General features: G+C 36.1%; 1 protein-coding gene across 6 annotated transcripts; it reads left to right on the top strand.

Moving 5' to 3' along the window:
* Positions 1-65989: 65989 nt before the first annotated feature.
* Positions 65990-227316, top strand: LOC145680351 (uncharacterized). 6 transcript variants are annotated; one of them, XM_081750751.1, is made up of 16 exons: positions 65990-66139; positions 173691-174481; positions 178529-179674; positions 189402-190084; positions 193230-193349; positions 195145-195228; positions 199188-199316; positions 204793-205015; positions 205678-205859; positions 208888-208986; positions 212037-212136; positions 214297-214364; positions 218534-218665; positions 220621-220726; positions 222876-223045; positions 226390-227316. In XM_081750751.1, the coding sequence occupies exons 2-16, from the start codon at positions 173752-173754 to the stop codon at positions 226495-226497; spliced, it is 4080 nt and encodes a 1359-aa protein (XP_081606877.1). In that variant the 5' UTR covers positions 65990-66139; positions 173691-173751; the 3' UTR covers positions 226498-227316. The 6 variants fall into 6 exon arrangements, with proteins under 6 accessions (XP_081606877.1, XP_081606876.1, XP_081606875.1 ...); XM_081750750.1 differs by lacking the exon at positions 65990-66139 and adding an exon at positions 97684-97834; XM_081750749.1 differs by lacking the exon at positions 65990-66139 and adding an exon at positions 157791-158094.
* Positions 227317-243055: the final 15739 nt, after the last annotated feature.

Genomic DNA, 243055 nt, shown 5'->3' with positions numbered 1-243055 from the left:
CAATCGCTTACGGTCTTCATACGAATTTCCTTGACTTCTTCGTCCTCTTCTACTGGGCTTTGTGCGATAGTTGCACGTCTATGTTTTCTTTTTCTGTCCACTAGAGAAAAATTCCATCAACAAAAATGTTTATTGTTATATATCTTCAACAGCTGGTCTAACACAAGCCTTGTTAACATGCACAAGCCTTGTAAGTCGTCCCTCAGGATACCTTCATGGCTTTTGGAGTCACCATTTTCAGAATCTGAATAAAAGTCTGTTAGAAATTGAAAGATTTTATACGGATGAAACTCTAATTTAAAAGTTCGACGAACTACCAAATTTTCACTGTCAAATTGCAGGAATAACTGTTTTGATTGGAGACATTCAATTGACAAGAGCATTTTCCCGTCTTTTATTCAAAACGTTTTTTTTTTTTTCAATTTCTGCTGATGATAGTAGTAAAACATATATTTTGAAACGAAAAGTTTAAAGCTGCTACGAAATTAGCAGCACATTCTACAATTACTTTGTTTTGTTTCACAAAGTTCCATACTAGCCGTTTTGTACGTACTTCAATCCCATCTACTGCTCCCTTGAAACGAACAGAAAGGTGACACTAATGATAATATTTATATGACATTTATTTTAAGTTAAAACATCATACTGACAGTAATACATAATCCTATATTTAAGTAAATAATGTTCATGCTTAGAAAACTTTATTTTAGTACACATGGAATAATTTTCTATCGTGAATAACCAATGTACACAAACTATCCCACGAGTGGCATGCCCACTGTCACGGGCAGGACAAGTTTTCAAATTGAAATAAATCGAAATATATTGTTAGCATTAGTCCAAAATTTGGTAAATGTGAAGTACACGTGAAAATTGTTACTTCTACTAAGTACGAACCACATTCACAAATTTAGTAATTCAGTACAATAACTTTTGGTAGTTTTCTGTCACGGGCAGGACACTCAAGTTGACGTTTATATCTTTAATGATATTATAACCAATTTTTATCCTGTAAACAGTATTTCAACTGCAGCTTGTAGCAAAAAGAAGCATCTTGAATAGCTCGAAGTTACTTCAGCCAAACATGCACAATATACCGTAAAATGTGGCCGATAACAAGAATAAAAATTTTCCTCCCAGCTGACATGTTACAAATTCACAACTCAGACTTAAAATTTTACGTGAATTCTAAGTATAAATAAGTTTTTCTTTGTGAAAAAGTAAATTTCGTTCTATTTACTTCATATATACGTAAAAATGCATTGATTTTAACAGTTTTCGAAAATTTGGGTTCAGGCTCACTTTCGCGTGGAATGGCCCAATACTGACAAGAAACCAAATAATATGGGACAAGTTAAAATTTGAAGTGTGAAAATAATACTAGAAATTAACCAGTTATAAGTGTAATAACACGCTTTAAAACAGGAGAGAAACCAAACAATATGAAACAGATTGAGATTTAAAGTGTAAAAATTATAGCAGAAGTGGAACCACTAACAAGAAAGCTTACATGCTACAGGGGTGCCCACAAGGGGGGGGCTATGACGCAAACTGCGTCATTGAAATAGTTGGGGGGGTAAAAATCTATATAAATGTGTTTGAGATGATGTAAAAATTAATCATAAAGATTTTCTTTTTCATGGAAGAACACCTACGGATAGGCAATTGAGGGGGGGTGCGTCATGGACATGAGGGGGGTGGGCACCACTGCATGCTATGATTTAAACCATTGATAAGATTTAAACCATAAAGAAAAATTTTTGATTATATTGTTTCTTAAAAAACAAAGTATTGTAGTAATATTTAGTATTGAATACATATATACACATAAAATGATTTCATTAAGGAAATGTTTACTCGAGTTCATGTATTGTTATTTCCTTGATGAGTAGTTTCTGTCTTGTATTGTGTGCTTTTTTATCCTCTCCATCTTTACCAGTCGCATTTTATGTCCTTCTTATGTCTATGTCCAACTTCAAATTATGGATATAAAAGTAAATAAACAAATGAAGGAAAATATCAAATTATGAGAGCACAATTCGGTTTTATCTTTAAGTACCGGCGTGAAGGTGGATTTTGCCAAAATATAAAACAAATAATGCCCGCTCCTGTATTGATGGCGAGTGTTGAATCTGAAATGAAACGGTTAGTAGAAGTCTGACATATACGTCATTTTGTATGTCATTATTTCAAAGGTGTACATTACACAAAAACGCACTTTACAAAGATCTCTGTGCGTTTGAATTTTGCTATGTGTGACAAGGGCCCTTTTGAGCCTGGATACCCAGTAGAGATTTCTTAAAAAAATGCACTGGTGAAGCTCTTTTCATATTTTGTGCAAAGTAACCCCTAATGTGCAAAGAACCCCATCTTACGGTATGTGTTATTTTCTTGGAAGGATTGAAGAAAATAGAAAATATAAAAACACCTAAGGCATACATTTCGGAAATATGTATTTTAGGATGTGAAATGTGCTTCGAACTTCCATCAAACTTTAAAAAAATACAGGGCCTTATGCAGAGCAGTTCTGAAGCGTAATTAGTGTCATACTACAGTGTTCGACTAACATATGTTTCCTGCACTAGTCAAGCCTTTAGTATGACCCTAATCATCCTTCAAAACGACCCTGCATAAGGCGGATTATCTCTAAGGAAGGAGATCTTTCTCTTTGACGTGAATTGCTTCATTTGTTTCGATTCTAAATTTTAGAAAAGAAACCAGTTAATTATGTTTTCTTTAAAAATAATATAGTACATTGGTACTCCCGATTTATTCCTATAATTTTTAGAGCAAGTGAAAATATATGAAAATGAATAGAAAAACATCAAATAATAAAGCTCAGAAGGTATTGAAGGAGCCTATTTTTATCCTAGTTCTGTATAATATATATATTTTTTAAAAAATCCGCTTTTCTAAGTCATCAATACTCAATTAATGTAAATAATCTACTCTCTGTCATTTACTTTTTTTTGTGAGTATTTATCTATCACGTAAGTGAGTCTTAAATCTGATTTCAACAAAATAACAAGTACATATCTTAATATATCATTTCATTTCATTTATTTACTCCGCATGACCAAGATATTCGCGGGGTTCAATTCAGTAATGCCAACCTATGGGGAAAATCCCATTTTGAGGAATTTTTAACATTAATTTCTCAAATAGGGATAAAGCGAATTTTCGAATAAATTGGTAGCATATATTCATACATTTACTTCAACGACGTCAACAAAATTCTCTATGTGCGGGAAGTAGACTAATAACTCTACAATAAACGTGAAAATAGTGCCAATTGTCAAATTTTGTTACTGTAAAATGCATGGTACTCTAGAAGTGATTTGTAAGGGACTTGAGAATTTCAAAAAATAAGCAGGATGAAACTTATCTAGAGCTCTGGTATTTTTTAAAAATACCAAACGAGAAACAACCATCTTGCAAAGCGTTACACACGAAATTATTAGAAAATGAAGCTTGTCTTATCTAGTTGCGTTACGTTCCATCGAAGATTATGATATAAATCGTGATATAAATACTAATTTCTAACAATAAAATATACTTACTTTCGTCAACATTTCCAATTCTCTCTCCTAATTACTTATTCATAAATTGTTTAATTTACATAGGTCTGAATTCACTCATATATTGAAGAAAGTGAGTGACACACAGTAGTTTCACTTTTCATATTTTATATAGTTTGTAGAGTGTGAGAAATTCGTTTTAGTACCGATATTAATTGATGGCCACTGGCCAACTGGTCATTGGCCAAACCAATGGCCAGCTGGACAGTGGCCATCGGTCACTATTTGGTATCAAAATATTTACCATCCTTTTAAATATTGACCAACACCAATATGATCTCTCTTTGACTTAAAGTTCCCGAGATATGGCTCCGTAAATCTCTGGAAATCGGTAATTTTTCGGCCACTAGCTCGGGAACGGTAAGAGTGACGCGAAAAATTTAATCACTTTCTCTGATAGTTTTTGATGCCTGTCGGACAGACAGGCACACAGACATAGAGAATTCAGTAACGAACTTTTTAAGTTCGTTGAAAATATACATAAATCATAGCCTCCTTCCCCTTTCTCCTTAGAACTAGTTTCTCGACGGGAATTCGAATACCACGTTAAGCTGTAGGTCCAGTTCTCATATATCCTTGCTGCTGAAAGAGGAGCTAAAATCAATTCAAATCTCCTATCCTTACAGTTGGAATTTTTGCTCCATAAAGAACGATTTTCAGTCAAATCAGGTTCAGTCAAAAGTTTATTGTTTCTTTGAAATGTGACGCTACTATTATGAGAATTGGTAATATTGTTGCTAATGGTGTTCTTTATCTTTAATAGGTGGAAGATTGTAACGGCAAAATTGCCGTCATACAATCAGTTTCAAGATAACCACCCACTATCAATATCCACCAAGGAGAAATAATTTTCTGTCGTAAGATTTCTTTTTCGAATGAAAGTGTAAAACCTACCGAAATTAATCGGAGAATAGGAGTTCAGTATGGCGATGCATGTCTGCCACATCAAGTTTGAGTGGAGCAAAAAATTCTTAAATAGTGTAACATCTGTTGAAGATTGTCATCCATCTCATTACATCCAAAGTCAAGCATCAAGTTATGATGTCAGAGAAGGTTGAAACTGTAATATAGGGGGCGCCATTTGGTGAGGTCAAGCGGTTAAATACTTTCCCCGGAGTTTGAAAAACACATGTTTTCTAATAGATTGTATAGTAATAAAAAAACGTGAAACTTCGGTCGGTAGACAATCTTGCCTCTGCCCACTAGCAAAACCTGAAGTACTGAACGCTACTGGTGTGGTAAGGGCAGGGGCGTAAATAAGGACCCCGCATTGCGGGGGGCCTCAAGCAATCAGGGGGTCACAAATCGTGAAGTGGGACGTAGAGGAGGGCCCCCAGGCATTTAATTACGCCACTGGGTAAGGGCAACCATTAAGTGACTGTGGATTAAGCAGCGACTGCTATGATAAAGGACAATCATCAAGTGACTATGGATTAAGTAGTGACAATCATCGGCATAAGTCATTATTTAGCTCACAAGATTATCTTCGATGTGCACCGGTTCCGGAAACTTCTTTCAGATGAATATCACGACAGTTGATTTATGAGCCCAAACAGCGACGTCTTGATGTGTCTCTTTTGCGGCACTTCAAACTATAAAGCAATGACTTACTGAAGAGACTCGTTATTGTTAATGACACATAGATGCACTATTACATTCCCGACACAAACAAAAATCAAGCATGAATGACTGCATTCATAAGCACCAAAAACCAAAAATTTTGAGCACAACCATTTGTAAAGAAGTTAATGCTTACTTTCTTCTGGAACCAACAGAGCGTCATTTTGGAGCACTACATGTCTTAAGAGAAGCATAGTTAGTAGTGTCTCGTATTCCGATTTCCTCCAAATTAACCTTAGACATGCTATACGAACCAAGCGACGCGGACTATTGAAAATAGATGTCCTTCGACAGCATGACAATTCTCGGCCTCATATACTGTCCGTACAACGGTTGTGTTCACTGAAGATCTTCATACTTACCTCCAGTGATTTATACATGTTTAGATTTCTTAAAGAGCTATAGGAGGAGAGTTCTAATCCGATTAAGAATTGCAACGAGTTGTGCAACGTGTTGTGCTGCCAACAACAACAAAAAAGGCATTTCTTTCACAGGCTTTGAGCATTTTGTAACCGATGGAAACTTGTGTTGAGCAGGGAATGGAGGGATATTATATATATATATATATATATATATATATATATATATATATATATATATATATATATATATATATATATATATATATATATATATATATATATATATATATATATAATATTCGTGTTTCTCATTTTCTCTCTCCATATATAGTGTATACTGGGTAACAAAAGTCCGGGGCCATAGAAGGGAAAGTTATCGGAAATAGGTAGTTTACAATCTAAAATTGTGGACTTTTTCCAACTGCACCAGCCGTTTGGGCTCCGCATTACTAATGCGGCCAATGTTAAATGAAAGTTTGATGTTGCCAGTTCAGTAGGTTGGTCGAACGGAACATAAAGCCACACAAAAATAGCATAGGAAACGTACAAATTGTGTAAGAGAACCTAATCTCCTCAAATTCATCCTCTAACAATTCTATAACATTCATGCTTGCCAATCATAGATAATTTATCGTGATATACGATAATTTAAACCTTAATGCTATATACGATAATACCTTTGGATAATTTTAGATTGCACGCTGTTTTAGTTTTTAAATGTAACTACAACTCCTTTCTTCCTGGCCTTCTGAAAATTTGTCTTTTCATGTCACACGTTTTCCCTCTATTACCCAGGCGCAACGCAGCACGTGGAGTTTTCCATTTGCTTCTCTTCAGTACTACTACATGTGTCTTATTGTACCGTGTTATGTTTCTGGAAATGACAAATTCCACTTTGCCCGCCTTTCCCCTATATATATACATAGATAGATAGATTGATTGATTGATTGAAACTTGTAAACTGTCCTGATCGGTAGAAAAAATACTGCTAGCACATTCATCGACATTTTTATAAAATGAATGCATGTAGGGTTATAAGTAATTTTTACCTTTGCTGTAATATACGACTGTATGTATACATTTAAAGAATACGCGCTTGTGGACTGCATTATTATATCAAATCAACTTTGTTCACCATCATGATTTTCTTTATAATGACTATTGCTCTATCGGCAGTTTATTATTATTATTATTATTATTATTATTATTATTATTATTATTATTATTATTATTATTATTATTATTATTATTATTATTATTATTATTATTGTCAAGATCATAATCTGGTCTTCAAAAAGGAGCAACTAGGGTTGGGACATTTCAGAGTGCCGCTCGGAGTGCCTAGGTTTGAAACATTTTTCAGACGAGCGAAATCTGTTGGAATAGATATAAAATTACCATGTACTTATTTATCTTGTAATTTATGCATTATACGTATTGAAACAAAAGGTTACGTTTAAATCCTTTTAACTATTCCTCTCGCATTATTACGCGGCATAACAATGTTTACAGATAATGATCTGGCACAGACAAGAATGAAATTTAAAATTATTAGGTGCATCAACTTGGAGTGCGGAATCGGCAAATCACATATTAAACATGTTCATAATTTTGTACACATTTTGTACAATTTTGTACACCATCCAAATAATTTTGTACACCCCTGTGTTTCCAGTAATTTTCGATCAAAATTCCGCACTCCAAGTTGACGCTTGAGTGCGGAATCACCAGATCTGAGATTTAAGTGGCTAAAATAATCTGCAAATTTTGTACAATTTTGTACACCTTTAAAATAATTTTGTACACCCCTGTGTTACGAGAAAAGTACCGTCAAAGTTTCGAACTCGACCATCAACTTGGAGTGCGGAATTCTCAAATCGAAAAATTAACTATCCAAAAAGTATCTACGAATTTTGTACATTTTTGTACACCTTTCAAAATATTTTGTACACCCCTGTATTTCGAAAAAACTGGCCTTCTACTTACGGATGCCACCATAAGCAAACCATTAAGTTGGAATGCCGATTGGCAATATATGACATATAATTACCGCATTTGATTCAATATATGCCGTAAAATTTTGTACACCTTCCGTAGAATTTTGTACACCATCCAAATAATTTTGTACACCCCTGTGTTTCCAGTAATTTTCGATCAAAATTCCGCACTCCAAGTTGACGTTTGAGTGCGGAATCACCAGATCCGAGATTTCAGTAGCTAAAAATAATCTGCAAATTTTGTACAATTTTGTACACCTTTAAAATAAATTTGTACACCCCTGTGTTACGAGAAAATTACCGTCAAAGTTTCGAACTCGACCATCAACTTGGAGTACGGAATTCTCAAATCGAAAAATTAACTATCCAAAAGGTATCTACGAATTTTGTACATTTTTGTACACCTTTTAAAATATTTTGTACACCCCTGTATTTCGAAAAAACTGGCCTTCTACTTACGGATGCCACCATAAGCAAACCATTAAGTTGGAATGCCGATTGGCAATATATGACATATAATTACCGCATTTGATTCAATATATGCCGTAAAATTTTGTACACCTTCCGTAGAATTTTGTACACCATTCAAATAATTTTGTACACCCCTGTGTTTCCAGTAATTTTCGATCAAAATTCCGCACTCCAAGTTGACGTTTGAGTGCGGAATCACCAGATCCGAGATTTAAGTAGCTAAAAATAATCTGCAAATATTGTACAATTTTGTACACCTTTAAAATAATTTTGTACACCCCTGTGTTACGAGAAAATTACCGTCAAAGTTTCGAACTCGACCATCAACTTGGAGTACGGAATTCTCAAATCGAAAAATTAAAGATCCAAAAAGTATCTACGAATTTTGTACATTTTTGTACACCTTTTAAAAAATTTTGTACTCCCCTGTATTTCGAAAAAAATGGCCTTCTACTTACGGATGCCACCATAAGCAAACCATTAAGTTGGAATGCCGATTGGCAATATATGATATATAATTACTGCATTTGATTCAATATATGCCGTAAAATTTTGTACACCTTCCGTAGAATTTTGTACACCATTCAAATACTTTTGTACACCCCTGTGTTTCCAGTAATTTTCGATCAAAATTCCGCACTCCAAGTTGACGTTCGAGTGCGGAATCACCAGATCCGAGATTTAAGTAGCTAAAAATAATCTGCAAATTTTGTACAATTTTGTACACCTTTAAAATAATTTTGTACACCCCTGTGTTACGAGAAAATTACCGTCAAAGTTTCGAACTCGACCATCAACTTGGAGTGCGGAATTCTCAAATCGAAAAATTAACTATTCAAAATGTATCTACGAATTTTGTACATTTTTGTACACTTTTTAAAAAAATTTGTACACCCCTGTATTTCGAAAAAAATGCCCTTCAAGTTTTGGATGCCACCATAAGCAAACCATTAAGTTGGAATGCCGATTGGCAATATATGACATATAATTACCGCATTTGATTCAATATATGCCGTAAAATTTTGTACACCTTCTGTAGAATTTTGTACACCATCCAAATAATTCTGTACACCCTGTGTTTCCAGTAATTTTCGATCAAAATTTCACACTCCAAGTTGACGTTAGAGTGCGGAATCACCAGATCCGAGATTTAAGTAGCTAAAAATAATCTGCAAATTTTGTACAATTTTGTACACCTTTAAAATAATTTTGTACACCCCTGTGTTACGAGAAATTTACCGTCAAAAATTCGAACTCGACCATCAACTTGGAGTGCGGAATTCTCAATTCGAAAAATTAACTATCCAAAAAGTATCTACGAATGTTGTACATTTTTGTACACCTTTTAAAAAATTTGTACACCCCTGTATTTCGAAAAAATGGCCTACTTACGGATGCCACAATAAGCAAACCATTAAGTTGGAATGCCGATTGGCAATATATGTCATATGATTACCGCATTGGATGCAACATATGCCGTGAAAGTTTGTACACCTTCCGTAGAATTTTGTACACCATCCAAATAATTTTGTACACCCCTCCGATTCCAGAAAATTAGCTCTAAAATTTCGAATTCAGCCATCAACTTGGAGTGCGGAATCTTTATATTGAAGAATTAACTAGCCAAAAATCTTATACAAATTATGTACACTTTTGTACACCTTTTTGAAAATTTTGGCCATCCCTGAATTTGGAAAAAATAGCCAATTTATGAATGCTACCATAAGTAAACCATTAAGTTGCAGTGGCGATTAGCAATATATAACATAAAATTAATGCATATAATTCAACATATGCGGAGAAATTTTATACACTTTCCGTAGAATTTTGTACAGCATTCAAATAATTTTGTGAGGCCGCGATGGCTCAGTAGTAGAGCGTTCACCTCTGGTGCTTGGGGTCCCGAGTTCGATCCCAGCTCCCGCCAAGTGAACTTTGTGGTGGACACACACCGTGTGCGTGGGTTTTCTCGGGGTTCTCTCGTTTCCTCCCACTTTCTTCATTCCACCATTTCATTCATTCCTCACCATCACCGTCTCCTTTAGCCTAACCGGCATAACCGGAACGTAAAACTCAAAGATTTAGTTTCATTTTCATTTTTCAAATAATTTTGTACACCACTGTGTTTCCAGAAAATTAACTATAAAATTTCGAACTCAACCATCAACTTGGAGTGCGGAATCTTCGTATCGAAGATTTAAGTAGACACAAATAATCTTCGAGTTTTGTACACGTTTCAAAAACTTTGTATATCCCTGTATTTTGAAACAGTTGGCATCAAATATGAATTCTACCAGAAGCAAATCCAATTTGGAGTGCCATTTAGTAATATCAGACATACAATTAGCAGATATAATTGTACATGTCAAGTAGAATTTTGTACACCTCCCGTAGAATTTTGTATACCACTCAAATATTTTTGTGAACCATTGGGTTTCGAGAAAATTAGCTCCAAACTTTCGAACTTAACCATCAACTTGCAGTGCGGAATCATCATATAGAATATTTAATTATGCAAAAATAATGTACGAATTTTTTACACTTTTGTACACTATTAAAAAATTTTGTATGCCCCTGTATTTCGAGAAAATGGGAGTTGAACTTACGGTTTCCGCTTTAAGCAAACCATCAACTTGGAGTATCGATAAGCAATATAAGACATGCAAGTAGCGGATGTGATAGTACATGTACCGTAGAATTTTTTACACCTCCCGTAGAATTTTGCACACCACTCTAATAATTTTGTACACTCCTTTGTTTGGAAAGAAAGAGCTCCAAAATTTCGAACTCAACCATCAGCTTGGTAAGCGGAATCATCATATCGAAGATTTAAGTAGACAAAAGTAATCTACGAATTTTGTACTTTGTACACCTTTCAAAAAATTTGGTTAACCCCTGTATTTGGAAAAAAAATTGGCTTTAAACTTACCGATTTTATCATAAGCAAACGATCATGTTGTAGTGACGATTCGCAATATCAGACATTTAATTAGCGGATATTATTGTAGATGTTCCGTGGAATTTTGTACACCTTTCGTAGAATTTTGTACACCTCTGTGTTTCGAGAAAATTAGCTCCAAAATGTCAAACTCAACGATCAGCTTGGGGTGTGGAATCTTCATACTGAATACTTAAGTAGAAAAAATATTCAATGAATTTTGTACAGTCATGTACATTTTTTAAACATTTTGTGCAACCTTATATTTCGAGACAATTGCTCTTAAACTTACGCTATCATGCATATCAAACCATCAACTTGGAATGCCTAATCGCTATATCGGACGTATAGGTATTAGATATTATTGCACATATTAAGTAGAATTTTTACGTCTTTAAAATAATTTTGAACACTCCTGGATTTTGAGAAGAATACCTTCAATATTACGCACTGGACTTGGACTTTGTACTCATCATTTCGAAGATTTAGGAAACTGTAATCGGAATCGAATTGGTCTTGAGTTCCTTGTTTTTAAATCAAATAATGGTAACAGAATTGTATTTTAACAATACTGTAAATTATTCTGAATGAACAAAATATAGAAACATTACATAAAAATTTGGAAACGTGTAGGGCAAATAAAGTAAGAATAGAAACAAAATTAAAGAAATGTAGAACCATATTATCATTAAATGTAAAATAAGAACACTTTAACGAGCATTTGTCTCATCTGCTTCAAGATTTTTTCTTCTAAACTAATACATACTTAGGTTTGTAGTATAAATATGAACAAAAACACCAGAGGTGCAAAAGTGCAGCCAAGTTCGTCAGCCTCAAAAAGTGTTGAGATGAGGATGGATGAGCCAAGTTCCTTGGCCACTGCATCTGAAAGGAACACTGGAACTTGGCGCGAGGTGTTTAACATATTCGAATATATTAAGATGTCTGTTCCTAGTTTCACGGCCGGGACATTTCAACCCTAAGGCTAGTGGTCATCCCCAAATCCAACACGCTCATAGGCACCATCCCTAAGGCTCGTTAACATCATTTACTTTGACACTTCCTGGAGGAATATAAGTTTTCCTTGTCTGGGTTTGGAACCACCAATCTTACTGCAGTATACTGTATATGTGCCTTAGCGCATTAGCAAAGTTGATATTCCTAAGGTTGATGGTGGTCCCAAACCCACCACGCCCACCACCACTATCCCTAAGGTTCCTTAACATCATTTTCCTTGACACCTCGCGCCAAGTTCCAGTGTTTCTTTCAGATGCAGTGGCGAAGGAACTTGGCTCATCCTTTGAACACTTTTTGAGGCTGACGAACTTGGCTGCATTTTTTGCACCTCTGGTGTTTTTGTTCATATTTCACTTCTTTTTGTAGTTCACCATGTCAATATCGTATATTGGAATTCTCAATTTTGGCATATTGTTGGATTTAAATTTAAAATTGTACAAGAAGTCATAATGTGTCACATACAACATTAGTTCCCAAGGGTTCTCCCACCGGGAATCGAACCCAAGACCTGTACAAGAAAGGCGCACATGCTAGCCACTAGAACAGCGGGGAGGATTTATTCTATCAAATATCTGTCAGAGCGTTATGTCCAAATGAGATTCCAATTCATTTACCCGAACTACAAAATCACGATCGCTAACATCTCATTTTTCATTACCTAAATACGAAGAGTATCAACAGGGCCCAAAACCCTTGATGCTCAATCCTCGCTGCTACATCACTAGACATAGCTGGTGTTTCAATATACTTAGTTGTTCTCTACCTTTTCACATTGCGAAATTACGGAGTTCATTACGGCGTACGACTCGGTTAGGAGAGAAACGTTATACAACGTTCTTACAGAACTTGGAATACCGAGAAAGCTAATTAGATTAATTAAGATATGTTTAAATTAATCCCAAAGTAAAGTCCGGGTAGGAAAATTTTTGTCCACGAGCTTTCACGTCGAAAATGGGCTGAAACAAGGAGATGCGTTGTCGCCATTATTATTTAAATTCGTTCTGGAATACGCTATAAGGAAAATCAAAGATAGCAACCAGGGCCTATAGTTGAACGGTATTCACCAGGTTATGGCATATGCTGTTGATGTAAATTTAATAGGGGATAGGAGAACAATAGAAAGAAATGCAGAGATCTTATTAAACGCTAGCAGGAACATGGGTTTAGAAGCAAATGCAGAGAAAACTAAATACATGGAAGTGTGTCGGGACCGTAATACGGCAAATTATGGATGCGTTAAAATATTAAATAATACTTTTGAAAAAGTGGATAGTTTTAAATATCTAGGATCAATATTAACAGAAAAAAAATCATATTCACGAAGAAATTAAATGTAGACTAAAAGCAGGGAATTCGTGTTATTATTCAGTTCAAAATCTCTTGTCGTCGCGAATTCTATCGAGGAATCTGAAGCTTAAAATATACAAAACGATAATCATGCCTGTTGTTCTGTATGGTTGCGAAACATGGTCGCTTACTCTGAGGGAAGAACATAGACTGAAAGTATTTGAGAACAAGATCCTGAGACGAATATTCGGACCCAAGAGGAACGGGAATGGGAATGGCGGAAACTTCATAACGAGGAACTACATAATTTATATGGTCTACCCAACATTGTTAGGGTCGTCAAGTCTAGGAGGCTTAGGTGGGCGGGTCATGTAGCTAGAATGGAAGAAAATAGAAACGCTTTCAAAGTCTTGACTGGAAGACCAATCGGAAAACGACCATTAGGAAGACCTAGGCGCAGATGGGAAGACAATGTTAAGATGGATCTCGCAGAGATTGGCATACAAAGTAGAAACTGGATGCAGTTAGCTAAGGATAGAAATCAGTGGATAGCTTTTGTGAACGCGGCATTGAACCTCCGGGTTCCATAGGCCATAGAGTTAGTTAGTTAATTACATGACGCGCATGTTGCGCAGTTTCATACTGCCTCGGATTTTCCTTCCAATGATATACACCTTTCAAATAGCTTGTAAACTTAATAATATTTGCCACCAACATATCCTAACTGTATATAAAGCTACATGAACTGGCATAAATTAAAGGGGTGCTTCCGGTTGACGTGAAAAGTTGAAATGATGAAGGGGGATGAAGAATTTTCCCATGTTATTTAAATGGGTCTTTTTTTTACATATAATCTCATGTTTTAGGAACTTGGAATTGGAATAAAAAATTGAAATTCGGTATGCTTGTACGTTTTTATTAGTATTACCTAAATAAATCAGTAAAAATAAACAATTCCAACTTTAGAATGGTTTTATGGGGAACTGAAAAATCTTTCCCATGGTATATATTTATATGGGACACCTTTTACATCCCAAAATTATACGGCACTTCCTGTAGGGCTACAAGGACTAAATTTGACGTGATTGTAGTTTTTCGGAACTAACCGACAGAAAAATTGCCAAAAGTGAATATTTTTAATTTTTAGGGAGTCTAAAGGGGAGATGAAGAAATTCCCCATGCTATTTAAATAGCCCTTTTTTTGGACTTATAATCTCATATTTTAGGTACTTGAAATTGGAATACAAACGTGAAATTCGGTATGCTTCAATGTTGTCGTTAGCATTACCTAAGTAAATCAGTAAAAATGAAAATATTCAAATTTAGAATGGTTTTATGGGGAACAGAAAAACCTTTTCCATGTTATTTATATTCGACGTCTTGTACACCCCCAAAATGTTTAGGCACTTCCGGCAGGGTTAGAATGATGAAATTTGGCACGATTGTAGCCTCTCGGGACTAATCAACAGCAAAATTGCTAAAATTGAATATTTTTAATTTTTAAGGAGTCTAAAGGGAAATGAAGAAATTCCCTATGTTATTTAAATAGGCGTTTTCCTGGAATACAAAATCTTATCTTTTAGATAGTTGAAATAGGAAAAGAAACTTGAAATTCGGGAATTGTAAGCTTAAGAGATGTGAGGAAGTAGGACGAGAAAAGGCGAGGGTTTGGGGGCGAACCTGCGAAAGGCAAATACAGGAAATATGAAGAGCAAAGGCACACGGAATTCACTGTTGATGAAAAGACTGATACGTAAGAGATTCTCACACTGTTCACAGATAGAGACACGAAGTATCAAGAACATTTTTACATAATGACTGTGGTAACTATAATATAACTCTGGTACCAATATATTTACGAAATCGGTTACATTTTGTTGCTAGTCTCACATAAATTCGAAAAATTGGATTTCTCATTTCTTCGAAAACTTCATTAACTTTAAACATTCTCACCTCTACATTATCTTACTTATAAAATTAATTTCAATATCTATTTAATACCAATGACTGCAATAAAGGAAAAATATTCACCGAAAAAAGACAAAATATTGGCTTTCCTTGTCTGGGTTTCCAACCACAAAATTTACAGCAGTATGTACGTGTCTTAGCCCCCGGTTTTAAAAGTTAACTGATTCACAGAACGTGCCTCATTATCTTGCTTAACTACTTATTACTAGCTTTCACTTATTTTACTCGCACACTGAGAAAAACTGTATGTGGCGTACGTAAAAACGTTTGTTACATGTGTAAATCCTGTAGTTGTTGGACTTAACGTACACTAAACGTATAACTGAAAAAGTATATTTGAACGTACTTTCCGTATAAGTGTTCCGAATAAACGTACTTTCCACACGAACGAAAAGACTGTATGTAGGCGGTCAGGATTTCACATACAGATGGCCGTATGTAACTTATAGCTGACGTACGTAATGTACGGAAGACTATTAGATGTCAGAATCCGGAAGACATTGTGTAACATCTAAGCGGGAAAGAGGGCAGTACGTATGTAGCATATGGATAACGTATGTTAAGTATTGATTTCTGTAGTAAACATAAGGATCCCGTATATTTGCACACTACACCGCTATCCGGAAAACGGATTTTTCTCAGTGACCTTAGCTCATTTTTCTATTAACCTAGAACGACAGGGACACGAACACAGAAACATCGAGGAGAGTTAAGATTCCAGTGGCTCTTGCACCGGGAATCGAACCCAGGACCCCATACACCAAAGGCGCACGTGGTAGCCAATACACCAGCGAGGAGGGCACCAACTCGACCACTCAGACGATTGACAACATTATCACTATGCACATGATGTATTCAATAACGGAATCGTTCCCGATTTGTGATTGTAAGGACAGTTTTTTTGCTAATGAAATAATTTCCGTAGAAAATTCCTCAAATTTCATTTTCAAACCGTTTTGTGCACCTTTATGGAGAGTTTCGCATCTTTATCTCATTAAGAAGTACCTAATGGCTATGGACAGTTTTTCGCCCATAAAACCTCCCATAGTACATTCCTTAAATGGAACCTTTACTTACACAGGTCATTACATAAGGTAGGTACCATTATGCAGAGTTTCAATTCTCTATCTAATTTGGAAGCACCTAATCAATGATGAGTGAATAAATGAACTGATCTCTGTTTGAGTAAGGACAATTTTTCGCCCATAGAAAATTCCATAGCAGATTCCTTAAATTTCGGATATTTTTCATTTTCAAGCCATTATAAGCTACCTTCGTGTAGACCAGCCTTTCCCAACCTTTTTCAACTTGCGGCACACTAGGGGTGTTACTTGGATTCTCGCGGCACACTTGCAGATATTATTATTGTTAAATATGAACACAGTGATATTTTTTCTGTGATTATTGATCTCCTTCTTACAGAGAAGACAGCTCTATCACTGTTTTTTTTCCCCGTGGTCAATCATTGTGCTTATTTTTCATTCTAATTTAAAAATAGAAAACACTTGCAATGAAATATTGGACTCTTTTTATAAACTGTATCCAATCTTTTAGTAAGAAAGAAGATCACTAAATAACGAACGAACAAACAAATATATTTTACTTTTAAAACACAAATGTAGGTAATTTGTCGAAAGGATTGAATGCTATTTTAAATTTTCAAGTTACGAAATAGTCAGCAACAATAAAGAAGCAATAATGGTCATAACAATGATACTTTTTTTGAACAAATACTTTTTCAACATTAGAAATGTACAAAACAGTAACCTGGTATGAAACTTAAAATTGTAGATTCATAGTAGAGGTTCATACTGTAGTAATATGTAATATAAATATACATTTTCCCCTACTTTTGCAATTTGATTGCTATAAAATTAATAATTTTGTTTCGATTCCTCGCGGCACACCAGCGGCCCTTTCACGGCACACCGGTTGAGAAACGCTGGTGTAGACATTCACATCTTCATCTCAGTAGGAAGTGCCTAATGGCTACGGACAATTTTTCGTTTATAAAAATTTCGCATAGCACATTCGTCACATTTCAGACTTTTTCCATACTCAGGTCATTATAAGATACCTTTATGCAGAGTTTCACGACTTATCTCATTGTAAATACAAAATCAAAGTGATGAAGGAGTGAGTGAACCGATTTCTGCTTGACTAAGGACAGTTTTCACCCATAAAATTTGTCCATAGCACTTCCTTAAATTTCGGACATTTTTCATACTCAAATGATTATAAGGTACCTTTATGCAGAGATTCATCCTTCTGTCTCATTGAGAAGTACCTAATTAATGCTATTAATGAGTCAATCAGTGAGTGAACCGATTTCTGCTTGGCTACGGACAGTTTTCACCCATAAAAAATTTCCCTGAGTACATTACTTACATTTCAAACCTTTTCAATACTCAAGTCATTATAAGGTACCAATATACAGACTTTTACGTCAATATTTCATAAGCAAGTACTTAATCAATGTGACGAGTGAATGAATGAACCGATATCTGCTTGGCTAAAAATAGTTTTGCACCCATAAAAAATTTCCCATTGCACATTCCTCACATTTAAGTCATTATAAGGTACCCTTATGCAAAGCTTCACGTCATTATCTCATTGGAAACTAACAAATCAATGTGATGAGTGACTGAATGAACCGTGCTTTGCTAAGGACAGTTTTTCGCCCACGAAAAATTTCCAATAGCACATTCCTCACATTTCGGAATTTTTTCACACTTAAGCCATTATAAGGTACCTTCATGAAGAATTTCACTTTTAGATCTCATTGGAAAGTACCGGTACCTAATCAGTTTGATGAGTGAGACGACGAACATATTTATGTTTGGCTAAGAACAGTTTCTCGCTCATAAAAATTTCCCATAGCACATTAATCACATTTCGGACTTTTTCTGTACTCTAGTCACTATCGGGTGCTTCTATGCAACGTTTCTCGTCTATACCTCATTGGGAAGTACCTAATCAATTTGATGATTGAGAGAATGAAACGATTTCTACTTGGCTAAGAACAGTTTTTCGCAAATAAAAAATGTCTTATAACACATGCCACACATTTCGGAATTTTTCTATGCTCAAGTCATTATAGGGTACCTTTATGCAGAGTTTCACGTCTCTATCCCATTGGGAAGTATCTAATTAACTTGATAAGTGAGTGAGTGAAACGATTTTTTTTCCTGGATAAGGACAGTTTTTTTTTTTTTTTTTTTTTTGCCTATAAGAACTTCCCCATTGTACATTCCTTAAATTTAGGACTTTTTCCATACTCAGGTTATTAGAATGTACCATTGTGCAGAGTTTCGCGTCTCTGTCTCATTAGGAAGTACCTAATCAATTTGATGAGTGAGTCAGTGAAACGATTTTTTTCCTGGCTAAGGACACTTTTTTGCCCATAAAAAATTTCCCATAGTTCATTCCTCAGATTTCGGACTTTTTCATACTCAAGTCGTTATGGGCTACCTTTATGCAAAGTTTCACGTCTCTATCCCATTGGGAAATACCTAATCATTTTGATGAGTGAGTGAGTGAATCGATTTCTTGCTTGGCTAAGGACAGTTTTTTGCCTATAAAAATATCCCATTGTACATACCTCAGATTTCAAACTTTTTCCATACTCAGATTGTTATAGGGTACCTTTATGCAAAGTTTCAGGTTTCTATCTCATTGGGAAGTATCTAATCAATTTGATGAGTGAGTGAGTGAAACGATTTTTTTCCTGGCTAAGGACAGTTTTTTGGCCTATTAAAAATTTCCCATAGCACATTCCTCACATTTCGGACTTTTTCCATACTCAAATTGTTATAGGGTACTTTTATGCAAAGTTTCACGTTTCTATCTTATTGGGAAGTACCTAAGCAATTTGATGAGTGAGTCAGTGAGTCAGTGAGCCTGAAAACTGCATATTTTGGGGGGCCAGTACTCGCATATGGTTGAAGGTAGGAATGTGAGATGTAGCATATGAGTACATCTGTGGGATATCTCCTTACATTCTAAATTTCATGTTTCTACCCGTAATAGAATCCTTTCTACAAAGCCTCGAAATCGGCGATTTTACCCAAAACTCTTGTTCGTGTATAATATGCTTACGGCAGTGCAGGCCAGTTTTCATTTTCTTCGCGGAACTTGGCTGCCATGCACTGCCGTGCATGTTGACTTGTAGGTTGCTAATAAATCTTCAAATTTATGGGAGGCAAACTATTGAGAAGATATATGTTACAATATAAGGAACAACACTAAAACAAGTATCAGTAATACTATACGCTGTTAGTTTTCCTATTGCTCATATTAATATTAATAGGAACTAGTAAATCTACACATAAGTTGCCTCACACAAAGTCGAACGTAGACACGCTCTCATTGTCTCTGGATGTAAAGTATTATCGTTCTCATTCTATGGCGAGCAACCGTTAAAAACAGAAGTGGCTGTTTTCTGCAATTTCCTGTTTAAATAGAGGATTACCAAAGGAGACGGAACTATTCTTGAGTCGTTTAAACGATTGGAGAAAAACAGCTTCTTTCTATCTATTACAGTTTTTGATTTTTGAAGATCAATATTGAAACCAGAAGTAGTAAATTTCTACTACTTCCTTTTAAAGTAGAGAGATATGGGAAACGATTATATGCCTCCTTAAGATGTCAAATCGATTCCAGGAAACAGCTTCTCGCTATTTTTTACCGTTTCTGTTCTATGAGGATAACATTGAAACCAGATTTTAATTTTTACCACTTCCGGTTTCAATAGAGGATTACCGAAGATGATGGGAGCTATCCCTGATACAATTAAGTGATTGCAAAAACCACTTGTTTTTTATGTTTTACCATTTTTGGTCAATGTAGATCAATACTGAAACTGGAAGTAATAAATTTTTACCACTTCCAGTTATAGCAGAGAGATACGGGAAAAAATTATACATTTTCTGAACACGTGTAATCATAGCGAGAACAAAAGAACAAAAGAAACCTCACTGACTTTCATTGTTTGTTCTATGAAGATCGAAGGAGAGGGAAGCTATTTCTTAGATACTTAATCGCTTCTTGCGAATCGTCACTACAACATGATCGTTTGCTTATGATAAAATCGGTAAGTTTAAAGTCAATTTTTTTCCAAATACAAGGGTTAACCAAATTTTTTGAAAGGTGTACAAAGTATACAAAATTCGTAGATTACTTTTGTCTACTTAAATCTTCGATACGAAGATTCCGCACTCCAAGTTGATGGTTGAGTTCGAACGCACACGGTGTTTGTCCACCACAAAGTTCACTTGGCGGGAGCTGGGATCGAACCCGAGACCCCAAGCACCAGAGGTGAATGCTCTACCACTGAGCCACCGCGGCTCTACAAAATTATTTGAATGCTGTACAAAATTCTACGGAAAGTGTATAAAATTTCTCCGCATATGTTGAATTATATGCATTAATTTTATGTTATATATTGCTAATCGCCACTGCAACTTAATGGTTTACTTATGGTAGCATTCATAAATTGGCCATTTTTTTTAAATTGAGGGGGTGTCCAAAATTTTCTAAAAGGTGTACAAAAGTGTACATAATTTGTATAAGATTTTTGGCTAGTTAATTCTTCGATATAAAGATTCCGCACTCCAAATTGATGGTTGAATTCGAAATTTTGGAGCAAATTTTCCGGAATCGGAGGGGTGTACAAAATTATTTGGATGGTGTACAAAATTCTACGGAAGGTGTACAAACTTTTACGGCATACGTTGCATCCAATGCGGTAATCATATGTCATATATTGCCAATCGGCATTCCAACTTAATGGTTTGCTTATTGTGGCATCCGTAAGTAAGCCATTTTTTTCGAAATACAGGGGTGTACAAAATTTTTTAAAAGGTGTACAAAAATGTACAAAATTCGTAGATACTTTTTGGATAGTTAATTTTTCGAATTGAGAATTCCGTACTTCAAGTTGATAGTCGAGTTCCAAACTTTGACGGTAATTTTCTCGTAACACAGGGGTGTACAAAATTATTTTAAAGGTGTACAAAATTGTACAAAATTTGCAGATTATTTTTAGCTACTTAAATCTCGGATCTGGTGATTCCGCACTCACACGTCAACTTGGAGTGCGGAATTTTGATCGAAAATTACTGGAAACACAGGGGTGTACAGAATTATTTGGATGGTGTACAAAATTCTACGGAAGGTGTACAAAATTTTACGGCATATATTGAATCAAATGCGGTAATTATATGTCATATATTGCCAATCGGCATTCCAACTTAATGGTTTGCTTATGGTGGCATTCGTAAGTAGAAGGCCAGTTTTTTTCGAAATACAGGGGTGTACAAAATTATTTTAAAGGTGTACAAAATTGTACAAAATTTGCAGATTATTTTTAGCTACTTAAATCTCGGATCTGGTGATTCCGCACTCACACGTCAACTTGGAGTGCGGAATTTTGATCGAAAATTACTGGAAACACAGGGGTGTACAAAATTATTTGGATGGTGTACAAAATTCTACGGAAGGTGTACAAAATTTTACGGCATATATTGAATCAAATGCGGTAATTATATGTCATATATTGCCAATCGGCATTCCAACTTAATGGTTTGCTTATGGTGGCATCCAAAACTTGAAGGGCATTTTTTTCGAAATACAGGGGTGTACAATTTTTTTAAAAAGTGTACAAAAATGTACAAAATTCGTAGATACATTTTGAATAGTTAATTTTTCGATTTGAGAATTCCGCACTCCAAGTTGATGGTCGAGTTCGAAATTTTGACGGTAATTTTCTCGGAACACAGGGGTGTACAAAATTATTTTAAAGGTGTACAAAATTGTACAAAATTTGCAAATTATTTTTAGCTACTTAAATCTCGGATCTGGTGATTCCGCACTCAAACGTCAACTTGGAGTGTGAAATTTTGATCGAAAATTACTGGAAACACAGGGGTGTACAAACTTATTTGGATGGTGTACAAAATTCTACTGAAGGTGTTCAAAATTTTACGGCATATATTGAATCAAACGCGGTAATTATATGTCATATATTGCCAATCGGCATTCCAACTCAATGGTTTGCTTATGGTAGCATCCAAAACTTGAAGGGCATTTTTTTCGAAATACAGGGGTGTACAAATTTTTTTTAAAGGTGTACAAGAATGTACAAAATTCGTAGATACCTTTTGGATAGTTAATTTTTCGATTTGAGAATTCCGCACTCCAAGTTGATGGTCGAGTTCGAAACTTTGATGGTAATTTTCACGGAACACAAGGGTGTACAAAATTATTTTAAAGGTGTACAAAATTGTACAAAATTTGCAGATTATTTTTAGCTACTTAAATCTCGGATCTGGTGATTCCGCACTCACACGTCAACTTGGAGTGCGGAATTTTGATCGAAAATTACTGGAAACACAGGGGTGTACAGAATTATTTGGATGGTGTACAAAATTCTACGGAAGGTGTACAAAATTTTACGGCATATATTGAATCAAATGCGGTAATTATATGTCATATATTGCCAATCGGCATTCCAACTTAATGGTTTGCTTATGGTGGCATCCGTAAGTAGAAGGCCAGTTTTTTCGAAATACAGGGGTGTACAAATTTTTTTAAAATGTTTACAAAAATGTACAAAATTCGTAGATACCTTTTGGATAGTTAATTATTCGATTTGAGAATTCCGCACTCCAAGCTGATGGTCGAATTCGAAATTTTGACAGTAATTTTCTCGGAACACAGGGGTGTACAAAATTATTTTAAAGGTGTACAAAATTGTACAAAATTTGCAGATTATTTTTAGCTACTTAAATCTCGGATCTGGTGATTCCGCACTCAAACGTCAACTTGGAGTGCGAAATTTTGATCGAAAATTACTGGAAACACAGGGTTGTACAAAATTATTTGGATGGTGTACAAAATTCTACGGAAGGTGTACAAAATTTTACGGCATATATTGAATCAAATGCGTTAATTATATGTCATATATTGCCAATCGGCATTCCAACTTAATGGTTTGCTTATGGTAGCATCCGTAAGTAGAAGGCCATTTTTTTTCGAAATACAGGGCTGTACAAAATTTTTTTAAAGGTGTACAAGAATGTACAAAATTCGTAGATACCTTTTGGATAGTTAATTTTTCGATTTGAGAATTCCGCACTCCAAGTTGATGGTCGAGTTCGAAACTTTGATGGTAATTTTCTCGGAACACAAGGGTGTACAAAATTATTTTAAAGGTGTACAAAATTGTACAAAATTCGTAGATACTTTTTGGATAGTTAATTATTCGATTTGAGAATTCCGCACTCCAAGTTGATGGTCGAGTTCGAAACTTTGATGGTAATTTTCTCGGAACACAGGGGTGTACAAAATTAATTTAAAGGTGTACAAAATTGTACAAAATTTGCAGATTATTTTTAGCTACTTAAATCTCGGATCTGGTGATTCCGCACTCAAACGTCAACTTCGAGTGCGGAATTTTGATCGAAAATTACTGGAAACACAGGGATGTACAGAATTATTTGGATGGTGTACAAAATTCTACGGAAGGTGTACAAAATTTTACGGCATATATTGAATCAAATGCGGTAATTATATGTCATATATTGCCAATCGGCATTCCAACTTAATGGTTTGCTTATGGTGGCATCTGTAAGTAGGCCATTTTTTTCGAAATACAGGGGTGTACAAAATTTTTTGAAAGGTGTACAAACATGTACAAAATTCGTAGATACCTTTTAGATAGTTAATTTTTCGATTTGAGAATTCCGCACTCCAAGTTGATGGTCGAGTTCCAAACTTTGACGGTAATTTTCTCGGAACACAGGGGTGTACAAAATTATTTTAAAGGTGTACAAAATTGTACAAAATTTGCAGATTATTTTTAGCTACTTAAATCTCGGATCTGGTGATTCCGCACTCGAACGTCAACTTGGAGTGCGGAATTTTGATCTAAAATTACTGGAAACACAGGGGTGTACAAAATTATTTGGATGGTGTACAAAATTGTACAAAATGTGTACAAAATTATGAACATGTTTAATATGTGATTTGCCGATTCCGCACTCCAAGTTGATGGACCTAAAATTATTTTCCATGGAAATGAATTGTACAATGGGTTTTCTGTTTCAAATTGTCAACATTTGATAGAAAGTATAATAGTAATTGTTCTAAATTATTGAGAAGGTTTCTCGAGAAAGCAGATGCACAAAATAAATAATGTATTATAAATAATGTGTTATATTTTCGCTATACTAGTCAGTAATATGGATGGCATAGAATTAACAATAAGTGTGTAAAGTAAAATTATTATATGATCAGATGATAGAAAAAGAATATCAACGGAACTTGTGAAATTTGTGTTCAGGTGAAAACGGCATGTGAAGATTTCTACGAAATGGCTCTGGAAAATAAGATACTCCTGACACAGTAGGATTTCTACAATTAATACAGGTGAGTTAGGGGTCAACTTAGATATATACATATATTAAAGATTAAAATAATATAACCCCATGGTGAAAAAGACTTTTTCTCCCATTTCTGACATATCTTAAAATGTAAAACATCTTCCAAAATACAATATTATTCTCATTCAATATTGACTTATCCTTGCATACTGTATGCGAAATCTATTTTCTGAAGTAATGGTGTGCAGGTCTACTTGAAAGTATGCAATTTTATTTACATAACCCTTAGTTGGCAATATCCGTCTCCCAGGCGGATACATATTTTTTTGTTCAGAGTTGGTACGAATATTCACGGTTTGATCTGATAGTTCACCTATGCTTTAGTTGTGGATTGACTATGATGTTTTGTGCAGGTGGTCGCGTGTCTAGCTCATCGTTGCAAACTTCGAAGTGTATAGTACGCCGTCTCGCAAGCGGATATTACTGTAAAGGTAATATATTTTATCCGCCTAAGTGACGGATATTACTTTATACTGACAACTATTAATATTTGTGTGTCTTCTTTCGTTTCGAAAATCAATATTTTAAGATGTCAATTAGAAAAGGCATACCACAAAGAAGTAGGGCTATACTACAAATGGCTAAAGAACAATTACAGATAGCTGTAATCAGGAACTGATTATGATTACAGATTCGATGATTCGTATGTTCCTGAACAAGATCATTTATCCCCAACAGGTCATGTCAGCAATCCAGAAATAGATTTTAATGATGTCACACTAAGATTTTTAAGTCAGTGCTTGAAAACTTGGTGTCACTTTTTTCAACTGACTGCACTGGACTTCATGCTTTTCGTGCAACCGTCTCTCTCAAAAGATGTAAAGTTTTGCTGGCGGCTATTAGGTTTGATGATACAGCTACTCGTGAACGAAGGAAAAAAAAAAGAATTCTCTAGCATCAGTGTGTTTGTTTTAATAAGATCATTTCTAATTGTCAGAAGGCATATTTTATTGAGATGCAAATATGTGTTGATAAAATTGTACAAGATATATGCTTAGAAATAGTTTCTCAGCGGTGACGCATGTTGTATTGAACTCATAGGTACATACACAAGTGAATTAAGACGTGCTTCACTATTCAGTTAATGAATTTTGTTACGTAAAATGAATTCTCTGGGTGTAACTAAACCTTATTGGAAACTGACTTACACCACTTTAGCTTCAAACGTCTCAATTGTGTGTGTCCGTCTCTGAGGCGGATGTTACTGTTATAGCTTATTTTTTTTGGATGTTACCAACTAAGGGATTAAAAATAAATCGTCTATTTGGTTAAGCTCTGTTAAAGCATACATGATGTACAATTTTTATTATAAACAAGGAGTCTTGAAATTAAATTTATTCTTGAAAATATTTTTAATTACATGTCAACAAGTCCAGGTAAAATTCCGTTCTGGTCGAAATTATCTGTAAATACATTCAGGCCTCTTTATCTTGTTGGTGGCTGCTTGTCAATAATAATACGGGTACAAACATTACTAATAAATGTAATAAAAACAATGATTACAATGTTTATTTTTAGTAGATAGCCTTGCACTACAGAATGCATATCCTGGCATACTAGCAGAATGAGGGCTGGAGAAAGTAGCAGCGAGCATAGGTAGACGAGTAACACTCATTGATATATGACCAAAGGCTCAGAAGTGACCGAATGAAAACATTATGCAAATACCTGGATAGAAACCCATACACTAGGCAAACCACTGCATAAATGAACTACCACGTGTTTGCTTGCACTTTTCTCCTTCTCTAGTTTACATTTCAAGAACCACAATTTTCTTCTTACTCTCACTTTATTTCTGCGTCTTTTCTCGTTCCATTTTCTGTTGTCCCTTTACCGCAATTCCAAACTCCTCCATCTCATCCATAGTACCACTTTTTGTTATTAATGTCATATGATCGTCGTATGTACAAGGTGCAAATAGTGATAATGACATACATTCGTTAATGTTCTTTCTACTTCAATACTTCCTTCACGTTTGGTGCCTACATAAGTTTCTTAAATATTTTTCATCGTTTGTGAATGAACCATTTATTTTACAAATATTAGCAGTCGGATTTTTAATCTATACCTAGACATTTGTTTGTATTATAGAAATAATACAATCTTCAGGATAATAATTATATTATTTTTTTTATCTACATCTAAGGTCATGTTCATGTTTGAATTAATGTTAAGGAACAATTTGTCTGATTATAATTTAAAATTTCGTACAAATTTACACTCACTAAATATGGTACACAGATGACTTCCCAGAATATGAAATTAAAATTAATACTGAAGCTAAGTATACACATAATTTGGTTACTACGTATATTCCTATGGCAACATCAAAACACAACTCTCTTTTCATTGGTTATTTGAACAATAATACATTTCAGTTGTGTTTAGGATTATAGTGTGGTAGTAGTGAATAATTTATTAACTTCAATAAACACAATAAAGGTAAGTGAAAATATTGTAATCACAATAGCTGTAGAATTATCTATAGAGAATAATAAATTATTACTTTGATCTGCTTTCTTGAAGCCCTCATATAACATTTCAACATATCTTTGACAAATTAATCATGTACATAAACCATAATTATCGTGCACAGTATATTAGAAAATTACATTTTATATTAATTTACTGTTAAGTTCAAACTCATTACTAGAATTTGCATTATTAATTACTTTCTTCCCGCCTACATTACAACGTCTTAAAATAGTTTGTTTTCAAACTTCTACCCCAATATATGCTCTCATTTTAAATATTTAGGTTCATAAATTATCTATATATACAGTGCATTATCAATGTATTTACATGTGGAATAATGTTTCAACATATTAATCTTACAATAATCTTTCCTAACACGTATACTCAATTTCTTAGTGTGAATATTTATAATGGCGTTCATAATTTCACGATTTCATCAATAGTCTTAAGAGATTCAATATCTTTGTTTCTACATTACTAAAATAAAACTCCAACTGACCAAAGCAGTATATATAATTTTAAAATATATATATACTGCTTTGGTCATTTGGAGTTTTATTAGTAATCCTGAATTTTCTAAAACTGCAACAAATTGTTTCTACAGTAGACCTACTTCTGTACACCTACTGTAGTCCTAGTCCTACAGAATAAGAAATCTTTATAAATATGATACAAACTGAAGTGTCGACTTCAAAATGATTTGTACGGCAATTACTATGTTCGTAAATCACCTTCATAATTTATAAATATGAATCATTCGAATGCGATATAATATACCGACCGACTGCCTTAATATAATGTAATTAAAACTGAACAAGTAAAGCCGAAAATTTAGAAACTAACTGAAATTTACCTTTCGAACATCCCCGATAAATAAAACAATGTCGCTTGATTAAAACAGTGTCTAACACTCGCTTAAATTTTAAGTCTGTACATTGATAAACTGGAGTTTTAGCATTGATATTTAGGGTATCAAATTAAATGCCTGTCTTAGTGTTTTACTGTTAATTATTTTGTTTGTTTCTAGGAAACATTTCCTATCGGAAACATAAAATAGTGAATTTACGAAGGAGTTATAGTACTTTTTTTCATCTATTTCTCTTCCTGGAAGCTGTATTCCGAAGAAATGTCAGATAGCAAATGTTCATAAGTTAAAATTCAAGTGTAATAACGCTTTTTAAACATTGCATCATAAATTATACTGTATCTGTATATATGATCGAATCAGCTGAAATTCCGTTCTTTGGATGAAAAAAATACGTTTATCGTTTGTGGAAAGTAGGCTACCTGAAAGATGCATATTTGAATCCTATAATATTTTCTCTCTTTCTTAATCTTCGTATCTTAGCAAGGGCGCCCATCAGGGGAGACAAGGTGGGGCGCTCGCCCCCTAGACAAAATTGTACTTCAAAATATCGAAAATCCAATAGAATTTTTACATTAGTTACAGCAAAATTTGAAACTATTTTTGAAACGTCGCTTATACTTGCCCCCCTTGGGTACAACATGGGTGCCCTTGTATCTTAGGATGCTTGTTTGATTGGTAATGAAATTATAAAATTTCAGCTCGACTCATGCATTATGCTCAAAAATTCCTCTCAAACAACGAAATCATTATTTTTCTCAAAAAATATATTCTTTACCTTGTTAGAAGTGGACTTTTAAAGAGCTGTAGTACAGTACAAGACCACTTATTATTAATAAGAAGTTTAAGTACCTAATTTCATTTCCTAACTTGAGGGGATGGTGAGATATTCAATTTTTGGTATTCATTTTAAACGCTTTTTTTCCATTAGGGTACGCAGTCTAATGAAAGTAACGATAAATTCCATGCTACAGGTAGTACTATGTTCGAAAAAACATTTCAAACTATTCAGTGATTTTCCTGTAATGTAATCACTGCCATTTTTTATTTATATAGGTATGGTAAATAGTTTAAATTCTTACTTTATCATTAGAGGTAAATTATTCTGAATGTACAATATATTATCATGATTTGCTGCTTTTATTCAGTTCCATAGTAGAAGTAGAAATACACAAAAAAATCAATATACTGTGCTGCCAATTTACCCATTTTATGATTAAATTTAGCCATTTTCATATGGTGTTTAGAAAGTAAAAAGGTACATTAGCTATTGGTTATAATTTTAGATAATACTGAGTTCGAAGTTGCTAATTTCTATGGTGGTAGTTGAATGCCTTTTCCAATCAAACTTCTCAAAGTTTTGAATAAAATCACTAAAATTTGTTACACATTTTTTTTTATAATTCTCTTCGGAGTACCAAGGGATATACAGGGTATAGTACCTCGTCAGTGATGCAAGTAAAGCGGCGTCTAAATATTTTAATTCTTGAGTATGAGTTAAGAATGAAAGTACTTGATTTGAGAATTCCAGTACAATATGTTCTAGCTGTAGAGAAGTAGCAGTGAGAAGTGTACACCACATGAAAAAGTTTGGTTTGTATGTATATTTTCAAATATTATATACAAAAACCGGAAATAGTAGTATTTACAACGCTTTCAATGGACAGGTTAGAGTGAATATAAAATATATTCTTCGGAAGCTCAATTGTGTACAGAAAATCACTTCTCTGTATCTTTTTTTCACCCTATAGCAGTGTTGGGCAAAATCAATTGAAATCAATTGCAATTGATCAATCAATTGAAAGTAATTGCTCTGAAAATCAATTGCAATTGATTTCAATTGCAATTGATTTCAATTTGTAATTGACAATTAATTTCAATTGCAATTGAATTCAATCATAAAATTTGCAATTAAATTTTCGTCAATTGTTAATTGTTAATTGGTCACCAGGCAATTGAAACTTTTAATTGTTAATTGTCAATTGCAAAGGGTGCAATTGAAACATTTAATTGTTAATTGCAATTGACAATTGAAACTTGTAATTGTTAATTGTAATTGTTAATTGTAATTGAAATCAGCAATTAAAACTGAAGATAAGAAGATGTGTGTGTATTGTGTTGTCCACTTGTTACTGTTTTATATATTTCAAATAAGGTACTTATAAGAAATGCTGGATACCTACCATCCCTTCCCCCCCCCCTGGGAAGAAAGCCAGGAAACTAAGTATTTTTTAAAATATATTATGTTTATGGTTCTATCCCCCTCGAAAGAATTCTATATGCCCGTCATGCATACAATAGGAATGGGCACCAGCGAGTTCGAGCGAGTTTTCTTTAAAACTCGACTCGACTCGAAGCAGACATCTTTGAGCTCGACTTGAGATCTCGGCTCGAAAAATTTCCCCCAACTCGACTCGAATTCGGATCGAGTTTCCAGTCGAGTCGAGCCAATTCGAGCTAAATCCTTTGTGTAGTTCCAAGTACTACTATCTTCAAGTATCCTACATAGACAATATAATAATCAATGATACTACTACTACTACTATAATTAATTATTATTATAACACCGTGTACCTGTATAAACATGGAATATAGGCGGTTTGTATCGGAATACTAAAAATTAGTTGACTGTCGATCTTGGTCGTCAAGAAATCTTCAGAAGGCAAGGACATCGGTCACGAGGTTCTTGGTTTGAGTTCAGGAGGAGCAAGTATTCGGGCTCGAGCCAAAAATTGTTAGAAGTTATGGGACTCCAGCCAAACATGTTCAAAACTGCTCGACCCGGGCTTAGGGTTGTCAACAGCTCAAGCGGCTCGCTCACAGCTTATTCACTTATCGAGCCGAACCGAGAAGTAAGCCGAGCCAACAGCTCATCCAACCGAGCCAGCTCCAGCCGATGGCTCACACGAGCCGAGCCGAATTGAGCTGATTGCTTACCCCAACCGAGCCCGTTCGAGCCATCGGCTCAGTTGAGCTGACTCGAACCCAGCCTATGGACTCGTTTCAACAGAGCTGGTTCGAGCCATTGGCTCCAATCGAGCCGAGCCGATAACTCGTCTTTACCGAGCCGGTTCAAGCCATTGGCTCAATTGAGCCCAGTCGATGGGTAATCCCAACCAAGCCAGCTCAAGCTGTACGCTCAGTTGAACCAAGCCGAGTCGGTTGACATCACTATTCCGGTTGGGCTTCTACTTTGGCTAAAAAATTGGACCGTGCAGTTCTCAGCCTTGATGGTAAGAACTACAAAAAATGATAAGAAATCTTTAGTTTTACGTCTCACGCTTATGCCGGATAGGCAAAAGGAGACGGTGATGATAGGAAATGAATGAAATGAAGAAAGTGGGAGGAAACGGGAGAACCCCGAGAAAATCCACGAGCACGGTGTTTGTCCACCACAAAGTACAAACTGCGCGAGCTGGGATCGAACCAGGGACCTCAAGCACCGGAGGTGAACGCTCTACCACTGACCCACCGCGCCAACTGGTAAGAACTACAGTATATACTTATATTGGTGCTCACGGCGTCATTAACTTGTTCCGCCACCAACGAATTTCAAGGTACTTTGTTCTGCATCTTTTGTGCGTGTTTTGTGTCGCTTTATGCGCCTATTCCCACATTTTGTGCATCACCGGAAGTGGGTCAAAATGGGCCTACAAATATGGCGGAACAAGTTATTGCTCTTCTGCCACCAATGAATTTCGAGATTGTTTCCTTCACATCGTTTTGTGCCGTTTTGTGCGTCTACTTCCGTTTTGTACGTCGTGGGAAGTGGGTTAAAATGAGTCCCCAAGGTGGGACGAAAACGATCAAGAGTTCCGCCACTATTAAATCTCGAGGTCGTTTATTTCACATCGCGTACCCTTTTGTACGTCTATTTCGACGTTTTGTGCGTCACTGGAAGACGGTCAAAATGGGCCTCGAAGGTGGGACGAAAATGACCCACTGCTCCGCCACTACCGAATTTCGATATCCTTCCTTTCGCATCGACTACTGAATTTTCGTGCTGTTTCGTGCCCCCATTTCCACGTTTCGTGCGTCACCAGAAATGGGTCAAAATGGGCTTCCAAGGTAGGACGAAAATGACACACTGTTCCGCCACTATCGAATTTCGAGGTTGTTAATTTTACATCGCGTACCCTTTTGTGCGCCTATTTCGACGTTTTGTACGTCACTGGAAGATGGTCAAAATGGGCTCGAAGGTGGGATGAAAATGACCAAGAGTTTCGCCACTACTGAATTTCGATATCCTTCCTTTTGCATCGACTAGTGGATTTTCGTGCCGTTTCGTGCCCTTATTTCCACGTTTAGTGCGTCACCGAAAGTGGGTCAAAATGGGCTTCCAAGATGGGACGAAAATGACCGAGAGTTCCGCCACTATTAAATCTCGAGGTTGTTAATTTCACATCGCGTACCCTTTTGTACGTCTATTTCGACGTTTTGTGCGTCACTGGAAGACGGTCAAAATGGGCCTCGAAGGTGGGACGAAAATGACCCACTGCTCCGCCACTACCGAATTTCGATATCCTTCCTTTCGCATCGACTACTGAATTTTCGTGCTGTTTCGTGCCCCCATTTCCACGTTTCGTGCGTCACCAGAAATGGGTCAAAATGGGCTTCCAAGGTAGGACGAAAATGACACACTGTACCGCCACTATCGAATTTCGAGGTCGTTAATTTTACATCGCGTACCCTTTTGTGCGCCTATTTCGACGTTTTGTACGTCACTGGAAGATGGTCAAAATGGGCCTCGAAGGTGGGATGAAAATGACCAAGAGTTTCACCACTATTGAATTTCGATATCCTTCCTTTTGCATCGACTAGTGGATTTTCGTGCCCTTATTTCCACGTTTTGTGCGTCACCGTAAGTGGGTCAAAATGGGCTTCCAAGATGGGACGAAAATGACCAAGAGTTCCGCTACTATGGAATTTCGAGGTCGTTAATTTCACATTGCATACCCTTTTGTGCGCGTATTTCGACGTTTTGTGCGTCACTGGAAGACGGTCAAAATGGGCCTCGAAGGTGGGACGAAAATGACCCACTGCTCCACCACTATACCTACCGAATTTCGTGGTCCTTCCTTTCGCGTCGAGTAGTGAATGTTTCGTGCCGTTTCGTGCCCTTATTTTCACGTTTTGCGCGTTACCAGAAGTGTGTGAAAATGGACCTCCAAAGTGTGACCAAAATGACCCATTGTTCCGACACTGTCGAATTTCTAGGTCGTTTCTTTCGCATCGTTTAGTGATTATTTTTTAAAAAGTTTTCTGTGCCTACTTCCTCGTCTTGTGCATCACCGGAAGTGAGTTAAACGGGCCTTTAAAGTGGGAGTTAAATGGCTCACTATTCCGCTACTATCGAATTTCGGGGTTGGTTCTTTCGCATCATTTATTGTGTATTTTGTTCCGTTCTGTTCGCCTACTCCCACGTTTTGAGCATCACCAGAAATGCGTCAAAATGGTCAATCAATGTGTGAGAAAATAGAGCCATTGTTCCGCCACTATCGAATTTGGGGGGTCGTTTCTTTCGCATCGTACAGTGCCTGCTTTGTACCGTTTTGTGCTCCTATTTCCACTTTAGTGCTTCTATTTCCACTTTAGTGCGACAACAAAAATGGGTCAAAATGGCCTACAAGTATAGCGGAATAACTTAATGCTGTTCCGTCACCATCAAATGAGGTCGTTTCCTTCACACTTTTTATACATGATTTGTGTCGCTTTGTGCATCAGTGGAAGAGGGTCAAAATGGACCTTGAAAGTGGAATGAATATGTCTTTCTCTGCCATATTTGTAGGTCACCTTTGACCCACTTTCGTTGGCCTACAAAACGTGAAAGTATGCGCAGAAACGGTATAAGTATGCACTAAACAATGCGAAAAAAGCGACCTTGAAATTCGATACTGGTGGGAGAGTGGATCAGTTTTCTTCCCACATTGAATGCCCATTTTGACCCACTACCATTGATTCACAAACCGTGGAAATAGGCTTACAAAACGGTAGAAAACACGCACAAGACGATGTGAAGGAAACGACCTCGAAATCGTTCCTGACGGAACAACATTAACTTGTTCCGCCATATTTGTAGGATAACGTTGACCCATTTCCGGTGACGCAGAAAACGAGGAAATAGGCGCACAAAACGACACAAAAATGGTAATTTAGCTTAATTACATGGAAATTTTAAGTTTGTAAGCTTAATTATATGGAAAATTTTATACATTTTTCCTTTAAGTTGGTCTACTTTATGTTGATTTGGGACTTTTAAATTGTATTCATTTTTCCACTGAAAAATATGTATAATTCAACAAGTTGATTTGATTTTGAGTTGCTTTTGGGGTTTAACGTCCCGGTCAGCAGCGAGGCTATATGAGACATGGACCTACTGATTAACGTGGAATCCGAACCACATGAGCTCCCGCAGGGAATCGAACCCGGGTTTCCCACGCCAAAGGCGCGTACGCTAACCGCTTAGCCACGGAGGAGCTCTATGATTCAACAAGGAAATATTTATTAGTTATAATTATAATAATTATCTATTTATATATAATTGAATTCATTGTAATTTGGTCCATAACAAACACTTTACCATTTCGTACTAGCTGTTATACCCGTTCTTCGCACGGATCAGATAAAATATCAATGTAAACAAATTGAACAACGGGAGAACAATTAAGAAACATTTCTAACATTGGATATATTTTGTGTGAATATATATCCAACAACGTACATGTGCTTTCATTGGGAAGGCCGATGGGGCTGAATTTGAACGTAAACACTATCGGGGGTGTCACTATAGGTCTGAGCAACCCCAATAAATATGGATTCGACACAAATTCTACTATTTTTACATGTCCCGGTGAACACCCCCTCAGACCCCCTTGGTTCGTATTGTGAAACAATCTCCTCTGGCCCCCACCAACCCCCAACTAATACCACGAAAACTATGAATGTGACACTAACATCTGCCCTTTTCTACTACTTTTTACATAGCCTGTAAAAATCCCTATAATCCTCTGGTTCCAATTTTGAAAAAAACAATGCCTCTGGTCTGCAGCCGATGGGGGCTGTATTTGGAAGTCAACGCCTGTGGAAGTATCACCATTCATCTCAGCGACAGCTAAAACTATGGATTTGACACTAATATCGGTCACTTTCCATTAGTTTTACATGTCTCGCAATTCCCCACCCCCGGTGACTCCCGGCCCGCATACAATGCTGGCTAAATTTGAAAATCATCGCTAATGAAAGTATCACCATTAATCTCAGCCACCGCGAAAACTACGGAATTGACATCGGTCATTGTGGATTATTTTTACATGTCTCGTGATCCCCTTCATAATGCCCCCGTTTCTTATCTGATGGGGGCTAAATGTGAAAGTAAACGCGGTCTTGAGTTTCACCAATGAGCTCAGCTACCCCGAAAATTATGAATTTGACATTAATATCGGTCATTTTCGATTATTTTTTTACATGTCTCGAAATTCCCCCCTCTGGTGACCCAAGGCCCGCATACAACGGTGGATGAATTTGAAAGTCATCGCTAATGGTAGTGTCACCATTGATATCAGCAACCGCGAAAACTATGGATTTGACACTAATATCGGTCATTTTGGATTACTTGTACGTTTCGGTATTTCCCCCCTCCCCCCCATTGACCCACGGCCCGTAGCAGAATACGGTGAATTTGGAAGTTAATGCGATCGGAGTTTCACCATTGATCTCAGCGACCGCGAAAACTATGAAATCGACACTGATATCGGTCATTTTCTACTACTTTTACATGTCCCGGTAAACGCCCCCCTGAGACCCCCTGGTTCGAATTTTTTCGAAAAAGCTTTGCCTTGGTGTGAAACCTGGACCAATGTATCTTTGACCAAAATTTGGTAACTCTCGGTCGACTTGTCTGGTCCCCAGGCCGGTCCCGGTAAACGTCTCCTGGAGACCCCATAGTAAGGAATTAAAAAAAAAAAAAAAAAAAAAAAAACCTCTTCGTCTTGGTCTGGGGCCTAGACCAAGCTACCCGTGACCAAATTTTGAAAACTTTCGGTCCACTCGTCCCGTCCACAGGCCGCACAAAGATAGACACACAGACACACGAACAAACTATTTTATTTATATTAGAAAGGTCAGATCCGCTGTTATTGTATTAGTGCGATGCTTGAGCGATTGATCGTAGAAATTCAAACTCCGATGAGTGATAATTTTATAGGCTTGTTTTATTACAAGTTTAAACTCTTTAGTCAGTAGAGAAGAGGGCGTGAATCATGGGTCAGAGTTGATGACAATGGGTTTTGGCGGGTCTGTGGGTCACAGTGGGTAAGAGTGATTTATGGTGGGTGGTGGGTCAGAGTGGGTCACGGTGGGTCGTGGGTCACGACGGGTGGTGAGTCAATTGGTCGTGGCTAAAGTTTTCATTGCCCCACGCCCTCTCTGAACTACAGTGTTGAAAATTAATCAGTGAAAATCAATTGCAATTGATCAATCAATTGAAAGTAATTGCTGTGGAAATCAATTGCAATTGAATCAATTGCCAATTAATTTCAATTGCAATTGAATTACAGAATTCAATTGCAATTACTTTCCACTGCAATTACTTTCAATCAATTGATCAATTGCAATTGATTCTCCTTTTTTAATGGCCAACTGCAATTAACAATTAACCATTACTTATTTCAATTGTTAATTGCAATTAACAATTAAATTTACAAATTAATTGTTAATTGTTAATTCAATTGAAATTTGCCCAACACTGCCCTATAGCAATCACGCTAAAACTTGAAGTGTTTTCCTGCCATTTCCAGTTTAAATAGAGAGATCAAATGTAGAGATAAAATATGTTCTTGGGACGCTTAATTCATTGCATAAAATCGTTTCTCGCTATCTGCTTCCGTTTTCACTCTGTAACGATGAACGTTAAAATCGGAAACAAGTAATTTCTACAACTTTCGGTTTGAATATTGGCTCCAAAAGCAAAGCTAACCTTTGACCCTCTGTTTTCTGATCAAATGTTGTTGAAATTGATCAAGTGGTTCTTAAGATCTTTTGTTTTCTGAACGGAGAGATGTAAAGTTACAAACGGATTTAGCAAAAACCAAACTCCTTAAAAACTATCACATATTCGGTGGCGGATCTTGAGTGAAGTCACATTAGAAAAAATGAAAATTTTATTGTTATAAACTAATGTCCTAACTTTTGCACACAGAATTAGGGCTTTAGGTACAGTACGCTTATTTTCCTTAATTTTAGCGGTAAAATTTTTAAATTTATACCGATATCCTTCCCTCGAGAACCACCGCTAGACATATTTTGTATGATTTATTGTTAAAGCATTAGCTATAAATTTAGCTACAATTTTAAAATGATCATTTTTAACTAGATTCTAGAACCCACCTGTTAGCAACATTGTAAATATAGCACAACAGCATGTATTTTTTCTACAGTCTTTGCAAACATTACGAAGCGTAACACAATGCAAAATTTCCCAAAATCATTACAACAGATATGCCTATTTTCGCAAACTAGAATTCAGATTTTGCGTTGCGTTGCCACAAACCGTTATGGAATGGGGCTCCGTTTTTTTACTTGATTGATTTCTAAAATCATTATCTGTGATGAAGATATTTATGTTCCATGGAAAAAAAAAATAAACTAAAAAAATTCTTCAAAATGACTTACGAAACTCTTATTAAGCGACCATGTTGACATGTTATTTAACAAATTCTGCGAACATGAGTATAGTGGGTAGGAATGCTAATTTTGATCTATGAGATATTCTGATAATTTTACGTCAGCAAGCAACCGTCTCTTTCTGGGGATAGAATATTGAATACAGATATGTATTCATGGTTAGACATCACACCAACGTAGAAGTTCTGCACTGAATTATTGCCAGAAAGAAATTTAAGATGATATCGATTTGTGCCACATTTGTTGGGTCCGAAATATTCCAAGTTGATTATATCTGCGTTTGTGGATATGAATAGTGTGTAGTAGATGGTAAGATCGAAAAGATTGTAAACCTGTAAAGGTATCCAAGTAACTTCATAGCCTTGAAATACAGGATTAGATGTGTTTACTACAAGTTAGTTCTTCATCATTTATTTTGTTTCTTGACTGTTTGGTGTTTACAATAACAGTACAATATAATCAGAATGGCAGGATGCATTCTTCTTGAACATAGAGTCATATTTGGTCGGGTTAAACACAAAATGTGTCAAATTTCTATTTACTTTGGAGCAAGCTAAGCTTTGCAATTGTGAAATAAATAAAAGTCGATCTTCAGCCTTAAAGCCCCAACCCCACAAATCTTCCACTAATTACGGCTGGGATGATATTCTTGGTCATAAAGAGCAACCAAAGCAAATCATTAACTGGGATTTTTTTCTGTTCCTGAGCTGGCATTTTTGTGGGACATACGAGGGCGAGGTGAAAAGTTCTCGGCCTGACCCGGAGATGGCACTCCAATCAGCAAAGTTTTTTTTTTTTTGCCTGGGGACGCTTTTCAGTTGTTCGAATAACAAGTGTCAACTTGTTCTCGCAAGTAGTTTGTGTGTTGCAGTTAGACGTCTTGCGTGTTAGTTGTGAAAATTGATAAACTTGAATATCATGCGGTAATCAAATTTTTCGTTTTGGATGGATTAACTCCTACGGAAATTCATCCGAAGTTGACAAAAGTTTACGGGGACTCTGCTCCTTCCATGTCAACCGTTAAAAAGTGGGTAGCTGAATTTAAACGTGGTCGCACATCCCTCGAAGATTACCCACGTGAAGAAAGGCCAAAAACCGCAACCACACCGGAAATAATCGAAAAAGTGCATGATATTGTGTTGGACGACAGGCGAGTGAAGGTGAGTGAGATAGCTGAGAGTGTGGGGATATCGGAGGAACGGGTGCGAAACACCTTACACAAAGAACTAGGGATGCGAAAGCTCTACGCAAGATGGGTACCGCATTTGCTGACTGCCGACCAAAAGCAAATGATAAAACGATTTTCGCAGCAATCCTTGGACCGATTCAAAAGGGATCCGACCGATTTTATGCGGCGATTTCTGACAATATATGAGACATGGGTTCACCACTACACGCCAGAGATGAAACAGCAGTCCAAGCAGTGGGTGGAAGCCGGTAGTGCAAGGCCAAAGGAAGCGAAGACAATAGTCATGGCCAGTGTGTTTTGGGATGCGAAAGGGACCCTGTTAATTGATTACCTTGTAAAAGGGAGAATAATTACAGGCGAATATTACTCCAACCTTCTTGACCAGCTGGATGCCAAAATTCGCGAGTAAAGTCTTGGCTTGAGGAAGAAGAACATCATATTTCACCAGGACAACGCACCTCTGCACAAAGGTGAATTGGCGATGGGGAAAACCGGGATTTGGGGTACGATTTAATCGGCCATCCCCCATATTCTCCTGATTTGGGACCATCGGACTTCTATCTCTTCCCAAACTTGAAGAAATTTCTTTCTGGGAAGCGCTTCACATCGAATGAAGAAGTTCATAGGGTCATGGATGACTATTTTCACAACCTTCCAGACTCTCACTTCCGGGAAGGAATACTGATGTTGGAGAAACGCTGGACCAAGTGTATTGAAGTTAAAGGAGATTATGTCGAAAAATAAAATAATTTTTGAACTGAAATTCGCAGTCTTTCATTGTCAGGCCGATAACTTTTCACTTCGCCCTCATATGCTAAACTGTGGTTCCTGTACCGGTACCAGAGAATACATAATTTTCTTTACAAATATCGATAATGCATACTAAGTACAGATACCGGTACCATCATTTTAATATCAACATTTGTAGACTGCATGCTGTTTTGTGTTGAAAGTGAAATGTATAAATACTGAAGGGAAAACATTGCACGGACACATTATGTTCGTATGTTGCACATATTTTTTATGTATGTGGTGCAAAGTACCCCAGCTATGGGATTACTTTGTACCGAAGTTTACTTCAGTAACTATGGTTATACTGAATGTTTACTAATGCACTTGCACGAATGATTTCCTTATATATCTAGCTATTATATATTTAAAACACAGTGCTCTAAATAATTAAATTTTTAAGTTGCATGAGATTTTCTTTAAAATTCCTTACCTGTGGAGCAAAAGAATCCCGTCTTTCGGTATGCAAAATTAGCGCACCCCCCAAAAAAAATCAAAATATGTGGTTATAATTATGTCGCGAGCCTGGAAGATCTGTAAAGGATTGATGTCCCCAAAACACTCAATTTGGGTCATGACGTCATATCAAAATCAGTAAGTGATATTCAGTGGCATATGCAGAACTTTATCAAGGAAGCGTTTCAAGCACTCAATCCCATATGCTTTATGCTTTAAGGACAAACGTACGATATATATATATAGGGTGGACAAGTTATCGTGATCATCCGCTATAAAGGACAAACTAAAAGAGAGAAAACCGAATTTTGCACGAAGAAACTATAAGAAGAGAGACATCCTTGTATGTATTAAACAGAAAGACCCCACAAACAATGTTGCCAACCCAATATAAAGTTAAATTTTAGAACCGCACTACTTCAGCTTATTACGTATTTCAAATCAACATGTCAAATGTAAACTTAAAATGCAACACATTTATTACTCAGTGTTCCAAAGTAAGGACGTTATAGTATCACAAACATCCACAGTTCGGAAGCCTCTAACGCACATACACAGAACTGAGATACACAGGATAATTCTAATCGAAATTACTTTAGTGTTGGATACCATGGTCATGGTATGACTTGTTTCGAATGAACAGGAACGAAGTTAGCAGGGCTTGAAAATTCTAATTTTTTGAAAGTCTTTATTTCGAAAAAATGCCGAGATAAGTATATATAGTTACTTGTCTGGTTTGTAATGGATGTGTAAATTATTTTGCCGTTTACAGCACTTCTATATCTCAAATTTCTTCCGGAGATATGATAAACATTGCTGAAGTTTGCAACACTGCTTAAATCATGTAATTGCGAGAACTTGTTGTAATTACAGCTACCAAAAGCTATTGTTGTAATGCTATAAAATAGAAGGGAAGCAACAATTATTTTCAATATTTTTCAACAAATACGCCATTTTCAGCAGTATTGCGAGCTTTATCAATGTTTATCATATCTCCGAAACAGTTCGAGATATCGAAGTGATGTAAACAGCAAAATAATTTACACGTTTATTACAAACCACACAAATAACTAGATGTGATACTTATCTCGGCATTTTTTCGAAATAAAGACTTTCAAAAAATAATAAAGTTTCAAGCCCTCGTCACTTCGTTCCTATTCATTCGAAACAAGTCATACCATAACCATGGTATCTAAAATATTTTCGATATACATTATCCTGTGCATCTCTGTTGTGCTATATGTGCGTTAGAGGCTTCCGACCTTTCGATATTTGTAATATTATAATACCCTTGTTTGCAACACTGAATAATATATGTGGTATTTTAAGTTTACGTTTGACATGTTGATATGAAATATGTAATAACCTGATGTCGTGCTATTTGAAAAAATATAACTTTATATTGTGTTGGCAGCACTGTTTGTTGGGACACACTGCTTAGTACATACAAAGATGTCCCCTCCTTATAGTTGCTTCGTGGAAGTTTCGCTTTTCTCTCTCTCTCTCTCTCTCTCTCTCTCTCTATATATATATATATATATATATATATATATATATATATATATATATATATATATATACGAGGGCCATGCCGAAAGTTTTTAGCAGCGCAATAATCTAATATCACAGCAACATTTTGTTTATTGCATTCGACACTCTGATATTTTGTGACTTTCAGCCATCAATGACAAGAATGAGTCTGTGATAGCATGGTCAGAGATAAGAGAGATAAGGAAGCGCGCGTGACCCATTGTCTGGTTAGCCATGGAGCTGTCAAGATGTGACTTTCCCGCTATGATTTTCTACAATTACAAGAAGGGCTTAACCGCGAGCAGTGCCTTGAAACTTTGGTGAATACTTTTGAGGAATCTGCTCCTTCACGAGCCAGTGTTGGAAATTGGTTTCGGGAATTTAAAAGGGGACGTACGTCATTTGAAGAAGAACCTCGTTCCGGACGGCCAAACACTGCAATGACTCCCGAAACCATCGAAGCTGTGAGGCAAATGATGAAAGATGATCCCCATGTATCTTTCCTAGAGATCGAAGCGACTCTCAACATTAGGTCAACAGCAGCACAGACAATTATGCATGAACACTTGGGTCTCAGGAAAAGGTGTTCTCGTTGGGTCCCCCATTTAGTCACAGAAAGGGAAAAAGAGGGTAGGGTGGAATGGTATGAATTTATGTTGAATAAATTCAAAAAAAGGACAAGTCGTGATGTTTTCTACATCGTCACGGGTGACGAAATGTGGATTTATCATTATGATCCGCTTACCAAGCAGCAGTCGCAAGTGTGGTGCTTGGAGAATGAAGATCCCCCAACCAAAGTGAAGAGACCTCGGAGTGTTGGAAAGAAAATGGTTGCGTCTTTTTTTCTCACGGAAGGGACATGTTGCAACTGTTGTACTTGACAATCGGCGTACGGTGAATGCTGAATGGTACTCAACAGTTTGTCTTCCCACTGTGTTCAAGAAATGGAAAGCCCAACATTCAAGATCAAAAATCGGCCATCTCCTGTTGCATCTGCCCACAGTGCTGCAAGGACTGTAGACTTTATGAACCAGAAAGGAGTCAGAGTGCTGCCACATCCACCCTATTTGCCGGACTTAACCTTGTGCGATTTTTTTGTTTCTCAAAGTGAAGGAACACTTGCGTGGACGTCGCTTTTCATTGGATGATGATGCGATTGGTGCTTATTTGAAGTCTGTGGACAATATAGACGAAAGTGTGTGGAATGAACAGTTTTCTAACTTGACTTGACTTGACTTGAGTTTAACGTCCCGTTCAGCAGCGAGGCTATATGAGACGTGGACCTACTGATTAACGTGGAATCCAAACCACATGAGCTCCCGCCAGGAATCGAGCCCGGGCCTCCCATGCCAAAGGCGCGTACGCTAACCGTTAGCCACGAAGGAGCTCAACAGTTTTCTAAGTGATTTGATAGGATGCAAAAGTGTATTCGTGTCCGTGGAGAGTACTTTGAAAAACTGTAAATGTTTTGTTCCAGTTCGATGCTTCTTGTGGTCAGAGCTAAAAACTTTCGGCAAGGCCCTCGTGTATATATATATATATATATATATATATATATATATATATATATATATATATATATATATATATATATATATATATATATATATATATATATATATATATATATATATATATATATGAGTCTAGATTTTCTAACTGAGGTCTGATTTTCATGCGGTTTGTGGCAAATGATCAAGTAAAGATGAGAGATTTATGGGACTATGGCGCCTCTCTAAAATCTATTTATTTAATAAAATTAATATATTTTCTAAAATATTATTTTTGTTGGATAATACAGAAAATATTTTGCGTATCTTATGAATCTGTGGATCAATAGCTAATAGTTGAAATATGATAAGACGTTCTCTTTTATTATACAGAACTGTATAATATTATTATACTCAAATAAAATTATTATACAAAGTGAAGTACTGCCATCTTTCATATTTGCCAAACTTGCCACCAAATAATTACTTTCTATTCCAATGCTTACTAGGAAAGAACTCAAGGAAAACAAGTTTGAATGTAAGGATGAGGTGTTACAAGCTTTGAGCGCAGTAATCGAGGGTGTCTCTCCAAAAGATTTCTTCAGAAGTTGATTTTTAAAGGATAGACAAATGCATTGTTTGAAACCCTATAAAGTGTGTGAGGATCTGATGGTTTTATCATCTTAAGAACTTTGGCTTGTTCTCGTGCTTCATCAAATTGGAATCAATTATTAGGCATAAGAATTTAATTTTATCAAATAAATCTTACCATACAATGAATGGATGATTATGAATATACAGGGGTTGGACAAAAAAATCTAAAATGTTTTGCAAAAGTGTGAAAATCATACCTAGTATGGTGTGGGCCTCCTTTTGCGTCCAAAACAGCTTGGATCCGACGTGGAATGGACGTATACAGCTCCTGAATCGCGGTGTGTGGAAGTTTGTATCATTGTTCCTCCAAAATATGCTCCAGTTCCTTAAGGAATGCTGGTGGAGGGTAATGAGATCGAACACGCCTTTGTAACTCAGGCCACAATGGCTCAATGATGTTCAGATCTGGTGATTGTGGGACCTAGGGGAGGTGTGATAGCTCCTGGTCATGCTCCTCAAACCATGATTTCAACGTTTTTGCAGCGTGACAGGGTGCCAAATCATCTTGGTAGATGCCATCACCATCAGGGAACAATATTTGGGCCATGGGTAGAACCTGGTTCACCAAAATGGCTTCATACGCCTAAGCATTCATCATTCCATGCAGGGCTATGATAGGACCTGCAGAAAACCACGATATCACTGCCCATACTATAACAGAACCACCCCCATGCTTTACAGTTGGGAGCAGACAGTCTGTATCATAGGCCAGCGACGGTGTTCTCCATACGTAAACACGACCGGTTGTTGGAAACAAGGTGACGCTCGATTCATCGGACCACATTACGTGTTTCCACTGCTCATGCGTCCATGCCTTGTGGTCCTTGCACCACTGGATACACCTCTTCGTATTTACTTCTGTGACCAGGGGTTTGGCGATAGCGACCCTGCCATGAATTTTCATTTTATGAAGTTCTCGTCCGATGTTTTCGATGAAACCGGGTTCTGTAGGCCGCAATTGACTTCAGACGTAATTTTCATTGCAGTGGTCTTCTTTTTAGCTGCTACAATCCGTTTTAATACAGTTCGGTCCCTATCTGTCAGGATTATCTTTAGACCACTGTTGTGCTTTGCAGACGTCGTTTGCCCATGAATTGTGTATGCCCTCGTGACATTGGACACAGTGCCTTTCGATACTCCCACAATGTTTGCCACTGTTGCCACTGAAACTCCAACCACACGGGCACCAACGATCATGCCTCTCTGGAAGTCTGTTAAGTTGCCCATTTTACCGCACCACTTTCACACCACGACCAGGGTTGGCAAGGTAATTTACTTGTTACGTATTTTACGTAAATTACGCGTAATTTACTAGTAATATACGTCATGTAGAAAACCAGTTTTTTACGCAGACGTAGAAAACTATATTTCTTTCATTAAAACTAAGATCATTTTGAATAGTCGGTTATATTGTAAGCTTAGTTTTCTTATTTAAGCATTAAAACATTATTATCGTCTAAACATTATATTTAAAAGTAATGATTTCATGCCAAATCATAGTAATAAAAGATAATTTTGGATAGTTCCTCGCCGGCTCACTACTGCTTTCCACCTATTAGCGCACACACAAGCACAACCACCAACATATTAGCACACACATTAAAAATATGTGTTAGTTCGGATATGTTTGAAAGTATCAAGTAATCTTTTGATTATAACAATTTATTGGTTTACCTTTGCAGCTTTTAATATAAAACTCGAAACATTTCAGTATACTCTGAAACTTCTATTAGAAAAGAAAAAGAGATTGACTGTTCGGCTCATTTCACCTTCGTATTACACACTAACACACAAACATAACTGATACGAAAAATACTGAACAGAATATTGAAATAATGAAATTTTAGAATAAACCGATTTGTTTTTCTTCCACGTCCCAACGATAATATATATACCGCTTCACTTAGCACTGAGACATATTGAATTTTCGATGTAAAAGTTATTAGATTCTCATTTTAAACACACACAACTGAAAAAATATAAAAGCACCGAACAGAACATTATACATCATTTTTCGGAATGAACTCATTTATTTTGCTCTTTTCTTCCAAGTCCAACAACAACACTAAATATATTACTTCCCTTAGCACTTGACTATCATTTGAACTTTTAATGTAGACATTTTCCATGCTCATAATAAATAGACAAAACTGAAGAAAATACTCAACAGAATATTGAACTACTTGTTTCTTCGTTGTTTTTGGAAAGAAACAATTTGTCTATCTTCCTAGTCCGAATACTGAATATATTTCACTTGGTTCCAATAATACTGAGTATATCATTTCATTTAAAACTTAGCTATTATTTTAATTCTAAAAAAATATTACATGCCATTTCCATTATAGTTTAGTACAATTCGAACACAATACTCTTAATCACACTAATATTCATCACTTGAGTGATCTTCTAATTTGAGTGTGTAGTATATTTAAAGTAGTTTCTTCGAACGTTCGAAGCTAAGCCGGTTCCTTGTGACGTTATGGACAAAGGACCAATTTGAGAAAAGTCTTTCAATTTGCCAATACAAAATTCCCAGTTTATGCTTACGGATTAAGTTTTGCAAAATCCAGCTAGATTCCATACAATTTCAGGAAGAATTTTTTTAAAGCTCAGCGCGTAGAACATTTTCTTTTAATTTGTAGACCTATTTCTAATTTTTACGTACTTTACGTATTTTACGTAAATTACGCGTTTTTTACGTGTATTTTACGCGTCACGTAGAAAACCTTTTTTTACGCGTAATTACCCAACCCTGACCACGACACTCACAGGTGAACTGGTTACTGCTGGCGGAAGACAAAGGTCCACATGACACATTGAAAAAAAAAAAACGATCGGCAACCGCAACACGTGTTGTACAGTGGAGGGCCAAACTTACGTGTTCTGTATGAAGTGTTTTTAAATTTTTTGTACCTCATCGTCTTGGCTCTTGGCTTTATCAGTCAACTGAAAGTATTACGGCAAGAAATATCAATAAGTTATTCTGTGAAATGATTCTCATTGCTATGTTCCTATAATATTAACTTACTTTAAGTAGGGTCTAATAGAAATAAACTAAAGATAGGATATATTGGACATATCACACACATAGGCTAAAAATAGCACCCCACGGACCACAGAGCATTATTCTACAAGTGAAAATAAAGCAAAAAATATACATTTTATATCTTTCGAGTCCTCGTCTGGAGACACAAATTGCACTACGTGGCAACGTCGTAAATAAAGAACTATAGATTAGATTTACCAATCTATCTAATAGTTATATCGATTTTTTTCAGATGGCAGCTAAAGTCGATATTGATTGACACAAGCATCACTTATTCGTGTAGCAATCGATTCAATGCTTGTTTTTATTCGTAATGTTAATGGCTCCAAGTTACTCTGTGACGTTGCCGCGTTGTGAAATTTTGATTCCTCATAATGGCTGAAGGAGGTCCCAGAGGGCATATCACAATATAACATTTTCGCTTTATTTTGGTCTGTAGAACAGTGCTCTGTAGTCCGTAGGCGCCATTTTCAGAACATTCCATATATACTTCTAAGTAAGTTTTAAAACACTGCTTTTATGCAACAAAATCCTTACATAAATATATAAATATCTTCACACTAGATAAAGGTCACTATACAGCAGTATAAAACACAAACAATATCTTAAAAAAAAAAAAAAAAAAACGGAAACTAAGCCTTGCTTAATCTAACCTTGTATTCATGAGTCGAAGAATATTACTTTCCATTGAGAAACACAAAAACTACATACTTTATCAAAAGACTTTTCGTTTTCGAATGTCCTTTTGAGAGGATATTTAACCTACCGTCATATGAATTATCGTCTTCGAAATTATGCCCTATATACTGTATAATAGACTAGCAGTACTTAAGTTTTACAATACTTAGTAAAAAAATTACCTTCTGAAGATCCCATTAATTATCAACATATATTATAATTAATAATAAAAAGATATATATATATATATACGTTAAATTTTAACCGCTTTACTTCAGTTTGTTCTTAGTTATATTCACTCGTGTATACTTCTTTTTGAATAACAAACTTGAAGCATTACGGTTAACATTCTAAATGTAGCAGTTAATTGTTATTGTTTTAAACAATAATAACAACTACTTAATTGCTAAGCATTTATGAACCAACATTCAAAAACTTACTTAATAACTAAGCATTTATGAATCAAGATTCAAAAATATCACCGTGGAAACGGTTACATTTGTTTCGCAACAATATATTTAACAATTACCATAATAATTTATCGTTATTCATTTCTTTAATCTAGATATAAAGCGTTTACTATAAAGTTCATTAGTTAAAAACTTTGTGTGTTGTTTGACTTGGTATTATATACTTCACGTGTGTGTATAAGGTTGTATTCTGGAAATACGTGCGATAACTACACTATCAGACATTTATTAAACTTTTATCAGGTATGTATACTTAAACAAGTAAGCTTATACTTCTTTATTTATTTATTATTTTTTTGTATTTTGCAACATATAACAACACCTAAAACTTTGATGTTAGAAATAATTCTATATTATTTTTACTGCAATTTTGCCCTTTTCTAACTCAAAATATAATTAACACATTTTAACACCGTTGCAATACGTTCTACAGAAAACGTTTTGAACAGGTTTCGATTAAAGGTTTACCTAAAAGGGCGTATCCAGTTGTGATCAATTCAGTTGGAGACGTTAAACTTTCGGCTCAGTCGACTAATCGAACATGGCGGATCGACTGTCAATTGAATTGAAAGATGCCCGTTCGATCTGATCTAAAAGCGCATTCGACCAGATCGCCTAGTGAGAAACCTGAATATTTCAATGGTAGACAGCTTGCAAGTGTCTTAGAAGTAACTATATTTCTAGGATTGTATGATAAAACTGAGTGTCTATGGAATACATACAACATTGTGGCTAGAGAAGCCTCACTAGGAGCAATCATAAAACAAATTAACTTAAAATGACAATTGCCGAACTATGGACTGAAACAAAACATGTAAGGACAACATATAATTGAAATCACAAATTCTGTTTTAACGCGACATGTTCCTGCTCTCTTTTTGAACATCTTCGAAATTATCAGTTGATTTCGAAGCGACTAGAGCAGAGTAAGTCGGCAAATACAGTAGTATTCAATTTTGGTTAAGGGGCTGCGGTGGTTCACCTCTGGTGCATGGAGTCCTTGGTTGGACCCAGCTCGCGCCAAGTGAGCTTTGTGGTGAACAGACACCATATGCGTGGGTTTTCTCGGGGTTCTCCCGTTTCCTCTCATTTTCTTCATTCCCCATTTCATTTATTTCTCATCATCACCGTCTCCTTTAGCCTAGTCGGCATAACCATGGGACGTAAATCTTAAAGATTTTCAATTTTCGTTAAAATAATTGAATAGAAATCAGTGATCCATTTAGTCTAGTGGATTCGATTTAGCAATAACTGGCGGGGTCGATTAGTCGTGCGACCAAGTTGTACGTACATATGTATATATCTAGTGTTAATGATCTATACCGACAGACAGCAAGAGATGATTCCTTACACCAAAATAAAAAAAAAAAAAAGTTCACATGAAGTTGTAGGGAAATGTGTATAGTTTCAGATCTAAGGCTTCCCAAAATCGTGGAAAAGCTAAATTTCAACACGCTTTATTTCGAATTCAAGAAATCGTGGAGTATCGGTTCATATCAGCGTAAAGGAAGTCATACATATGCAATCTAAAAATGCATATATCGTCAATGTGCAATGGATGTGCAAGGGATTCCCATCAGAGGATAATTCCCAGACATACTCTCAACAGAATTCCCAAAGATGCTCTGACTTCAAAATGAGTCCAAAGTAGGCAAAATGTGAGCTTTACAATAATGGGCACGGAATGCTTCTTTACAGTAAGTACGCCAGAAATTTTTACTTGGGGGGGGGTGTTCAATATAAAAGGGGGGGTGCTCTCAGAATAGTGATATACATTTTTAAACAAACTCAAAGAGAACAGTATATTTTGTTACGCAACTATTGCAATACTACTATTATTATTATTATTATTATTATTATTATTATTATTATTATTATTATTATTATTATTATTATTATTATTATTATTATTACTACTACTACTACTACTACTACTACTACTAATAATAATAATAATAATAATAATAATAATATCAGCTCTTCGCAGTGATAGGTGCAATAAAGTAAGTTCACACATTTGAGCAATTATTATTATTATTAAACTAAGTAATACAGTGAAACCTTTCACCCGGACATCGGTGGAACAGATTATTCGTCCGTAAATGAGAATGTTCCTAAAAGGAAGGGTTCTCTCATAACACCACATCACACATATTTATGGCATGGAAGTTTGTCCTATTATGAAGGTGTCCACTATTGAGAGATGCTCGTTAAGAGAGGTTTCACTGTATTAGGAATTAACCACCACTATTTTACCCAGTAGTTACATATGAATTGATTACATACGAATTATTGTAATCATTTTGCAAAATTCTGCCATTATTTCAATTTATTCACCCCCAGCAAGTTTTAGTGGGTGATTTTTTCCAAAATATTAATTGGGAAAAAATTATCTCGTCCCATGATGAAATCACATTCGTTTAGTAATTAGTACTGTACATAGTATGAATTTCATTATTTTAATATTCTAACCCTGTTGTTAACGTTAATTGTTGTAATATTTGATCTCAATCTCCGTTCCTGCCCCTTCTTGGCTACGTTATTGGCTCTGAATATCTCTCATAAGAAAATTATTCATTGATTTAGTTGTTTTCCAGAAATTCAGTTTTTCAATTTACAAATTTTTGTATCATCTGTTTTGTCTTTTTTAATGTACCCTAATTTTAATAATCCCAGGACTCATAGTGGTCTGGTCTCTTGTAAATACTTGAAAAGTGACCAAAAATGGCCAAAAGCACACGAAAAAGTGACCAAAATCTCATCATGCTCCTCTTTTCCTTTGTCAATTTCTCCATCGCATCTCTCTTTGTTTGTTGTTTTGTTTTATCTTTTTTCTTTACTTCTTCTTTTTGAGCTTCCTCTTTTCTTAGGTCTTCTAAGTAAGCTTTGTAGTTACGGTAAGCTGACTTAGCAGATGTAAAAAGCTTCTGAGTAAGTGGAACCAACTCTGGACTATTTCCGAATTTCTTCATCCCAAACATTATATTTAACTTAGCATTGAGAGTTCTCAAAGCCATGAAATATTCAAATTCATCACCTACTCTTAAGAAGAGCACACAAGAGGCATAATACAAGACGAACATGATGAACCTCACAAACACACACACACAACCTTAAACGGAGCGTTAACTATTACAAGAGAAAACTAAAAGATTATTATGATAGAAGAAAGAGTAGACACAGAAGGGTTCTCAACCCCACCTTGAGAAATTAAGCATCCACCAAACGCCCACTGCGCTTTAGAAAGAATAAAAGCTAAAGTGAGAATAAAGCTGACTGTTTCACATGTGACAGAAAGTACTGAAGCTTTCAGAAGAGTAATGAGTAACAAGTTTTTGCCTTTTTCCATTTGATTTTATACTTTTCTTAGAGAACTGCCAATGCAAAACATAAATCACACGAAAAAATCACTTTACCTCTCAAAAAAGTAACTTTTAGTGACAAATTTGAAAAAAAAAAAGTAACTTTTAGTGACCAACTTGAAAAAAAGTAAACTTTAGTTAAAGAAGTGACTCGATATGAGCCCTGTTCCGCTCAATGAATTTACATGAATAAAAATATACTTTACAAAAAATTAAGCTAGCCCCAAATGCGTTCCCGCATAACACTAGACTCAGTTTTAAAAATATATAATTCTTACTTCGATTAATCTCTTCATTTCTAGAAACGTTTTTACTACCCTTCTAACGTCCGCCCGTTGAAACACCACTTGCAGAGCAGGCTCGAAACCAGCCACAGAGCTTTGGGGGCCATGAATATGTTAGGAGGGGTCAAGACATTAAAATTCTCTTACACATATCTAAATTGCATTTTGTATTGAAGTCTGGAGAGGACATGAAAAATTTAGGGAGAGCTAGGCCCTCCCTAGCCCCCCCCCCTCTGATTGCGAGCCTGTTGCAAAGTAGCACTTACCAACTGAATCTGGTACTATATTGTCACATTTTTCTTTATTGAGGAGGAGGTAGGTGAATGAACGCTAAAGACGTTGCCAATTTCAGTCATCTGCATCTGTCCATCAATCTCTTTTGTCGGAAACAACCGCGGAGCCCAGGAGGGTAGGTATCAGGTCTGTTTCGTCAATGGTTTTGATGGAAATACCGCCCGAAACAATGAGGTCGTGTGGTTTTCGAAGCCGTACATGAGAACGAGGTCACTTCAAATTTTAGAGCGAAATAAATAAATAAATAAGAATATTGCCTTCTTTCCTAAAGGCTAAACCTTTTTAAACTTGATATAATGAATAACCTATATGATACTGATTGATACAATTGGATTTGGGGAAGTATTCCATTTCCATCCAGGGGTGTGTGTAAAGAAATTTGGAGGGGTGTTAGGGGGGTGTTGGGGGGGGTGTAGATTACTCCCTGACTTCTTTAGGAACTCGGAATTGTCAGGGACCGTTAATACCATGGTCCTTCGTGTTCAAATTCAAAGTAACGCGTGCTACGATGTTTCGTTTCATGCTTATACATGAAAAAGAAAGTGAAATATACCGTGACAAAATATTCTAATTTCCCCCTCCAACCGCTCCTTACGAACAACATTTTTTTGGAAGAAAGCCTGGAGAATGACGAAGAGGAGACCAAAAATTGAATGAGCTAGGAATCGGGCGTTGGTCTCCTACGATGGGTCTTTTTTTGTGCGTTCTTTTGGTCGAACTTCTTGATTTTGATACCACGCATGGAATTAACTCTTTTGTTGTTCAATATTGGAAGTGTCTTACATTTGCACCATATATATAAAACTTAAATGCTAGAAACCGCTGAGAAATGCTGAGAAATGTGTGGGAGATGCTTCGATTTTAGAATTCGAGTTCGATTAATATAAAAGAATAATCAGAAAGCGTTGGTAAAGGTTATTTCATGAAGCCAGCATAGTGAAAATACTCTTCTTGGCATGTCTTAATACTTAGAACTGCTGAAAATATATTCTAAAATATAGTTCGATTTTGAATATACAGGACGTCTGATAGCCCTAGATTATACGAAAGTGAGATCTGAGCTTTGATTATTGTTCAAAGAGTTTACGAGATAAACTGTATTGTTATCAGTGTCCTGTAAAGCGTCTATCTACCGTTCAAGATTATACAGAAAGTAGGACATTTTTAGTGCTGATAAGCTGATTGTGTGTTACCACTACGTACATATAATCTGTGATAAATGTATCATGAACATATCTTGAACCGTTATTGATTCTCTCGACTAATCACTTTTCTCGTTACATATTACAGAGTACTCGACAAATTTCTTAATGACATCAGGCGATGTCAATTGGTTGATGGAGTAAGCAGTGCCGTAACAAAACTCTTCGGGGCCTCGGTGCAAGAGGATGTTTAGGTGTTCTCCACAATCGAAAGAATTTTTCAATATAATAGTAAAAGCAGCAAACAATATTATACACACACACACACACACACACACACATATATATATATATATATATATATATATATATATATATATATATATATATATATATATATATATATATATATATATATATATATATATATAGGGTGTTTAATAAGTAATGGTCATAAATTAAACCGTAGATAGTACATGCCAAAACTAACAAAAAAGTCTTAGTAAACATGTGTCCGCAAACGCTTCGTAACGGAGATAGGGGCTGTTGAAAGTGTGGGAAAATGAAGTTTAGAGACGAATATCTCAAAAAGTATGAATCGGACAGAGGGCGGCCCAATGAATGACTATCGAAGTCAGACATGCGCTATGCAGAAATGCATGGTTGATAACTCTGCAATGCGCGCGCAAGGGATTCCCCAAAGAAACGGAGGGATTCCCGGAAAATTGTCTAAGGAAAGGGGGCTCGAGATGAACATCGAGGGCGAGTCTATCCACCAGTAATTCATACGTCGTGGTACCAGTTCGAAAGCTCGAAAAGATACAAAATGGCGGACAATGTTTACGTGCAGTGTGTGGTTGCATAACCAACAGGAAATGAGAGAGGCAATCGAAGAAAGGTGGTGGTGCATGTTCTAAACTACTTCAGAGCACATTCCTAAGACGAATGCACATGTACAGAGTAGTCCTTTACTGTACCAATACCAAGGTAAAACAAACGATGCGCGAAAATGAATGGAATGGCCGAAAGGAACACTGGTAGAACATGCAAGCCAGCTGGAAATACTGAATCGGGGTTGCAACAGACGTTGAGCTCACCTTGGGTGCATGATGTTACGGGTTCAAATCCGCTGAAGTGCCCACTGAATGCAGTGGTTCTGATCTCAGATTTTCGAGAAAGGGTGGAACAATGGTGCGGACATATTCAACAGGATGCCGACATGTTATCACGAGTGCGTGGATCTTTGCGAAAACGAGTACGAGCATGCATTCGCATGAATGGACGACACTTCCAACATTTACTTTAATGATAGAGGTACGTTAATTTCTCATGCATCTCTTCTGTGGTTACACATCTGGGTATTTACTGTTTACCTTATGATTAATGCTGTACACATTACCAACATGATTTCTGTTTGTTGATATGAAGAAACACTACATGTCCATCATCTTTTGCTTGTTGTAATACATTTACGCGTTCAAAATGCGGAATGTTTCAGATTCGCCTCCCACATACTCGAATGTTGTCATGCTTTTCCCATTGCAATCCAGTTTGCGGATATTCGTTACGTTAACTGCTTAGCACATAATGCTTCATCAGTGCCTTGCATACCGTTTGATTTACCTAAGTGCTGCCACACTTGTACGTATGCATTAGTTGTCGGAATTCTTCCTGGAGCAATTTTGAACGTACATCACCACACTTCGATTACCTCTGTCATTTCCTGCTGGTTATGCAACCACACACGGCACGTAAACATTGTCCGCCATTTTGTATCTTTTCGAGCTTTCGACCTGGTACCACGACGTACGAATTACTGGTGGATAGACTCGCCCTCGATGTTCATCTCGAGCCCCCTTTCCTTAGACAATTTTCCGGGATTCCTTCCGTTTCTTTAGCGAATCCCTTGCGCGCGCATTGCAGAGTTATCAACCATGCATTTCTGCATAGCGCATGTCTGACTTCGATAGTCATTCATTGGACCGCCCTCTGTCCGATTCATACTTTTTGAGATATTCGTCTCTAAACTTCATTTTCCCAAACTTTTGACAGCCCCTATCTCCGTTACGAAGCGTTTGCGGACACATGTTTACTAAGACTTTTTTGTTAGTTTTGGCATGTACTATCTACGGTTTAATTTATGACCATTACTTATTAAACACCCTGTATATGCACAGAAATATTTTTCTCCAAAGCAGTGTTCTCAACCTAATTCCTATTACGATCCCCATTTTATCACATCCTCTTGCCAGCGATCCCCTTTTTCTGGTTTGTAATAAGCTTGTGCGGGATTTTTAATATATCTATTGCGGAGATCTTAAGATATCCATCTATTTCTATTATAGTAGAAACTATTTCTTGTATATAGTGGATACAGTAATTTCTCTAAGAGCGTATGGATTAAAACCAAATTTGGTCAATTCACTCATATTACAAATATCGAATCCGATCCTCTTTCATTTATATTGATTTTTAAACAACTCTGCACCTCTTGAAGATGTTTAGTAGACCTATTTTTGTTGGTCTAAACAATATGTATAAAAATAAAAATATGCCTACCAGAACAAAATTCAAAAAAATAATTATTTTCCGGTATCAGATTCTAATTGCTTTTATCTCTTCCGCTTATCTTCGCGACTCCCATGAAACCCTCTCCAAAGTAATCTTAAATAATAGAATAACATAAGATAGAAAACTTATATCTACATACTACAGCATTTCACAATTTACGGTAATTTTACAGGGTTTTTAAAAAGCACAGTACCATATCAATCGTGCAATGTAAATAAAATGTCTTTTCAATATTAGTCAAAATGAAAAAGGTATTAATCACACACATTTTTAAAGAAAAAAAAAAACATAAGAAATGATATTTACACGTTATTTAAAGAGAAGAACATCATGATTAAGAAATAAAAAGGAATATCAGGGATGCTGCACAACTGCTGAAACAATTTCAAAATGAACTTATTGTAATGGATTCAAATATGGTACTTGTACCGATTATGGCCCGGGTCCCTAATATGGCCCACAGACAATATCTGCATATTTACGTTGATGCTACTAGATGACAATATAAACTATGTCCTCATGACAAACGTAAATATATTTGCGCGGCTCAGATGACATAGTTTATATTGTCATCTAGTAGCACTAACGTAAATCTGCAGAGATATGGTGGGTATGCCATATTAGGGACCCGGGCCATAATCGGTACAAGTACCATATTCAAACATGTAAGGTACCTTACAATACAACAAAAAAATTAAGTCGTTTCAGAAAGCTTTTTCTCCTAGCTTTAGCATCAGCAAAATTTGAAACAAGCTTGTCTATGTTTAGTCTTGAAGTTTGTTTTCGTTCTACTTTTAATATAGCAACATTTGTTGACCTTTTTTTGTAAGGTATTACTTCTCAAGTAGTTCTTTATGAACTTTAATTTCGAGATCGAGCATTCAGCAGAAGTCACACTTACTGGATTTGTTAGAAAAATTACACACAAGCCCTATTTAGGTAAGTGCTATTCTGTGCTCGAGCACAGGGCGGCAGAATTTAGGGGATGGCAAAATTTCGATTTTTTTTTACAATTCCATATTTTATTATTACTACAATGATAGGAGTAAATATTTAAGAAATTCAATCATAATGCAAGTGAAATTATAAAATATAAAAATGACTTAAGAATTAATTGAATGCATTTTCTTCGGATAGTAAATTAAAACCTACATGAATAAATTACATGCCAGTGTTGAGAGAATGTATCCCGAATGAATGAGTAGTTAAGTTCGTTGCCTTGTAATCAAGGGGTGCCGAGTTCTATTCCTGATAGGGACACAAGTGGTTCGGATCTCAGGTTAAGCTGTGTGTAGGTCCTGTCCTTAGTACATCATCATCCCATAGAAGGCAACGGTAAACTACCATGGATTCACCTTCCCCAGGGACATTTGGGTCAAACACCTACCTTCGGGCAGAACACGACATTATAATCATCATTGAGAGAATTAGGCCATTTAAAATTACGTTTTAACTTTTGTAAGTTGTAATACCTAAACTGCTACTCAACAAGAGCTGGTATGTTTGCAAAATCACGGCTTGTTTCCTTGTTTGAGACATAAGTTTGTGCGGGGAGGGGGAGGACAAGTTATTTAGAGCACAATATATAGATACGGGCTTGATTACACATGCGGTAAGCACAACAGGAAAAGGTGTAGAATACCCATTCTCCACTAAGAACAGAGCTATTTTCGAAGGTTACCTATTTTAGCCCTATTATAGTCTCTGAATACCAGTATTTCCGGTGGAAAATCTGAGCTTACATCACTACTGTACTTTGTAGCAAAGTCATATCCAGATTTCTGAAAGTCTTCCTCAGATGCAGACAACAATATTGTTGGGGTGAGAAAAGAAAAGATATTAGGTACTTCAGTCATTCCGTGGAAACGGGTGCTAAGTTGTGACACAATACATCCAGAATAGGCTAAAACACAGTGACACGAAATATATCTTCCGATACATCTAGTCTACTATCCGTAGTCAGTTCATCAAAATGTTTCTTTGCAAACCTTTTGTGTATCTCTTGAAATGTGTCTGAAATACTCAATTCCGAGCACAGGTCTTTTGTGGATTTTACAAGCACGTCATACTTTCCCCGCAGATCTTTCATTTGCTGAAGTAATTTCTTGAGATTTCTCTCCAGAGCAATGCCAGAAGACTGCAAACTTTTGGAAGTTACAAACATAAACACTAGAATATTTTCTTTAAATGTCTCATCTGCTCTCAACTAATCTGTTTTTTACTGTTTTTACTTGTCAGTTGTCAGACAAATTGCGGTAAGGGATTTTTGAACATCAGTAATTCTGTCAGGCCCGTAACCAACCCGGTAGAAGTTAGGGGGGCCCGACCCACCCATATTATATTTCATCACCATATTATAGTTTATTTGCAAGCCTACCGTGAAAATTTTAGGGGGGCAGTGAAGATTTAGGGCGGCCCGGCGCCCTAGCCCCCCGTGGATACGAGGCTCAATTCTGTCTTCAATGCAACTAACAGGTTGTTTGCCACCTAGTTATACATTGTTTATCAGTTTTCATCTTTAATTTTGAAGCCATTTCATCACCAAAGTGCTAAAAGTGGCCATTTAGGAGCACTAGAACTAAAAAAGGAAAATATATAAAAAAGGAAAGCATTAAAAAAAAAAAAAAAATGGAAACGTATGTGGAGACTTGCAGCATCGGTAATAACAAGATTCAGATTATGCGCACCGCAATGAACGGCAAAAATTACTAATTCTTGCTTGTAAGCCACCACAAACTCCGCTCATTATTGATGCTCCATCAAATCTCTGCCCTTTGCACCGTTGTATGTCGATTTGGTTGCTGATTGAAATTTCACGAACAAGATGTTCATAGTCCTCCACATAGGAAACAAATAACAGAATATAAGTATTCAGTAATAAACAGGTTAGCATCGGCTACTGAGCTTGCGGGCCCCAAAAAACAGAAAAGAATGTTACCAAAATTGCTAGTAATCTAGAATTTCACAATGATTACTTCTCACACATAAGAAACGAATAACAGAATATAAGTACTTATTCAATACTGAGTAATAAACGGTTTCAGTGGGTCCCTAAGTTTGGGGAACCAAAAACAGAAAACATGTTACGAAAATAGACCTACTCATAATCTAAAATTTCACAATTATTACTTCTTCCACATAAGAAATAAATAACAGAATATAAGTATTCAGTGCCGAGTAATAAACGAGTAATAAGCAAGGACCGCTGGGCTTAGGTACCCCAAAAACGAAAAAACAAAAGTTACGAAAGTTGTAAGTAATCTAGAATTTCACCACAATGATTATTTCTTACACATAAAAAATGGTTCTATAGGTTTCGGGGGCCCCAAAACAATAAATATGTTAATAAAATTGTTGACAATTTTAACACTGACAATGATTTTTTCCCGAAAAGATGAAGTAGAGTATATATATCTATATATCTATATCTATATCTATATCTATCTATCTATATCTATCTATCTATCTATATATATATATATATATATATATATATATATATATATATATATATAAAGGTGAATAATAAAAGGGTCCAGCGAGGACTCTAGGCTTGGGGGCCCCCAAAACAAAGGATAAAATATTACTAAAATTGCCGGCAATTTTAAAATTGACAATTATTTTTTCTCGCACATAAGAAAATGAGTAATAAAATATAAGTATTCAGTAGCATACTGAGTAAATTAACGGGCTCAACGGGGCCCCGGTGCGTTGCACCACTTGCACCGCCCATTGTTACGGCACTGGGAAGGAGGGAAACTGTACTTAGATCACCCCAGAAAACATCTGAAATTACGCTGCAGATGGTAATGGTATAGCGAGAAAATATAATTAATACAAATATAGCTACAACTGAACTTTTTCAATAGTACCGATTACGGAAATATTTTTCTCCTTTATACTTACAGCTGAATGACTTGTATTTCCCTCGAAATAAAATATTAAATTATACAATAATATTAACATAACAATTATTTACAAAGATATGTTTGTAAATAAATACGTATTTACTCATATTAAAGTTGAAACAGTTGAAAACCGAAAAAGAGATCATGTCCTGGAAAAAGAGGATGTCTGGCAGCCCTAATCGAGCAGTTACCGCATTAGTTTATAATTTTGACGCCAGATGGCAGGCTAAGTCAGCTTTTACAAAATCTTGCTACCGGCAAATTACAACAGTTAGAAGTTCACCACAGGAGTGGATCCAGGACGGACTTTTGGGGGGAGGCGGTGGGTTGTAATACTGATACTTCTCGCTACTCCTCCCCTGGAAGTTCAACGTAAGAATTTGGATTTTAAGATAGTTTTTTGTAGGCTGGCATACTTTGAAGTCATTCAGAATTTCAGGAAATATTTTGCACACACAAAAATAGGGAATTAAGACGTGAAATTTCGAACGTTTGTTTTGATGTCACCTTCGTTAGCACTTCTATTTTTACGTGGTTATTTTTTTCCTGTCCGCTCCGAGTAATGTGCAGTACATTTTATTTAAATCTACACACCTCTCTACCCGAGAATTGGTATCGGTATCTGGAATGTCACTATTCATCTCAGTAAACCCGAAAACTATGAATTCGACACTGACATTTTAGATTTACACACTATGAATTCGACATGACTATCAGTTGTTGTTGTTGTTGTTGATTTTAGTTTAGCGTCCCTTTCAGCAGCGAGGCTATATGAGACGTGGACCTACTGATTAACGTGGAATCCGAACCACATGAGCTCCCGCCGGGAATATGACTATCAGTCGTTTTAGATTAACTTTATACCGGGAGTCACAAAAATATTTCACAATGTTTTGGGATCAGATTCCTAACATCAAAATAAGAAAAAAGTTCATATGGACCTGTGCTCAAAAATGAATAGTTTCGGAGTTATAGAGTGCCGAAAACATAAAATAAGTTAACTCTAAAAGTTCATAGCTCCACTACTATGGGATCTCGTAGTCGGGTCAAGACACCACTGACAGGGGCGTCATTTAGGGAGGGCAGGAGGGGGCAATTGTCCCCCCCAAGAGTTTGAGGAATACATATACTTTAGCGATTGTCTACTAATATACTAGTACAAGACCTGAAAGTCTTACGTTGGTGGTGCCCTTGTTCCACCACCCCCCCAAGCAAAGTCTGAAATGACGCCGCTGACCACTGAGGAAGTTTAAAAATGCTCCAGTTACTTGCACAACAATTTTTAGAGAGGTAGATGGAGAGTGTTCAAGTAGCCTAAACAACCTCTCTAAAAATGATTGTGCAAGTACCGGAGGTTCTGAAAGATGGATATTTGGATAGGTCACATAGTAGTTTCTACAGTAGTTGAACTGTGGACCTTTCTAGTTCACTTTTTCACATTTTTGGCACGCTGTACTACGAAACCCCTATGCACTTCCGACCACAAGCTTACATGAACTTTTTGTTTTCGTATTTAGATGTGTGGAATCCATTTCCAAAATATTATGACAAACTTTTGTAACACCCTGTATGTCGTTCCTCTTTGCACACCACCCTGGAGTATCTTATCCATACAGGGGCTGGACTTGGATATAAACGGTATCGGAAGTGTCACAATTCATTTCAGCAAATTCGAAAACTATGCACTCAACAATAATAGACGTCATTTTCGATTACTTTCACCACCATCTTACTACCCCCTAGAAGTGATAATCAGGCCTGAACTTGGACTCTAATGGTATCGAGAGTGTGATTCTTCATTTCACTGACCCCGAAAACGATGGATTTAACACTAATAGCAGTTGTCTTCGATTATTTTTACATGTCTTCCCTTTCTTACAACCACCTGAGAGGGTGTTAGGGATCGGAAGTGTCATTATTAATCTCAGCGACTCCGAAAACTATGGGCTCGACAATAATATACGTTGTTTCCGATTATTTTCACGTGTCACCGTCTTACTACCCCCTAAGGGTGATAATCGGACCTGAACCTGGACTTTAATTGTAGCGAGAGTGTGACTACTCATCACAGTGAGCCGGATTGATTAAACATTAATATGTATTTTTTTTTTCATTTTTTTACAGCCATCCTTTTCCTACTACCACTTGTAGGAGTCTTAGGGATGTCTTATCCGCATGAGTGATGAATTTGGACTTAAACGGTATCGGAAGTGCCACTATTCATCTCACTAACCCCGAAAACTATTGATTAGACACTAACATTGGTTGTTTTCGATTACTTTTACATATTACCCCTTCCTCGTTCGCTGAGTTCTTATCTCATAGATTTTTTTTAAAGTAAGAAAATACTAATAAGTTGTAATAATAAAGAATCCATAAGATATCTACTTTTGGGGAATAAATTTTCAAACATTTATCCCCGTAGAATACGAAATTAATTGAAGTGACATAATAAAACCTACCTTGAGATTCATCCTAATTATGTTCCAAAAGGTATTTCAAACATATTAGTCCCGAAAACTATGGATTCGACACAATTCTCGGTCATTTTGGATATTCTATGTTTCACCCCTTCTCACCCACAATGACGATGTGGGCTGAACGTGTACTAAAATGATACCGAGAATACCAGTCATCTCAGCGATGCAGAAAACTATGTATTAGACACTAATATCGGTTATTTTCGATTGTTTTTACATGTCGTTCTTTCCCACTTTAAACTATAACATATGTCATCCTTATTGGAGGCTAAACTTAGATTTAAACAGTATTAGGAGTTTTGTTTTATTAAAGGCTCCATTCTTCCCGCCTTGACCAATTATTTTTTGACTTATTACAGGGCAGTATCTTTTACTTTTCTTTAATTTTATCTCTTCTTCTTTTCGGCTATACACTCCTCAGCAGTGTGAGGAGGAGCAACTTTATATATATATACAGTGGCGGATCCAGGATATGATCAAGGGAGGGGCTAAACCATAGTTTGCCGTTTTATCCAGTGTAAAGCTGGATTGAAGCCCATTTTATCCAGTGTAAACCTGAGCGTCAAGGAAGGGGGGCTATAGCCCCCCTTGGATCCGCCACTGTGTATATATATTATATATATATAATTTCATCTAATACTTTAAACCATGCCCTTTTAATATTTATTTTTTTAAAATTTTATTTTATACAAAAAAGAAAACCCTGTAAAAGGACACAAACAATTAATACATGAAATAAATTCTTCTTTATTATGTCATCCATTAAAATTGTTATTGGCTAAACTCTTGAGAACAGCTTCTCCCATCACCTGAAAGTAAACTAAAATAGAAAAGTTAATAATAAAACGCAAGATGAAAGACATAGTGCAGAGAAATGTTGATTCCATTTTCAGCTTTTCTTGATTCTTACTTCCTAGTATATTGGTTTATTTCTTCTAGCTTCTTCTAATCACACTGAACGAACACAGTTACGATACTAAACACCAAGGACTCTACGCAGAGTCGTTTTTCAGCGTTACATCAAGCATTTGACTAATGCATAATGCTAAATTTCGCATTTAGAAACAAGTTAGTAAAGTAAACAACGATTTATATACAGCGGAGTCTCTTTAATTCGAAGTCCAAGGGGACACCAAAATATTCGAATTATCCAAAATTCGAATGAACCAAAAACACTAATTTTCAAGTAAAATCAAGGGAACAAAATAACTGTACTGTACATGAAAACTAATTGACATGTAATGCACTTTAGCTTTAAAGCATCACATTTTCTGTGATCCAATATTGCCGCACACGAACTGTACTCTCATAAATTAAATCAAACGTATAATGGAAAACACATTTATATACTACATCAGTACCACATACACTCACAAAACCTTAATTATCTGTTATTCTTTCACTTGAAAAAAAAAAAAAGTCGTGATTTTCGTTTTTTTTTTTTTTTTTTTTGGTTTGTTTGTTTGTTTTCATGCATTCAACAAAATTTTCAATTTCATTAATTGCGTGAAACACGTTCTCAGTCACATTTGGTTGAAATTCAATAAATTGTCTTAATTTTTCAAGGTACACGTTCTTTCGTTGCTTCATCGCCGATCTCGTCTTCATCTTCTTTATCATTATCAGATGAATCCTACTTTTGTTCCACTTCTTTAAAGGGGAAGGAAGTCCAGTGGAGGTGGTATCTTTACTCTTACTCTTTCCCACGGTCGTCTCTGGATAAGATAACAGATAAACAAAAAAACAGTTGAAATTACATTGTTCTGTTTGCAATCTGTCGAACATTGCAAAATTTTCTACTGTAAATACTTCGAATTATTCAAACGGGAGGTTCAAAAGTTCAATTTATGCACGATTTTTTTTTTTTTTTTTTTTACCATTGTTTTACGTACAGTTTCCAAGGGGAATAAACTTTTGTTCGAATTGTTCAATAATTCGAATTATCCAAGTTCGAATTAAAAAGAGTCCGCTGCATTAAAAAGAAGAAGAAGAAGAAGAAGCCAGCCTTGACTTTTCCGCAGGGTTGTCCCAACACATTAGGATAAATCAATTTAAGAAGTAATAGGTATCATGTACATCGAATTTTGCTGCTGTATTTGGACTACCTTGCGAAAAATTTAAGGTTTGCCTTTTTCGATATAAATCATTGTTTACTTCACTAACGTTTTTCTAAATGCGGAAGTTTGCATCACGAGTTAATCAAACGTTTAATACAATGGTAAAAACGACTCTGCATAGAGCCTGAAATATTTAGATCACGTTAAGTTTCACTCCGTGCCTTCAAGGAAGTTTTCTTGGCATTGTGATTATCACTATTCACCTCAGCAAACCTGAAACTATAAATTCGAAATTAATATGGGATGTTTTCGATTATTTTTACATGTCATTCGTTTCCATCTCCCTAGGGGTAATAATGAGGGCTGAATTTGTCATCGGTAGTGTCACTATTCATATCGGGGAGCCCAAGCACTATGGATTCGACACTAATATAGATCATCCTCGATTATTTTTACGTCTCCCTTCCCCCCTAAGAGGGTGCTAGGGAGGTTTTACCCCCATTGAAGGCTGAACTTGGACTGAAACGGTATTGGGTGTGTCTCAGCGATCCCGAAAGCTATAAATTCGACATTGACATTAGTCGTTTTTTATTATTATTTTTACATTTCATCCTTGGGGAGTGCTAGGAGAATCTTACCACGAAAATATTTTTTCCAGACTGCAAGTCATGTGTGTACCAAGTTTGGTTGAAATTGCTCCAGACGATCGAGTTATACTGGTGTATATATATATATATATATATATATATATATATATATATATATATATATATATATATATATATATATATATATATATATATATATGTAGATATCTACTACCGTACCATTTCCGTTCCAAGATTGATTTCCATAGACAGAAATCAGTAATAGGAAGCAACAAACGGCATTTTGATACAGATTCAAGATCCCAATAGCAGATGTCATTTCAGCTCTCATTCTTGTATTGTAACCGGAAGTGGTACAATTTCCGGTCTTAGTGTGGGTTTCCGTTTAGTAATAATTGTAAGAAAAAGCGAGAAACCGATTTTGGTACGGATTAAACGTTCGAAGAAAAGGATTCTCTGCCTTCATCTTTTAATTGCATCTAAATGTTATAAATCTCTTGCTTGCTTCCTGTTTCACAAAACTTAATTTGTGTACTTTGGAAATTTACCATAGTTTTTTTTTTTTTCACAGTGGAACGAAACACTTGTTTTCTAGATGTAACTATAGTTTCAATAATGTTCTTTGCGTCATAACATATCTCCATTATCGGCACTCATGTTGAAATAATATCATAAAGATGCTAGCCACTTCTTTTCGTAGTAGTAATTTCTAATAACTGGACCTTCATGAAGACCACATTTTAATAGGCTATAATCATTTTATGTTTCCGCTATTTTGAAAACAGCGAAGAAAAGAAAGAAAAATAAAGACCCAGGCATTTGACTATATTTGGCAAATTCATCTTTTTATTTTGACTTTTTTAAAATGTGATTTTTAGATTATTGTTTTCCTCACCCTCACCTATTAAAAAGAATTCACACAACCCTTTTAAATATCTTAACTTTGGAACATGTCACTCTTCTTTTAAACATATTGGTCTCCAAAGCATATGATGTATACCTACGTGTTCCATGAGCTGCTGAAAAAATCCTCGCACTATTTGAAAAATCAAATGTGTATTATCTGTCCAGCCGGAACACACATGAACTGGGCACAAGGACACATACTGTTCGTACACGCCTGAATGATAATCGAGAAGTGTACATACCCGACAAAAATCGAGAATTTTGAACTGTAAAGCACCCGTTGCGATGTTGCCATGTTGTTGGATTGTGAAACTGCGCAGCTCACAACAGTGATAGCAGTAACCAAGTGACGAAACTCGTCCAAACACCGACGGAGTAACGAGTCCACGCGATGTTAAAGCTAGCCTCTCGCGTGGGCAGATTATTGACGAGATCGCAGAAGGATTTCGTGTAGCTTCGGTACTCCTTGTTACGAGGGGAATATCTCGTCGGTTACGCCCTGTGCCAACTCACGATCAGTAAGGTAAGTGAAACCAATTTGAACACAGGTTCCCTGAAGTTTTTCTCCTAGATTTTTTTTTTTTTCAAGCAGATAAGTAAGCTATCGCAATAACATTAGTCATAACACGACAATATCTTGCTAGACTAATATATCATATCAGGATCCTACACTACCTTGAGTAGGCCTACATCGGAAATATGTTCTACTTTTTGTTTGCTTTGAGTCGAACGTCGCTTTACAGTTGGTAACACTCGAAGTTGATTTCCTACTCAATCTCTACCTGTAATGCCATGCCCTGTTAAAAAGTTCATCCGATTGTGATTCCATAAACATACTAAAAACTATTGAATGGATCTAGATTATTTTTAGTATGATAACGGGTTATCGTTTGCGCCATAGTTGACGCACATTTTTTTTTTTAACAAGCCCATATGAGAAATGCCAGATTTTTCTGATTTTGCGTTCCTTTTGATTCGGTGATCATAAAGAGATAAAAATTTGATAGGCTTATGTGAAAGATTTTTAGTCTTCAAAATGAGAACAAATAGTTCACTTGCACAAATTCCAGCTGCTTTATTTCATAGAGCATTATCCTATTCTAGCTTTCGCAAAAATTGCAGTGTAAAGAACGCAAAACTTCCAGAAATCAATTATAACTGCTATGCATGGGCGAAGTTAGGAATTGACTGGTGGGGGACAGTCGGTTGCTCGGTCTCGATCTGTGGAATACTTCCTGGACTATTGCAGAGTTTTAATTTTTTGTCAAAAAGTTGGGTGCAATGCCCCCATAGCTCCGACCATGCTGCTATGGCTATTATCGTAACGTTTGGTTGACGTAAACCGTTATGGAATGGGTCCCGTAGACGAGGGTGATAGAAGTTGTTTTGGACTACTGGAGATGCAAGCACAAGGACCTTTCGACACCCGAAATATGAATCTCATTCACTCAGTGGCAAGGGGGTCAGGGTTTTAACTCTGCTGGAGCAAGATATGGAAAAATGAATATTTACTGTGTTAAGACATACAGAAATCACCGTGTCCTGAAACCATATGAGATTGAGTCCTTGAATCCCCTTTGATAACATTCTGTATACGCCACTGTATTTACTTGCACGAATTAGGGAACTTCCACTTCAAAGAGATGGAAGAGTGAAAGTTTAATATTATGCTTTTCGTTAATCTTGCAATCGTTAACATGCACCAATATTTCAGTACAAATAGAGGAAAATTAAATAAACTATACGGCACCGTCGCCATAAGAGAAAGATTTCTATTGCTTAGTAGGGAAGTACATGAAGTGGTACTCGCGGATCTGCATGTGTTATATATCGTTGGAAAGGTCACACCGAGTATACTTCACATGTGAAATATCTCGCTTGAATGGGGCCTGTAGGGAACGTGGCGGCCATTTAAAGATCAGAACAAGGCTCGCTCCGAAACACCAGAAAACGTGGTTAAAATAAGAAGCTATGACGTAATTGTTTTGAGACGTGGTGTATATATATAGGTTTGAAAGGTAGCTGAATACGAATCTGACATCAATGTTTACAAATCGAAATGACGGATCCACCTGGCGGACACAAATTACGAAGAAACATGCTATGAATCTGAAATCATGTATATAGAGATATTGGACTTCGCTGTGTATGAATCGGATGCTAAAAGTGTAGAATTCAATATAGCCTAGGCCTAGCGGACAAAACGTAAAACACTGCTGGAACTGATATAGTTTTGTATATTTTAAGCTTCAAATTCCTCGACAGAATTCGCGACGTCAAGAGATTTTGAACCGAATAGTAACACGAATTGCCTGCTTTTAGTCGACATTTAGTTTCTTCGTGAATATGATTTTCTTCTGTTAATATTGATCCTAGATATTTGAAACTATCTACTTTATCAAAAGTATTATTTAATATTTTAATGCATCCATAATTTGCTGCATTATGGTCCCGACGCACTTCCATGTATTTAGTTTTCTCTGCACTTACTTCTAAACCCATGTCCCTGTAAACGTTTAATAAAATCTCTGCATTTCTTCCTATTGTTCTCCTATCATCCCCTATTAAATTTACATCATCAGTATATGCCATAACCTGGTGAATACCGTTCAACTATAGACCCTGGTTACTATCTTTGATTTTCCTTATAGCGTATTCCAGAACAAAGTTAAATAATAATGGCGACAACGCATCTCCTTGTTTCAGGCCATTTTCGACGTGAAAGCTCGTGGACAAAAATTTTCCTACCCGGACTTTACTTTGGGAGTCATTTAAACATATCTTAATTAATCTAATTAGCTTTCTCGGTATTCAGGCCCGTAGCCAGCCTCGAAATTTAGGGGGGGCTAAATGTAAATTAGGGTGGGCACACACACAGATATATATATATATATATATATATATATATATATATATATATATATATATATATATATATATATATATATATATATATATATATAATATAATGTCTGTCTCTGTGTGTGATGATGAATAATTTCTTATGCTCTTAAAACTAAAACTACAGCGTGAAGGAATTATTGTTAAAAATTTCCCCTATAGCAGGGGTGCCCACAAGGGGGGCTATGACGCAAACTGCGTCATTGAAATATTTGAGGGGGTTAAAAATCTATATAAATATGTTTGAGAGGGTGTAAAAATTAATCGAAAATATTTTTTTTTCATGGAAGAACACCTACGGATAGGCAATTGAGGGGGGGTGCGTCATGGACATTAGGGGGGGTGGGCACCACTGCCTAAAGCGTTAGTACAATTGTACCTGAAAGCTAGAATACTATGCGTTTCCTTTTTATTTATTTGTTATGGCAACAAAATATTTCTTCCGTTTCTCATCTTCAAGGAAATAAAAAAAATATTTTAAAAAAATAGTTGGCCGAACGAACCAATCACTAAATTTCCAAAGAATTAGTACAGGAAATACGTTTTTAAATTTTTGATGGACTGAAAAAATATCTGTGAAACTCGAAAACATCTAGAGAGTAATGAGATTTAATACTATCTTCAAAGAGATTCTACAGAGAAGGGTCTCAAAATCTTAAATCAATATTTTGAAATACATGTGGCCTAAACAAATATATGCATATTGGAAAAATGAAATTAACATCTTACCTGTATTATTATTTACATGTCCTTAGATACGAAACTTTATATTTCTTCAAATATTACGCGCTTTGTTTTACACTTGTACTTCTAAACATTTTTTGATCAGTTTTTTATAGTGATGTTCGAAAGAAATAATGATATGTTCATGGGTTTTTGCTATCTACAAATTTATAAATTTTATAAGATTAAGAAACACAAACACAACACGCATATATACACTTTTCATGTTGGCACACTATAGTAGAAACAAGTTGAACATTTGAACAACCACTAACAACACAATCACAGTATAAGTCTCATTGTTTTGGATGCTGCCAATCTTAGAACAATTGTGTCCAAATCGAGATTTGTGGTGATGTCATTGTTGTAACTCAACAAAACAAGATCGGCACGGTGCAGTTAATGTACAATTCCTTTTGAAAAAATGCCCTAACAAAGAAGGAATTCCTCTCACCTGAAGTAGTCCTATATAACGGTTGACCGGCTTCAGGGCAGAAATTTAGTAAAGAAAATATTCAAATTTACAAACGTAGGTATAATTTCTAATTGCTTTCTTTTTAGTAACTGAAAAAATACATTTTGCATAACAGCTGTGAGTTCCATTTTATCACAACACATTTCAATTTTTAGACGTCGCGGACCCTAATTTAGGACGATTGCTACTAAAGTCATGTTTAAGTAATCCAAAAAAGTTCCCTGTTCTAGCGCAGTTACCTTCTTTCTCGAAACGAAATTGATAAAAGAAGTAACAGTTCATTAAATTTTCTTTGTATAGTACAATTCATATCAAAGTATACATGAAATTCTTCTTTACATTGTACAAATAAGAATTCGGGATCAGTTGCTCTCGTAGGTACTAAAAAAGTTTGTTAAGAACTAATGATTTAAACAGCTATTTACTTATTTCTATTGAAGATATCTCTTCTTCAAAATGAAACTACATTAACAAATTGTTACTTTTGTGAGCTACCCCGTAGCCTCATGGGTTCAGCGCTCGCCTTTGGCGCGTCTGGTTTCGGGTTCAAACCGTACTGGGAGTCCTCGGATTCAAACCGATAGTGATTCGGATGTTACTTTAAGCTATAGGTCCCGTGTCGATATAGCTTCCCTGCTGAAGAGGGACGCTAAACTCCCCAATGCACCCTGTTTTAAGTCAAAGGTCAAATTTCAAATTTGTAAAGCATTATACATATTATCATCCAATAAGGTTCAATTTTTAATTGAAAATTCTGTTTTTTCTATAAGTGCAACTACTACCTCCGTTTAGTCCGCTACATTTTTTGTTTACATACCAGAAGATTGCAAGGTATTCTTTTACAAAATAAGTAACTTTGGATAATTAGGCTTACGTCTGATGATCTGCATGAACATTTGATTCTGGCACCAAAGATTGGCAACAATTATTAAATTATTTTAATAAAAACGTATCTAATAATTCATCCCCGAGAAAGATTAAGTGAATCGAACTTATTTTTAGTTTAAAGATATATTAAAAGTATTACTTATCTATTCCAAGTTATTTAACAAATAGTCAAGTTGCTGATACACTACAATTCTCATTCTTCAAGTCAACTTCGGTGCATCTTCAGAAACCAGCATCGATCAACTTTCAATTACAACCATGTTCAACTCATAACACAACAAGAGTAAACACAATTCAGAAAAGGAAACTTTTCTTACTCCGTTATCACGTGACATAAAACGTAGTCAAAATTCCCCCCCCCCCTCTCCATGTCCAATATACACAAAACAAACCCATACACCTGTGTGATGATTAGAGCGAAGCAGTTGCGACCCGCTGTTGAGGGATGCTGTCTTTTCAATCTCTCGCATATTGACCGAAAGCCAATGACTCAGCAAAAGGATGTTTTCAGTTGCAAATTCCAAGGACAGGAAGAAGTAAACTCTTCGTCCGCAGATTAAGGTAAAACTATGTTGTTCCTGAACACAAATGCATGGTTGCCGATAGAATAACCATAAGTTATTTTTCTCCTGCAGCGAGGGTCGTTTGCACATGAAGCATTAAAAAACAAAAATAAAAAAAAAAGTATCACACGCAAGGAAATATTAGCAATTCAAAGAAGCGTAGCGCATAAATAGGCCAATACTTTAAATGAGGATAATAAAAGTAAATTTTAATTTAGCACTCTAAAGTACATTTGGAAATACAATTTCTTCCAACATTTCAGTCAGTGTTCGAATTAAACTTTCGAACGAGAGGGGGATGCTTATGTATTTTTGCTGTAAATGTAGAAGGCGAAAATTTATCCCAGAAATGGATGTTGTTACTTCTATGATACGAGCAGGACATACATTTTTACAGAAGGGGAATTTCCCCGGCATCCCCCGTTAATTCGAACTATAACTTTAGTAGGGGGCTGCAAAAAATTTAGGGGGGGGGGCTGAGCCCGCCCTAGCCCTCCCTTGACTACGGGCCTGTCGGTATTCCAAGTTCTGTAAGAACATTGTGTAATGTTTCTCTCCTAACCGAGTCGTACGCCTTTCTAAAATCAATAAATAGATGATGTACCGGGGTATTGTATTCACACTTTTTTTTTTTTCGAGTATTTGGCGAATGGTAAATATTTGGTCGATATTTGATCGATTTCGTCTAAATCCGCACTGATAATCTCCAATAATTTCATCTGCGTATGGGGTCAATCTTATTAATAGAATATTTTAAAGGATTTTATAGGATGTTGACAGAAGAGAAATGCCTCGATAATTATTACAGTCAGTTTTGTCGCCTTTCTTGTGAATTGGAACAGTGATTGATTCTTTCCACTCTTGTGGCAATTCTTCCTTGTTCCAGATAAGGAGAATGAGTTTGTGTATCTTGTTCCACAATTTTTCGCCTACAGCTAAAATTAACTCAGCCGGAATTTCATATACACCCAGAGATTTGTGTTTCTTTAATTTCTTTATAACGGTTTCTACTTCTATTCGATTGGGTTCTGAAATATACGGTTCTGCGGTGTGTATCTCTTATTCTCCACGCACACTAGTTTTAGGTTGCGTGTTAAGAAAATCGTCAAAGAAATCTTTCCATCTATTTAAGATGCTATCGGTATCAGTGAGAACTGTACCGTCAGATTTCTTTAATGTATAAGCACGAGGTTGGTAGCCTTTCTTAAATTCGCTGATCCCCTTATACATGTCCCAGATGTTTTTATTTTTACTATTATCTTCAAGTTCCTTAATTTTACGTTTCTTTGTTCTAAAAGTTTTGGAAGTTTCCCGCCTGATATCTACGAAATTTTGTGTAGTTATTTCATTCGGATTTTGTAGCCAGTAATTTTGCCTGTTTTCTCTTCTCTGCTAGTTTTATGCATTCCTGGTCGAACCATGGTTTGTTCCTACGTATTTCCGCGTGTCCCAATTTTTCTTTTGCTGAAATTTTAATGCTATCTCTAATTTAAATCCAGGTCTCCTCAACACTAGTGCACTCCGAATCTTCTAAAGCCGAGGATCTATTCGAAACTTCAATCTGGTATTCCTCTCTTATCTGGCTCTCTTCTAATTTCTTTAAATTGAATCTCTCCGTTTTCGGACAATGAATATTACCTTTATTCAACGATAATCTCTCTCGTATTATCGCTGCTACCAGATAGTGATCAATGTCACAATCAGCCCCTCTAAACGACCGGACATCAATTATGCTAGATTGCCTTCTTCTACCTACTAAAATGTGATCAGTTTTATTATGTGTTTTTCCATCTGGGATGTCCAAGTGTATTTATGAACGTCGCGATTTGGGAATTTTGTACTCTTCACGATTAGGTTTTTGGATGTTGCAAATTTCACGAGCCTAACACCGTTGTCATTACTTTCCTTATGCAGACATTCGTTCCTTATAATCGGTTTGAATATATCCTCTCGTCCTACCTTCGCATTGAAATCCCCTAATAGAATTTTCATATGGTATCGTGGGAGTTGGTCAAATATCCGTTCCACTTTGTGAATATTTCTAAAGTTTTTTTTTTAGGATGAGGTTGTTAGCCTTACCCAAACCCCCAAGCTGGAGGACCACTCCTAGTCGGCTGTCCGCGACTGCATATTCAGTATATTCGCACCTAACCTCTATATCTAGAGGCCTTCTCCTCGATCTGCAACCTCGTTTACTATTCTTGTTTAATACAGCAAATGAAGAATGCTTATTTCTTGTATACAAAAATGAATGGTTCGATTTCAGCTCCTTCCAAGTAGGATCATGGTGTACAAATATCGTGTGCGTGCTGCGTGGGCTTACTCGGTGTTATCCTGTTTCTTACCACTTTCATTATTCCACCATTATCACTCATCTAATCAACACCGCCTTCCTTAGCATCAGTGCATAATGGCGGGACGTAAACTAAATTAATAAAAAATGAATGATTTATATACTGTAGGCCTACATTTGTCCGGTATACAAATCCACACCATTGATTTAGCATACTTCTCAGCAAGATTACCCTACAAGAAGTTGGGGCAGCGTTGCCAGACTAACAAAACGCGAAAACAGTACGCACGATAAGAATGGACCGTTTTACCCTCCGGGGGACCGTACAATAACACGAAAACTCTTTCCATTTTTAAAGACACACAACTTCTTTTACTTATCCAGACATGTTTCCTGTTTGGCTTTGAAATTATGAACAAAAAATAAATAAATAAATAAATAAAAATAAAAATAATAGAGCAATATGATAATTATTTTAAAATATAATATTCATATTAGTTATGATCTTCATCTTCCGAAGAAACATCTTTTTGATTATATGCTGTTTTGTATTTGAACTGTTCAGAATAAGGATAGCCAATTCCGGAATCCGGAAAGTAACAGAGGCGGACTGGGCCGCCCGGATACCCGAAAATTTCCGGATGGGCCCTGCCCTCTGCAAAATCACTTAGGATATTGCTCGATTAGTTATAACATAACTAGTTCAAAACTCCGTTCTTGTTCATAGTAACCAGTGGCGTAAGTAACGGGCCCGCAGTGCTAGCGAAGGGCGGGTTGCACTAGGAAAAGGGAACCCCTGCCCAACCCGTAGCCTTGTTTGTTGAAAAATCAATAAGGCAATTAGTAAGTCTCAAAAATACATGTGTTATTAACTTGAAAATGTAATCTCATTCAAAATTTATGTATTCAATAATGTGCAATCGATAATGTATAAAGAGCATGGAGCTGATTCTCCTAATGTAAGGAAAGCATGTTAGACATGGAGTTGTTGGACGCGAGTGGTAGCAATAAAAATATACCCTGAGCATAGTGGTAATGTCAGTAAATGGGCCCGAAGCCCTACAAATCGGGCCCCAAAGCTTCGAGCTTAGGTCTCTTCTATTCACCAATGAAATATGTAGTTCTTGGACGTGGGAGGTGGCAACGGAAAAGTCGTAGTCCCCTTAGCATAGCGATGATGTTATAAATCGAGTCCAGACCTTGATGTCCCCAGATATATAGGGTCGGGTCCCTTCTATTCACCAATGAAGCATGGAATTTTTGGACGTGGGTTGTTGCATTGGAAAGGGTCGGTTTTCCCTGAACACACCGGTGATGTCGTAAATCTAGCCCGGGGCCCGAAGCCCAAGAAATCAGGCTCCAAAGGGTGTTCATACCATATTGTTCATGCTTTTTGCTCACAAAAGTAAGTTCCTTTATTATCCTGCCTGGATGTTATTTAACCGAACATTACAAAACAATACTGTGATGCTACATGTCAGAAGGGACAGCACAATGTATTTAATATTGAATAGCAGGGAACTGAGCCCAAACATGTGGGGCCCGAATTCTTTGGTTTCGGGTCACGGGAACGATTTATAACATCATCACTGTGCTCAGGGGATCCGGTTCTTTCCAACGCCACAATTCGCGTTTCCAACTCCTGCTGGAGGATTTTCATGGAATATCCTCCATGTTCTTATCCAAGAGTAACACAGACATTACAAGCTGTGGGAATTAACAGGGCATTAGATTGGGACAATTTCTTTTCATCGTATTTATAAAGTACATGGGAAATTGTGAATTTCAATGGAAATGCACCACTCCTTTCTTGCAAATTTTTGTTTTTTAACATTTTTATTTTATTTTTTTATTTTTGTTTTTATTTTTACTTATTTTCAAATTCCGGTAGGAGGAAACTCGCACGCTTTAGTCTTTGTCAAATCATATTCTGGAATCATTTATGCTTATGGCCATTGAAAGGAATGTTCTGAAAAAAAAAAATGAAAGTATCGATGAAATATGGAGAATCTTCTTCTATCTTTAGAAACATGCTGCTGTAAAAGTTGGTTTGACAAATCAACTTCATTATTCACGTATTTTATAAGAATTGCTAAACGCATCAAAAACGTTACCGACACATGCGTTATCACCTCTGTGTAGTCAACAAGTATGCGAATTTTTACATCAAAAGTTCTGCTCTTCGTTCCGTTTTTCTTTCTTGATTTTGAGAGGGTGATTCCTAACTGCCGTTAGTAGAAAACATATGTTAGTCTGTAACGCTAATATATTGTCGTAATGTTCCAATTTAATTAGTGTTTAAGATGTCAACAAGAAATTATTTCTGGTCAGACTGAGCGTGCTTTATCAGAAATGTTTTAAAACAGTTTCTCTAAACTTTCTGTTTTTTCAAAATGTTACTTTCATGTTTCTCACCTCCATTATTTGATGGTTACTCAGAGTTCTTCATTATATATCATGTAAACAAATCTCTAAAGATAGGCTATAATTTTACGCAAGTAAAAATTAAGTTTATTATAATTTATTCACTCATTTGCATGTACAATCGGCGGCAAAAAGACTGCAACATGAAGATGTAAGTTTATTGTGAAACTACGCCTAACAGCACAGGGAATGAACATAACGTCTATGTAGAACGAATCACGCCAGGATAAAATTCGGCCTCCTCCCGTGCACACTTATTTTGGAGCAAAAGACTTCCTCATTTCACAATAAACTTATATGCTCATGTTGCAGGTTTTTTGACGCGGATTGTACCATTCATGAAAATTAAATTCCTCATAATTTTAAAGATGGAATCTTATCATATTCAAATCTTTTTCAATATAAACAGTCGTTGCTTTGAAGGCAAATGTACGATTCATTGCAAAGATTTTTCAGACTAGAAAATAAAGAAAGCGAAATAATACTTGGCTATAGATATGCATACAGAAATTTACATTTCGTGGGATTAGCCATCCAAGTCTCCAGCTAAGGGTTAATTCCGGATAGGCCCTTGTACTTCCAGTCCGCCTCTGGAAAGTAAAATCGAAAAAATCAGAATTTCGGAAAGTGACATTTCAGATTCCGGAAAATTTTGGTCATCCCTAATTCAGAACAAATTTGTCATCCAATTTAACTTATTTTGTGAAATCGATAATGTGGAGTCAGGCCCGTATCCGTCCCCCCCCTTTCTAAATTTTGACTGCCCCTAAAATTTTCATGGTAGGCTTGCAAATGAACTAAAATATTGTGATGAACTATAATATGGTTGGATCGGCCCCCCTAAATTCTACCGGCCCCTCCCCCTACATTTTTGAGTTGGTTACCGGCCTGTGTGGAGTCATTGTATTTCACGTTGATTGACTAAAATATACCTATTCACTACCGATAATAAGTTGTTTTGGTTATATAAAGCTTACTGAACTGAAAGGGAAGGGGGAACACAGCTCCCAAAGCATCACTACAACTAGTTGCAGCGAGTTCTGAACCTGTGATCATTGGGAGATAGAAAACATGATAGAAGATAACTCTTTGCGTAAAAATAAAATATTGCAACGAAATTTGAGTAAAACCGTACATAAGGACGGTCAAGGGGTCCGGCCGTATTCCGTACAAGAAGGGTAAATTACCGTATATGTATGGTCAAAACCATACGTCTGGAAACACTGCATTGGGACCATCTCTGTCACGTGTCCTGCAACTTATTCGTGACGTTGAGCAGTAACAGAGGTCCGCGCCGCAGTCTGTTTGGCAAAGGTCTAATTAGGGTTGCCAATTTAGCCACTTTGTGGCTAGATCTGGCCATTTTAAAACCTGGCTAGACATAAATTTTCATTTTTGAACCATATGCTTTTTGCTTTTAGCCGTTTCCCGAATTTAGTCACTTTCTGATATATTTTTGCGTTATTTTGGTACTTTCTGAAGTTTGATGAGTTCTCTAAGTGATAGCACTCTAAACTCCATTGCTAGAATTGACTCCCTAAAGCAGGGCCTAAAATTCAACGAAATCACAGCTCCACACTGGTAAAAATTTTATATAGTATAGAAAAAACTAGTTTAGTCAGCATTTGTTTAGACATATAGTCAATGTTCTGTCCAGTACATGTTTACCTGCGACCAAAAAAAATATTATTATTATTATTATTATTATTATTATTATTATTATTATTATTATTATTATTATTATTATTATTATTATTATTATTATTATTATTTAGGAAAATGTTGGCATCCAGAGCAAACAAAATTAAAGGCACATTAGGATACATATTTAATTGTATTGTATTAAACCATAAAATACAGGAAACAAACCGGTAAGAAAAATAGTCACACTGGAAGAAAAAAGTCACTTTTTCTTACATAAGAATTTCACTGTCATTTTTCCGTGATCATCACGCTGTCTCAGTCTGTTTTCTGCCGAGGCAAAAACACCATTATACCAGGGCTGTTCCTTTGACTTCCTACCAACTTCAAAACGCGTTTCCTTTCTGGCCAGCCATTTCATAAGAGCAGTGGTTGGGCTAAAATCTTGCAACGGACCCATATTTATACTAACGTGAAGGTAATTTTTAGTAGTGGGAGCTAAAGACAATCTGTTATCTGTTTTCAATATGTTGTAGTCACTTATAAGTCTTTCAACATTGGAAGAAGATGGTTTCGAAGCAACAACTCGGGCTAGACTTGTTGACAAAGCATGAAATGACTGATTTCCACAGATTTTCATGAGAAGGCTTTTAGCGTCCAAACCTTTCAACATACTGCACGATGATGCCTCTCTATATTGCATTGCGAACTGCAAAAGATCTGTATCAAGACAAATAACTTTGTGGCATTCTCTTAGGACATCATCAGTTACATCCTCTTGCAAAACACGCAAAGGCTCCAAAGCAACAATACTGTCTTCATGCAGCAAACGCTGACTAACAAAGTTAATTATGGAATCCAGGACTTCGTAGCGTACTACAGTAAAATCTCTTTTCTCACTGACATATTTGTTATGGGATTTATTGCGACGTGTGTTGCGATGAAGTTGAATACCATGTAATAAGTACTATATTTCTCCGTTGACGTTCTCTTGCACACGTTCGTTGAAAAACGTTTTTTCCCACCCGCCTAACAGTGGTTTCTCTTTCATACTCTCCAATTGTGCTATAGTTCTATTTTTATTTGTTATTATGTCCAAAAGAAATATTTCATCACTCTCAAACTTCTGCTGTCAGTTCTTGAAAAAATATAGAGCGCCTGTCACAAGACACCTATCCATTTACGCAGATGACCATTGGCTTCATTACATACATGGCTTTTCGTTTACAAGCCATGTAATAAGTACTATATTTCTCCGTTGACGTTCTCTTGCACACGTTCGTTGAAAAACGTTTTTTCCCACCCGCCTAACAGTGGTTTCTCTTTCATACTCTCCAATTGTGCTATAGTTCTATTTTTATTTGTTATTATGTCCAAAAGAAACATTTCATCACTCTCAAACTTCTGCTGTCAGTTCTTGAAAACATATAGAGCGCCTGTCACAAGACACCTATCCATTTACGCAGATGACCATTGGCTTCATTACATACATGGCTTTTCGTTTACAAGTAAAGGCAGCTTGGATACCAATTTTTTAGGAGAGTAGTGAGCATACTGAATGAAAATTTTGTCCACCTGACGTCAAAATATTCTGAGTAGTGCAAAACTTCTAAGTTATTTTCTGGAGCTACCATCGTTAAACCTTTCGTTCGCTGCCCTGAAGAGTGATAGAAAGCACACAGTCCAGATGCTGCTTATATGAGAGATGAAACTTCTTGGACATTCTCGGTGACATCTTTCCATGCTAAATTAATGCGATAGGCAGCACACCAAATTTTCAACAGAGGCAACGTTTCATCTGAAGCAACTCTTTCATCAGTTAACAATTTCCACATTCCTTTGTGTTCTCCTGTATTCATGTTTTCATTATCAGCAACTATCGAAGTCACTCTGGGAAACATTACTCTTTCTACTGATTTTCGTAACGCTGTGCTTCGGCTAAATTTTTGGCGGGTGCAGTTAGTTGCATATTTTAAAACTATATGAATGCAACCGAAAACGTTTGAAAACTAAATATAGTAAAAAAGTTTCCTTCACCTCAAAATTGGCAATGACTTTCCCTACCATCTAGAAGACACCTATACGTATTAACTCTGACTTAAATGTCATATACTGGCAGTTATATGGAATTGAGTAACCCATTGCATGATGAATGTATTGAATCAGTAAGACTTAGTTTGACACACTAAACGCGTTTAAATGAATAATCCGAGAAAAGTAAGGTACTCATATTAATACCACTCCACACTTTAAGAATTTCCACACTCCTTTTCTACAGTTCCACAAAGTGTGGAGTACTCCACTCAATTTTAGGCCCTGCCCTAAAGATAGCATTGATGGTCATATTAATCCCTCCCCATATCTTGTTTATATAGTACAGAATGAGCTCAAAACCGGTAAGTTACCAGCAGATGTTGAGAAAAATCATTGGAGAAGACGTGTAAAACTTAGTAAAAAATTAAAGAAATTCAGAATAGACTTAATAGACTTCCTGATAATATAGACATTCTACATCAAATGTCGCTTTTCAGTGTCAGCGTGGATTTGAAGCCAGTTATTTTTTTTTTTTTTTCTGACAACTTTAGCTTTCACTTTAAGATTTGATGATAATATCGATAAAATTGAAAACCAGTGACGAATATAAATTCCATAAAATGGGTAAATACATCTCCAACTAAAGAATTTTTTGCAAGAAGTAAATCAATACACAGATATTGAACGAGAGTGCATTTTCAAAATTAGTTTCCTTGGCTTTATTTTTTTCGAAATCGGAAGTACATCGCATATTCAACAAGGTAAATATAAAAACAGATTTACGTAAGGTTTTAAATGCTTTCTTTACTTGTAAGAGTGAGATTAAGTTGCACCGTGTGCAAAAATGTTATTTTCTATACGAAATTTCAGCCATAGTTTTGGAATTGAAACAAAAGCAACCGAGACTTAAAGACCGTTTGGCCTCAATCTGAAGAGGAAGATAATGATGGCATTTTTCTGTTGGGAGAGTTTTGCTTTAATTTTATGTTATTATAGGAATCGAATTTATTTGGCTTTATTTCAGCGCAGAAGCTTTCTTTTTATCTAGCCACTTGTGGCCATTTTTAGCTATTGATTTTAGCCTTTTTTTCTCATTGAGTGTTGGCAACACTACCGTCTAATACAGAGAGTTTGCCAAAAACATTTCCCGCATCTACAGCAATGCATAGATTTTGTTCCCTATATTCTAAAATTTCTATGAAAATACTATAATAGCATAAAGATTCCGAATGAAAGAAGCGTATTTGGGGGAAAATATACAAATTATTTCATATTTTGATTTTCGTAACTAAAATATATGCACTTATTTCATCATACAGTTTCATTTTAACTAAATGCTTGGATTCGAAATGCTATTGGACAGAGATTGTTACCCACCATCAATTGTTCTCTCTAAAAATTGTCATATGAATAAATGAGAAATACGTAATTAACAAATCTCTAAGAAAGTAGTTCATGTAAGAAATTTGAATCACATTTCTATATTTAAAAAATACATAAGATTAAAGAAGTATTGCACGAAGATTAAAAAAGTTTCGTGCAAGATAGATAATGTACACTCATGTCCAAAAGTATTGTCGCATGTCTATAAATATGTTGTTGTAGGAATATAATTTGATAACGAATTCGCCCGGTATTTCTTATAATGTTAGTAAAGACATGTATGTAGCAAATTTCATGTCAAAAGAGCAGTAAATAAGAACAATAAAACGAAAATAGAACTTTCTTGTTCATTTATCAACATTTTGTTTTACTCATTTTAATTTTCGTATTTATAATTCTTTTCCTATGAAATTTACGACAAATATACATTCCCCGATTATACACATAGTGTCAGTATTAAAAGTTCCCTGCAAAATCATTATCAAATTATATTCTTACAAGAAGACAGTTATAAATATGAGACAATAATTTTGGACACGAGTATACAAAACTTAGGCTATCCTCTCCATTGATACGTAGACCTCACTGTATGATTGCTGAGTAACTTTGTAATTTTCTTTTGTTGAGCGTGGGCTGGTGAACCAAGCGCGTAGCGAGTCCCAAAACGTAGGGGGGCGGTAGAAGTTCTGGGGGATCAAACCAAACATATTATAGTTCATTTATAGAAATCTATAAAGAAACAAGTAACAGTGTCACGTGTACACCTAGTGAAGGAGTTTGGTGTGTGTGATGTGATATTTTCTCAATATTGAAACCGGAAATGGTATTAGATTTATATAACTTCTGATTTTAGTACAGAAATTAGACTTTAAATAGAATATATTGTTGAGGCACTTAACTGATTACAGAAAATTACTTCATGTTATCTATAACAATATTAGCTTTATAGAAATCAACGATGAAAAAGGTTTGAATAGTGTCAAGAGAGAAGATGGTACCTATTCTTAGCATGGTAAATCTTTTTTTTAAAAATGCTTCCCGCTATCGCTATGTAAATTAATATTCAAACCGGAAGTTGTAGTGTATTTCTGTCATTTCCGGTTTTACTAGAGTTAAGAATATAAATGAAATGTATTCTTGGGAGGCCCCATCACGGCGAAATTAAAATACTGCAAATTTTACAGTAATTATGTGATATCTTCAAATAAATAAAAAAGTGATCGAAACGTGGAAAAAGAGCTCGCTATACAGTATTATTTTACATGACACACTGTTATCATGACTCACTTATCTGCTTTCGATTTCCAGCCATTTACAAAATCGGCATTTACTTTCACGTTTATAAATGGCTGCAAACGGAAAACTACTAGGTGACTTGTGATAACGGTACCTCATGCAAAATAATATTGTCTAGCGCGCTCTTGTTCCACATTTCAATTATCTTTTATCTATTTGAAGATATCACATAATTACTGTAAAATTAGCGGTATTTTATTAATTAGGCTGTGATAGGCTTCTTAATATTGCGGAAACCACTTCTTGTTATCTATGACCGTTATTGCTCTACAGTGATCGACACTCATTGTTAAAAAACACTCATTGTTCTAGAGGCACCGGGACGACGTAAAGGCAGAACATAATCGAAAATGTTAATATGTCAAGAAATTTCTGCAGAAATAATATTTCCAATTGCATTAATAGATTCAAATCGTACGACTCTCATAGGCTTTTGTAAACTACACTGTTAACCTTATAATCTTTAAAATGCATAAATATTTCAGTACAAATACAGGAAAATAAATAAACCATACGACGCCGTCGCCATAAGAGAAATGTAGATTTCTTTTGCTTAGAATATAAAATGGATGCTAGTATTTTGGAAAAGAGGGCAATAAACAAGGATTTAGGGCTAGTATTCGATCATAAGTTAACTTGATGTTGATTTGATTTTAGTTTAGCGTACTTTCAGCAGCGAGGCTATATGAGACGTGGACCTACAGTTTAACGTGGAATCCGAACCACATGAGCTCCCACCGGGAATTCAACCCCAGTCTCCCACCTCAAAGGCACGTACGCTAACCACATAGTCACGAGGGAGCTTTCATAATTTAACTGTCGTCTTTCAGAACACGTATTAAAAAAAAAAAAAAGCATTGCATATGATAGCTGTTATATATCATGATTTGTTGTAACAAAAACAGGAGATATTAACAATATAGGGACATTAATAGCTTTGTTAGAAGGATAATTTTTATTAGAGCTGTACACACAAAGTACACTTCAAAAAAGTTCTTAGTTTCATTATACCGACTTATTAAAAAGAGAGTCGTCATGTAAGAATGCTGATATTACATACAAAATTGCTAGAAAAAAAGAATACATTATTTATTAAAAGAAAAATCCACGAACAAATGTTATTATCAGGGCCCGGATCTTGTTGACAAGTCAACTTTTTTCTATTACGCATAGGACAAGGCAACTTCAAATAAAAACGTTACCCGTCAACTCAAGGTTCTAAAAATATATTGTTTTAGGGTCAACTTTTGGTCACTTTTTGCCGTTTTGAAGTTTCAGGTCATTTTTTAATATTTTAAGATAACTTTCAGGTCACTTATGGTTTTTTAGTCTTTTTCTTCTACATAAGGAAATCTTAAAATTTGCACTGTTTACGGATTTGAAAAATAAGAAGTTATCTCTTTTCCTGGTTCCTGATTATTGGGGTGGAAAACTGCATTCCTAAGAAGCTAATGAACACTAAGTTGTAGCTGGTTGACTAGGGGTAGGGGTTGGTCGGTGACCAAACAGATGGTTTTAGACCATTGACCACAAAGCATGTGATCACGTGAATAACTAACAATGGATTAGAAGACGTACAAAGATTTTAAACGGTGTTTTTATCTATTATTCTCATGTATACAGTCTACACTTGCGAACTTCTATTATTTAAGTGTGTTTCCTAGTTTCAAATCGGGAGTGAATTGACGCTTTCAGTACGTATAATGCCGTACAATGGACTGATCAATAGACTGCAACTAACTGAAACAAAACTTTGTGAATATGAGTAAGAAACGTTAATTAAAATCTAATAGATATTCAAAAATGACAATCTTTAACGAAATAAACGTTTAAAAAACAAATTTTAGGGTCAACTTTTGTGAATTTTAGGGTCATTTTAGAAGAATTTTAGTGTAATTTTATAGGTCACTTTTTAGAAAATTTTAGGTCAACAAGATCCGGGCCCTGGTTATTATACAGACTACGAATGTACTAACGGAAAATCAGGATATTTTAAAATTATTTAAATTCAACGTGAACTAAAGTAGGTTTGCTTTTACACTTGCTTTGCTTTTGGAGTAAATTGTCTGTTAGTCATGTCGTTTAGCAAAGGTGTTGTGCTATAATACATATACAGGGCGTTTCAAAAAAAAACACCGACAACGTTTGGGAGGTGATTCCTGACACCAAGATAAGACAAAAAGTATAGACCAACTTGGGTATACAAATCCTTCCTTTTGGAGTTATAGTATGACAGTCGTCACCTCCCACAATTGTATCTATATTCTTAAATAAAAATTTGTATTTTTGTTTTCCTATTTTTGTTTCAATTTGGATGTTTTTTTTTTTTTTATTCTCTTTCACGAAACTGTGCAGTGGTCATCGCGTTCAGCATCCAACAGGACACCCTCGCTTGTCACTAGGGTAATTTATTGTTCTCGGGTGGCGAAGAAACCCCAGCCATCTTAACGAACTACACACGCACACACACACAAATTTTAAAATTAACAGAAGAGAGAGAAAGACAAAATTTTAAAAACTAAGCCAGTTGTACGGAAGCCTTGGAAAAGACACCACGGTAGACAGTGCCTTCTTTGTTCGTAGTGCATTTTTTTTTTTGTATATTCTCAACATCATAATCATGCATCGATAAAAAACCACCAGTGTCGTCTTCGTTAATGTGCCGAACGTCCTGCATTGTCTGGACTCACTCTCTCTTAATGTGTGTATTGGACAGTGTGTTGGTGTGTAGTAGCATATTTTCGCGAGTAAGCTTCAGCGAGATGTCAGTACCAGCAGTGGCGGCGTAAGGGCGGGGCGAGCGGTGCCCTCGCCCCGGGCCCCACTTGATGGGGGCCCCCGACGTAGGAAAAAAATATCACTAAGGAACCTTGTTAGCATGAGCCGTATAAGTGCTGTCAAGGTTTATAATCCACACCTTCCCTAAAAATAAACGCAATTAATTGTCTATCAATATTAAACCAAATAACGGATGAAACGACAGAAACAGAATATGTTGAATATAGCTAATCAGTACCGGACTTCAGTATAAGCTAAACAACCTATAGCTTTGGGCCTCACTCTCTTGAGGACCCACAAAGAAATTTAAAGAAAGAAGTGAATGTAGATTAAAAATAAATCAAATAAAAGTTTCATTGTCTTGGAGGCTCACAAAGAAACTTAAAGGAAAAAGCTTTGAATATAGGTGAAAAATAAAGTAAACTCTTTATACTCCTTGGGGTTTCCAAAGAAATTTAAAAGAAAAGGCTGAATGTAGGTGAAAAAATAAAACAAACGTTTAGCTTTCTTGGGGCCCACAAGAAAATTAAAGAAAAATGTTGGATGTAGGTGAAAAATACATAAGATAGAAGTTTTACTCTCTTGGGGCCCCAAAGAAATTTAAAGAAAAAATGTATGTGGGTTAAAATATGAACAAAATAAAAGTTTCACTCTGTTCAATAACCTCGGAGAAATTTACAGGAAAAAGCTGAATGTAGATTAAAATATAATAATAAAAGAAAGTCAAAGTATATTGCATTCTTTACATTCTAAGGTCTTATGATGCAAGTAATGGGGCCCTGTCTGCTAGCCTGCTTCCTAAAATATCACTGTTTATTTATTTATTCATATATCAGATCAAGAGAAGGGTAGAAAGAAGGGATCAACGTATATAATGCTTCATTAGGGTACTAGCATTATGTTGCTAACTAAAAGATCTTTGGTACAGACGCTATAGTAGCTGATTCACTTGTTTTCCTTCTGTTTGTTTTCTTTTTCCTTTACAAGTCGAATTTTCAGCGAGAGAAACCCTTTTGCTTAGCTGGTTTGCCCATTTCTGCTCTTGTTTTTTGGCGTGTATTTACATTTCAGTCCACAAATTTAGAGTGAAGAAAATGTTCAATAAGAAAACAGATGTTCAAATATTCAAAATACTTCAGCATTATATTTAATTCAACTCCTGATTGTTCTCATGTGGAACAGTTGTCACAAATCATTCGATTTGTTGACATACAACGTGATTCTGTTTAAGTTCAGGAAGCACTTATTGATTTCATCTCTGTCGAAGGAAAGACTGCTGGGAGTATTTCTGCTGAAATACTGAAGAAACTTTAACGTGATAGGCTTGATATTAAGATTGCAGAGACCAGTCTTATAATAATCAGACTACAATGGCCGGACAAGATTCTGGAGTTCAAACTTTGATACGGAATATAAGTCCTTTGGCCATTTTCGTTCCTTGTAACAATAATTCATTGAACCTTATGGCTTACATGCTGCGAACATTAACGTTTTGGCGGTCACTTTGTTTGGAGCAATGGAACGTTTGTTGGTATTCTTCTCTAGATCTATTCACCGATGGAATGTGCTGCAAAATCACGTAAAGATTGTTCTGAAACGGGAAAGTGAGACTAGATGGAGTTCAAAAGCAGAAGCAAGTAATTGATCTGTTGGAAGTTTTGCGTGACACTTCGACTGAAACGCTTGATACTAGAGAAGATGCTGGTCTTGTTCTTGCAAGCATCCAGTCATTTAACTTCATCGCTTTACTATATTTCTGGTCCGCAGATGTCTCATATATTGATCAGATTCTAAAATGCCTTCAATCTCAGTATATGAGTTTCAATCAAACTCTTATTCAGTTACAGAGCCTGGTTGATACCATTGATACCTGGAGACTTGAGCTGGGGAAGAAAATCATGTCCGCAACTGAAGGAAGTTGCAGGGCATGGAACATAACTGTGGGTACACACAGTAGAAGAAGGAGATGCATGCCTGGAGAAGCAAAGAATGAACCCCTGACTGCACAGGTTGAAGTGAAGCGCGCTATCTATGAAATTCTAGATGAGATGAGACAACAAATGTATGATCAGTTTACTCAGATGCATGACCTGAACGGCAGATTTGGATTCCTGTGTTCTATGGCCAACTTTGTGCAGCAGCTAGATGATGAGAGCGAGGAAAGGTTAAAAGCATGTTGCTCTGATCTGGCTTTGTTTTACGAAAATGACCTGGATGGCTTAGAATTATTTCAGGATTGTACGGATCCGTTCACTGTGTGCTCAGAAAGCTAAGGAACATCTTGACTTTTCCCCAGAAGGCATCCTGAAATATGTCTCTTCAATGGGGTTTGAATTTTACTAAAGTTTGGCAACCGCTCTTCAGATTTTGGTAGCACTGCCCGTATCTGTCGCATAATGTGAAAGGTCTTTCAGCAAAATGAAATCGGTAAAATCATACTTGAGCTCCATAATGAGTCAAGAAAGACTCACGAAACTGGCCATTCTTTCTACCGAAAATGAAATAGCATCCACTTTGGATTTTGATAATATAGTTGAGACTTTCGCTGCTACCAAAGCAAGGAAGATATTCTGAATGTTGGTGGAACACAAGCTAATATGGTAGTGGAACTACTGTCGAAAGTAGTTTCATGTTTGAAGTAAAGACAATAAAAATACAAAAATACTAAAAGAGTAATAAAAAGCCGTCAAGATTTGTCAGTTGACTGGTGATAGGTGGTAATGAAAAGTAGGACGCTATAGCCCGCAGTTGAATTCTGTGCTCACATATTTGATATCCCCAATTATTCAATATATTCAGGATTTTTTGTTATAATATATTCTAATACTAAGTATGTTAGTAACGAAATAGTCTTAAGTGACAGAATATAAACATGACTGAATTATTAAATACAAAATAATATAATCATAAAACAAGTGTGAAATTGGGAAACAATAGTAAAAAGACAAGCAGAAGAGAAATATTCTAGTGCTTAACTATTCATTGATACTTCGGCAAAAGCAGTGGGGCTAAATAGATCGTATATTATCACTGGAGAGAAACCTAGTAAAAGATAAATGAAGAAGACACGCAGGGGAGAAATCTATTCTAGCCATTATTTACTGATAGTTCGGTTTAAAAAAAATGTTTAAGTATTGTGTATAATCACTGGAGAGAAACCGAATATTTAAGTGAATGGGACTAATTGTAGAAGAAAAATCTAATCAAATAAAACCCATGTAGCGTAAATTCAGACAGGGAGAAACTACGAATAAACTTAACCATATGAGAAGTTCCACAGGAGAAACACCAAAGGGGAGAACCAAACAGGAAAATTCTAGAAAACATAGAGCTTACATTTAGAAATCACGTCCGTTATATTATTATTTGCATTTTATCAATATCAGCTCATTGTTAAGTTGTGTACGCAAATTTGTCTCTAAATGTATTATTAGAAGGATTACTTCCACTATTCCATCTAATTACAGTATCCGTTGGTATTAGGATAGTATAGGTATAGGATAAATTCTGGATTTTTTGTTGTTACGTTTTATTTGTTCTTCAGATTATGCTATTTCTGTCGTGGGATGTAGTTTTCGTTACACTTGTATCCCTAATCCTTTTTCTATTGTGTCCTTTGAAAATGAATAAAAAAGAAGACAAAATATGCAATGATAGTCCTGGTCAGTTTTATTTTTAGATAGCAGCCTGAAGGCGGTTCTAAGCATTAAAAAACAGACAGGGATGCTAAATGTCACCCCTATTTATTTAATATATCCCAGATTAACCCCTTAGCGCATGCCGTGCCATATATGGCACATACTCGTTTTTCACTTTAGCTTTTTTGTGATTTATTAAAGGCATCAAACGACTGTTTTGTCTGCTGTGTGAGATATTGACGTGTATGAATAAGAGATTTTGGTGTCATCTGGCATGTTCTTTGTGAGTTGTAAGTGTGTCACTTACTTATTTTTTGTCGGAATTAAGTGAAAAATCTAAAATTCAAGTTTTAATTCATTTTTCAGTTCCCATATGAGGATTTCCAATACTGATTATTTTTTCGCTAAAAGAAAAAATCATGCAGAAAGGGGTTAAAATGATCTAAACATACACACCAACGGGAAAGGGAGAGGAGGAAACAGAAAGAATGATTATATAAATGAATGTCAAAAATAGAAGTGTATAAATCACGATTGTTCGAAAAGGGGCCCCGATCTACTTCACTGGCCCCGGGCCCCAGTTTGCCTTACCCCGCCACTGAGTACAAGAAATTACTTCTTTCTTGTCGCAGAGGGAAGGAGAGGACTCAGCCCCCAGCCTCCAATCTCGAGTGTATACGAGTAACAATGAAGTAAGAGAACGAGAGTTTTCACACATTAAAACTGAGGTAGGCTGTTTAAATCTTTTCTTATTAGTCAGACTGTTGGATGTGCGATGGATCACGGTTTCATGGCCACTGTGGTTATCATCCATTACATTACCTTTTGCTGCACCGATCCATAGCTTCTGTGTTGGGGGAATCTCAACGAACTTTAAATTCAACGTTCGTTATTTTGGAGACTTATCAATAATGTATATTTAATTCCCGAAAGAAGTGACTCTTATTTTTTTATTGTGTGCGAAATTAAAACTCTATTTTCTCCTGCAATAAAAACTATCCTTATGATCAAATTGGAATAATAACGACCATAACTATTTTTTTTTTTTTTTTTGATTGAACTAAGCTGTTACTTACCTCGGTCTTTTAATGATTTAGGGTTGCTAGTGGTTATAATTTAATTACTGGATATGTATTCCGTAAATTGAGACCATTTATAAATTAATATTCACAAATATTATAAAATCGCTTTCTTATTTATTATCCATGTCATTGATTAATACTATGGTCAGTTCATAGTCAGATTGTTATAATCAAAGTAGCAATTAATATGGTATGATTTATATCATTATTAGACATCAAGTCAAATATATTCATAATTAAATTTTTACTGTTAGGACAATACAACGTTAAACCTATTGCCAAGTTCACGAAAGGTTGTGCACGAGTCAATTTTTATTAAATAAATGTCGATATTATAAATATGACCAATTAATAAGTAAACCTCAATATTTTTTTATGTACAAGTATGAATATTTCTGTGTGTATTATTAGACGTAGTTTTGTGTATCAAGTGCTTTATATACATATATTTATATGATTGTGAAGATAAAAATGATTTGGTATTAAGGTTATATATCTATATCTATCTATCTATCTATCTATCTATCTATCTATCTATCTATCTATCTATCTATCTATCTATCTATCTATCTATCTATGTATCTATCTATGTATCTATCTATCTATCTATCTATATCTATATCTATATCTATATCTATCTATCTATCTATCTATCTATCTATCTATCTATATATATATATATATATATATATATATATATATATATATATATATATATATAAGTATAATTAATGATTATTTCGTATGTTTAATTTGTGTAGATGTATTTCATACGCTCATATACGAACTTAACGTTATCTATTCTAAACTTCGTAAGTGCACTTTTACTCTATCTATCTCTCATATATTTTCGAGCTTTCACTCATCTAGCAAGTCATGACTGCACAGAAATTCAGAAGTATCCACAACCTCTAAATTACTCAAGTATTTTTCTCCTTTCATCATTTTTCTCTTTTTAATATATTTCTTCTTTTAAATAAATGGTATTCGTTTGTAATAAATCATTTTACGTGTAACTCGATACCTGTGTATCAATGTACTATCTTGTAAAAGGTAGATCAAAATCAATTCAATTCATTTAGGTGCCAAAAAGGATTTTAAGGCCTGATATTGTGAGTGTAGTTTAAATAATATTCTTGTACTCAAACAAGATAACAGATTCAATTCTCTTTGTAAAATTAAGAAGATTGCAAGAAGGTAATTGTTACTAACCATTTTCAAAGTCACGGTAATTATTTCTATTACAAAATTCCTGTTACGTAACCATTTTTTTTCTTTGTTTTATTGTTGTTTCAAGGAAAAGAAAATCAAAATTATTGTTGACATTTAATATTCACATTCGAATTTTTCTTTAGTCATTAAAAGTTTATTTCCGTTATCAAATTCCTAACTGTTTTCATTTATGTAAAACATCTTTAACTTATTTACTTTGGCTAACTCAGTAATCCTTTTATTATTATTATTATTATTTTTGAGTCTATACTATTAGTCTTTTTGGTGATAGTTGAGCTGACTATCACTAACGCCATTCACTCAAATCACTCAGTTAAATACTAGGTTTTATTTTCATTTTAAAAAATACTTTTAGTGAAGTCTAAAAATTGCATCAGGCAGCAACTAAATTCTTAAACATTTAAGAATTCACTTGCTTCTTGAGAGATGGTCAGCCAGGCTATCCCAATCGAATTGCATTAGCGTGATTGTATTTCAGCAATGCAGCATGTGAAAGAAGACTGGTCAAAACATTTTATTTAGCGTTTATGACATTTTCTTTAAATTCCACTTTTAAGACTTGCCTTTCTCCAAAGCCCTGGAATCCGTTCGGAGAGGGGTTGGTCTAGAAGTGAAGTAGGAGGGGAAGTCATAGTCAGACGGCACAGCGGACGAATCCCCGCATCTGTAGCGTTTTCAGCTGAACCGAGGTTCGACTCCAGTCGGACTCAAACTTCGGTAAAGCTAATCGTGAAAAATGGCCCCGCGAACAGGCACACGAACTATGTAGACCGTGAAAATAGGCTGCCGAAAACATGAAAAATGAACTATAAATGTCCATAGCTCCGAAACTATGAGACATGGCGTAGTCGGGTCAAGACTTCACTTAGGAACTAGTATGTGTCCTATCCAAATATCCACGTTTCAGAATATTGCGGTGCTTCCACAATTTTTATAGATGTATTTTTCAAGGACTTCAAAGTATATGCCCGTAGCCGAACTCCTCTATAAAAATTGTTGCGTAAGTACCTTAGAATTTTGAAATATATATTTTTCGATAGCGTACATATTACTTTCCAAGTGAAGTCTTGAACCAACTACGTTAGGCCCCATATTATTGGAGCTATGGACCTTTAAATCTCATTTTTTCATGTTTTCGGCAGTCTATAACTCCGAGAGGAAGCATTTGTGTACTCAGCTTGGTCTATACTTTTTGTCAGGAATCACCTCTCAAACGTTGTTGGTGTTGTTTTGAAACACCCTGTATAAAGGACGATGTGAATCTGTAATCGATTTTCATTATATATAAATATACGAAGCGCTGTTTTGCTTATAATTCCTCTTGTTCACGAATTCTAAAATCGCCGGTTCATTAAGATTAGATAACCATTATTTCCTTAGTTTCAATGATAAAACTAATTTTCACCGGTGTGACTTCCCTCACAACCCGCCTCTGGGTCAGATATGAAATTTGATATTAGATTTTTTTTTACACATTTTTTTTTTAAGCACTTGACCTAGAAGGGAATGAAAGAGGTGAGGGAAGTCCATATTTCGGAATCTGTTAAGGTCAGAGAAATGGAATTTGGTGTGTAAACTTTTCCTTTAAATTATTTAACCAGTTTTTGATATTTGACATATAATGTGAGAAAAGGATCTGTGGTGGTTCACTAAGATGTCCAATACGAGACATGCTAATTTCTACGAGATTTCGATTACGGTCGAATTCTATATCAAAGATGCAGAAAGGGGGGGGGGAAATAATAACATGCCTGCAGCAACATGTGGGACCATTTGCTAGTTTCCAACAATCAGTAAGGTAACTGGAGATAATGATAACAGGTATACGTGTATGTATGCTGAGTTAATGCATTAATGCTTCCATGCTGCGAAAGAATTATGAATTATATTTTCGAATTTTTGGCATCTATGACCATTTTAGTCCATCACGGATGACGTCCTTCGGTGATCACACTACCTGGAGAGTGGGGAAGGAAGGAAGCGCTCTGGAACGTGGAGTTTGCTTGGTGTGAATGAGGAAAACTCAGGAAAAACCTAACTCAGGATATGCTGGCCTGAAAAGGCTTTTATACCTTTTCGGTCGTGTGTCCCCACTGGTACTATTAAACAAGATGTTTAATACTTAAACGCCTGCCACCCTGAAAAGGTGATGTCTAGAGAAGCTTGCTTGTTACACTTCTGTCTTGTTCAACAAATACACACGAAATGAAACAGAGTGACAATATTAGAATAATCACAAAGTTCGGAGTAGAATGCGGCTTGGTTGTGTCCTAATGGAAATCCTTCAACTGCAATTATACTGCCTTCATTGGCCACTATAGATTGGAAACAACTGTAATTATACATTTCACTTCCTGCACAAAACTGCATGCAGTCTACAAATATTGATATTACAATGAGGGTACCGGTATCCAGACCCGTATTTATACATTGTACTCCCCTGTGCTCTAAATAATGTGCCGCCCTCATTCCAAACAAGGTGTCTAAAACAAGGAAGCAATCCGTGATTTTGCAAACATACCATCTCTTGTTGAGCAGCAGTTTAGGTATTACAAGTTACAAAAGTTACAATGTAATTTTAAATGGCCCAATTCTCTCAGTGACGATTATGATGTAGTGTTCCGCCCGAAGGTACATGGGCTGGGTGAACCCTTGGTAGTTTGCATTGCCTTCCATGGGATTATGATCACGTACCAAGGACGGGACCTACAGCTTAACTTGGAATCCGAACCACTTGTATTCTCACCGGGAATTGAACCCGGGACGCCTTGATTTGAAGACAACGAGCTTAACCACTCATCCATTCTTTCAATACTAGCATGTAATTTATTCGTGTAGGTTTTAATTTCCTGTCCGGAGAAAATCTATTCTAGTAATTCTGAATCAAACATTATGACATTTTTTATATTTCATAATTTCACTTGGATTATAATTGAATTTCTTAAATATTTACTCTTGTGATTGTAATAGTAAAATATAGAATTAAAAAAAAAAATAGGCAGTGTTTTTGGCATTGTTTATTTTGAACTTATCACATAATTAAAGATTATAGTAAGTTTAGTAAAAGCATTTTCTAAGACTTTATATATTATAATATATTAGTTTACATAGAGTGTGGATTCTTTCATATGTTTTAAGCTACTCGAACGAATAAGATAAACTCTTTCCAAAATATTTGCAAATAAACTTTTTTTTCCTGTATGTATTTTCTTTTCTCATGTTTTAGGTTACTTGAATAATTAAAAAAAACTTAATAAAAGTATTTGCAATTTTTTTCTCCTGTATGCGTTTTCTCATGTTAGATTACCCCCCCCCCAAAAAAAAAACTCTTTCCAAAGTATTTGAAAAGAAACTGTTTTCTCCTGTAAAGCTGAGATTGGCTGATATTCATTGGTGAACGTCACTGTGAGACACCAATAATTATTGGTGATAATTATTAAGAAAAAAATGTTTACATTATTCACCGTCAGTAATGGTTTAATAGCATCTATATTATTATATTATTAATAATAATCAATAAGCTGTCTGTCTGTAGCGCTTTTCAAATCGTGAACCATAATAGATAGAAACATAAAATTTTAATATATTTTAAAGATCTCAGAAAAATGACCCAAATGACCTGTTCCAGGTCCCTAAGTCCCACCTGAGCTGAGATATGGGAGTGCAAAGTCCCCAAAAGAATAAAATGGGACATTTTAAACATAATAGGAAACGACCAATAGTAGAGTTGAATTTATAGTTTTTGGGGTCGCTGAGATGAACAGTGACAGTTTCAATCCAATTCAACTTCGAGGTTATACTAAACCCTCAAGGAGGGGGCGAGATTTTAAAATTAATCGAAAACGACAGATATTAGTGGTGTTGAATTCATAGTTTTCGAGGTTGCCGAGTTTCACGGTATCAGTTTTCATGACATCATCCTCACCCCTTGGGGTGGGGATGGGAGATGATGATTTTAAAAAATAAACAGATAAGCTAGCTAATTAGTAACTACTGTAATTAGAACGAATTAAACACATTAAGATATTTTCTCGTGCTTGCGCGGGAGTCTGTTTGTTGCTAGCTTTAAATATTACTTTATTGTGAATCTTACAAAAAAAGAATTAAAAAATTTGCCGCCCCCTAAATTCTGTCGCCCTGTTCTCGAGCACAGAATAGTACTTACCTAAATACGGACCTGCCAGTATCGGAAAATTATCTATTTTCTTGTATCGGCACAGGAACCACATTCTAATAGTTTACCATATGCGCCACAAAAATGCCAACTCATGAACAGAAAAAAATATCCCCGTGAACTGATTTGCCTCGGTTATTCCGTATGTCCAAAAATATCACCCCAATCGTAAACAGTGGAAGATTTACGGGGTTTGTGACTTTCAGGCTGAAGCCCACGCAAATTGTATGATTTCTTCCTTTTAAAAAATCTAGTGTTAGTCATTCATATGCGTATAAGCTTCAAGCCCCCCACCCCAAAGTCTAGTAATTTCTAAAAAGACGAAGTCTTTGTGAGTAAAGCCCCCTCTCAAACTATTTTTCTGGATGCGCCACTGTTCATAATTTATTTTCCAACAAGAAATTCATTCCGACATCTACCTAAATAAGAAATTTACCTAAATTTAGAATGCAGTAGGTTCCAGTAGTAATAATTTCCTATCTAAGGGGTATTTTGGAACGGTGCAAAGTAACCCCCAGTAGAGGCTGAAACCATCCTCTCCAGTTTTACTTTTTTTTATGACTTTAAAACGTCACATTTCAACTATTGCATCAAAGTCGCATTATACACAGTAACATTCTACGAAACTGACTTAACTTTGACGGAAATTCTTGTACGTGATATCTTTCAAATTTTGGCGGCCTTTACAGTGACTGCTTTCTATGCCTCTACAAGAACAAACCCTCCGAGCAATTAGAACTGATGTTAACCGCCAACATTCTGGTTATAGCCAAAATACAGCTAGATGTTCTATTTTACGGTGGCAATTGAAATTTCCTCTTTACAGTTCATGGTTTTATCGACAGAGGACTGTGAAACTCTTTTCATATTTTGTACAAAGTATATTAAATATATTAATTGTAATTAATAGTTACGGAATGTGCGTCAATAATCGTGATTTTCTATGTATATTCGCCACTGTCCTGGTATGTCTCATTTTCCTCTCTCCCAAACTTGAAAAAAATCCTGCAGGCGTTTCTGTATATATTTTACACATACCCACAACATGCGTCCGAAGATCGATTCGACCGATAAAACCAAGAGTAGGGATAGAGTGGCTATTCTTGTGGTTATGACTAATAAGTTTCCCTTTAGCGAAAAAAAAAAAAAAAAACTGCCCTTCGTTGATATTTTAATAACTTTATTAGTAGTAGACCTATACACAATTTACAACATAGCAAATTAACGTTTCGTCATTTTAGTTTTCATGGCTCAAATTAACACTTAATATTAAGTTTGTTCCATGTATTTTTGTAAAGCAATTAAAGATTGTGTGTGTGTTTGTAAATTTGACAAAGTGCAAACTTTGTTGTTCCATAAGAGACATACACACCAAATTTCATATGCTTACTAAACTTGTCACGGTCTACCAGTTTGCAAAGTATGATCAAGATCAGATGTCTCTCTTCGATGGCATAAATTCTTTTATAAAAAATTACTAGGCCTTATTATTATTATTATTATTATTATTATTATTATTTATCATATTATTATTATTATTACGAAGTCCGAACCCCAAATTTTGTTGACCGTAACTCAAGAACCAAAAGGGCTCCACATCATAATAGTTGATCCTGATCGGGTGAATTGGGTTCAACTCGTACCGTACAATATATAGTTAGCTTGTATTTTTTTAAATGTAAAAATAAATAAATAAATAAATAAAATAAAATAAAATAAAAACAGAAAACTAGAAATTTAGGGCTTCGTTGAGGGTAGATCGGGAATGAAGACTTCTACGTGCACAAAACCTGGGTTTTCTAATCCATATAGGCCTACGTTATTAACCTGTATACCTCACAATTTAATACATATTCCTTCGATATAAGGCATTCTGACGCCTTACGTACAATTAAGAAGCTCGAAAGTGCAAATCTACATGATTTCACAAAATATGGCCAAGGAAAGGAAATTGCAAAATTTCATTATGAAAGAGATGTGCTGTTGTAGCGTAGCCGAGAAATCAGCGCCAGTTGAATAATCATTAGAGAGGTTTCGTCTGAAATCAGCTGCCACAGTATTATTATATAATGCTTTTAAATAAACCTTGTTTGATACTTTGTGTAATATTACAAAGTAATAGACTTCGTATAGTTATGTAAGTTTCTTGGTCGTCCAAACTGTAGTTCGGGATGTAGTATTATGAGCCAAAGAACGACTGTTCGCGAGTAGGCGTGTGGAACCGATTAACTGAGAAGCGAGCTGAGAGAGTGCCTTCCGTTGCAACTGGCGATCGGCTAGTCGCGCACGGTAAAATAAAGCGCTTGTCTTCTTCCGCGACCTACAGCGTTGGAAAAAGTAAAACAGTAAAATGGAAATGCGATTTCAAATACACAAAGCTGCTAAATTTGTAATACAGCGGCCCTGTATAAAGAATGTATAGGATGAAATAACTAATTAAATATATATAATATATGGTATGTAAGAATCTAAGTATTTTATTTTAAACAAAATTTTCAAATCTATCAAATTGTCAAAGATGGCAGCACTTGTTCCTCCCAGTTTTTTGTCGTGACGTGGTGACGGGAACGGTTAAATAAGTGCCAGAGATGTGCACTGCTGGAGGGAAGGCTGAGTGTCTTTGTTAGTACTAAGTTAGTGCAGTTGGGTGCGTGATATTAGTAGCAAGTCGAAGAAGTTGAGTCTAGTGAAGGTAAGATTTTACAATATATCAAATGTAGCCTACGACAAAATAGAAGTTGATAACAATAGATCAACGTGTTGATTTTTCTGCCGCAAAGAGGTACTACTGTCAGCCATTTTGGAATGTATTATCATTTGTTTTTCGGAACGTATTTTCTCGTATCGTCAACACTAAACTATACTTACAATTAGAATAATGCTATTTAACCCCATTTATCTACATACCATTATGTAATTTACCTTAAACTAATATAATTTGAGCCCATGGAATGTACGTGTACCTTCTGGGGGGCGCGTAACTCAGGTTGGACATCACTGCGCAATCTCGAAAACAAATTAATTGTATGTCGAATTCGAACTATTGTCATATTTGTTGCTAGCAGTTTATCTGCGGTGATGAACACAATATATAGTTTAACGTCCCACAATTATGCACCGAGACTTACGGAGACTGATACGATGATAATGGTGTAAGGAGAAAGTTTGAGGACCCAGAGAAAACTCTAGTTTGGAAAGTTTGATGACCCTGGAATCGAACTAGAGACCCTAAGTGCCAGAGGTGAGAACTCTACCTCTGAACCAACACAATCCCATTGTTATAAAATATAGTGCGCCTACATATAAAAACTGAAACCAAATTAGTATTGGAATTTGAGACATGTAAATATGATTTTTTTTTTTTTTTCAAAGATAGATAAGTGACCAATCTCATGGGAACCAAGAAATTCCCTCCGAGGCTCTATCATCGTTCTTGTTCAGTGTGAATTACCAGTATTTTTACACTATTGCCTTTCACCATGCGGGGGAAATATTCTGGAATCACCATTGGTGAAATACTTTTTGTTATTACTGTTATTTACTAGTTAAAAATGTCCCGTTATATTGATTGCAGTGATAAAGTTGCGAGCAACCATGGTCAATAGAAATACAGTAGCCTATAATATTTTTACCACTTTGAGAGGAATTGCTGGTATAAGCAACAATTCATTAATTGTGGCAGGTTAAATTTATGAAACTTCAACAAAAATAGAAGTTTGTGAAGTAAAAACTCCTTTAAGCTTGATGAAAGTTTTGTTATAACTGGAATTTGAGGAGTAAGTTTACGAAATCAAATAGATATTTGCGGCCACGACATTGAAAATAATTTTAAGCACGCCAGTTTTGTAGTACAGCACTAATAAAAATTAAAATCAAAGCCTTTACACACACTAAATACCGACGAAACGTATGTCAGGTGTTGTACTGTCGTCACTCGTCACCCAACGAACAGGATCACGCATTTCATAATGCTGTAGCCTCGCTAGCAGGTCTCCTTTACGCGCCAGTAGCTGCTGAATTCTAACCTCACGTACAGGGTAGCTGACGTAGCTAAACGCTATCAGATGATTTTAAGGTTACAATATAGCTCTAATTTTGACTCTGTATTACACCATTATACAACACCTCAATATTAAGGCCTTCTGAGGATTATGGTTGTAATTGGTTGCTATTTTGAATGCAACTTTTTGATGATTCTGCATAGACGCGGTGCTTCCCATCGTAATTTTATTAGTGCAATCGATTTGTGATAATTCGTCCTTGAAAAAGAACAGCATAGACGCCCGTATGTTGAATCGCATGTGAATATGTTCATCATTTTTCGGTCAACAGTTTGGGAACAATGTCTGTCTTCAATCCTGAAATATGTGGCATTAGTCAATTCCTGTGTTGCAAATACAAAGTACATAGGCTATTTAGAAGTTTTGTTTTGGAGTACATACTGTAACATTTAGAGCTATTAAAATTCGAATGTTGTTCAAATAATTCAGTCGAATAACACGTAATTGAAGGATTCTTTATTCGAGTATAATTTGTTCCTTGTTCGAATCACTATTCTGCAGAATGGTTATTGTAATAAACGAAGAATTTTAACGGAATTAACCATTTGAGCTGCACAACTAAATTTGATACTGTATAATGGAATTTTGAAATGCAAGAACGTATTCTCACTTTCGAATCCCAATGTAGTGCGTACTTCGTTTACAAAATAGAGAGGGATATTTTGTATTTTCATGCCAAACTAATGCAAATAGACTGTCACCACATGATAGACATGAATTAGAACGCAACCCCTCCCCTTTCACATCGAGAAAAAGTCGGATGACGAAATACTAGAGACATTTCGAATAAAGTTATTAAACAATAACTGATATTTATTAAGTTTGGTGAGTAGTTTCTGACGTCATAGTGTAATCCTCTTTTCATTACTGATTCAAGATTTAGCTCAGTATTGTTTTCAGAATTTGGCTTCCTTGAAAGCTAAATGCAAACCATATTGCGGCAGGCAAAGAAAAGAAAAATATAGAGGAAGCCAGTACAGTATTGATTTCTCGAATGGAAATTATGGGTGAATAATTTGACCATCCTTAACTTTTTGGCAGAACCTCGTAAAAAAAAAACTTCATTGCAACATTCTACAGCAAAGCGGCAGAACAGGGCAAAGCCCTCGTCAATATTCGAGGGGCGGGATGTGTCAGAGAGGGGCGGCAGTGGAAACGATGCACGCCTGCGTGGAACGCATTTCGCATTTATGGCACTACAGTGATACTTAAAAATCGAAAGATATAAAATATTACGGAGATAATACATAAATAACAATGTTCCTTGTGACAAAAGTACCGTGAGTTTGTGCTGAGCATAAAACTTAGCGAAAATCAAGATAGAAACTCGTACTCGTATGCCCTCGTGGCCCGATATTACCAGTTTTCGTTGATGAATTGCTGGTCACGTGATGCTCTGTTTACGGTCGAGGCCGAGTGGCGCCGATAAGTCCCGAGCTGTGTGTGTGGTTATATGGGGACAAAAGTATTTGGCATCCGCGCAGCTGGTTGAAGCATGCTCAGTTAATTTCGAAAATCGAAACTAACTCACTTGGAGCTGAACAAAAAGAAAAACATGTTTATACCCTTTTCTTTTCGAAATCTTGAGCCCCTTTCCTTTTTATTGTGGACCTACGAGACAAGTTAGGTTTCAGAATAAAACTAGAGGGACAATGAAGGTCAAATAGAAATACTGAGTTAACGAGCTACACGCGTAGACGATGAGCTTGAATTTTGTAGATGTGATTGAAGTTGTCGTATAGTGGAGAGCTTGACACTGCGGCCCTGCGATACTATTGATTAATTGTAGGTAGAATTTTAAGAGTAGATTACAGGAACTAGGAACTATAAAGGGAGCTGAACCGTAAAGTTGGAAAAATTATGTAATCTTCACGGATAGCACGTTTATTTTAAGGCCCTTTTATTGACTTTGGGCAAATAATACTTGCGCGATGTTGTGCTACTGTATATCAGTTTAAGGGCTTCGATGTTTGCAAAGAACGTTTCACGCTCGCTTCATGTTTTGTCAGCACAACTTTGGCAATGCACCCGACCTAATAATCCAATTAATGTGCCAATTCAATTACGTGTACGATTCAGTATTTTCACACAATAATAAGTCGAATTTGTGGACAAATTTGTTTGTTTTAAATTTGCTGAAAACAACGTAAAGTGTTCGAAGTAGTGCGCAAAGGCGTTCTATACGTGATGAGGAATGGGTTGTTCTGTTATATAGAGCAGTCTTAACGTAGGAAATATAAGTGGGTTTTGCCTTGGATTTCTCTCCGCCAGTTTCTTCAGCTTCACCGCCCATGGTGTTCTTTTAAGGCTCTCCTCAGCGCACCCAATTTTGAATAAATCATCATCATAATAAAATATTTAGAAAATGAGGTAGGTAACATCTATAAAATGCTATCAAATAAACTGTCTCCAGACATTTCGTATAAGCCAGAAATTTGTGGATGCAGTTTGACGTAATTGGTTGGCACTCAAATTTGTACGCTACACAAAAGGTCTTGAAATCAGTTAGTTTATGTAATAGTAGTTTTTATATACTACTGACTAACAAGGGGGCAAAGCTCACGTGGACCCCTATTGTATTTATGAATATACAATATTTGGCATAATTTGAATTCAATTTATCTTAAAATCCTTATATATCTGTAATATATATATATATATATACAGGGGCGGATCCAAGATATGATCAAGGGAGGTGCTAAACCATATTTTGCGGTTTTATCCAGTGTAAAACAGGATTGAAGCCCATTTTATTCAGTGTATACCTCAGCGTCAAGGGGGGGGGCTATAGCCCCTATATCTCCCCTTAGATCCGCCACTATATATATATATATATATATATATATATATATATACCTTCTGCATCTGAATGACCCCCCTAATTTAAGGAGAAAGCGACGCCCTTGCTGATCGATTATTTTAATTTTTTTATTTTCATTAGATTGTTTACTAGGGTAGCTAGGTTATGGCACCACCAATTTGTATCTAACCCGGTTAGCATTGTGATTGAAATTTTCCCAGGATTTTCATATGAATTTTCGAAACTCTACTGCGTTTTATTCCTTTCTTGAAATGTAAAATCTGATAGCTACTATTATTACCTTCATTTAAAACTTTAAACAGAGTAAAATTATTTTTCAGCAGAAAATAATAATAATAATAATAATAATAATAATAATAATAATAATAATAATAATAATAATAATAAAATCAACACAGCTTTATAACAAACATTACACTCCAGACTCATTAGAACAAATACTTCTTTTTATTCTAACTAGTGAACTCAAAGGTTGGTGCTTGAGATTCCATTGAAATATAGTTGTGAATGTTTGATATCACGAAGTATTTACAGTGACGTAACTAAGGGAAGGGGGGCAAACGGGGCTTGCGTCCCGGGCGCCGGATTGGGAGGCGGAAAAGTGTGCAAATATTTATTTTCACTATAAGGAAAAGAAAGGAGTTTTAGGAAACTAAAGATCATAAAAAAAATAACCTCAAAAGCTTAACAGCACAACAGTGACTCACAAACCTTAGGATCATATTCGTACAGCGTAAGTTAGCTTCAAAGCAATCTTTTGAGGACATTGCAAAAATCTTCGCAGCCACAACAGCCCGCAAAGTTAAATTTTAGTTCCAAATTTTTATTGTTTTCATTAACTTACATAGATTTAAGAGATTTGCAAAATGTCAGAGTATAACACTCGAGGCAACAGCTTGACTGTTCGGCATAATTATTATTTTCTTAAACAGCAGATTGTCGATTCATTCTTCACATCATTCACTCTACACATAGGCTATACATCCCGATGTAATTCCAAAAACATTGTGATTTACAGTTATTGTGACTATAAGAATATGCATGCTACTCTTGAGATTATTTGGCAGTGAAACTCTAATTAGTGTAATGTTTTCATCTTGTACTAAAAATTATGTATTGCAATTTTGAAATCAAGCTTTAATTACCACTTAAATCAATTGAACCAATATCAGGTTTAGTCAGAGAGCATTTTGGTTTGGTTGGTCACTGGAGGGGGAGCGCTAAGGCGAGGGAGTTCTTGCCCCGGGTAACAACTAGCCTAGTTGGGTCGCTGAGTATTTACCTTCTTTAATATTTCAGTTAGTAGCAACATGAACACCGCTGATAATGGGGGCAAGCATTCGGGTAAGAGATCTGGCTCCTAGCGCACATGAACGTTTTGGTTACAATTTGTGATTAACAAAACTCGATATGTTTGAAATTAAGAAAAAGAGATGACGGAACCAGTTGAGTTTACTAAACGATCACGGTGAGGTCATTAACAAGAAAGTGATAGGCAGCGGAGGCATTCTGTCATGAGCGTTGGCAGCGGAAATTGAATTAATTTGTCATTTTGTTCTTCTCTGAAATGTAGCTATTTGCAACGTTTTGAGGACCCCCAAACAAAAGAAGTTTTCACAGCGAGGAATTTAGTGTGCATAGTTCCAACTTCAATTAGTTAAAAAAAAAAAAAATCGGGGCTGGCAAGACCAGTTGTCTTTTCGTTGAAATAATTTCCTTTGTTTATTTACATTACATAAGAATAGAAATAACTTGAACTTTCAGCGCCCTTAAGCAACAGCGGGGTTATGAAGGAGAGGATCTACAGCTTACCCACTATTCGGTTTGCACCCGAGAAAAATCCTCCACCTACGGCGATGAGTCTACTTACTAATCCACGGGGAAAACCTGAGAGAAATAAGTTGTACTGATCCTGTGTATTTATGAATATTTTGAGTTACTTCAGAAAAAAAAAAAAAAAAAAAAAACAGCATAAGTGAGATTACTGTGGCCTACAGAATTATATACATTATTAAAATACAATAAATAGGCAATTGCAAAAGACTGTAGAATACAAAACATTTAATTTAGTCCAAGTTGGGCCTCTTGAGTCAGAAATACAGCAACTTAACTTGCAGATAAATAAAAGGTGTGTATAAAAGAAACGAATTATTTGAGCTCGCTCTGGGTTCAAACCATTCATTCATGTATGTATGAAGAAAATTGTTCAGATTTCGTAAAATCACTTAGATTCATGTTTCCTGGATTTGTAATGCATTAGAAAAGATCTAAATACTTTGAGATATGTGGAAATGTCAGCATGAAATACACGTGGTTCCTGGTATTTTTGCTTTTATTTGTTTATTCTGGTGTAAACAAATTTAAAAAGAACTGGTTTAAACAAAGATGCAAACCAGTCCTGAGAGAAATACTCTGAGTTAACAATAATCCAATGTTCTTTAATAGCGCCACGCTGAGACCAAGTCTTCACAGTAATGTTGACTTTTTTTTTTTCTATCGAACGAAAACTATTTTTCATGTGGTGTTCGTGTCATATGGAAGGTTGACCGTGTTCTTTTTTGTATCGTATTTTTATTATTTGTGCTTTCACTTTCTTTGTTTATTGAGTAATTCATTAGAATTGAATGGAGAAGTCAGCAGCAAGCGACCATCGATTCTGTATATACCCAAATATTTTACTTATCAATTTTAATGAAAACAAATATTTCCTTTACCAATTGTAATGGAAGCTATTGTAACAAAAGTTGAAATGTCCAATTGTAATTGAAATTACAGTATTTTGTCTTAATATGTATGGTGGGATAGGAAGATAGGTTCTTAATTAAAAAAAAAAAAAAAAAAAAATCTCTAATATTGGAGTGTAGAGACGGTATTCTTTATTTTCACAGTGGGAGTAGAGTAAAACAAAATTTCGAGGTAAAACGAAGCTCATAAAATTTAGGAATGGATTTCGCCTACTTATGGCTGAATTCCGGAATAGACTGGAACACAAGTTAAAATTTCCTAATAAGCTATTAACGTACTCAAATAGACAACATAGTAAATAAAAATTATTTTATTGTAGATCAACTAGCGTAGATAAATGCCAATATAATGGGGCGCTTATAATAATCGAAATCCCAGCGTCACTAATACAGTTATGCTGGCTAAGCTATATAAACAGTAAAATGAGATGGTATACCGTAGCATTAGGAGCTACACTGACTTGGAGGGAGAGGTTACAAAGGAAATAAACTTCAGCAGGATCTGTCGAGTGATGGTAAGCGGAATATGACGCCTTTTGTGTGTCGTTATATTGAATTGTATTTTTAATTCTTCCTATTTGTAGAACGTACCGCTTAGATGATCATAATATGCATGTGAGCAACACACTCAGCAGGTAAGTTAATCTCTGTTTCTTCAATGTACTGATTCCTAACAAACAAAGTTTCTGTAAGTATAGGAGCACTGTTCGATAATCTAGGAATAATTATAAATAAATACATTAAATCTACTGCATATCTATTGCAACGAACTGTTATATTGTGCAGGAAGCAAAAATATCAGCGGGAAAGAGAAACAAGAAGCGAAAACAATTTTGTTACATAAGATAACGTGAGGGTTATCAGTAAGATTTTAAGGTAGCATTGCATTGGTAGCAGAAAGGAAGACAATGCATAGGAGACACTTAAGTACTGTGAGTGAGAAGCTGAAGAAAAAGCTGATACGAAGGCAAACAAGGCCAAAATCCTAAGCACAACAAAACAAACAAACATCGACATAGCAGTAAAACTTAGTGGAGGTTTATTGAAAATATTCAGGTATATTGAAGAAAAATGCTGCTTACTATGGATCAATCAATTACAAAGCTGATGTATGGCGTACAAGCATTGTTTTACGTTTGGAGGAAGAATAAAGGCCAGGGGAGCTCAAGGACTTGGGCGCAAATCTCCAAATTTACCATTCTGCAGTTTGATTGCACCATTTTTAATGAAATTGTCCCTCCAAATATTCTCATAGGGGTAACTTGCGCTCTAAAGCCAACAGATGACAGAGCAAATGGGACGAGACAGGGCAAGTGTTGGTAGATGCAAATAATCATATGTATTAACGAGTAGTGTATCCGCAAAAAGCACCGATGCTCTTGTTTGCCGGACACCAGTTATTTTATCAACGCCAAGTTTCTGTTTGATTGTTCTATTTTGTTTGCTTAGAATCGGACCAGTATACTTAACGTCGCATAACATCCAGTTGGAAGTAATTTGTATAGACAATAAGAGGCAGATGTATTAAGTGAAAAGCCATGTATTATAGCCTCGATGGAAGAAGGAAGTAGCATTAATTTGCCGTCAGGAAAGACAAACATACTGCTGGAAAGAAGAATTCAGGGACCACCGGATGATAACTAGACAGGACGATCATATAAGCAGTGAAAACAGCTAGCCCAGAATAAGCAGAAAATTTAAATCCTTTTTATGGTATCCACCAATGTTTGGTCGAACGAAGTGATAGAACAGTACATCAATTGATACATTAATACCAAGTTAGGCGGAGGAAACCTTGAATACTTGTGATCACATGCATTAGCATTACAAATTATCTATGTATTATTTTTTCCTAAAATATTTGAAAGATATTGGAAATTAAAATATTTCTATAATTTCTTGCTGGGTCAGCAATATTTAAAGAGTTTTCAAGCAAATCAATAAAATAACAGAATTGGTCTTTTTGCTAGTGAAGTGAGACCAAAGTCAAGCTAAATAGCCTTCAGCTATAAAATACTACATAAAGATTACTGTAACTATTGTCAATGGTAAAAGGATTACCAAAAAACCTAAAAGAGATGTAAGAAGGAAGCAGAATAAAGAGAAGTAGATATCTGTGTATTAAATTAACATAGCATTAGTGCATCGCAATCGGCAGGTCCCGGAATCGAATTCCGAGGTCGACCATCCTACGAAGTGTGTTAGAATAAGTAGTCTTGGGGTCTGGCCAACTTTCTTTCCCCGTGTAAAATGACATTGACTGTAACTGAAACTCAATAAATAATGAAGCACTGGGTATTAAATGTGCCTCTTTTCGTTTTGTAGCATTTACCTATCCTTTTTCTTGCCTTCGCTAAACGCAAAGGAAATTTATTAAAAGTAAGAAGACCGTTAATAGTCTTTTAAGTTTTCAGGAGATCCAATGACAGAAAACCTCATGGAATTCTTTGATTGAACAAGAATTAAATGTATTCGTATTTACCATCATTTTGCCGGTCGTAACTGCCAATTTTAAAATGTAATCAGGAGGAATTTCTAACGAAGTGAAAGACCTTGTTTATCTGTCTGGATTAATTTCGAAAATTTTCTGAAAAGGTACGGGAACGCTTGGGACCTCAAAAAATGTGCGTTATGGAATGCGTGTAGTAGGATGCTTTATTTAAATATAAGTTGGAATTAGAGTGAATTTGTCTTATGGTTATAGTGCAATCGTACAAATTGATAAAGAACTGCAATGGGTTTTTCAAATATTCAATCAAAATTCATTATTCAAATAATTATTCAGATAACGAACAATTGTTCAAATAAAAGATAATTGCTCGAATATTCGAATAACAAAAGAAAAATTATTCGAACATTTATTCCGATAATTTTAACACCAGTGTAAGAACTTTTTTTAGGCCAGCTATCCTGAATGATTTTTTCCTTGTTCTCATTCACACCAAGCAAATGCCGGGAGGGTACCTAACATACATGTCCCAGAGTGTTTTCTTCTTTCATTCCTTCCTTCCCTCCTAGTCCTTTCTTTTCCCCCTAAGTCCTTTCTTTTCCCCCAAGTCCTTTCTTTTCCCCCAAGTCCTTTCTTTTCCCCCTAAGTCCTTTCTTTTCCCCCTAAGTCCTTTCTTTTCCCCCCTAAGTCCTTTCTTTTTCTTCCCTAAGTCCTTTCTTTTTCTTCCCTAAGTCCTTTCTTTTTCTTCCCTAAGTCCTTTCTTTTTCTTCCCTAAGTCCTTTCTTTTTCTTCCCTAGTCCTTTCTTTTTCTTCCCTAGTCCTTTCTTTTTCTTCCCTAGTCCTTTCTTTTTTTCCCTAGTCCTTTCTTTTTTTCCCTAGTCCTTTCTTTTTTTCCCTAAGTCCTTTCTTTTTTCCCCTGTCTCCTTTCTTTTTCTTCTCTAAATACGTATAAATAAATAAAAGTAAAAACTAGAGATCAAGGTCATTAATTAAAAGAAAACGTGGCAAACGATGGCAAGGGAACGACGTTAGTGATTGGCTTTAGTGTATACAAGAAACTCGAGAGGGGAGCCTTTTTGTTGAAATGCAATGCAATGTGAAATTCATTAGCTCAGTTACTATAGTCATCATTCTGAAACCTAGTCAAATAAAATACGAAACTCCCTTGTTCTTTAGCCAGAGTTCTTACGTCAGCTATTACGTCCACTCAAAGAACTTCAGCAAATCAGGTGGTGTTGTGACATGCAGCAAGATGGTGAAAACGTGGAACTATAGAAAAGAAAGAAAAAAAAAACGTAAAATTTCGTACATAAGATCCCGATTTTAAGAAAACAGAAAGAAAGGCCACCAGGTAGTTGGATGGGACTTTCTCTTCACTACAGACCTACTGGCAACTTACATCTCATTCTAGATAAAAGGCAACAGAGAAATTGCTATTTGTGCTAGTCCTACGTTGCCTGACTTTCTTCACGTTGGCAGGTCACTGAAGAGAAGAGCAATCCGCAAATTCCTATAGATATGACTGAATTCCATAAAAAAAAAAAAATAATAAAATAAAATAAAATAAATAAAATAAAAAAAAATAGGAAACCTATTTGAGGTCAAATTATTGAGACCTGTAGAATCAGTGCTATCATTAGAAATGAGGACCAAAGTACATTCTCAGTTTGAAAATTAGTGTTCACTAATTTACGCAGTTTCAAGATAAACAGATACTACAAACTGCGTAGTCTATTACACTGATATGCAAGGTTTTGTTGTTTTCAAGTGAAGAGGTGTATTTAAATCGATTTTTTTCTGCAGATTACGAAAATGAACTTTAAAATTGTGTATCACGTCAAGTTTTTGGGAAGAACTTCCAAGCAGCCAGAAGGAGTGGAAGTCTGAAGAGACAGTTAGTGTGTTGAAACTGTTACGTGATAGTGTTTTTTTACATATTATCACATGGCCTTGCTCAATGTGTTATTGTGCACTTGAAAAAACTTTTGATATACCAAACCAGAGGTGGTATTTCCCCGCGCTTTCTCGTGTATACGCTCCGTATTATACACAGAATTTTAGTAGTTTATGGGCTAAATAAGTCCAATTATGACTTTTTTTTTTATTGTCTTAGTATACTTGTCCTTGACATATATTAAGTGGTAGCCACGTTGGATGCTTATTTTGTTAACTATCAATAATGTGTGCACGTATTATGCACTCGGAGACTTTTTGACAGAAAATGTAACAAAGAATTTGCATTAAGTTTTGGTCTATAGTGAAATAAAGTGCAGCACCATATTGCACATATTGAATGTTGCTTTTGATGAATTTTCTGTGAATAAAACAAACATTAAAAGTGGTGCATACGTTTACAAGATGGCCGCTGAAGATGAGTGCCCTGGAGCCCCAACACATGAAGAACTGATGTAATGACAACGTCGAAAATGCAAAGAAAATGATCATGGACAACCGCCGAATTACTATCAGAGAAGTTGCTGATGATGATATCTATCGTTCACGCCAATCAATTTCTCAGATGTTTTGGATAGTCATGAGATGTATGACAGCAAAATTTGTTCTAAACTCCTTGGATATCGACCACACTTCACTGCTTGTTGGTGAATTTTTGGCGAAAAATATGACCATTATGATATGATGCTTCAGCCTCTATTCGTCGGAGTTCCCCCTGCAGCTGTAGCCTATTTCCGAAGATTAAGAAAATAATGAAGAACGACGTTTTGTGAACATTGAGGAGATAGACAAAATCGCTGAAGAAGCTAAGCGCTATCCGAAAATTTACGTTCCAGAAGTGCTTCGAAAATTGGTATAAACATTAGCGTAAGTGTATTGTTTGATGCGCACTTTCAAAGGGACAAAATTAATATTGATTAATAAATTAAGGGTTTTTGACAAAAAAATAATTCCGCGAATTTTTAAATCAAACCTCGTAACTTAACAACGCAACACATTTTAAGTAAAGGAATTTTTCATTATTGGAGTTTTGGGATTGGTCTTGTCTCAAATAAGTCTCGGTCTCCACTCGATTTGTAACAGTCTAAATTTCGAGACAAGGCAGAACGAGACGTGGTTGAGAGTAGTTTCGTAGCCTACTATCCCTTCTCTGCAGCCTACTCAACATGAAGTTTTAAATTCTCTCGTGGCTGTGTGATTAGCATACACGCCTTAGGGGCGGAAGACCTGGCGGTAGAAGCTCATGTGATTCCGGTCCCACGTTAAGCTGTAGGTCCGCTGAACGAAATGCTAAATTCCAAATCAACCAATCAACACGACGTTTTAACCTCGTGTGAAACAGTATTATTATTTAATTGGTTTCCTATGTTGTCGCTAATCTATTGACGTCAGAAGATGTAGTGTCTCGGTAATCGATAGTTTTACACAAAAATATAACATGGTTGAAAGTTCACTTAAGTTTTCGAAAACTATTTTAACATTTGTATTATTTGCCCTAGTTACACTTTCAGGCAGTAGTGAAAAATGAATTCTCACGCTAAGAACGTTATGTAACGGAAAATCACATTCTTGCACGATCTCAATGACGTAGCAATGATAGAACATTGCTGTGTACGAAACAGGGTAGGCTACCAACTCAAATGGCTCACTTGTCGGGTAATTAGCTACCATATTATCTATATAAACCGATAGCACCCACAAGCTGTATTTATAATTGAAGGTAGCTTGTGCGTATGAAATGTTTTAGTTGTGATGCATCGTTAACATTCGAAATGTCAAGAATTATTAATAATGAGTCTTCGCAATCGGTCAATAATTGGGTAACAAAAGGCCTGCGCGGGAAAATATTTTGTATGCGTACTAAGCAGTGATATCATACAGAACATTTAACAACCGGTTCTGCGTTTCAGTTAGTTCATTCACATAAGTTAGTTCATTATATTATGTATTTGCATATTATTTATCCTAATGATACGATTATGCAGCATGCTTACATTGGTACTTAGTTGGCAAAACTCACCAAGTGTTGAGATAGACCTAGAATTAGAGAAGATATCACAAAAGGCCGCGCGTTGGTGTTTAGAATACTCGGGATTTGATTTGTCAACTCGACAATCGCCAGTTGTATGATTATCTTGGCGTAACCACGACCTCACAAGTGGCGTAGTATATCATTCTTGTAAAGACTTTCCATAAGATTTACTGTCATGAGACATTTTTAACTAGGAGGAAATTCAGTTTTTGTGTATATTCAACATTGTTCATTAAATTGAATGCCTTCTTTGTCTCCGGACGGAACTCGTAGCAACAATTGTCATTATTTATTTATTTATTTTCCTCTGATTTGGAGAATATCTGCTTTAGGAAAATTGTGATTACGTACAAAAACCTCGAAAATCATTAATGGTAATTATTCTTTCTTTAAAAGCTGGAAACGCATACATATTAAGATTCTCAAAATGATACTACTATTGTAGTGTTATTTGAAGTACTGGATCTAGAGATGGAAAGGTAATTCGAAGAACCGGTTTCGGAAACCTTACAATTTTTAATAACCAGTCCTAGCGAACTGCCCGAATGTGATACCACTGGTACTAATAAAGTCAAAGTTTACTTCTATGCAGAGTTTGGTCAAGATCAGATAGGTCTGCATACACTGGAGTTGTTATTGACTAAAGGGAAAAGGAAAAAGAAAAATGAACGAAAAAAAAAATAAATAAAAACTTGAGCAACTGTATGAAGTAGGCCTATGGGTTTGTTCGATACTCTCACTCCACAGCATACGTGCACGTAGGAAGCTGCTTGAGTAACCACCCAACATGGAGTGAGTGCCCGATCAACAGCGAATAAGTTGCAAATTTTAGCGCTACGTGTAGCGATTAGTTATGCTGGAGGTCGCAGTTCGGTAATGTTATTGCTTTAATCAACACAGAACGTGTAACTTGGGTCTTATTTAAGATAAATGAAGCAATGGAATGAGTTTCAAGAGAATGGGAAGACTATTTGCAGACAGTGGCGGATCTTAGTTTTTAAACCCTTTCTAGCAAGAATGCGGATGATAAATAATAAAGTATAGGCGTAGACCTCGTAGGCACGTGGTGTGCCTGTGTACACCGTAATAAAATTCTTTTTTTCTTTCGTTGTAATAATTGAAAGAATTTTCTAATATTTTTTTAAAGAAATGTACTTAAAAAACAAAAAACTGAACACGTTAGAATGGTATAGTGAGAGTGTGGTAGACTTTACCTTTGTGAATACTTATACGAAAATTTCTGGCTACGCATGTGCAATAAAGTGAACAAAATTACTAATTTTTCACTCTGTATTAGTGAATATACTGTGTCCTGTCGTATAGGTTTATAAAGTTAATTATGAGAACTGTCTAGTACTCAGTAGTGGGAACTTAAATAAGTGTTCTCTTCTGATTTATTTTATTATTATTATTTTTTTTATGAGTTTAAAATTATCCTTACTAATGTTTAATTGGAAACCTCTACTAATGACAATCTGTTAAAATTACTAGTTGCTGCGCCCGGGCCTTCGGCCTGCTGTTCAATATGGGTTAAAATCGAGCTTAATTAATCTAACTAACTAACTAACTCTATGGCCTATGGAACCCGGAGGATCAGTGCCGCGTTCACAAAAGCTCTCCACTGACTTCTATCCTTAGCTAATTGCATCCAGTTTCTGCTTTGTATTCCTATCTCTGCGAGATCCATCTTAATATTGTCCTCCCATCTGCGCCTAGGTCTTCCTAATGGTCATTTTCCTATGGGTCTACCAGTCAAGACTTTGAAAGCGTTTCTACTTTTTTCCATTCTAGCTACATGACCTGCCCACCTAAGCCTCCTAGACTTGACGACCCTAACAATGTTGGGTAAACCGTATAAACTATGTAGTTCCTCGTTATGAAGCTTCCGCCATTCCCCATTCTCGTTCCTCGTGGGTCCGAATATTCTTCTCAGGATCCTGTTCTCAAATACTTTCAGTCTATGTTCTTCCCTCAAAGTAAGCGAGCATGTTTCACAACCATACAGAACAACAGGCATGATTATCGTTTTATATATTTTAAGCTTCAAATTCCTCGACAGAATTCGCGACAACAAGAGATTTTGAACCGATTAGTAACACGAATTCCCTGCTTTTAGTCGACATTTAATTTCTTCGTGAATATGATTTTCGTCTGTTAATATTGATCCTAAATATTTGAAAGTATCCACTTTATCAAAAGCATTATTTAATATTTTAACGCCTCCACAATTTGCCGTATTACGGTCCCGACGCACTTCCATGTATTTAGTTTTCTCTGCATTTACTTCTAAACCCATGTCCCTGCAAGCGTTTAATAAGATCTCTGCATTTATTTCTACTGTTCTCCTATCATCCCCTATTAAATTTACATCATAAGCATATGCCATAACCTGGTGAATGCCGTTCAACTCTAGGCCCTGATTGCTATCTTTGATTTTCCTTATGGCGTATTCCAGAACGAAGTTAAATAATAATGACAACGCATATCCTTGTTTCAGGCCATTTTCGACGTGGAAGCTCGTGGACAAAAATTTTCCTACCCGGACTTTACTTTGGGATTCACTTAAACATATCTTAATTAATCTAATTAGCTTTCCCGGTATTCCAAGTTCTGTAAGACCGTTGTATAATGTTTCTCTCCTAACCGAGTCGTAAGCCTTTCTAAAATCAATAAATAGTTGATGTACCGGGGTATTGTATTCCCACTTCTTTTCGAGTATTTGGCGAATGGTAAATATTTGGTCGATAGTTGATCGATTTCGTCTAAATCCGCACTGATAATCTCCAATAATTTCATCTGCTCGAGCTTAATTAAAAACGCTAATTGTTTAAAACAAACTTATTTACTAGCTGAACCTGCGCTATTTACACAACGCACGGTTCTAATAAGAGCTTGAATCTTCTTCCCACTTCTATCTGTGCAAGTCCCTTTACGGACACAAGTAAAGGACAGGGAGACGCTCAAAGGAAAAATGAAAATGAAATGAAGAAAGTTGGAGGAAACGGGAGAACCCCGAGGGAACCCACGCACATGATGTTTGTCCACCACAAAGTTCACTTGGTGGGAGCAGGGTTTGAACCCGGGATGGTTATAATATGGTTAAAAGTGGATCTGAAAAGGTGGGGGGACGATAGATAGCGGCATGATGTTATGCCGTTCCCCTTGCCTATCTTTGCCTATTGTAATTTTAGGAACTGGGAAGACGACGTAGATATTTTTTCGAGATGGGGGAACTGCGTCCCCCCGCACTTTTACCCCTGTATATATATATATATATATATATATATATATATATATATATATATATATATATATATATATATATCAGATTACGCCTCATTATTGTGGGTCCACAAGCCTTCGAAGTCGCCAGCTTGCAATAGGTATTGTCATTCAAATTAAAGCTAAGCGCCTGAAGTGTCCATCAACCCTCTGTACATAGCTCCTCTACTGGTTGGTTGCCTGTCACAAGGGTTAATAGGGCCAAAACAGAAAATGTGGAACGGGAAAATTAAAACAAGTTTCTTAAATTTGAATGACAACTGACAAATCTACACAAAATTTGGAATTGATCAGCGAAAACGGCACGTTTCTAGCACTCATGATTTTCGAGATCTCATTGTCGAAAGGATTAGCCACAGACAACTTTTCTTGACTACAAGCATATAAACCTAGCAGTTTTTTAAGTTTAGCGACCAACTAACATGCAACTATACAAATACTCAAATCTCAGTATGGTTACTGACCTAGTGCTGATGATAAAAAAATATTTATGTTACAATATTAAACAAAGTACGTCTATGTTCAGTATTATCACTACCTATTTTGAAACAATAGAGTATAATTGGAATTATAGTGTGACAATAGTTGAAAATCTGAAAATAGCCTGCATACACTGGCGTCAACTTTCTGCGTTATGCAGCGGAGGTAGCAACGTCCCTTAGCGTGACTCTCAGACTAAAATTTTTATTATTATAATTTAGTATAGTTTTATCTATTAGTTGTATGTTTCGCATAATATTGTATTTTCTTCCAGAAAAAAAGTTTCCGTATATTCACATCCTTTATAACTAGGCTAAGAAACTATTATTCCCCCTCCCACGAAACTAAAATTTTCGATAATTAATGTAATGTTCCGATAGTAAATAAATAAAATTCAACTTTTCACAAAACTGATCTTAGTTTTTCGTTATCTGTACAGTTCGGTCACTTTCGGAGGGCTATTTTATAAAGGTTTTGATAAGAATTTAAACGATGAGTTCATTAGAAGGCAATAGGGGATAAGCACTGACAAAAGAAACTCCTTTGCTGATCCTAAAGCTCCCTCGTGGCTAAGCGGTTAGCGTACGTGCCTTTGGCGTGGGAGACGCGGGTTCAGTTCTCGCTGGGAACTTATGTGGTTCGGATTCCACGTTAATCAGTAGGTCCACGCCTCATATAGCCTCGCCACGCGACGTTAAACTCAAAATCAACTCAACTCCTTTGCTGATCCCCAAACTAACTCTCGGGTTACAGTTCAAACAAACTTAGCGTCCCTTTGGAAACCGCATGCAAACGTTTCTGATAAAGTTTCAACAACCTGATTCTTATTGCCGAAATGAATAACGCGTGTGCTTTGTACACGTGATTCCGTGCTTGATTCTTAGTAAACAACTTGCCTTGGATATGAACCTCATAGTTTAGTTCCCACTTAAAACACTACGACCCGTTTCATAAAGCTTTGGTGGTTGAAAGGGACTTGAATAAACAACTTCAACCAATAAGAATAAGCAACTTCAACCAATAAGAATAAGCAACTTCAACCAATCAATAAAATCAAACCTAGTTATGGCTAGTGAGGAATTTCTTTTATGCTATTAAGAAGCTTTGCCATAGCACACCTTCCTTACGTTAACAGTATGCTTAGTTGAGGCCGTCTCGTTTCAGGAATGTTGTGAGTGTGATTTGCTGTTTTGGAAAGTGTAACTGTTTCTGTTGGAAGAGATCTCATCCAAAGATGGACATTTTTTCAGTCGAAGATCATTTCAGCTTAGGCTCATTACCCTCAAAGATGTAAGCACTTAGCAGTCTCAGTGAGGCCATCACTTAGCTCAGACTCGAATTCGCTTGGGCTCGCTATTCTCAGTGAGTCTCGTGTTAGCTCGAATTCACGCACATTTACTTCTTTGGGTTCACGCTCGGTAAGTACTCGGGCTCACTTATCCCCAATGGGGCTCGCACACTCTTGTGCTAATTCCAGCTCGCACTTATTTGGATATTCTGGTCTCGTCTCGTATGCCACGAAAATTCTGGCTGGTCATGTGTGAGTAAACCTATCTCTTTTTATGCAATTAACTGTGATATGCTGTCACAATTAGCTTTAGATAGAATGATCTGGTAGTTTACAAAAATGTGTGAATGGTATTTCTCAACTTGGGCTACATCTTTCATATTTATGACGTTCCGACAACTTAAGAAAATGTAAGAAAAAAGTTACGTGGAAGTGAAGACAGAAGTATGCATGTACAATGTTGCGTTGACCTTTTGCACACATCCTTTTATGATTAAGGAAAGTATTATATGTGAGAATTCGCGCATGTATTTTTATTCATCTTTGCTGTTCATAAAACTGGATTTCAAAGGTAATCTTTGTAAATAATATGTTGAATAATTATATGTTTGGCTGCTAGTTTCATTGAGTGCGACAGAAATTTAGATGTTTAGTTTTCAGTTGTTTTTAACTACTTAAGAATATTGATAAACTCTTTAGTTTAGCACCGATAGTTGTGTTTTGAACAGTGATGTAACTAACGGGCCCGCGGTGCGGGGGAGGCAGAGGATAAGTTTCGAAGATCAATTTCGTTAGCATGTTAAGAGCTGTGGTGCTTGCCTGTGACGATGGTAACATCTGAGCGGTTATTCAGTAAACTAAAAGCCAACAAAACATACACTGACCAGCCAAAACATTGTGACTACCCGCTACTTTTTGTACAAAATCGTTGGGATGAATTAAGAGCCATGGCACACAGCAGGACAGCTTGCCAGACGGTGTCAGGGATCTCACTTGGTTAGTCAGTGTAATGATTGTGCGTTGAATGGAGGACAGCGATATATCTGTTCGATAGGGTGGCAGACCGCTTGAAATGCCTTTTCGGAAATCACTCTACTTGTCAGGTGTTCGCGATCTGCCATGCTTTAGTGTTCCAGGGTTGGAAAAAGAACAGTGAAATCATCATCAAACCAAATCACAAGAAGCTGATTTGGTTAGAGCAGTTACTAGCTGGCCGATACATGATGTAGCAGCACACTTTTACAATCTGAAATAGGGAGAGCAAAGTAGGGGAGAGGATGAGGGAGAATGGAATAAACAAGGGTTAGTGTACGAGTAGTGAATCAGCTGAACCATCGACCAAGTCTTCAATATTTTTGTCGCTAATGGCTTTATAAAAGCTATATTTCCTTCCTATTCCTCTTTTATTTGGTTTACTGACCGGTGAGAGTAGCAGTAATATGTGACGTCACAGAACATCCGTTTAGAAGCAATTATGATAAAATGGTCGACGGTTCAGTGGATACAATACATGCAGTACGGAAGGTTGGTCGGTTTGTAAGTGACAGTCTTGCAGGTGCCGTACCTTCATTAGCTTCTGGAAAATGTGCAGAAAGGAATGGGATGGAATATGTATGCTTGTACTCGGAAGTAGTTTGCTTTAATTGCGATATCGAATGGTTGTCCGTAATGCTGAGGACGATAGAAACAATCGGTGGCTACGGCACGTCTTTTCATAGAGTAATTACACTTTGAAAAGGTGTCGGATCTATCGCAAACACCTCCAGTAATTTTACGATATTTTAATGTCACACAAAGTTTTCTGTAAATTCCGTTTTCTTATATTTTGTGAAAATTCCAGAATTATTTAACCATTAGATATAAATAAAGGAATTTAAACTATTAATATTGGAGTAATTTAAGAGAAATTGGTATTCTGATATCCATTCATCAGGTAGTAAGACTGCTATTTTCTGATAGATGGTCATTGTGAAGTCACTCGAGAAATACAATTAAGAATAGATACAATTAAGAATAAACATTTGGCAGAAGAACATATTTACTTAAGTTTTTATTCAGTGTATTTCAGCTAGAATTTAGATTTTGGGCTTTCGGCTTCTTGGCCATGTTAGCCCGTCACATTTTTGAGGGATGACGTCCCTCGGCGAGTACATTATCTGGGGAAGGGGAAGTTGCCTGGGACCTATATGTTAGGTACCACCCTGGCATTTGTCTGGTGTGAATTAGGAAAACCCAAGAAAACCTCATTCAGGATGGCTGGCCTGAAAAAGCTTTCTATACTTTTTCGACCGAGAGCCCCCACCGGGAAACGCACCTGGGACCGCTCGCACCAAAGGCGAGTGTATATTTCAGATAGTTGCTCTACAATTAGCGCATAGGTTCTGTCTTGATTGGCGTATCTTGAACCATTTCACATCATTGATATCATCACCAATTTCGTGACTACCAATCATGTACCACTGATTTTAATCTCGAACTCTCGTCCTTACTTCAGCAAAATGTAATACCTAAGTACGTAAGTATACATATAACTTTGTATTCAACACTATATTTGCGATATTCAATTAGATTTATAAGTACTCGCGTACGTAATGCACACGAAGCTCACATCAATGTAATCTTAGTATTTGTGGTCGACACTAGTTGCATTACGCAGCACGTCTACAGGGAATTCGATTGCTGTTTCACTTTCACATGCAAGCAGTGTGCAATATTTACGTGCATTTGCGGAACTACATCACAATTTGTAGTCGTGAGTGCGAGCGTTGAGTTTGGTGAAGCTCCGGTTCTGACAGTGAAGACAGAGTAGTCGAAATTTCCTCGTGGTATATTTGAGTTGTTTTACTTCTTTCTGATGGAAATGAAGCTCAAAATTCAACACTCTGCCCCATCTTGATTAATGCAAAATGGTTGGTGGCCTCTTCGGACTGGTATTGCCAGGTTGCATGTATTACCCTGTCATTTTGTGTATTGAATGTCTCCTTGAAACAGGGGCGGATCCATGACGGATTTCTGGAGGGGGAGGTGAGTTGTAATACTGCTACTTAGAGCTACTTTTACAGAAAGAGCTCCAAACTCTGGGATGGGCTTTATTTATATATAAAATAAGAAAGTTTCCTCTTCTGGGGTGGGGGGCAATGGCCCCATGGATCCGCCCCTGCCTCGAAACTGAAATTATTTTCATCAGTGAAGAGAATTCGTCCATGTCCATTTGCTATACGGTATAACGCATAAATAGACTCTTTTAGAAGTCTCTGGCGTTTTAATTCATTTGTGAGGTGGCGTTTTCGCTTTGTTTGTAAGCATGTAGTCCCAAAGGCACTACTTAATACGCGAGACATACACATTCAAGATATATTTAGGTGATGTGATGAGCCATCATTAAGTCTTTTTGCGCACACGAGCTGCCTCTGCTGAAACCAGTTCTAAGAGACATATGGTGCGTGGCTTTCCTCGCGTGAGGCGCTCTTCCACAGTTCCAGTCTAGATGAATTTCTGGGTAGTGCGATGTATAGAACTTTTCAAGACCTTAAGCTAGCGTTTTTGGAAGAGTTTGGAAATGTCTCCTGACTTGCTTGCCTTTTGTGAAGCGCTGTAACGTGGATGTTTCGTAGTCAACCCATTCCATCGTGGAAGCAGGGTTCTTATCAAATTGAAATGAATGCAACGCTGGAGACGAGCGGTTTATTGGAAATACAAATTTGAAACCACGTTTGGAGGGGCAAATTCCCTTCGGACAATGAATGTGGGCTCGAGGTAACGGAGTTTTACATCTAAACAACTAGTAATGATATAAAATATGGTGAGATTGGAAACTTGGCCCTTGAATGGAGTTATTCTACAACTACTTTGGACCAAAATATTCCCATGAACCAGGGCTCGCAAATCAAAGGTTTCGGTGTAATTTGCAGGTTTTGATTTTTTTTTTTTTTTTTTTTAATTTTCCGACAACTTAAAACCGCAGATTGCGAAAAACTACTCCAGTCTTGATCACTAATAGCTAACGAATGAAGTACTAGTCTAAACAAAAGAACATTTCCAAAATTACCATAAATTTACACATGAATGAGCCATACATCTCAAATCATGCTTTAAAAAAAAAAGAAAAGAAAAAATCCTTTATATTAATTCGAATAACTTAAAAAGGAAATTATAACAATTGGCCTACAAATTGTTCAATTGAAGTCTTCAGTTCCATAAAGGTACAAATATTGTCAACTGTCGAAAAAAATCAACAGCAGCAGCGCGCTGTAGCACTGATTTGTAATTTGATTCGTAATTTCATTTGATTGTAAGAAAGTTGTCTGTGTAGAGAAATAAATGGCGGGGGAAGGATGCATAGTAATCAACTTGAATGAAACAAATCGAAAATAAACTTACATAGGCTATCTTGTTCGAATTTCCTCCGTTCGTTGTGTATGCCTTGGATCCACAAGGGTTTGGAACTGAAGACTTTTTTTTTGATCTTATAACCAGTAATGTCATTTAGCTGGTTTGGCACAAACCGGTTGTTCCCAGAACCGGTTCTTAGCTATTTTACTACCTCTAGATCGAGTATTTGCTATTAAAAAAAAAAAAAAACTGTTTTTGACTATCAATATACAAAGTGTAAAGCATTCTGTTCTATATGATTTAGTCGCGGTTACTAGTATCATTGTAGACCCTAATAAATAATTATACAAATACATAATGAAAATATATAATAATAATAATAATAATAATAATAATAATAATAATAATAATAATAATAATAATAATAATAATAGTAAATTCTAATCATAGACCCAGTTGTTAAACACTAAATAGAACCAGTTACCAAGTATTACTAATTATTTGTAAGACTCTACTGGTTATTACTAGTTATAGTGCGTCCAGTAAGAGAACGTCTCTGACAGCTCGCAGTGACATTGTCACTACTCGCGTGTCAAGTTTTTTTTTCGGTGCAACTGTAGTGGCAATTTAATTAATGGTATAAGACAGAGCGATCGTGGTTGGTAACACTGGTATCAAAGTAGGGGCTGCAATGTCCCACCGCATGTGGTAAGGAACGTCAGAGACCATCTCTTGTTGGCCGTGCTATAGTTGTAACACAACCACAAATCACTAACCAAGTGTATACCTAGGTACTGCACCAAATAACACAAGGTAAGCTATTATAGGCGCGTACCTTATTATTAAAAAATTTCAAGCTACTTACTGCTGAATATGAATCTTTTTTTTTTTTTCCGGAACCACTTCATGAGAGAGTTGGTAATTTCTTCTGAACACACTTTTTTTTTTTTTATTCGAATTGTACTTACATTCTGTTTCCATAGTCTGATCATAAAGCTTTCATTACACATTACATTAAACACTCGTACGACATGTGCATTATATTCACTAGTGTAGCGAGAGTATGTACTGCATTTTCAATTAGTTTGGTGTAACTGCTTTCTCGATAAACGCACTCCATATCCTCCTTATTAAGCGTTGTTATTAGAGATTAAAAAAAAAAAAAAAAAAAAAAAAAAAAAAAAAAAAAAAGCTCACTATAAATTTCATTTCCATCGAAACTGATTTTAAGTTTCATCCCTATCTCTGTCCAATCATTTAATGAAAACAGTGTTGTTGACAACACTATAATAAAGGCGCAACAATGAAAATAATTTAAACCTAGCTATTCGTTACAAAAAAAAAAAAAAAAAAAAAAAAAAATCCTTATAAATAAAAATTAAGTACAACATGCGGATACTTATCGATTTAATGGGAACTTCTCGATTGAAAACAATTTAGATGCCTTGGCAGGCAATGTTCAGGCGGCGACCGCAGCGACGGATTTTGTTAGGGCAAACTCCGTGTTGCGTCAAAAGCAATAGAACGACTGTGTGTAGTGAACTGAGCAGACATTGATGGTGTAAAGTGGACAATTGCCATGTTTTCCAAAGAGTGTAAATTGTGATTGGTTATGTGGCATGAGTGTGACGAAAGTAGTAAGTCTGCTGGATGTGTCGGAGGGATAATGTCGAACATGATGATGGGATACAAAACTCATGGTGAAACCACATCGGCAGAAAGGAATGTTGGTTGGAAGAAAACTCGGTGCCAGGTCCTGCCGAGCGGATTTGTCAACCAAAACAGCCGTGCTACTGCGGTACATGTGACGGACGAACTCATGCAGCACCTCTGTCGATGATTACAGTCCACAGATTTACGACATGAACATAAAAGGTCGGGTTGCACGCAAGAAACTAAGGGTCCATAATGCTTTAGCACAATGGCAATGGTGCCGCGAACATGCAACATCGGTAACTCTGTGATGCTGTAGGCCATAATATCGTTTTTTCAGTTTGTCCTGTGCTGACTCTTATCAGTCCGTCACACCCTGTGATTGTCAATATTTTAGGGGACCATGTGCACCCAAAGGTTCAGGTGTTTCCAGACAATGACGCTATATTTTAAGATAACGCGCCCATTCACATAGCTTGAGCTGTTGTGGCATGGTTTAGCCTTTCAACGCCCGCCAGCGATTTGAACGAAATCTTAGACTCTCACGTTGGGAACCCCCCTAATTATCACATTGTCATGATTGATATATCATTAAAAAAAAAAAAAAAAAAAAAGCTTATGGAACACAGATTGCAACGAAGTAGCATTTGCATAATTCGCATCTTATTCATAGAAGACGAAAAGAAACAAGAAAATCATAAAAATGTGACAATAATATTTTTTTTAAAAAAAATGATAGCCATTGCTGTAATGCAAAGGGAGATAAAAATTCACAACAAATTCCTACAAAAACGCCGTGTACATAATTTTCGAAAGGCTGTTATAGAGGCAGAACTTCGTGTTGGCGGTCTTGGTGAACCCTCTATATCAGTCATGATTGATGCATCGTTGGAAAGGTTATGGAACACATATCTATTCAAGCGAGGTGACATTTGTGCAATGCCAGCCCTATTCGTAGAAGAAGAAGAAACAAAATGTAATACGTAAAAAAAAAAAAAAAAAAAACTGAGACTCAAAATATTGGCCAATTTTGTCCCCCTCCTCTCCCCATATAAGTAACAGTACACATAGGGTATTACCATGTAGTGGACTACTTTATTGCTTCACATGCCAATTTTTAAGTGTACCTCAAAGAGGGAATGGCTCTCCCAAAAATCTGATACAAAAAAAAAAAAAAACTTTACCCTCCCTCCCCTCCCCGTGGTACCCCCATATACATAAAATGCATATTGGTGGAAAGCTTCATCCTTTAGGAAGACATTGATACCAAAATTATCTTCTTAGCTTAATTAGAAATTGAGCTATTGAGGTTTAAATTTCGGCGCAGCAGTTGCGTCAATGGGCGTTTAAATGTTAAGGAACATCGGGAAAAAGTTGTGCATCTCCACTGACCCGAATAACACCCGAACCTGAAAATAAATTTAAAATTTGTGGACCGTTTTGGAGACACGAATCCGGCGCAATTTTCACCTTCATCCCCTCACGGAACCGACTGATGCACTGCATGAGAAATGGTGTAATTATTCCATTTGCCTACATTTACGACTTCCACGACTCCATTCCAAGTTGCATCACAGCTGTTCTGAGCTTGAAAGGTAGTTAAATGTCATATTTGGTACGTTAGGGCTTTTTTTTTTTTTTTTAATATTTTCGTTAAATTAAGTACCGATATAAGGTATAAATGACATAGATAATATGTAATTCATATTTAAGCCCGTACATTTACCTTACAATGTATTTCAAACCCGTGGTCATCGCCCAGAGATCTGGCAACCCTGACTACAATGTTTCTGCAACTCAACTATACTCAGGCCCCACATCATCCTTCAGGAATGTCCTGGTCTCTGAGCAGAGGTACAACTACCGACAAAACTTCACAGTATTAATGATTGATAAGTAGGTTTGGTCAGTTTACAATGCTACTTGCTACATTGAATATGCATGGAAGATGCACTGTATGTAATTGCAAAGAACATTCTATTTTATTCCACAAAAAAAGTATTGCTGCATTTTGTATTGAGCTAAATCACATGAGAATTAGATAATATCTCAATTATTTTATTAGTCATGTTTCCAAAAATCTAAGTTGTAAAAGGAATTATGCAGGTAGTTATCAAAATAATAGAAACGCCTATGCTGCAACACGTAATCTTCGTGAGTTAGTAACACTTAACATTCGTGGTGTAAAATGAAATACTTTTTCAGATTTTCGAGAGAGCTAATTGTAAATGCGCAGTTCAAACAAGCGTATTAACGTGGATTTGCAGCCTGTGTCTAAGCTGATATCAGCTTACTCATCTCTTACCAAAATCTCACAGCGGACGGAAAATGAGCCGGTAATAAGCATCAGACGAACATAGAAAACAAACAATCAGCAGACTGTTTCTGGAGTCACATTGCGACGTACGTAAGATTTGGGTCGCGATTTCGAAATCTCCAATCATCACTCCCCAGCGTGGTAGTGCGAAAAAGATGGTACCGAAAGCATAATACCTGTACATGGATTAACTATAATCGAAACAGAGTAATGTTCCAATAACTCATATTTCCAACTACAGTCGAATATATGTATGGCGGATATCCAAAGAGGCATGTGTTCCGCATCTCCCATCGTTAAACATAGCGGCGGCTTTGTGCTGCTATGGACTAGAGTACGTGGTATTTCGTTGTCCTATTATTAATCTGAAAGGACAAAATTTTGACATTAATTGTAGACATTTTATGATACAGATGTTTACTAACAATGAAGTACATTCCTCCAAAGTGGTCGTGCGAAGACACAGCTACAATACGTAGTTTGAGTAATATTAGTGTTGCCCACGTGGATCAAAACAAAACGGACTCAAGCAGAGCTGATGTAACCTTTCAATTTTCTCTATCCCTCCCTCCCATTCTTTGCCTTTTGTGATCAGCAGAAAATAATGATTTTTTCCGCGTAATTGATATGCCTGAATAGCAGCTAAAAGAAAGTGGTATAGTCAGGCCCGTATTTAGGTGAGTGCTATTCTGTGCTCGAGCACAGAGCGGCAGAATTTAGGGGGCGGCAAAATTTTGGAATTCTTTTTAAGATTGACAATAAAGTAATATTTAAAACTAGCAACCCACAGAGTCCCGCACAAGCGCGAGAAAATATAATGTGTTTAATTCGCTCTAATTACCGTAGTTACTAATAAGCTAGCTTATCTGATTATCTTTCCGATCCCCACCCCAAGAGGTGAGGATGATCTTCAATATCATGAAAAGTGATACCGTTAAACTCAGCGACGTCGAAATCTATGAATTCAACACTAATATACCAGGGGTATAGAAGGGTATAGAAGCAAAACCTGCTAAATCCTTTCTTCAGTTTTGTCAGAAGAAACAAAAGTGACTAACTTATATTTCAGAATTGTTGATCAATTATTTTGTTTAGTGGTAACACTAAAGAAAAAAAAATGTTCATCAATTCTGAAACATAAGAGAGTCATTTCTTTTTAGTTTCCTGACAGAATTAAAAAATGGATTTAGCAGGTTTTGCTTCTATACCCCTGATATGTCGTTTTCTATTACTTTTAAAATCTCGCCCCCTGTCTTGGGAGTGGAGTATAACCTTGAAGTTGAATTGGATTTAAACTATCACTATTCATCTCAGTGACCCCAAAAACTATGAATTCAACTCTAATATTGGTCGTTTTCCGGTGGACAGCAAATTTTGTGCGAGGTGCGGCAAATTATTTAGAGCACAGGGGCGCAAATATATAAATACGGTAGTCACTTGATCACTAAAATCATGACCTGATTAAATAATAAATACATATATACAAGGTGATTTTTATAGGGTTTACAACTTCAATCAGTTATAATTTATAGGATCCACATAAGACTTGGTTTATACTATGTCATTATATGACCACTAATGCGATCCAACATGGTAACACAGAATTCGTGTCGGGTATATTTATCCACTTCACTCAGTGCTTGAACCAATGGCTTCTGTACGGCTTCATCTACCCAATACACGCCAAATAGTGGTATGAAGGATACCAGATTTTTGTGATGCACGTCGTTAGACTTTCGAGGACTGCAGACAGAACTCTCCCTACCTGATTCACCACATCGTCAGTCACGAGTGAGCGCCCTGGAGCCTTTGTGTGTTGCACAGAACAACCTGTTTCAACAAATGTCTGGTGCCATTTGTACACTGTTGGTCTGCTGGGTGGTTCCTTGTCGTATTGTGTGCGAAACTTACGCTGTACACTCGTTGTTGACTTCGTTTCTTCAAACCAAAATACGCACTTAGCTCTTTTCGCACCAATGAAAGTCTATCTTCGACTGACCGGTGGCGCCGCGTGTGGTTAACTCCGCAGCTACTCACTACGTGAGTCAAACTTGAAATGATTTGCAGTATAATGACATAGTATAAACCAAGTCTTATGTGGATCCTATAAAATCTTGAACAATGTTGTATTCAGTGACGAATCAACTTTTCACCTTTCCGGCCGAGTCAACACACACAATTGTCGTATTTGGGGCACGGAAAAATCCACATACGCACGTGGAGCTGGTTCGTAACAACCCCAAAATGAACGTGTTTTGCGCTGTTTCCAGAGCAAAGATATATAGGCCATTCTTTGCGGAGACGACCATCACTAGCATCGCCTATCTTGATATGCTCCAGAACTTCCTTATTCCACAGTTAGATGAAGATGACCACGATGGCCGCGTATGGCAGCAACAAGATGACGCCCCGCCGCACTACCTGATAGTAGACGTAAGTGAATTTCTTGATCAGCGCTTCCCCGATAAATGATAGGTCGTGGTGGACCAATTGCCTGACCGCACTGTCTCCAGATTACATACCACTTGACTTTCTGAGGGGGGGGGTTGTGAAAGATGAGGTGTACACCCCTCCTCTACCTGATAATGAACTGAAACATCGCATCATAACAACCATCGCGGACAGCCCAGAAATGCTGGCTACTCTTTGGCAGGAAATAAACTTTCGTTGGGATGTGTCCAGGATGACCGCAGGTGCACACATTAAACCATAATGGATTTAGGCCTTAAAAGTGTGATTTCAGTGGTAGATCCTACGGGATGGCAATAAATGAGTAATTACAGATCTCCGGCCTATCATTCCGCCACACTGGACCGAATAGTCGGCAGTCTACTGTGTATATACATTTCTGGAACGAGACAAGACGAGAAATTTTCGAAACAAGAAGCTTGCCGAGAGCGAGAATCGAGACGAGACGAGACGAGAAAACTTTTATTTCCGAATACAAGAATGATTTAATGAAAGGTGAAATGAAAATTAACAAATTGCTGTTGTCTCGAAAACTACTACAACGAGTTTTTTCGTATTTACCTACCGTTTCCCTTGGGTGCTGGCTCCCGAAGAACTCCCTAAGAAAACAGCTGATAACAATTCTGGTCCAGGCTCATACTCTGTTTGGGCGCAGATTGATAATATGGAAATATGACGAGTGATTTGACATGAGCCACATTGGTGCTTTTGAGACTCAGGTTGTGTTATACTTACTTTTGCGTATGCACATACATACATATACGCAACTGGCAAGCAGTCTGCTCGCAGGAATTCACACACACATGAATGAAGACGATAATATTTACTTAGGTAAATTCATATTTATTGAATATGAATATATGTGTGTACGGAGCGGAATATATATATACTAGCAGCGTTCACCCCGCTTCGCTGCGGTCACCCCGGAACGCAATAAACTTTGTTACTTAGATAATTTTTACTTTTTCGCTTTCAAGTGATATGATAAAAACCATAGAAGATTGCAGTAAATCTTAACATTATATCGCCTGTCATTTATGTTAACCCGCCCCGCTTCGCTGCGGTCAAATTTTAAACAGAAGATTCAAGCTATTTTCCGCTGTATATCGCCTGTCATTTATGTTAACCCGCCGAGTGACACGGTCATGCGGGTTGCATATAAATACGTTTATTTTTACCTATGATGAACTAACAAAGGATTTGTGGACACCTGAATGGTCAATTATCTCAAGACACTGGTAATTAAAAATTAAAGTGATATGATAAAAACCATCTAGGGTCCAAATCCTAATAACCCCCCAAAAATGAAAGAAATTGGTTCAGCCGTATTAGCGTGATGAGCGGACAAAGAATTGTACGTTCTCTTTTATATATATAGATTAACAACACACAAAATTCTCACTTTACAGAGCTAAGTGCTCAAACAGAAGAAATTGCACTGAGGCACTCGAATAAACGAAATGAAGAATAAAACTCTTGAACACTGCATGGTAAATGTAGATATGCGCACACTATATACGAACATTAGAAACATAGCCCTTGTTTAAATATCAGTTGCACTATAAATTGACTATTCGCACTGAGTCGAGACTTTCACTATGTAATAATGACAAGAGGAAAGGGGAAATACTGATGAATGAAGTATCTTGACTCCTAAAGGACGCTACATATCCAGAAGGTATTTGTTTGGCCTTTTGCTTCACATCTTATATATTAATGTCGCAACACAACGTTCTTCATACTATGACTTCTTGCGATGTCTTGCACTGGCTCTCTCTACGACGAACTTTTGCTAACTCCTCTTTTACGAACTCTTTTTGCTAACTCTCCGCTTCTACTGACTCTTGGGAACAACCCGTTTTCGACACTTGTTCTCACGGCAGGAAGGATGACGTAATATGAGTGCGTGAGAACACGACAAACACAATATCATTCACACACAATATCAACTTTGTATCCAAAAATATTCCCAATCTTAATAAATGTTATTATAAAAAAGTATATGCGGAACAGTCATGGTGACGAAGACTAAGTTGGAAACTATTTTAGGGAAAGAAAAAATAAGTTTGCTGCGACGAAGCACTCTGGCCAGACGATAAGCGTTGCATTGAAAAACAAGTTCTTTGTTCCACCGTGAGAAATAAGAACGACTGAAGAACACCTGCATACACAGAAAGAATTGAAGTTCTCAGCAAAAGGGAAATAGCTTTTCTATGAGTAAAATAATAATTTCGTTGCATGAATAAAAGTTAAAAAGAAATCTGGTCGTCCAAAAACAGTTTTGTGGCCGGGCAGACGGTCACAATTTCATACATTAATATTTCATTAGCATCCCTATAGTATAAGTATAGAGATGCACAAGGGATAGTTTCCCCTTGGTGGATGAGTTTTTTCAGGATATTTTCACAATAACGAGTTAGGCGATTTTGTTTACATTTCATAAATTATTTCATTAATAACCTAACGTGGTATAACTCATCCCAAATAATAATAATAATAATAATAATAATAATAATATTAATAACGGGTAGTATATACTCTTGAGGTAAGTTTCTTTGCGGACTGTTTCTTCAAATACTCAGATGATTTTGTTCATATTGCATAAATTAAGGTAAATAATAACCTGGAAATATAGCACAACTCATTTGCCTGGAAAGTCCATACGGGATAGTTGACTGTTTAGGTGAGTTTCTTTTGGAACGATTTTCTCAAATGCGACTCAACGTTATTCTGTCCATATTTCGTAAATGTTTCATTAATAACCGTACAATACGGGAATAGATTTTTCTTATAAAAAAAAAAAAAAAAAAAAAAAAAAACTACGAAGTGTATTTTATTTTATTTACGTATTTTTACAATTTCTTCAAATACTTATTCTTACAGATTCTTATTTTCGTTGATGTTTCATTAATGGCATTAATATGACATAAGCCATTTCTAATGAAAAAATCCACAAAGGTAGTGTACATTTGAGCATGGGCGCCTCAAGAAAATATTCTAGGGGGCTGAAATTCCTGGTTGCTATATTACGGCTGGCATTTTTTATTTGTATTAAGAAAATATTAAGAAATTTAATAAATTTTCGTGAGCTAGGGGGAGATCGAGTCCCATTCTGCCCTCCCCTTTGGGCGCCCATGCATTTGAGGGTTAGGTTTCTTTGTACGGGTTCTCCGAAAATGTCTTATAATCTTGTCTTTAATGTTTCGGTTATTATACTATAACATGATTAAGTTGTAAGAAATTAGATCGAGAACAGTGCAATGGCCAGTACTTTTCTAACCAGGGGCGTCATTTAGGGAGGTCAGAAGAGGCCAATTTCCCCCCCCCCCTTCAAGAGTTTGCGGATTACATATACTTTAATAGATTGTCAACTAATATACTACAGTAGTACAAAACGTGAAAGTCTATGTCGGTGGTGCTCTTGCCCCCTCAAGCGAAGTCTGAAATGACGCCCCTGTTTCTAACTCGTGACGAAAAGCAATGTACCGAATAATATTGCATAACTGTGCCTGTAAGATGGTTAAGGTCTGCTACCTCTGACAGAATTCATACAATTCTTCTGTTGATCAGATTGAATCCAAAGATTTTAAACTAGTTCTCTTTAATTGTTTTTTCTGGTGTTATACGAATATCAGAAGTTCGATTTGAATATTAGAACAAGTTTTCAAATTTTAACAGCATTACTTCAAATTGTACTATACATAAATGTGGTAAATCTGATAGAATATGTCAGTCTAGATAGAATATAGAACCGTGCGATATATTGATCAATTGATCGATAATTTCAAATATCGAAATGCATATACTGTTGATACCTATCGATATATTTAGATAGTAGATCTAGATATTTTAGAAATTTTGAATTTTTTAAGTCAATATTTTTAATATTTCGATATATATAATTTTGATACTTTGTTTTTCGATGTTTCAGTATTCTATATATTTCACTATATCGATCAATTTCGATAGTTTATCAATATTGATTTCCGATAGTCAAACCCAAGTAACGCCCTAAGAATGCATACGCAAACGTAATTCCTGTAGAAATTACTAATTTCCAAGGTCGCAGTACTAACAAAATTTATTAGGAGTTTTATGGGGCGCTTACCTCTATATGATTATTTCCAACTGGTCGATGTATGACGTAAAAGTGGGGTTTTTACGATCAAATGTAGAAGAAAGCTGAGCCATTACTGGGAAGGAACAAGATATGTGGAATGAAGTAAAACCAGTGTTGGCAGTGTGCAATTAGTCATTGATCCACGAGAAACATCTACAAAACTATCTGCTATGCCTTGTTGGCCTACACCAGTCTATCAATGCTAGGTTTGTCTTCTTGCTTCCTGTGATTTACTGAGAATACGAACCCCAAACGGTGACGTCACAGAGCGTCTTTTTGCAAATTATTTTTCTATATGGACCAGAAACATGGCCACTTCGAAAAAAGAAAATGTCGAAGGCGTTTGAGGTCAGGTGTGCTGCTGAAGAAAGCGTGGGAAAGAAGGCGCGTTGAAGGCACACGAAATTCGCGCGTGATTGGCCATTTAATTTGCCACTCAGAGTAGATTCACCTAAAAAAAGAAGAAGAAGAAGAAGAAAAATAAATGAATCACCGAAGATGGGAAGTCCTATGACGGAGTGTGAAAACGGTATCTGGAAAAATAGATCATAATCATCATACAACTAGCGTTAAATAAACATAAAATATTATCATTCCATGTTTCCCTCCGACCTTTGGTTAATAATAATACATAATTAAAGTACTTCTAAAATTTCGACGGATCTGACTGAATCTTAGTTGAGGATATAGGCGATTCATATGGGTGTGCACAAAAGTAATTATAGCCTTACACATTTTATCACTATAATATTCTCACGTGATCATTTTATTGGAATTTAAATAATTAGAAACTAGCGTTTATTACCCGCTTCGCTGGGTTAAAATAAGGAAAATGAGTAATATGTTCCGTTAGTCAGTCACTTTTTACTATTATTGAAGCACTCTCTAATATCGGTCATTTTCATTCTCCCCCGCCTCGAAGTTGCGGGGTGTAATTTGGACTTGAACGACATCGGCACTGTTTATATCAGGAACCCCGAAAACTATGGATGCGATACTAATATCAATCATTTTCGATTATTTTTAAATATCTCTCCCTCCTCTGAGTTGCATTGTCAAATTGAAATGGTAAAAGCCACCCCAGGCCCGAAACTCATTTGTGTTGAAAAATTTGATCGAGATCGATCGAGTGGTTTAAGAGGTAATGAAGTCACAAACATTGTCGTTTTCATTTAGATAGATAAAATAATTTCAATGAATTGAATTACAGCTAAAAATTTTAGAATGCAGGACAGTTGAAGAAAAGAGGAATCAAACTATTTTAGGATATATTTGGCGTACTCTGTAGCTATGCCTATGGCTGAGGATAACAGAACAAAGCTCCATAAACACTAAAATGTCGAGTTTCATTGAAGTTTCTTGTTCATCCATGTTATTTTTCTGATACCAATATCTTATTGGGTTCATTGCAAATATAAGTTAAGCATTACTTTGGAGAAATGAATGTAGTAGTTTAGATTACATTACCATTCGCTTCGTTCAATCTGTATTGAAATATGAATTGAAAGTCGCTGAATTGAAGCTTTATCGACTATAGAATTGTGTTATTATGTGAAGTTTCCGAGTTTCATGTAGTCCATTTTGGTGAACTGAAATATTCCTTCTATTAAAATGAAATTAATGAAGCTAATGTACTCTCATGTCCAAAATGATTGTCGCATATCTGCCTATAACTGTCTTCTTGTAAGAATATAATTTGATACTTTTGCACGGTACTTTTAATACTGATACTATGCGTATAATCGGGAAATGTACAGTATATTTGTGGTAAAATTCATAGGAAAACAATTATAAGTACGAAAATTAGATTGAGTAAAACAAAATGTGGCCCAAATGGACAAGAAAGTTTTATTTTCGTTTCATTGTTCTTATTTACTTCTCTTTTGTCATGTAATTTTCCACATACATGTCTTTGCCGATTATACACATACTAACATTATAAGAAATACCGGACGAATTCGTTATCAAATTATATTTCTAGAGCAACATATTTATAGTGATGCGACAGTAATTTTGGACATGAGAGTACAAAAGCGAGAAGTCAGTTCACTATTAAAAATAATGTATTGATTCTAGAAATGTTCACATTACCATAGATACATTCGTTGCAATAGATATCAAAAGTTACCGTTAGTATTCCAACACTAAAGCAGATTTGTAGAAAATTCCTTTATGTAACATAGTAGAAGTTCAAGTAGTAATTTTTTTCTTTATATATTATTAGTGATTATTTTTAACTTTCCTTTGCCACCCTCTGAAATCACTGCATATTTATTATTATTATTATTATTATTATTATTATTATTATTATTATTATTATTATTATTATTATTGCAAGAGCGATAGACTCGTAATAAAGTCTCACTGCTAATTTTTAACAACAAATCTAATGTAAAGTATGACCTAATGATTTTGCATAGTAGCACAATTGAACAATAATATCATGATTTGAAATATGTTCAAATATACAAATATCAACACATATTGAAAAGGTAATAATGTGCTTCTTTTAATCCCTCCAGTGCATAGGCAATATTGAACAAAGTAAACACTATAAGTTTGTACCAATAGTGTGCACAAAGGGTATTCCAGGGTTTAATCCCCCCACATTGAACAAGATGTAAAAAGAAAGAAGAAAAAAACTTGACCATCTGACGATATGTTTACCAAAGCCCTGAAACTGTACAAAGTAAAGGTTTATCAACTCTCCCTTGATGAAATTCTGCTTACGCCTCTAGTTTGCAGACAAAGGAAACCAGTATTTTTCTTGAAGGCCAAGACCTACAGATGACAAAGGAAAGCCAAGTGTTACTTTTTGTGCTTGGTAGTGACAATCTCACTTGACTAACGCATTGTGACGCTGGTAAGATTTGGCACGTTGCACTCGATTCAACTTTGAGTGCCACAGAAGTAAAGAGAATCCATTATCTCTTGCTGTGCAGTTTAATCAGGATTAATATTCACCTCCCTAAGTTCGCTTCTTGGTCTATTTATCAAAGGCTTTCGAATTAGTGCAATTACTAATTACTCTTTTGTTATTAGTACTAAAACTGTCAAAAGAGCATCTAGCGACCACGGACAACGTCAATGAATCAACATTGTTACAGTTAATGGTTAGGCTCGTACTTTTGTTATTGTTAACTAGGAGACGCAATGGGAGACGTTCTGACGCAGAGACGTTCTGACGCGTGATTAGTGTAATACTAAAGAGTTCGACTAACATGTTTCCTGCAGTAGTCAGGCTTTTAGTATGACGCTAATCATACGTCAAAACGACTCTGCATAAGGCAGAAGAAGACTATTAAAATCCCAATTCTTTCCTTGATTTACAACACCACGTTCCGTCTTGACCTATGATGTTCGTTCTATTTATGCGCAAACCATTTATTTCGCTCGTATGAGTCACGTTCATAAATCCTAATTATATGAGCACAATTCCTAAATTTTAAGACTATTGCAATTTTCGATTTATGTACTTCAGGACTTGCGCAGTTTAGGATTTGTAGACGTAATGATTTTTAGGACTTACCTATTTTAGGTGTTCCATTGAAGTTTTTAACATCTCTACCACCGGACAAAGCTGCGATAATAGAGTTGTTGCCATGCCATGCGATTATGAATTCAGTTAGTTCCAACGGCAACCGTTCTAATAGAAAAATAATAAATTATTACTGTAATCTATTTTCCAGTTATATTATGAAGTAGCCTCAATTACCCGCTTCGCTAGGTTAAAATAAAGAAAAATTAGTAATATATTCCGTTAGTCAGTCACTTTTTACTAGTACTGAAGCACTCCCTGATAGTTTTTTTTTTCCGCATTCTTCACCCAGAACACAAACATTTTCGGAACTTTCAACTCGAGACATCGCCAGATAAAGTTGGCTGTGTAAGAAGCAAGGGGTTCTTTCCCTCCTCCTTCAATTGCGGGGCTGAATTCGGATTTAAACGACATCGGAAGTGTCACTGTTCATCTCAGCGTCCTCGAAAACTATAGATTCGACACTAATATCGGACTCCCCCTTCCCCTAAGTTGTATCGTGAAAGTGAAATGATGGAAACCATCCCAGACCTGAACCTCATCTATGTTGAAAATTTGATCGAGATCGGTCGGGTGGTTCAAGAGTTATTAAATCACAAACGTGGTCACTTTCATTTTTATACACGTAGATTAATGCAGAATAAGTTATTTCGTTATAAGGAGTAATTAAGACTTTTTCCTTTCATTTTGCTACGTCCGGTAGCCCCAGAGATTTTTTTTTTTTTAATTATTATTATTATTAAAGGATTTGTGAATCTTCATGTGCATCGAAACGATTTTCAGGTCTTGGGCATCTTAGGTTCAATACAGTTTGGGACTTTTAGGTACTTTACATGCAAGTAACATGTCTTCTCGGTCTTATCTATATGAATTTCAATGACAACTAGTTGTATAATGCTCAATTTCAGATTTACGTACTTGTAATTTTCTCCGCACACTTGTTTGTCCACTTCCTGTTAGCCTAAATAGGTTCCTCCAAATTAGTTTTTTTTTCTTCGAAAACCTTTAGTCTGTGAGTCCCTGCAAGTAAATAATACACACAGTCAGCTGTGTTGAGCATACGAAGCATTAATTGAATAATTGCAACAGAAAATGGAAAGGTCATCGTGTTGTCTTCACGCTTGAAATTACTTACGTAAGTAGAATTTTTGTTACTGTAGATGTTTCACTATGTTTGAATTAGGTAAACAGTATTAATTGTTAAAACATTAATAAAATTAGATATACAAATGTTTATCTACCGTAATTTCCAGTTTCATTATGTTTGATTCAATATTGGCGTAAATTCCTCGAGACGCCTGTTTCAAATTGTTTTTTCAAAGCTATTCCCTAGGCTTGTTCTACACACGGCTCGCACTGATGTGTATCGAACCTTGTTAAGATCGATAGTACACGCTGATTCGGGGATACAATTTTCGTGTTTCTTGCAGTAACATGTAAAGCAGTTTTACATGGTTCTGTGGTTCAAGTGTTGTTAATATATGCATCCATGTGTATTTCTTATATTTCTTGGCGTAGTTATAAATAAAGTAAAAGGGAGTAAATATTTTTAATGGTGAGAAATTGACTATTCGGAATAAATAAGATAGTTTCTTACAGTGTTCCTCAAAGTTCGAGACAACGGCATAATGATTTTTCAGTGGTTGACAATGCGAATGGGAAAAATTCAGTTTGTGCAAATATGTAATGTTTCTCATGGGGAAAAACATGACTGCGTGGATGAGGATGTAATACATCAAAAGGCTTGATTTCCAGTTCACATGAAACATGTTTTTCTTCTTGCTGAACAAAATTTTATCAGAAACAAATAGGTTGATCATTTGTTGATCTAGAAAATAAGACTACCATATTCGATTTTTTTTTTTTTAATTTATAATTTTAATTTGGTTATTGGTCGATTTTAGGGTTAATCAAATTCTGATTTTGACTATACATTAGAGAAAGGGCGTAGTTTTATTTCACTCGAGCCGCTTTATTGAAATAATAATAATAATAATAATAATAATAATAATAATAATAATAATAATAGGTTGACAAATGCTTTGTTTGTAGGCCTAATTATCCAAATTCTACGAAATAACAAATCCTGATAACGAATGAATTTATAGAGTTGTGTTTACGTATGGGTTTAAAGTACGTATGTTCCGCACCTACTTACTATTAATTTTAACGTTCCATGACTATACACCGAAACGTGTTCGACACGGGAGGCACCAAATTTACCTTGTTGGAGTCTGTGTCCCATAAGTTTTTCAACAAGGTATCATTCATTGTCTCTGTGACAGAGGCGTCGCTGGAGCTGCCAATGGCAGGGTCCATCGAAAAATAAATAAAACTATCATATCCAGGATGATTCTCGTAGGTACGATGAAAAATGAAATGAAATGAAAATGAAATATTTGAGTTTTACGTCCCACGGTTATGCCGGTTAGGCTAAAGGAGACGGTGATGAGTAATGGATGATGAAATGGTGGAATGAAGAGTGGGAGGAAACGGGAGAACCCCGAGAAAACCCACGCACACGGTGTTTGTCCACCACAAAGTTCACTTGGCGGGGGCTGGGATCGAACCCGGGACCCCAAGCACCAGAGGTGAACGCTTCGTAGGTACGATGTTCCGTATTTTGTCTCCCTTCCTATTTTATCTTCGCCGTTCATTTTTTATATGATTGTTCCGAATGTCTGGCATATATGTGACATCTTTTCGGCGTACGGCAAATAAGTGTTGCCAACGTTCCGCAATTTTCAAGTAATGTTTTTTATAAGAAAATATACACTGAAAAAAGGGTAAATTCAATACCCAGAGTGTCTATCGGTCACGAAAGACCTGAAAAAGTCACGAAATCAGAAAACTGTCATGGAAGTCAAGAAAAGTCACGAAATTTAGCTTGTGGGTCACATTTTTTTTTTATCTCTGTAAATATGTGTAGATAGGAAAATTTTGTTCTATAAAACGTCAAAATTCACCACCGAAAATGTCTCTGGTCGGCTTTAGATGCTACCAAATCGCAAACCAACCGTGCTTCTATCGCATGCATGAAAATTCGGCCCAATTCGCACCCAAATTCGCTCTTGAGAATGTTACTAAATTTTATGGTCTGGGAAGGAAAAGGTCACGAAAATGTTACGAAATTTAATGTGGAATTTTAGTAGACACCCTGATACCCCTTCCATTGACCCCTCGCAAGCTCAATGGCCATATACAGGGTATTACTAGTTAATATGTTCATTTATTTTTATTGACACTACTATGCTCGTTTGGGGCGAGAGTTTCCCCTCAATGCCGAGGGGGAGGGAGATCTACAAACATCCATATTTCCCCCCCTTCCCTTTCGCTGCAGAACTCCCGATAAGGATGAAATGCACTCTAGTGGAAAGTTTCATCCTTCCTGAAGAGATACGCCTAAATTATTATTATCTCTCTAGGTTAAGTAGGAGCCGAGCTGCGGAGGTTTGAACAGGCTTTCTCAGCCCCTGAGCCGTTGGTCCTGAAAAAGTAAAGAGATGGTAATGATTATAATAAATGGAATGGTAGAATGAAGAAGTGGAAGGAAACGGGATAACCTCTAGAAAACCCATGCACAAGCGAGTTTTCAGTGCAGAATGCGATGGAAATGTTGCCTACAGTAATACCCGGCTTAGGTAAATAATGCATTTTGTAAACCTTTATTAAATTCAATTTGTAAATTGTTTGTGTAACTGCAGTATTTATTATTATAGTATTTGCATACTGATACCTTGATTTTGATTTGATTTTTAGTGTAGCGTCCTTTACACAACGAGGCTATATGAGACGTGGTCTTAACGCTTTACGCGGGATCCGAACCACATGAGCTTCTTTCAGGCGTCGAGCCCGAGTCTCCATGCCAAAAGCACGTATTTCAACCGCTTAACGACGAGGAAGATCCACTAACATCTTAATATCATACAACAGCAGTTACTGTATATGGAAAATGTTATACATATAAAAGTTCTTATATACTGTGTGTCTATTTTTATACAGTACAGAAACAAATGTTACGTATGTCGTTGAATAATGCAGTGGATGTCAAAGGTGCAAACATGTTCATTTCATACCCGCTAGTAGTTACAATTTTGAGATTTATTACGTAACTGCGAAATGACGCTAATTTGCGCACAATTACGTAAGTAAAGCTTACTGTATCTAAGATGCCATACTCTTTTAATTAGTGCAGTCAGCAGTTACTTACAAAACTCGGTTTATTAAAGTTTTATTGTACTCTACCGAATTTAGCTATCTAATTTTGTACCTTCATTTTTGTTAACATTCACTGTGTTTTTTCATAAAGGTAATGATAAATATTTAAGGTAAGATAGAGCACAGTATGCTTGACAGCATATCTTTGCTTGAAGTTTTCTATCAAGAAACTAAGAAATACTCAGCTAACGAACTTCAGTTATTACTCACGCTGACTCAATGTTGACATTGCTAACCACTGAATAGTCTCTTACTCATGTGATGAGCCATTTGATGCAGAAATATGGGCTTAAGGATGAGTAAAGCGTGATGTAATTCCGCCAATATGATGGGTCAAGTATGACGTATTTTGGCCTACGCATCCGCCGTCATTTGTTTCCGGTGAATTCTCAAGAAATATGTGCAACTTACAGTGGTTATATTTGCGTTTACTTATAAGCATTATATTGAGAGAGATAATTGTAATTTTTGTCTAAATTTTCCAAACAAGTAATTCGGAAAATACTAGTTATTGCGGTGCTGAATATGACGCTTATTATCAATAATAGTTTTTTTTTTTTAATTTTGTTGGAAGATGATAATATACAGGGTGTTTCAAAACAAACACCGAAAACGTTTGGGAGGTGATTCCTGACACCAAGATAAGACAAAAAGTATAGACCAACCTGGGTATACAAATGTTTTTAGGCTTTCGAAGGGTACCACTTACATGCCCATACCATATACCAGGAGAGGGAAAAGTGAGGTGAAAGGGGAAATTTCGGGGAAAAATTTCACACTTTGGGCCTCTCTGGAATGACCCTTTGTGAACGTAGAGTTCTCAAAATAATCTGATAAATACTAATCGGTAGACTGAATGTGTGTGCCAGATTTCAAGTTTCTATCTTGAATAGTAAGGGCGGGAGAAATTTTATTAAGAATCCCCACAATGCCCCACATTACCGCAAAAGACCCTGATCTCAGGTAAAAAATTTCCTGAGACATCCCTATTTACCCTAGGATTATAATCCGCCAATCATTCTCTTCAGAATAGAACTGCCTTTCAGACGGTATCATTCACATGTCTCTATCATGTATCTAAGGCGGGAACATCCCGAAGAAAGGATTTTTTGGTTAAAATATCCCTTTTTTCAAATTTTTGCCCCTCTGGACCTCACCCTGTCTTAACGCAGAGATCTGAAAAAAAATCTGTTAAATACTACTCGGTGGACTGAATGTTTGTGCACAATTTCAATCTTCTAAGTGCAAAAGTAAGCCCGTCAATATATATACCGACAATACCCCATATTCCCTATACAGAAGGATATTTTGATAAAAATTCCCTGAGACATTCCTAATTACCCTAGGATCATAGTTCGCTCATCATTCCCTTCAGAATAGAACTGCCTTTCAGACGGTACCATTTACGTGTCTCCATCATGTATCTGAGGCGTAAAAATAGTGAAAAGGGGATTTTTCTTTTTTTTTTTCTTTCTTTCTTTCTTTCTTTCTTTCTTTTTTTTTTTTTTTTTTTACCTTTTTGCCCCTCTGGACCCCGCTTCTGCTAACCCAAAAATCTTTTTAAAAAATCTAAATACTACTCGGTGGACCGATTGTGCAAAATTTCAATCTTCTAGGTGCAAAAATAAGCCCGCCAAAAAATAATGAATATAGGCTTAATAAAAGAAAATATATTGTTTAAAGTTATGAAGTCATGACCTCCTATGTTTCGACGCAGGAAGGTGTGAAACCATACGCAACGTCTTCTACAATGCCTCTGGACTTGAAAAAAAAAAAAAAAAGGACGAAAAAGCTCAAATAGGAGAGTTATAACGTAATGTACCATGAAACACCCGTATGGTACAAATTGTACCATAAGATCCTAAAAAGGTTAAAGGTCCATAGCTCCAATACTATGCGATCTATCGTGGCCGGGTCAAGACTTTACTTGGAAACTAATATGTGCCCTATCCAAAAATACATGTTTCAAAATCCTAAGGTGCTCACGCAATAGTTTTTATAGAGGGAGTTTGACTACGGGCCTATAACTTGAAATACTCATCAACTACTTCTATAAAAAATGTTGCAGAAGTACCGCAATATTCTGAAACTTGGATATTTGGATAGGGCATACACTAGTTCCTAAGTAAAGGCTTGGCCCGACTACAGTAGGACTCAGTTTTGGAGCTATGAACCTTTAAAGTCCATTTTCTCATGTTTTCGGCAGCCTATAATTCCGAAAGGAAGCATTTGTGCATCCTGGTTGGTCTATACTTTTTGTCTTATCCTGGTGTCAGGAATCACCCCCGAAACGTTGTCGGTGTTGTTTTGAAATACCCTGTATATGTCACTTGAAATATGCGAACCAAATAATACAGGATATCGAGAAGGAAAAGTACATGGAAGTGAAAGCTGTGGTTCACGTTAGGGAGGAGTGGAAAGCTGCTTCAAACCATCGAAAAATTGCAGACCAGCCCACGGAATACTGATGTTAGCTCAACAATTTTCCAACGAATTCAGCGTTCCCATCGTTGGGCCAACAAAATGTTCTTCATTGCTGTAAATAAATAAATAAGTAAAATAATAAACATAACTTACAAAAAAGGCTTTGTCTGCGTGTTCCCTTTAAGATGTAGAATGTAACGGCAATTGGACGTTAAGAGTAGGGGGGGGGACATGCTCTGAATATTTGTATATCAATGTTTTGTTTCCTGGCTGTTCCAACACTGTTTGACTAAAGGTTGTATAACTAATATGATACTCTCTCAGTTAAAATTCCGTGTATCGTATTTCATATTTTATTAAATAAATTGACAAGAGCAACGCAAGTAGGTACTAGCCCTTTGTACTCGTAAACAACGAAGATGTGAGAAGAGATTTGATTCCTTGCTCATGAATATCTTAAAATGCTATCTGGAAAGTTATGTGATCAGATTATTTAATAACAAATTTGCAAAGCAAATAAATAGAAATGATAATATTAATCATAGTAATGAATAATTAGGCTTGTTTTGCAAAAGTTATATTGAAACTAGGAATTAATGAACCGCGTACATTTTAAATTCCACAAATGCCATTAAATGTATGTTATTACTCTTAGAAAATGAAAGACAGTAAGCACTACAAGCTACGGCATTTAAAGAAATATGCAATTGCAATATTAATTGCTTTGAATTGCAATTAAAACACACATTTTTGTAGCTTTCTTAACTGCACGGGAAGACAAATAACCAATATATACTCACACAACGGCAAATGTTATATGGCACATTTTTTTCTGTGAACCAGTAATATATACAAAACTTTACATTTCCAAGTGAAACTATATACATCAATAGGTCACTTCAAAAAAGTGGGAGGGCAACTGCCCCTCTTCCCCCTAATCGCAGCCCCTGGGTGTAGTTAGTTGCTTGTTAAAGGTGATAAAATAATTCCGCTGGCTTTTTTCTTAAAGCCCATTGACTTAGAGGAATTTTAGCCTATATTGTTTTCTTTAAAATGGACTGTAATTTTAATGCTGGATTTTACTGATATCTTCTTCAAATCTATTTAAATGTCCCTTATTTCGCGAAACTTAAATTTTGTTATATGCAATTTTACTATTCAATAATCAAATTTTAGGTAGGCCTAATACTAAATTTGTGTAATGCAAGCTCATTTTGAAAATGGAAGGGATAAGTCACTAGACTTTAAGAAATCGGTGAAATCACGTCATTAAAATTCCAGTTCATTCCAAAGAAAATATAAAAGTAGTATAGTTGGCTGAAAAAAAGATGGCGAGGTTACTCAGCACCGTTAAGGTTGTGTTCCACTTGTAAAGTTAGCGTCTGAATAATGATGGTGCTGTCGTAAACAGGGGTAAAAGTGAGGAGGTACGTGGAGACGTCGTTCCCCCACTTCCAGAATAGTATGTGGCCTCCCACTACTTCCTAAAAAGATTAGAATGGGTAAAGATAAAACACGGGAGACAGCGTGACGTCATGCGTCCCTTTACCTTTACAAATCCACTTTTTCCCTGCTCGTAAGTATTCGAATTATTCAACTATTGGAATAATCAAATAGGATTCAAATAGTTATTTACATAAACGGATAATCTTAACCTGCTTGGACACTAGCCAGCCTGCGAACCGTTGAGTGATGTGACATGTCATCCGTGTGAGTTGGTGGTATGTGTGGCTACTATGATAGTTTGGCTATATATATTTTTTGACGGATAGGGAGAGGGACAATCCAGTCCAAATACTTCTTAGTTTGTACGTCGGCATAATTGTCATTATTCTTTACAATAGATTTGCTAGAGTGAAGTTACTTCTCGAGCCATATGTATCGAATTTGTTCCTTACGCCGTCCTTGAATCACAAAACGACAGTATTTTATATTGATTTTCGGAAGGAACGTATTATGCGTAAAGTAGAACAGAGTACAAATTTCTTGCACCCCAGAATGTAATGCATTGGGCATGCTTTATTTGATGTAATACCGTAGTGCATTGACCTGACCCGTTCGTGATGTAGTATTAGTTGGAATTTATCGAGAACTCACACTCTGCCTTGTTATTGGCTACGGCTGCAGTGTCTGGCATTGTGTTGAGAGTTTTGAGATCAGGTTGCGCAGCTAGTGCAGGTTTTCTCCCAGTCACATGACAGGACGAAAGTTAAACTGCGATCGCTCGCGTTGGACGGCTTAAAATGGAAGATTCGAACGAAACGAATTGGATGTTTGCGGACTACTAAATGCTCAGAAGCGGTGGCGTCGCCAGGAATTTAGCTTTAGGAAGCAATGAGTAGAAAAATTCCTAGGTTTTTCTAATATTTATATATGTAATTGGTTCCTTTTCAAATGTATTATTATTGGAAATTTACAAAAAATACTAACCCCTCGAAGTATGATGAGGTGTTAGGACTAAAGGAGGAGATACTAAGAACGATAATAGGGATAAACAAAGATGGAAGGAAATAGTTCTCATTTTAGGATTTAATAATGACAATGACAGCGATTGGATTTGCATCTAGAAGGATCCAATTAAGATAATGTTTGTGAGGGAATGAACTTTTGATTATTCTCCAGCCATTTACCTGTAGTTAGTTAACTGTCGCAAAATTACTTTCGGAGTTGGTCTGGTATTGGGAATTGTAAACCAGAATACCGAAAAATTTTGATCAAACAAAAACTTTTGAGCACTCTAGTGATACACGCTATTCCTTGGTGCATTCGGTAAACATAATTTTCTGTGGATCAGTGTCAAATTGATATAATGTTCTAAATTTAATTTTAAATCCTAATTTTACCTTTTTAAAAAAAATCATTTTGCATATTGCAATGCTCCCAATAAGAAAAATAGATTCATGGGGGTCCATATGATTGATTCCTGAGTGTGTGTGTGGGGGGGGGGATTTTTGCTGATACCCTATTTTATAGAAATGAAATAGGGCACCAGAAAAATCCATCTCCTCTACCAGGCTACCCATAAGGGTATCGGGACCAGTCTTTTTTTTTTTTTTCTTTCTTCTTAATTACGGGCTGAGAAAATTGGAAACCCTCACATAAATTGTCTGGGAGCTCATGAAATCTATTGGTGGCTCTGTTCGTGTTGGTACACACCACCGATCAAATGCAGTACAATGTGTCCACAAAGTCCTGTTCCGTGAACTTTGAACTGTTATAACTCAGGAATGAAACTTTGTATGAATGTAAGACTCGCACAAAAAAGTGATTCTTTTTTAATATTTTACCGAAAAAGCGGAATGCACACTTAATAATGGCGTTACCTGGATAAATATAATGAAAACTTTTTTTTTTTTTTTTTGCCCGGAAACATTTCTGAAATTTTATGCCACGAGAACTTACTTCCAGATGTGCCATGTGTTAAATTATCGAAACAAGTTGATATATTGTATTTACAATGTATGGGTTCACAGTGTTCAAATTACGTTATTAATATGGAGATGGGTGGTGTATTGAAACCCAACAGGACACAGTCTGAAAGTGCAATAACTCAAAATAAGACAACGATCATGGATGCCCCATAAGAGCATATTAGTATCATTTGTTAGTGCTGGATAATGTATTATTATTATTATTATTATTATTATTATTATTATTATTATTATTATTATTGACTTGGGGATTCTGTGGTTCATGCCATTGATTACACTATTGACTTTGGACCATACTGGTACAACCAGAGAGATGCACCCATGTGGGTTCTCTTTTAGTCATGTCAATTGTCGGGAAACTCATTTGCTGCACACTTCTCTGCATCGTTTGTGAAATATGTCTCGTATTAAATACATGCCATAACGTACAAACTGTCACAACTTCGAACTCTGCCAGTAATTCGCCCGTACATAAGTCTTCAGTTCAGTGTTCTGCTGTGAGGACGCCAACTCATTTGTTCATTTAGCACATTCACGCGACCACGTCTAAATTCTCGGCATTTCGCACAATGCTGCGCTGTGCATTTTTGTCATTTGTTGCAATATAAATTTGAACTAATTTTTCTTTCCTTTTGACAAAACAAGAAAAGTAGATCGTACCTATTCTAGTGTCCATAGAAAACCCATTTTGTGCTAATTCAAGACGTGTGAGACACTGAAGTTAATTCTGCTTACTCAAATCAGACTGAATGAACTTCATCTTCGCCAAGTAGAACTTCCTACCTGCATTAGTACAGAAGATATACAGGGTGATTTTTTTAAAAAGACTTACGGATTTCATTTGGGTGTAGAATTTCTAACTGAAGTCCGATTTTCATGCGGTTTATGGCAAATGATCAAGAAAGGATGGGAATTTATGGGACTGTGTTTACTAGTTTAAATTCATCCGGGTAATATCGAGCACGCCTCAAAGAAAACAGCAAATATGGTTTTCTGCTTAGAATTGGAATGAAGTTTTGGATTTTTGAAGCTAAATTACAGAATGCAAATTAAGTGTTAGTGAGAATACAAGTTAAGTGTTAGTGGTAACACCGGTAAATCACATATTAAATAGCTATAGATGATTTCTTGCGACAAACGACGGAGAGATTTGTTGGTTGACCTAAGGAGTCGATAACTGACATCTACAACACCCGCCTGCGGGGTCCGATGTTTCCCCGTCTTACTCAGAAACTATTCTGTTTCTTCCAATTTATTCACTAGTAGAGATGCAAGGGCTCGGAAAAAAAACCGGCTTTTTTGAAAAAAAAAAACTCTGTTTTTTCTGCTTCGCTTTTTTGCTTGGGAAATTTTGGGCTTTTTTGAAAATTCTGCTTTAAATTGATAAACCAGATTTTGTTTCGCTTCTCTACAACACAGAAAGTTATTTAATTAGTGGTTGATGCCGATAATAATATAAAACCTCGAAAATAAACCATGAATTTCGAAAAGATATTTCAAACAGTTTTACTTCTCAACATATTTACATTATGAATTCCAAAGGATTAACCAATGTATATAATAAGATTTTTTTAACCTCCTACATACAAAAGTAAGCAGGGTTGGCAAGAGCCATGGTTGTTTTTGAAAATGCCAAAAACCCGTTTTTTGGGGGGAGTTTAAACTAGGCTTTTTTGGTTTAAACCAGGTTTTTTTGGGTTTAGATATTTTGCTTTATGTATTTACATTACATATTGACAGAAATAAGTTTGTTTCGCCTTGGTGTTACTATGCAACAACGGGGTTATGCTGGAAGAGGTCACATAAGCTTAAAGAAGTCCGGTCAGTAAATTTCTTAAATTGAGAAACTCCCGCCCTAGCCATCGGGAAAATCCCGTCATACTCTAAATGTAAAACAATAACGGAAAAAATCCTGTTATTGCTTTGCATGTAAAATTTAAAGGTCAACGTATCATAATCAGTACGCTAAAACTGAGGTATTAAATTACAAATTTAGTGCGTACATATCATTGAAAGTACAATCCAAGCTAATGTTGGGAGCTACGTAGGCAATCGATAAATTTTGTCAATTTATATCAGTATATTTAAGCAACCTTGGCTTCTTTATAAAACAACAGACATTGAGGCATGCAGAAATATACAATTTAGTTTCGTTTCGTATGTTCAGGCTTAACATCCTTACGTAATACCGAGGTTATCAAGGAGAAGACTTTCGCTTAAAGTGACATCCGAACCGCTACTTTGTTTACGCATGAAAGAAGGGTTGTGGTTCGACCGAGAATTAAACATGGGACACCTTGATTAAAAGGTGAAAAGGAATTAAAACTAATGCAGATGGTTTGATGTATGGAAACGTCACCATGAAGTTCACACGATTCGCATTTTTCGTACCTTTATTTTTTTTTCGGTTTAAACCAGTTGTTTATTTAAAAAAAAGAAGAAAAACAGCTGGTGTAAACCAGCCAACCCTAAAAGTAAATACTTCTTTTTAAAAAAATACTCAAATAAGTAGCAAAATTCTATGTAGTATTATTACTTCAAAATATTCCATACCCTCTTTTTGTAACAAAATAAAATTAAAATAAAACATAAGAAAAATACTTAGATTTATATGATACACTTAAAGGCTGCACACCTAGAGCTTTTGGTTTTGTATATTCTTGAAATTCTACAGTTTTATATAAGCACCATCACGGTTTATTCAGTCCTCAAGTTTTCTGTATTTTTAACAAAAGGGATTGAACATGAAGGGTGTGAGATAAGAACATGGTAACCTATAATTTTACTATTTTAAGAAATTTGAAATTTTCTGCTGCACAATCCATTTTGAAAGTCGGAAAGCTGATTTTTCACGTAAGTCTATACATGAGGGATTAAACGAAGCGGTATGCGTTGCTGCCTATCTGATGCTGCGTAACTCAGCAATTGAAAATTTGTTAGTTACCATGTTCTTGGCTCACACCCTTCATATCATTATGGAACTCTCCCCACCCCACCAACACAGACAAAAAAAAAAAAAAAAAAAAAAACTACGGAATATATTTAAGATAAATACAACTGCACAACAAACATGATTAACTGGAGCTTTTGCGCTTCTATCGAGAAGTCCGGAATTCAACTCAGCATTCGACCATTCTGACAAAACTTTTCTTCATTCCATCAAAGTAGAAATAGTGCGTGTACTGTGAGTTGGCTGACTTCATTTCTTATTGTTTTTAAATTGTTATTATTACTAATTACCAGCAGTGACGGTTTTGCGAGGGTTAGGGGGGGCGGTCTTTCGGACTGAAAATTACGGAATGTCTAAAACAAACGAAATATCTATTAGTTATGCCTTTACTCATAAACTTTAAGCTGCCGTCAAATAAAAATTACGAATGTTTAGAAAAACTAAACATTAGTAAGAAAAAAACCCTCCCAAAATACTTTGCTAAATCCGCCACTGATTCTCAGTATAAAATGATCTTCAAGGTTGTATCCGGAAGATTATCGCTAAATATATAAACGAAACGAAATACAGTATTAGTTATGCCTGTACTCATAAACTTCAAGCTCCTCCCAAATAAAATTAGGAGAATTTAGAAAATGAAACAATCAGAGAAACCCGTCCCAAAGTACGTTTCTAAATCCGCTAATGATTATTTGTATAAATTAGTATTCAAGGTTGTATCCGGAAAATTATTGCTAAATCGTTGCACAGCTACAGTATAACAGAAATGTGGAAGTACGGTTAGACGGATATATTGAAAAACGTACGCTTTGACGGATATATAGAAAAACTTAAGTTTAACTTCTGCGTTAGAAGCTAGAGTACTAAGCTCTTAGAAATGAAACAGACGACAAACTGAAATGATATCGAGAAGAAAAAATATCGATAACTCAAAAGTTAAAATAAAGTTAAATAGCCTCTAAAATTGCTCTCAAATACTACATTCTTCATGTTAGCTTTAATTCGTAAAACATGTGCTCCATCCATCTTGATGGTGAATTTTAGAGCGAAATATGTTATTTAGGTCATGGAATTCTTATCTAAGTATAGAATATACTATAAGAAAGCTATTTAGATAGAAAAATCATGATAATGAAAAAAGCCAAAATTTCCAAAATTCTCGTTTTTTCCCCAAAAAAGCCGGCTTTTTATGTGAAAAAAAAAAACATCGATTCAAAAAAGCCGGCTTTTTTGCATCTCTATTCACTAGTGACAATATTGTGTTCCTGTCTGGGGTAGAACACGAGGCAAATTTGTTTCTAAATGCCCTCTGCGTAGCAGCAACAAATTCCATTCTCCAAAAACTTCTAACGATAAACCCATGTTGCTCCAAAGAGTACACTATTCTCACTGTGTCCTGATCATACTCACACAATACCACAAAACTGTACAGCATAATTCACAATACAACGGTCCAGTTTCCTGTTTGTTATTGACCTTGGCAAGTTTGTCATCTAACGAAAAGAACTCAAATCTCCACACCACACCGCACCTCATTCCAATTGGAAGGTACACTGGCGAATATATGCTGTTTTTTTTTGAGGCGTGGTAGATATTACCCCGGATGAATTTAAACCTGTAATCATAATCCCATAAATCTCCCATCCTTCCTTGATCCTTTTGCACAAACCGCATGAAAATCTGGCTTCACTTAGAAATTCCAGACCCAAATTAAATCCGCAAGTTAAAAAAAAAAAAAAAAAAAAAAAATCATAGTACATTAGGAAACCTTTTTCTGACTTTTCCTCGTACATATCTTAATATAGAACATAAACCCCGTGGTTTTCAGGTCTTTTTCGTAATTTACAACATAGTATATGCAGCACGTAAACGATGGACTAAGAGTCAGGGGCGGATGTAGGGGGGAGATCGGGGCGATTGCCCCCCCCAAAAGAGGAAACATATATAAATTAAACCCATCTCAGGGTTTGGAGATCTTAAAAGTAGCTCTAAGTAGCAGTATTACAACCCCCCCCCTCCAGAAGTCCATCCTGGATTCGCCCCTACTACGAGTCTACCACCTGATGAAAAAGAAAATATAGACAGTGTTGCCAATTACGATCACGTACAAGATTTCACTGATTTTCTGAATAAAGTATATTCAGCGATTTTCATTTTCATTTTTTTTTTTTTTTTTTTTGTAATGTAAAACATGCGTCATGCATCAGCTGGTGCTGTTCGATACTCGTGTTGCTAGCGGGCAATAAATTTTCGGAAACTAGATTTGCATGGTAACACAGTATTATCTAGCCGTGAACCCATACATAGTAAACATATAAGCTTGTTTATTTAGGACATACCACTTCTATAATTACAAAGTTCTCGTAGCATAGGATTTTGGAAATGTTCCCGTGCTAAGAAAGTGTTTTCATTATTTCTCTTCTTACAGACGCCATCTCTTCCTCCTCATATGAGGTTTTACTTCAGTGACGTGTTCCACTTCCCCGGAAAAAATGTGCCAAAGAGACACTTTCTTCGTGCCTAACTCACTTTCACATTAAACGTTTCACTCTCGAGTTAAAACAATTCAAAGCTCACGGGACAAGACTTCGTGGAGTCTTGTCTACACTGCAGCTCAAAATTAGCTATTTCACAGACTTTAACTCAATGCATAAATAAATACTTGGATATAGACTATCACATACAAAAATTGCGAACTGTTATGGGAAAGTACAACTAGAATGCATTAATTGCAAATTTGGAGCGAAGGGATCATACTTGATTATTCATTGAATTTTGTTAGTGCTTAAATTGTTTTCGTGAACGAACACGACATGCCAATAGTTAAATTTGCATATCAACGAAAAACATAATGGATTTGAAAAAGCTTTGTGTTCGCAGAACAGAACTAAAAGGGCTTCGCTCTATTTCTAATGCTGAAAATTCTATGTTACATTGTTCACAATAAGAATCCGCGCTTCAAATGCTTTTTCAATGTTAAGTCTATGGGCATTCCGTTTTTCGGTGATTATTCCTCAATGGTTTGTCCCATCGGAACATTCTATCCCTTACGACACTCAGCGCACTTTTCCGAATCACTATGTCGAATTTGGTTAAAGGTGTCAGGCTTCTCGGAGGAGTATCCGGATAAAAGAACGCCTAAGTCGAGTAAATGAATGATGCCTTCGCTCCAATGAAACGTATTATAATACACAAATATCAATAATACATGAAGTACAAATAATTTTTAAAAATGTGGCGACATACAAATGTAATTGTATTTTCGAGATTTTTTCCATACCTTGGAATGACAGATCAAACTAACGCAGATTTGTACATAAATAGGAGGATTCTTACATATATACAGTATGGCGCTAAATTCGTTGTACAAAGGCAGCGGAGTGATTCCTGAGAGTAAAACAAACAAGAAAGTTCCTATAAACATAGAGCGAAAACCCTATCGCTTACGTGTTATAGGCTGCCGAAAACATGGAAAAATGAATTCTAAAGGTCCATAGCTCCAAAACTATGGGACCTACTGTAGTCGGGTCAAGACTTCACTTAGGAACTAGTATGTGCTCTGTCCAAAAATACATGTTTTAGAATCCTAAGGTACTCACGCAACAATTTTTATGGAGGTAGTTGGAGACTACTTTATATCATAGGCCCGTAGTCAAACTCCCAATTATAAAAATTGTTGTGGAAGTACCTCAGGATTCTGAAACACGCATTTTTGGATAGGGTACATACTAGTTCCCAAGTGAAGTCTTGACCCGACCAAGGTAGGTCCTATAGTTTTGGAGCTATGAATCCTTAAAATTCATTTTTTCATGATTTCGGCACACTATAACACGTAAACCATGGGGTTTTCGCCCTATGTTTATTGGAACTTTTTTTGTTTGTTTTACTCTCAGGAAACACTCCTCTGCTTTTGTGCAACGAATTTAGCGCCATACTGTATAATGTATATGTAAAGGTGGACCATTTATTTTGATACGCCCCTGTAACTTTTACACTAATGGACAAAAAGAAAAAAAAACTGAGATTTTGTATCATGCAAATATAAGCAGAGCGACTTGGTTCGGCATACTCGGTGATTTCAGGTTCAGGTTCAGGTTATACGACAAGGTTAACAGTGTTACCAACCATAGTTTTGTTTTCGAATGGCACTACGTAAGGTGCTACATATTTAAAATTTATATGCAAGTTGAGCACGAAGGCTCAGTTGTAGACCTCTTACCTCTGGTCCCTGGTTTGACTCCCGGCCAACTAAGTTTGAATGGACAACATCGTATCAGGGTACTTCCATTTCCTTCCATTTTCTTATTCTACCAATTCATCCATCCGTCGTCATTCACTTAATTGTCTCCCTGAATCTAAAGAGCATAATCGTGAGATGTTAAACTGAAATAATTCATTTTTGAAATTTAGATGTAAATTGAAAACATAGAATACCATACTTAACATGCAGTGTTCAGACTGAGGACACTACAGTCTCTCAAACATCCAAATTTTGATTACTTCTACAGCAATGATATCACAAATGAGAGACGGAGCAATGTATACACAAAGTTATATTCTTTTGTCCATTAAAACCATCTACATAATTCGATGCGATGCTTACCTAAGTATTTTTTTTTTTCGAAATAGTCTTTCGAAAAACGTCAAATTGTCGACTCCTTGTAACTTTATTTCTACGGTACTTGTCATTGTCGTTTGCGTTGTTACAGTTGTAAAATCCTCCAAAATTTCGTCGTTTTTCGATGTTTGTGGTACTATAGCTTCCTTAGCTTGCAACACTGCATAACAAATGTATTTTGTTTTCGGTTTATATGTAGATTTGAAATATATAATAACCTGAGGTAATGCTATTTTAAAATAATTTTAATTTTACAAAGTTTGTAACACTGTTAACGTTTTGGTATCGCAGACTTTGCCAGACAATCTCTCCATGTCGATAATTACATGATACAAAATGTCAGCGTTTTATTGCATAAACTGCCCACCTTGTATATAAAGTCTTGTCACTATTCTGCTTCCGATTTTATTTTGGGGAACTTACCGAAAATGCACATGGAAATCAATAATGGCCTAGGCCTATATGAGCTTTTAAAAGTTTGTAGTGTGTCAGAAAGTACAGTACAAAGATGACCCCTTAAATTACTCGTGCTTGAGATAGTTGTGAATAATATGATCGGTAAGAAAAAAACCAATCAATTGTGTGAGTTAAGAACTCCTTCCGATGATGTGTCGGGTTCGATTCCCAGTAGGGGCACTCAGCCGAAAAAGTGTAAAAGCTTTCTAATGGCGGCCATCTTGAATGTTTTCTTCATTCGCACTAGGCCAGTCCCAGGCCACTTCCTTCTGCATTCCTTTCTTCCTCTCTAGTTCCCCGGGTAGTGTGATCTCCGAGGCACGTCGTGCACTCATGCGTGGCAGGCTAACTTGGCAATAGCTGATTTTAAAGCCCAAGGGTAGAGTCGTTTTGACTTATGATTAGCGTCATATTAAAGGCCTGATTATTTCAGGAAACATTATGTTAGTCGAACTCTTTAGTATAACATTAATCACGCGTCAGAACGACTCTGCATAAGGCATCAGAAATCTAATTCCTAATCCTAATTAATCACCAGATAAATAATAATAATAATAATAATAATAATAATAATAATAATAATAATAATAATAATAATAATAATAATAAAGTTAAATAATCGAAGTGTTATATGCAGTGTTCTCCGATGTGGCATTTACTTACTCCTTAAGCCAATTGCCGATTACCGCAAACTAAAAGTCAGATTTTTCGTTGTGTTGACCTAAACAGTTACGGAATGGAGGGAGAGGGCTTCTCTGAAACTGAAGATGGCGAAGGCAAGTCCTTACCAGTAGTGATTATGATTCTGTACAAATATATAATTATTCAAATAAAGGGACAGTTTTAATTTATTCGAATGAATGAGCATTTTTTTTTTTTTTTTTAGCTGTTTAAAAGGATGAATTGTTTTGATAGGCCTATCCATTCAAACGAAAATTTTGACGAAACAACTTAATTACAAAAATTCAGAATTAACAATAGAGAGTATAATTAAGTCCCAATATCCCATTGTTCGTGTGATTCTCAAATCAACATCTATTACTATCTACAAGTACTTCTGCCAATTTACCACACACTATGCAATGACCTGTGAAAACCAACATTAGGCCTACCTAACGCGCAGCAAATATTAACTTTTTAAAGAAACTGGAAACTTCTTTTCATATCTCCCTAGGCAAATCTATTGAACATTATTTTCTTTCGTTATTTCCATCCTCACATTCGTGACCAGATTACCAACACGCGTGCTTTTGATCCACACTGTTTAGAATTCGATCCTGGCTGGGTTGCTTGCCTAAGATGAAAACCCGAGTAGGGGCTCGGATCCCACTTGAAGCTGTAGCTCGTTAGGAGTGTTGCCAATTTAGAGGAAAAGTCACTAAATCTGAGATCAAACTTCCAAAATAACGACAAAAAATCGCTTTTCAAATGTTATTTTTTGGTGATTTTTTTTTTTTAAATTACAATTTAGCGAGTTACAAATCTAGCGACTTTTGTGCTGGAAACGTGTTTTCTGTAAACATTTTTAATTTGTATTTTTGATATGTGCTTCTTCCTTTTACTTGTTTTATTCAGCGTAAGCAGAGCCGTGCGTGGGGGGGGGGGAGCGAGGCGATTGCCCGGGCGCCGAAGTAAGGGGGGCCTAAATTCAGGAGAAAAAAGGAAAAAAAGATAGGAAAAATTGCTTGGAATATATATATGGGGGCGCCCTCGTATATTCTCATCCCGGGCGCTGATTTTCCACGGCACGGCCCTGAGCGTAAGTGATGAAGAGTTGGGCAAATAGCCTATGTAACTTAGCCATCCCTCCAAAAATCTCGTTTTGGTTTCCGTTATCCTTGGCCTGCAATGGAGAACAATTGAAATTTTCAATATCAATATCCTTTAGCTTGCATAACTTCCGTTGTGAAGCATAAGTCTCTACAGCTTTAACTATAGTAAACCGATTAATTAGATATAGAAACAGAAGTTGAAAGTGAAGTGAGTGTTAATAATATAGGCCAATTAATGAAAACTGCGGAACTTATATCGGTGGAGTTTCCTCCCTGTCCAGAAGCAAAATGTGAAATGATACTAGGCCTAGTGCTTCAAAATACCGTAGCCGGTGATGAAAATACAAACAAAAGTATAGAAAACAATGGATAATGATCCCTGAATTCAAGGGTGGTTGCATCCTGTACACAAAGACATGACTACTAGAGCATATTGTTCGGGTGTAGCAGTAATAGTAGTTGTTGTAGACCTTGTTGAAAATGAAATCGTAACACACAAATTGTATCTGAAGACAGTGCTTGGAATTTCACGAATAATTTTTAGCTATTTTTAATCGAAAATTGCACTTATTTTACCTTTCATGTAGCGACTTTTTGGCAACACTGCTCGTTGGTGCTGAATATTGTTATAGTGCCTTGGTGCTGAAACGGGACGTTAAATTCCAATTAATCTCACATTGTATGGAATATGTAAACTACAGAATAAAGTGTAACATATTCGAAGATAACTTAGTGCTCTACGTCAGATGCTGTCAAATACGGTACTACTGTTTGTTGCCAAATCTTAAAAAAATAAAAGAAAAAATGCCAGCAATCGCTCATAATCAAAACAGATGATGATGAAAATTTTAAACCTTAAACATCGTTGGTGCTGACAAAAATACTGGCCAGTTGACAACTCTGATGTGATCGTCTTTACTAGCATTTAAAAGTAGGTTCTCCCAGGGGCGTCATTTAGGAGGCAGGGAGGGGCATTTGCCCCCCCCCCCCACCAAGCCAAATCTGAAATGATGTTACTGGGTTCTCCATATTTCTCCACTAAATACAGAACACGACCTGTTAAAGAATGAACTGAAAGCAGATTTTAAACATACATACCTGTACGTTATTTTTACGTTTAATAATATATCAGGTTAACTTGGACAGCACTCTTAGCATTGTTTAAAAATTTGAACTGGTTCTAGTAAGCAAATATATGAGAAGTATGTGTCGGGTACAACTACTTTCATACAGATAGGAAAATAAATTGTAAAATACAGGACAATTCTATATATACACACAGGCCTTTCAACTCAGTTGATATATGCGGCTATTTGTGGCTATAATAAAGTCTTTTTAATCCTACGTGCATATTTCAGCTTCCCTTAAGATCAGAGGGAACTGAAACATAAGAAACTTATACGAGGGTATGCATTGCGTAACAATTACATGCGAAACCATCTTTGATATGTTTCTTATACGTTAACACAATTCATAATGTAAGAAGAAAAAAAAAAGTATTCAAAAATCAAATTACTTGGTATATCTGAAAAGAAATAATATTTTAGGTTAAAATCAACGTCAATACCTATTTACAGACTGTTAACTGTACAGTGTTAAATTATTGGTGGTTTCTCTGAGCTTCACACGGTTTATGTGTGCGAAGAAATCTGCGATTAGCGATGGAGCGAATTTCCCATGAGTCACGCGCGGTGTGACGTGTGCAATTGCCAGACATACCTAAGCGATGATCATGTTCAAATTTGGGATAGGCTTCGCGTAACCATTGATCAGTTATCTAGGAATAATGCCATGTAGTAACTGAGTTAAACCAGATGCGGAAACATCGTGTGTGCATTAAAAACGAATAATTTTTAAAAAAGCTTCGAAGCCGGGTAGTTCGTAATTTTAAAAGAAAGCTGGCGAACAAAATGAGTTACAGATATCTTTATATAGATATTGTAAGACTCGTTGTCAGTTCAGATAACAATTACGTAAGGAATAGATAACTTTATATTTAGGAACATAGAGGTCGGTTACAATACTGATGGATTATACTCGTATGCGCAATAAGCCACTATATATCAAGGTAACACATGATGATGTTTCTTCTTAAGGTGTTGGCACTGTATATGCTTTGCATCATGCAGGTGTTGAGAACAGTGAAGAACTTTATATATATGTACAGGTATATATAAAATTCTAACAAGATTCCCATGTGATATTTCCAGTTACTGCACTGCGAAATGTCTAAATAAGCTGCTGTTACACGATAATTATTCAGGGTTTTCATTGCCACAATGAACATTTAGATCTTATGTTGATAACTTATGGGACAACTCCATTAATTTGGAAACATTCAACTAGTCTCCTAATAAGGATAATCAGTCTTCAGGCAAATATGCGTAACTACATGGACGTAAAACATAATTTGGTAAAATTTATAATGAGAATGGGTTTCGATAAATACCTGCAAACTAAAGCTCACGTAGGCCTATCAATTAATTTTGTGAACTTGAGATGCAAGTCAAAACAACTCCACTCGTTTTTAGTTTTCTTAAATAGCCTATAGATTGAAAGAATTTATAACTTTAAATGTGTTATTACTAAGAACATATCCGTCTAACCGTTAGAATATAGCGAAACAAAATCAGTGGCGTATAAGGTCATCTGAAGCTGGAGCATCTTTCCTAAGGAAAGCCGGAGCACACTTCAGGGAAAAAAGATCAATGCGCTTGCTACTTCGTAAAACTTCAAGCGCCGAATGTTTGCACTTATTTATTTTCCATCCTATCAGTCTCGTCTTTCAAAATACTATTTATATCAATGATGCGTCAGTTCACACTGATTCAGCGGTTTTTCGTCAGAAATTGGTAAGCATACATATATTCAATGAAGGTAAATTACATACGTTGTGGTTTAAGTAGGCTATTGTGTATTTTATATTGCACAGCTAGTTCCGCATCGTGCGCATACAACAATGTGTGTCATGAATTCGGTACTACGACCAAGATCTAATTTTGACTTTCATTTCGAGGCGCTGTTGCCAAAGTTAACAATCCGATTTTTATTTTAGAAATGTTAGAGAAGTGAACCAATGCCTCTGTGTCATTATACTTGCATATTAGTCTTACAGAAACAATTTGAAATTGGAAATACGTTACAATTACAAAAAAAAGTAGTTCGTCAGGGTACATTAAATTATCGTCGCCATATTGATTCGCAATAGAGACTGGGCACGGAAGAAAAGTAATGCAGGAGGGTAGGAAAATAGGTCACTCTTTGTGATTTGGTGTGATACAAATGGTCAATATGTAATTCATACTTTCGAAATCTCAAAGCCCCACAGTATGTGATTAGTTTTTCGATTTTTATTTTCGACGTCCGAAATAGTTCCGGAATACTTGAGCTACCCATTTCCACTGTAAGCCAATCAAGTTGTTGAATACTTGTCACGTGATACAAGGGAAGCCATATCAGCTATCGGTCGGCTGGCGAGTTGGAGCAGTGGTGCAAACAAAATTTGTGCAAATGTTGTGACTAAACAAAATTAAATTAGTACAGTGTAAGTGATTTAATGAATGAGTGTGGTTATTAAATGCATTAGAGATGAAGCGGGAGATTTTACAACAGTTTTTCAGGTAGTACAATCCTTATTTTTCTTGTCAGATCCGGAGGTGAAATAGGAAGCTCTGTGGGTTGACCAGGCGTGCGTAGTCGAGTAAGTGTGAGCGTGCTTATTAGTTGATAAATAAAAGACAGCTGTCCCCGTTATAAACGATATAACAATCGAACAAGATAAACAAAATACATATAGAGAGTAGTATTAAAAAGCTGTGTGCATAGTTACAAAACCTTTTAAATAATGTGGATATTAGCAATGAAAAGAACAGAATATTTTAATTTCGAATGAATTATAATTCGATTATAATGTGTATGCAGATATAATAGTAGCGACAAATTATAATAAAAGCGAATTGTATTCGTTATAAATTCAGGCATTTTAAATACAGAAATGCTATTTAGAAATAGTGAAACTCAAACATTTATTTGCATTATTGGGTGCTGCATTGTGAAGCGGTTCAAATAGGAAAATATAGTAAAAATGAAAAAAAAAAAAAGCATTTTATAAATTAAACGAAGAGAAGGCATAGTATCGTATATTTTGAAAGAGATATTACATATGGGCATCTTTATCGTGTGACAATACCCGGCTACGTGATCAATCTAGGATTGGCCTTGCACTAAGTAAGAGTTGAACAGTTTGTTAGGTAAGAACCGCGTAACAGCATTTACAAATATCATTGTATGAAGCAATATAGGCTTACTTGGCAAGGTTCTAGATTACTGGCCCCCCTTTCCATTGAGCAGTAATAAAGATAGAAAACAACGTGCCCTGCGGGGCTCTAACCCGCCTTCACTCACTGACGCTCGCTCGGCAATACTGTGTAAATTAAATGTATAAACTTCAGCACAGAAAGAAACCAACCCAGCTACTAACCTACATGGGGGACCAGTAATCTAGAACCTTCCCGGCTTACTTTTATGATACTGTTAAAAGCATATTAGCTACTAACGTAAAATCTTTGTAGAGGATTAGGATTTACCTGGCAAAGAAAGAATATGGGTAGGCCTAATTAGGCAAAATGTTCAACAAACATCCCTGGTCTTAATGTTTGTTTACATTTTATATATATATATATATATATATATATATATATATATATATAATATCTCAAAGGGTATAGCGTAGATCAAACTTCTAATTTCAGGGGTTGGCTCGAGAAAGAGAAATTAATCTCTGAGCATATCGCCGGTCGTGCTCAACATGAATTACCACTATTTTTGCAGCTCTTCTGTTATTCCCCGGGGAAAATTGAAATTGTCATTCGTTGTAATATAGCTTATATTCGTAACTATAGATGCATGAGTTCGTTTGAAATTGATCAGGAAGAATACGCCATCTATATTGACGCATGCGGAGCACGATTGCTCAGTGGTAGAGCGCTTATCTTTGGTGTATGGCAGGGCGCAAAATTTGTCAGACGTAGTCGCCAATCCAAAAATGTTAGTCGCCAGTACCTTTCACCTCACCAGTATCCTTAAATTATAAGATCACCCACAAAAACGGCCTTTGGTTTGACAAAGAGGTTGCATCAGAGCATAAAATTTGAAAACTAGACAATTAGATTCAGGATAATCAATTTTGAATTGGACAATTCATATACATGGTAAAAAATAACTTACCTTAAGACTTCACTTTTGTGTAACGCGCTCTCTTTGCACTGAAGTACTAGTTGTCGGTTGCAACTGGTATCAATTTTCGGATCAAAGTCCTAGGGCCTTTGATAGAAGTTGTCAGCAAATCATCCAGTAGTTGTCAGCAAATCATCCAGTGTGTCATTCAGTGAATTCCTGTAGGCAGTTTTAAATCTGTTGACTGTTGAAGCCTCTCTCACATGAACAGTGCTCACACGTAAAACTGCACAAAATGTGACAATTGGAAGCAAATTTGAGAATCTCGTAATAAAGTTTTCAATTTATGGTGGGAAAGGAGGGACGAATTGCGACGTTATTAAGACTTCACTTTCCATGTTCGTTGTTGAATACTTCACATGCCGTGTTTTCTCTCACTCAGTGACATTTTTGTGCGAAACAGAAAGTGGCGGCCCTGTGAATTTCGGCAGAGAGCATTCGTACTGAACACTGGTCGCAGCTCTAAATTTCTAGTCGCCAATGGCGACCTAGCGATCGGAAAGCTTTCGCCCTGGTGTATGGAGCCCCTGCTTCGATCTCCGGCCAAGTAAGTTTGTGGTTAACATCGTGGGGTTTCTCGGGATATTCCCGTTTCTTTCCCCTTTCTCATTCCACCAAATTCTTCCATCATTCTCTTGCGTTAAGCATAGTCTCCTTTAGCCTAACAGGCGTAATCGTTGGATGTTAAACTGAAAGATGTCATTTCATTTTTCGTTTCTACTTTGACACTATAGCATCAAGTGAAGTATATCTAAAATAAATGAAAAACACCACTTGAAAGTTATCCATTATCTTTAACACTGAAATGTCTGCGTCGTAATCACAGATTTATCAAAATTGTTAGAAGGAACATCTCTATTCAAAAATTCGTAAATCCTAGTACTGTTCTAGTGGCCGGTGCGCACGCCTTTGGTACACGGGAGGTTCTGGGTTCAATTCCCGAACGCGGTATAGTGGTTCATAGCCGATTTAAATTAGGTTTTTTTTTTTTTTTTTTTTTTTTTCTAGCCTCCCTCCTGGCAAAAGACTATATACAAATTTGTCAACCAGCCAAGTTCTAATGGAGATCATTTGAATATGACAACAGTTTACCTCTACCTAAGAGGTCAGTTCGTTACAGGTAGTTATTGAGCTGAACGAAATATGGATGAGTGAAAATTCACATGCGCAGTTTTCGAGAAAATGTAAAAAAAAATCATAATTTTTATAGCGTTGAAAGTCTTATCGTTCGTTGCCAATAATAATAAGTTCGTTCTGCTGGAACAAATTGCTTATTTATTCGGGTTAAGTTCCAAAGTTGGTCGTCCGTTTTTAGTAAAATTTTTAAAATTTACTGGAATGAAATTAATAATTTCATAATATATAAGGAGAGCGAAAGTTGTATTTATTTTATATATATATATATATATATATATATATATATATATATATATATATATATATATATATATATATATATATATATATAAGAGATTCTAAACATGGAAGTACTTGGCAAGCGGAGATAACTACTTGGCGCAAGGTTACCGCATGGTAGGATTGTGGGAAAGTAACAATTATTTGTATTGTAAACATGGCTGTAAGTATATACACGTTGCTCTGGATATGAGGTAACTGTAATACAGTTTGTGAAACAATGCAGTGATAATAAGAAAAATCTATTATTAACAGTATATGAGTCATCGCTTAATATACAGTGAAACCTATCTATATTGGCCACCACCGGTGCCATTGAAAAGTGGCCAATTTACAGAAAATGAGTGTCATTGGTGTATTTTTAAAATAAGATTTCTAGAATTACTCGATTGTAAAATTCTAATAAGCAGTGCCATAACTACTACTTATAAATAAGTATATAGAGTACGGTAATCATAACAACATACAGTACTAGAAAATTTACTACAGTATGGTTTTTCTTCCTGAAAACTAGTGTGATACACTGAATTATTCGGATTGAAAACACAATAAGACAAACAACTATAAAATAGAAACATGTGTTCGCAGTTTATTGAAATTGATAGGTAGCACACTGAGTTATTCAGATCGAAAACAAGGAAAGCAAAATTATAATTTTAACAATTTATGTGCAGTTTATACGACTTCTTTCAGTTGTTACTATTGTTTTTCTGTACAAATATTTTTTGCAGATTCGGAAAATAGCGAATCAGTTATTAATAAAAATTTATTCATGGTGGTTCATTCTAGACGTATTTCTTTTATTTTCGACACACGCACTTTCTAATTTTGTAGTTGACTATCTAAAAAGTTCCTCCTGTCAATCAGCTACAAGTGTTTCCCTGGGAGCAAAAGATGTTTTGAGGGAGTTTGTATCTCGAAGTCTCGGATGCCTTTCGACAAGCCGTCAGGTGCCAATAGTTGACAACTGAGATGGTTAGCTTGAACCTTAAGAATTTTCCGGAATTACTAAACCTCCTCACTAATGAAAGGAACCGGTTTTACCAAAACAAATACGGTAAAGAAATATTTACTCCACAACCATTTCCTGAATTCCTGTACGTGCTTTTACTTATTCATATCTTCCTTCTCCACTTTATCAGGGTAGTGTTCTGGCCCTTGACCTCCCAAGAACAAATCGTGGTATCCAGTATCGTACGCAGGAACTTATTTCGGGGGGGGGGGGTCCAAAATCAATATGAGGATATTTTATATTAAAATTCTTAAACTTGCCCCTAAAATTAGGCTAAATGTACACAAAAGTCGAAATTTCGGGGGGAGGAGTCCGGACCCCCTGCGTACATCCCTGGTGGTATCTATGCCTTTTTGTCTCCAATCACAAATACAGAACATCTGCCTCTTATATGGGAATACGAAAGAGAAGAAAAATAACAAAACAGCATTTTACGTGGCCAACATAACGCAGGTCAATTTATCATTATTTTCATGGGTAATCATTGCTTCAATGCGGCCAATTCCAAGATAGATAGGGCCCAACCTACAGAGTAATAACTAACGAATGTCTTGCGGGAAAATGAAGATTCAAGACGAACCAGGCCAAGATGAGCAGGTTGCCAACTCAGAGAGGTGGCCAAGTTGACAGGTTTTACTGTATCTAAGAATAAATTGCAGAACGTAAGACAAGCAAATAACTGCAAGGAAACTAGGAGAAAGTTGTACTTTTCAATGTAACGATAAGTAACATAACCAACCTAGCTACTAACCCGCCTTCACTTGCTATCGCTTGCTTAGCAAGTAAATTAAAGCAAAAAATAATGATTTTTAATTTCCGTAACTTTTATTACCCTTTTGGTCGAAAACTAGGCGGACGATCAACTTAGGAATAAATGCAATTTATTCGTGTACTCTTATACTACAGAAGCTGATTGTATCTATTTTCGTCTTTTAACGGTGTCGCTTGTACTACTGTTAAAAATTAACATAGTATTTTATGCAAATTTATTTTACAAATAACAATAACGAACACAGTACATTAAATAGAATGTATGAAACATAAAAAAATAAAATAAAATAAAATAAGTTGACTAGTTGATCTGAATTTTGGCCTTTTTAGAAATTTGATAAGCTACCTTCCAGCTATATACACTTTAACACATCTTAAGGGCAAAAGAGAGAGGAATGTTCCTCGTCTTCCGGAAAACAGTATGTATCCACGCTTTTTTTTTTTTAAATATATCCAACGTTAATTTGTCATTTTATTACGATCCGTTCACAAGTTAAGTACTTTCTATGAGTTTACTTCACTCATAACTTGCAATTACTCGCGAGGGGAGACACTTTCGAAGTTGAAGTACTGTTGTAGTACTTAAGTTTTTTAAAATAAGGAAAGAGTAATTATGGTAAAATCACAATTAGATTTTCTGAAGGGTGGTATAGTTAAATCACTAAAATTTCAACAGAAGTCTTTTTCAACGTACAGCACTTAATTATTGTTGCCATAGTGTTTATTTTTTCGTAAATGTTCGTTTCTAAGTTCCTTTTTTCAGTTTTTTGTATGGGGGAGGCGGGGAGGACTGTTAGATATGTAAAGATGTAATTTATGTAAAATTATTACGATAGAAGCGTATATTTTGGGTTTAGACATGAAAAAGTTATCAGCCATACATGATGACTACCATTGCATTCGGCTGAACTAATTCCATTGCAGCCACTTCCGCTCATGTCCGGATAACAATGTTCTGATCACGGATACATACGAGTACAAATTTAGGGTCTGCACTCCTACCAAATTGTGCTATAAATATAATTCATTTTATGTACCCGAATTCCCTTCAAGATGCATGTATAATATTATATAATATCATGTAGCTATATCGGATAAGTAGAGACCGGATGTTTAGACATTAAAAACCTGAAAAATAGGCAAGCAAATAGGCACTTAAAATTTAAAAAAATAGACAGTAAAACATGCACTAAAATGTAGCTTGAAATAATGAAGATAAAATACTCAAAAGAATATAAAAAGTAGATTCAAATCATAGATAATGTTCAAAGAATATAGAAATATATCTGCCTGTCTGTTAATATCTTCTTTACTGTATACATATATATACACGAAGCCTGATATGCATTATATACAGAGCAGGATTCAGGATTTTCTGACTGGGGTTGCACCAACTACTACCCCTATATATGAATTAAATTTGAAATCTTTAATACCTTTAGGCATCTGTAGTATGAATGAGGAATATTACCTTGCTTGGTGAATCCTTTTCCTTCAACCTTCTGAAAAATTAACGTAAATTATTGCTTTTGCAAAATTCTGCTTTCTTTGAAGCACCAAACGAAAACATGACGGCAGAAAGTCACGGAAAGTGTTGTTATTCACTGATAGCTTCTCATTTTAGATAGTGTATATTTACAACGAATGGGAGTGCATGTGCTCTAGCGCACCCCCTTAAATCCGGCCCTATAATGTACCACGTGGTTGTGTTTACAAACACTTAATGTATTTATATGTTCAGGGCCGGATTTAGGGGAGTGCACCGGAGCATGTGCACCCTCCCCTCCGTTGTGAATATACACTAAAGTGAAAAGCTGTCAGTGAAAATAGCAATACCTTCCGAAAATTTCATGTCATGTTTCCATTTCGGATTTTTGCAAAAGCAATAATTTGTCAATTCCTAATACACACCACAGATGCCTAAAGGCATTTAAAAAATTTTAATTTTATTCAAATGTACTGGTAGTTAATGGTGCACCCCCTGAGAAAATCCTTGATCCGGCCCTGTGTAAGTTTTGTAATTACTATTATTATTATTATTATTATTATTATTATTATTATTATTATTATTATTATTATTAATAATAATAATAATAATAATAATAATAATAATAATAATAATAAGTATTCTGCTTTGTGTCAGGTCCTGGGACTAATGAGGTTTATTTCATCTTTTTTCGTATTTCTTTTCTTCTTAATTTTCAGTTTGGTATGTTAGGCTATATTTATTATATAAATTATATATTTTCCCAATGAAGCCTTATTTTGAAGAAAATGCATGGAATAGGCAATATTAAGCACTAAAGCAATTATCTAGGCAGTAAGGGGCAAAATAAAATTGGCTTAAATCGAAATTATAACCCCCCATATAAACTTTAAAACGTTATTTTTGATCATATCTTTAATATTAAAGAATAGGTATTTTGCATAACATCCGGTCTCTACTGATAACGTTTCATACCCAAGTATGTCTGCAACACGGACATATCCGGATATGACCAATGAATTCAATTCCTCGAGGCAAATGCAACGGTATATATGAGGCGCTACTAACAAGTTCGTAGCCCAACCCAAAAAGAGTGCACGTAGAATGATGAAATTTGTTATTCTACATGTTCCCCCCGAAATTCAATACACTTTCTTGAAGGTGCTTCATTTTTTGGAGATAGTTATTTAAAAAAAAGTGAAGTCTTCCATAGCAGTAATCACCTCCTTATCAGATCCAAAATGAAATCCTTTGTAATGTTGAGTTTGGAGAATAAATAAGTCTGAAGGAGCTAAATCTGGGGAATAAGGGGGATGAGCTAAACAGTGAAACTCTAGATCATTCAGTTGTTTGCAGTGCTCGATAGGCAGGGGTATTGTCCTGAAGGAACATATTTCCTTGTTTCAACTTTCTGCGGCATTGCACTTTCAATTCGTCTTCCAGATTTGTGAGTAATGCAGAGTAATACTCGACATATACTTTCTGACCCTTGGACGATAGTCTTTATTTCAGAAGAATGCTGCAAACATTTTCCCAGCCTACTTCTGTCTCTTGAACTTCTTGGGGCAAGGAGAACCTGAATGCTGTCACTTCATTAACGTTGTTCCGTTTCGGGATCATAGTGGTACAACCATGTTTCGTCCATGGTTACTATTCGTGACAGAAATTGGTCAGCATTGTGATCAAAATGGGTGATACTTTCCTTTGATACCCATATTTCTTTACGCTTTTGATCTGCTGACAAATTTTTAGGAACCCGTTTTTACGATAGCTTGCGCATGTCCAAATGATTATAAATTATGCTACTGACGCGTTCCCGAGAAATGTCCATAATCTCTGTTACACGTTTTGTTGATATTCTACGATTTTTCAAGATGTCATAAATTTCATCCACGATTTCGGGGACAACCACTGCTTTTGGGTCTTCCTACATTTAAACATCATCTATTGAGAAATCGCCACGTTTAAACTGTGCCACCCACTTCATCACCACTGTATATGACAGAGAAGAGTCCCATCCTCATAAATTTGTTTCGGTGACTTCCCGTGGTGGAACAGATTTGAAGACAGCAGCTCTGATCACGAGGTTTGTGAAATTCGCTGGTTAGGCACCCATGATCACTTCAAGGGCCTAAAAGACACAATAATTTCCTTATTAATATGAACATTTGTATATAGAGAGATGTTCTTTAAAATGACCATTTTCTTCACTTTGCCTGCACTCCTGGGTTGGGCTACGATTTTTTTTTTTTTTTTTTTTTCAGTAGCCCCTCGTATATCTTGTATGTCTGATAACGTTTTTACAGCTAAACCCAAGTGAGTCTCTAATCTAGACATGTTCGGAAGTAAGTTTTCGTGCCTAAGAACAAAATCTGCACTCCTATCAAAATGAGTTAATGGAACCAGTTAGTGAAATAGTAGAGCTTCTTCGTGGCTAAGTGGTCAGCGTATGTGCCTTGGCGTGGAAAACCCGGGTTTGATTCCCGGCGGGCTCATGTGCTTCGAATTCCATGTTAAACTGTAGGTCCATATCTCACATAACATCGTTGCCGAAACGGACGTTAATTAAAAATCAAATTAATGGGATCGTACTTCCAAATCACTTCTTTTACAAAATCGGAGCATTTTTTTTTTCTTTCTTTTCTTATAGTTCTAATGCTTCTATTATCTCCAGTTCCCTTTCCGGTACTATTTTTCCTTCCTCAGAGTCATCCCGGAGGATTGTTAATACTAAGTCCTTTATTACCATTTCCTACTCTTCAACATCTAAACTGCGCGCTTTTCTTACTTTCTCGCAAGTTCTCAGTATGTTCTTCCAGCTTCTTAAATTTTCTTTCCACTCTTATCATTGTATACGTTGTGCTCCAGTTCCTATGGATTTCCATTGTTTTTGCTCCGTAATTTGCCCTGCAGTTCATCATCTTGTTTTATTTATTATTTTACTTACTTTTCATTTGTAGTAGACCTCTTTTATCGTTTGCTTGCTCTGTACGCTATTTAACCTCGTGTACATATTTTGCTGCTGTTGCTACTATAGTTTCCCAACCTTTCTTCCCATCAAATTCTTGAACATGTCTTGTCATATGATTTCTTAATCCATTTTCTCTTCGCAGAACCTTACTACTTCATCAGACGATCAAAATGTTGTTCGTTTATTTTATTGTATTATTTCAATAAGTAATCTGAATTATTATTCGAATCTTTTCTCACTTCGTTTTCAGCTGTCGTGTACTCACCTTCTTTCTGTTTATCCACCTCTGTAGGTCACTATAATCTGAAATGGAAGTCTGCTACTCCGAGAATTTTTGAGTAACTTGATCCATTCATCTTCGATGATCTGTTAAGAGATTTCCGTGCACACTTCTTCAGAGTATAATTGCGTGCGTGAATTTTTCTAAGTTCTTTAAAATTGTTAGTTTTGCAACAACGTATTCAAAGTATTAGGAGAGGAAATGGTAAGAAAAATAACGAAACTTTTGAACATAGTTCGCTGTTTGAAATACTCAGCTTTTCTTTTAACGAATTGATACTTTTAGAATACAATAGTACCTTTGCAAATGCAGAAAACTTGGTTGTAGGTAAAACACACGCATGTTGGCCACAAAAATCATTAGAAAAAGTTAAGATTGACCTAAACCCCCTTTAATAATAATAATAATAATAATAATAATAATAATAATAATAATAATAATAATAATAATAATAATAAAATCTTGTGTGGACGTCCGAAGGAAGCACTTCCAACCCGTTTTTCTTGCATTGTAGGCCAAAGATTAAAAAAAAAAAAAAAAAAAAAAAAAAGGTTTATTACCTTAGCTTAAAAATGTCAGAACACTGAATTTAATGTTTCTAAGGGATTCTGAGATAAATATTTTACTATAATTACAAACCTACCCTCTTCCTTCCCTTTTACAGGGTGTCTACTGATACTGGAAATACTTGAATTATACTGGAATTTAATTTTGATACTTGAAATATACTGGAATTTTAATCCACATACTGGAAAAATTATGAAATATACAAATATTTTCATTCTTTATATAAGCAAACCTGGATTTTTGAACTCCAAAATTCAAGGGTAATAACAATCTTGCATTATAACTAGAATAGAATAATAAACAATTATTTATCAAGTTATAATATAACTTAATAATACATTTAGATAATACAAATAACACTCTTGACTCACTGTATCAGGCCTCCGAGCAGAGTGTCTGATTGAACAATGAATTCAGATTAGAATTGGCTTCAGAGGTTAGAAATAGTAAGTATAAAGGGTATTGCTCTTTGTGTATGACCAGTTTTGATATTAGCAACCTGATAGCATCTTGAGTTCGATCTCAAACCAAAGGCAAAAAGCATATGGAAAGAGTAAACTCTTCAAGTTCTAGCAAAAAACTGTTTCACATGATACCTCTGCCAAGGAAGCAACTACAGACTCTGTTCCTCTGAATGCTGCTTCATCAAGTCTAAACTCTGTTCCAGTGAAAGCTGAACTTTGTGAAGTTATAACTTCAGTTGTTAATAACGAACATACTTGGGTTAATGATAACAGGGTCACAACATTCAATACTTATTATGCCTAGAAGAGCCCTTAACAATTTTATCATCAAGGATGAAGTTATTACTGCAGAAATATTGTGGGCTATCAATCTATTTATGACCCGATCTTCTGCTAGAAGTTTTGGCATTTGTGCATCTTTTTAAAATTGTTTCCCGGCAGCGAAACAGCGAAGAAGTTCAAGATGCACAAGGATAAACTTGGATGTTCAGGTTACATATGGACTGGTTCCACACTTCCAAAAAGAATTGACAAATGTGGTTAAAGAGTGTCCTTCCGTATTTCTTCTGATGAAAGTTACAGTTCTGTCGCTTAGAAGAGTCAAAGGGATATAGTTAGATTTTGGGACGGAAACTTAGTTCAAACCACATTTTTAGGTCATGCTACTGCTGAGGACCTAATGACATTTTTGTAAAACTTGATAGACACTGATTTGGGTGCGAAAAAGATGCTGCAAGTATCAATGGACGGGCCGAATGTAAACCTGAAATTTTACCTCGAACGACCTAAAGAAGTACTTAGATAATTCACCTTCAGATCCGAAGCTGTTATACGTGCTCCTTGCATACTATTCATGCTGCATATAATACTACACATAACTCCGAATGGAGCATTCACAGATTTTTGCGCACACTGTATTACTTCTTCAAGGACTACCCAAGTAGGTGTGCAGATTACAAACGCATAACAGGGTCACATCTCTTTCCTCTGCTAAGTTTTACTCTGTCAGGTGGATCGAAAACTCCAAAGTTATTGAAAGAGCTGCGGAAACGTTGCCACATACTAAGAATAATGTTTATGCTTTTGAGAAAAAAACCTCTGCATCAGAAAACTTCATAATTATAAAGTTTTGTAAGAAATGACCTGCTTCCAGCACAGTTGGCATTCATGCGTTCTCTTTCTCTTGAACTAGAACAGTATATCTCCAAATATCAGAGTAATGATCGTCTTTTGCCTTTTATGTTCACTGATCTGAGTACTGTGCTTCGATACCTGTTGGAAAGAATTGTCAAGAATCAGGTTTTGGAGTCGGCAAATACTAGTAAGAAACCTCTCTCAATTGATTTGAAGAAGACAGAAAACCTGAAGACTTTCCGTGATGTTGACATTGGATTTGCAGCCTCAACAGCTTTAAAAGGTAAGGCAATAAAAGTTGGGAAAGTTCTTCAGTTCTATGAAGACTGCAGAAAATTGCTTGTTGAATGCATGAAGATTTTTATCAAAACCCCTTTTGCTTTCAATTTGTTAGAGGTGCCAGCTGCTTCAATCCTGCAATTATGACCAATTCGTCTATTAAGACCTACAGAGTAACTGCTGCATTAAAAGTTCTTGTTGGGAGAAATCACTTAGCTAGTATATAAGCTGACATTGCAAAACAAGACTACTTAGATTTTGCATCAAAGGAAGAAATAGTGAAGTATCTCAACTTTAATCCCAAAACTGATCGATTGGACCATTTTCTAAGTATCGCCTATTTTCAACACAATGTTTCCAAATAACTGATCCCTTCACACAAAAAATAGTGGTTTTGTTTCACGGCAACGGTGCTATTGAAAGGGGTTTTTCCACAAACAAAGAATGCCTAGTAGAGAATCTTCATGAAAATAGCTTGATTGCACAGCATGTGGTGTATAATGCAGTATCTGCAGCTGGTGGGGTATTAGCTATTATTGTTTCGAAGATGACGATCCATGCGTCCAAAAATGCATCAACATTGAGAAATGAAGATTTAGAAAAGTATAAAACGAGAGTAGATAAGAACGCAAGCAAAAGAAAGTTAGCAGATAATGAAATTAAACAATTAGAATTGAAGAAACAATGTATTACGCAAAGTGCTAAGGAAAAAGCAGAAGAACTGAGAAGGAGGTAAAAAGACTGAAAAAGATACTGTCTTAAATGCTTGTACCTTTTGAGTGTAAGGTATATAGGCTAATGCATTAAAGTTTTTTCTGTGTTGCATATAAAAGTGGTTGATTCTATATTATTATGACTTATTATTTAGAACAAATTTTTACTTAAAATAAGCCTGGAACAGAACCTACTGAAGAACTGTTTACTTACACAATGTGTGTTATGTGATACTCTTTCTTTGGCTGCGTTTATTGGATGTAAGTGTTAACGGAGTGATTCACGTAGCCGGAAGTGCATTGTCACTTAGAAGCAGTGATATTAGATAACAAGGTTGGCAAAAACCATGGTTTTTATTGAAAAAACAAAACAAAACAAAACAAAAAAAAAAAAAAAAGATTTTTTTGGTTTAAACCAGGTTTTTGGTTTAAATAATTTGCTCTATGTATTTATATCACATATGGACAGAAATAAGCTTATTTCACCTTGGTGTTAGTATGCAACAACCGGGTTATGCTGGAAGGGGTCACATAAGCTTAAAACGGAATCCAAACCGCTTCTCGGCTTACATCCAAGAGAAATTGTCCTCCATTTGAACTCGAAACCGGGACTGATTGGCCACAAATGCGATACGTCTGCCGACTCACTCACGAAGGATTCCTAATAATACGTTAGACTAATCTTTACATATTTGTTAATATAATCGTCAACAGTCATTCCAGGACAAAAAAAGATAAACAATTGCACAAGCGGAACCATTACACAGAATTACATATGGACAATTTCAAAGTACTACAGAGTACAGAAGAACTAAGTTAGTCCAAGTCAGTTCACTACGACTTTTATTAGTCCAAGTTAAAGAAATATAACTACTTACTTTGCATATCAGTAAGAAAAATGAATCAAGATACGAATTATTTAAGTCCACTTTGGCTCTGACCCATTTATACATAAATAGTTACCAAAGAAAAATAAGAATACATCAAAATTTACATTTTGGAATAAATTCAAAAAGAAGCTTAGTCTAAAACTGTTTTCATTTAACCAGACTTCACAAATAATTAACAGCATTTTATAAGGAGTACATGGTTCTGTATAACAGCTTTTTCAAATAAATGATCTAACATGCCAATAGAAATGCAGAAGTTAAATTTTTTAACGGTACATGTTACTTTAATATGTTCATTCCTATTTTATTCGAATTATTTTCTAAACAATTCTTTACTAATTTATTAATCAGTTTAATATCCTTTGTTGTATTTGATATTAAGTATTTGATATTAAGTGTAAAAATTGTCAGATAAAAAAAAGTTACCAAAGATTCTTATGATTTCAATAATTGCCTCTCGTGGGGTTTGTATGACCCCCCTCCCAAAAAAGTACGGCATTTCGATGTATTTTATCAATAGTAAACATTATTAAAACGAAACAATGTTTAGAATTTTCCTTTGGGTGCATAACAATAATAACAAACTATAAAAAAATCACAAAAGAAACACCCATAAAGTTACATAAAAAAAAAGGTTGCTTTTGTAATATAATCTCTTTGAGTAATGAATGTGGAATTTAGGTCTGAATATAGTACGAGTAATACATGGGAGTGAAACGTGATAACCCACAAATGTGTGTTCATCAAGATTTTACGAACTTTTACGAACACTTTTCGTTTTTTGGTTTAAACCAGTTTTTTTTTTTTTTTTTTTTTTTTTTTTTTTTTTTAAACCAGCAGGTTTAAACCAAGGTTTAAATCACCTTGGTTTAAACCAGCCAACCCTGTTAGATAACTGTTCAAGTATATTTTGTGTGTATTATATCACTGTGAATTAACAATAAACAGTTACGGTTTTAATCATTTATGTGAAACTGATAATTTGTCAACAATAGTTTTTCGTAATTGTTTTAAGTCTTAAAAACAATTTTGTATTCATTGAGATTGTAAACTTTTCCGAAGCTAGGGTTGTATACATTTTGTAATTAGACATTTAAAGCAATGGGTGGAGTGGATGGCTGTGAGGGGAGACGGGAGGCCCTTTAAATAGCGTTAAAAAATCATTGTATTTCAAAAAAATCAAGGTTAACTAAATTTATTAAAAATAAAATATCCTTTTGATGGTAAAACAATTACAAACCTGAAATCAAGAGTGTGATTATTCCTAAAGAACTAAAAAAATTCATTGTATTAGGTATTGGAATTTTGCTGGTAGTTATACTGAATATACTGGAAATTACTGGAATCTTGAAAATGAAACTCAGTAGACACCCTGTTTTAGGACAAATATCAAAAAGCGCTGAAATATGTTTTATCATTGTAAATAATAAATACCCAAATGCCAAATTTCATGTCTCTGTCTCTAACCTTCAGAAGTTAGAAGATATGGATATTTTTAATAGGGCCTATGATAATTGCTACCCCGATTTCCTCCTTTCCCCGTTTAATTTCCAAAAATCCTTCCATAGTGGTATCTTACGTTATAAATCCTATATTCTGTCTTAAATTTCAAGTATCTAGCTTAAGCGGTTTGACCTGAATGTTGATCAATGACTTACTCACTTAGGACTTTTATGGCGTATAAAACTGAATACTTTAACCTTTTATAGTGTGTTGGTTTATTGCTACTTTGAACATACAATTTTTTTTTTTTTTTTTGCCCGTGGTGTCCTCTGGGTATTATTGAAGAACTTCGTAGAATTTATTTAACGTTTGATATTGTTCATTTTTATTTTTTAATTTTTATAAATATAGTATCATGTACCATATATTTAAAATTGACTAGGCACGAGAATTCATATATTTTTGGTTATTTTTTTTAGGTTACTTCATTTATCATCATTCCGAAGATCCACGCCATGAGGCCAGACTTCTTTACAAACCATGAAATTAGTTAACTTAGTTGATGGATTGGGACCGTGCAGAAGCTCATTGTTGAATAAAGGATCCTGTAAAAATAGTGTAGCGTTCCTGGACTCGAAACAGATAAGCGACGATGCAACAGATATCACCAGCGAAACAATTTCTTCTTGTCAGGGCGTAAAGGCAAATAGTGATAGTTGTTTCAACAGCGGAAACTCAATAAGCATAATGAAGGACATGTCGGAAGAGAATGGTGTATTGGTAGTTAAAATCAAAGTTAATGGTGAATCGAAAACCAATGATGTAAGCGAGATGCCTGTGAAAGAAGTAAGCAATTATAAACCACAAAATGGTGAAACAATTTCAAATGACTTGGAGAAAGTTTTAGAATGTGTTGAAAGTCAAGGTAGCAAAGAGATTTCAACGCTAAATTCAACAGTAACTAAAAATTCTCAACAGTTGGACGATTCAAAAAGTGATAATGCAAGTGGACAGAAAGTCAGTGAGAGTGCGAATTGCGCGTCGTCGGATGATGAAAGTATGAAGTTAACTTATTCCGATGATGATACTGACAAATCTCCCAACAATACTGAGGACGCCACCTACACTGACTTCACAGAAGAAAGTGATATTGGGTTAAGCCATGGTGAAGTAGACAACCTTCAAGCCATGTTGAAGGAGCTAGAGGAGAGGGAACTTAAGGGAGGCTCAGAGGCAGAGGCTGCGAATACTTCCAGCGAAAACAATAAAGGTACGGTAACTTTATAGGTTGTAGAAGTTAGAACATACACACTGTTCATTTCCATTAATATAACTCAGATATATTAATTCATTATTGATTAATGTAATGTGTGTGAATTCATTATTGATTTTTGATTTCTTTGATAAATGTAAAATTGTTTGACAGTTTACAAAAGTAAAAAAGTAATTTGCGCTGGATCGCAAGGAATTATCGAAACATGCCGAAACGGGTAACCAAGAAAAGCTTGAACCCAAATGCAAGTATTGTATTGTCTTAGTCAATTTCTTTTGTTTTTAGGAGGCGCGATGGCTCAGTGGTAGAGCGTTCACCTCTAATGCTTGGGGTCCCTGGTTCGATCCCAGCTCGCGCCGTGTGGACTTTGTGGTTGACAAACACCGTGCTCGTGGGTCCTCCCATTTTCTTCATTCCACCATTTCACTCTCATCATCACAGTCTCCTTTGGCCTAACCGGTGTAATCGTGGGACGTAAAACTTAGATTTCATTTCATTTTTATTTTGTTTTCGCTGAGCATTTTCCGAAGATTACCTACTATTCAGAAAAAAAGCTTTTTTTTTTTTTTTCAATTCGTAGGAGTTTATCTTGAAAGATCAGTTCCCGTATGCACGTAGATATAAATGCTTTTTATTTGAGAGAGAGAGAGGAAATTTATTTATTTATTTGATGTAAGGGAAGCCAAGTAGTCGTTCTCGATAATGAAGGCAACACTGAAGTACTTGTAAGAAAGTTATTTGAGATTTAGAGATCATGCTACCAGGTTCGATCCCCGGCCATGTGAATTTGATGGACAACGTGGTATCTGTGAGCATTCGGAGTTCTCCCACATTCTCTTTTCACCAATTCCTCCATTATTCTCTTACCTTAGTCATCCGTCTCCCTTAGCCTAACGGGCGTAATTGTGGGACATTAAACTGAAAGATTTCATTTTCATTGCTTTATTTTATTGCTATATACAGGAAGGAAGGAAGGTCAGTCTGAACACTTCGTAACCTTACGGTCTTCCTTGTTCTAAACATTCATGTGACATAGCTTTTTATCAAAGATCAACAGTAATTTTATGCCAGGATCACTATTTTGCCATAATGGGACATTTAAGGTGGGTACTTCGTGATTTACGTGAAATTATGTGCTGAGTGCATAATTTTAATTTCAAAGACTGGGGAAAAACTCCTAGGGGTGTCAAGAAAGTGGGAGAATAGTATAAAGGCTGGAGTTACTAAAGAGTATTGATTGTAGTACCACAGATATTAACCCTCTAGTGGCTAGCGCGCGCGCGCGCGTTTAGATACACTGGATCCTGGTGGAAGAGCTATGAAATTTGAATACCTTATGATGGTTTGGATTCTACCTGAAACTGTAAGTCCACGTCTCATAGCCTTGATCTTCAAAAGGGACGCGAAAACTTCAACACACACACAGGACATTATCTACTGGGATGCTATTGTTTCTTTAGCTATCAATTACTCTAACGGCCTTGTTATGAAGTACGATATAGAAATTCAATGTATTGTTACCATTCAGAATTTGAAGTGACTCTCGTGGGTTGAAGTGATATTTTTCAGCAATGCGAGGTACTCTGTTACATAATAGTTCGTAAATATTCTGTATTAGGATGCTCATAAACTAAAATTGTAGAATTGTTGGTTTTTATGTTATTGTAAAAAATTGGAAGTTATCTGCACTGGTGGGTTTGAGCTGTCCGTATAAATTGGAAGAAGGAAATTCAATTTGGAATGAGCAAGAGAATTTAACTTACAAAATCATCTGAGTTTGAATTCCATGCTTTACAATGCTCCTATATTTCCTACATTTTAACAAAACGTCCTATATTGTTGTGGCATTGCTACTTTCACTTGTGAAAATAACATAAGGAAATAAGGTGTGGATGGTTGGAGTTCCTTTTGTCTCCACAGAAGAGTGGTTGAATGGAGAGCACATGATAAATCATGTCATGACAATAATCGTTACTACAGAAGGATTAAACAATTTCTGAAAGACAAATTGTTTCAAGCCAAACAGCATTTCATCATTTGTACATAAGTTACTTTTGATAAATTTCTGTGTTTCTTTCAACGCAAAGACCCGCAAATTCATTTACTCTACTCAGAGTTATCAAGAGTTAGTCTGAATGCTGCCATTGAAGTTTGTGAAGCCAGATATGTTGGGGGATGGAGAAGGAGGGTACTGATTTATTTGCGATTGATTTCAAGAATTGCGAATACCATCTGCGGCAACCTGAAGTCGAAGTGAAAGGACAAACTGTAATAAATAACTGCTCAGAGCTACAAAAGAGGGAATTCAGGGAGGATGTGAAGCGATTCTACATTTGTTTGGTGTCAAAACTGATTAAAAAATTACTAATATCGAAACCAAGTATGGATTACCTGCAGTATCTACATTCACTATTCAGAAAGGAGATTACTTGTGTATCCCTTGCACGGAATTTGGCAAAAGAAATGGAACACACATTTGCAGATTGTAAGAACATCGATGTCTTCATGGACGAGTAGAAACTCTATTCTGTGGAGCCACTTATCGAAGCTTCTTGGTTCATGGAAAACACTGAATGTGGTGATGTCAGATAATTATCCGTGGGTAAATACTGGGTAAGAGTATGTGATATGAAATTCATGTGGAACAATAAAATATCCAATGATGTCTAAAGTGGTCAAAGCTTGCTTGTCAGTATTTTATGGTAGTGCTGATGTGGAACGTGGTTTCTCAGAGAACAAACACATTTTAGGAAGTGATCGATCTCATCTTGCACACGAGAGTATAAAGGCTCTGAGGACTGTAAAGAACACCATTAGAATGTATGGAGGAAAAAATGAAAAAAATTACCTGTTACAAAGCAACTAATAGATGCTATGCAGAACACCTGGAGAAAATATAAAGATTACGTAGAAGAGTGCAGATCCAAAGAGGCCGCAGTGGCAAAGATTGCCAGAGAAGAAATGTGAAGCAAGAAGCTATATCAAAGGAAGTGTCAGAGTGAATAGTCTCAGAATAAATTAAATGAAATGGACGAAACAGTACAGAAGGAAATGGAACTAGCTACTAGGGCTAGGCTGATGAAAGATGCTCACAGGATTTTTTTTTTTTTCAATTTCTACTTATTGGATAATTAAAATGTTCCTTAAATATGATGTAACCTGCTATATTTTTTCGTTGTGATTTCCTATATATATGAGCGGTCCCGGGTTCGATTCCCGGTGGGGTCACTCGGTCGAAAAAGTGTAAAACGCTTTTTCAGGCCAGCCACCCTGAATAAGGGTTTCCTGGGTTTTCCTCATTCACACCAGGCAAATGCCGGGGTGGTACCTAACTTATAGGTCCCAGGCCGCCTCCTTCCCTCCCCAATCCTTTCTTCCTTCCCTTTCCCCGGATTGTGTGCTCGCCGAGGGACGTCATCCCTCAAATCGTGACGGGCTAAATGGCCTTAGATGCCGAAAGCCCAGAAATCTAAATCCTAATTCCTATATATATATATATATATATATATATATATATATATATATATATATATATATATATATATATATATATATATATATATATTATTCATTAGCATTGGAAAGCCTGGAATTCTTCCCTGTCAGTATGAACTATTTTTATACGTTGGACTAGATGTTTTAGTCATAAATGTTGATTTCTGTACAGCTAGGCTTACTTCAATACTAATGGATTCCTCGTATTAAGCTATATGTGCAGAGAAAGATGCTCTGAATGTTATTACACTGTGAGTTGCCATCCTTACCTTCTAGCCTCCAAATTTACCATTCTTCCCCCAGATTGTCATTATCTTCCAGAACTTTACACCATTCTCTTCCCCCAAATTTACCATTTTGCCCCGTAAATATGCCTCTCTCCCCAAATTTACCATTCGAGTGTATCATTTGTAATGAAATTGTATCACATGGGGGCAACCTATGCCTTAAAATTCGCCTATGAACACCGCTGTATTATATACTTGTGAAATAATTATTGTGTTTCATACTGAAATGTTAAGAAATCCAAATTATTTACTGTACTTGCAGACTCAGAAGAAACGGGTGAGGAAGATAATGAAATGGTAGCCACAGAAACAACCAAAGAGTCTAGTAAAGATGAGTCTGAAGAAGACAACAATAAGGTGGATGCTGATGAGGCCGAACGCCCCTCTGATGCTTCTGTGAATAACCCATCTCTGTTGGAAACTGAAGAAATGGATACCAGTGACACAGCAATATCCCAAGAGACAGAAGGTAAGGTAACACTTGCGTTGACTTCCGATTCAAATAATGACAAAGATGTTAGTGACAATCAGATTACGGAAGAGAATTCTCGTAGTTCGTTACCCGGAGACAGTGTAGAAGATAAAGTAAGCAGCGGGAATGAGGGAGATAAATCTGTTCTAGAGGCTTGTAATAGTGATAGTGTAGATAAATTGGAAAGTGCAAATAATAGTGGTAAGGTCAACACAAATGTGACAGAAAGACTGGAAGATAATTCATCCGACATAATTGAAAAAGAAGTTAGTGATACTGGTGTTGAGCCAATGGAGCAGCAGCCTACAGCTGATCCTGAGCAAAATCGTGAAGATGAAAAACAGGATTCTTCAATAGAGGAACAAGAAATTGATTCAGGAACTTCCGATGCGAAACTTGAAGAATCAGTTAAAAATGTTGACAGTAAAAACGAGGAAGTGGGCAGTGATAGTGCGAGTGACAGTGAAAATAAAGAAGAAATTACTTCAGAAAAGAGATCAGTAGATGATGTTACTGATGCTGAGAAAAAGTCACAAGATTCTAGCACACCTAAAACCGAAACAAATAGTGTAGAACCAACAAAATTACAGGAGACACGATCAGATATGTCCGAGAAGGAAGAAAATGAAACTGAGAACGTTCAGGAAGAGACAGAAGACATGGATGATCGTGTAGATGACGATGCTGAGAAGAGCGCTGCAGAGCCTAAGTCAACTGAAATTGAGAACAGTGTAGCCGATGAAAGCGTTTCTAAAGACAAAGATAGTACAGATTCAGATGCGAAAGATGAAACAATGGACACAAGTTCACGTGACACGGGCAGTGAAGAAGACAAACAAGAAAATACGGAGGAAAATAGTGAACTTGGTTCTAAATCGAATGAGAAGCCGTCATCCCCTTTAGTAGATAACCAAGAAGAGGAAGAAAAAGAACAAGGTATTTTAATTAATGTATTTGCTTTTAATTTCCTTTTCGCTCTACATTGGGCGTCAGGCTTTGGTGACTTCTGCAATGAATGTGCAGGAACAGATGGACTTCTATATTAAAACTAGAAGCTGTTTTCTTTTCCTTCTTTTCTTTTTTTTTTTTTTCTTTGTTCTTCGATTTTTGTTTTATTTCCGCTCAGCAGTTTGTTTTGTGCTGCATGTGTGTGTATGCGACGTCAGTATGGGTGTGTGTGTATGTGAATATGTATTGTACATAAATACCTAAAGTTAACAAATCTCCCTCTTTTTTCAGTAATTTTTTTTTTCCTCATGCATGCTGTTTTTCTTATAACCCGCATGCTTGTCTTTTGAACATAGAGTAGTTGAGTACACTTTTTATTTGCTATGAAAAATGTCAATAAATCAATACGTACAAACTCATTTAAAACAATGGGTACCTCATGCGAGTGCAAAATGCGAATTACACGGGAGTTATCTCATGCGAGTGACTTTTTTCTGTGCACGAAGTCTGTTGATTCCTAGTGAGAGTTTCTTGGATCCCGTGTTCAAGACCAAACTTCGATAACCAAACCTAATTAAAGTTGTTGCAATTACTAGAGCTAGGAATTTTAGGTGGAAATTTCTGTTAAAAAATAAAAGTGAAAATTTCTGATGTAAGTATAATTACTAATACTAGCTATAGGATAGAATCTAATGTAAAAACTAAACGTAGCTTAGTAAAATAAGTTTAGTTTTCAAATGTAGTTTCATCTTGCAATTCCTGTTTATACTTGCTAGTATTTGGTACATTGCATCTCAAAGCAGACTCGTCACTCTGAGTAACATGTGCATTAAATGGGTTGAAAATTTTACGTATTTTGCCGTCGTTCACTTTGTTTTGGCTTACTGGATTCTGCCAACACAGGATAATGGCAGACACAGCACTAGTGAAAGCGTGTTTGAACTGAAAGATTAAAACAGTCTAAATTTTTCCAGCACTCAACAGTACTGATTGATGATTGGTCAGTTTGATTCTCCACCTCCCTTAATTTCCTATTCAATACCTTTCGCCGAACGGAGATGCACTGAAGCGAAAGTAGTGTGATGCCGCACACGTTCGACATTCAATTCATTGTTTAATTATTTTAGAAATAAAGTGCGGTAAAGGGTTAAAAAGAAAAGTTTAAAAATGCAAGAAAGGTGATCAGAATTGTAGACCTCAGGTTTATACATAGAATCATGAAGGGTATCTAAAACCCAGCAAACTTCTCCATTGTTCCAGAATAGAATTTCTCGAGTAAAACTCATCGTAATAACGCAATTCTTTACAGAAGGTAAATATAGTGAAACGATCATTCCCATATAGAATTACTGCATGTTACACCACCTTCGGATTTTTCCCTCTTCAGATCAAGATTTTCACAAATATTATGTTTTATAAATTGAGGAGATAAGTCTTTATATCCTCTATGGGTGCTAATTTAATGATAGCACCTGTAGAGAAATTTGTGTGTGTGATTTAAATAGAATAAAGTTTTCTCAATTTATCAATTATAAATTTAACTGTCCAAGATATTCTGTAATGTAGACAAGGCCAACAGGAGTTGTGGTACAGCGCATGTGATCTAAGTGACTGAGTACAGACACAAAGTATGGAAGAAAGTGTGGTTGTTTAGTGAGCTTCACTGAGCGGACTAGGTACTATAATGATGAGGCATCGGTACGTTAAGATGGAACTGGGTTCGTGTATCTGCCCAGTCGTTGTTTTTTTCACTCTGTGCGTATCAGTATATAACTAGGAATAGTGCTCTTTGCATTGCTTCTTTTTGCTAAGATTGTGTGAACGACTTATACTTTTCACTTTCATCTTGTTAAATAAATGAAGAAATTAAAATAGTTTCTTCAAATAGCGGCACCCACATTACATAACGTTAAAAAAAAAAAAAAAAAAAAAAAAAAAAATACATGTGCAGCAGTATTAGCAAGTGAATCATCAACACAACTCTGGCCTGGTTTTTTTGTTCACACGCACCAAATCTCTTTTGTGATTGAATGTACATTCTTTGTTTGTACCCTCGTCTACTACATTCTTAAATTAATTTATTTTTAAATCATGGGGTTGTGAGAGATGCTAGTTGTATCCACGTAAGCGTGTTTTGGTTTTGCGGCATCTATATCACTTTCCCACCTTACGGGCTTTCTAAACGTCTCACCATGCTTACATTGAGCAAGATGAAAGTAAGTCGCCCATCTGAACACTTCAGTTTTTTAAGACTTCCCATATCTAATATTAGAGCGAGCTTAACCTTTTTTAGTGTTTTCTGAATTTTTTGGTAAGTACACAACCTGGTCGAAACTTCTGTCTCAAGGTTAGCAGAGCATAAAAAATTAAATCAGGGTGTCTGTCGGTCACGAATGTCACGAAATCGGAAAATGGTCATGAAAGTCACGAAATTTAGCTTTTGGGTCACGTTTTTTTTTAATTGTTCAAATGTAAGTACGGATTGGAAAATTTTGTTCTATAAAACGTCAAAGTTCACCACCAAAAATGTCTGTGGTCGGCTTTAGAGGCTACCAAATCGCAAGCAAAGTATATTTCTATCGCATGGATGAAAATTCGGCCTAATTCGCACCCAAATTCGCTCTTGAAAATATTAGAAAATTTTATTATGTGGTAAAGAAAAGGTCACGAAAAAGTCACGAAATTTCATTTCGGAGTTTTAATATACACCCTGTAAATGAACTATGAAAAAAAAAAAAATGTTTAATGCAATATATACAAGGGTAAATGACAAATCAATGGGTACAGGAGTTATTCGAAATGTTGCCCCTGTGCCTGGACACAGGCTCTTAAATATGACTCAGCCAATTCTCACTGGCACCACGCACCACATTCATGTTTATCCTCCTCTGGTTTCACTATAACAGGCTTCCAAGCAGTCTACAATCATGTGAAGTTGAGCACACCTTCTTTTCCAAATAGGACCAGATATTGTAATCAAAAGGATTTAAATCTGGATTAGACGAGGGCCATTATTCGGTGGTGATTAACGCAATTTTGCTTCGACGAAACCACTCCTGCGTCATCTTCCCCTTGTAAGCTGGTGTTGAGGCCTATTGGAACTTCCAAGGCTTATTTTTCAATTCATTGGCTCCAAAAGCCACCACCGTGTCGAGAATGTCCTTCTGGTACACTTTGGCACCCCGTTTTCACCGCTTAAAAAAAAAAAAAAAGAAACGTCAGTGGGACCCAGGTGCGACACACCTAGCCCCGTGACTGATGCAGGTGATGGCCTCTCTGGACTCGGGGAACTTGTTCACATGATGCAGCTTTGGTTGTAGCATACACCATATCATTCTGTCTGTCTGAGGTGTTCAACTGTGAAAATTTTCTCATCCGTTAACACATGTTTCCTCCGTTGCGGTTCCATCCCTTATTATCGATGGTGTAATGGTCACTGATATTAGGTCGTCATTTTGCGGATGTATCCAGTTCTACACACTACTCAGCTGAATTCCTCACTTATAAACAACGCACCGAACGTACGCCACTTCAGTTCCGCTCTGCAATGGCTGAAGCTTATAATCTTCCTTTTACTACTGCTGAACTTGCTGCTGTTTTGGATTCTACGAAGGACACGGCACCTGGTCCTGATGGCTATGCTATGCTCAGGCACCTGCCTGACGATGGCAAGCAACATCTTCTTGACCTGTACAATCGCATCTGGCTTGAAGACTCCTTCCCCGATGCCTGGCGTGAAGCATACATTATTCCTATTTTGAAGCCTGCTAAACCTGCCACGTCCAGTGGAAGCTACCGCCCGATCGCCTTGACTAGCTGTCTGTGTAAACTTTTGGAGAAGATGATCAATACCCGCTTAGTCTGGTTTCTTGAACACTATGGCCTCATTTCCAATCTTCAGTGTGGCTTTCGGCGCTTCCGTTCCACTACGGATCATTTGGCGCATCTTGAGAGTGCTATTCAGGATGCATTTCGTCATCAAGAACATCTGATAGCCATCTTCTTTGACCTTAAAAAGGCCTTTGACACCGCTTGGCGATATGGCATTTTGCGGCAACTCCATCTCTGGGGCTTACGTGGCCACTTGGCTCTCTTCATCCAGAATTTTCTCCAACAACGTTCTTTTAGAGTCAAGCTTGGAGCTACTCTTTCTGCTCCGTTTCCACAAGAGAATGGTGCTCCACAGGGTAGTGTGTTGAGTGTCACATTGTTTGCTGTCGCAATGAACAGTGTGATGTCGCAGCTCTCCCCTTCTGTTCATGGGCTGCTTTATGTGGATGACTTTATTATCTACTGTCGCTCACGTGATCTACGTACAGTTACTCGCCAGTTGCAGTTAGCGCTCAACCGCCTTCACCGATGGTCTACCACTACTGGTTTCAGCTTTTCTCTCACCAAAACACACTGCGTACATTTTTGTCACCTTCGTCACTGTGCCTATGATCCTGAGCTGTTCCTTGGCTGTTCTCGATTGTCCTGTATGGATCATGTTCGTTTTCTGGGCTTGGAGTTTGACCGACGACTTACCTGGGCTGTTCACGTTCGAGACCTGAAGTACCGCTGTGTCCGCTCCTTGAACTTACTACGTTTGGTGTCCCATCTTTCGTGGGGTGCTGACCGTGTGGTGATGTTGCGTCTATATCGTAGCCTCATCCGCTCCCAATTGGATTATGGCTGTGTTGCATATGGTTCTGCTCGACCTTCCCTCCTACGTCATCTGGATTCTGTTCATCATCTTGGCCTTCGTTTGGCGCTTGGAGCTTTCCGAACTAGCCCTATTCCTAGTCTCTATGTCGAGGCTCATGAACCATCTCTTTCCCAACGTCGGGACTGCCTGCTCCTGCGCTATTACATTCATAGCCGTGCCGTACCTGACCATCCTTCGGCCTTTGCCCTTGAGGCTGGTGCTCGCTATGACAGATATCAAGCACGACCTACTGCTACCCGGCCTTTTGGCATTCGTGCTATAGACCTTGGGGCTTCTCTTGGACTCGATGTCCCTGCCATCTATCCATTGGGCCTTCTGCCCATTCCTCCATGGACAGTTCTTCCACCAGTTGTCAGCTTTCATCTAACGCAATTTAAGAAGTCTGTTACCAGCAATCAACAATTTTGTCAGGAGTTCTTCTCTTTTCTGGATGCGTACCGTACCTACGCTGTCTTCTACGCGGATGGTTCGAAGCATGAAGATTCTGTTGGCTGTGCCTTCGTCACGGATGATCATAGCGCTGGCTTGAAGCTCCATCCTACTTCCACTGTGTTCACTGCTGAATGGGTTGCTATTCTGGAGACTCTGCATTATATTCGTCGACGCCATCTCCGACATGTTCTCCTGTACTCTGACTCCAGCAGCGCTTTACATAGTCTCACGGATGTGTCAACTGTGCACCCTATAGTTCAGCAAATTCTACTCTCTTGCCATTCCTTACGACTTGCAGGTTGCGATGTCCAATTTTGTTGGGTGCCTGGCCATGCTGGTATTCCAGGGAACGAGCGTGCTGACCGTGTTGCCAAAGAAGCTGCCCTTACAGGACCTGAGTATCCGTCACCGCTCCCCAGCTCTGATATTCGCCCTGTAATCAACAGTCTTCTCCTTCAGCGCTGGCAGACAAACTGGGATGAGCACCTTCAGAATAAATTGCATGCTGTCAAGCCGCGACTTGGTGTTTGGGCCTCGAGTTCTCGTCCTTCAAGACTGGAAGAACGACGATTGGCACGATTACGTATCGGGCACAGCCATCTGACCCATGGCTACCTGTTACGTCGTCAGAACCCGCCTTCCTGCACCCAGTGTGGTGCATTCCTGACCATCCGCCACCTTCTTGTGGAATGTGTTCCTCTTGCTCCTGAGCGAGCCCGCCTCGGCTTACCAGCTGATCTGTCTACCTTGCTTGGAGACGATGTCCAGATGATCCAGCAAGTTTTCACCTACTTGCAGCTTTTGCACGTCTTGCGTGATTTGTGAATTCATTTTTCACATTTCTTTTAATTAATTTATTTCTGCTTTTATCTACCGTTTGTGTTTTTTCATGGTGGTTTTATGCTTGTCATAGCATTTCCTTGCTTTTATCTTCTTTACTGCACTGTCACATTCATTACTAATTATGGGCTGCCCCACGTGTGTGCACCTATTGCCGAGCTGCCCCGGCAGAGAAGATTAACATGCTGTTGTGTACTAACCCGTCCTTGTGTTTGTGTATCGAGTTTGCACATTTCTTGAATGCTATGACATTTTATTCATAAATGACCGAACACCTTTTATGTACTCCAGACTTTGCTTTTACTTTATTATATCTGTGATACTATGCTTTTTTGTTCTTGGGTACTTCATTTTTCCTGTCAGAGAAGGATGCAAAAGACCTCGATGTCGACGCGCCCATATAAACCCTTTCAATCAATCAATAATCCGTTAACAAAATTTGTTGATAGTTGTTATCCACGCACTGCTGCAGAGGCAGCTTTGATCTGTCGCGTCGTATTCTCAAGCGCTGATTTAATCACCGTGCTGTCTTTCTGCGATAGGCATGCAGTTCTAGGTTTTCATTGATGAGCGCGACATGTTCATTTGCAGGGCCATGACTTTCTGCTTGAGGACCAGATTTCTAGGAATTTTTGCCTTCTTTGCCTTAATGACACCGGTGTCGTAACGGAGCGAGGTCTACCAGTGCGAGCTTATCCTCGACAGACGATGTTTCATTATATCGCTGTATTGTGCGATAAACGAATTCTTTATAATGCTCAGTTTCTACAGTAATTTAAGGATCGTTGTTGGAGGGTCGGCACTTTGTAGGGTCAAAACTGCAACAAAATCAATCTTTCCGCATTCCATCTTCACTCTTATCTTCTCTGCAAGAAACCAGGGACAAGAATTACGTTGTAAATTCAACAACATTAGGGTTTCGCAACAATGTTAGATTATTTTCATCAATTCTAACTACTGATTTATTTATTTATTTATTTATTACATATGTTTGGGAGAACTCTTGAACAGGTTGTGTAATTAATTTAGCATTCCTGCTTTGGAATTTTATTTCAACCATTGAAAATAGTAGTAAGACTAAATAGTCAATAAAAAAGTGTGCCTTTTGTGTGCTCGTGTTGCTTTATATTTTCTTAGGTTCGTGTTGTGATCTAAAATAGTACAGGGTGTCCGAGAAGTCCTTCCCTGATTACAGAAAATGATAACTCAGGCTAGAAATAAGATAGAAATATGAAACTGGTGTTGAATTGTTTACAAACTATAAAAGTTTTGGTCACATCAGTACACTTCCACATGAGCACCCTTGGTAGCACATCTAGGCGATATTCAATTTCCATCCTCACATTAGCCAACATCACTGGAGGGATCGATGCAACGACTGTGGTTATTCGTTGCTGCAGGGTTTCAAGATCTGGTACACGTGTTCGGTAGACTTGGTAAAACAGAACAAACCTAACACAGACAAAAACTTTTATAGTTTGTAAACAATTCAACACCAGTTTCATATTTCTATCTTATTTCTAGCCTGAGTTATCAATTTCTGTAATCAGGGAAGGACTTCTCGGACACCCTGTAAGTTCGCAGTTTCAGGCTTTCAGATAATGTTAGTTAATACTCTTCAATTTGCAACTCAAATGGGCAGTTTCCTTAGTGCTTAAAATCTTGATTGGCGTGCGTGCAACGACAGCACGTGCTTAAACTCAAATGACAGTATGTCGAAATGGACACAAAGCGCCATAGAGGTAACACAAACTTTTTCTATTGGAACCAAAAATACTATGTCTGTTATCATACCTTGCACGTTAAAGGGTTATTGTAAACAAATCACAAAAACCAAAACTTAATAATGCTAGAACAGAAATTATATGAAAACTTCAGTGCTGATAGGTGCTGTAACATTTTTCATGGGTTATATGGAACTAGTGCAGTGAAAGTTTCACGTTTCAGGGGAATATGGCTGTTTAAAGGGACAAAGAGTATGCTAAACGTTTCAAAAAAATACACACAAACCTCTGAGATTGAGAGAAATAAAGTTCAAATCAGAACGTGGCCGTAAAAGGTTAATTTTTGGATTACGACAAGTCGTTCACAAGGACTTGTAGACACCTATACGTGGCTGGATGATTTAATTGCGAATTTATAACTATCAACCTTAAAAGGTCTGATAATAGATTATCTGTTTTATGCTACTATGGTGTTAGAGGCTAATATTTGTAAGCTTGATTTATTTAGTACCAACTGAAGTGCCCGTTCTTCACACAGGTAAAATGCGAAGGGTGCCAAGAATAAAAATACGGATTCGTTTTGCTATTGGCGAACAGCGAGCGCGTGAAGATCAATCGATGCATGAGTGTATACGAGAATATCCTGCCTATCGAATGAGTGATTACTCAAAGTGCAAACCGCTCAGTTACGTGTGGCCTTTGGACAAAGCATACCATACGTCTGTGCTCCGTCAGAAAAATGCTTAGCGTGAAAATAGAACAACGTATCAATGTGAAGTTTCCTTTCAAATAGGCAAATACGTGACAGAAACTTAAAGTTTGCTAAAAGTAGTGTACGTAGATTACTGTTTATCACGCACACAAGTTATTGAGTGGTTCAGACCGTTTATAGAGGGACTAGAAATGATCACAAAAAATCAGTCCTGGATGACCTTGCACATCGGAAACGGATTTGCATTTAGAAAAGGTCGGTGATGTGATTCAAAAAAAATATTGTCGGTTGAGTATTGGAGCTGTTGCTGAAATCGCAGGAATAGGCAAAGAAAGTGTTCATAAAATTTTACATGAAAGTTTTAACATCAGACAAAAGCAAAATTGAAGAAACCAGATTTGAGACCGTAAAAACTGAAAGAAGAAAAACGATTGATGTCACGAACATGAGTTCTGATTGGCAACAATGCTTACCAGCAATGGAAAATTGGTTCGGAATGGTGTAGGGGTCCTGCAGGGAGTAATTTGAAGTGGATAATGCTTCTACTGCAGAAAATGGCCAATAACATTTTTTGTAGCGTCAGTCCAGTTCTTTCTAACCATACCTCGTAGGTATATGGAAATAGTTGAATCTCTTCCTTGCCTCAAGATACGCATTTTAATGAAGATAATATTATAAAATAGAATCCTTGCCCAAGACTATGATCCGAAATCCATTTCAAACGTTTCACCCATTTTCCCGTGATTAAATCAACATCGAAAATATAGAAGTTGCACCCCTCCCCCTGAAGCGAAATTTTCAGAAAAGATAGAGCACATGGCCACTTGTTTTTAATGAATCTATGTATCAAGTTTCATCTATAACATAAAGGGTCCATGAGATTCTTTATTTTTAGCATACATTTAAACTTCTCCTCACGATACAAATTTTAATGCAAGTGATAATAATAATAATAAACAATGCGAGAACAGTGTTGTGTTCAAAAATTGAATTCAAACGGTTGAGCATTTTCCTTATGATGCGGTCCCAATCAACATCGCTTCATTTTCATCTAGAGAGATTTCAGTTCTATATAAGCGTCTGAGATAACATATTATATCGGTAAAGTTTTGAAAAACTGCTTAACATTTAAGTAAGTAATCATTTCGGAACTCGATGTTCTCATCTACATGTTATTTTCGTGAAAAACTTTTCCGATCTGTACTTTTAGATGCCCCTGTAGTTGTATTTTGATCGACAATGTACGTGCTGATAGTGTTCTAGTGAATGATGTATAATCAAATCATTATCATTTTTCAGCTTCTCAGAATGATACTGGTGCTGGAAGCCAGAAACGCCCTCTATCAAGCAGTGAAGAAAGTCTTCGAGATTTGAAGAAGGCACGAATTGTTCGAGAGAGGAAAGATGATCAAATTTCTTCAGTCTCGAAATCAAAGGATGTGGAATCGAAAGCACAAGCAAATAGTGGTAGTGAATCGAAAAATGAAAAACTGAATAATGTTGATTCAGTGAACGCGACATCTGGGAACAGTGCTTCTGTTCCCAGTGTGGACAATGGTTTGAAACGGCCAATGGAAGGAGACAAAAATTTTATTGAGGTAAAAAAGGTAAAAATTTCCCCCGAGTTGTTGGATCGAGTTTCAGACCGGACAAAGAATTTATCAAACAGTTTATCAAGTAATAAGATTTTACATATAGAGAAAAAGCCTGAAGTGGTTGAACTTGGCAGTGATGAAGCAAAAGAACCGGAATCATCTAAGGCACCGGAAGAACCGTTACCGAAACAACCATTACCAGTGTTGAAAGATCTTCAGAAAACTGTGAAAATGTTAAGTAGAAATGACCTGGAGGAGTTATTGGTGCAAAAATTGTGTGAGGTGATAACTAACAGGAGTGAAGTTGGGGAAATGAGGCAGCGTTGCGATTCGTTAGAACAGTTGCTTGAACAATGGAGGAAAAAGGCTCATCAACTTCAAAAGCAGGTAATTTCCTATGCCTTATTATTCTTCTGAGATATTAATTTGTAGTAATCCAATGGATTAGTGAAACCTATTTCCATCTTTGCATCAGGTCCAACCAGATGCACTTTTTTTTTTTTTTTTTTTTTTTTTTCTCCTCTGGCAAAGGATTAACGTGGTATAAATCGTAAGATGAATGCGCTCAGTTTTCCGAAAGAGAATCATCAAAGAAATCAGTGATTAAAAGTGTATATGATCAGTAGTCCACAAGCTTGAATACTTACCAACAAAAGAAAATAGTTTATTTTACGAAAACTCTTCATATAATGTTCGTGTTTTTTTTTGTTTGTTTGTTTGTTTGTTTGTTTGTTTGTTTGTTTGTTTGTTTGTTTGTTTTTGTGTCAGACTGTTCAGAAAATCTTTTTCAGTTATTTTCTTCTGTGGGCTTGTATGAAAAGCAAATAGAGATCCAGTGCGCTCTGTGACAAAAATTATTATACTTCATATACGGTCTGTACATAGACAGTAGTAGCTATTTTCTGTCTAGGACTGTACAGTTCTACGGAGGTTTTTTTTTTTAGTGACCTGCTTCAGGTTTCAGCGCAGTTTTGTAATAATAATCGAATCATCTTAATGAGACAGTATTTTTTTCTGCATAAAAATGATAGGAACATTTTGCACCCTTATGATTCCCTTATTTATCGACAATTATGCCTGTTGTGCTATATGGTTGCAAAACATGGTCCCTTGCTCTGACGAAGGAACGCAGACTGAAAGATTCGAATTGATGGGAATGGCGAAAATTTCAGAACGAGGAAATGCGTAATTGTCAGTTCATCTAACATCTTTAAGGCCATTAAATCTAGGAGGCTCAAGTGGGCAGCTCATGTAACCAGAATGTAAGGAAGTAGGAACCCTTAAAATTTTAACTTGGAATCCAATCTGAAAAAAGATCATTAGAAGATCTGGGAAGATCTAGCCCAGATGGGAGGACAATATTAACAAGCTGCCTATCGGTCACGAAATCGAAAAAGGTCATAAAAGTCAAGCAGAAGTCATGAAATTTAGCTTTTGGATCAGGATTTTTTTTTTTTTTTTTTTATTTGTACAAACATAAGTACAGATTGGAAAATTTTGTTCTATAAAGCGTCAAAATTCACCACCAAACTTGTTTATGGTCGGCTTTAGACGCTACCAAATCTCAAAGAAAGCACGCTTGTCACATACATAAAAATTCGGGCTAATTCACACCCAAATTTGCTCTTGAGAATGTTACGAAATTTTATGGTTTGGTAAAGAAAAGGTCACGAAATTTCATTTTGGAATTTTAGTAGACACCGTGATTAACATGGGTCTTGTAGAAATAATGCAAAGTAGAAATTTATTAGCTGGCTAAGGACAGGACTCAGTACAGATTTGCATTGAACCTCCGGGTTCTATGGGCCATAGAGCTAGATTTCCTTGTTTAGCACCAAAACTTAAAATTGAATTTCCCTTGTTCACGGGTTTCCTACATTTTAATAAAGAATGAAAGTAAGTAAAAAATGGACACTTTCCACAAAAAAGGAGTCTTTTCAGTAGCTGTAATCTTCGAAACGATATAACTGTTAGCGTTTATATAGAATAAACTTCTTAGCCGTAATTGCTTATATGTAGCATGTTTCAAAATGTTTTGAACGGTAAGAAATCGTGCCATCTGCGTTAAAACTCCATCCACGATCTAAATATATTAAAATACTTTGGATTAAATCGTCGAGTCTTGTTTGGGGGCTATCGTCATAATTCGAAATTTTTCCATCAGGTGGCAGTGGCATGTAAGATAGTTGCCTGTGGTACAGATAAAGCATTTTGAATCTTATATCTTGCAATTTTGTGTTAGTCGAACTCATTCGCAAGCGTTATCAACAGTTTAAGACCTCGGGATACATTTGATGAGAAAGTCATTTAGTAAGGCTTACACGCCTGAGGCAGAAGGCAGTAGATTTCGCACTTGTTTTCAACGGAGTCTTCAAAAATCTACAGCAACAAATGTCTGAAACATCTGTGTGGCGTTACGGCATTCAAGATTAATGATCACTCGTCCCACAAAGAATTTTGAGTCATTCCGAGAGTTGTGCGGTGGTAATTTGTTGAACAAACTTTTTCAGTGAAGTTATATATCATGTAATGGGAAGTATGAATGAACAAAATGTATCTGGGGAGCTAAAAAGAAATGTGTTACGTCATTTTGTCTTCCAAAGTGCTCGGTCTGTACTTTTCCGAAGAAATTGTGACTGGAGAAATATTCCTATACATGCCTTACTAGGTGGGTTATGCACCACCTTTAACGTGATAGTGCGACTTTATCTATCAACTAGATGGAGTCATTTACAACTTTCATCACAATGTTAGGAATGACCTTATTGAGGGAGTGTCACACCGCTGGATTGGATGAGCTGTTCACAATAATAAAATAGAATTTAAATTGACTACCAAAATGAATGGATATTACTTTTTTTTTTTTTTTTTTTTTTTGGTACATCTCAAAGATATTTTGTACAAACCACCTTTATCTCAAGATCCCCGTGAACTTAAAGCGCGCATTACTGTTCCGTTGATGGAAACATGCTGAAACGGATCTTGGAGGAATTGGACTATCTAATTGATGTATAAAGGATAATAAAAGGAAGCCACGTTTACCATTGGAGAATTACTTTATTGCAGTTTTTACCCCTAGAACTTGAGACAGTTATAGCATCTGAAATGTGTAAAGTTTTAAGTAGTTTGCACTATTTATGTATATTCATTCATTCATAATGTTCATAATATTAATATAATATATATATATTTAAAGTAAGGAGTTGAAATAGTTCAAAATCATTTTGAAACGCCCTATACATAATGTGGAGACTTAATACTCTTACTTGATTCCCATAGCACTGAATATCTTACTAGCAGACCAGATTTTGATGAAACTTGATAAACGAATTATGTAGGTATAATTTGTAATCACATTAAATGTGAAGTTATTTTCATACATATTGTTTCTTAACGTTCAAAAGTAACATTCACTATCAGGATTACTCATGATGTTTTAACTGAGTGTGTGTGTGTTATAAAAGTTAAGGAATCATATGCAAAGTGACTATCCTGTGAAGATAACACTAATGATTGATTTGTATGTCTGTAGGTTAATGATCTTTCCATGGTAGTGAAGAAGTTTTTGAATGACCAAAGAACCAAACGGGACAAGCATGTGGCTCCTGTAAAAATCACTCGGTCTGTTGGTTTACAGGTTCAGATGCAGGCTGTAAGTATATGTATTTTCTTTTTGTGTATACATGATTATAATTTTAATAAATGTGTCTACTATTTTAATTTTTTTTACTATGTAAAGACCAATAAAATAAAACACCGTATTTAAATACAAGAATAAAACAACCAACATATTTTACCGTATAAACTTCCGATATCATTTGATAGATAGTTAATAAGTTTGTCATATTTTATTTTTATTCATTGTATGTAGTCAACATGATGGTGGACAACATCGTGCTCGTAGGTTTTCTCGGCGTACTTGTTTCCTCACACTTTCTCATTCCACCAATTCTTCCATCATCAGTCACTTGCTTTAATCATAGTCTCCCTTAGCCTAACAGGCATAATCCTGGTATGTTAAATACTTCATTTCATTTTAATTTTCAACAACGTGTGCGTGGGTTTTCTAGGATTGACCCTTTTCTTCCTATGTTCTCATTTTACCAGTTCTCTCATACTCATTTATATCTTTTAGCCTACAGTCCTCCCTGTCTTTAGTCTAATGGCTAATCCGCGGGGCTTTGGTGCACGTTGTACCGAGTTCGATTCTTGATGGAAGAGCTTTGAAATTTGAACGTATTACGATGGTTCAGATTCCACATTAGACTGTTGGTCCACGTCTCGTATAGCATTGGTGCTAAAAAGAGACATTAAACTTCAACAATGAGAGAAAAAAGAATTGCCTACCTGACAACCGTGGGACGTAGAATTACAAATTTCATTTCATTATAGTGGGAGAGAATACATCTCTAATAATTTATCACCGTCACATGAGCCAATGAAGTTTGGCCATGATACAGGATGATAGGCTATTTGGCTCCACATTCAAAGTGAATTAACATTCAGCTGGAAAAGATACCGAGGGTAGAACCGTACTTGAAAGAGTAAAGAATGGTTATCGATAAAGGTTGTCCATTTAATGAATAACTAGTATAGAACTTTCCCAGAGAATTTATTACTTCCATGTTGCCTACCAGTTAATGAAATAATGAAAGAATTCAGCTACGTGTGAATAAAAGTTCACCAATTGAGTCAAAGAACACTTAGTGGAAACGTAGATTGTGGAAAACTAACTGACTTGAAGTTATGACGTGACCCCTAACACTTGTGAAGAAATGTGGCAGTATAGTAACGCTAAATTTAGAATATAAATAAGATATTTCGTGTCCCAAGTTTGACTTGTACCAAGTCAAAGGTAACTTTCACATAATTAAAAAGATTGTCAAAATTAGTTGTTGACAAAATTGGAAGGCACACATTATATAGTTACAAATCGTAACCCATTACGGAAATTATAAAGGAAGTTGATAAAATATAGAACCCTAAAAAAAAAAAAAAAAAAAAAAACCCTACACGTACGTGCATCGTCACTATCCATATGATCTCCTAAAAGTACACAAAACTAATGTCTCAATAAGACTTCGGTTTTGTGTACTTTTGAAAGACCATGAGGGTAATGGTGCATGTATCTATATGTGATCCTTTAACAATTTTATAGTCTGTCGAGTTTTCTATACTGATACTGACTTCCTTTGTAACATTTGGTATTGGATTGTGATTTATAATGATGTATAAGCTGTAATTTGGGCAATAATTTATTTTGACTTCTTTCTAAATGCTAAAAGGCGGACCTTCGACTTGGCCATGGAAAGGCCAGTTATTATTATTATTTTCCGTAAAATACCCCTTTCTTACCTTTTTTTAATTACTAATTAAAGAAAAAAATAAGTTACAGAAGAATCAACGTACGTGAAGGTAATAATTCATTAGACATGTTTGTTTTGCAGGTTTTTATGGGTAACAAGAACAGAATAGCAGGCCCGGGACCTGGAGGCGTAGGAAGAATGAATGCAGTTCCTAAAAATCCTCAGGTAGGGTTCTTAAAATAAGTAAAATTTAAAAAAGAATTAAAAAATTCAATTCTAATAATTCTGGCAGAGACAGAAAAATGAATACCCAGGAACCAGTTCCCCTTAATATACAGTAAATTATACACAATACAGGTTGTACACGTATATATGATCATGCTCAAAGGGTCCAAATCTATAAACAGAATATACGAGGTATGGGAGAAATGTCTACTAGAGTTGCATAGGAGAGAAAGGCTTTTTTCTTTCAAGAAAGCACTGTCGATCTGAAACTTCGATTACCTCTGTACTACCACACTCCTGACATCGTTTTTGTAATATAACAGCTAACTTGAAAAACATCTAAGATCAAACCACCAAAAGTTAAGAACGGACTTACTATTGGATCGGCAGAATTTAACACATCATCGCATGGACATAAGTGTCGGTTGGGTGTTACACTTGTTGGGAAGCACAAAAACAAGCATGGATAAATTCGTGCAGGTTCATGTTCAACAGGTTTAATCCCAGAAAACTAAATGCCCAGAAGACATTGCTTTTTTGACAATTGTCTTTGTGGAATCGTGCTTCATTATGGTAACGCAGGTCACACATGTTTGCTCGTCAATTGGCTTTTTGACTGTAAACAAAGTACAACTTCCACATTCTCGCTGAGTTCGCAAGACTTGGCACAATGTGACTGTATGCGAAACAACAGCAGAATCATCATTATTATCACAATTATTATTATTATTATTGTCTGGTCTCTATTTAATTTTGTACAATACCTATGTTCAATCTAGTAATTCTGTGATATCTCTGGTTCCGTCTAATCAGTATCACGATCCTATTGAAATGATTGTTAAATTACCATTTCTAATACAGGAGATACCAAGTGATAGCTTTTTGTTATATCAAAAGGGTGATTATCTTTCTTTATATAAAGAAGTCTAAGGGCTTCCCTGGGCCAGTATTTTGCTGAATCAAGATATTGACATTGTTGCTCAAAATATTAATGATGTTATATTGAATGTAATTAGGAGTAATGTTCCTTTAGTAACCAAGTCAATTTCCAAATATCCGAGATGGTTTTCTCCTAATTTAATTTATTTGCTCAATAAAAAGAATAATGCTCATAAGAGGTATAAAAGAACCCAATCTTTTCAAGATTATAATGCATTTTCTAAATATCGTTCTGATTTTAAGAAGCAACTTACTATTGATAAAACTAAATATTATAGTGAAATTGAGAATAGTTTAAAAAATAATCCTAAAATATTTTGGAAGTATACGAATAACAAAATAAATGCTAAAGATGGACATAAGGCAATATTAGTTGATGACTACTTTCTCGCTGATTCTCGATTGTTATCTGAAGCTATGGCCAAGCAATTTGTAGTTGTTTATCATAAAGATGAAATTAATGTGAATGACGATAATGATACTTTTATGGCCAGTCAATTTTGTAGTGATCGAATATCTTTTTATATTAAACAGGTACTTGATGTTATTAAAACTTGAAATGTTAAAGCTTCTTTAGGTCTTGATCAAATTCCGATTTTTATAATTAAAGGTATATCTGAAATAATTGCACCAATTTTGACATCATTGTTTAATTGGAGTTGAGCATCTCATTTCTATCCAAATGTATGGAAAACTGTTGTTCTAACTCCAATTCCGAAAACTGATCGAAGGTCCGTAACTGATTATAGACCTATCTCTATTCTTGATGTAATATCTAAAAATTTTGATCAACTTATTTACAATTATCTTTATAGTTCCGTCGAACATTGTATCATTTCTGAACAGTATGGTTTTATGAAGGGTAAATCAACTGAACTAAATTTGAATAAATTTTTGACATTGGTTTCTTCTGTTGTTCATAATCGTGGTCAAGTCGATACAGTCTATTTTGACTAAAGCTTTTGACAAAATATCTCATTATATTCTTCTTAAGAAACTTGATTCTTTTGAAATTCCTAAATCTTTGATACTTTGGTTCCCTTCCTACTTGTTTAATCGTAAATTTGTAGTTAGATATATATGGGTTGCAAGTCATCTGTGTACAAGATTTCTTCGGGTGTTCCTCAAGGATCCAATTTGGGTCCACTATTGTTTATAATATATGTCAATGACATTGGTAAATATTTGAAGTGTCCCTTTTCTATGTGGATGATTTTGAAGATCTTCTCCGAAATAGTAAGTAATCAGATCACCTTAGATTACAAGCCGATATTAACTCAGTTTATCAATGGTCCATACAAAATTTACTTCCCTTGAACATGAACAAAATAAAAATTATATCGTTCTCTAGGAAAACGAATATATCCTATTTTTCATACTCAATAAATCAGCATACAATTCAAGCTGTTTTTTAATCAATAAAGACCTAGGTGTTATCTTGGATTACAAGTTATTTGATCATCGTATTTCTACCATCGTATCTAAAGCTAGAAGGAATCTGGGACTTATCAAATGGGTTGCCAAAGATTTTAAAGACATTGTAACATGTAAAATCTTATATTGTGCTTATATACGATCCCATTTGGAATTTGCTAGTTTAATTTGGAATCGTAATCTTACTAGTATCACTCAAGTTCTTGAGTCAGTCCAAATTTCTTTCTTGGCTTGGCTAAAATATAAATTCAAACTACATGAGATGACTAATAGGGAGATTCTTGCTAAGCTTGATTTACTAGTTCTTGAAATTAGGAGAAATATAAGGCAAATAAGATTTATTTATGATATAATACATGTTAGAGTGAATGTAATTGAATATTTATATATTAAAGTTCCTCTGTATAATTCTAGGGTTTACCGATCTGTACTATGTAACAATAAATTGGTTGGTTCTCCACTATTAATTAGTGTTGACAATATTAATAAAAAAATCTCTTAAAATTGATCTATTTGATCCGAATTTTTCTTTACTTAAAAAACGATATTTGGAATCTTTTACGTAATAATTATATAAAATTCACCTTGGTTTGGTATAATGTCTATTGAATTCTTATTGTCTTCGTTTTATGCACCTTGTTTATATCTATTTATGTGTTTTCTTTTATATTTTCTTTGTAATTTGTTCATTTTAATGTTCATTATATTTTACTTCTTAATAATACATCATGGTTGATTCAATAGCTGTTTAATCGAGGTTATGTTATAACTTTACTTTACAATTTAGCTTGTATCAAGCTCATGTGCTAATCTTTTATTAATTTAGTTATTTTGTTTTATTTGTGTTTCTTTTGTAATCTTCCATTGTATATTATTGTACTGTACATTATGACCATTTTGGCTTCGGCTGTGGTCTTTACTATTAATAAATTCAAATTATTATTATTATTATTATTATTAAAAAAGATAGTTTAATGGCAATGGGAACGCGTTGCAAGCTTTCAATGCAGGAATTGAAAGAAAGAAAGAAAGAAAGAGAGAGAGAGAGAGAGAGAGAGAGAGAGAGAGAGAGTGAGAGTGTGTGAGTGCATATTTATTTATATATATATTACTTGTGACTTGTGATGTGTTTATACTGCAAAGAAATAATTTTATTATATATTCTTTAGAACATACAAATTGGTACACAAATAATAATTAGTTGCTGCATTGGGTATGTATATTACAATCTAGAATATGTTTTGCTTCAAAATATATTTTTACGGTGGCCACTTTTCAGTGGAACTGATGCTGGCTATGACTAATATAAATAAGCTTTATTGTAATCCGTCTCCATGCATGCATGCCCATCGCCTTCTGCATTCTTTCTACTGATACTTTCATCTCTTTCCCCAAAATAGCATAACTTCTAAACGTAATCTATAATTCTAATTTCAATCTCTCTCTCTCTCTCATATATAATATGCTAGGGGGACTACTTTGAACCGTTATAGAATTTCAGTAGTAATGTATTATTCAAAAACTTTAGACACGACCCTCGTATGGTTGTTTTGATGACATTTTAAAATTTAACTTAAATTTTTCAGGGTCAAGTTGCTACAAACCGACCATCGTCAGGAGGGACGGTGCAAAAGAGTTCACCAGCTGGATCAAATTCATCATCTCCAAAAGTCGGAAGTACGTCAGGCAAAGGGAATCAGTCTGCGCCTGCCAAGGTACAAAGTTGGATTTTTAGATTTAGTGTAAATGTTACATTTGTCTCCTGTATTTAGAAAGCCTTACCCTATAAATGCCCTTGTAAATACAAAACAAATAACTTACATGGTAGTTTTGAGCAAAGAAATGGACTAAATGTAGGCCTTTAATTCATACCGTGAACAGTTCGCTAATAGGTCATAAAGAGGGAAAAGAAACTAGAGAAAAATACAAGAAAAAGAGAGTGATATCAGGTTGTTTTGTCACTGTCAGTTACAGTGTTTCGAGATATTTCAAGTAACGATTTGTTGGTTTAACTGGAGTTCAATTGTCCCCTTCAGCATTAAGGCTATGAATCCCCTTTAGCTTAACATGGGATCCGAACCACATGAGCCCCCTCTGGAAATCAAAAGAAAGTGTAGGAACTGTTCTGTTTATGTATCCCTTCGTGACCAAGTGGCCGATGGCGCGGGTAGTCGAGTAGAATCGATTCCTTGTGGTGGGAGGGGGCTTGAATCAAACACGCGTATTTGTTCGGATCCCACTTTGCGTAGTAGGTTCAACCTCATATAGGGCTTGCTGAAGAGACTCTAAATCTCGATTAATCAAGAATTTCATAATATATTTCGAGTGTAGTGGCCAAATAGTATTCCTGCCTTTGCACAGTGGTTCAGGATGAGCAGAAAGCTGCCAAAACCCATTTTTTGAAAATTACGTTAGAAGGATACTTGTTTAGTGTATGAGTTAAGAAATATTCCAAGTTTGCTATATACAAACAATGAACACGAGTAACATGTAATGGGTGAGTTAGAAAGGGTGGAAGTTAACTATTGTGAACATGTCTCTGAAACAGTTGCCGAATAGAGTATTTGACATTCAAGTTCATGGCTTCATTCCATGATTATGTGGTTACAAGAAAAACTTGTTGTGTACGGCACCAATACACCTCTCAAGCACTGCAACGGTCCTAAGTGACTATGCAGTATATTCCATATGTACGTTTCTCCAAACAAAAAATATTAATGTGACAAAATCTCATTTGTGTTAGCAGAAGATCCACAAAACTGCAGAAATTTAGTAGTATAGTGCCCAGCGTTCCCCAGCGGAGTTGTTGAAATGACCTGAAAGAATAATCCATGATGAATTGTTTTTCATGAAGTTTAGGTGCGAATATGTGCGAATTTGTGAAATACATGTTGCTTTGTGATTGTGTGTGGTGACAGTACACCGAAATTAATAATTCTTACTTTTTACTTTCTGGACGTCTATAGTTCATCATGAAGCTGAGACATATCCAGTTCTATGAGAAAATGAGAGAAATAAAAGGTCATTGTCAGAGGGAGCAAACATGGCATCTCGAGACCTGGTTTTGACACAATTGGGCCTTGGTGATCACCCAGCTCACGTTAGTGAAGACATTCGAAGAACTGTTTCCAGGTTTTGCAGCAAATGTATCAAAAACTGTATAAGAGTGGCAGAAATAATGACATCTTTCTGAAGGCACATAAAGAATGGCTTAATGGAGAACTTACGTTTACAGTCCAGAGACAGATGGAACGTCGATCAAATCCTGGAGGTCGTCCATCGAAGGATTTCAGAGAATCTAGTGACAGAACCATACGGAGAAAAACGGAAGACTTACGCGCATCTGCAAATACATCGGAACTGGCCTTTGCTGCCAAAATGAGTCGTCGGTCATCAGGACAAGAAGATGCACCAAAAGTACTTCGTAAGGTGACCGAAACAACTTCGACTAAAGCTTGTAAGATGAGGCAAGCGTTTTTGAGCGTAAAGGACCAGCATTTAACCCAAACCGTACACCAAAGAACAGGTGCTTCATTATTTCTCGATGCTAACTTAACCAAAAGCCAATACAACTGTCTACGTGTTGGTGCGAAAACAAAGAACGCAATCATCTATGCAAGTTATCACCAATTATTCGCGGAAACCTGAAATTCAGAAGCAGTTTATAGGAAAAGTAGGTCTTAATGTTGATAGATCCAAAGCAGAAGGTAGTGGAACAAGCAATGATGGGAACGCTTCTAGGAGATTTTTGCGGACCCACATCAATCTTCGCAAATAACGGGATTTCTGAACAACTGATTATATGCTTCTCGGTGACACTATCTGTAATCAATTCTGGACTTGACGTTGATTCCAAGGCTTTAGACAATTATGCACTGGAGACAGCCAAACTCTTTGTTCATCTGTACAATTGGTTATGTATGCCTGCTAGTGTCCACAAAATATTTGTTCATGGTTCGGCTGTGATACAGAATGCTATTTTAGCAATAGATCAGCTTTCTGAAGAGGCACGGAATAAAGACATACGAACATTTCAGAAAGATCACTCACGCAAATTCTCTCGCACTATTACGAATCGGGACATGCTGCATATGCTTCTGATTACTTGTGATCCCTTTCTATCGAGTATTAGGTACGTGGCTACCGGGACGAAAAGAGGGTGCTTGTCATACGAAGGACGACTGCTGTTGAAGACGTCAAAGTGTGGAGGAGGAGCCGCCAAAGGTAGGTCCAGCAACCAAAATAATGAACAATGTCTGTGACAGTGATGATTGACGTACAGATGTGGTTGACAAAATCAATTCTCGTTGTTCATTTGTGTGTGGGTGTAATGAAGACTTGTATGTATGAGTGTAGTGCAGATTAGTGTGTGTGAGTATACTCACGTATTGCATATGAATACGCAGTATTTTATTAGTGTTTACAAACATTTCCTCTCCTGAAGATAGGGCTATTTCAACCGAATGATGAACATGTTCATTAATTCTTAGTACTATAAATATACAATTCTCACATATTTGGAACTTTAGAAGTATTTTGTCCATTGTTATAACCAGTTATAGGTTTTGGCCAGGTTTTTGCTCATCCTAAACCACTGTGCTTTAGTATGTCATTCCTAGTAAAGCGCACAAGAATTATATTTCATATAGTATAATCTGGATGCTTTAGAGGGGTGTTATAAATAAAATCAAATACGCAAAATCTTACATGAGATAATGAACACAAGATGTAAAATACTATTGATAGTTGAAAAAAGACTATTGTTTATCACACTGTTTTCGATAGGACTATTGTTTATCACACTATATTTTCGACAGATTCTATTTCAAATATAGCTATATTCACACCAGTGCATTAACCACTGCGCTACCCAGTCCTGTTCCAAATCAGCCAGACATTTTCACTCTTTGAGGTTGGTGTTCGGCTCTTACGCACATGTTGAAACGGTGACTCAGTTGTTGAGCGCTGACAATTGGTGCGAGAGTCGATTTGATCCCTGGCCAGGTATGTTTGTGGTTAACCTTTTTGGGGGAAGGGGATTCTCGTTTACTCCCACATTATCATTCTACCAATTATTTAATAATCATTCACTTGCAATAATTATTCTTGTCCTTTAGTTCAAAGAACAAAACCATGAAACATAAAACTAGAAATTACATTTCATACCATATACAGTGTACCCCAAATCCTATTATTATTGGACAATACTATTCTTATATATACCTATGAAGGTTAAATTAGATACAAGATCAGTGGATAAAATTAGTTTTTTTTCTTTCTTTCGTTCTTCGTGCACCGTGTCATTTTTAGGCGAATTCAATTAATTTAAGTGAACCCGTGCGTACCAGTGTGCTAACCACAGCACTGCTCAGGCCGCTTTCTATTTGGCCATATGTTCTTGTTCATCAGGTGGATCCTCAGCCATTCAGACTGCACAGACTGTCCCACAATTCCTGTTGTGCTTGGACAACTCAGTATCCATATTAATGCAGTCCTGTGACTCGGATTCGATATTATGGAAAAATGGAAGGAATTAACCAGGATCTGAGTGTGGGAACACTGGTATTGTATGTCAGAGACCTAACTTAGTCTCGTTTTGCCATACGTAAATTTACATTACACAAAAAACTGTTTATATGTAGCACAGCGATCGTATTTCATTAATAAAGAAACACGTAAGACAGCGGATACCATTACTTGTTAACGTAAGCATTTAAAAACTAAATACTTAATACGTAATCCTATTCTCCATGTCAAATGAATTTGGTGTACGATGAACTGCAAATAGTAAAGGAAAAATAAATTCTGAAGGCTTCCATCTGCAGGGGTTTTATTCTAGAGATAGAATATAATATGTGTAGGATATTGAATAAAATGATTGTGCAAGAAATGTTTAAATAAGTGAAGTGTCGGATGAAAACTAAGCAAATGTTATGTTAATTTGTGCTGTGGATTAAACTAGAGATTGAGTTGATATGTAAACAATGAGTATTTACGTTGATTATAGGTACAGTGTTGACGTACATGAAGGTAATTTGTGTAATGTGGAAATCGTTTGGATTTAGGAGATGTAATAAATATATTAGAGGTCACATAAAGTTATTTATTGGAGTAATATAGTGTTAAATCGATAGTAATAATTTATAAAAAGAAGTTAAGATATTACAACAATATGAAGAGTTTTTGTTTTCATGTAATCCCCTACCGACGTTGATGCATTGGTATTGATTCTTAATTAAGATTATCAATACCAAAGGATGTCAATAGACATGTTTTTAGTTTCACAGCTTAAATTTCTCAAAAGAATATAAGGAAAAGCTTGAGGATATGAAAGCTGCTTCATTATCTATTTAGGGTCACGTACATAGGGTGAACAAGAAGGATACATATTAGATTAAAAGGTCATACATACGCGTGTCAGCAAATTCAACCTAGTTTCAAATACCAATCATTCAAAACATCCGAAAGATACAAAATTCAACATTAATAAAATACAGGTTTTTAAAAAAATATTCATAGAAAGACAATAGTGGTACTTTTCTCCATTAGAATAGACGTATCAAAATTGAACTGAGGGTTAAAGAACTTTGTACAGAAATTAAAAGCAATAAAATTGACGCGTTCATCACTACTGTTACCAACCATTACAAAAATACAGTGACGCAAGATATGTACACTTGGGAGACACACACGGATACTAGTGTGTATATAGTCTGACCTCTCTAATTAAGCCCATTTATTATATTCCTATTAATTATTTACTTTTTTCTTCTTACTGTCCCTGAGTAGCCATATTGTGGATCTAGGTCAGTCATTTCAGCTAGCGTATGTATGAGGTAGGAATGCTGTTTAACAGCCTGGTCAAAAAGAGAGAAAACCAATAGGGAAATGAGGGGAGAGCATAACGTAGAACAAGTGTTGGCAGTCACGGATCTACAAGTAGTACATCTACAATATGGATATTCTTGTTTGCCTGTCGCCACGGAGTTAATTGGCGACACTTGCCAGCTCCTTTCTCTCAAATTGAGGAAGACTAGCAGCAAACTATGACGTCAAAGACTCTTCAGTTAACAGTTATTGATATAGACAAATTTTTGTTACGTTTGATAATGTTTCATGTGTCAGAATGAATACTAGGACATTAGTAATGATATTTTATGTAATAAGTAAATACTTTCTCGTTTCCAAAAGGGAAATGCAGCTCGTTCTCCAGCAACATCCGGATCAAATGCTCCGAAGGCTGCGAAAACTTCTCAACCGTCTGCAGTTCGTCGTTCAACATCAACTGGAGCAATTACAACCACTACGGTGACGACAACAAATACTTCAGCGCCATCACCTGCTCCGGCAACTGTACCCAGCGGAAAAGGAGTTAAAATAATCGATTTGACAGATGAAGAAGCACCGCGAGCAAGTAAGTTTATCTCCTTAAATCGATTACATGCTGATGTGTTTGATACAGAGTTTTAGTAACGATGATGATAGAAGTTATGATGTATAAGTACTAAGATCAGTCACTGATGACAAGTTAAAACTGTTCTATTGCTTTGATATGTGTAGGGCAATACGATGAGGTTGCAGTGAGGTACTGTCGTCCTAATGGCTGTTGCGCTAGGAGTTTACTTTTAATTTTCTAGTCAAATGCGTTAACCATGATTTCGGAGTTCAAAATAATTAACCTTTTGTATATTTGTGTGTGAGATACTTGTGCATTGTTTGTATGCAGACGTTAGACAGTATTCCCTTTACTGTTCATCCTTTCCAATTCTGCATAAATATAAATGTTCTTGGAAGGGGAAAAATCATTTTTGTGATGGAACAAATTTGTTGCATTACCAAGAACAAATACTTAAGCGCCATATTTCTCAGTGCTGTCATATTTTCATTTGTGGTATTGATTTTTCTTGAATTAATAGTACACCAGAGTTTGAAAATTATTTAATGGATTGTTTACAAAATGAAATGCTTTAATCGCAACTTTTTTTTCAAACATTGAAGGTAACGTTGTAATGTGAGAACTGGAAGAAGGAAATTTTTAAAAGTACAAATGTAAGAATTGTTAAATTATTGTTTCAGAACCATCAAAACCGCCGCCTGCGATTCCTGTGAGCTCCGCTACAACGGTGGCCACCGTAAATGCCTCAGTATTGTCTGCTGCTCTTAATCAGGCACCGCAGCCAGTTACGACCGTCGGAGGAGGTATTCGTGTTGTTCCCACTCACCAACTGGCTAGTGCCCCATCGGCTGTCCTGGCACCGGTTAGTTAATATCTTATCTCCTTTTGATAAATTTACTAACATCATTTTTAAGAGCTGTACCATTTGTATGGAGTGTGATATGAATATAGTGGAATAGCATGGTGAACCGACCGCTTATAGATGTTCACATAATATAGGTGAAATTACATTATTTAAGAGCGTAAGGAACCTTGTTTTTGTTCTTTCAAATAACTGGCGTAGTAATGTTTCTGTCAATTTTTATCTTTCAATTCGAAGATAAATTGACTGCACAGTTGCATTAGTAGGTGAGTAATTTGAAATATTACGATTGGTAAGTAACCTTGTATTCCTTTGCGAATACAGGATTTTTCAAAATGATTGTCAGGGTTTCGTCACTGTTGCATTAGATTTAGTGATCGAAAGAATTAACGGAAAGGCATATAAGTGTAGTCTAACTGAACAGGTTTTGTTCGTAATTTATTTCGATACTTGTTTCTAGATTGAGCCACTAGGTGGCAGTTGGGCAGCATGGATGATACTGTTAGTGAAAGGGCTTTTTGGGTTCTTGAATATCACATATCGAGGTGCGTTACAGTTGTGCAACATTTTCGTACGTGTTACGGGAAAGATACACTGACAATTCCATTACAAGGTAATACGTACAGTCTATGGGAAGGGGGTTACATATGACATACTAGGTTGTGTATGACAGGAAATGTACTACTGCCTAGATAATTGCAAGGTTACCAGAGGAGAGCGTATTGGACATTTGTAATAGTTTACAACCAATATATATAATATAAATGATCGAAAATGACCAATATTAGTATCGAATCCATACTTTTCGGGGTCACTGAGATGAACAGTGACACTTCCGATACCGTTTAAATCTAAGTTTAGCCCCGTAACTTGGGGGAGGGGGAGATGTAAAAAATGATCGAAATAAAAAGTGACTAACGAAACATACAGTATTATTTTAACCCAGTTTTTATTATATAAAATACAGTGCTTGTTTGTAACCTCGTCAATCCTTTTGAAAATCACTGTATAATTTTGTTAGACAAAGATTTCATGGTATTACGTATAATTTTCTGTCTTCTAGTATTGCGTTGTAGTTAATAGTTTTTACGTAGTCTTAGAAAGTGGGTGTAAATGAGGATATTGTTTATCCTAAGAACATTCCCTTATATCTAAATGGTTATTTTATCAAAATCTATATTGCTTGTACATGACAAATGTTTTCGCGGTTGACATGCATGCATATTGATCATTTGTAGTAATTATTTTCATAATGAATGATTTCTGATTTTACAAATGAAGTAACTTAATCAATAATTGTATTTGATATGTGATATAGTATACATTGAAACTGCATGCAAAATTATAATGTCAGGTAAGTATTTGAAGAAGGGGTGTTTGAGTGCTAAATTCTGGAGATGACTGCAAGAATGCGAAATTCTGGAGAGGCCTACCGGGATGCGAAATCCTGGAGTGGGAGGGAATCCTCCCACTTGATATTTTCACCTTCATTAAAATCATTCTGGAGAGGGGGATTAAAGTGACACTATTATCGGAAGTTTGAAAGTAATTACAGTAGTTCATATACTCAATAATTAACATGTATTTCACATGTAATCATGTAATTAATGGATAACTTAGAGATTAACGGTATCTGTAATCTCACATAGTTGAATAATTTATGGGTTTCAAACATGTGATATCTCTGTCGAAACATTCCAGTGCAAAGAGTTTTTTCCCACTTCTTCTCACTTTTGACCGTTACGATTTCGCACTCTGGTGCCTACTAGGGCTGTTAAAATTCGAATGATCATTCGGACAATGAATAATTACTCAGATAACAAATAAATGTACGGATAATCGAATTACAGCTGAAATATTACTTGAATAACGAATATTCTAATTTTAACAGCATTAATGTCTACAAGACTTCATTAAAATTTTATGGAAGACAATAGTTTGAGCATATAAACCAGTAAGCAACCAAAATAATTAGTGTAGGAAGTATAATTTATACAAGAACAACGTGTTTTAATCAATAGAAGAATTTTGGGGGATTGACACTTCTGCATTCTTTAGGCTTTGATTTTTGTTTATCCTATTTACATATTTGCAACGAAGTTCGGGGAGTTCTTCAAATACACACAGTAATAAATAAGTTTAACAGGACTTTTATGGTTTGTTAAATAACACTTGACGGAAGATAGTTGAGTAGAGTAGAGTAGAGATATTCAGTGTATATTAATATTCTCCACTTCTTCCACTGATACTATGCGACGGATGCCTTCGCAGAATTCTTGTGGCTGAGAGTGCAGTCAATGCAATACTCCTCTTTTACACTTCTTGGTCCTATCGAAAGTGGATGATGCCCTTCAGACATAAATACAGCAAGGGAACGAATCAGGGCTGTATGCTGGATGGACCAGGACCTCTCAGTGTCGTACAATTGGCTTTTTGAGGCCCGGCGTTATCGTGATTTGAGATAATGATTGCTTGCTATGAGACCTCACTTCTTGGCTCTATATGTAGCAACGTTGGAAGGGCTGTTATGATTGGAATCGGTCATAACCCCGTATAAGGGTTCCGTAAGTATCCGCAGAGTTCCATTTAAATGTGGGGGGCCGCGGTGGCTCAGTGGTAGAGCGTTCACTTCTGGTGCTTGGGGTCCCGGGTTCGATCCCAGCCCCCGCCAAGTGAACTTTGTGGTGGACAAACACCGTGTGCGTGGGTTTTCTCGGGGTTCTCCCGTTTCCTCCCACTTTCTTCATTCCACCATTTCATTCATTTCTCATAATCACAGTCTCCTTTAGCCTAACCGGCATAATCGTGGGACGTAAAACTCAAAGATTTCATTTCATTTTTTTTTCATTTAAATGTCCCATTCAGTAACTAATTATAGTTTGACGAGGAATCTGAAGGCAGAATATTTGTAAATTTCCTAAAGTTTATTTTAAATTTTGTTTTATTTTTACTTATAATTTCCATTGATTTGAAATGGGTATTTTGTAGAATTTCTAAAAATAATTCACTGTCTCCTGTTTTTTTATAGACAAATTCTGGTAACACAACTGCTCCTCGGTTAACGTATCTTGTGCCAACTTCGGCTGTGCAACAACGGCAACTCCTGATTGCCTCTTCTGCACCTCAGGTGAGAAAGCTCCTCCTCGCTTGCTTGTTTTTCTACCTTAACATTCCGGTCAATTTTTACCTTATATTGAAACCTTGCCGGTATTTTTTTTATTAACTTTTATATAGTATTGGTAAACATGAGTAAATACGTATTAAAGCTGTTCGGTGTTCTTACCACTTTGACTTGTTTCTATGATTGTCGTGGATAATATGATAAGTTTGAAATAGGCTAAAATATAAAATGTCATTAAATTAACAAAGGTGTTTCCAGTAATTCATATCTGCAGAACTTAGAATGAGCGCCGCCATTTATGAAGTCATAAATTACATCCATATATTACTGGATTGAAGAAAAGAGTGCTTCGGGTCTCGAAAGGGTAGCACTAACGAGTATTCTGTAATTATTAGCATATCAAAAGTTAGTATATACAGAATAATGAAAAACCATTAAAATAGTACAGATTCTTTCCAAGATTTCTGGTATATTTGACTTGAAAGGTGTTAAACATAGCTTTCCCTTCTCATGAAAAATTAAAATAAACTTGAGCATGAGCAGCAGTCCCGGGTTCGATTTTTCAGTGGGGACACTGGATCGAGAAGGTACAAAAGCTTTTTCTGGACAGCCATCCTGAGTGAGATTTTCCTGAGTTCTTCTCATTCATACCAGGCAAATGCCGAGATGTTATCTAACATAGGTTCCAGACCACTTCGTTCCTTTACCTCGGATAGTGTGATCGCCGAGCGACTTAATCCTGCATACGTGACGAGCTAACATGGTTATAGATGCCGAAAGCCCAGAAAGCTAATTTCTATATTTAAGCATATAGTAAAATTAGTTCTTCGTTTGATTTTTATTTTACGAATAACTTACGAACTAAATATGTGCAGATCGTAGAGGACAAGAAATTCCTTAAGAGGACTTTCATCGTCCGTCATTTGATTTCCCTGAAGAGTCAGTGAAAATGACCTTTATGTTGTACGAGTTCAACTGGACTCATTCGATCTGAAATCTGCTTGGCATGGTGGTTTACCTGGACCTACTAGACAAGCTTGTGTAATATCATGGTCTGCAGGCATTTAACTGTGGCTGTCGTATCTCTGCTACAACAGCTACGCAAGCAAGAAAGCGTAGATTAATTATACCGTGTCACTGATCAGCTCCAATGTCATCGCTGTTAATGTTATTGTCTTGGAAATAGGAATTGTTACAGCTGAAAAATTACAGTATATAAATTTAGGGCCTCATAGAAAGGACAGCCTAATTACACACACACGTGTCTAGCTGTCAACGCCAGAGATAAAATTCAATTCTTTAACTTTATTTGTTTGTTTAACTGTAGTGTTCAAAGACAGAATATATATCACTCTACAGGTCACATCGAATCTAACAGAATGGCTTGAAACGGGATAAATTTTCCATTGTTTACGAGAGAATCGCGAAAAACAATATGGCGTTAAAAAGTATATCATTAGTTGCCAGTGTGATATAGTTGATAGTTTTTATTGGGCTGGCATAGATTATTTATTTACTGTATATGTAAATATATACTGTGACGTAGTAGACTATATGTTACTGCTGGGTTTCTCTTAACAATGATACACGTTAGTGAATTGCTAGCTGGTAGAGAGAAATTAGCACACTCGTGTTTGCCACGTTGTTCCGAATACGATGCGCTTCATTCAATACTTCAATTTTCTTTTCTTTTAATATGGGAGAAATTTGAAAACGGTTATGTAGAAGAGAATAAGTAAAATATTTTTGAACTAGCACGGTTTTATGTTTAAGTTTTACATTTTGATTGTAAAATATTATATGGACTGTGCAATAGAAAAATTTCGCCCTGAACCATTGGGAAGTTAACTTTCTATGGACTTCTCACACTGATGTAGGTGAAACATCAGAGTGTCGGTGCAACTTATGGCCTTAATTATTGAAATGTTAAGGATCTGCTTATGTAATTTTAAGTATAGAAAGAATTTGTTTGAAGTAGAATATGGTGATACATAAACTACGTAGCAGTTGAAGCGTGTACAGTAAATAATATTGTATACGGGACTTAAAGAATGATAACACTAATGGTAAGCCACTTTTGCATGTTTTAGAAATAATTACTAGCATTTTGATAGACCGTGACTTAATGTATACGTGAAAAATTATAGTCTCCAGACATTTAACTGTGGCCATCGTATCTCCACTGCAATACTGACGCAGACAAGAAGACGTAGGTTGATCATGCCTTGACACTGATCAACTCCAATGAATGCCATCGCTGTTGTTGTTGTTGGCTTGGAACTAGGAATTGTTGTAATCAAAATTTACAGTTTTTAGGGCTTCGAAAAGACAACTAATTTCATACACGTGCTTAGCAGTCAGCGCCAGAGATAAAATGGTCAGTCTTCTGTCTGTAGCATTAAATATAAGTTACATAATGTTTATCCCTTGTATGTGGATAGTTGTAAATTGTTGAGAGAGTTTTAATATAAGCGGGTAATAGAGAAGGGAATCAATACAAACCGTTATCTCCAACTTTCTTTTATGATAAAATAAGAATGATGACATGTAATTATTGTTGAAATAGTCAATTCTGTAAACAAGATGTTAAGTACTATTTACCAATTAATTTTATATATTATTGATTAAACCAGGTGTGAGACATATTACAGAAACAGTGATGTTCAAAGTAAGTTGAACATTGGCTTTTCTAAAGTTATTTACTTGTATCTGTAGATAAGGTTGCAACAGATCGAGATGTATCACAGCTTCACTTGCGACTCTACAATACTTACTAAAACATGCTGCCTACAAGTGGAAAAAGTCTCCGGAAGGAATGTGATGTTTGATTTTAATATATGAAGATACATATGAAAACACTCAATTGTATATGAGCTAGTATTTATTGATAAAGCAAGGAAATTGGGGAAAATAACCCGCCTGATCTAATACATTAGGTGTAGCAATGTATGTGGAATTGTAAAAAGATCAATTGATGTGTGTTTGTATCAAATTTTGCGATATTGGACAATTGAAAGTTTTCGAATTATGCTGATTCTATACTCTCTTCGTTCCAGGTTCGTCCTGTCACGTCAGTTCCAAATACAGCTGTGCGGCAACCGTTACAAACTGTTATGCTTAAAGGATCTTCTTTCATCCCAGTGCAACAAGGCTCAGGTAATAAATTTCATTAATTCATTTATTTCTTGGACTATATTGTATCATAATAGTTAAAATATATGTGCAAGTAACAGTTTTAAATTGAAAACATTTGATTATCATGGTTAGGAATGAATCTTAACGCTCAGGCTCGAAAGTTGGAGAACAGCTATTCTAGCTTGCTCTAAATCGTGCTTTTATCGATAATTGAATACTGAGAACTCTTAGTTTGTTGAAGTTTAGTTTCCCTTTTCAGCACTGAGGCTATATGAGACGTAACCGAACCATTTGTAATATGTTCAATACTTACCTGCTGGGAATCGAATCCAGAACTACATACAACAAAGGAGCGCCCTTACTAGCGAGAAGGTTAGAGAGAATCCTTGTTAACTTGTAGACACATTACATGAACATCTTAGTTATGTACACTCGTAAATTATAATATTAACATTATTTACGAATGGATCTTTTTTTCATTTTTAATTGTTGTAGCAACTTTATTTGCTGGCATATTTCTTATCCTAAACAAGAACTCTGCAAATTGTTTAAATGCACCCACTGAATCATTCAAGTAAAAAAGTAGATTCTTGTAATCCACATACCAAAAACCACAAAGATATTAATCACTAAACACCATCAGAATAATTTGGCCAGATTCCAATGTCTGCTATGACTCATTTGCTGCAGACAATATGAGAAAATTGAAGTGACTGAGATAGTAAGAATTAGATGCTATATTATAATGTTCCATACGCTCGACAAGTAATTAATTTTTATCGCATGTATGGAAATAACGAAGAGAGATTGGAACCGGCAGAATCGCTATTCAGCCAAGAATTTCTTTGCAATCTCATGTCTGTTTTTATTGAGTAAGAACTGTAGTTTCAAAACTTTAGAATAAAGCTGATAACAAACAATGTACTGCAGTGGTATGTAGAAGTTCTGTTGTTGTTGTTGTTATTATTATTATTATTATTATTATTAATAATAATAATAATAATAATAATAATAATATAATAATAATAATAATAATAATAATAATAATAATAATAATAATATTTCAATGTCTGCCAATATCTGAAATTGTAGAGGGATCAGATTAGAGTAGCAAGGAGGGGGAAGAAGTGAAATATGGAGGTTCATTAAAGGGGCACCAGGTAAATAAAATTTGCAGCCACTGATCTAGCATGTTGCGTGAGATTAATGACTGTCTTGTAAGTGTTTTTGTTTTCTTCTCCAACATTTGAATGACTTACATTTGACACATCTCCTTACTTCGAAATTTCATATACGGTAGTCTTTGTTAACCGACCACGACGGGACCATGACTCTGATCAGATAATAAAAATCACTATTCCATAGCTCCGAAATTGTGTAGCATTTCTGTAATGGTTAAAAAGCTCACAGTAGCTTGCAGCTTACGGTAGCTTACAGTATTATAGTCAATAAATTAAGTTACTAATATCAAAAGTTTCCGACCACAGGCTGCTCCAGTGACAGTCACTTGAACGAAATACTGTATATTGAATAAAGCATAGTAGACAATCACACAAACCGCACACTTCTTTACGGTGAGTGTGTGTTGATGGAAGAAAAACACAAAACTGAAAAATAAATAAATAAATACAATTAAGCCTACAACATGAATGAAATACGGTACTGTATTATGTAAACACGTTTACTGAACGAAGGAAAACACATTTGGGTTTAAAAATATAAAAATCTACTTGAAAAGGATGCTTTCATGAATTGTATATTGTGAAGCACTCACGTAACTGTCAATGAATATTATTTATTTCTTGGAAAGTGGGCGGTTAAAGAGAAACCGGTTAAAAGATATTCCACTGTGGTTGAAAAATAGTCCCGAATGACTACTTATCCAGTTTAGTTCACTTTACTGTGCTTTCAGTAGAATCAGCTTAATAATTGCCCCAATAATAATAATAAATAAATAAATAAATAATAAGAATTATTATTATTATTATTATTATTATTATTATTATTATTATTATTATTATTATTATTATTATTATTATTATTATTATTATTATTAAAGCAGTTACGTTCGTGACTGCAATAGTATTATTGGAGAGAAAAACAAAATTTCTGAATTTTTACCTCTAAATGCTCATGTCATTAATAGGATGTATTTATTTATTTATTTATTTATTGTTACAGGTGTCCAGGCAGGAAGAATGCCAACTATTATTCAGTCTTTGACATCAACTCCTACTCCGTTACAACAGGTATGATTGTATTTATTTGTAGCTGCATGTATGTATGTTTTATTCAGGTTTGAAACGAAATGCCGAGAGTAACATCACCTATGTGCATTTTTTCTTGTGTTTTTACCTCTTGTACAACGTAATACGTTTGGTCATTGTGAAAATCTCAAATACTTTGTACGAGGTGTGTTCAGAAAATATCGAACCTTATTTTTACCGCGTAAACCAATGAAGGGCGGGAGACTTTTCTTCAGTATAGATGTAGAAGGGACACTCATGTACAGTCGTGAATTTTCCCGCTCGCAGAAAGCGTCAGTCGCTGGCAGTCACCAATGAGTGAAGACGTGTAGTGAGCAGTAGGGATGGGCACAAAGTTCCGGTTCCGGGAGGAACCGGTTCCGGACCTGGATCCAAAAATCCGGTTCCAGAACCGGATCTTAGGAACCTGTTCCAGATCTGGATCCGAAAGCCCCCAAATACCCGTAAAGGAAGCACAAAGTTCATCTTCAAAACACTGCAAAGAGGACCATACGCTTCTGCCCTCCCCGCCCAGACCCGCTTGTGCCCCCAGAAAAAAAAAATGGTCCACCAGTGGGTGTTTAGCCAAATGGGTTGGCCAGTTTGCCTGTTTAGCCAATGAGTTTGCCAGTTACCCAGTTTATTTAGCCAAATAAGACAAGCGGCCGCCGCCTAGGCGCCTGCCTGTCGATTCCACCATTTCATCTAGCACACTGTTCACAGCCTGCCAGCAGCTCGGGTTTAGCGTAGGGATGGTCACAAATTTTCGGTTCCAGCGGAACCGATTCTTGAAGATCCGGTTTTCAGAACCGGTTCCAGACCTGGATCCGAAGAACCGGTTCCAGACCTGGATCCGAAAAACCGGTTCCACCAGGAACCGGTTCTGGCCATTCTAGTGAGCAGTCGTGAGACTTAAATCTTTTGACTTGAGCAGCGGTATTGCATCAATTTTTGCCAAAAGCTTGGCGAAACCCAAGCGGAAACTATTCAATCGGATCGGTACATTCCGTTTTATACGAGAATTTCGGCCTGAGGATAGTGTCCACGAAATTTGGTTCAGGGTTTCATCGCGAAAAACATTAATTCCTGTGTGTTGTTGAACTCCGTACTCGCCCGATATAGTTCCATGTTTCTTCTATTTCTCCAAGCTGAAAATGCCACTAAAAGACATCCGATTTGAGTCAAGAGAAGACGACATGCGGAATGCGCTGGTACAGTTGCTCACCATTCCAAAAACTGCATTCCAGATGTGTTCCCAACAATGGCGAGAGCGCTGGGAGAAGTGTGTGTGTGTGTATTAGCAAGTAGACTACTTTTAAGGGGATTAAAGTTTCTAATTTCCAAATCAATAAATATATATATTTTTTTTCCAACCAAAGGTTCGATACTCTTTCAACACATCTTGTACTTTGTGAAAGTAAACATATGTGAGAGAGTGTAAAACGATAACAGCATGGTCAAAAACTCATTTTCTACCTGTGCAATTGGCAGAACTCATTAAGGTGAACAAAGTGATATGAGTGAGTGTAAATCCTCATGCGTAGTATTTGAGGAAAACTAGTTCTAGTTCTGTGGAAATCTGTACAGGTATTGTACCATCTATTAAGATTAATCCTTGTGTATTATCGTGAAAAATTTAGCGTAGCAGATACTAGGGTCCATTAGAGACCCCAGTTAAAAATCCGTAATTATTGGTGCTTTTCGTACAGAAATTTTATACAGATACATTTGAAAACAATACTTTATTGCACTGTATTCTAACTCAAGACTGCCATCTTTGACATAACTGACATCATCGTCATCTATAATAGAAAATAAATATTTGATCTCGTCACTAGGTAACAGGCGCAAATACAACCCGAAATAATCAAGTCATGTCATCTTCTTCGGGTTTTTACTTGAAGTAACGGGCTGTAGCCCTTTGAAACTAGCCACTTTTTTATTCACGAGCTGTTGAAAAGTGTAAGGAGATCTGAACATGTCTGTTGCTTCAAACAGTAAGCTTAGGAAGAGAGAGACAAGGTCAAACAATGCAATGTTTTTTAACTACACATCCAACTTATTTTAAAGTAATTTTCGTATACAAAGATGTATTAGTAGTTTCTGCGATCTATTGAGCATTATGTAAACTACTAATTTTGCTCCTTTGGTAAGAAGAAAAAAAAATGGTTACTTAGATGGATATTACGTTGTGGTTCTTTTACGACCCCAGCGATAAACAGTCACTTTTTACATAACAGGAAATGATATTTTGTGTTCAGCATACTAAACATACAAGGGAGAGAATACAAAAATACTTTTAGATACTCATGTTCATTTAAGAGATACAGGGTGGCCCAAAAGTAGGTATACAGTCCCGTATAACCGGCTCATGGCATTTTATATAATTTTTGTTATCCTTACAGCAGTGACTTAGTTTCTTTATTATTTATTTTTAATCTCTTTTCTCTCATACCTCAAGCTTGGAACAAACAGAAGCAAATAAACTAATTATTTTAATAAACTAAAATGTCCTATTTTGTAGGACTGTACACCTACTTTTGGGCCACCCTGTATACTGCATTAAGTATCTTTGAGGTCGCGAAGGGCCCCACGGTAGTACAAAAGGGTTAAACTGAGTGCAGTATACACTACTCAAGCTTTTCATCTTAATACTAATGTAAGAAGACAATATACGATATGGTTAATGAGAAAAGCATACAATTTTCATCAACTTTAATTTTTGTTTAACTGTAATATTCGAAGATAAAACATGTACAATATATCAGTCGATAAGTCTCATTAAATTTAACACAATGTCTTAAAACACGGTAAATTCCTCATGGTTTCTGAGAGAGAGAAAGAAAGTGGCGTTAGAAAGTATGTCATTAGTTCCCAATGTTATACATCGGATAGCTTTTATTCTGCTGGAAATGATACGTTTAGTCTTCAATACTGGTATTTGGAGTAGATTATTTATTTACTATATATGTAAATATACACTGTTAAGTAGTATATATTGCTACTGGGTTTCTCTCAACAGTGACACACATACTGTAAATTAGTGAATTCCTAGCACACACTTTCTGTACGACGTTGTTCCAAATACGATGGATGCTCTTCATTCATACACTTCTAGAAAGATTATATATATATATATATATATACTAGCAGATTGCCCGTTCTTTTTACGGAGAGAATAAGTTTCATTTTGAACGTAAAGGGCAATAGGGGCTAAATTTGGATTTAAACGGCATCGGAAGTGTCACTAATTCATCTCAACGAACCCGAAAACTATGGATTCGACATTAATATCGATCATTTTTAAATATTTCCTCCTCCTCCAAAATTCCACCGTCAAATTGAAATGATAAAACCCATACCAGGCCCGAATCTTATCTATGTTGAAAATTTGATCGAGATCGGTCAGGTGGTTGAAGAGTTAAAAAGTAACTTTCAGTTATATTTGAATTTAAATATTATAGTTTAATTTTTAAAAAATTGAAAACAATTATGTAGGATAATAAGTAAAATATTTTTGGAGTGGCACGGTTTAATGTTAACATTTTACATTTTGATTGTAAAATATTACATGGACTGTGCAATACAAAAATTTCTCCCTGAACCATTGGGAAGTTGACTTTCTATGGACTTCTCACACTGATGTGGGCGAGACACCAGAATGTCGGTGCAGCTTTATATTATCTTAAGTATTGAAGTGTTAAGAATCGGCACACGTAATTTTGAGTAAAGAATTCGTTTGTAGTAGAATTTGCTTATATATAAAGAACATGCTGAGCCGAATGCAGTAAATATTGTATATGGATCTTAGCAAATGATAACACAAGTGGTTAGCCACTTCTGTATATTTTAGAAATAGATTACTAGTGTCGCATCAGTTAATACTAAGGTATCATACTGCAGTGCTGTTCATAGTACCTTTGTAATAACATAGAACTAAAATATAATCATATTTGATAAATAGGTGTCTCAATTGTTTGGAAGTAATAATACATTTTTTCACGATAGAAACCTGTATTTTTAAAAATACGTACCCGCGAGCAATCTGCTACATATAGAAAATTTCAGTGGTCAGTTACGTATTAAATTTCTTCATCTGTTTGGTAAGAGAATTTTGAATCTTTGCATGTGTTCTCGTGAAAATTGAGTTAACCAAAGCATGGAATTCACAGGTGTTAGGTCCTACGAGAGTTGCCCAACCGTTTAGAGTGTCTTCCAACCTGATGTCATCGGGAGGAGGAATCACCTCAACTGTTCCAACTCAAGCTCTGGCTGCCGGGAAGGGAGTACCTGTACAGATAATCGTAAGTATAAGGAGCATGCTCTCATAATCTCTTTGTGTGTGTGTGTGTGTAGTAGCGTTGGCAAGACTAGTTTGTCTGAACATACACAAGGTTTCTAATTAAATGCTAGTTCAAATTAATTCCTAAATCTTTTTTAAAAGTGTAAGCGGAACCGTATTAAAATTAAACTACAGTAGATCATGTGGTTCGGATTCCACGTTAATCAGTAGGTCCACGTCTCATATAGCCTCGCTGCTGAAAGGGACGCTAAACTAAAATCTACTCTACTACTAAACTACAGTAGACGTGTGAAAGCGACGTGTAGATAGACAGTTAGACTTTCGTCACAATTGAATAGCCAGCGTAATTTTGTTGTACGAAAACTGAAAGTTACGGGCAAAATTATTTTATAATTTGAATTTGCTTGTACACTTTTGAATCCTTTTTATTTTACTTTCGATGTATACTCAATACAAGAAGATAATCTTAACGTCAAAACTAGGAGTAGTCTAGTAGTTGGTGAACACTGTCGCTTGTTTCTGTATTAAAAAATAATAATGCGTTTCCATTTGTGTTTCAAAGATCAGTGTGAGAATAAGACTATTTTTATGAACAAATATATAGGAGCTAGATCAGCGTTTCCCAACCTTTTTCAACTTGCGGCACACTACGGGTGTTACTTGGATTCTCGCGGCACACTTATAGATATTATTTGTAAATATAAAACACAGTGGTATTTTTCTGTGATTATTGATCTCCTTCTCACAGAGAAGAAAGTTCGAACACTGGTTTTTCCCCGTGGTAAATCATTATGCTTATTTTTCGTTCTAATTTAAAAATAGAAAACAATTGCAATTAAATATTGGACTCAAGTTTTTAAAAATACCCTTTCTTAAAAACTGTATCCAACCTTTTACTAGGAAGGAAGATCACTAAATAACGAACGAACAAACAAATTTATTTTAGTTTTAAAACACAAATATAGGTAATTTATCGAAAGGATTTAATGACATTTTAAACTTTCAAGTTGCGAAATAGTCTGCAACAACAAAGAAGCAATAATGGTCATAACAATGACAAATACTTTTTTCAACATTAGAAATGTACAGAACAGTAACACGGTATGAAACTTAAAATTGTAGATTCATAGTAGAGGTTCATAGTAAGGTGAAATACAAATATACATTTTTCCCTACGTTTTACGATTTGATTGCTATAAAATTATTGTTTCGATTCCTCGCGGCACACCAGCGGCCCATTTACGGCACACCGGTTGGGAAACGCTGAGCTAGATTAAGAACAATTTTGGAGAAAACTGTACTTCAAAACATAACGCAAAATTTGATGCAGTCTGCATTGGGTTTCTCTCTCTACGGTTTGATTTTACAACCACCTGAATTGAATGTTATGTATGTTGAGTATACCTCACCATTTAGGTTTTTCACATACTTTGCAATATTTGTCGAAGTCCAGGGTATTAAAAAAATTACCGACCAAGCTTTGGAAAGTGAAAATTTGGACCAATTGAAACAAGTTTTAGTAAATATGGATGAAATTTACTGTAACTCCAGCGCCAATCGCTACGTAACTTTTCTTACGAAGGAAAGAAAAAATAAACTTTCAGTTATTGTATTGTCAGGAATTATCATATCATAGAAGTTGAAATGATAAGTCATATATTGATCATGTTTTCTGTGCTCACTGCATTTGTTATCCTTTACTCCAATACTAGACGCTCGTTAAACATTTAGAGGTTACCAATTAAAAGGATAGTGGATTCTATAGCTATGTGCGAGTGACAGAACTTGTATATATATATATATATATATATATATATATATATATATATATATATATATATATATATATATATATATATATATATATATATATATATAAAATTTGTAAATAGTTTAAGCTTATAAATTAATACATATAATTCACTTACGTAATTGATTTCTTTCGTTTTTCAACAGCAACATCCGGCGCCACTTCCTTTACCTCCAGCAATACAGCCAACAAACCCAGGGTGGAAGCTAGCTCCTCCCAAGCCGTCATTGAAGATCTCAAAAGTTTCAAATGGTAAGTTTCCTTCAAAAGATTATCTTTTACTATTCCTTTAATTATCTTAATTTTTATCAGACAAGTTGATTCTCTGTTCTGAATGGATTTGAAGTAAGTCATTTTAAGCAAATTTCATTAAAACAAGATTGTGTTTGTTCTGATAAACCGTAGAAGCTACAGCGAAGTCTTGACTATCAGCGTTAGTGATAATCCCTGTACAGATAATGTCTAATACGTTATGACCAGACACATATTCGTCCGTTAAAAGTTAATTAAATGTTATACGTAGCAAATAAAGCGTATTATTCTGCGTTAATAAATCCTATGTAATTAGTGTATTTGAAGGGCCTTGAAGAATAACCAACAGTTCAAGACAGTTCACAAAGAGGCCTACCCGTGGGTAGCGCGCGTGCCTTTGTTGCATAGGGTTCCGCGTGAAATTGCAACTGGGAGAGCCTTGAAAAATTAAGAATGTATTACAGTGGTTCATTTCGATCAATATGTTGTTCATCACCAAGACTTCTTGAGGCTATCAAATTACTACCTTTGTTTGGACTAGATCTTAGACGATTGTTTCACCATCACATAAGAGAGCACATGTAAGTTCGTAGCATTAACATTTTGTGCTAAGCAAGTTTATATTTACTACTCGAATAATAGACGAGAAATATTAGAAAGGGAAATTCTCGAGTAATTTGGTTTTCTTAATGCGATTTTTACAATATTGATTTTTATTGTGCAGTTTTACGTAGTCAGCGCTTGTATATTACTATAATTGTATTATCTGCTAAACTGAAAATAGTGCCGAAGTAATAGACATCTGGAACAGGATTGGTGCTGGGAATAGAATTAAAATCTACTGTGGATCTTTTTTGTACGTATCAATCTGAGGGTTTAATCGCAACATCACAATACGTTGTTTCTCAAACACGAAACCGCTTAGAGCTCCTACGTGGCTAAGCGGTTAGCATACGCGCCTTTGGCGTGGGAGGCCCGGGTTCGATTCCCGGCGGGAGCTCATGTGGTTCGGATTCCACGTTAATCAGTAGGTCCACGTCTCAGCCTCGCTGCTGAACGGGACGTTAAACTCAAAATCAACTCAACTCAACGAAATACCTTATTTTTTGCCAGTAAATACACGTACTTTAATAACCTTAGTAGCACCTGCAACATCCCGTACCTTGACGCAAGCAATTATTCGGGTAAATAGCTGGTCGAATATATGCTAGATGTCTGCCTGAAATACTGTATCATTTTTGTTTTGCACAGTTGCAAAAACTATTGATTCCGCAAAAAGAAATTATGTGACAACTAATAAATCATTTTCTGCCCAACAGAGGGGGGCATAATGGCTCAGTGGTAGAGCGCTGTCTTCTAGTGCATTAGGTACCTGGTTCGATTCTCGGCCATGTAAGTTTGTGATGGGCAACATCGTGTCTGCGGGTTTTCTTGGAGTACTCCCGTCTTTTCCTACATTATCATTCCACCAATTATCCCATTCACTTGCCTTAATCATCCGTCTCCCTTAATCTAAAGGGCATAATCGTGGGACGTTAAACTAAAAGATTTCATTTCATTTCTGCCGAACAGAGTGATAACTAAAAACTTACTCTGTACAGTAGTTGATAGTTCTTCTGAAAAACTGTAAATCTAAATTATAATGAGTTTTCTCCTATTGTCGTGGAACGTTTCATTCTCTCGATTTCAAACGACAAACTGACGACTAATGGACATTGATCCTCAGAAGCCTTTGGAACTTGTCTATTAACATCCATTTGAATATCTATCGCAAATAAGTATTTTACGTCAGTTGGAATAACAAATTATCCAATAGTTGGATTGACTTGAACTCTGATCTCCTGCTTGTCGGGTGGATGCTGTTCCAATTAAACCGCCACCGACACTTTGTGGGTGAACGGTTAGTGATGCATTGTATTGTTACACATACATTGTGTGTGTTTACATTTGTCAACCACGACATACCATTCCAGCCATTTGTATAAAGAATAGATATTCAACAATATAACAAACCTTAGCGTATATGAAAAAAATATTTGATAATCCGGTCCACTACCTTATTACATACGTTGTAAGAATAATGCGGCTATAGATGTAAAGAATTATACATAAGTGGCATAAATTTATGGTGAATTTATTTTTGTTTCAGGCATCGTATTGTCGTGGAACATGACAATTAGTAGTAACACGTACGAAGAAATCGCTAGTTACCAGTTGTACGCCTATCAGGAAGGACCGGCACCGCCAAGCACAACGTTATGGAAGAAAGTGGGAGATGTCAAGGCTTTGCCCTTGCCGATGGCTTGCACATTGACTCAGGTATGGCATCCAAATATAGTCTTCCAATGAATTTCTGTAACTTTAAGTTTTTTACTACTATGTATTATGAGATGGTTGCTCGACATCTGATTGCCTCTTTTTCAGTTATTTTAAAGTTTCAAATAACTGTGAAACAAAAAGTAAATAATATTGGAGAATAGCTCTAGTACACAGGGAGTGTATATAAAATACTGTGTGTTTTGGACTTGAGATTTCCAACTGATAAATATAACATGATCATTATATGCTCATTTCTTTTGAAAAGAAGTCCAATACTGTTACTGATAAATTTTTATATTTACTGTTCTAGGGTGCAGTGTTCTCCAAATTTAATACCTTCTTTTACACCATGTGCGCATTTTACCTTCCAGCAAAAAGATTCAAAGCATGTGAATACAAGTTTTAGTATTCATAAAAGAAACTACAACATAACGAAATCCATTTGTGAACAGCTACATAAGTACAAAGCTGTTGTGATTTTCTTGATTTCAAAGTTTAGTAACTTATGTTATTTATTCACAATGACATGGGACTTACGGTAAATGAAAGAAACTCAATTTTAATGGCTGCCAAAGCTGATTTTTAGTTACGCATTCCGCTGCTAGGCAACAGTAAATCAAGATGGCAGGAAACGAAGACAAGGGAACTTTGTGTTCGCAAATTCCATGTAAAGCAGTGTGTAATTAGTGTTTAACGAAGTTTCAGAACTAAGTTCGGGTTAATTCAACAAATGGACACTGAATTCGGAAGTGGTACAGATAATTTAAAGAAAACGGGTGTATCTCCAAGCAGAAATCAACAGGCTTTCCACTAGTTGATGAGGAAACAGTTGATTGCGTGCTTGCAACTTTCGACAGAAGCCCAGAAAACGTTCGTGCAAACAAAAAATTGAAGTACACAACAATGTAGAAGATTGAGAAAACAAAATTTCACCCATACCGATTGAAATTGTTACAGGCTCTTAAGGGGGTAGACTACTAAATATTTTTCAAAAGCTAACAACTTTTCTTGTGCCCGTTTTTCTTAAATGAAAAGAGATAATGAAATATAACTTACCATTATAATAGATAATGTTATTCTACACCCGAAAATACGAATCGGAAGAATTTTCAGTGTTGCCATCCATAGAAATTAGTGTGGCCAGAATTTGACTTACCCAAAACTCTAGGTTAAGGCAACGACTAGAAAAATGAACTCAACGGTAACTGATGACTTATTATGCTGTCTGTGTTCCTTGTTAACTACTTTTCAAATAATATTTGTATTTATTTTGTAATAACTTACATAAGTTATTACAAAATAAATAAGTTATTACAAATTTTCGTATTTAATCGAAGTTCTCATTTATACACAAATTTAAGACCAACGTACCTGGAAGAGTTTTAAGAAAGATTAAATTATGTTCATATACGGAAACTGAAAGTTACATCACTGCATCGTGGTAACCTTATGTAATACTCTAAAATATTTAGGCTTGCCAAATGCAGCTTTGTCATTGCGGCTGTCGATATTTTACGACCCTCTTTTTGGGTCACCTATATCAAATTCAAGAAGATAGTGTTTTGGTATGGGAGACCTGGTTCGATTCCCAGTGGGAGGTTATGTGGTTCTGATTCCATGTTAAATATGTAGGTCCACGTCTCATATAGCCTCAGTGCTGTAAAGGACGCAAAACTGCAACAAACAAAAAGATGAGTGACAGAACAATATTTTCAGAAACGAAAAGCCGTTATGTTCCAAATTCCTGCCGTTTTATTCAACGGATGAAGAACTTGAAATAGTAAAATTTGCCCCATTCCTTCCTGCTGTGTATATAAGTACTAAAAAATCCGTCAAGTAAACGGATATTTTGTATTTTTTTAACCGTGCCATACGTCAATGATTCTACAGGAATTCCCTCCGTTTCCCTATATTAAATGAGTGCAAGTGATTGATATTCTGTGAATCAAAAAATCGTACAGAAACTTAAAAGTTTTCGCGTTTAAGTCCGAGGGTCTGGGAGTTGTCCGCAAAGTATATCAGGCATCTGTTGATGATTTTCTTTTGCGTTCAAAATAATTACAGGTGATCGAGTAGAGAATTGCTTACCTCCAGGAAGAATAAATGTATATATGTATATAACACTTATTTTATGAAGAGAACAAAATTAAAATGTTTATCTTCTCGTGGAGTTGAGCGTTATAAAACCCAAACAATGCTTTGGAACTTAATATTGTTTAATTTTATAGAGAATAAAGAGAATTGTGCAGTACTTATTTTACAAAGGGGTAAACTAAAATAGTGCGTCCTGATGTCGAGATCGAAAGCACCTACCCTTGCCATAATAGAAGTGTGATGGCTCAATGTTAAGAGCGCTAACTTCTGCTTCCAAGGTTTATTGCGTCGATTCCAGGTCATGTTATATAAGTTTGTGGTAGAAAACAGAGGTTTTCTAAAGAGTCCTTCCACGAACACTAGGAACCGTGCAGTGCCGGTTCATATCGGCCTAAAGGAAGTCATACACACATACGGCATCCAGAAATACATATTTCAGCAGTGTGCAAGGAATTTATCACCAGGCATAATTTCCAGGCATGCTTCTGACACAATTGTAGGCCAAAGTAGGCAAAAAGTAAGCCTTGAGAGAAGAAAACACCTGAATGAGTCGATTGGAAGTTGATTGGTCAGGGACCGCCAGCTCCACGGTTTCTCGTGTTCGGAATAACACGTATTAGAATGTATTTTTCACGCTCTTGAACAATCCTAGCCCAAAAAATTATTTTCTCCACTCTTGGTATGGTATTCCATTGTACTCTCAGGTTAGTTTTTCTCTCCTCTCCTTCTTTTAATTAGAAGAATTGTAGGTTCACTATATACAGGATGACCCAAATATCAGTTTTTGTATTAAGAAAACTGTATATGCAATTCTAAGAATTTAAATTATAGTCTAGAATTAAGATACGTTATGGTTCTATTATCTTGCTTTAGCAATAAATAACAATTCCTTACTTACTAGTACTACATTTTCGTTCTCTCCCAAGGGAACTCTTTTGGGCCACCCTGTATTAGTTACCAAGAAATTGCTCTAAATATGACAGTTCAAGACAGTATTTACGCAGTGTTCGTTTAATTTTACAGAGCGTTTCATCCATTGTGCTGTGGGACTCTTCCCTGTATAATATAAACTTGCAGTCATGTATAATCAAATGAAAAAGGAATTTCAAAATTAATTTTAGAGATTTTAATTGGAAATATTTTAGTTAAAAATAATAACGTCTGGTGTTTATTGTTATGGAGGTCAGGAGCTAATTTATGGATTGTTGTGGTTTTCTTAGTCTAATTTTTGCATTTTTCAATTCTTTCAGTTCATGGAAGGCCACAAGTACCACTTTGCAGTGCGTGCAGTGGACGTACACAGTCGAGTTGGACCATTCAGTGCGCCGGGAAGTATTTTGTTAGTACATAATAAATAAGGTTTTACGTGTGACAAATCAAAAAGAGAACTGTCCTTTTTTTTTGTAACCCAAGGAAACAATACATAGTGTAAATCTGAATACAGCAGTTTTTCTTCAGGTGTCCTCTTGCCGTTATTGTTAGTTACCTGCTAATATAAAAGGCACCGTAATTGTTTCCTGTGTACTGCCAGAGCGTGTCGTTCATTATTTGTGATTATAGACATTCTGTAATTAGAACACTGGGCCTTGAGAGAACAGCTCGTTAGGACAAGTGATTGTGAAGAAAACAAAATTGTTGAACTGGAGAACAGAGATGTGTGTATAAAGTGAGACGGGAATTAATTATTTAAACTGAAGAATGATTTAACTATTTAATTGAACTAAACAGTTACGTTATTGGAAGATGGTTGTGTTAAGGAAAGGTTACTTTACTTGCAGCTATGGAAGTGATTTACTTGGGTCTATGGTATATGAATCGGAACTGAAGCGAACCGCACTGCACTGCCAGATAGTAACTATTTTTTTTTTTTTGTGGGCCTCTTGTAAAATACATATATATTCATTGTACATTATTTCTCATTCATTATCATAAGGAAAAAATACAGTATGCAAGTCTTGTCATACAATGATTCTTTGAAGAATCGCGGTCATTTGATTTTTGCTCTTTGTAAAGGAGTATATTTCTAGTTAGAACTTTTTTCATGAATTCATAATTGTGGTTAGTTATTTCGAAGCAGCTTTGTTTCAATTTTTATCTAGAAATTAACATTAATTCATAAGGAACATGGTCATGTATATGTAATTTATTGTAATAAAAAGCACATTGTATTATTATTATTATTATTTATTATTTATTAATATTATATAAAATCAGGGTTGGCTGGTTTGAACCAGCTGTTTTTTTTTTAACAACTGGTTTAAACCAAAAAACGAAAAATGTTGCCGGCTGCCGAAAACATGAAAACATGAACTTTAAATGTCCATAGCTCGAAAACTATGGGACCTACTGTAGTCGGGTCAAGGCTTCATTTAGGAGAACTGCTAAGTTCTCTATCCAAATATCCATGTTTCAGAATGCTGCGGTACTTCCGGAACAATTTTTCTAGAGGCAGTTGGTGAGTACTTAAAATTTATATGCCCGTAGGCAAACACACACTATAAAAATTGTTGCGGAGTACCATAGGATTCTGAAACGTGTATTTCTGAATAGCGCACATATTACTTCCTAAGTGAAGTCTTGACCCGACTGCGGTACGTCCAATAGTATGGACAGTTCAATACACGTTTTACAGTGACCTGTGATTGTACTATCAATTTTACTGTGAGCGACGATTGAAAAAAGGCAATTCAAAGGACTAAGTAGTAGCAGACATTTTATACTTGTATATCGGTAAAAAAATATTAGTCTATTTAAAAAAATGTAATTTTAAGGTATTATTTTATTTTAGCTTTCAGATCCAAATAGCTCTTTGGTATTGACTTTTAAAAAATCCGGAGGAGACATCGGTCTTTCGTTTTGCTTAGGGGTACTCCATACTCCCAAACCCCTTGATGTAAGGGGCACCAATATTGTCTTGCTCACAGACCATTTGGCTCTTGGGTCGCCGCTGCTACCAAAACATACAAAACATTAGAAACAAACTTAGACTGTGCTATTAATATCAGTGAGTTGTTGGAATATGACTGTTTAGTGATAAGCGAATCGGTGGCAGTGAACTGTCGTTTTCTAATTATTTCCCTACACACAGAAATTACCGTAAGATTCATGAGTGAGGAGTGTTAGTGTATTAATAATAAATGAGCCAACAGAATATGGAACGACCTCATACATGAATGTGACATTGTTTTGACCGAGGTATGTCTGGCCAAAAATGCAAGTTTGTGTGTCGGTTATTTCTAAAACCACATAAGAACAGCCAACTATGTTTACTTGAAGCGTGCCATTTCTAGATGCTCGGTCACAAGGTGACAAACTATTTTATTCACAGACTCGATTTGAAACAATATAACACCCTTTAAAATAACTTCGATTGTCACCTCAACTCCCCTCCCGACCCCAGAAAGTGTCGTCCCATCTAAAAATTCGCTTATTTCAGATCACGAGTCTGTAAAAATGACCTTCCGTGTTTTCTCTCATACTACTTGCCCCAATGGTAAGCGATCCAACTCAAAAGAAACTTTTTCACTTGACTGGAGGAAGTTCTCCTGGGGTGAAATATGTCAAACACTAAAAGTATTACCGTGGGCATTTGGACTAGAAGGGACAATGGACAAGAAAATGGATGCCTTAATCGATATAGATCATGCAATAATAAAAGACTTTGTACCATCCAAAAAAATACGAGGCGTGTTTTTTAAGTAAGGTCCGTTTTGTTATAGACACTAGTAGTTCGCGTGCATACCGCGTGTGCGTCGTGTACCGGCATGCCTTGGGAACAACTGTAGCTGACCTGTACGGTTGTGTTCTGTGCTTTCACAATGTTTAAGGCTATCAAGTCGCCCGCCGCGTGTGAGATTCGCTCAGTGATACGGTTTTTGTCAGCAAGAAACCTGTCTGCTGCAGAAATTCATCGACAGATTTGCGAAGTGTACGGTGATACTGTGCGTAAGTGGGTACGAGAATTCAAAAATGGCCGTGACAACGTCCATGATGAGGACCGCTTCGGTCGCCCTTCTTCGATTGCAGACGATTTAGTGGCTTCAGTTGAAGCGAGGGTTCGTGAGAACAGGCGCTTCACAATAATAGGTCTCTCAAACGAATTTCCTGACGTGTCGAGATCAGTGCTTTACAAAATTGTTTCTGAAGACCTAAAGTTTAGGAAACTGTGCTTCCGTTGGGTCCCGAAAAGATGTGAAAACGACAGTGAACTCTTGGTTATCGGAGCAGGCGGCAAATTTTTCATGAAGAGGGTATTTTGAAATTGGTTGAGAGGTATAATAAGTTTTTTGAACAAACTTGGCAACTATGTCGAAAAATAGAGTAAAGTATGTACTTTCTGAAAATACATGTACTTTTTTGAAATCACCTTTCGTTGTGTACTTACGTTCAAACGGATCTTACTTAAAAAACACGCCTCGCAAGAACAGCGAAATTTCCAGTATGACACGATGAAGTGATCGGCCATACATTGCGGAATAAGAAAAGGACTTGAGAACTGTGCCATGCATTCCCAAATGAACATACATTAAAAAAAAAAAAAAAATCCCCTGATGTCACGGGAAAAAAAAGTGAGGTGCAAATACCTAGATATACTTAAAAAAAAAAAAAAAAAATCAGACACCAGCATCAACAACCTTAAACAATGCTAGTGTTACCAGGTCTCGTTTAAAACTTTAAAACCTCTTGTGATCTACAATGGCTACTCGTGTAGAATGATGAAAGAGCAAATTTTTAATGAATTTTTTTGTAACAAATTCTTAAATGCAAATACACCATCCAATTTCCTCCCTGTCCATTATATTTGCTCTAACTAACTAACTAACTCTATGGCCTATGGAACCCGGAGGTTCAGTGCCGCGTTCACAGAAGCTCTCCACTGACTTCTATCCTTAGCTAATTGGATCCAGTTTCTACTTTGTATTCCTATCTCTGCGAGATCCATCTTAATATTATCCTCCCATCTGCGCCTAGGTCTTCCTAATGGTCGTTTTCCTATGGGTCTACCAGTCAAGACTTTGAAAGCGTTTCTACTTTCTTCCATTCTAGCTACATGACCTGCCCACCTAAGCCTCCTAGACTTGACGACCCTAACAATGTTGGGTAAACCGTATAAACTATGTAGTTCCTCGTTATGAAGCTTCCGCCATTCCCCATTCTCGTTCCTCTTGGGTCCGAATATTCTTCTCAGGATCCTGTTCTCAAATACTTTCAGTCTATGTTCTTCCCTCAGAGTAAGCGACCATGTTTCGCAACCATACAGAACAACAGGCATGATTATCGTTTTATATATTTTAAGCTTCAAATTCCTCGACAGAATTCGCGACCTCATACCTACCTCTCTTCCAGGGGTTGAGTCACTTTCTCTCCCACCTGAAAAAGCAAGTCCTCACAATAAAGCTCGATTTTTATTTTTTCAAACTAATTTTGATGACAAAAAAAAAAAAAAAAAGTATTCCTGATTTGTCGCTGAAAGTTTAATTAAGTTGTAGGGTTGCTTTAGGCATTAGGAGAGTAAAATTGAACTATTCCACAACCAAAAGACAGGATAGTTTTGCTTGGTAAAGTTAACATTATATTTTTAATTTGGAAACAACTAATGATAGTAAGACATAGGAAGTTTTGTCTTCATGGTTTAGATTCTTACTGATACTTATCAATTTAATAAACTCTCCATAAAAATGATTCCAAATAAATATGACGTTGGACCATATTTTGCTCCCAGTGATCTGACATGAAATGAATGGAGTCATAGACGTCGTAAATGGTAGGTGGAATATTACCGTCAGTTGGGAGGCGTTATCATCTGGGGTGACTTTGGCACGCCACCAAAAAAGCATTCAACCATTTCTACTCCCAAACACAGCATAATTTTTGAACTTTCTGAGTCTAAGTGCAAAAATGATGCTGTGTTTGGGAGCAAAAACATTTTAATACCTATTTTGGCAAATATGCCAAGGCCACTCCAACTGACGGTACACATTGTAAATGGTAGCAAGTAGAATATTACATCACTCCGTGAGCAATACATCACTCATTACCGTGTGAGAGCAGAGGCAGATAGTCTTATCAAATCACACTCGATTAACCTATTTCTGTGATGCATTTGAAGATGATCTGGTTCGTAATCCCACATCGCAGATTAATATCCATGGGATATCAAGCATTGGAGATCAATGAGGTATTTGCTTCAGATTCTTTAAAGAAGATTCGAAATACGTAACTTGCTAGTTTTAACCTTACTCTGCTGCTGTCTGCCATTTCTTCCGACCTTACAGCCTCATTTCCTTTCTAGAATAGAAAGGTTTCGTTGTGTTACTACACACACACTTAAGAAACCACTTCTTAATATGTTATCAACGCTAAACGGTCACGTGAACACTACACACAGAAACAACGCATTTTCTTTTATGTTCGTGTTGACATTTTAGATTATACCGAATTGTTCTTTCTTTAAATACATGGTCCTAATGATATGCTAGGTCGATAACTCGTGCTATAAGTAGTTCGCAGTCAAATTTTTCATTAGCAACGCAAAGTTTACGAACTATTAGCGGAATCTAGACGAAATTTGGTAGGTAAATAATCCGTTGTCTAAGGAATAAAGATCTTTATATATGGTGACCGAGTTCAGCCAGAGTGTTTCGACTAGGAGGTACTTCAGTTTTCGGTAAGTACTGGTCGGATTTGAACGACATTTGGTGGGCAAGCCAGGAACATACTAATATTGCCTTGTATCATCATCATCATCATAGATATTCTATCATTATTGGCTGGTCACTTGACGCAACTGAGAAGCTTCCGTGCTTCACGGTCTTCCACTAATCTTTTCATCTTCACGTACGAGTTTTCTGTTTTGATACCCTCCATCAATTGTAGCCTGTCTCCATCTTTCTGCCATCATACCTTCTATTACGTCTCTTGTAGTAAAGTTCCTTCTTAACCAATGTCCCCAACCAGTTTCTCTTCTCAATAATATCTAAAACCTCTTTTCACCCCGACCATCTCCAACATTTATTTTCATTCCATGTTCTTCACTGCCCTTCCTTAAGTTTTCTAACATTTTTTTTTTCAGATTCCGTCACAAGTGCCATATCATCTACAAACCGTATACACCTAACAGGGCTCATAGCGAATCACTTTTTTTTTAAAACTAAAAGTTACTTTTTTTCTTCAAATTTGTCACTAAAAGTTACTTTCTTGGGAAGTAAAGTGACTTTTTCGTGCGATTTATGTTTTGCATTGGCAGTTTTCTAAGAAAAATATTATAAAAATAAATGGAAAAAGGCAGAAACATTTTACACATTACTCTTTTGAAAACATCAGTACCTGCTGCCACATGTGAAACAGTCAGCTTTATTCTCACTTCAGCTTTTATTCTTTCTAAAGCACAGTAGATGGTTGGTGGATGCTTAAGCTCGCAAGGTGCGGTTGAGAACCCTTCTGTCTTCTATCATAATAGTGTTTTAGTTTTCTCTCGTAATAGTTAACGCTCCGCTCAACGTTGTGTGTTTGTGTGGTTCATCATGTTCGTCTTGTGTTATGCTTCTTGTATGTTCTTTGAATGCTCTCAATGCTAAGTTAAATATAATGTCTGGGATGAAGAAATTCGGAAACAGGCCAGAACTGGTTCCACTTACTTAGAAGCTTCTTACATCTGTTAAGTCTGCTTACCGTAACTACAAAGCAGGGTTGGCAAAAACCATGGTTTTTATTGAAAAAAACTTTTTTTTGTTTAAACCAGGTTTTTTTGTTTAAATAATTTACTTTATGTATTTATATTAGATATGAACAGAAATGAGTTTGTTTCGACTTGGTGTTGTTTATACAACACCAAGGTTATGCTGGAAGGGGTCACATAAGCTTAAAGCGGAATCCAAACCACTTCTCGACTTACATCCAAGAGAAATTGTCCATTTGGACGCGGAACCGGGACTAATTGGTCACAAATACGATTTCCGACTCACTCACAAAGGACTCCTGATAAAAATACGTTGTACTGATCTTTACATAGGCCTACTTGTTAATATAATTGTCGAGTCATTTCAGAAGGACAAAAAGATAAACAGTTACACAAGTAAAAACATTATACCACAATTATATATAAATCGAGAAACTCCCGCCTTAGCCATTGGGAAAATCCTGTTATTACTTTAAATGTATTTGTATGTAAAATTTTAAGGTCAATGTATCATAATCACTACGCCAGAACTGAGGTATTAAATTACAAATTTGGCATGTAGATACCACTCAATAAAATTAGTCAAATCCAAGTTGATGTTGGAAGCTACGAAGGCAATTCATAAATTTTGCCAATTTCTATCAATATATTTAAACAACCTCACTTCTTTATAAAACAACAGGCATTGATTCAATAGAAATATATAATTTGGTTTCATTTCGTATGTTAAGGCTTAACATTCTTGTGAAATACCAAGGTTACCACGGAGAAGACTTTCGCTTAAAGGTACAGCACGAATCGCTACTTGGTTTACACTTGAAAGATGGGTTGTGGTTCGATCGATAATTGAATATGGGACCCTTTGATTAAAAGGTGAAAAGTAGATAAACGTAATGCGGATGGTTTGATATGTGGAAACGTCACCATGAAGTTCACACGATTTAAATCATTTTTTTCGTTTTTTTGGTTTAAACCAGTTTAAAAAAAAAAAAAACAGCTGGTTTAAACCAGCCAACTCTGCTACAAAGCATACTTAGAAAGCCTAAGAAAGGAAGCTCAAAGAAGAAAAGATGAAACAAAACAACAAACAAAGAGAGAGGTGATGGAGAAATTGACAAAGGAAAAAGGGGCATGATCAGATTTTGGTCACTTTTTCGTGTGCTTTTGGTCACTTCTCAACTATTTACAAGAAACCAGACCGCTATGAGCCCTGACCTAATCATTCTACCTATTATCGAGATGCCGTCTTGATTATATAGTTGTTTTTCATTATCTCGTTGAGATAGATATTAAATAATGTAAGAGAGAAAGACAACATCCCTGTCAAACTCTGTTCCAATTTCACTCTCCTCTGTCATTTCCTCCTCTATTCTAAGACTGACTTGTTGATTCATATATAAGTTTCTTATGAGTCTTCGATCTTTCCACTCAACCCAACCTTTAGAACTCCCAACAATTCCTAATTCACGCGGTCAAAAGCCTTCTCTAGATCGATAAGTACCACATACACCTCTTTTCTATAAACCTATCGCCGATCACCCTGAATCCAATTGCATCTCGTGTGCTCTTACCTCTCCTAAACCTGAACTGTTCCTCATTTACCTTTTCATTTATTCTTCCATACAACCTTGAGGTTCTTCGTGGCTAAGCGATTAGCGTACGCGCCTTGGGCGTGGAAGACCCGGGTTCGATTTCCGGCGGGAGCTCATGTAGTTCGAATTCCACGTTAATCAGAGGTCCCGTCTCATAGCCTCACTGCTAAAACAGACGTTAACCTCAAAGCAAATAAAATAATAATAATAATAATAATAATAATAATAATAATAATAATAAACCTATTCACTTCATTATTCGAAGCAAAATTTTGCCTGCATGCGATATGAGACTAATAGTTCTATAATCCTCACATCTCTCTAGGTTCGATTTCCTATCCATTGGTATCATGATCGCCTTAAGGAAGGTTTTTTTTTCCCCACTCTTCTGTTTCGTACATTTCATTGCAAAGTCGGGACAATTCTTCCCTGCTTTTGTCTTCCATATTCTTAATGAATTCTGTTGTTATCTATTCCGGTTGTCTTTCCATTCCTAATCTCGGACATAACTTTCTCAAAGTCACCTCGGAAAATACTAAACCCTTGATCATCCTTGTTTTTCATTTCCTACTTCAACATCTAGGCCAAACGGTCCATCCCCACTCTCATATACATATTCTTTCCATCTTCCTAAGATTTCACTTCTCTCGCTGACTAACTTCCCCATTTGTATTTTCTACCGCCATCGTAATACCCTCTTGTTTTCTCCGAAGTTCCATGGATTTCACCTCGTACATTTCCTCATATTTCGCAACTTTTTTTTTTTTCTAATTCTTCTATGCTTTTTCTTTTGTAAAACTCTTCCCTTTATTTGTTTCTCTTCGTAACTCGTTGTCTAACTTTCTGTATACATCTGTCTGCCCTCTTATGTATTAACCTGTTTCCACGTCTTTTCCCTCATTTTCTGCAAAATCTGTTCTGTAACCCATGGTTTCTTAGCTGTTTTGTGTTTGCAATAACGTACTACTTCTGCAGCCTACTGTATGCAGTTTACTATCATCCCACCTGCACCTATCCTTTCCTCGTTTGAATATTTTTCTTCGATTTTTTTCAACGAAAAGATCTCTTACATTCTCGTTTTTCAAGTTTTCAGTATTCAACACCTTGTTGCCTACTTTTCTTCTGCCTACATTTGTCAGTTTTCGATAATTTTTTCTATGTTCTCATAATATTCCTCTACTTTTTCAATTGTATGCGAAGTCGTTATTGCGTATGTCTGTATCAGCACTAGATCTCCGTTTTTCCTTTAAGTGTTAACACCATAACTAACACTATCATCAACAAATTCTACTTTCATTACCTACACTTTTAATAGCGCTTATCAAGAGTTATTCCTACACCATTATGACTACCCTTTTCATTATATGAATAAAATATAATCCGTCTTATGCAAAGTCGTTTTGACGCGGGATTAGCGTCATATTAAAGGCCTGACTACTGTAGGAAACATGTTACTCGAACTCTTTAGTATGGCACTAATCACGCGCCAGAACGACTTTGCATTAGACCACATATATCTTCCGCTGTTCAACGTCCCATTAGCATAGCTTCCCATCTAACTTCACAAATTTCTACCAAATCTCGATTATTTTGTTTCATTTCTTTAAGATTTTCTATTTTCTCTCCCTGTAACGGTACCTTATTTCTCGGTTACTACTGGCCGAATCTCAACCATTAGCCCATTCCCTAAGGAATAAAGATCACTATATTTGGTGGCCGATCTCTGCCAGGAACAGGCTCTGACCGATTTGTATGTGGTACTTAATCACATGCGGTAGGCAAGTAGGGTATCATCTAAGACCGGCTGCTAATTGACAGCAGGGCAGCCGATCCAAGCCGAGGAGCAGTAGGGGAAAGTGGGGGAATACCACGCAACGAGGGAATATCAGGCACCCTATTTTCTCAGTTGTAATGCTTCGAAACTGATTCAGATTAGTGCTACTATCTAGTTTAGACTATGAAAGACATATTGCATGAGCGAGGCGCCAGTTGCTGCTAGGTGTGGTTCATGGCATGGCGAAATGTTGTTTTGCTGCAATTTTTTCTAATTTACTTCGTTTGCAGATTTAGACGTATGTATTGAAATACTTAGTTGAATTTTGATATTGTGTATACAGTGTTTTAGCGTAATGTGTTAGTAGTATGTTCATGCTAAATCTGTTTATATGAAACGACGTGAAACTTCTGAAGGTTCATTTTTTCTTTCTCGGCTTGGAATGGGGTAATTGCACGCATGTCGTCCATTATGTGTGGTATTGCCCCTTCACGAAGCAGTTATCAAAAAAGTTTATGCAGCGTTTCTTTTCCTTTTTTTATGTATATTGCAGATGCCATTACACTATATTAGGCAAAGAAGTGCAAATCGACATTGGAACAGCTACCAAACGCCATAGGAGAATTAATGGCGGAAGAAAAATTAGAGAAGTAGCAAATGATTTTGGGATACATGAGGCTACATTAAGAACAAAAGTGAAAGTTGGGACTGTCCAAGAAAATGGGAAGAAAAGCTGTATTGAGCTCTACACAAAAAGCGGAACTTGCTGGTCACGCTTATATTTAGCCAAGTTGTTTTACGGAATGTCTCCAATTGAACTACGCAGAATAGCTTATGTATACGCAGAAGCTAATAATATCAAACACAATTTGAATAAAGAAAGTCAACTTGCTGGGAATAATTGGTTGGAATTGTTTCTTAAAGAAAAATTCCACGATACGGTGAAGGGAATCTGAAGCAATTAGTATTTACAGGGTCGATGAATTCAATGAAGAAAAGGTGAAAGGGTATTTTAAGAACCTGACAGAAGTTACCGAAAAATATCATTTTTGCGAAGATTATATCTTTAACGTTGACGAAACAGGTATATTCACAGTATAGACACCAAGGTGTATTTTGGATCCAAAGGGAGTGAAACAGCTCTGAGCACTAATATCATGAGAAAGGGGTAAAACCGTTGCAAAGCTGCCAGGTCTTATATAAACCCTATGTTTATCTACCCAAGAAAACGCATGTCCCCTCAGCTGCAGAAAGGAGAACCTACTGGATCTATATATTCGTGGGTGAAACAATGAATCTAGTGGCTGCAACATTTTGCTCTTATTGTGAAATCGATAACAAATGATCCAGTCCTACTTATTTTGGATCACATGAGCCATATTTCATTAGAAATTTGCAATTTTTGTAAGGAGAAAGGAATTGTTATGGTTACAATACCACCGCATATGTCACTTAAACTTCAGCCGTTAGCCCTCACCTTTTTTGGTCCCCCAAAAACATATTTCAACCAAGAATGCACACTGTTTGCGAAGCGCTACGTTAATGAAAAATTTATGCATATGACTTAGCCGATATCTTTAATAGAGCTTATCTGAAAACAGCAAATATGGACAAAGCTGTTAATTTATTTTAAACAAGCGGGTATTTGTCCTTTGGAGCTGGACACTTTTAGAAAAGAAGACTTTGAAACTGCTCAGCAATTCCAGGCTGTAGAACTCTAAGAAAGAGAGATTTCTGAAGAAGTGAATTTCCAATTGCTTTCCGATGCTCAAACTATTATAGGCCTACACCAAAATTAACAACCATCTTCGACGCAAATAGGGCTAAATCAAGAAAAACATCAACTACCCGGAACATCATCACAGTAGTTACCATTGCTTGTCCAACCGTCTTCTTTACAAAATGAGGCTGTGAAAGTCACAGATTTCTCCTATCTCCAGGTCTGCCAAGTCAACTCCTCGAAATAACAAAAAGCGTTCAGAAATCTTAACTTCTACTCCAACCAAACGAATATTGAAAGATACTGAATTCAGGAAGAGCACTAAGCGAAGAAAGCACCAAGAAAGCAAAGTTGAGAAGAAAACTCGAAAATCCGATGTTGGTGGAAAACGTGACGACAACCTGAGGGAACAAACTAGAAGTTGACCTAAACGTACAGTCAACAAAAGACTGAAGTTTTTGAAAAGTAATTCTGATGCTTCACGTTAAGGGATTTGCGCTAGTAATTAATGCGTGCCAATACCCGATGAAATACTTGTAATTACCCGATGTGGTGGGGAATACCACACGTTTCTCGTTTTCCACAAAGTTTATTTTTAGAGAACCTATGAAAATCAAGGAGCGCTACCAACGACCGAATATGAAACTAGAATGATTAAGTTACAACATATATTTTCCTCATGTTAATTTGTTTGATTTGTAGTGAGATATTGAAAAATGTACCTTAAGTACGTGGTATTCCCCCACTTTCCCCTATACTCAGGAAACTGCAAACAATGGATTTAAGCCTCATATCGCATATTGAAGCTAGAGCGGGCGTAATATAGAGAAGGACCCTCACATGGAGTGTTACAGCTGTTCTGTGATTTAGTTCCAGCAAAGAAAAGCGCTGTGAGAGACAGAGAGAGAGAGAGAGAGAGAAATGGAAAAGTTGATTAAAGTTATGAGAGTACATCCAGTGCTTTGTGATACTAGTCATGAATATTAAATGAGAACCAAGTTAAAGGATTAATTTTACAGACTAAAATGGCAGTTGAGTTGGATTATGTTAATGGTAAGTTCAATTCAGCCTTCTCAGTGGACCAATTGAAAACCATGCTGGAAATAAAGATAATTCGGTGGATTCTAAAGGATCTCATTATTTCTTGCTATCGATCAGACACATCGTAGAGGGAAGGAGAGGGCAGTTGCTTTCCTTTTGCCAAATAATCACATGAGAGCTAGGTAAAAATTAAAAAGAAATACAGTTTACGTGATTTAGACTTACATATCTATTGAAGTCACTATAAATGCGTAACAATAAAGAAGTGTGATAAATCGATCTCAACAGTGAAGTATTCTGTGTGGTGCAATGTAAAATAGTATATTCTACAGTAAACTAAATTAGAGAAACGAAAAGTAAACAACAAAAATATTATTCTTTCATCATTCCTCGTAAAAATCATACTCTATTTTAACAAAACTATCTCGTGACCACTGGCGCAAATCCAGGGGAGATGAGGGAACATGTCCCCTCCAATCTTGGAACTAGCGGGAACTGTCCCCCAATAATCCAATATGTGTTTTTTGAGGCGGGAGAAAAATGTGATTTGTGTCCGGTTAGTAGTATAGCGTGCACATCTCACGAACTTGTTCCGAATTTCTCACGAAAATGGGCCTAAAATCCGCCATTTTGTACCAAAATTTACCCATGTTCCCAAAATCTCACGAAAATGGGGCTAAAATCCGCCATTTTCTACCAAAATTTACCCATGTTCCCAAAATCTCACGAAAATGAATGCAAATTTCCTTCATTCTGGTAACAATTGATTAACAGTACGAATTTCTCACGAAAATGGGTGTAAATTTCCTCTGATTTATTTTATTATATATTTTAATACAATTTTATGTTAATTTATACAATTTATGCTGATTACTTACCGTTTTTCCCCAAGCCTTTAAGAAACTTGTTTCTTCCTTCCTTATTCATCCCTCAAGTGGTGAAAATACCTAAAGGAACTTCAGAACATGTCCACACAGGTCTTTTTTCGTTAATCTTGAACACAGTTGGTCTTAGTATTCAAGAAACTAATTCTAAAGAAAGAATGGGATGTCGTAAGGTGAGGTAACCACAGGGGAAAGGGCACAGGAGGAGGGAAAATGGAGTAGGGATATCGGGATATGTCCACATACCATCGACGCAGGGGGTCCTTTGTTTAATGAATAGCAAAGGCTTGTATATGTAACAGATGGTCTTATGTAACTGTCACGTATTTTCATCATTGTGTCAATTAGAGAAATAAGAAACTGTCACTTAAACGTGACATATAGATGTCGGACAATACTTTAACTGTTGGAAACCAGAAAAGAGTGTTTTAAACGTGTCAAATAACTTTTAGAAACATGGGAAAATGTCGATAAAGAACAAATGTTAAAAGACATTGACTGTTTAAGATCGAGGGCGCGGGAGGGAGAGAATTTTTTGATGGAGAAGAGTAAAGAAAGAAACATAGACACCTGCTTGTATGTGTGTGTTTCAGGGTTATGGATGGGCGAAGTGTACTGTCCTTTGGAGTAAAAGACATTGACTGTTTAAGATCGATGGCGTAGGAGGGAGAGAGCCCTTTGATATGTACTAAAGAAAGAAACATAGACACAGCTGTGCTGTAATTTTGGGTGGCCCACGGTGATGGATGGGGGCGAAGTGTACTGTCCTGGGAGTAAAAGACGTTGTTTAATTGGGGCTGTGACTTTTACCGCATGGAGACTGAAAATATGTGAAAAAAAGAAATAGGAATCATTATTTTGAGGACAGAAATTTTAAGAAAGAGATAGTTAAATGTGACATGTTACTTTTAAAAGTTAATGTATTGCTCCCCATACTGAGAGACCGCACGTAGGATTGCATGAGGGAACTGTGTTGTTATTTTGAGCAAAGGACCAGTTTAAATTAGCGTTTGCCTTGTTACGCATTTTGTTAAGACCTTGCCACATACGTAGAGGGGAGAGAAAGGGTGGCCCTTCCTACCTGAGTTCCAAAGAGGAAAAAGAGTGAATGAATTGTGTACGTAAGGGAACTTTCCCTTTTGTGCTTTTTTGGAAGAAGTTTTCAAACAAGATTTTTAAGATATTTCCGCATAAATGATTTTATCCTTTTAAAAACTAGATTATTAAATTAATTATTTATGAATATTAATGAGATGATAATGAATATTAATGAGATGCTAAAGAATGGGTTACAAAGAATGATTTTTAGTGTTTTTCGTATATTTAGAGGTATGTTGCGGATATATGTAATATAGAGCACTACATATTGTACATAAATGTATGAGATAATGTGGGAGGAAATGGCGCAACTGTAAGAAACGTATTTTATGTATTGATATTGTATTTTTAGTAGCTGATATGTTATTTTAGCATAGAATATCATGTTTTGGATACTGTATGGGTCTAATGGTGTACGAAGCTTAGATGAATAAGAAATTGCATGTATATATGATTAGTTTGTAAGTGGGTACATGTATGTGTAGCTGATATGAGATTTTAGCATAGAATATCATCTTTTGGATACTGTATGGGTCTAATGGTGTACGAAGCTTAGGCGAATAAGAAATTGCATGTATATGTGATTAGTTTGTAAGTGGGTACATGTATGTATGTATGTATATTGGTTTTGATATCGGGACAGGAATATATGTATCATATTGTAGACATATTATGTGTTGTTTTCATGTAAGTTTTTAAACATGTGTTGTTGGTTGCGTAGCTTTAGGGGCTATAATATGGGGGATGCAAACACCTGAAGTGTTTCTATTGTATTAATATTGGATTGTAGCCTTATTTTATCGTATTGTAGAGTTGTATATCTTGTTTTGGTGATATGCTAGATGAATGCAAATGCCTGAACTAATTGTATTATATTAATATTGGATTATAATGTAGGCTTATATTTTGAATCCGTATGTATATAAGTGTTTTAGATTACCTTGAATACCATGTTAGAATGTATATATTATGATTTTTTACGTACGCAGATACTTGTAAGACATGTTCTAGTGGTATTTTAACCACATAGGATTTCACTGTGTTATAAGCCATTTACATATAGATATATTTTCACTACAGTATTCTAATGCCATATATTCATACTTTTACTTACTTCTAAGATGCTTGTTCACCTTGTAGAAGACATTATGACATCAACATGGTTTCCAACTTAGGGTCATTTATTGTAGGAACATAAAATATGATAAATACGCATAAATAACCTTATATGAAGCATACGTATTCTTCCTTTATCTTATATAGAATACAGATACTTCGTATTATATGAATATTTGTTTGGAGAAATAAAACATAATATTGTAAATTGTAACGCTTTATTATATTTATATAGTCTACAATATTGTATTTTCCAATATTGGCATATTTATATACATATATAGATATATTTAGATAAGATATTTACTATACTTAGAATATTCTTAATAACTTATTGACATATTTACATTATATATACGTAGAAGTACCAACTAATAGGTTTTGTGAAAAACTTATGGACATATTTGTTGATATTATGACTATGTTATGACATCTTGATACCTTTAGGCAGTCTACTATTTACATATACACAGAATACCAATCATTTAACACACTTAATACTTTGATAACCATATGGCAATGTTCTATAGTCAGTAATACTGTTATGATTTAATCGTCGTCTTTTATTTTGAACTTTCTGATGTGTTTTAGTTTCAGACTTGGATATGATGACAAACCCAGGCTTACGAACAATTCTTCCTGGATTGTGTAACTGTTTTTTGTCAGCTTTATCCCGAACTAGTTGATAAAAATGATCAAAGTTAATTTCTTGTCGTGTACGATGATTTAAAGTTATTCCTCTAATTTTAAATACATAATCTACTTTTCCTGTTTGAACTTCTTTCATTCTATAGGCATAATTTTTTGGCCCTAAGCCTATAAATGCATCAATTTCCCAGCCATCAGGAACTTCATTAGTTAACTGACCTAAATAGGAACCCAAAGAAAGTGGAGGCTTTTCATTACGTTGCTGCACAAACATAATACTATCAGTGTCGCAGTACAATACACGATCAGGATCTATAGCTGTTACTAATTCGTAAAGTTTTAGACGCGCCCAGGAGGTGATGAAG

Source organism: Thermobia domestica, chromosome 3, assembly GCF_964235325.1.
Source record: "Thermobia domestica chromosome 3, izTheDome1.hap1.1, whole genome shotgun sequence".
NCBI classification, from domain to species: Eukaryota; Metazoa; Arthropoda; class Insecta; order Zygentoma; family Lepismatidae; genus Thermobia; species Thermobia domestica.
The sequence above is the reverse complement of the archived record's forward strand: the minus strand, read 5'-3'. Positions and strand labels throughout refer to the sequence as shown.

What these genes read in the sequence shown, in the direction of transcription:
- LOC145680351 (XM_081750751.1), top strand. Translation starts at nt 173,752, where the DNA reads ATGAAATTAGTTAACTTAGTTGATGGATTGGGACCGTGCAGAAGCTCA. An exon ending in ATCAGTCTGCGCCTGCCAAG is followed by an intron (nt 199,317 to 204,792) that starts GTACAAAGTTGG and finishes CGTTTCCAAAAG; the next exon opens with GGAAATGCAGCTCGTTCTCC. An exon ending in CTCCTACTCCGTTACAACAG is followed by an intron (nt 214,365 to 218,533) that starts GTATGATTGTAT and finishes TGGAATTCACAG; the next exon opens with GTGTTAGGTCCTACGAGAGT.